At 46.9% G+C, this 288358-nt stretch overlaps 1 protein-coding gene and 2 pseudogenes across 1 annotated transcript; 1 reads left to right on the forward strand and 2 right to left on the reverse strand.

Annotated features, from left to right (window-relative positions):
- The first annotated feature begins 48878 nt into the window (after positions 1 to 48878).
- Positions 48879 to 51898, forward strand: LOC133774282 (large ribosomal subunit protein uL30-like; annotated as a pseudogene).
- A 22671-nt stretch (positions 51899 to 74569) lies between these two features.
- On the reverse strand, positions 74570 to 206423 carry LOC133774283 (lung adenoma susceptibility protein 2-like; annotated as a pseudogene).
- Positions 206424 to 286560: 80137 nt separating this feature from the next.
- LOC133774129 (Y-box-binding protein 1-like) lies at positions 286561 to 287719 on the reverse strand. Its single transcript, XM_062211739.1, has one exon. It carries the CDS (start codon positions 287702 to 287704, stop codon positions 286742 to 286744), a length of 963 nt encoding a protein of 320 aa, XP_062067723.1. The 5' UTR covers positions 287705 to 287719; the 3' UTR covers positions 286561 to 286741.
- Between the last annotated feature and the right edge of the window lie 639 nt (positions 287720 to 288358).

Here is a 288358-nt window from a genome sequence, read left to right on the forward strand (position 1 = left end):
AAGCAGTTGAGGAAACCTTCAGCATCATTTGTGATTAGCAGAATGTAAATTAAACTCACAACAAAAGCACTCACTCCAGCTTTAGAAAACCCCCAAGTCCAGCTCACGCCATGTGACGATGCTGGAACTCTCAGATGCGGCTGATGGAGGAATGGGAAGCGGTGTATTCCTGGAAATGAGTTTTGTCCTTTATTATAAAGTTCAACAGAAATAGTTTTCAGCAATCAAACATCTGAGGATTTACGTAAGAAAAACGAAGGCGTGGGTTTCTGCAAGCACTTGTATGTGACCGTTATTCACAACAACTTCACTAAAACCTGCAAGCAACCAAGTGTTCATCAATTGGCGAATGGATAAACAGGCTGGGGCACCTCTAGCTGATAGAAGGGTAGCCAGCAATACAAGTGAATGAACTGATACGTGCAACTAATGAATGAATCTTACACACATTACGCTGAGTTCAAGAAGCCAGCCGCAAGAGGTTCCACACTGCAAGTCCACCTAAAAGGCATTTTGGCAAAACGTCGAGAGACAGGAAGCAGATGGCTGCTACCCAAGGAGAGAGAACAGACCATGAGTAGCAAGAGAGAACCTTTGGGCTGTTAGAAATACTCTACACCTTCACTGTGGTGATGGCTACACACCCTGTGTTCATTCATCAAACTCAGAACTTAACATCCCCAAAGAGTGAATATTACTATATGTAAAACAGACTCAATGGACCTGAAAGAGTAAATACTAATTTTTACTTCTATAAGTTAAATATTGTTAAGCCACATTTAAAACAAATTTGCGAAAAGTTAAATTGAAACCAGTAGATTTTAAAAATAACTGCTGATTTTTATCAGATATTTTATTCACTTTTCATTTCAGTTGACAAACTAACCTTACTGTATTGCACACTTGTCACTTTCCTGCCGTTTGCGACTTACCACTAAGTTTGACAACACACAGGCTGGTCTGGGCAGGACACGTTTAATGAGACTCGTCTGCCATCACAGGCTTGGGAGTTGAGTGGTTGTCAAATGACTGTGTCCATTTCTGAATGGCCTAGCAACAGTCTCAGGTTTTGTACTTGTCACAAGTGGCAAGAAAGAGACCCACGACCCACACCTGTGCAGGCTGGTCCAGGTCTCTCTTCCCTCGCTCTCTAGGTCTCTGCAAAGAGAGACTTCCTCGAGCTGCCTCTTCCTGCCAAAGGAACAGCCGCCAATCCCAACTGCAGTCAACAACATGTCCTGCTCTACCCCCCCCCTTTTAAAAAAAATATTTATTTATTTGAAAGAGAGTTACAAAGGCAGATATAGCCAGAGAGAGAAAAAGAGAGAGGTCTTCCATCTGCTGGTTCACTCCCCACATGACTGCAATGGCCAGAGCTGAACTGATCCTAAGGGCTCCTACATGGGCGCAGGGGCCCAAGGACTTGGGCCATCTTCGACTGCTTTCCCAGGCCATAGCAGAGAGCTGGATTGGAAGAGGAGCAGCCAGGACTCGAACTGGCACCCATATGGGATGCTGGCACTGCAGACTGGGGCTTTAGCCCATTGCGCCACAGTGCCAGCTCCAGATTTCCCTTTCTTATAATGATCATAGCTGTGATGAACTTGGGAGTCCTTGTGTCGTCACCGTCTGCCTCCCTGTAGCAGATGCTGTCACTCCCAGACTTGTCACTGCACTTCAGCTTGACTTTCAAATGCCAGTGTCTGTTTTTTTTTTTGTTTTTGTTTTTGTTTTTTACAGGCAGAGTTAGTGAGAGAGAGAGAGAGAGAGAGAGAGAGAGAGAGAGAGAGAGAAGGTCTTCCTTCTGTTGGTTCACCCCCTAAATGGCAGCCACGGCCGGCATACTGAGCCAATCTGAAGCCAGGAGCCAGGTGCTTCCTCCTGGTCTCCCACGTGGGTGCAGGGCTCAAGCATGTGGGCCATCCTCCACTGCACTCCCAGGCCACAGCAGAGAGCTGGACTGGAAGAGGAGCAACCGGGACAGACCCGGCGCCCCAACCAGGACTAGAACCTGGAGTACTGGCGCCGCAGGCAGAGGATTAGCCTGGTGAGCCGAAGCGCCGGCCAGTGTCTGTGTTTTGATCCCAGAGAATTTTTTTTCCCCCCAAGGCTGAGGGCCACTTTGCCAACTCTGGGGATGAGCTGGAAGTGCCAGGGGATTAATCGCCCTCCGCCACCCCGAGGAGCACGCGTCCAGTGACTCTCAGCAGCTGGTCTGGAGGCCAGCTCTCTTGAGTTTGGTAGGGATGATTCCTGCAGGCTGTTTCTCCTCACTCACCAAGGGTCCCTGTAGGCTGGCAATAACCGGTTTGGCAAGTCTTCCTGGGTGCTCTTCCTTCGCCTCTTTCCTGCTGGTTGCACCCCTCAATAAGTTACTGGCATTGGAGTGATTGTCGTAAGGCCTGCTTCTGGGGAAACTCAAACCAAGACTCTTCTTGAAGGACCCTTACGGGGGGAGGGACAAGAAACTAGGCCTGGGCAAATATCAGGGGCTTCTTAAGAGGTTAGATGTTCCCCAGAGTCTAGCAGGTAGGACATTCTCTGGGAAGGAAAAGTCAATCCCCTTCAGAGAATCTCTAGGCGCCCAGAGCAGAACTGCCCCTCCCCTTCGGAGAGTCTCTAGGCGCGCACTTATGATGTCACTGCGACCGGCCAATCCTGTAACACCTCAGCACTCTCCCTCAGCATTCTCCGGTATGCTAATTGTCCCTCCGAACCAGCCAATCCCGTGCCACCTCTGCATTCTCCACCAGCACTCTCCACCAGCGTTCTCCCATATGCTAATGGTCCCTCTGAACCGACCAATCCTATGCATGCGCATTAGGAATATGCTAATTTGTTGCCTATATAACCTGTGTGAAACTGCCGCTCAGGGCTCCTCACCGCCTGAGGTGGGGGCCCGTTTGCACAAACATTCAATAAAAACCTCGTGCTTTTTGCATCAACCGGTCTGGAGTCTGGATCTTTGGGCATCCTCCCGAGCAAGTGGGCATCTCTGCAACTGAGAGGTCCAACATTCTCTACAAGCAGGTAAGCTTCTTAAGAGCAGGCCCTCGTCTGCTTTGTCGCTACAGCCCAACGCCGAGACAGGCACAAGGGACATCCTTAATGCACTGTGAGTGAGCGAGCGAAACAGCCCTCAAGGACTTCTCTAGTTCAGGCTGACGGCGTGCTCGACAACAATGATGCAGCAACCATCATTCTTTGGGGATAATCCCATACGTGGCCTTGACAGTAACCCCATACGTGGCCTTGACAGTAACCCCATACATGGCCTTGACAGCTTCCAAGTAAGCAAGGAACTCTGCACCTGAGAATTCAGCTGTGCTGCCGCGTTTTAATGATTTCTGATTGTGCTGTCACAGAAAGACTTCAGGAAGTGCTTTCTCCAGGGGGAGCCACAGCCTTCTGAGTGCTGTGCGACATCCAGCAGGCAGTGGGCAGTGGCTGAGGCCTGGGAGTCACACAGCCTGGAGTCCAAGTCCCAGCTCTAGCACATAGTGGTATCGAACTGATCACTTACCTTCAATTAGAAGTACTTATTGGGGCTGGTGCTGTGGCGTAGCGGGTAAAGCTGCTGCCTGTAGTGTTGGCATCCCATATGGGTGCCAGTTCGAGTCATGGCTGCTCTACTTCCAATCCAGCTCTCTACTGTGGCCTCGGAAAGCAGTAGAAGATGGCCCAAGTCCTTGGGCCCCTAAATCCATGTGGGAGACCCGAACGAAGCTCCTGGCTCCTGGCTTCGGATTGGCTCAGTTCCGGCTGTTGCGACTATCTTGGGAGTGAACCAGCAGATGGAAGACCTCTCTCTTTTTCTCTCTCTCTCTCTGTCTCTGCCTCTCTGTAACTATGCCTTTCAAGTAAATAAATACATCTTTTGTTAAAAAAGAAGCACTTATTTCATAGGGTTGTTGTAAGAATTCAAACACAAGGATAAATATAGTTTTATATATTATCTATAAAGTGTTACTGTGCAAAATTGAGACTTTGCATTGGTTTCAAAGAAATCTATTGAAGTTGTTTATCTATTTTACTGGGAAAAAAAGTCTTTAAAAATTGACTCTGAATTTAGAAGAACCTGGATACGCATTTATTTCTTTTTTGAGTCAATGAAAACTAGATCTTTGAAGTCAGTTGGTAGTTTATTCAGTCATAGGATTCATGAGAACGTTAATCTCTTCCCACAAACAGTTGTATTTTGAATGAACACACATAGTTTTCTACTGCAAACTTTCCAAAACTTGTAAATTCTTCACATGAATAAAAAGTAACAGCGTCAGAGCGTCAGAGCTTGGACAAAAACTTTCTGTTTTTTGGACAGGGTGGATAGTGAGAGAGAGAGAGAGAGAGACAGAGAGAAAGGTCTTCCTTTTTGCTGGCGCACTGCGCTGATCCGAAGCCAGGAGCCAGGTACTTCTCCTGGTCTCCCATGGGGTGCAGGGCCCAAGCACTTGGGCCATCCTCCACTGCACTCCCGGGCCACAGCAGAGAGCTGGCCTGGAAGAGGGGCAACTGGGACAGAATCCCGCGCCCCAATGCCACAAGGAGGAGGATTAGCCTATAGAGCCGCGGCGCAGGCCAAAAACTTTCAATAATTTATCTCCTTTCCCCCTTCACAGATCAAACATTATAATGACAAGTGAGAGTAAAATTTTACAGAAACTGGCGCATGATATTTTTCTGTTAAATTATAAAATATATTTAGAGGTGAAGAGCTAAGCAGTGCTTTGTATTCTGAGAGTGTTTTAGCTAACAGGTTCTTTATTTACAGCTTCTCGGTGAGGAGTGGGGCTTAGCCTGATGGCTAGGATGCCTGCCCCCACAGCAGAGTGCCTGGGTTCAATTCCCAGTGCAGGCTCCAGGCTCCAGCTTCCCCCTAATGATCCTGGGAGGCAGCAGAGCAGATGACCCAGATCATTAGGCTCCTACTACCCATGCAGACACCGAGGGGTTGAAATGACAGATGGGAGCTCTTTGTAATTTCCACTAGAATTTGAATATTGACTGAAATAATTTCAGCTGTCTCCATAATTATTTCCACAGGCTTACGCATAGCACCTAGTCCCCAGCACTCCTTCAATGTGTGAGGGCTACCATTATTATCGTAACTGGAAGAACCAACATCCCAGCCCTTGACCCCCAGCTCCATTGCCTGCACATAAGGAGGAGCATCAACATTGCCTGAGACTGAACTTGGATCACTCTAAGGGGTCATTTCAAAGCTTCCAAAACTGCACTCACACGCTGGTCAGGAGCCACATGGGGCTGTGAAGCACTTGAAATGTGGCTGGTCCAAACTGAGCCATGCCGGAGGTCTGAAATAGATGCTAGTTTGTGATGACTTAGAATGAAAAAGGGGTATAAAATATCCTCTGATAATTTTTATATTAATTATATATTGTGCCCATAGTAATATATCACATTAATTTCACCTGTTACTCATTTTTTTTAAGATTTATTTATTTGAAAGGCAGAGTTGGGGGTGGGGGAGAGACAGAGAGAGATTTTCCATGTGCTGGCTCACTCCCCGAATGGCTGCAACAGCCCATCTGAGCCAGACCAAAGTCAGGAGCCAGGAGCCTCCATTGGTGCAGGAGCCTAAGCACGCAGGCTATCAGCTGCTGCTTTCACAGGTGCATTAGGTGGGGCCTGGATGGGGAGTGGAGCAGCTGGGACTTGAACTGACAGGACGTGGAAACAGACTGGTGAGGTGTGAGACAAGAGGGTGGAGTGGGGACTGTGGAGAGACAAGAGAGCAAAATCCTCAGGGGGCAGTTGCCACCCCTCTCCAGCCTGTTGTCGCCTCTCAGGAGTGCAGCAGAGGTGTTGACAGACCTTCAGGGTTTTTAGAAGAAGGTCAGTGCACAAGAGAGTCATGTGAATCCCTTTATTGTACATTATTGCAGCAAAGAAAAAAATATTTAACAACACGACAGGCCAAGCAAATAATTGTGGACCCTATGCTGAATGACCCAATAAGCAGACAGATGCTGACTGCATTGAGAGAAGAGAGGGGATGGTGCTGTGGTACAACAGGTTAAGCTGCTGCCTACAGTGCTGGCATCCCATGGGGTGTTTGTTCTAGACCGGCTGCTCCATTTCCTATCCAGAGCCCTGCTTCTGCACCTGGGAAAGCAGCAAAAGATGGCCCATGTACTTGGGCCCCTGCACCCACGTGGGAGACCCGGATGAAGCTCCTGGCTCTTGGCTTTGGCCTGGCCCAGCCCCAGCTGTTGTGGCCATTTGGGGAGTGAACCAGAGGATAGAAGATCCCCCTCTTTGACTTTGCCTTTCAAAAAATTAATCTTTTAAAAAATGTTTTAAAAAAAGAAGAAAAAGGTCCGAATGAGGGGGACTTCTGTATCAGACCGCTATCGTGTCGGGATCCTGTTTGCACTTAGCACCTCAGTACGTATGGGTCTGACGCTGCTGGCCAGCACTTGCAGGCTTTGGTCCATGAGCCTTGCACTCATGCAGAAGGTGCCCAGTGCTTCCTCCACCATCCTGCCCCCAGGAGGAGAGGTCCTCATGTAACTGGGGAAGGGATTTGGTGGCCGCATCTCTCAGCTGCCTGCCTCGGGTGTGGGCCTGTTCTAGGATGTTTCACATCCACCCCCCAGTTTTCTCTGTGTGTTGAGAGCAGCTGCCCATAGCAGGGGCTGGCTGGAGCATCCCTACTGCCTGCCTTCCCTAACCCCTCTTGCTCTGCGTTCCTCTATGGGTGTTCTCTGTCCTCCAGTTGAACTACTTGTACTTAGATGGGTGTAAGCCATCCCATGGTCTGCTTCTTGGGGAGCTCAAGCCAATGTAACTTTTTCACACTTATTTTTAATATAGATGTTTGCTTTGAATTATATTTGTAGGGTTCCAGTATAATCTGGTCCAGTAATAAAAGTCTCTAACACATTACTTTATCACTTTGGGCTTAGAACTGACATCTCCGAGGACAACTGTTTATGCAAGAGATAAGTACTCATGTATGTTGGATTTAATGACTATCTGCTAAATAATCAGAAGAATGTTATTTTCAGCACATGCTGCTAGAGTGAGCTTGAAGGGAATTCTGTGGGATTTTTCCCTCTGTAGCCAGTGCGGGAGTTCATCCATCTCAAACAGTTCTGCCAAATACTGTGTCATTCTAAGTTCTTGGGGTATTATTCTATTATGGAGAAAGAAAGAACTAGATTTTTGTGATATCAGCATTTAGGCAATATCAGCACTTCTGGGTGGAATCAGTTTTCAGAAAAATGACAGGATATTTCCTCTTGGGGGATGAGGTAGGCAGGAAGGGAGACTTAGTAAAACATCTTGCCCCCCAGGGCTAGCATTGTGGCACAGTGGGTTAGGCTGCCACCTACAACAGCAGCAGCATATGTGAGTGCTGGTTGGAGTCCGGGCTGCTCCACTTCTGATCCAGATCCCTGAAAATGCACCTGAGAAAGCCGCATAAGATGGCTCCAATATGTGGGCCCCTAAAACACATGTGGGAGACCCTAATGGGGTGCCAGGCTCCTGGCTTTGGCCTGTCCCAGCCCTGATGGTTGTGGCCATTTGGGGAGTGAGCCAGCAGGTGGAACATCTCTCCCTGACCTCTCTGTCTCTCTCTTATTTGTAACTCCGCCTTTCAAATAATTAAATCTTTAAAAACAAATCTTGACCCTGTAGACAGATGGGATAGTGAATTTCATGTGTCAAGTTGACCCAGCCAGAGGATGCCCAGATATCTGGCTAAGCATTATTTCTGGCTTTGTCTGTGAGGTTGCTTCTAGAAGGCATTTAGCACTTGAGTTGAGTAGGTGAGGCAAGCAGATGACCCTTCTCTCGTGTCCGGGAACATCATTTAGCCTCTTGAGATCTACATATAACAAAAAGGCTGAAGGTTAAGCTTTCTCCTTGTGCATAACTGCTTGAGCAGGGACATGCATGATCTTCTGCTCTTGGACTTGAACTTACGCCATTGGCTCTCTTTGTTCTCAGGCCTGACGGAGCAAAGATAAAAAGCCTTCGATCCATATTGACCCCTCACCAATATACAGCAAGCAGGCCCCCATTTCCCTGCCCTGCTACTGCAGCCCTGCCCTGCCTGGACTACTGGTCACATCATCATCTCAAGAGTCCAGCCATCAGCCCGAGCTCTTCTCCCAGCTCAGCAGCTCAGCCCGAGTCCAGACTCAGCCCCAGCCCAAACCCCTTCCAGCTCACACTGTATCTCGCAGGACCTTTAGAAGCTCTCCCTCTATCTTGGTAGCCCAGCTTTAGCTCAGAACCCTAAGGTCCTTCCCACCGCTTTGTACTACATAAACCACCAGTCTGGAAGGGAAGGGGTTCTCTCTGTGTTATGCGTTCCCCTGGGAGTGAGCCCCTGCCAGGTTTTGTTCTTCTGAATAAACCTGGTCTGGCTGTCTTCATACTCCATCTCTTCTCTCCTGACAAGGCCTATGATATCAGACTGGGCTATTGACTATTGACTTTCTTAGGTCTCCAGCTTGCAGACAGCAAACTTCTCAGCCTCCATATTTGTAAGTCAATTCCTTACAATATCCATCCATCCATCCATCCATCCATACATACATACATACATACATCTACCTATAAAATATGTATATAATTGTCTAAAAGCCTACAGTAAGTCAAATGCGCCATACATCTATGCAGTGCTGGGTGATGGTGGCGATATTCAGAACAAAAGAAAGTGTCAAGAGGACTCTGGCTTGTTCCACATGCACCTACCCCTGGTCATTTTGAGGAAGGAGAATCACCCAATCAAGGTGAACCCTGAAGTTGTTGATGTAGAGGAAGCACTGAAGGGCCCAGAAAAGCTGGAAGGTCATTGCTCTCACTACCACGACTTTCATCCCTGCCATCGTTGTTATGTACCCAGGAGTCACTCACTTGCCCCTCAGATGTCACCTCTCTTTTGTATTGATATGCAGGCTGGCTTAGTCTGTGTCCCTGTGGAACTGGATTTGCTTCTTGGTGACAAATGTTCTTTCTCACTTCTCCCAGACCCTCCTCTGTCCCCACCCAAACCCTCCCATCTCATGCCACTTCTTGCATCGATGGTTTCTGACCTGCACCTTGATTGATTGTTTCCCAGAGGCCCATATATATATTTGGGCATAAGTGGTGGCTGCTCAAGAATGTTGTGCACCATGGAATTGAGCTGTGGACAATGGGACAAAGGAGTCCTTGCTGTCATCCTCAGAGTCAAGGGATGTCTAAACCACTTCTTTTTTTTTTAAGATTTATTTATTTATTTGAAAGAGTTACAGAGAGAGAGAGAGGGGAGGGAGGGAGCGAGGGAGGGAGGGAGAGAGAGAGAGAGAGAGAGAGAGAGAGAGAGAGATGTCTTCCATCTGCTGGTTCACTCCCCAGCTGGCCGCAATGGCCGGAGCTGCGCAGATCCGAAGCCAGGAGCTTCTTCCTGGTCTCCCACGTGGGTGCAGGGCCCCAGTGATTTGGGCCATCTTCCACTGCTATTCCAGAGCTGGATTGGAAGAGGAGCAGCCGGGACTAGAACTGGCGTCCATATGGGATGCTGGCGCTTCAGGCCAGGGAGTTAACCCACTGTGCCACAGCACTGGCCCCCTAAACCACTTCTAACACTGCTCCTTTAACATGGGTAAGTTCTGTTCATCAGCAATTTGGATCTCCTCTAGGCTAGCCATATACTTAGGAGTTCCACTGTTCCACTGAGAGCCATGTTCTGAGCAAGATCTTGGAAGGACACTACTGAATATTGGTGCCATCTGTCACTTCAGATTTCCAACTTTTTCTTTATCCTATACCCACTTCTTAGTTCATGAAGCAACAATAGGGACTCTTACTATACACTTGTGTTTGTTATCCATAAGATAATGTTCATTTTGCTTTGGCCTTACAACTGTTATATTTCAACATTCATTCACCGAGTTACTCACACAAACAAGTATTTAGTGCTTACATTGTGTTATTGACTTATTTATTTATTTAATTTGAAAGGCAGAAAGAGGGAGAGAGACAGGGAGAGATCTCCTGTCATTTGGTTCACTCCCCAAATGCCTGCAGTGGTCAGGTCTGGGCCAGGCTGAGGCCAGAATTCTTGGAACTCAATGCAGGTCTCCTAGCAGGGATACGACTACTTGAGCCATCACCTGCTGCCTCCCAGGGTGCACGTTAGCAGGGAGCTGGAATCTGGATTGGGACTGGGACTTGAATCCAGGCACTCCAGCATGGGATGGGGTTCCCAAGTGGTGGCTTAACCGTTGTGCCAACATCTGGCCCTTTGTTAGAGACCAGCTCCAGATTTCTCTCCTTTGTCCTGACTTCTCTGACCGTGCCTCCATGTACTGCCCACATGTGGTGTTTAATCAGGAACCACGTTTGGATGCCTCTCCTACTGATAGTTGGCATTGTTTTTAATCTCGTTTGTCTTATATCCACAGCCAAAATCTAAGTTCCAGAATGGGATGGATGCAGGTCTTCTACAGTGTCTCCTACAGTGCCGAAACAGTGTCAGAGCTCAGAGTTAGTAGCCAGTCATAGGTATTGGTTTGCTGATTGCAAAATGTTAAATGCCCAAATGGAAAACCAGACCTTTAGCAAGCTGAAGAGTTAATGAGGGGAGCCGCCGTCCCAATGTGAGTGCTCCTCTCCTCTCCTCTCCCCCCCCTCCCCAGTCTGCGTGATTCCGATCCTAGCTTGTGCAGACCCTCCTCTTCCTGACTTAGGAAAGGTTTTCCTTTCTTCTTTATTTCTGGACAACTACACAGTTTCATCTTCGTACATATAACCGTGGAGGCCGAGTGAGTCTGCATCAGGCATTTCTACCACGTTCAACTTAACCTGGAGCCAGGACTCCATTTATTCCATCGCTTGATAGATATTTAGTGACCACTAACTACCTGCCAGGCCTGGGGCTGGTGATATGTGGTGACCAAAGTAGGCCCAGGAAGTTTCTGGGTTGGAGGTGATTTAGGGGTTACCTCCTCAGGTTTTCTGGCATCTCAGAGTCCTTGGATGTTATTCTTAGCCTGGAGGAAAATCTCTTCCCCACCTCTAGTAACGGAAGCTCTCCCCATAACTAGAGAGGCAAATGTACTCCATTGAGATGTACAGTAAATTCACCATCCACCCAGACATTTCAATGTGTTGTTGGATTTTTTATTTAATTCGAATCATTTCTATAATTCGCATCAATTAATTTGATTAAATTATCTCTACCCCATTGACAAATGCTACTGTTGCTGCTATCTAATAGGCAAGTTTTCTGGCTGACCTTGCCCACATGAAACAGTTAAGCTGGTATCTCTCTCTGTTGTTGCACTTGCAGGCACTCAGGGTCACAATGGCTGGCAGGCATTACTGTTATCGCGGCTAGCCAAGGCTCAGAGCACTTGTGGCCTTTATTTAAAAATTCTGAACAGATATTACATTTTTTTCCTTCCTCTGAAGTGCTTTTATTACTAGGTTTCCATCTGAGCCGGAAGCCCCAGGGGTTCGTGCTCAATTGCGTCTGGATTGCGGCCACTTCTTCGGCAGTCTGGTAGATTCGGGAATATTCAGAAAACAAAGCATAATAAAAATCCTCCCCACAATGCATTTGAACGTCTGCATGGAGAGTGAACTTGCTGTACGTCTCAAACGTGTTTTTGAAAAGTTCTACTGGGACCACGTATCCTTTCCTTCTGTTTCTTAAACTCAGGAATGATTGGCCAAGTTGAACTGAAGTTCTGCGGTTGGAATTGAGTTAGCCCTTCATGGATGCTGGCTCCAGTAATCTTGCTCCTCCCCTCTGTCCTTCCTGGCAGACTCTGGAGTGTTTAGGGGAATATTTTTCTTTGCATTAATTTTTCTGAGAGGAAGTCTTTGGGAGGAATCTAATTGAACTTGGATCTCAACGTTTCTTGTAGAGTTAGAAAAGCAAATGTGAGGTTACCAAGAAGGTTAATGGAAGAGAAGCCCGTGGCTGCTTGCTGAAAATAGTTGCTGTTTAGGCAAAAGTCTCACTTTGTAGAGTGGCTCAGCTTTATGGCCACAGACTGTAGCCCCACCAGCCACAAAGGGGACAGGACAAGCGCGAGTCTGTGGGACCGGTGCCGTGGCATAGCGGGTAAAGCTGCCGCCTGCAGTGCCAGCATCCCATTTGGGTGCCAGTTTGAGCCCTGGCCGCTCCACTTCCAATCCAGCTCTCTGCTCTAGCCTGGGAAAGCAGTGGAAGATGGCCCAAGGCCTTGGACCCCTGCACCCACATGGAAGACCTGGAAGAAGCTCCTGGCTCCTGGCTTCAGATCGGCATAGCTCTGGCCATTGCAGCCAATTAGGGAGTGAACCAGCGGATGGGAGACCTCTCTCTCTTTTTGTCTCTCCTTCTCTCTCTGTGTAACTCTGCCTTTCAAATAAATAAATATATATTTTTTAAAGTAAATGTGCTGCTGTATGACTGCCAATCTCTGTGAACTGCAAGAACAACTTACAACATGGGAGTCTTTTGGCCTATGAGACTCCCAAATTGATCCTCACAGGCTAAAGCAACACTTCTGAAATTTTAACGGGTACACATCCGATCTGGGGATCAGCTTAAGGCACACATTCTGATTTAGTGGATCTGGGCAGAAGCCAGAGAGTCTGGGTTTCTAGCAAGTTTCCAAATGATGCTGACGGTTGGTTCACACTTTGTATAGTAAAGAGCTAGAATATTTTCCAAATGCTAAGCTATATACATAGAGGTTTACTACTGAACAGAACAACTCAGAAATATACATTCATCCTCTAAAGGCCCTCAGGAAATGAATCTACAACACAAGTTAGCAGGGGAAGATGGTTAATGATGGGCAAGTATTATCACTTTGAATGTCTGCAGCTGCTTTCAAGGTAAAAATGGAGTTGGCATATGCCGGCTGTTATTAGAGCCATATGTATCAGGCCTACTCTCAGAGCTCTGCCTCATTGTAGCTCCTTGTGCTTGGGCAACTTACCAAAGCTCTCTAAATATTTCTTCTAATTCGCACACTGGAGATAATAACAGAGTTGCTGTGAGGATGCAATTGGAAGTGATCTTGACCTGGACACTCCAGTATGGAATGCAGGCATCTTGAGCAGCAACTTCATTGCTATGCCCAATGCTTGGCCCTCAGCCTCATTTAGAGATCTGGTTTACCTGCACGCCACTATGCAGAAGGTTCCTGGAGCCTAAAAGAGTTCAATAGTTGTTAATTATTGCTGCTGCTTTAAACTACTTTTTCTGAAATCTTCCAAGGCTTGTGGTTCAAACATAATTTCTCCCTGGGTATTCTATGTCAGCTTCCTTCTCCATAAGTTCTGTAATGAGCTTCTTTCTGAAGAACAAGGTGAGTTTGGGACTCTCAAATTGAGCGCAGCGTGAGTGTGGCCACAGTCTGCCATCATCGGTGACTGAACGGTGCTTTGCCCTCTTACCCTCTGAGGAAAGCACTAAGCATCATTTCAGAAATTTTGCAGTTCATTGCTCCATCAGCTTTGCTCCCTTCTGCAGAAAGCATCAGAGTCCAAGCCATACAATCCCAAGAGAGCCCCAGGATATTAAAGTCTCTCCAAAGTCGGTACTATGACACGCACACCAGAATCAGCACGGGAGCAGCAGACTACACATCCTTACCGCTTCATGGGTGTGTGCCTCGCCATAGGTTTTTATTCACCTGTTGAAACAATGTAGCTGATGGATAAATAGAAGCCAGTGTCTGCAGGAACCAGTAGGGAGGTCATTTCTCTGTGTGCCTGCACTGGCAATACGGTTTTACTGTGCACACCATCGGGGCACTGAGAATCAGTCTTGCCATCCATGTGAAGCCCCTTAACTGTTTTCCCTTCTTCATCTTCTAAATTCCGTGGCTCCTTCCTCCTGGCCTCTCCTGAAAAGAAAGCGGGTTCTTGCCTTCTTCAGAACTCTAGGCCTCATGAATGCAACTCGTTCTCCCAAAAATCTCTCCCCGACGGGCAGGTTTGTACTACTGTTGACAGCACGGACTCTGGGTTCAAATCCCAGTCTCACCTCAAGGCACCACTTCAGGTATGCTCTATTCTTCTCTTCCATAAAATCAGAATCCTATATATATATATATATATATATATATATATATATTTTTTTTTTTTTTTGGACAGGCAGAGTGGATAGTGAGAGAGAGACAGAGAGAAAGGTCTTCCTTTTTGCCATTGGTTCACCCTCCAATGGCCGCTGCGGCCGGCGCATCGTGCTGATCCGAAGCCAGGAGCCAGGTGCTTCTCCTGGTCTCCCATGCGGGTGCAGGGCCCAAGCACTTGGGCCATCATCCTCCACTGCCTTCTCGGGCCATAGCAGAGAGCTGGCCTGGAAGAGGGGCAACCGGGATAGAATCCGGCGCCCCGACCGGGACTAGAACCCGGTGTGCCGGCGCCACAAGGTGGAGGATTAGCCTGTTAAGCCACAGCGCCGGCCCAGAATCCTATATTTTTAATTTTTATTTTATTGAGAGAGAGCGAGAGTGTGAGCGAGAGAGGGAATGAATCTTCCATCGACTGCTTCACTCCCCAAATGCCTGTAATAGCCAGGGCTACCAGGCTGAAGCCAGGAGCCAGGAACTTCGTTTAGGTCTAGGTCTGGGTCTTCCATGTGGCTGGCAGGGCCCCGAGAACCTGAGCCATCCCTCGTTGTCTCTCGGGGTGCATATTTGCAAGCTGAAAGCAGAAACCCAGCTGGAGCTGAAAGCCAGGCACTCTGCTGTGAGAGGCAGATGGCCCAAGCGGCATCTTAACCCCCTGCATCAGATGCCCACTGCCAGAACAGGAATGCTCTTTGAGCGGCTGAAATGAACAGAAATACGTTAAGCTCTCAGAGCAATGCCTTACGTGGTAGTTTTAAGTACATTTACTGTGGTGACTCCCATCAGTTATTCCATCTCTTTGCAAATTCATTCTTTTCCCTCCTCCAGAAATGCTCCCCTAGCCTACACATATGTTAACATCTTTCAGTTCTTAAAACAAATCCAAACAAAACAAAGCTGTGCTGGTTTTTTTGAAACAGATCTACTCTTTCTTTCCGGATACATTTTTGGAAAAACAAAAACAAAAAACGTCTACATTCACTTTTCCTCCCTGACAACCCATTCTCTCCCAGCTGCTAAGAGCAGGCACTGACACACAGATAGGCTGATGGACCACTGTAGAATCCAGTTCCCGAAGGGCCGCAAGTTAGGTTTTTCATGATCATGGGAGCTGGTGGGGTACTAATGCTATGTACACCATACAGTCATGCACTATTTTCTGTGACTCTCAAGGCACCCACCACCTAAGAATCCAGTGTTATTTTGAGGGTAGAAATAGGGCCTTGGCATTTTAGCCTAGTCTGTGTGGTATAGCGAAGAGAACAGTGAACTTGGCATTGCAAGACCTTGGCTCAAGTTCTCATTCTGCTTTGTACATGGTAGGTACTCAGTCACTACTTGTTTAAAATAGATCCTTGACTTCTTGTTTGTATCTCAATATGCAAGTTATTCGGGTCGGGTCCAATGGTGAGGAAGTCTAGATTGAGGTTGGGTGGCTGGGCCTGTAACCAGGTATCTGAGCAGGAGTTCACAGATCCAGGGCATGGGAAAGAATTTTTCTCTCTAAAGGAAGGTTAAGGTATGGGGATTAAGTGGTGATGGATCTGGTTGGTGGACGTAGATCTGACATTTTATCTTTAAAAAAATTTATTTATTTTAAAGGTACAGCAACAGAGAGAGGGAGAGGTAGATTGGTGGATAGACAGAGATCTTCCACCCACTGGTTTACTCCCTGAAGGACTGCAGCAACCAGGTCTGGACCAAGCTAAAAGGAGCCACGAACTTCTTCTGGGTCTCCCATGTGGACGGCAGGGACCCAAGCACTTGGGCCATCTTCTGCTGCCTTCCCAGGCACATTAGTAGGGAACTGGATCAGAAGTGGAGCAGCCGGGATTTGAACCAGTGCTCTGATATGTGATGCTGGTGTTGTGAGCAGTGGCTCAACCCACGTGCCACAATGCTGGCCCCAGATTTGATCTTTCAGATAGAAAGACAGGACACAGATGAAATCTACTTGAAGCCTGTCTTGGTACCACTTCTCTTTTTAGCTCTTCTGCCAGTCAGCTAGACTCACTCACTCTCTCTCTCACCTCTGAATTCTTCTTGTCATATATTTTGAAAACAATTCTTCAAATTCAGAGAATCATAAATTATAGTAGAGAAAAAACTATTTTAACCATTTTCATTTTAGAACTCAGGGTGTTGGCAATTAAGCCAGTAATCTTAAGTGAAATAACCTCTGTGTAGGAAGAAAAATCAGAAAAATTGTATGCCTGGCTGAGGTGACACTCTCACAGTATAAATGCTGGGTCAATAATATCCAAGGATTGGGGTTTCCTCTGCACACCTCCCAAAAGGATGTTTTCCCACGTGGTTGCTGCCAGATAATGTTCTGAAGTGCTCCGTGATACCCAGCCATCCTTTAACTCATAAATTCACCATCTTTTTCTTTTCTTTCTTTTTTTTTTTTTTGAAGATGGACTTTTTTTTAAAAAGATTTACCTTTTTTATTTGAAAGGCAGAGTTACAGAGAGGCAGAGAGCTAGAGTGAGAGTGAGAGCGAGAGCGAGAGAGAGGTCTTCCACCTGCTGGTTCACTCCCCAAATGGCCGCAAATGGCCGCAAATGGCCAGAGCTGAGCCAATCTGAAGCCAAGAGCCAGGAAATTCTTCCTGGTCTCCCACTTGGGTGCAGGGGCCTAAGGACTTGGGCCATCTTCTACTGCTTTCCTAGGCTATATCTGAGAACTGGATCAGATGTGGAGCAGCTGGGACTAGAACCAGTGGCCACATAGGATGCCAGCACTGCAGGCGGCGGCTTTACCCATTATGCCACAGCACTGGCCCCTTATCATCTTTTGTAAACTCTATATTCTTCCCCTTGGAAATGGAGCAAACAGACATATAGGAAGCTTACAGAACAGAAAATTAAAATTTTGATCAATTCATGATATATATCACTTGGTTGACATTTAAGCTAAACAGCGGGTTTGGTTGACTTTGTCTCCCTAAAATGACTCCCGTAAAGTTTCATATCAAGTCTCAGCCCATACGATTCCTGTTGAAATGGTGACTGAAGCTTCCTTAGGCCTAAGATGTTGTCCTTGTCTGTGAGAGAGCTGATGTGTGAGTTACACAAGCAGCAATATATCTGCCTTCAGGCATGTAAGGCTTGATGGAACTGTTCACCTATCTTCTGGCTTTAAGCTTCCAGGAGGTTGTATTCTGACACTTCCCCCTCTTTCCCTCAGGGAAAGACATTGGATTGAAATTAATATTGAGAGATGGGGGGAAAATGAGATCTCAATGTGCAGCATGAAATTTTTGACATGGCTAGACCTAGGGAGACCAAAAAAAAAAAAAAATCTGAGTTAACCTCTGGAGCTCTGGATCTTCATAGGTTTAAGCTTTCCTTTATTGAGTTAAACAAGTTAAAAAAAATAAAGTGAAATTGTATGGGCATATGAAACTAATTATTTTATTATAATACTCTCTTATAATTCATGATACAAAGAACATACTGGAAAAGGTTTTTGTTATTTGGTCAAAAAATGAGATATGAGATCAGTGATTTTTATTATGTGGCTACTAATAATATTGATGGACATAGGGGTCATGATGGTTACCTATGAATCCCTTTTGGGCAATCATAGACTCTACAGCAGAGCTGGTCCCCAAAGCACCTCGCTGGTCCCCAAGTTACCTTGCTGACCACTGTCTGACTACAGAGACACAGACAAGCCCAGCAGGGAATCAGAACTGCCTAGCTGAGCTCAACCCAAATTGTCAACCCACAGAAATTGGAGCTTGTAAAAGATTTTGTTTGTTTATTTAAGATCTTATGCTTATTGTTAAATCAACAACAGGAGTCACTGTGTACTTGCTCCCTGTGTAGGACCTTTGTCCTTAATGTATTGTACTATGAGAATTAACAGTAAAACGAGTCTTCAAACAGTACTTTATACCTTGTGTATCTGTGTGGGTACAAACTGTTGAAATATTTACTCAGTATAGAGTTGATCTTTTGTATATAAAGATAATTAAAAATGAATCTTAATGAAGCATGGGATGGGAGAGGGAGTAGGAGGTGGGATGGTTTGGGGGTGGGAGGGTGGGTATAGGGGGAAGAACACCTATAATTCAAAAGTTATACTTATGAAATTTATATTTATTAAATAAAAGCTTTCTATTAAAAAATCTTATGCTTGTTATCTGGTAAGTTAAGTGAGGTACTGTCTTTTATATAATGTTAGTAATCTGCCGGTGCCGTGGCTTAACAGGCTAATCCCCCACCTTGCGGCGCCGGCACACCAGGTTCTAGTCCCGGTTGGGGTGCTGGATTCTATCCCGGTTGCCCCTCTTCCAGGCCAGCTCTCTGCTATGGCCCAGGAAGGCAGTGGAGGATGGCCCAAGTGCTTGGGCCCTGCACCCACATGGGAGACCAGGAGAAGCACCTGGCTCCTGGCTTCGGATCAGCACGATGCGCCGGCCACAGCGGCCATTGGAGGGTGAACCAACGGCAAAAAGGAAGACCTTTCTCTCTGTCTCTCTCTCACTATCCACTCCTCCTGTCAAAAAAAAAAAAAAGTAAAAAATAAAAAAAATTTAAAAATGTTAGTAATCTAAAAAGAATGCTTTTTAAAACTGCAGTTTTCTATGCATGGCTAGGTATAAACAAACTCTTAGTATACATTTTTGTCTCTGATAGTTCTGTGTTCATCTCTCTTTTTTTAATTAAGATTTTATTTATTTATTTGACAGGCAGAGCTATAGACAGAGTGAGGGAGAGACAGAGCAAAAGGTCTTCCATCTGCTGGTTCATTTCCTAAATGGCCGCAATGGACAGACCTGGGCTGATCTGAAACCAGGAGCCAGGGGCTTCTCCAGGCCTACCACGTGGGTGCAGGGACCCAAACACTTGGGCCATCTTTCACTGCTTTCTATAAGGCCACTAGCAGAGAGCTGGATTGGAAGAGGAGCAGCCGGGACTTGAACCGGCACCCATATGGGATGCCAGCGCTGCAGGTGGAGGCTTAGCCTACTACGCCATGGCACTGGCCCCTCATCCCTCATCTTTTGGCATCCTGTCTTCCTTTTCGTTCCCTCATGTCCTGGTGCCAGAGCGTCCCATGGTGACCTCTGCAGACCATGTTCGAGCCAAGTTCTCTGCTTAGACACTTTTTGGGCTCCTTGCTATTCACCCTTCAAGGCCAGTGCCTGTGAATGAGGTGACAGTGGTGAGATATTCTCAGACCCAGCTCTGTGGGTAATAACACAAGAATCCTCTCTAATAAGCACAAACGGATTTTCAGGTCATCTCAGAGGTTCAGAGTCAAAAGGAGTGTAGAAGATGATAGTCTAAAGTCCTGATCTTACAAAGGAGAAAATCAAGCACAAAATTGATTCATTCCAGTGCCTGCTCCACTGCCCCATGTTGTCCCCTGGCTCTGAGAATGAAAATAACATTGGTTTACTGGGGGTGTTACTCCCAGCTTTGAGAGTTGGGCGATAGGAGGAGGAGTCATTTACTGCAGCTTTCAGTACATCAGTCTGTCTGCCATAAGGTGTGTGTCGGTCTCATAGACTTGACTGCTCATTTTGGCCCCTAAATCTAAATACTCTCTGAAGGAGCCAGCCTATTCCTTGCCTCTCTGATTTCCATGACCTCCTCCTACCATCTTGGCCTCAACTGTTCACTCAAAACTCCCATGAGGAGCTAGCGCTGTGGTGCAGTGGGTAAAGCCACCGCCGGCAGTGCCAGCTTCCCATATGGATGTCAGTTTGAGTGTTGGCTGCTCCACTTCTGATCCAGCTCTCTGCTAATGGCCTGGGAAAGCAGCAGAAGATGGCCCAAGTCCTTGGGCCCCTGCAGCCACATAGGGGATCTGGGAGAAGCTCCTGGCTCCTGGCTCCTGATTGGCACAGCTCTGGCCCTTGTGGCCATTTGGGGAGTGAACCAGAGGATGGAAGACTCTCATTCTCTCTCTCTCTGCCTCTGACTCTCTCTAGCTCTGCCTTTCAAATAAATAAATAAATCTTAAAAAAAAAAAAAAACACCTCCCATGAACATGTTCATAATGAACAAATAACATGTATTACAGGTTCACTATGGGACGGATGAGTATTTTCTCATTTAATTGTCATAGTAACTGCACGAATAGGAGGTAAAAAGCTCCATTTGCAGCTGCCTTGGCCTGTTTCATGCTGCTGTAACGCAACACCTGAGACAGGGCCACCTATGAGGGACAAACATTTATTTCTCACAGTTCTGTGGGCTGGGAAATGCAAGATCAAGGTGCAAATCTGGTGTCTGGTGACGGCTTTTCTGTTGTGTCCTCACATGGCAGAAGGCAGAAGGGCAAAAGAGGGAAAAGACTAGAAAGAGTGAGCCCGCTCTCTCAAGCAACATTAACCCATTGATATGGGCAGATCCCTCATGGCCTAAACATCTCCCCTAAAGCCCCATTTCCCAACACTGTAGCACTGGGAACTAAGTGTCCATGCATGAATGGGGGACACATTGAAAGTGTAGCAGCAGCTCAGGAACTCAAGTCTTAAGCTAAGTCACTCGCCTGAAGTCCAAGGGCTAGATTTTGAACAGAGGTAGCCTAGCTCCAGATCTAAGCTTTCAATCATGTTATTGATAAATTAACAAAAGTCATTTGAGTATCCACTTTATGCAAGACACTCAGCGAGACTCTGTGAAGATGTCTGGACATACATACAACCCATGGTTGATAACACAACAGATTCTGATGAGGACGGGAGAGCAATAAGTCAGTCTTGGGCTATTGGACTTCAGGGTGGGGATGTTAACTTTTTTTTCTTCTTGTTCCAGGACCCCCATGGCTATTTTGTAGGGCCTATGGACTGCATATGGGGACACATGCATCAAATAAAAGCCTAGGACTGCAAATAAAACAAATTACCTAGCAATATGGTGAAAAATTTTAAATGTGGGGCCGCCACCATGGCACAATGGGTTAAAGCCCTGGCCTGAAGCACCAGCATCCCATATAGCACTGGTTCAAGTCCTGGTTGCTCCATTTCCAAATCTGCTCCCTGCTAATGGCCTGCAAAAGCAGTGGGGGATGCCCCAAGTTTTAGGGCCCCTGCACCCATGTGAAGACCTGGAAGAAGCTTCTGGTTCCTGGCTTTGGATCAGGTCAGCTCTGGCCATTGGGGCCATTTGGGGAGTGACCCAGTGCATGGAAGACCTCTCTCTCTGTGTCTACCTCTCTCTGTAACTCTTTCAACTAAAATAAATCTTTAAAAAAATTTTTAAATGCAATACAATACTATATAAGCTTGTTTATTCACTACACAGCAAGACCTAGTGGTAGATTTGATAATTACAGTGATTTTTGAAGTAGAGCTGAGCACAGACAATATTTTGAGATTCTCAGCAAAAAATATATCATATGAAAGTGTCTGATTTCTGCCAGTGACAAAATCACATCACAGCCAGTGCCATTGTGACTTCTGATATTAGGAAATGCTAAATTTATTTTCATTGACAGATTTTCCCATTTAAGTTTTATGGACTCTCTCAATTCTGTCTATAAACCCCTAGGGAGGGTGCTATGGACCTCAAGTTAAGAATCTCAAGTAGGGCTGGCATTGTGGTGCAGCAGATTAAGCCACCACCTGCAACACCAGCATCCTATCTGGACGCTGGTTCACGTGCATGTGCTGGCTACTCCACTTCTGATCCAGTCCCCTGCTGGTGCACCTGGGAGAGCAATAGAAGATGACCCATTACTTGGGCCCCTGTACTCACACAGGAGACCTGGATAAAACTCCTGGCTCCTGGCTTTGGCCTGGCCCAGCCCTGCCCAGCCTTGGCTGTTGTGGCCATTTAGAAGTCAACCAGCAAAAGGTAGATCTCTCTCTCTCTCTCTCTCTCTCTCTCTCTCTGTAACCTTCTCTCTTTGTAACTTTGCCTTTCAAATGAATAAATTTGTCTTTTTTAAAAAAGAATCTCAAGTGGCTTAAAGGAAGGAAAAATCACTTGTGGTCTGGAGACTATGAGGAGAAGATATTACTATTATTTTTTATATTTTTTCTTTTTATTTATTTTGGTAAAAATGACAAAATTCATATAACTATTGTTTAATGACATTTCAGGAGTGTTGCGTATATTCACATTGTGCAACAAGTCTTCAGAACTTGTTCATCCTGCAAACAGAAACTCGACACCCATTAAACAACTCCCTTCCTCTCTCTCCCTTCCTGGTGGTCATAGTCTATCTTCTCTTACAGGGATCTGACCACTTTAGATACTTTGCCCAAGTGGAATCCCGCAACACCTGTCTTTTCACATCTGGTGTATTTCCCTAGGCATCATGTTCTCCATGTGGTAGCCTGGGACAGGGGGAGCAGATATTAAGTGACTTGACAGGCAGATAGCACAACTGCTTGCGACACGGTGCACATTCTCCCGTGTTTCAACTGATCGTTCAGTTTTTCAGTTCCAGGAGTAATGCCTTATTCAACACTCATGGGGCTTGGAAAGTCCTTCAATTCGATAGGCATGGAGGAAGTCTCTTTTTGAAGTGATCAGGTCCAAAGGCATCATAAAGATCACCGTTCTGAGAGCCAACGACAGGGAGGAGATGAGCTGTGGGCACTGAGGCTTCTCAGCTGGAGTAGAGCGAGTGGATTTAGGTCCGAGCCACTGCTCAGATCTACAGCTCATCCAACCGACTGTCTCATTCTCAGAAGGTGCATTTTACACATTTCATCATGTTATGTTTTTCCATATACTAATTTATCTCATTCCTCCTTAGTAAAGATTGACCAAAAAGACATCAATCTTGCAAGGCTCTCAGATCTGTTGAGACAAAATCCCCATGAAGAGATTATTTTCAAAAAATTGTGCAAGCCATTTTTCCAAAATTTCTTCACAAAAAAGCAATTGCAAAACCAGACGTTTGAACGTAAGGAAGTGAATTTATATAGATTTCAATAACTGAACAGCCACTTTGAGTTCCAAGAGTGAGGTTTCAGTTATGACTGTTCGTTCTAGGCTGGAGAGAACAACTTTCGTACCTGCAATGGGGAACCGAAATACTTTACATTACAAGAGGAAATACTTAAACAGAAAACTCACTCTTGGACTAAAACGAGGCTGTTTATAATTATTGACAGCTCTTCTAATTTACTTTCTGGTGTTCAGAGCAGTGGGTTTGCAACTGCTTTTGCGAGGAGAGGCATTGGCATTGCTTGACTGCAAAGCAGCATGTAGTACAGGGTGTAGCTTACGTTTGCATTTCCCTCTTGCCTGCTGGTGGTGAGTGCCTTGCCATCTGCTTGCTGGCTATTTCGATATCGTCTCTTGTGAAATGCTTATTCCAGATTCTTGCTCAATTAGAAAATTGTGTTGTCTTTTTCTTTTTTGATTTAAAGCATTTTTATTTTTAAAAGACGTATTTATTTGAAAGGCAGAGGATTGGGGGGCAGTTGGGGGGCAGAGAGAGGGAGGAAGGGAGGAAGAGAGAGACACATCTGGAATCTGCTGCTTCGCTTCCATACCCTCGACAGCCAAGACTGGATCAGGTGGAAGGCGGAAGCCAGAACTCCATCCAAGTCTGCCACATGGGTGGGAGGAACCAAGTACTTGGGTCATTCATTTGCTGCCTCCAAGGTGCATTAGCAGGAAGCTGAATTGAAAGTGCAGAATAGCTAGGGGTTGGCGCTGTGGTGTAGCAGGTAAAGCTGCCGCCTGCAGTGCCGGCATCCCATATGGGCACCGGTTCTAGTCCCAGCTGTTCCACTTCCAATCCAGCTCTCTGCTATGGCCTGGGAAAGCAGTGGAAGATGGCCCAAGTCCTTGGGCCCCTGCACCCATGTGGGAGACCCGGAAGAAGCTCCTGGCTTCTGGCTTCGGATTGGCGCAGCTCCAGCTATTGAGGCCATTTGGGGAGTGAACCAGCAGATGGAAGACCTCACTCTCTATCTCTGCCTCTCTTTCTCTCTCTGTGTAACTCTTTTAAATAAAAAAAAAGTGCAGAATAGCTGGGACTCGAACATGGCACTCTGATATGGGATGTGGGCTTCCCAAGAGATGGCTTAACCCAGTATGATACAATACCCACCCAACAATTTTGTTTTTTGCTCAGAGGAAAGATTTATTGACTTTATGATAAGAGAAGCCCCCAAATGTTTAAAAAGAATAAGTTCTAAACATAAATCCTTAGCTAAATGTATGCGTGATATGCTCAGGTGTTTGCATGACACATTTTGTTCCAGTCTGACATAAGCTTTTTCCATCCTCTTAATAGTGTAATTTGTTGAGAATTCAAACATTTTACCAAATACAATTTATCAATATTTCCTTGTGTCCTGTTTAAGAAACGGACATGCTATGAGTTTCTGAAAATATTTCTGATGTTTTCTTAGTCTAGGAGCTCTGTTATTTGACTTTTCACTGTAAATAGATGATCTTCCTTGATGTACGGTGTCAGGGAAGGGCTAAGACTCTTCTTCGTCCACATCCTTTTGAGCCACTGCTATATGTGGGAAGAAAGATCATCCCTTCCCCACTGAACAGCTGCAGTGTCTGTTACACAGCGAGTGATTGGCCACAGGTCTGTTTCTAAACTCCGTTCTGTTCCATGGTTTGTGGGCTCCTACTCATACCAGCAGCCACCTAGGGTCCACATTAGCAGGAAGCTGGAGTCAGGAGCAGAGCCAGTGTTGAACTAAGGCACACTGGCCATGGGGTCTGGGTGCCTCAACCTGGTGGCCAAACAGCAAGGCTCTAACTGTAATCTTGGTCTCCTTGGTCCTCTTGACACCTCATTAGCTCCTCAGCTTCCCAGGGCTGTTGTCTGCTAGCTTGTCTTTCCTTCTTTCCCTCCTACCCCCTTTCTTCTTTCCTTTCTTTCTCTCTTTCCTTCCTCTCCCCCTCTACTCATTTAGTTGTTTTTCTTCATGGTGTCTGTTTAACTCAACTCTGTCGCCACACCCACTGCATAAAACATGATGTCTCCCCCTTCCACTTGTCAGTCTCCTCTGAGGAAGTTTCATTGCACAGGGCAAAAACCCCCCACCCCCACCCCCGGAACAGGTTGTGCAAGCCTTAGCTTTCCTCGGCCAGTGGGTGAGTCACAGCCCAGACTTGCTCAGAACTTTGCTTCTATTTGTAAAATAAGCTGCTATTTGGAGAGAGAGGGAGAAAGAGAGGGAAATATAAAGTTGTTTTTTCATTGCCTCAACTTGTTTGGAACCTAGACAGAAAGAGGGGTGCAATTCCTTGGGCTATTAGGACTGTCTTAACGTAGAAAGCAAAGCCTGAGAGATCGAAGGAAGCTCTCCAATGTGCAAGCCAGGAGGTGAGGGTGATGAGAAGAAACGAGTGAGTGAAGGAGAGGTGTGAGCTGTGTGTTGTGATGCTCTGTGCTGGTTCCAACTTCCCATGAGCTGAAGCCAGGAGCCCAAATCTCAATCCAGGTCTCCCATGTGGGTGGCAGGGGCTGAAGTCCTTGAGACATGACCTGCTGCCTCCTAGAGTGTGCATTGGCAGGAAGCTGGAGTCAGGAGCAGAGCCAGGCCTGGAATTCAGGCCCTCCAGATGGGATGTAGGCATCCCCCCAAGTACCGTCTTAACTACTGTGCCAAACACCTACCCCAAACTTCCTGTGGGGTTTTGTGTGTGTGTGTGTGCGTGTGATTTGAAGAACTTCACAAAACTTATTTCTCTTTGTCTCCTCATCCTCTTTCTTCTAGAGAGGTAAAAGTAAGAAGCCTACCATTCAAACACCGTCCCGCATCCCAGCAATACAGACAGGCCACCTCAGGACATCAGCTTTTAGGGAGCTCTAACGCGAGAATGCACGATGAGTCCAATCTCTCTCCTTACAGGTGCATCACCATGTTCCCTTGGCTGGAGATCAGCACTGGGGACTTCTGAGAGGCTTGGGGTCCTATTTACGCACCCAGAGCCTCCAGAGAGCTGTGTGTGTGTTGGCAGGGGGTGCGTTCCCTACCAGCCAGCTGTCCACACACACCAATGTGCTTCATCTAGAACCATGCTGGGGCAGAGCGAGAGCTGTGTGAGTGTGCTGGAGGGAGTTTTGGGGAGCAAGACACAAGGGAGGTGCCTTCCCCCCACTGGAGGGTTGGTGTGTATTTTGCAGCTTGCAGAGATCTTTCGGGAACATGTTGTGGAACGCAATGCTGCAAGCCATGTGGCCCTGGGTGTTTTCTTGTGTGCAGACATTGAAGGCCTGGGTGTTCTCATGTGGGTGTCTTACTGTGTAAAAGCATTAGTCTGACCCCCCTACCGCCTGTGTTCTGGGCAGTGGCCAGGCCTGCCTGCAGAAGGGTGTGGGCAGAGAAAATGGGGTGAGAGACCAGCACTGAAATCTAGCCCTGTGGTAATGTGGCAAGACAAGTGGGGGTGGCTGGAAGGCACACGCGGAGGCTGGAGCCTGGCCGAGTGTCCCCTTCGGTGAACCCAAGTTCTGCTGAAGTCCAAGGTGGGGGAGGATGAAGAGCGTGCAGATGCCAGAGCCTAGAGACAAATAATGACATCTGCTGCCCACCAAGAGAGCAGAACGCAGCTAGGGCGAGGTGTGCAAACCCCGCCATCGGGGACGGATGTCAGCGGGAGAAGAGGCGTCATCAAGCAATGGTTTGGAACAGATTCTCTGACTCCTTTACCCTCTTAAAGATAATTGAGGACTTTTGTCTATAGGAATATAGCCATTTTACCATACTCCACATAAAAAGAGAACTTAAAAAATCTCACTGATCGTCTTATACCTTGTTGGTGGGAATGCAAATTCGTGCAACCACTGTGGAAAACATCACCCCATTTTCTCACTCACTGTGGAAATCCTTATGGAGATTTCTGGAAAAACTAGAATTAGACTTGCCATATGATCCAGCAATCCCACTACCTGGTATATCCCCAAAAGATACGAGCTCATTGTATCAGAGACTCCTGTGCCACCATGTTTACAGTAGTACTGCTCACAGTAGCCAAAATAAGGAATCAACCAAGGTATCCATCATCAGATGAATGGATAAATGTGATATATATCTCACGCTTTACACAAAATAGAATATATCACACATAAAATGGAATATTACTCAGCTATGAAAAAGCATGAAGTTCTATCGTTTGTAGAAAATGGTGAGAGCTGTAGGACATAATGCTGAGTGGATTAGGACAGTCGCAGGAAGACAAATACCACCTGTGCTCGCTGGTACGTCGGAGCTAACATTAAAAAGAGAGAGAGAAAGAAGTGCTTGTATCAGCTCTGCTGCATATGCAGTGTTTTGTCAAACTTTGCTTTAAATATTTGTCAAACAAATGTATAAGAGTTATATACTACTATTGTTTTAGTGATTTTTGTGATGATTTTAGTTTACTTTATATGAGTGCAGCGGAGTGTCTTCATTTGATTACTGTGGAAAGCCTGTGCCTGGGTTCCTGCTGGGCTATCGGCTTTTCTATTTTTACCTGTTGAACTCTTTGTTGCATGGAGCCAATACCTTAGACTCTAATGTAAACTAAACACACGTTATCACAAAAAATCAAGAAATCAAGGGAAATACTTATTACTTAAAACTACCTAAATGTGCCATTTCCAGTTTGCTTGCTCCCCCCTAAGCAAGGGAAGGAGGGCTGCTGTGACGGGACTCTGTGATCCGCACACAAGCCAGGGCCCCCTGGAGAGTGACGTTGGCCAGCCAGGAAGCGGGGTGCAGGGTAGAGGACCACTGGTGTCTGCCACACTTAGGTTTGCTGAAATTCACTCTCCTTTATCTGCACATGGGTTAATAGCAAAGTCTGTTCCATATGGCTGTTATAAAGACTCAATGCCACCTTCCAGGGCAGCACCCCTTGCATGCGATGCTAGCTATTATTGTGACAGCTGTTATTAGGCTCTGGATAGTACCAGAGGCAGCTGATTACAGAAAATTCCTCCAAAACGTGTTTCTGGAATCTCTGAGTATCTTATGCAGACCTATCTACCAATGGAGGGCAAGTCTCATCCAAGGTGATGCCGTTAAATGGGCAGAGTAGCCTGTCTTCTCTCTCTCTCTCTCTCTCTCTTTTTTTTTTTTTTTGACAGGCAGAGTTAGACAGTGAGAGGGAGAGACAGAGAGAAAGGTCTTCCTTCTGTTGGTTCACCCCTCAAATGGCCGTTATGGCCGGCGCACTGTGCTGATCCGATGGCAGGAGCCAGGTGCTTCTCCTGGTCTCCCATGCGGGTGCAGGGCCCAAGCACTTGGGCCATCCTCCACTGCCTTTCCGGGCCACAGCAGAGAGCTGGACTGGAAGAGGAGCAACCGGGATAGAATCCGGCGCCCCAACCGGGACTAGAACCCGGGGTGCCGGCGCCGCAGGCAGAGGATTAGCCTATTGAGCCACGGTGCCGGCCTTGTCTTCTCTGTTGATCACACTTCATAGACCTCAGCTCTGGGACGAGTGGAAACTAGACTGCTCTTGGCCTGGACGAATCTGAGGAAGGGCTTCGAGTGGTTTTTCCTTGTTTCCCCACAAAAATAGTTCTTCTGAGCAGACTTCAAGAATGCTCAATGCCTAAAATCAGATTACTATTGCGTTGGCTTTGTACTATGCATTACGACCAGTGCTCTACATATGTTTTTCCTAATCCTACCCCCCAAAAAAGTATTCGTGTATTCTTTCCATCCATTCATCCACATGTTTGGCTGCCAGTAACCTCATCTTGCAGACAGTGAAGCTAAGGCTTAAGAGGGTTGAATAACCTGTTCCAAGTGACATAGCTGGGAAGGTGCCACGCTGTGATTTGTGCTGAGGTCTGTTTGACTTCCCTGTATGAAAAATCCTTTACAGCTTTCTTTTCTAAAAGCTTCTGCGTGTTCAGTTTCACCAGGTTTTGCCTATTAAATATGGGGGTTGCTGAGAGGACCTGCTGGGTGTTAGCTCACATTAAGTTTGAGGGGTGAAACAGGGAACCTTAGATGGTCCACCATGCTCACTGCATCTCTGGCACTTCAAGTTAGTTCTGCTTGGCTCCAGCAGGTGGCAGGCTTGTACCAGTCAGGGCTTGCCTCCTACTTACCAAAAGACTGCTGTGGTGAGAATGATTTTCGTGGCAAATTGTAGAAATCAGACTCACCACTTTTGGGTCTCGCTCTGTGGGATGGGCAGCTGGTCTTTTTCAGCCACGTTCATGCAAGAAGTGAGAGATGAAATAAATTGCATTTGAGTTGGCCTTTTGCTTTTGAAATGTGCTTGTGTATATTCCACACATATTCACTCCAGCAACAAATGGTGAGGCACTTAGGAGCAGGACTGGCACTGATAGCTATCGCTTCTATTGTTTTATTCACAAATCACCATGAGCTTTCTAAAGTGGTGGCTATGAGTCACTCTGCACCTGACACCTAGCACGGTGCTCGGCGTACGAGCGGTCTTCAAAAAGTTCATGGCAAATGTGTATTCTGAATCGGGATGCATGGGTTTCAAAAATATTCTGCACCTCAATAAACTTATCTTTGAATTCCATCTGCACAACTTTTGGAAGTGTTCTTAGCCGGGGCTGCTCGGGTGATGTTTGTAGAGTAATGCATTCTTAAACAGCTACAAGTGAGATGATCTGGATTTGAGCTTGGACTTGATCAGTGCCCGTGTGGGAGGCTCCTTAGTGAGTCATTGGCTCTCTGAGCCTTGCTTTCCTCACCTGTAGTGCAATAGGATGATGATGATGGTGATAATGGTGGTGGGAATTCCCGAGTTTACCTGTGAAAATGAAAGGAACACCAAAGGACTTGATACTGTACTTGTCAGTTATTTTTAGGTGATGGGGCCAAGGTTGCAAAATGCGTCAACGTTTGATACTTCTTGCTGTGGATTCTACAGAGAGTGCCTGGGGCTGAACAGAAGCAGCTCCTGCAGAGGACGTCTGGGCTCCGCCTGGCACGCCCTCCCCTCTGTTTGGGACCCACCTTTGCAACTTCCCGTGGGGAAGCAGTGTAGCTGTCCACTTGTTGTCTGTCCTGCCTCCAGCTTTACCTTCTTTGATCCAGTTCCTGAGGGAGTTTTCCGAAGAGGATCTCCCATAAGCTCACTTCAATCCGCTTTTCTCCCCGGACCGCACTGCCTATCCACTCCTGTCCACACACAGCGGGTCTGCCGCGGGCAGCGAGTTTTCCCTGCGAACTCCTCGCATGCCGTGTGCCCTCTCACTTCCCATCTTCCCCTTTTCCTTGGTTGCCTTGCCCTGGAATCTCATCCACTCTCTGGGATTGGTCTTCCAAGGAGGCCCCCACCAGCCCACACTGGGAAGATGGTCACTGGGTGTTCAATTAAACCTGAAAAGTTATTTAAACTGTATGTACCTCAATTTTTTAAGCCCTAAAATGGGAATAATAGTAATAATACTACTATAGATGTCTTGAAGCTGTTTGAGGCTTTTAAAAAACATTTCTTCACTTCTTATTTTATTTGAAAGAGTTACAGGGAAAGAGAGAGATAATGAGAGAGAGATTTTCCATCCACTGGTTCACTCCCCAGGTGGCTGTAAAGATCAGGGCTGGGGGGCTGGCGCCATGGCTCACTTGGTTAATCCGCCGCCTGCAGTGCCGGCATCCCATATGGGCACCAGGTTCTAGTCCTGGTTGCTCCTCTTCGAGTCCAGCTCTCTGCTGTGGCCCCGGAAAGGCAGTGGAGGATGGCCCATGTGCTTGGGCCCCTGCACCCACATGGGAGACCAGGAGGAGGCACCTTGCTCCTGGTTTCGGATTGGCATAGTTCCAGCCATAGCGGCCATTTGGGGGTGAACCAACGGAAGGAAGACCTTTCTCTCTGTCTTTCTCTCTCACTGTCAAACTCTATCTGTCAAAAAAAAAAAAAAAAAAAATCAGGGCTGGGCCAGGTCAAAGCCAGGAGCCGGGAGCTTCATCCAGGGTTCCCACATGGGTAGCAGGGTGCAAGCAGTTGGGCCATCCTCTGCTGCTTTCCCAGGCCATTAGCAGGGAGCTGGAGGGAAAGTGGAGCAGCCAGAAGCAGACAAGGGCCTTACCTGCTATGCCACAATGCCTGGCCCCTGTTTGGAGGATTTAGCAAGGTAATGAATGACTTCAACCAGACCACTGGCCAGATGCTCCGGCTACTACATGATTTTTTAGATTCCTTAGCTAAAGTGATCATGGACATCTCACTGGTCCTAGACTACCTACTGGGAGGATGAAGTGGAATATGTACAGTGATTAATAGAATCTGCTGCACTTACACTAACGACAGTGGGAACAGGGGAAAGAGATAAAAAAGATTTATGATCAAGCCAAGTGGTTCCATGACTGGTAAGGAAAGTCCCTCAGCTTCCACCATCTGGGAAGCAGTAAAAAGTTCCCTCCCTGTTTCACTCACCCCTGTTAGAGTGGCTCTCATACAGAAATCAGCAAACAATAAATGCTGGCAAGGATGTGGGGAGAAGGGTGCCTTAATCCACTTTTGGTGGGAATGTAAACTGGTAAAGCCACTATGGAAGACAGTATGGCGATGTCTCAGAAATCTGAATACAGACCTACCATATGACCCAGCCATTCTGTTAGGTAGGAAGTCAGAAATGAGCTTGTGTGTGTGTGACAAAGGCCTAAGGCATTGACATCCAGGTCCAGCATCTGCATCTCAAAGTCATCCTGATTACCTTCCGGGTGTAGCCCAGTATCTGCACTTCAAATGCCCCGCCCCTTCTACTCAATAACCATCCTTCTTCTAAGGCTCCTTTAAGGCAGGGTGACGCCAGCCAGGCTTCCCCCTGTCTGATAACTTCAGGGGGAAAACTCAGATAGGAATTTTTTGTATTTACATCCATAAAGTCCTTTGTTCCAGGAGGAGAATAAGTGGGGAAGCAAGACCCATCCCCTTAAAAACCCCCGGCCTCAACCGGACTGTGCACTCAGCCCTCTGCCTCTCTTCTGAGCTGCCTGCCCGGCCTGCCCAGGTGTATTCTCTCCACTCAACCATGTAACCTCACTCTCCCCGAGTCTGAGCGACTGGGCACTCTCTCAGGTTCTGTCTGAAGAGGTGCCTATTTGTTCTTACAGATGTCCCTACCCTAATAAACCTTGTTATTTTGCTTTCCACTTATTCTCTGTCTCACGTCTGAATTCCTTCTTGAGCGAAGACAAGAACCCTAGCTTTCTCAGGTAACAATTCCACTCCTGGGAATTTACCAAAAGGAAATGAAATCAATATTTACTCCCATGTGATCTCTACCCCCATGCTCAGTACAGCTCAATTCACAGTAGCTAAGATATGGAATCAACCCAGATGTCCATCAACTGAAGACTGGATGAAGATATTATGGTATATATACACTATGAAATACAACACAGTGGTTAAAAAAAAGAGAAAGAAATCCTGTCACTTGCAACAAAATAGATGCAACTGGAAACCATTATACTTAGTGAAACAGTATAAAAGAAGTCACAAAAAGACAAGTACCATATGGTCTCTCTAATCTGTGGTAACTAATATAGTACTTAAAATACAATCCACAGGAGCGAAATTGACACTTTGAGAGGCTATGATTTTGAACAGCCCTTGGCTTGACTGTCGAGGAACAATGTTTTGCTTGGTTGGTTTTGTTCTTTTTTTTTTTTTTTTTTTCATACTAATCAGTGAACTCTCTACTTAGTGTAAGGTTAACCTATGAGTATAAAATTTAACTGAAAATTTGTCTCTGTAAAAAATAAGAATGGGAAAGGAAGAGGGAGGAGGAAGAAAGGCGGGAGTATGGGTGGGAGGGAGTTCCCAAATCCGTATATATTAAATACATGATGTTGTATTCCTTAAACAAATTTAAAAAATATTAAAATCAAAGTGCCCTCTCTTCTCTGACATGGTTTTTGCACTTGTTCCTTTTTGGTCCTGTGATCCTAATTGGCAAATCTGTAATCTTCCAGAATTTGACAGTTTCATGCAAAAATTATGGTCATACAGGGATTCCAGTCATTGCCAATGACTGGCATCAAACCTCTAGCCCCTCAAACAAAATCTCTAGATCCATTAGTGAGATATGTTCATGCCTGGCTAGGAAGCATTGATGCCCTGCAGTAGTATGAAGAAGTTACATAGCTGGACCTTCCTTCCCGACCTCCTATAAAGATTAAGGGCAAAGATCTCGGGGGGCAGGGAGAATAAGCAGGGAGCAGCTAGAAAAGAGGAGCTGAAGATGGCCAGCACCTGTGCTGCAATCCCACAAGCCCAAAACCCACACCCATCGCACTCCTGACACCATGCCACTCCTAAGACTGCCAAAGGCGGCACAGGCCAGCCACTGACCCTGCCTCCCTTGAATACTCAATAAATCCAGACCTCAGACACCACCCACCCCTATCCCTCCAGACCGTATAAGATGATGGCCCCAAGCCCTGTTAAATGCAGCCTCTTTTGAGGATGCTCACACTTATTCTTTGAATACGTAGTTTTGCTTTAAATAAATCTTGCTTTCCTGGTCAAACAAAACAAAGGAAGATAACACATTTAGAGCATTTGAAGCAGTGCCTAGAACAAAGTAAGCATTCAATGCACAGTAGCTGTTAACTTCATTGTCATTGAAGCTTCTTTATTGTTTGTTTTGGATTCTGCCTCATTTTCCTAGATGGTCAACTTCTGTATCCAGGGACCCTATTTTATGTTTCTTTGTATCTCTTGAATTATCTTGAACATTCCCTGAATGTGACAAGTACACCTGAACTTTTTATTGCTTAATTAACCTCACCTAGTATTAAGAAATAAAACGGATCCTCAAGATAGCTTTCAGCAAAGCCACAGAGACCCTGCTGGGGGATGTCATTGCCCCGCACTAAGACCGCACCCCCCACCCCAGACTTTGCTAATGACTGGACAGCGGCTCACTTAACATCAACAGAGTGGTCTGTACGAGTCTAACATGCATTTTATTGCGACAAGGAGTTTGTTTTCTGTACAGTCTTGGCATATCTGTAGGACTGTGAACAAATGAGAAGGAGAAAAATGTGATGAGTGACAAAATAATATCAGTAAAGAGTGGAGCACCGTGAAGTTTTCAACCAAGATTCAAGGATGAGCCTGAGTCAGTGGCTCCCCTCTGAAAGTGCTCCTCCCGCCCCAGCACTGGAGCCTAGGTGATGTCAACCAAGAAAAATGGCCCGGGGCTCTGGTTCAGCCACTTTTCTCCCTCGGTTTTCATGATTCTCAAAAAGGAGCTTGTTGTCACTCTGCCAGGGCTGGATACAGTGGCACAGCTCTTCTCAGCCCCAGATAAAGATGATTGTACCGGTGGCCCCCAGGGAACTTAGCTTCTGTTCTCAAGCCTTTTGTGTGTGTGCTGGGAAACCCTAGGGTTCAATGTCACTTCTCTAGAGAGCTAAGGATCTTTCACCACAACAAAGTAGCCTAATCTCCTGCTCTGTCTGGGCTTACCCTGGGGTCCCTCTGCTGGCCATGAGAAACAAGAGCAGAAAGTGGCTTTTCAGACTAAGAAACCCTGCAGTTTTCATTTGGAAGTGGCACATGGGGAAGAGAGGCTAGCAAGACTATTCCTGTGAGGCAAGGGATGTCACATTTGGGCAAACAGAGCGGTAGGGACACAAGTCTCTCTCCACAAAGAGGATTAACGTCTGGATTCAGATCTCAATCCAAAAGCACAATGAATGTAATATAGGGCACTGACAAACGTTGAGGGATAGCCCTTGAGGGATATCTGTGATGCGCCACTGCGGTTTTGTTTGCAGAGCAAGGTCAGACATCAGGGAGTGGAGAAGTCGGTTGGAGCCAGCGCACTGGGTGCCGTGTTCCCCATTCCAAATATGGCCTTTCCCCTGTAATACGTGTGTCCAACCGCCAGGGACCCCCGGTGAGAGACACCATAGAAATACCCCCAAATCAGATGGAACTGGACACTCCAGTGCACCCAACTGATGGAGCACCCCAATTATAAACTGGGCTTTGAGGCCCCAGGTTTCATTAACTGCCCTGCCTCCCTACATAGGTTTAGGGCCTGGGCTTGCTCTACAGCAGGGGGGGGGGAGAAGGGGGGGAACAAGAGAGCATGCCCTTCAGCTCATGATGCAGAATAGACAGAGGACCCCTTACAAACAAAGAAGCACGAGCCAGAAACAGAGAAATGAAAACCAAGAACCCAGGTGACAGCCTCACAACTGCTCTTGGCTTGTTTTCTGATCAAGCGAAGACTGAAATGGAATCCATGCACTATGGGATGACAGCGGAGACACCTGCAGTCCCCCGAGGAGAAATGATGAGTGAACAAAAGGATTTAAAGGAGGTGGGCAGGAACTAGATGGCAGCGGTTGGTCTACACAGCAAAAGCAATGAATGGGTCCTGCACGTGAAGGGAAGGGCCCTCGGCTGCAACACTGCGCAGCAGCCAGTGGGGGTCAGAGGTGCTCCATGTCCTAGAGAGAGTCCAGCTGCTCCCAGGGCTTAGCACCTTCAGCCCCAAACCTACAAGTCCTGGGAACAGGAAACAGGCTGCACTGCCTCGGAGCTGGCCCTTGTCTCCAGGAAGAGCGGAACCAGGCAAACAGTGGCTGGCCCATCTCACATGCTGTACCGCAAAGGTCAGTTTGACTTCTGAACAGCGTGCTTATTTTCTCTCACTCGCTCTCTTCCCATCTCTCTTGTTCCCAGCAAGAGCCCCTTGGTGGTCCTAGAGACTGGCTAGCATCTCTTTGTGTCAAGCATGTGAATGCCCCAAATCAAAGATCCCAGCCTATTTCCTGAATCCTTCTGTCCTCGGTGAACGGAGCTTTCTTTTGAGATCTGGCAATTTGAAGACGGTGATGAAGTGGACGGATGGGTCTCGTTGGTTTTTAAGTTGGAGCAGACATTCGGGCTGGTGTTAGCTCACACAAGCTCCCAAGAGTCAATTCTACCACCTTGTTAAACAACATGGTGTTGGTAGCTCTTCACTGGCCACAGTGGGAGTATTTACACCACAGAAATAGGCAAATGCTGGGAATCAAAGCCTTTTCCTCTATAAAGTTGCTCATTAAATACCTGTGAGCACACCAATGATTCCAGGGAAGTTTTAAGAGTGAATCGCCAAACATCATCCATGTGCAGGCCAGAATACATCCAGCAAAGACAGAAAGAAACAGCGTTTGATTATCTAAAGGTTCGTCCACTATGAACCATTCCAGAATCTACAGCCAACAATTCCATAAAGTCTGCTCTCCTATTAAGGGAAAGCAAAAGTTAAAAATTTTCTACACATTTTTTAATTTAAAATTTTTTAGAAAATTATTTTATTTGAGAGATGAAGAGAGAGAGAGAGAAACACATTCATATCTTCACATCTGCTGGGTCATTCCTCAAATGCCTGGAGTGGCCTGCCTGGCTGAAGCTGGGAGCTGAGAATTGAGTGGGTGTCCAGCTTGTGTGACAGGGACCCAGGCACATGAGCTATCACCACTGCCTTCTAAGCTTTGCATAGCAGGAAACCAGAATTGGGAGCAGAGCTGGAATAGGAACCCATGTACTCGATATAGGGTGTGACTGTCCCAACTGGTGGCTTAATCATTAGGCCAAATGCTTGTCCCTCCTATATAATTTTTAACTTTTTATTTTTTAAAGATTTATTTTTATTTATTTTGAAAGGCAGAGTTACAGGGAGAGTAGATTCAGAGAGGTCTTCCATCTGCTCATTCACTCCCTTGATAGCTGAAAGCCAGGAGATTCTTCCAGGTCTCCCATGTAGGTGCAGGGCCCAAGCACTTGGGCCATCCTCTGCTGCTTTCTCAGGTGCATTAGCAGGGAGCTGGATCAGAAGTGGAGCATCTGGGCCTCAAACTGGCACCCATATGGGATACTAGAGCTTCAGGCTGAGGCTTTAACCCTCTGGCCCCAATTTAAACTCTTGAATTGCAATGCAAAGTGGCTCATATAGTCATGCACTTTATTATTCCTAACTTTTGGCTGTAGAAAAAATGTGAGTCTCTTTAGAAAGTCTATGCCACTGGTTTTATTATTCCTACAAAGTAAAAATCCAGAAGAAAACGGAAACAGCGGCCCTCTGTCTTTGGTGTTGCACCAGGAACCATTGAATAATGCGTGTCTGCTCCTGTCAGGTACCTGTCCAGCTCTGGGTTTAAACTGCTACCATTAGCTTTCCTTAGAGAAAATATCTTCATAGCCACAGAGTAACTCCCACCCTAACCAATCCCTCAAACTTTCTAGAAGACACATTCAGAGTCTGTGGTGCCATAATGCAGTATTTTCTGCAAAGGTGTTCAAATTATTACATTACAACCTGCATTTTTTTAATAATTGTGGTTAAATCTTCTAAAATATGTTATTGACTGGGTGAGATTCTGGCAAAGCAAGGTCGCAGGGGGTGACAGGTCACTGAGCTTGGGAGACAGACTAAAATATAGGAGGACTGAGAGAACAGTCAGCGTCTTGATGTGATGGGAGCCAGGTTTCTCCCTGTGATAGGAGAGGGGAACGAATACACACAAATAGAAAGCTGGAACAAACCCTGCTGGATTCATTAGACTTACAAGTTTTGGTTTAAACTTAGTGTTCAGTATGTATTGCTAGGCATGGGAATAAAATATTGATGGACACTTCTGTGTGTGTAAGCACAAACACAGTAACCTACAGTTCCTAGAGCTGTCCCAGAGAGAGAGCTTGGGAGTGCTGAAACCCCAGCCACGATGGATCTACCTACATCCCAGATTTTGGTGTCTAAACATCATTCTCCACTAAGGAACTGATATTCTTTGGAGAAACGGCTGACTCCACAAATGGAGCAGGAAAGATGTCAGTCAAGTTTAAAACATCAGGTTTAAAGCAAGTAATCAAAGAATGATGGAGATATGTCAAAGAACACAGTTCAAAGGGTGCCACCTGAACCAATGTGTGATGATTTAAGCATCAGAGCAGCCACATTATCAGCTATATTAAGTAAATGAACACATACACAGCAAAAGAATACACTTCTTTTTAAAAAAAGATTTATTTATTTATTTGAAAGAGTTACAGAGAGATGAGGAGGAAGAGGAGGAAGAAGAAAGGAGAGAGAGAGAGAGAGAGAGAGAGAGAGAGAAATATCTTCTATCCACTAGCTTATTCCCCAAATGGCCACAATAGGGTTTGATTAGGCCAAAGCCAGCTTCCAGGAACTACATCAAGGTCTCTCACATAGGTGGCAGGGGCCCAAGTACTTGGGCCATCTTCTGCTGCTTTTCCCAGGCACATTAGCAATGAGCTGGATCACAAGTAGAACAGCCAGAACTTGAAACTGCACTCATAGGGGATGCCAGTGCCATAGGTGGCAGCTTAATCCACCGTGCTACAACACTGGACCTTGAATACATATATGTGTTCTTACATTAGAACATATAAGAGAACAGATATATGAGAATGCCAGCTAATACATGTTGAAGGAATTATGGACTTGGGAAAGCACAATTTGAGACTCATAATAATTATTTTGGGGAAAATTTATCAATAGATTCTAAAATTAATGGATGAAAGTTGGATGAAGAATGGAATCTGTATATAGTCACAGAGTATTTCCCACAAAATGTAGTAGCTGCAAGTGCAAAGGGTAATTAGAGGTCCCTGGGAGAATGAGGTTCCCTGCTAGAGTGATTGGAAGGTAGTGGGTGGCAGTAACAGTTGTACAACATGAAGGAAATGATAACCATTGCATGTACACTATATGTGGTAAATTTTATTTAAATGAATTTATATATTTTTTAAATAAAAATTCATTTCATTATAACTGCTCTGTGGTATGTCTTAAAATCTGGTATTGTGATGCCTCTGGCTTTGTTTTTGTTGTTTAAGGCAGCTTTAGCTATTTGGGGTCTCTTCTATTTCCATAGGAATTTTAGAGTCATTTTTTTCTAGACCTGAGAAGAATATTGTTGGTATTTTGATTGGGATCACATTAAATCTGTAAATTGCTTTTGGTAGTGTGGACATTTCGATATTAATTCTTCTAATCCATGAACATGGAAGATTTTTCCATTTTTTGGTGTCTTCTTCTATTTCTTTCTTTAGGGCTTGGCAATTTTCATTGTAAAGCTCTTTCACCTCCTTGGTTAAATTTATTCCAAGGTATTTAAATTTTTGTAGCTATTTTGAGTTATTTGAGAAGTAGAGTTATAGATAGTGAGAGGGAGACAGAAAGAAAGGTCTTCCATCTGCTGGTTCACTCCCCAAATGGCTGCAATGGTCAGAGCTGAGCTGATCTGAAGACAGGAGCCAGGAGCTTCTTCCAGGTCTTCTATGTGGATCTAGAAGCCCAGCACTTGGGCCGTATTCCACTGCTTTCACAAGCCATCAGTAGAGAGCTGGATCAGAAAAGGAGCAGCCGTAACTAGAACCAGTGCCCATATGGGATGCTGGCACTGCGGACAGAGGATTACCTTACTATGACACAGTGCTGGCCCCAGCTATTGATTTTTTGGTTAATTTAAGTCCTGCCACTTTGCCAAACTCTCTTATGAGTTCTGTTAGTGGAGTCTGTTGGTTCCCCAATATATAGAATCATGTCACCTGCAAACAGAAACAACTTGACTTCCTCCTTTCCAATATGTATTCATTTGAGCTCTTTTTCTTGCCTAATAGCTCTGGCTAAAATGCCAAGAACTATATTGAATAGCAATAGTGAAAGTGCATATCCATGTCTGGTTCTGGATCTTAGTGGGAATGCTTGCAACTTTTTCCCCTTCAATATGATGTTGGCTGTGGGTTTGTCATAGATTGCCTTGATTGTGTTGAGAAATGTTCCTGCTATACCCAGTTTGCTTAATGTTTTAATCATGAAAGGATTTTTTAAAATCAAATGCTTTCTCCACATCTATTGAGATAATCATATGACATATGACTTTTATTCTTCAATTTGTTAATGTGATATATCACATTTATTGATTTGTGTGTGTGTAAGCATCCCTGTGTAGCAGGGGTAAATCTTGCTTGGTCTGGGTAAATGATCTTTCTGATGGATTTGTTGGATTTGATAAGCCAGTATTTTGTTGTGAATTTTTGCATTTATGTTCATCAGAGATATTGGTCTATAGTTCCCTTTCTTTGTTGTATCTTTTTTGGATTTTGGAATTAAGGTGACACTGGCCTCACAGAAGACCTTTCAATTGTTTTGAATAGCTTGAGAAGACTTGAAATTAGTTCTTCTTTAAGAGTCTGGTAGAATTCAGCAGTGAGGCCACCTGGTCCTAGGCTTTTATTTGTTGGGAGGGTCTTTATTAATCAAAACATCTCTGTACTGGCACAAAAATAGACATATAGACCAGTGGAACAGAATAGAAACCCAAGAAATCAATCCACACATCTACAACTAACTAATCTTTGACAAAGGAGCTAAAACCAATCCCTGGACAAAGGACAGTCTCTTCAACAAATGATGCTGGATAAATTGGATCTCTGCATGCAAAAGTATGAAACAAGACCCCTACCTAGCTATACAAAAATCAACTCAAAATGGATTGAGGATCTAAATCTACAACCTGATGCCATCTACTGGAGGAGAACCCTGTGGAAACTCTGCAAGACATTGGCATAGTCAAAGACTTCTTTGAAAGGACCCCAGAAGCACAGGCAATAAAAGCAAAAATAGCAAATAGGATTACATCAAGCTAACAAGCTTCTGTTCTGCAAAGGAAACACTCAAAAAGTGAAGAGGCAACTGACAGAATGGGAGAAAATATTTACAAACTATAGAACTGATAAAGGATTAACTGTCCAGAATCCATAAAGAGCTAAAGAAACTCAACAACAAAACAAATAATCCAGTTAAGAAATGGGCAAAGGACTTGAATAGGCATTTTTCAAAAGATGAAATTCAATGGCCAATATACACACGAAAAAATGCTCAAAATCACTAGATGTCAGGGAAATGAGAATCAAAACCAAAAAGAGGTTTAATCTCATCCATGTTAGAATGGCTTTCATACAGAAATCAAAAAGTAATAAATGTTGGAGAGGCTGTGGGGAAAAGGTCCCCTAATCTACTATTGGTGGGAATGCAAACTAGTACAGCCATTGTGGAAGAAGTATGGAGATTCCTCAGAAATCTGAAAGTAACTACAATATGATCCAGCCATCCCACTTCTGGGAATTTACACAAAGGAACTGAAATTAGCATATGAAAGAGTTATATATACCCCCATGTTTACTGCAGCTCAATTCACAAAGCTAAGGTATGAGATCACCCCAGATGCCCATCAACCAAGAAAGAAAATGTGATATATATACACTATAGAATACTACTCAGCAGTAAAAAAGTATAAAATCCTTTGTTTTGCAACAAAATGGATGCAATTAGAAATCATTCTGCTTAGTGAAATAACCCAGTCCCCAAAAGACAAATACCATATGTTTTCCCTAGTCTGTGGTATCTAATAGAGCACAAAATAATGTAATATATATGAGCAAAATAGACATTTTGAGAATTGATTATTGTTTACAGCCCTTATCTCTAATGTTGAGGAACAGTGGTTTTCTCTTCTTAGTATTCATTGAACTCTTTAGTTAGTGGAGGGTTAACCTTATGATTAAAAAATAAATTGAAAGTATGTCATGGTAAAATGAAAAGAATAAGAAAGGAAAGAGGAGGGAGGGTAGAATTGGAAGTATCACTATGCTCTTAAATCTGTATATATGAAATACATGAAATTTGTTCAGCTTATATAAATAAAAAATTCATTTAACAAAGGAAGCCATTACCAACTCTAGGGCTGGGAGAGCAAAAGTCAAGAGGTGGAGTTAGCAAAAGCCAGAGGAGGACCATGGGCTGAGCTCAGCCTGCTGGGGGTGGGTGGCACTTGGCTGTTGCTGGTACCTCTGATGGGGTATAAAGAAACTGGCTTTGGGACTGGCGGAAGCTGGAGGCAACTTCCCCTGCTGGGCAGTGCTGCAGCCGGGGACACCCTCACAGGAAGTTCCCTCCCTCCAATCACACTCTAACGCTCCTGCTGGTGGTGTCTAATGGGAAACCCAGGCGTGACCCCATTGGGCTGAGCATGTCAAAGCAGAGCGGGCGCTGAGAGTCCACAGTGGAATAACCAACACACAGGGAAACTGGGTAATAAACAGCTCCTACTAAGAGGGCGGGGATCTTCGATAACTTTGCTCTCCGAGAGTGATTGATTATACATGCAATTAAATGTTACTTAATTTTGGAAGAATTTATGTAAACAATTTTATAAGTGAGGAGAAAGAACTTACCTCCTTCATACAAACTGATTCTGCATTGGAGAAATATCTCCACTTCTTGCACTGCTCACTCAACACTAAGGTATAATGGAGGGAATTTTGCCTCCTAGTGTTACATTTGCATTCCTACCCCAGTTCTTTTGCTGGTGCGACTACTTCCTACCCAGAGGTCCTATTTTCTCTTCCTTGTCTGGCTGACTTCTGCTCTCCTTCCATCATGAAGACTTTTCTGCCCACATTAATTCATAGTGACTACTTCTCTCCTGAATCTGAATGTCCACAGGTTAAGGTTCCTGGGCCATCCTTGGACGCTCACCGCCTTATCGGTTAAGTTTTCATTCATGTGCATTTCATTGCCAGCAATTAGACCTGTGTGTTTCCTGATATGCTTTGGCCAGCTGAGTCTCTATGGAGGTTAGCAACCAGCTCTAAACTGCATAACTGTGTAATCACGTTAAGGGAAATGATGATCAGATGACAAGAATGGCCCTGCTTCTATCCTTGTTATTTCTATGGGTCACCCATTTTAACATGAGCCACAGCTGATGGCCTTGGTCAATACCTGGTGTCCAGGACAGTTAAAGACGGTGAGGCCAGGGAGCCGGCACTGTGGCAAAGAAGGTTAAGCCATGGTCTGCTGTGCCAGTGTCCCACATGGGCATTGGTTCGAGACCCAGCTGCTCTACTTCCAATCCAGTTCCCTGCTAACATGCTTGGAAAGCAGCAGAAGATGGCCCAAATCCTTGGGCCTCTGCACCCACATAGGAGACCCAGAAGAAGCTCCTGGCTCCTGGCTTTGGCCTGGCCCAGCCCTGGCCATTGCAACCATTTGGGGAGTGAACCAGAAGATGGGAGCTCTCTCTCTCTGTGTAACACCGTCTTTCAAATAAATAAATAAATCTTTAAAAAAAAAATGATAGTGAGGCCAATGTTATCTTAGCTACAGAGATAAAGGAGTCCCTGATGAGAGAAATAGGGCCCTGGACTGTACACACCTGAAAAGTGAAGAAGCTGTAAGTGGGGTGCCCGTCCCTGCCCTATCAGCTGGCATCCAGGGGCTCACAGAAACCCAGAGTGCTGGTTCTGCTCGCTGCTCTTATAAGCTCACTTCGTGGCCCAGTGCTTGCTCCGGTGAAACCTCAGGAGCACACACAGTCCTTTTCCAGGCAGCGTCTCCTATTCCTTTGACATCTCAGTTTCCATGAACAGCAGCACATTAATCAGTGACAGTTCGGAGCCTTTTGCGTGGCCCACCTGGGACCACCCTCCTTATCAGCATTCATTGTCATCTCCAACTGCACGTCTTTGGATCTGTGTGATGATTTTCTCTCTGGGACCCTCAAAAGGTCACCGACCCATGTTTTCAACAGAACAGGCAGGCCCTGTGTGGGTGACATGGCCTTGCTGTAAGACGCTTAGGAGTGATGGAAACCAAGGCAAACGGAAATACCTACAACCTATTGCAAACTCACGTCTCATAGAAGAACACTGTGTGGGCCCAACAGAGACAGCTGCAGGCCTAGTGTCCCCTCAGATGGCCAGTTTGAAGCCTTAAGAAGCCAGATCCGAGGGCCAGAGGTGTGTTCCTTTTCTGACTTGCACCAACAGTCGTCATTGATGTCACTTTCCAAGGCTCTGAAGGGAGACTGGGGGCTTGCTGTGGATTCTGAGGTCGGGTAGGTTCGAGAACAGGCACTGGCATTCACGGGTTTCGGCGTAGAAGAGCAGCTAGCAGGTTCCCTGTCATTTACCTTGTTTTACCTGCCAGCATTTCTTACTATCTTGTGAAAACAGCATTTCACAGGCACTTCTAGGGACACAGTCTTCTCAGCACTGCCAAAGAGGTAACAGAATTTATCAACAGAGATTATTGTTGGTAAAAACTTGTATACGATCGCCATCCAAATCTGCTTTTGCAGGACCAAGTGGTGTGACTGGGATCAAGGACCCAAGCCTCAGCCATGTTAGGTTCTGGTTACCCCTGTCTTTTTCAAGAGACCAGTTCAGTCGTACATCCAGTTGTTCTCTGCCTCACTTCCTGCAGTCTTGTCCAGGTTTCAAAGCCGACAGGCTGAACCTGAGAAACCAGCATGGAGATGCTCATTTCTGCCTACTGCCCCCCACCCCCACCCCTAGCCCACCTAAGATATAAAAAGGCCCAGCTTGTTGGGGTCTGCGTGCATGCTGGCAGTTGGTCGTCCTCTCTGAGTTGTTTTTCTTTGAATAAATTCAGTCTGGCTGGGAGTTCATCTTCTATCTCCTCTCTGTTCTTCACTCCTTTCCTTACGCTCGGCTACCCCCCCCCCCCACCATGTGCGGAGGCACCAATCTGCCCCCTTTTTCCTACAGTGCTGACATCTGCTATCCTGCTAAGATCCTACGTTTCATCTAGAACTGTCTGGTTACTTCGCCATATAACCTCACCAGATCCTGATCCCGGGTCTCCTTCCAATCTCCTTAGTAATTTAAGAAATTATCAACATGTTCTGTGAGCCATGGTAGAGCCTACAGGCAACCCACGTGCTTCCCTCAGCCTGAAGCCCCCTCCGCAGTGGGCTTTGTCATTTGTATAGAACTTCTTGATTCTGTACCCCAAGTTTGGAAAATTATCAGTTTTATAGGTCTTCAAAAGACTTTCTCCTTATGAAAGAGTTTAAAACCCATTCACTATTTATTTAACAAGTTGCTACAGGGAGCTCAATGAGAGCCAGGAATCTCCTAGGTCCTATGGACACAGCAAGGTGCAAGAGAGATACAAATTAGCGTCTTGGGGACAAGTGCATTGTGGTGATGGGGAGGACGTTGATAGAGAAGCAGGGAAAGCAAAATGTAGAGAAGGCGCCTCTAGGTATGGGACAGGACATGTACCAATGGGACAGGACGTGTACCAATGGGACAGAGCAGTTCTCTCCGTGTTAGCCAGGTAGGCGTCTGCTTCCAGTGTCTTAATCCAACACGAACCTAGATGTTGCTGAGACAGTGTGTTGTGGAAGTGACAAAAAAATCTGCAACGAGTGGATTTTAAGTAAAACATCCCACCCTCCCTAATGGACGGGGGCCTCATTGAATGGACTTCAGGCCTTTGCAGCAAAGACCGGGGTTTCCCGGGGAAGAAAGGACACAGCCCTGAGACTGCAGCATGAACTCCTGTCCGTTCCAGCCGGCTGGCCTGCACTGCCACCCACACCATCACGTGAGCCAATCTCTGAAGAACCCAGACCGATCCAGGAACAATTTTGGATGCCGAAGTCTTCGCTTGCGAATGTCAAGTTCGCTCACAGGTCACATTCTCAGAGAGGCCCGTTCTGATCGCTCTGTCAAAAGTAAGAATTAATTATCTCCCATTCGGCAGCCCTCATCTTCTGACCTCGCTCTATTTATTTCCCATTGCAGTGCGGCTTTCCACGCGCTGTGTTACCATTTATTGTGTTTATTTTCTGTCTCCTCCCTCGAGTGCATAAACTTCGGGATGGCAGGTGTCGCTGGATGGGTTCCCTGGGAACGAAGCTCTGAGCTGGAAAGTTGTGCGAGGAAGGCTTGCTGGGGACATTCTCAGGAAGGCCAGTCACAGGGAGTGGGGGGTCGGACTGCAATGTTCGGGCAGTGGGCGGGGGGGGGGGGGAGAAGGGGGAGCTCAGGTGGTCCCAGGGGAGTTCTGAGGCTGGGGCAGTGCTTGAGTGAAGAGCTGTTGACACAAAGGATGCTGGGTCTTTATCGTGTCGCACCAACAGTCATCGCAGGCAGGCTTCCCCAGAAAGGGGCATTTCTTTTGGTAAGTCAGCTTCCTTTGGCCAACAGCAGTTCCCGGCAGGGTCATTGGCCAGCAGCCCTCCCGGCAGCTGGGGAATGGAAACGGCAGCTTGGGCCTGAATGGGGATCTGGGACCCCCTGGATTTGGCTCTTGCTGCATCCCCAGTTCCCAGAACAGGGCCAGGATCACTGGGTGGTGGGTAGATGAATAACTGAATGAATGAATGATTTGCAGAAAGGTAGGCGTGCACAAACAGGATGCAGCCCCTCTTCTCAGTTGAAAAGATGGTCAAACTAGGAAGCGGGCTGGCGGGATTGCCAACACCGACGAGGCAGGCCAGCATGGTGAAAAGCTGACCGTGATCCGCGGCGGGAACTGAAGCTCAGGGCTGCCGGAGGGGCGTGGCAAGGCTGGGAGTGGCGCCGCATAGGTGTATGTCCCAGGGAGTTTCCAAGTCTCTCACGGGGCTCCTGTGTGCCCCTGTAGGACCAGGCTGTGCTGTGGCAGGCCCGAGTGGGACTGGGGTTAAAGAGCTCACGCTCCTAACAGCAGGAGCACCTGGCTCCTCTGATGGGGAACTCCGAGCAAGCCTTTTCTCCTAGCGGTCGGCTCAGTGCGGGCCAGGGGATTCTGAAAGACGGCCTGGCTGTCAATCAGCAAGTCCCGTGAAGGCGCACTCTAGGGGCTCAGTGGAAGAGGCTGCTCACAACAGCACGGCTTCGCGGTCGGCAGGAATGCCGTGGCGAGTGGCCCCGGAGATCCAGGGGTTAGGCGCCGGGGCTGGGAATGGAAAGGAGCCCAAGGAGCAGGAGCTGGGAAGGCCCCAGTCCCGTGCAGGAGCTGTGCAAACACATTTCTAGATAGCAGCCATGTGGAGCGGGGCCTTGCACTTAATGACTGCCCGCTGACCTTGGTTCTGGGTCTAGTTCCACCACTCACTGGCTGGGTGACCTTGAGGACATCTGTGCCTCTCAGGGCCTGGCTCATCTCCCCTGCAACATGCTGGATTGCAACCCAAATGGGATGTTTGGGAATGAATGACCTGTGAGACCCTGACTTCAGAAGGCATTTGGAGAGATGACTAACAGTGTGAAAAGGAGAGAAATGCAGACAGCATGTTGGGCAGAAAGAACGCTCCGGCCTGCTGGGCTGATGCGAGCCCCTGGGATGGGCCGGGCTAGCGAAGGGAAGTGCAGGATTTCTGCAGAGCTGGCCCCACGCCCCGGGGGAGGAGCAGCAGGAAACTGCTTTGTCCACTCCTCCAGGCCAGAGGCCTCTTCCAGATCTTCCCAGGAGCCGGAGGCCAGGCTGAAGAAGAAGAGGACAATCCTAGCTGATGCCTGCTGCCACATTGTGGGGCTGGCCCTCTCCTGACACCTAGTCCGGGTGGGAGGGCCATGCGCTTCAGCTGTTGGCCTGCTCACTTCCCCGGGGGGTGCTGGACGAGGCGCACAGAGCCACAGACTTCCGCTCCCAAGGGATGAGAGCCCACATGCTAGCCTTCCCAACCCTTGATGGGAGGCTTATGTCAAACCAGCACACAGGGGCTCCCCCCAGCCACTTCCTCCTTTGTTCCTTTACCTCTTCCCTTGTGTGTGAGTCCACCTGGACTGTTGGGACACAGTCAAAGCAAGGCCACAGACACACGTGTGGTGCCCACACAGCCAGTCCGGGACAGACAATGCCCACGCCGTGTGCTCACGTCTCCCTCCACGCAGCACGGGCAGTTCGCCCCTTGGCCAGTGTCACTGTGGACAAATACTATTCATTCAGCAAGGAGGCTGTGCGTTTTTAATCCCTGACTCATCAGGAAGAGGAATTTGGCAGAAAGGGGGGGGGGGGGGAAGGGTGAAGAATGAATGGGAATGAAACCGAGAGAGGCAGGAATGTGGTGAGGAGGGTCGGGGTCTGCCCTTCGGAGCGCAGGGGAAGAGGGCAGGGAGGTGCCTGGGAGGAGGTGGCGTGAGGACCCCAGCTCGCCCTTGGGCAGCTGCGGAGGGGAAGGAGACTCTGGGCTTGTGCCCCTTCCTGAACCCTGGGTTCTGAGGTCCAGGCTGTGGACCCCTGCAGAGCGGGGACTGCAGGGGACATCCGCGTTGGCCCCTGTCACCGTGAGTTCAGGGGCTACCGTGGGAGGGGGCACACCCAGTTCTGGTTAAATCCAGGTCCCTCTGTTCAGAGCAGTGGGATCCAGACGCACCTGGCAGCAAAGCCCGAGCGTCGGTCTCCCCACTTCCAGTTCTCCTTGGCCCTCGCGGTCTCCACACTCTGTGTTCAGCAGCCCAGCCCTGGGAACACGCTTCGTAGAGGCTCCTTCTGCTTGGCCCAAGGCCCAGGACCCATGACAAGGGCTGCCCCGGGCCTCCCCCTGCAGTGTCAGCTGAGTCTGGATGAGGAGCGGAGGGATGGTGGCTCGCGTGGGAACACCCCCTTTGCTCTTCCTGCCTACGTGTTTCTCTCACCTGCTTCCTTCCTTCTTCCCTTGCAGCCCTGTCTTCCACATGATGGTACTGTCTCTTCCTCCCCCCTTGAAAAGTCTAGAGGGAGGAAAAGTGGCATTCATTAAGCCCTGACTGCAAGAGGCATTTGATCGCTACAGTATTCTTCAGAGATGCCTTTGCTCCCATTGCATGGATAAGCAAACTGAGGCTCAGGAATTGAGTGCCCAAGGGGAGGTCTTCGCTCACAATCACTCTCTACCGCAGGCCTGTCTGATCCTGGGGCTCACTCTCACGTCCACTTCTGCCCCTCACTGGCTCCACAGCGCTCTTCACATCCGCCTCTGGAACAGCTGATGTGTCAGCCTGAGGTGTGAGCACAGCGTTCTAGAAATTCTCATTGAAGATGCAGAAACAAATGGGGCAAGATGATTTGTAGGGGACTGGAGCCAGGGAGGGTGCCGGAGAGAAGAAGGTTCCTGCTGTACCAGAAACCCTTAAGAAAAAGCGGAGGAATGTCGCAGAGCTAAAGATCAAGTGCCTGAGGAAGAAGTTTGCCCGAAAGATGCTTGGAAAGGCGAGGAGGAAGGTAATGTGTGAAACAGCCAAGCGCTCTCGCAGGGAACACAGGCGGACGCACAGCACTGACACACGGATGGCGAGGCTGGCACGAGGAGCTGGCGACTTCCATGAGCCTGCAGAACCCAAGTTGGCATGCGTCCGCAGGATCAGAGGTATCAGTGGTGTGAACCCCAGAGCCTGAAAAGTGTCGCAGCTTCCTCGCCTTCGCCGGATCTTCAGTGGCGCCCTTGGTAAGCTCAGCAAGGCTTCGGTTAGCATGCTGAGGACTGCGGAACCATATATCGCCCGCGGGCACCCAAATCTGAAGTCAGTAAATGAACTAATTTACAAGTGTGGCTGTGGCAAGTCAATAAGAAGCGAACTGGTTTGACTGATAGCCCTCTGACTGCCCGTTCTCTTGGTAAATCCAGTATCATCTGCATGGAGGATTGGATTCACAAAGTCTATACTGCCGGGAAACGCCTCAAGGAAACAGTCAACTTCCTGTGGCCCTTCAAGTTATCTTCTCCCCGAGGAGGGATGCAGACAAAGATCACCCATTTTGTAGACGGTGGAGATGCAGGCAACAGGGAAGACCGATCGGCAGACCTATTAGAAGGACGAACTAAGGTGTCTCCGGTGGTATTTTTGTAATCTGGTCAGATAATAAATGGTGACTACAGTTAAAGTGAAATAAAAAAAAGATAATTTGTAGGATGGAAATGAGGCACAAGCTCTGATAATCAGACTTGACTTGAAAGATACCATGTCTGTGTGGGGGGGGGAGGGAGGGAGGGAGGGGGGAGGGAGAAAGAGAGAAAGAGAGAAAGAGAGAAAGAGAGAGAGAGAGAGATAAATATCCCACCAATTAACGAAAGCATCATTCTAAGGCCACTGGTCCCGAATGCTGAAGCAAGATGAGAAAACATTGCAGGGTTTTGCAATTCTTACTGTGCTGTTTACCTCTCTGCTGGGTTCGTGTCTTGTGTTCATGAAAAATAAACAGCACAAACGAGGAAGGGTGTGTAAAGCAGAAGTGGTTTATTTAAGATAAACAAAAGTGAAAGAGAAAAAAAATCCACATCGCTAGGAGGGATCCCTAAAGAAAGCACAAAGTGAAAGAAAAAAGCTCCCAGTAGCGCTGAGAGAAGTCCCTCAAAGAGAGAGCCGCTTTGAAGGCTGCCCGCCTAGGGTTTTCCAGGCCGTCATCAGGCCTGTAAAGGGACGTTTTCCTTCAGTTCATTGGCTGAGAGTTCCAATCGAGACTCAGCAGAAAACACGGGAAACTTTCCCCCGAGACGCATAGAATTCTCGCTACCTAGATCAGTTACAACAGCACGGAAAAAGCTTGATGGTAAGATGGGCACCTGACATCAGTGTCCCTCTCAGAAGCTGGTGGCTTGAATTTTCTTATCCCCACGTGGTGGAGAGGAGCCCCCTGGCCCCCGCCTGCCTAGCCAGGCATCTCTCTCTATGGAAAGCAGCGGAGGAGATGGTTTGAATGAGCAGAGACTCTGAAATTGGGGGAACTTGTGACCCAGGGTTAGGAAAATGTTAAATTCATCTCAGCTAAAATGTTATTATAAAGATACAGTGCACACAATTGATGACTTGTGAGGAATGCATACAACAGCAGGTGCCTTACAGACAAACACACAGAAGCAAGGTCATGTGCTGAGCGCTTGATGAACACGCTGTGACCAGAGGCCTGTCTTTCCTCTAGGGGTGGTGGATCCACGCCTATGGTGACGGGTACTGGGAACCGGCTATGTGTGTGTGTGTGCTTGCCATTTGTTGTTTGTCTCTCCCACTGGATGGAACGCCCCGTGCAGCCTGCCACCATGTCTGCTGCATCTGGGCACGTAGCAGGTTCCAATGCATGTTGTTTTGGATAAACAAGAGAACAAAAGGAAGACAAACCATGAAAGTGGGGAGTTTTGAGCAGGAGTGAGTCGTCATCAGTGGAGACAAGGCAGGGGTGCTGGTGAGGTGGGGTGGGGGAAGTGTCCTGTAGGTTGGCAGAAGGCAGGTCAACTGTGGCATGGAGACCACTTTCAACAGAGGATGGAGAAGGGCAGCCAGACCGCAGCAATGGGAGGGTGGGCAACAAGGAAGTTACAATGAATATAGGCTGCATTTAAGAAGTTATTTGTTTTAGGTACTTATTTGTTTAAAAGGCAGAGTAACAGAGAGAAATATTCCATCTAACGGATTCATTTCCAAATGGCTGCAATAGCCAGAGATGGACCAGGAATCAGGAACTCCAGTCTGGTCTCCTGCATGGGTGGCAGGGGCCCAGGTACTTGGGCCATCTTCAAGCTCCTTCCCCAGGCACTTTAACAGGAAGTTGGATCGAAAGTGGAGCAGCTGGGGCTCAGACCAGCCCTCTTCTATAGGATGCTGGCATCATAAGCAGTGGTTTCACCCCGTGACACACCATTGGCCCCATAGGCTGCATTTTCGAGAAGCTTGGGTGAGAAGGGGAGGAGCACCCTCCGGAGGTGAGTGTTTCAGGGCTAGAGAAGCTCCCTCCTCGTTTCAAGCTGGGGGAAAGCAGCCAGGAAGAAAAAAAAAAAGAGGCTTGGAGTACAGCAGAGGTCAGTGGAAAGAAAGGGAAGTGGTTCAAGGCAGAGGTCAGCTCCAGACACCAAGAGAGATCTCAGCTGTACAAACGAGGGAAGAAGACAAAAGGCTGAGTGTGGAGCTGAAAATGTTCACAGCGAAGTGGGCAGGAAGTCGCAGGTGGTCCTTCCTGATGATCTGATGCTCTTGGCGTGCTCGGAGGCCATGTGCGACGCAGGAGAAGGAGTGAGAGCGCACATGGAGGCTGAGCCGGGGCCCGGAGAAGGCGAGGCAGTGGTCATGCTGCAGGACCAAGGGCTGCAGGACAGACTGACCGTGGGAACCACCTTGCTGTGATGGTCCCCGGGGCTGGGTCGAAAGAGCTGACAAGGCAGGTTCCAGTGTGCTGTTCAGCTTGAGGTTTTGCAGGACAGGTTCCATGGAAAGCCTGTGGTGTCAGGGAGCTGTGGGATTTGGGAGAGGAGAACACTTTTGATCAACAGTGCCATTCATACTGGCTCAAGGCAACGATTAGGAAAACATGGAAGATCCAGGATTTGTGGTGTCTGGGAGGTGGGTGAGCAGACCAGGCAGGAGAGGGTGGGAAATGTAGGGGAAGCTCCAGCCAGTGACCACGCCCAGACTGTTGCCATGCGTGTGGGTGGGCCGCTGAAGACTGGTATTGTTACTGATATAAAGGAAACCCAGGGATGGCGAGGCAAAAATAATCCGGTTAGTCCTGTCTAGATTTCTCATTGATGTAGTTAGTCCTGCATGGATCTGGCCCCAATTAATTTTTTCATCAATTAGCTCTTTCATTCAATAAACTTGTCACTGTGGCTTTAGATCCACGGCAGTCGACAAGAAATCAAAATATGAGGCTGTTTTAGTGAGGTGGTTAAACTTCGTGGGTAACCCCTACCTTATACCCTATACAAAAATCAACTCACAATGGATCAAGGATCTAATCCTAAGACACGAAACCATGAAATTACCAGAGGAAAACATTGCCAAAACATTGCAAGACATTGGCATAAGAAAAGTCTTCTTGGAAAAGACCTCAGAAGCACAGTCAATAAAAGCAAAAATATACAAATGGGATTATATCAAGCTGAGAAGCTTCTGCACAGCAAAGGAAACACTCAACAGAATCAACTGACAGAATGGGAGAAAATATTTGCAAACTATACATCTCATAAGGGATTCATTTCCAGAATATATAAGGAATGCAATAAACTCAACAACGAACTATCCAGTTGAGAAATGGGCTGAGGACATGAAGAGGCATTTTTCAAAGGATGAACTACAAATGGCCAACAGACACATGAGAAGATGCTCAGGATCACTAGGCATCAGGGAAATACAAATAAAAATCACAATGAGGTTTCACCTCACCCAAGTTAGGATGGTTCACATACAGAAATTGCAAAACAATAAATGGTAGCAAGGATGTGGGGGAAAAGGTACCTAATCCACTGTTGGTGAGAATGGAAACTGGTACAACCATTATGGAAGGCAGTATGGAGATTCCTCAGAAATCTGAATACAGACCTACCATATGACCCAGCCATCCCACTTCTGGGAATTTACCCAAGGGAAATGAAATCAGCATATGTAAGAGTTATCTGTATCCCCATGTTTGTAGCAGCTCAACTCACAATAGCTAAGATATGGAATCAAGTCAAATTTCTATCAACTAATGACTGGATAAGGAAATACTACTGCACAGCATCCTACTCAGTCATAAAAAAGAATGAAATCCTGTTTTTCCCAGCAAGGTGGATGCAATTGGAGAACATCATGCTTAGTGCAATAAGCCAATCCCCAAGAGACAAATATCGTTTATTTTCTCTGATTCATGGTAACTAATAGAGTACAAAAAGATATAATATACATGAAATTGACGTTTTGAGATTTGATTATTATTTATAGCCCTTGTCTATACTTTGAAGAACAGTGGCAAAGGAAGACCTTTCTCTCTGTCTCTCTCTCTCTCACTATCCACTCTGCCTGTCAAAAAAAAAAAAAAAAAAGAACAGTGGCTTTTCTACTTACTACTTGTTGAATTCTTTACTTAGTGGAGGACTGAGCTTGTTACTATAAAGCAGATTGAAAGTATACTTTTTCAAAAATTAGAAGAATAATTAGGAAGGAAGAAGGATAGTGGGACTAAGGGAGGGAAGGAGAACAGGATGGGAAGTATTATTATGTTCTTAAAATTGTATATATGAAATACATGAAATTCATTCCTTTTATAAAAAATTTTTAAAAATTCATATGTACGATGAAAATATTAAACTCATGAAGTCAGATTGGCTTAAGACAACCTTTCCTTTTTCCTGTCTCACAAAGCCTGGTTGCATTGATTATTTGAAAGCAACTGGAGGGGCCGGCACCATGGCTCACTTGGTTGATCCTCTGCCTGCAGTGCCGGCATCCCACATGGGCTCTAGTCCCGGGTGCTCCTCTTCCAGTCCAGCTCTCTGCTATGGCCCGGGAAGGCAGTGGAGGATGGCCCAAGTGCTTGGGCCCTGCACCCGCATGGGAGACCAGGAGGAGGCACCTGGCTCCTGGCTTCGGATTGGCATAGTTCCAGCCGTAGCGCCCATTTGGGGGGTGAACCAACGGAAGGAAGACCTTTCTCTCACTCTCACTGTCTAACTCTATCTGTCAAATAAATAAATAAATAAACAAGAAAGCAACTGGAGACATGTTTTGCACACGTGGAAGTAAGTGGCATGAAGGGAGAATTTCTGATCTCAGATCACCCGTAGGGATCTTGGTTGTGTCACCAACTAATCTTGTGATGCTGGGGAGGTTCATCACTTGGAGCCTCAGTTCACTTAGCTAAATAAGATGGGGTGAGTTTTGATAGCTAAGGTTTTTCCCGGTCTGGAAGACTGTAATATTTTATGGTTCTCTGGAGAAGTGTGAAGAAGCTCTCTGAAGAAGACCAGAAACAAAGCCTGCAGGGCTCAGGGGCCCCAGAGGCCTGGCCCGGGGTACAGGGTTCAGGAGTAGCTTCTGGCTGGAGCCCTTATTGGTGGCCTCCCTAACACACGACAGGAGTGCACCTCCCTAGCTATCCTCTGGTCTTTGCGGAATCCTTCTTGCAGTCTGAAAAAACCGCCCCATCTGTCTCATGCAGAAAGCAGTCTTTTCTCACCATTTCATTCGTTCTGTGCCTCCATTTCTCTTCTTGTCTGATGGCCTCAGATTCCTAGGAAGACGAGCACAGAAGCTTTCTGCCTCCTGTCCTGTCCCCACGTTTAACTCACTGGGTTCAGGATTTTATCCGTGGCACTCTGCAGCTGTCCACCGAGGATAGCCAGTGACTCCAAATAGTTCATTCCAGTGGCTTTTTTAAATTTTTTATTTTTTTTAGGATGTATTTGAGGGGCCAGCACTGTGGTGTAACAGGTTAAGATTCTGCCTGTGATGCCAGCATCCCATGTGGGTACCAGTTGAAGTGCCAGATTCTCCTCTTCTGATCCAGCTTCCTGCTGACGGCCTGGGAAAGCAGAAGGTGGCCAAGTCCTTGAGCCCCTGCACCCACATGGAGACCCAGAAGCAGCTACCGGCTCCTGGCTTTGGATTGCCCCAGCTCCGGCCATTGTGGCCATTTGGAGAGTGAACCAGCAGATGGAAAAACCTGTGACTCTGCCTCTTTTTTTAAAAGAAGATTTATTTTATTTATTTGAGCGGCAGTGTCACAGTGAGATGGAGAGAGGGAGAGAGAGTCAGTCTTCCATTGGCTGATTCACTCTCCAAATGGCTGTAACAGCTGGGGCCAGGTCAGGGTGAAGCCACAAGCCAGGAACTTCTTCTGCGTCTCCCACATGGGTGCAGGGGCCCAAGCATTAGCAGGGAGCTGGATCCAGTGTGGAGCATCCAAGACTCAAACCGAAATCCATATGGGAAGTCAGTGCTGCAGGCATCAGCTTAGCCCACCATGCCACAGTGCTGGCCCCACCAGTGGCTTCTTTATCTCCTCTCAAGCCTTGTGGCTTCAGGGAGAATGGTGCTACACTGGGAGCCACCCCCTCCTGCGACTCCCACTTAACTTTGCCTCAGAAGCGAGGGTCTCCTACTCACCCCGTATGCCCCTCTCTGGCTCCTAGAGATTGAGTTATCTCCTACTCCAACCTTTGTCCCTTGTCTAGTCTAACTGCCGACTTGCCTGTGGGACTCTGCCAGCACAACGCAATCACTGTGTGCAAAGCAGAATGCCAAAGTCTTCCCGTTGCTCCCACTCTCTTCTGTATTTATATCCACTGAACCATCACACCCTCTGCCTCTCAAGGCTTCCTCTCTTCTTCACAAGTGACAGTGGCCAATCCCGAGACTTGGGAAGCAGGTGTGACCCTTGGACTTGAGTTGATCTGCTTTGGATGCTGACTTAATCGCTGCGTGCTGAGTTCTTTTGCAAAGTTAGTGAACTTTTCTCAGTTCCATCCCTGTATGGGATCGTCAGTATAGAACAGATGATGTGTGTGATGTTCTTAGCTGGGCTTGCACTTACTAAAAGCTCAGTGAGTGATATTTATTATCAAAGATGCTGCCCCCTTGTTTTTCAGATGGGAAAGTGAGGGCCAGGGAGACAAGGTGGTTCAGGAATAGTGGAAGAGTTGCGAGTGGAAAACATTGATTTCCAGGCCTGTGTGCTTTGCTACATCTTTAAGGCAGTTGATACATAAGCTAAGGAACTCATGATTGGAAATAGTAATCAAGCTGTCTTTGGAGAATCTCATTGTTTTGGATCCTAAGTTGCTAGGGGAAGGGACTAAATCTCTTACTTTTCTGTCAACTCTTAAGTATCTATACTCATTGAGACAAAGAAAACTTGGCTAAATGAGAGAAACACTCAATCTCCAAAAGCCATTTAAGTAACAGCTTCAACTTTTCCTTCAGTTATAATCGATCAGTGTGTTGGAGGTACTACTTTCAATGTAGAAGCAGTATGAAAAATACCCCAATGCTGGAGTCACAGATTTCTAAATAAATTTCAAGAGACTCATAATAGCACAAGGCGCTCACCCCGAGAGAAACCTTGAAGGGCATATTGAAACATACACATGGAATGGGACAAATACAAATCCCTAAGTTCTAGTATCTGTATCTGAAAGTCCCCCATGTTTGGGATTAAATTAGTCCTTGCTCCCTGGTGTTGTTTTTCATATTTACTTATCTCGTTAACTTCGTTAAACCCAACAGGAAACAATTTTAGCATCACAGCTAATTTGTTTTGACATGACTCAAGAGAGATTTTTTTTTTTTTAAATTGTGCCTGCTGCTTTCTATCAAACCATCCCCCAGTGGGAGGGGCATCTGTTATTGGAATGTCTTTTCAAAAATAACAGTGGAGCCTGAATGGCTGGGAAGCTTACAATAAAAATCTTCTTTTTGGAGCTGATATTTGTGATGGGATGCTTGGGTTTATTTTGCTTTATTTTTTAAGTGTTTCCAGGCTTTTGAGAAAGTCCTCATGTGTGCTGTGTTTCTCCAGCTGAACATCATTGATACAATCTAGCCTGGGGGCGGGGGGGGGGGGGGGGGACTCTGCACCACAGTGTGTGCTGGATGTTTCTATAAGCCGCAGGGGAGAGGGGCAAGTTGAGTCCCACGACTTGTTAAAGAAACCTCTTTACTTCTACCTGCGGTCAACTTCTGTGGCCTTTGACTTGAACAGACTCAAGCCACTTTGGTCTTTGGCAAATACTCAGTGTTCTTTTGACACCCACTAATAGTATAGTGGCTTCCAGTAGGGGAGGAAGGGTGGGGAGGACCCCATAGTACCTTATTTACAACCTCAGAACTACCAAGTGTGCTTGATTTAAAAGCAAAAGGCTTAGGTCCAGTTTTGGCTGTTGTGTTAATCACTACTTATTCATGAATGTGAAAAACAAATGCAATGATATTTCAAAGGCAGAGTGGCCAGTCTCCCTACTGCAGAGGGTCAGGTTCTTTATGAAGTTAAAAGATGCATGCTGAGTTGGGGCTAAGGCTTGTAATACCTTGCTGGGCGCACCAGATTCTCCATGCCAGGGCTCAGGGCTGGGAGATGCTCTCAGCAATAGAGCTGTCCCTGGGGCCGGGTAGCAAACCCTCCAGGGTAGATTTGGACAGACTACATGAAGCCATAAGCAAGAACCTCTGAAGGTTATTAATTGCTGATTGGGATTCCCAGTGGCGAATTAACCCTCCCTGAAGGGTAGCTTCCTAATTAGGACACTCTGAATGTTAACCAACTGCAGCTAAATTCAAGATTGGGGTTACCTTGTAAAAACAGCCCATCATACTCTGTATCTAGATGCAGCAATGGTTACTCTCCCAATCACTGGAACTAGATGTCTCAGGCACACTCGTCACTGCCAACTGCCTTGCCCGTCAACAGTTCTGACATGTTTGAGTACTCAGCCCTTCAATGTGGCTTCTCCTCTTATCTCCAGAGCCACTGGCCTAGTTTCGTCCTTATCAGGGACTGATATCTTATCAGGGACCTTCTCCTACTCCTCTGGTTCATTCCCGGCTCCAGTTTCCAAAAAACAAGCGTGACCTTGCCATCCCCCTGCACAGAATCCTCTCCCAGCCCTGCATGCAACCCGCTTGGCTAATTTCCAGCCATGTACCCACTTGGCATGCCGCACTCCCGCCTTCTTGAAATGGCCCAGATGTTCTGATTGCTATACTCGGCAGGTGCTCGTGGATGCCGCTCTTTGCACTGCCTGGCAAATGCTGCTCCTTATCGGGTCCTCCTGGCTGTTGCTCCTGCCCATTTGCTTAGGGCTTTGTGCTTTCGCAGTGTTTCTGCGCCCAGGCATTGACAGCCTTAGTAGGAAGTTTGAACTTGACCTGTGTGTGTGTGAGAGGGGCCTGAGGAAAACAGCGTCTGCAGAAGTTCCTCAGTATTTTACACCACCCACCCAGACCCTGATAACTTTGGAGGTGGTCTCAGCCCTTCCCCCAAGGAAAGCTCCCCAGGACAGTCCTCTTGCCTCGCCCTCCCCCAAATCGCTCACCGGCCTGATAACATGGAGCACTAAAACCTTCACAGCCTTCCTCCAAGGCCGGCACCTAGGGGAGATGCCTCTGCCTGGTGCCACATGGGCTCCCCAGCCTGATAGCGCTGAGTAGTGAAACTTGGGGATGAATCTTTCTAACTTACACTCAGCAAACCCTTTGTTCTGGAGGGGGGAGGGGGGGAAGAGGAAGGAGAGGAGGAGGGGAAGGAGGAGAAGGGGGAGGAGGAAGAGAAGGAGGAGGGGTAGGAGGAGAGGGAGGAGAGGGAGGAGAAAGAGAAACGGTGGGCAGGAAGAACTGGACCCCTTTCCCTTAGAAGCCCCAGTCTGAGCACAGACTGCCCGTTCAGCTCTCTGCTCTCCGCTGAGTCGCCCGCCTGGCCTGCCAGGTGTATTCTGCACATTTAACCATGTAACCTTGCTTTCCCCAGTCTGAGGGACTGGGCACTCTCATATTCAGATGCTCTTCCCCAAGAAACCTATCTACTTTGCTTAGCATCACTCTGTCTCAAGCCTAAATTCTTTCTTCACAAAGACAAGAACCTCACAAGACAATCTCCACTAAAAATAGTAGCAAAGGCATTGTGTAAATGAGCATCATTCAGATAAACACAGGATACCCAAATCTGATTTTCAGATAAATCATGAATAATTCTTATTACATGTGGTTCTGGTATAGGCAGGCAGATAGGATTAAATTAATTAGATTCATGAGCTGGAAACCAGGTCCCCTGCTCCTACATGATTTCATCTGTATCCACCCACCTGCCAATCAGATCTCATAACCACGCCCCTTTTGGGAGTAAGAGGCGTGGAGCACCCTGGGACCACCCTATTTGCCTGTGTGCCTCTTAGTGTGCACAGCCATTTGGCCATGTTTCCCCCCATTTGCCTACGCACCATTCTATTTTGCGGTCATTCCTGCCCGCACAGTTTTCTCTGAGCGGCTCCGGCCTGTGAATTCCTGCATGTGGCCCCTGATCTGTTCTCTGCCTGGTATGGAACTCCTGGTTCATCTTTCTGAATCCCTTCTCCCTTAAATAAAGCTCTCATGTTCCTGTGTATTCCTATCACTTCCCCAAATAAATTGTGAACGTTGCCTGTTTTGTATATGCCAAAGTTTAGAATGCCTCTTTAAGCTTGAGACAAGAACCCAAAATAGTGATTTTAAGATATGTCCCTCGATATCAGTTCTTCTGCAAAAATTTGGAATTTGTACTCAATAATTATGTTGTTTATCTGAATTTCAAGTTGGGCCGAACCTCCAGGTTTCTATTCACGGAAGCTGGCCAGCCTCGCTGTGCTGTAATTCAACTGTTTGCCTGTCAATCTGTATCCAAGCAAGCAGCCAGGCTGCAGGCCCAGCACCAAGTTCCTACTGAAGAAATGTTCCTTGAGTAGAAGACAGAAAATGAAGAAGAAAAAACAAAGATCAAAAGATAAACGGATGTCCTACTTGGGACAATTAAGGAATAAAAATGCCAGGCTGCTTGATAGGTACAGGTGATGATACTCCCAAGTTACCATGATTTTGGAAATCAAACTTCCAAATTTCCCAAATTCCAAACTTAGGGATACTAACATAGGGACACAACAGATGGATATTTTCTAGTGAGAAATCCAAAGGTGATGCCTCACATGTAGACTAAATGATAATGACAGTGACCTAGTTGTCACTGTGGTGAAGCTGTAACAATACACTGTAAGTGCACACCGCTAGATTATCACAAGAGCCCACAAAGCAGGTGCTCATTGCGCGGGGCTGGACAACTTCCTGGTTCTGTCCCCTGCTAGCCCTGGTTCCACATACCTTCCCACTTCTCCAAAGGGAAGGCAGAGTGGCCGCAACAATTGTGCAAAGCTCTATCTTCTAACTGAGAAACAATGCCTGGAGTTGTCAGGTTTCCGTGTGGGACTCGGGCTTGTCTCCTCTCTTCTTGGGAAGCTTTTTTTATTTCCTAAAGGGGAATTCTCAGACTTTTACTTTTGTCTCAGTCTTGCGGCTGTAAAGCTGCCTTGACCAAAAGTCTGTTTTAAGGGCTTATGACTCTGGAACATAAAGAAATGTTTGAAGAAGAAAAAGGGGATAGAAGCACGCAGGATTCTGCATGGGGCGGAACGTTTGGTACAGATTACATCCCCCCCCCCCCCACTTGGAGCACATGGTGGGAGACCATTGAAAAAGCCAACAACTTGGGTAACAGCCCTTAAATTGACATTGTCTGGGTATGAATGGGTCCAATTGGCTTTAACTGTTTTGTTCCCCACATAATTCCTAGTTTAGGCAGTTTGGTTACTATAGAGACTACAGCCGCCTTCCTTCTGCATGGTCAAGGGAGGACGTGTTGACTAACGGTTAGAGCAGAGGTCGAAGGTCCAAGGTCCTAGCTCAGCCCAAACACAGGCTTGCTGTGAACCTGTCTATAACTCCTTCTCCCTGTAGTAAATCTTCCGTACCAGATGGGAGCAGAAAACCTCTTTGCTGAAGCCATTTGGGAGAATGGCATTGCTGTCTTGTTGGTGGGTGGGAAAGGAGGGCTGGGGGTGAAGCAGAGTGATCCGAACATAAAGAGAATTTTCAGAAATATTGAACTTGGAAGACTGCTGCTGGCCTGCTCATTAGTCCACTGCCTGATGGGAAGCGACCACTCATTTCGTCACCTCTGGGGCCAGGAGTTGGGCTAGAATGGTTCAGGGTATTTAAAAAAGTGTGTGTGTGTGTGCGCGCACACTAAACCTTAAACTCCTAAAGATATAAATGCTGCGATTTACAGGTCATTATCAATGATTTATCCATATCTTTCCGAAAAGAGTTACTTTTTTAAAAATTCTTTTTAAAAAAGATTTTATTTATGTGAAAGGCAGAATGACAGAGAAAGAAAGAAAGGAAGAAAGAAAGAAAGAAAGAAAGGAAGAAAGAAAGAAAGAAAGAAAGAAAGAAAGAAAGAAAGAGGAATAGACAGAAAGATATCTCGCACCCACTGGTTCACTCCCTAAATGGCCACAATGGTGGAGCTGGGCCAGGCAGAAGCCAGGAGCCCAGAAGCCCACCCAAGTCTCCCACATGCGTGGCAGGGGCCCAATTACTTGGGACATCTTCTGCTGCTTTCCCACATGCAGTAGCAAGGAGCTGGATTGGAAGTGGAGCAGCTGGGACTACAAGCAGTGACTCAACCTGCTGTGCCACAATGCCAGCTCCTTTAGTTTTGTTTTTTTAAGGCATTTATTATAGAGATTTTTCAGTATAAGCAACTCTCATTATCCATCATGTTATGCGCATTCTGTCATTCTTGTTTCATCTCCCTGATTTTTTTCTTAAAAATTTTTAAAAATTAGTAATTATACATATTCATGGGCTATTGTGTCATAGTTCAATACATGTATACAGTGTCTATCAAGACAGGGTATTCAACATTTTCCCTTCTTTGCCATTACCTTCATGATTGGAGGCTGAGAGCTTCTTTCTTTTTTTTAAAAATTTTTTTTATTTTTTTATTTTTTGACAGGCAGAGTGGACAGTGAGAGAGAGAGACAGAGAGAAAGGTCTTCCTTTTGCCATTGGTTCACCCTCCAATGGCCGCTGCGGTAGGCACACTGTGGCCAGGGCATCGCGATGATCCGAAGCCAGGAGCCAGGTGCTTATCCTGGTCTCCCATGGGGTGCAGGGCCCAAGAACTTGGGCCATCCTCCACTGCACTCCCTGGCCACAGCAGAGAGCTGGCCTGGAAGAGGGGCAACCGGGACAGGATCGGTGCCCTGACCGGGACTAGAACCCGGTGTGCCAGCGCCGCAAGGCAGAGGGTTAGCCTAGTGAGCCGCGGCGCCAGAGGCTGAGAGCTTCTTTCTTCTTGTTCATACAATATATGCCCAGTTATTGTGAACTATAGGAATTTATTCTTTTGATCAAACTCTGATTTGCTACTGTTATCCAAACTCCCTCTATCCCCTACCTAATGCCTCCTCCTCAATTTTTTCTTTTCTAGAGTATATTAGAGCAAATCTCAGATGGCATATAATTTTAAGTACTTCAGTGCATCTAACAGAAAAAGACTCCCCCTCATAACCACAAGGTATCATTATCATGCCCAACAGAATTAACAAGTACTTTTTAAAAAATCTGTTTCATCATATTTATCTATTTTAATTGAACTTCTACATGATTGCTCAGATTTTTAAAAATAATTATTTGTTTGAAAGGCAGAACGAGAGAGAGAGAGAGAGAGAGAGACAGAAAGCAAGTTTTATCCACTGGTTTGTTCCCCAAATGCCTGCTACAGCTAGGGCTGGGCCAGGTAGGACCAGGAGCCAGGAGCTTAATCCAGTTCTCCCAGAGGGATGCAGGAAGCCAATTCCCTGCACCCTTGTTGCTGCCTCTCGGGGTCTGTACTAGCAAAAAGCTGGAGTCAGGAGCTGGGGTCCCAGTATCAAACCCAGGCTCTTTGGTGTTGGATATGAGCATCTTAACCACCAGGCTAAAGACCTGCCTCTGTGAAATATTCTAAAGTCAGATGCCATTCCCATTTCCTCTCCTTTTCTATTTTATTTGGAAACATTTCAAACACATTAAGAAAAGTTGTAAGACAAATGCAATGAACAATTACTTCAAGTTGTAGACATTTGATCGACTCTGTTGTGTGTTGGGATTGTCATCGTCATTATTCTTGTTTTGCTGAACCATTTGAGAGTTGGCAAGTTTATTGCAGACATTGTGAAACTTTAAATACCTCAATAGGTTTCCCCAAGAAAGGCATTCATCTACAAAGTCGTGTTGTAAATATCGCACTGAGGAAATTTAAAACTAAATTGAGAATATTATTTACTATTCATGCTGAATTCAAATGTCCCTGCTGTCCTGGTAATGCTCATGACAGCTTGAAAAAAGTCCAGAGCAAAAACAGCATCAAATATTGCATTTAGTTGTCATGCCTCTTTAGTTCCCTGTATTCTAGAATATTCCCCAAAGAGCTGTTTTTGTCTTTCCTGACATTGGTGTTATGTGAAGCATTGAGGCCAGTTGTTGGATAGAATACTCCTCCATTGGACTGGCATGATCATTGATATTTTTTGATCCTTAGAAGAACTAATGAAACAAATCTAAGACTATCCATACTACGTGCTACTTTGTAGCCAAGTTTCCACAGGGGGAGGCCCTGTTTTGTTCCTCCTCTTCCTGTTTCTCATTTTTGACTCACCTCAAACTGGTATTAATGTCCTGTATTTTTTATGCCCCCATGTGGAATAAGCCTAAAGTTCCTTTTCTGCATAGCTCCTGCGTGGTCTTAAGGTGGCCTTGAAGCATCTATTCTTGGTCTCACTCTTGCGACCCTCCCCTGATTCGATTCAAAGGACAGCAGAAGGTGGTCCCACTGACAGATGTGGAAGGAGATGGAGCATGGCCTAGCCTCTCCCACCTGCAAACCTGGAGCTTCCCATATTGTGGGAACAGACGGCAAATGAGCCGCCTGCAGGCTTTTGGCCAGCAGGGCTGTCGGTCCCGGCAGGAGCCCTCTGCCTCCTAAGGTCCACCTACACAGCCAGGGGAACTGCCTTGGGCTGTCCCTGGTAGCTACATTTGGTTGTGCAGATGAACCAAGGAGCAGCTGACTCTATATCTCCCTGCCAGATGCCACCCTGGAAGAGTGAGAGAGCTGGCATCGGGGCCAGCCTGCCCAGGTCTGCCCTCCCTGCGGGCGTCTGGTGTGTCCACGCATCGTGCCGGGAGCTGCTCTTTCAGATCCCTCTCTCCGCAAGCCAAGGGGACTGTGTGGGCTGGGTGAGAGGAGTCCAGATGGAGGCCCAGACTGTTTCCACTGGAAAAGAACCATAGCACAGGACAGTGGTGACCAGCTATCCATGGGGTTCTGGCCCCCAGAGCTGCACCGCACTCACCCAGCCGTGTTGGGGAAGGATCTGGAAATGAAGATGCTGGGGATATGAAACATACTCCCCAGGCGCTCAAACAGCAAATGGGTTTGAATCAGAGCACATCCCAGCTCCGCCTGCACCCTATCTCAAGTGTGATCCTATTGCGCGGCACCAACACACAACACAGCAGGCAGAACTTCACTTGTCTAAAGGAAAACTGGGCGTTGTCATGGGACCAACAGTGAAACTTGTGCTGTTTATGCCTCTCAGGATTTTAACCGGAAATGATTTTTAACAGCAAAGAACCATAGGCGCAGGACAGCAGCGAGCTGTTACCCCTGGCGACCCGCATGAGATGCGCACTGTCATAGTATTGATCATCACTGCCATGTGACAGCTATTCTATGTAATAGATAATAGCTATCCTATGTAATCTTCCCAACACAGAAGGTAGAAACTACAACGGCCACTTAAAAGAGGAGAGTTCTAAAGCTCAGAGCGGTTAAGGAGCTTGTCCACAGGTACGCAGGTGTTAGTGAGGGGCTGGGACTCGAACTCAGTTCTTTTCATGTAAGAGCTCGTGTCTTTATTTTATTCCTCACTTTTCCTTGAGGAGGCTGGCCACAGCCATGAGAAGTCACAGTGAGTTTTCTACCTTTTGTCCCTGATCTTTTCACCACCTCCAACCTCATTATAGCCAATGAAATTCGCAGCCAAAGGTCTTCTTTGGAATTCTGAGCTCACTTGGCTAAGATTGTTGGTACAGATATAAATACAGGGAGATTTAGGTCCTCATATAAAATTGACTCATGTGTGTGTGTGCATGTGACTGTGTGTGTGTGCGCACACCCAGGATAGTGCTAACACATGGTGGGTGGTCAATACATGGAATAAACCTGTGAACTGATAAGATGTGCACGCAGGTATATAACACAGACACACATGAGGCTAATAAGTCTATGTAATAAATAATAATAAGTCTAGATCGTAAAGTCTAGGAGGAGGAGAACAGTGAAATACAGAAATAACTCTGTAGCATCGATGCTTCCCCAGGGGACTCCCTTCTGGAGCCAGCTCCTCTGGTGACCAGGAGACTGTGCCCATGCTGCGTCGGAAGTGGGCGTTGAAAGGGAGGTCATGAAATCGGAGAGAAGGATGCTCCCGAGTATGTGAGGGGCTGAGGGCCAGGCCAGGGCAGCCTCAGTTCTGAGCTTGGCCCTGCGACTCCCAGCCCAGGAGAGCTCCAGGCCTTGGCCTGGACGTGGAAAGAGGAAGCCAGGAGCTAGGCCAGTGGTCTGGCCTGGTCAGAGACCATACCTTTCAAATGCTAAGGGAGAGGGATGCTTCAAGTGTGGAGCCTGGGAAGTTGATTTCGATGGACCCCATTGCCCATGAGGAAAGTGCGCACCGTGAACATCTTCATCCATCTGGGCCTGTGTCGTGCACCTGCGCTCTTATCTTTATAGCCAAAGGACATAATAGGCCCAGCTCGGCTGTGCCGTGCATGGTGGGGCAATGGTTTCCCCATGAGCATCATCTGCGTGTTATTACTGCACACCGTGAGATGATTTGCAGTCTGCAGAAAAAGAATGAGTATCTTCATTTCCCATTTGCTCTCCAAATACAGTGTCCGTGGTGCTAAAACATCAAATTACTATAGAAAAGAAACTCCGAACTCAGAAGATTTGAATGACAGATTTTTCATTTACGAGCTGTGTGACCTTGGTGAAATTACTCAGCCTCTCTGTGCCTCAATAGCTTCATTTGCAAAATGTGTAAATTATGCCTACTGGCCAGACTTGTGAAGAAGAAATGTTTTTCAAAACCTGTAGTCCTGCTCCTGGCAGACAGTGAGGGTTGGTTTCCTCTTCTCTTCCCTCCACTCATCCTTCCTTTTGTCCTTAGGCTACCACCACTTTTAAAAATGCACTATCTGCTTAAAAAATTTTTTTTCACTTTATTTGAAAGGCAGAGACAAGAGAGATCTTCCATCTGCTGGTTCACTCCTCAAATGCCTGCAATAGCCAGGCCTGGGCCAGGCCAGAGACAGCACACAGGAACTCCATCCAGGTCTCCCACATAGGTGGCAGGGGCCCAGTACTTGAGTCATCCTCTCCTGCTTCCTAGGGTGTGCGTTACCAGGAAGCTGGATCAGAAATAGAGGGGCTGGAACTCGGACCCAGGCTCGGGGACATGGGATGCAGGCATTCCCAAGAGGCAACTGAAGTGCAGAGCCAAATGCCTGCTTTGGCGCTGTCTTTTTGTTTTGCATGAAAAGATTGAGCATCTCTAGACTTTCCAAGGTTACTTAGTATGTTTATGAGAACTGTGCTCAGGACGGGGCAATTCTCAATCCGTGCAAACTCTTGCTGCAGCTCGGACAAGGGGACAGATAGCCTGGGCCAGGTGTGCAGGCCGAGGAAGACCCACAGCCTGCGCAGAGGCCCAGGAATCCCCACCAGGCAGAACAGAGGCGCCAGAAGCGAAAAGAGTTGGGTGCGCTTCCCAGGCCTCCGCTCCTCCTGGGGGTCTACAGTGATGACCTTTGCCTCAGGGATCTGAATGCTCTGCTGGGGGCAACCCAAAAGCCATTGAACCAGTGGGGACAGAAACGCATTGGCAGACGCACCGGGCAGAATTCTGTAAGTGCCTGCGCTGGGTTCCCAGCAGCCAGGGTACCAAGGAGCTCACGGAAAGGTTTTTCTATCTGGGGTGAATAGGGGCTCATGGAAGGCAAAGACAGTGCTGGAATTTTACATGTCGCCCTCGAGTGAAGTCCTGTTTCTGTGCTGCCGCTCTCTGTTTTTCCCTTAAGAAACCTGTGATCTTTGAGTGAGATGTGAGGGTTGAGAGGAGAGACCTACTGAGTTAGGGACGTCTGCTTGATGTTGATCAGGAACACCGGCCTTTGAGCCATCAAGTGATCCAGCTTTCTCTCCCTCCCTCCCTCCCTCTCCCCTACCCTCCTGCTCCCCTCCCACTCCCTCCTTCTGGCTCAAATTGTGGCCTGAGTGAAATTGAGCCCTGGCATTCTGCTGCCTCCCTTACAAGTATGAACTGGTTTCTGGGGCACTCATCAGTCATATGTACTCATACACCCCAGATATCACTTCCTGATTTTGTAACAGGTGGATTTGCCTTGCTAGTGGAAGGGGAACGTGCCTCCCCTAGCCTTAGGAGAATGAGTCACGATTCCTCTAAAGTCAGGGCAACCTCATTTCTCTTTGCCACTGATTGGTTCAAGAGAAGGCAAATGATCCAGTTCTGACCAATCAGATACAAGGAGCAGCCTGCCTGGGACTTCTGCAAGGGATTGTGCTTTCTGGTAAGAGGCACGGCTATGGCCTGAGAGGCCGCTTCCTTTTCCTTGCCTTTCTCAGCGATGCCATGTCCGACACTGCAGTAGCCACTTTGGGGCCAGGAGGCAGTAAGCACAAGATAAAAGAGAGAATCTGGGCTACAGCAGATAGAAAGTGTCTGGGCTCTTGGTGATGGGACAAAGTCTGAGTGCTAAACTCTTTTAGGTGAGATGAGTAAATGTCTCTATTGCTTAAACCACTCCTTGTTGGGTTTTCTGTTCCTTGCATCTAAAAGCATCCCTATCTCATGTCCCCCACTGTTGACAGCCTTCCTCTCTGCACTGTCATACAGATGTTGTCCTCAAATCCCAGATGCTTTCTTTGCTTCCAGCCTGCTGCCAAGGCAACCCTGCTAAGATATTGCTGGAGATCCCGGTCTCAGCTAGGCTTAAGGAGTGGCCTCCCAAGAGAGTATTTGCGTGTTAACAAAGGGTTCCTGGGACCAGAAAAATCTCCTAGAGACAAAGCTGCAGAAAAGCATGATGCTGGAGTGACAGGAAGTGGGATTCGGGCTGTACAAAGGAGTCAGGAGGCTTGATTTCTACCCCATCCAATCCCAGCACTTAAGTATCCACCTGGTCTACCAGAGCCTTGCCACTCAAAGTATGGCCCACGAGCAGTACTGATGTATCACATTTTATTTTAAAAAATGCAAAATCTTGGGGCTGGTGCTGTGGTGTAGTGGGTTAATCCGCTGCCTGCAGTGTCAACAACCCATATGAGTGCCAGTTTGATTCCTGGCTGCTCCACTTCTGATCCAGCTCCCTACTAATGTGCCTAAGAAAGCAGTGGAAGATGGCTTAAGTGCTTGGGCCCCCCGCACCCATGTGTGAGATCTGAAAGAAGCTCTTGGCTCCTGGCTTTGGTCTGATCCAGCTCTGGCCACTGAGGCCATTTGGGGAGTGAACCAGTGGATGGATGATCTCTCTGTCTCTCGCTCTTTGTAACTCTGCCTTTCAAATAAAATAAACAAATCCTGGGCAGAATCATGCATTAGAGGTCCTCAAGTAGGTCTCTTCATGCGAGGGTCAACTTCCTTCGTCAAGGACTCAGCACCTCATTGTTCACTGTGCACAGTGATCCATCCATGCCCATAAAAATAAACACTAGCTGGTGTGAGATTCAAGACTGTCACAAAGTCGATTTATATGAAGTCGATAGCTATCATACAGACAAGAGAACTCCTTCAGCCTGTCCCAGCAAATTTTCTCCCTGCACAAGGCTGCCAGAGGACCCAAGTCATAATCAGAAGTCATCTCATGGATTTATCAGGAGACGTCCCTAGCTTGGGAACAAGAGTTCCTATGAGAAGTTCATTCCCTCATTCTCCACCCCAAGGCAGACTTATATGGGAGGTGAAATGAAAATGAGAAAGATGCTTTGCGTGCACAAATCAAGATAAGGAGATTTGATGAATGTGCATTAATGCAACCAGGCCGAGATGGGCACACATATCCATCACCCATCGGGATGGTTTCCATAATGGGAAAGATAGATGGGGGGTGGGCGGGGAGGAAGAGAGGAAGAGAGGGAGAGAGAAAGGGAGGGGAGGGAGGGGGAGGGGGAGAGGGAGGAGAGGAGGAAGAGGAAGGGAGAGGGAGGGAGAGGGAGGAAGAGGAAGGGAGAATCTTTCATTTGCTGGTTCACTGTCCAAATGCCTGTAACAGCCAGAACAGGGCCAAGCCAAAGACAAGAGGCAGGAACACCATCCAGGTGCTATAATTTGTCAGATTGAGAAACTGAGGCCTCAAGAGCTGTGGCTGACTTCCCTGCATATTTGCCACTTGCATCAGTTGTGACCCATAATGACAACCCAAGTGCGAGGCCCGCCTTCAGGGCTTCGGCTGAAATACATCACTCTGCTCACACATTCAGGCTAAAAGCACTACTCTCTTCCTGGTGACCAGAAAACACTCCTGGAAGAAAGTCTACTAGTAGGGGTTCTAAGAAGGGGCCATTTGCTTCTGGTGACATCTCTCCTTGAATGCTGAAGCTCCCATCTGGAATATTCCCCACTGCACCCCCAGCAGAGACGTGACTGCTGAGCTGCCCTCGGCCTGCTCCAGGGCAGGCAGCAGCTTCCCGATCCCACCGCCCCGGTCCCAGCATGGCAGCAGCAGCTGCCTCCTGGCACCTGAAAGCTGGTGGCACAATCACAGAACGTGGAGCCCCGGGGCCACAGCTGCTCTCACGCACCTCCACAACCTGCTGGCCCACAGACACAGCGGCAGGGAGGTAGCTCCCGTCATGTCTCTGTGGTCCAGACTTCGGCCGTGTGCTTCCACACCCAGCTGGATATTAGTCTGCATTCAGAGCCCTAGAGACAAGAGTGCCTTGGAAAAGCAGACTTTTAGCTTCCCAGGCTCTGCCTCAGTAGAAGACACACAGAAAGGGGTGGAATGAATGGAAGTTCCGTCAACCATACCCAGCGGCTCAGTGGAGTGAGTCAGCTGAAGATCACTAGAAACACCAAGTGGAGAGGGCATCTGATTTCTTCAGGATGGAGCTGAACAAAGGGCTGCTGGAGACCATTTCTTAGGAGCGGAAAGTGGATTAGCTATTCCAACACACACACCCTCTGGAACTCGAGTCCGTGTGCAATACACAAGCAAACACAGGAAGACTGAAGATAACCATTCTCAAAACCTGCTGGCAGCACAAAGTGTTTGTGTCAGAGCCTGACATGCTTCCCCCCAACTCCAACTGCCAGTCACCATTCTTTTCTAAATACAATTTTATTGGAACAAAAAGTCTTGTGCATTTCTTTGTATGTGGTCTGTTGCTGCTTTACACCATAATGGCAGGGTAATTGTGACACACAGCCTGCAGAGCTGGCCCTTTGCAGAAAAAGCTTGCTGACTACTGAGAGTAAAGCCAGACTCCTTTGCGGCTGAGATCATATGACTAGCCTTGGTCCAAGGAGATACGAGTGAGTTTCCTCAATGCTACTTTTATGCCTTGGCCTTAGAATATTGGATGTGCGTTCCTCCACCTCACTCCCTACTTCCTGTGGCTTGGCAAACTTTTAATGTGAAGATAGTAAATACTTTAGATTTTGTGTGCTACAGTCTTTGTCACAGTGAATCAATTCTGCTTTTGGTGCACAAACACTACCAAGGACAAGATATAAGCAAGTGGGTACTCCTGTGTTTCAAGACTGTTGACAAATGCAGGTGACAACACAGATCCAACCTGCAGGCTGGAGTTTGCTGGCCTCTTCCCTAAGAGATGGCTGAGGAAGGCAAGAAGAAATGTGGGTTCCAGAATGACCGCATGGGAGAAAAATTGACCTTTGCTGCTGCTTACCTCAAGACTTGCTTATGGCCGGTGCCGCGGCTCACTAGGCTAATCCTCCCCCTGCGGCACCGGCACACCAGGTTCTAGTCCTGGTCGGGGCGCCGGATTCTGTCCCAATTGCCCCTCTTCCAGGCCAGCTCTCTGCTATGGCCCAGGAAGGCAGTGGAGGATGGCCCAAGTGCCTGGGCCCTGCCACCTGCATGGGAGACCAGGAGGAAGCACCTGGCTCCTGGCTTCGGATCGGCACAGCGTACCGGCCGTAGTGGCCATTTTGGGGGATGTACCAACGACAAAAGGAAGACCTGTCTCTCTCTCTCACTATCCACTCTGCCTGTCAAAAAAAAAAAAAAAAAAAAAAAAAAAGACTTGTTTATGAGCAAACAAAACAATGCCCGAGTTATTTAGGCCTGGATCAGTTTGTTACTGCAGCTCAGACTAACACGGACGAACCAGAAACAGTTGAGACAGAGTATGTAGAGCTGAACTCTAAGATTTGGGTAAAACATGGCCTGTGGGGGAGGGATAGAAATGAGGCTGGGAGTCACTCAGGGTCCGTGGTTTAGAGTACAAGGTGCCCGGGATGGCTGTGGCACTCCTACAGGGCATGGGAGAACTGGAAACCAGGCAGAAGAGCTATGTGAAGAGGGACAAGGTGGACTGTGTCAGAGGTAATCCACTAGATTTGAAAATGGTAAGTGTCCAGAATCAGCTCTTAGGTATTCTGGTCTGGCTAGAAAATGCACGAGAGCATTCCAGGCACAGAAAGCCAAGACACTGTGGCAAAAAAATATCCTACATGAAGGATCTCAATGAGCGAGACCCCAGTGGAAAGAAGAGGGAAAAAAGTGCATCAAAGAAGGAGGTACTTTTCTCTGAAGGGAGGGGAGGACTTCCACTTTGCTTATGGCCTTGTCTGAATTCTAATGGAGTTTGTGGATTCAAAAGGCTTCCATAGCCATGGCAGCTCGTGTCAAGAGCCTTGGGTGATCACTGATGCCCTACATAAAAGAGTGTTAATTGTTAAATGAACAACAGGAGTCACTGTGCCACTAACTTCCCATGCAGACCTCAATGAATTGTATTATGAGAGTTAAAGTAAAAATTGTTTTCAAAGGAACAAAAGTGAAGTTAACTTCAAGATGCAATGACTTTGAACAGCCCTTGTCTTGACTGTTGAACAGTTTTTTTTTTCCTTGCAAGTTGTTGAACTCTTAGTATAGAGTTGGTCTTCTGTGTATAAAATTCATTGCAAATAGATCTTAGTGGAGAATGGGACTGGGAAGGGGAGAGGGAGGAGGAGGAGGAGGAGTGGGAGTGTGGGTGGGAGGGTGGGTATGGTGGGAAGACTATAACCTAAAGTTGTACTAATGACATGCATGGAGTTTATATTCCTTAAACAAAAGGTTTCTTTGGGAAAAAATAAACTAAAGTAAAATTACAAAATGGTAAGTGTCAGATACCAGTGAAATTTCCAGATACTGTTCATCAAGGCATTCACAAAGTGAGTCTGTAGCTTTTAGGTCTGACTGTCTTTAACACTCAAGTTCATGGAAATACATGACAAGAAGAATAGAAGGAGAAACCTGACTTGAGGAAGAAGTGTACAGATGCCACTATGTAAGCGACGGGCAAGGGAGAGGCATCTGGGAGAGAGGGCAGCAAAGGAGAGTCAGGTTAGAAGCCAAGGGAGGGGGCCCAGCGCCGTGGCACAGTAGGTTAAGGTTAATCCTCTACCTGTGGCGCCTGTGGCGCCGGCATCCCATACAGGAACTGATTCGAGACCTGGCTGCTCCACTTCGGATCCAGCTCTCTGCTATGGCCTGGGTAAGCAGAAGATGGCCCAAGTGCTTGGGCCCCTGCACCCATGTGGGAGACCGGGAAGAAGCTCCTGGCTCCGGATTAGCATAGGTCTGCGCATTGTGGCCACAAAGGCCATTTGGGGAGTGAACCAACGAAAGGAAGACCTTTCCCTCTGTCTCTCCCTCTCACTGTCTGTAACTCTACCTCTCAAGTAAAATAAAATCTTTAAAAAAAAAAAAAAAAGAAAAAAAGAAAAAAAAGAAGCCAAGGAAACAAAGGGAACAGGCCAACACACCAGGCTGTGGGGAGGCGGAGCCTGGGCGCTGGCCTTGGAGAGGGCCTGGGCTGCATTTCAGGGATTAGGGCGCAAGGGAGTACTGGGAGAGTAGAGGAGAAACTGTCACGCCTGGGCGAGATGTGGGGCCGGCTGGGTGGGAGGGGCATGGGTGTGACGCAAGGGGAGGCAGCCAAAACTCCAACAGGCTCAGAAAGCCAAGTCCCCTGAAGGCCCATGTGACAGCGAGTCTTTCTTTCACACCAACTGGGGCAGCTGCTTTGATGAGGCCCCTCCCAATGCTAGTGCCACCGCGAGTGTGCCTTAGAGACCGCAGGGAGAAGGATCCCACAATCAGTTATCATCCGGGTATTCCGCCCTCATCATGGACTCTGACCAGGCCTCGGGGTGCTGTCCTCTGGCTCAGGGTCTCCACTCTCAGATGAAAGAGTGGCTCTAACTCTGTTTATGTTCGACAAGATTAATGTGTCCCCTCCGCGTTTCTCAGAGACAGCCTTGGGTCTGTCCGGAGTTGAGTCATTAACTGTATCTGCCCGAGCGCTCAGTGGCAGGGTGGCGGATACAGCATCATCCGATTTTGACAGGAAGCAGCTGCAGCCGTCTTGTTTCCAGTGCATACTCAGTGCGGATGGAGACGGGAGGGAAGGGGATTGGGAGGGTTCTGGGAGAGTCGGACATGGCTGTTCACCCTAACCTGCAATCTCCCAAGAACCTCCAGCCTGCCACCTTCACCACAATGGCGCCTGCCTAGTTCCTGTCGAGTCGCCCAGCTCATTCAACCAGTGAATAATGTGGGAAATGAAAGGTTGAACAAAAAGGAATACGACTTGCAAGAGGTTTACGGTCTACCAGTGCCGAGTTCAAACCTACCAAGAAGCAAGGCTGCTGGCGGTCAGAGCCGTGGAAGAGATGTTTGAACGTAGAGAGCGGGTGGAAAGGTGGGCTCTGCCCTCAGCTCAGCACTTTCTGGAGGAGGCCGAGTTGGAGCTCATCTTGAGGGCTTAGGTGTGTGTACACTCACACACACACACACACACACACGGTTTACAGGGGCTATCTCGAGGAAAACAAGAGCATTCTGGGGCAGGATCATTTGATAAGTCAACACATAAAGGCAGAGAATTTCAGGACATGAGGAATCAGAGTTGCAGGAGTTCTGGGTCCAGATGCTCACAAACTTTGCTGTGTTCAATGCACCTGCGCAACTTGTGAAGATCTCAACAGCCCAGGCCACACCCCTGCCCTGGGCGTCAGGAGCGAGGCTGGGGGGTGGGGGGCATGCTCAGCTGGGGCCACGCTGGTCCTCCATTAGCTGCACAACCAGCTGGAGGCCTGTTTCCAGGAAGGGACAGGGCGTGTCTTTCTATTTAGCCTAGTGAGATTTTCTTCCTCTTCACATTTTCGGAGACTGTTTCCTACTGGTATCCTGGTCTCTCAGGTGAGATAAGGGGGGTACGAGGTCTTTTGAAGTGACATTGTAATAGGAACCATACTTTCCTTCAAACTATAATGTAGAGAAATCCTCTTCTGAAATTTGCTTAAATCTACTTTTTGCTTTGTTTTTTTATTTTTTTATTCTGATCCAAACTTTCTTGTTCCGCCTGAAGAATCAACAACCTTGGTTTCATGGCTTCAGCAGGACAGAGATGGCTGCCTCTGATCATCATTTAAGAAGTCTTCCAGGACCAGATTAGCACCCTGTGCCCTTGACCTTTGTTGTGGGCCATCTTCAGCATGAACAAGAGGAGATTCACAAGGAGCAGGAATATGTTCCCATGATCTTTCTACTTCAGTTTATCTAACGAGCAAGAACTGTCATCGTCGTTCACAGATAATTCTTCAGGGCACTGCTCCAGAGTTCGCCTGGCCTTTAGAATAAGCAATTCAATTCTGCCACCACATCGCTTTCCATTTTTATTTGTGTGTGCGACAGGAGTAACTGAGTTATTCTTACCCATGGGAGTGGAGGGTTTTTGAAAATTTGAATTCTGGTCAGTGTTCAGCGAACCCCGTCTTCCAATGCGTTTTCTTGTTTTTCTTGCCCATTCGGTGACCATTGTCTGGTTTATAAATACAACTGGAGGGCTGTCACATATCTGCAGATGCTTCATCAATGTTCATTTTCCCAGAGCTTGCACCTGGATGTATTTGACCGAGATCAACATGATCAACACAGGCCCATAGTGCCCGAGAAGCAGAACTGTACCGTTTATGCTTGTGGTGAAACGCGTCATCAGCGTTAGAGGACTTGCGAGCACCCGGGCTGCAGCTTGCCAGGAGAGAAGAGATGGAGGGTTTCTGTGAACAAGCCTGTGTTTTGTGTTTGATTTTGCCGTGGCTTCCTCAAAATCCGTTGTTTCTCTTCATTCCCCTTAAAGACCGCATCTCCCCCATACATGCTTCAGTTTGAATCCCCAGAAGAAAACTCATCATGCAAAAGCCCAGGCTTGATACCGGCCAGGAGATGCGACGGAGCAGCCGGACACAGACACACAGCCCCACCCCAGGCTCTGCTGCCTGCCTTGCAACCTCCTCCACAGCTTGCCAGGAGAGAAGAGATGGAGGGTTTCTGTGAACAAGCCTGTGTTTTGTGTTTGATTTTGCCGTGGCTTCCTCAAAATCCGTTGTTTCTCTTCATTCCCCTTAAAGACCGCATCTCCCCCATACATGCTTCAGTTTGAATCCCCAGAAGAAAACTCATCATGCAAAAGCCCAGGCTTGATACCGGCCAGGAGATGCGACGGAGCAGCCGGACACAGACACACAGCCCCACCCCAGGCTCTGCTGCCTGCCTTGCAACCTCCTCCACTGTCACAGGACATTTTTTTTTTTTTCAAAGTGGGCTGAGGTGTAAGATTTGTGCAAGAAGAGATGACTAGGAAAGCAGACAGGATCTAAGTTATGGAAAGGTTGGATGAAAGGTTAGGGACATTGGAATGTTTTTATTAGTGTAGAGCCATTGGAGGGTCGGGAGAAGAAGAGCTTTGTCAAAGTCGTTACCAGATGTGATCCAAGAACAAACCCTGTGGATCAGTCTGTTGACCAAAAATAGAATCAAAGGGGCCGACACTGTGGCAAAGTGGGCTAAGCCTGCAGTGCTGGCATCCCTTATGGGTGCGGGTTCGAGTTTCAGCTGCTCTGCTTCCAATCCACCTCTCTGCTATGGCCTGAGAAAGCACTAGAGGATGGCCCTGCACCTGCGTGGGAGACCCAGAAGCAGCTCCTGGCTCCTGGCTTTGGATCAGCTCAGCTCCGGTTGTTGTGGCCACTTGGGGAGTGAACCAGAGAATGGAATACTTCTGTGTTTGCCTATCTGTAACTGCCTTACAAATAAATAAATATATCTTAAAAAAAATAGAATTACAACTGGCTGATAGGTTCTGTCTCCCACCAGCTAGCCTCCCCACTACCCCAACTGTCTGAATCCCTTCCTCTAGAAGACCAGAGGCAGGGGGTTCTCCACCTCTTATGTAAATGATGTTTGAGAACCTGCACTTCATCTAGCATTTTTAAGACAGCTCCTTAAACCCCAGAGATGCAGAGTTGATGAGCTAAATGCAGAAGCCCCCCCTGGCTTCTGGGCCAAGGATGATATATGCTATTTCTCCCCCACCCTTCTCTTGTGGCGTCCACCTCTGCCCTAGGAAAAGCAGCCCCAACTCTCTGAGGATGAACGGAGAGTGGACAGAGGTAGGGACTGTGTGGCTTCTGGAGGCCTGGGGCCTGGGCCCTGTCCAGAGCTGCCTTGCTATTGCAAACAGAGGGGTGGTGGTGGGAAAGACACTTGGAGTTTGTTTTTAGCTCAACAGTTGTGGACACCGAGTGATGCTGGCTTTGACAAGACCACTATAATGGCCTAAATAGCTGCCCAATGCATGCACAGATCACCTGTCTGTGGGTCACCTGCACCCTCCTGTGCTCACCCTCACCATGTGGAACATTTCCCCACACTTTATCCCATAATTTCTCCTTCTTTTGGTTTTCTGAAGGGTAATATATAGTTCCAACTGGATGACTAACGTAGATACCCTAAATGGAAGCACTCCTGCTAGCAGGCAGCTCAGGGTTGTAATTAAAACAATGGTGTTGGCAGCATGGTTGCGTGTCAGGGAATCCATCCCCTTGGAACAAAGACAGGGCTAAAATAATCCAGAGTGAAGAAAACTTTTTAAAAGAATTATGTACAGCATGTACAAGTCCATCTACATTTTATGGGAAAGTCTGAGGGCATATACCTTTAATTCACATGGTGTTCAAATTTACACAGGTGCTTCTCCATGCTCTTGCCAACCCAGCAGATCTGTGTGAGGCGGGATTTGCCCAGCTCCCCATCCCAGCAGCACCGCAGTCCTGCAAAACGCTGCAGAAATATTCGAGTGTATGTGCATCAACTGTTTTTTTTTTTTACATCAGCATCATGATTCAAAATATTGGGAACACCTTCGCTCTTCAGATGATGAGCTGAGACTCAAAATTGGGCTGCTTGAGAGGGAGGGAGGCAAGGAGAGCACTCTCTTGTTTGCTGGCTTATTCCTCCTCGAAATGATCAGGGCTGGGCCAGGGCCACAGCAGGGGGCCAGAAACTGAAGTGTGGGGGGGTGTCTTGCAGCGATTGGAGCCATCACCACTACCTTCCTGTGCCTGCACCAGCAGGAAGCTGGAGTCCAGAGTGGGGCTGAGTCTTGAACCCGGGCACTCTGACAGGGAATGGGAGCATCCTACGGGGTGTCTAAGCTCTAGGCCAGACATCCACCCTGATTTCTGGATTTTTTTACATGGCTCATGAGAGGTACTGCTGGGTTTTAAATGCCAATAGGCTGACTCCTAATTTAGCTCCTTTCCTAAAATATTGTGCTGTCTTTCCGCGGAGGCAGAGACTTGCATTTGATCTCAACGAGTGAAGAAGTGACACGTAACCGAATTTTCGCTGTCCACATTTCTAGCTATCTTCCACAGAGCACAGATGTTTGTTGAAAAGAGGAAGATTTGCCCTTCTGAGGTCTTTGGCAGAAGCTCCAAGTGGGCGCTAAGGAGAAATGGGCTTCTTTGCCTGACAGTGAGATCTCAGAGCTCCAAGGGATGGGGGGCGGGTAACAGCCTCAGGAAGCCTTGACCTCTGACACGTCCCACCTGTGCATCCTGAACCTCAAGGACAATGGTTTGAGTGTGACTCATGAAATGCACAGAGTGAATTATTTTGCAGAAAACGGTGAAGAGCTGAGTATTAAGCTTGGTTTGAGAGAGACGGATGCAGAGACGATAAAGATACTTAAACCCAGGTGCTGAGGCAGAAGAGAGCGGGAGGGTGGGAACCCTGAGAAATGGCAGAGCATGTGGGTAGGGTGGGCGTGGTCACAGGTGCGGCCCCACTAGAGTCACCCAGACACCTGGGCTGACTGGAGCACCGGCTCACATCTGGACAGCAGCACTTGGAAGATGGGCTCAGACACTGCTGGGCTCCTACAAGCTTCCCAGGAGAGCCAGCCTATGCCAGAGATGACCCAGCTTGGAACCTTCCCAAAGGGCATTGAAAGATTGGCATCTTTAAGAAAATCCACAAAGTAGTTAAAGTGCCTGGTGACTTACTGCTTAACCTGGTTAGAACCATTAGAGAAATTATCTGAGTAGGGTTAAAATTGATGAGTGAGGATGTGATGTAGACCCAGGAGCCATATTAAGCTGGTGTCCCTTGAAGCGTCATTTCTATAAGCAGGGAGAGGCTTATGGAAGGTCAGAGTCCATAATAAGCAGTAGTTATGTAATTCTAGACTTCACAGAAATGATCAAATGACAGAGAATGTGTGAATCCACATATGAAATGAGAACCAAATCTTTTTTTAAAAAAATATTTTGGCCAGCGCCGTGGCTTAACAGGCTAATCCTCCGCCTTGCAGCGCCAGCACACCGGGTTCTAGTCCCGGTCGGGGCACCGATCCTGTCCCGGTTGCCCCTCTTCCAGGCCAGCTCTCTGCTGTGGCCAGGGAGTGCAGTGGAGGATGGCCCAAGTGCTTGGGCCCTGCACCCCATGGGAGACCAGGAGAAGCACCTGGCTCCTGCCATCGGAACGCCGCGGTGCGCCGGCCGCATCACGCCTACCGCGGCGGCCATTGGAGGGTGAACCAACGGCAAAAAGGAAGACCTTTCTCTCTGTCTCCCTCTACTGTCCACTCTGCCTGTAAAAAAAAAATTAAAAAAAAATTAAAAAAAATATTTTTATTTATTTGAGAGGCAGAGTTACAGAGAAAGGTAGAGCCAGAGAGAGAGAGAGAGAGAGAGAGAGGTCTTCCATCTGTTGGTGCACTCCCCACATGACCACAATGGCCAGAGCTGAGTTTATCTGAAGCCAGAAGCCAGGAGCATCTTCTGGGTCTCTCGTGCAGGTGCAGGAGCCCAAGGACTTGGGCCATCTTCTACTGCTTTCCCAGGCCATAGCAAAGAGCTGGATTGGAAGTGGAGCAGCCGGGACTTGAACCAGTGCCCATGTGGGATGCTGACACTACAGGCCGGGGCTTTAGCCCACTGTGCCACAGCACCGGCCCCAAGGACCAATATGAAGCATGATTTTTATTCAGTTATGATGACAAGACACTGGGATCTTTACAGAAATATTCAGTTGGTTCACAGTGGGAACTTGGTGAAACTTGGCTTGGATCCCTTGACACACACCAGCCTGTTCTTGTTTCAAGCTAGTCTGCTCCGGTTTCCCGCTTTCTAGTATTCAGATTTTATGATTCTTTGGAAATGGCTCCTTATCTTCCTGTGTGCAGTTTTTGTTTGAGAAATGAGACATGGTGCCACCTGGGTGCCTGCACAGTTCTGTGACTTGTCTTTGCTGAGGCCTGTGGCTCAGTGCTGCCCCCTAGAGGTTCTTTGTTGCACTGCCCTACAGCCACAGGCTGCTCACCCATGCCAGGCCAATGGCTCCTCCGAGGCTCCCAGTGTTCCAAGTAACTCTCTGAGAGGCAAAGAAAAACCATTATTGATGTGAGTTTTCTGAGGCTTTCTTCTCCATGATGATCCCACAGGCAATCTCTCAATTACTCCTTAGGGTTCTGATCTTGTCCAACTTCTGCTAAAGGCAGGCTTTGGCTTGATATATGCCAGGTACACTTAGTCAGTGGCTGACTCCCGTTCAAGTAATAATACTAACTGTTATACAGCATGAGGGCAGAGTTGAACCCAATTAGTGTGTTCTTTGAAGGTGAACTTGACGGGTATGACATTTCAGAACTCCTGCAAGCGTGGAGTCTGGGCTCAGGCAGAGCTTGCCTGTCCCAGGCGGCACAAAATGAGAGGCCACCTTCCTCAGCTCACTCTTCCCTCAGGGCCCCCAGGTGTCTTCTGCCCCGAGTTTAGAATCCAGTGTTTTGCTAGAAAAACACCACAGGGGGACAGCAACTCTCAGCTTCCCAGTACCTTAGCCAGGTATTGAAACCAGGTGCTCCAATATAGAACTTAGGCATCTTATTTTTTCCCCCTCAAGATTCATTTGTTTATTTTGAAAGTCAGAATTACAGAGAGAATCTCATCCATTGGTTTACTCCCCAAATGGCTGCAATAGCTAGGGCTGGGCCAGGCCAAAGCCAGGAACCAGGAGTTTCATCTGGGTCTCCTATGTGGGTGGCAGGGGCCGAAACATTTGGGCCATTTTCCACTGCTTTTCCCATGCTGTCAGCAGGGAGCTGGATTGGAAGTGGATCAGCTGAGAAACAAACTGGTGGCCATATGGATGTCACCATCGCAGGTGGCAGCTTAACCCACTGTGTCACAATGCCATCCCTGGGACACAGACATTTTAACTGGCTTCTGAGCCACTAGACTAAATGTCTACCCCAGGAGAATTTTAAAATAAAATGCCACACACACAATATAGGCCATAAGAAATGTGAAAAGGCAACTGAGAACAGGATAGAGTTGGACCAAGAGAAACAGTACTGGTGGGGCTGGTGGTGTGGTGCAGCGGATTAAGCCACAGCTTGCAATGCCAGCACCCCATGTGGGTGCCAGTTTGAGCCCCAGTTGTTCCACTTCCAATCAAACTTCATGCTAACGTGCCTGGGGAAGCAGTGGAGAATGGCCGAAGCGCTTGGGCCCCTGCCACTCACATGGGAAACCTGGATTGAGTTTCCAGTTCCTGGCTTTGGCCCTGCCCAGTTCTGGCTCTTGTGGGTATTTGGGGAGTGAACCAGCAGATGGGGGCTCTCTTTGGAAAGTCTGTCTGTCGCTCACTATCTCTGTCTGCCTCTTGGAAAATAAACCAAATCTCTGGTAGTGAAAGATCTAAAAATGAAGGAATGTATTGTAAGTGTGTGATCCAAATTCTATTGATCAACAGAAAATGGCAAACAACTGGCAAATCTCTGCTGAAAGACAAATTTTTACTAGGCATTTGCTCTAAAAGGCAAAGCTAGAGTTCCTACTGCCTCAGACCCCCAGAGGGCCTCAGATTCTCCAAAACATCCTCCAATCCGCTTTTGAGCCATGTGGAAAATAAATTACACGCACACACACGTGTGTACCCCACTCTCCGGCCAGGCTTTTCCTCTCATGAACACTTCAATTTAATACAAGATGTAAATTAAAATTAGGTGATTCAAATCTTCATTTCACATTAAACCTTGACAGTTTTGAGATGATTTCACCCATCACCTCTTCTGCGAGCCACAGGTCAATGAGTCTTTCCCATTTTGAGTTCTTTCTGGAACAAAGCATGGGTAGGTAGGCATAGAATACTAACAGAAAACTAAGGCGATGGCTTGGAAAGCCACGTCCCAGTCTTTTTTAATTTTTTTATTTTTTGACAGACAGAGTGGATAGTGAGAGAGAGACAGAGAGAAAGGTCTTCCTTTTTATGCCGTTGGTTCACCCTCCAATGGCCACTGCGGCCGGCGCATTGTGCTGATCCGAAGCCAGGAGCCAGGTGCTTATCCTGGTCTCCCATGGGGTGCAGGTCCCAAGCACTTGGGCCATCCTCCACTGCCTTCCCGGGCCATAGCAGAGAGCTGGCCTGGAAGAGGGGCAACCGGGATAGAATCCGGTGCCCCAACCGGGACTAGAACCTGGTGTGCCGGTGCCGCAAGGCGGAGGATTAGCCTGTTAAGCCACGGCGCCGGCCAAGCCACGTTCCAGTCTTGGGGGAACAGCTCAGCACGTAGCTTCACTAGGCTTTCACTCATTGGCTTTGCTCACCCAGATGTTGCCTGGCCTCTCAAAAAACCGAGGAAGTAAATCCAGGTGTAATACGAAAGGTAGCAAAAGAAATAATGGTGATTTGTGTTATTGTCTTCAAGGAACTAAGGCATTAAAAGGTTCTGGAGGGGGACGGCACTGTCCTCTAGCAGGTAAAGCCATTGCCTGCAGTGCCGGCATCCCACATGGGCACTGGTTTGAGTTCTGGCTGCTCCACTTCCAATCCAGCTCTCTGCTATGGCCTGGGAAAGCAGTAGAAGATGGTCCAAGTCCTTGGGACCCTGCACACATGTGGGAGACCCAGAAGGAGCTCCTGGCTCCTGGCTTTGGATCGGCGCAGCTATGGCCATTGTGGCCAACTGGAGAGTGAACCCGTGGAAGGAAGACCTCTCTCTCTCTGTCTGCCTCTCCTTCTCTCTGTGTAACTGATTTTCAAGTAAATAAATCTTTAAAAAAAAAAGGTTCTGAAATTAATTTACCTGTTATGGTTATTTTTCAAGGGTCAAACTTTTTCAGGAAACCAAACTCCTAGAGCCAGAGAGGCAGGATGCACACAGATTATTTGCAGAGCTGGCCACTGCCTGATGACATGGTGGAAGGGTTCTCCTGAAGCCCTGTCACTGTGCTGTCAGGGTTGCGTGAGCTTAGACCATTAAAGGGTTTATATGTTGGGTTTGAGACAGTGATGCTCAAACTCCTTTAAGCTGCAACTCTTTCATAAAACTGTATTCAATGATCTAATACATAAAGTCTATCAAAGAACAGGCGCTGTAACTGGAGTGGTGACCCAGGGGAGCAGCCATGCACTTCTTCTCAGGCACAACCATAAATTGCTAGGCCTTACTGAAGCACGTGTTATTTGTTTGAAGGACAGAGAGACAGACAGACAGGTCTCCCATCTGCAGGTTCCCTCCTCTAATGCCCACAACACTCAGGGCTGGGCCCAGCTGGACCCAGGAGACTAAAATTCATTTGGGGTCTCGCATATGAGTGGCAGGGACCCAGCTACTTGAGCCATTACCTGCTGCCTCCCAGGGTGCACTTTAGCAGGAAGCTGGAATCAAAGTGGTGCCGGGATGTGGTGGAATGAGAAGGCTATGCCAAATGGCTGCTGGCAAGCGAGTGTCAGTTACTCAGGAATGGAATTGGAAACCACCTGGGAAACTAACGGAGCCTGCCTAGCAACAGTCTGTGATTGATTAGGGCATAAACCGCCCCTTGACCAGATTGGCTGCCTCGGCTATATAAGCTGCTGTACCAACTGAAATAAATGAGTCTGCAGGCTGCTCGCCTCCGGCCTGCTTTCACCCGACTCCTGGTGTCTGTGTGGTGACTCTGTGTCTCTTGCCCCCACCGTGCTCCTCCTCTCAGAATGAATCCACAGCAACACTGGGACTCCAATCGGGGCACTCTGATATGGGATGGGGGCTCCCCACGCGATGTCCTCACTGTGGCACTAAACCACCACACCAGCAGCATGATTTAGAAACCACTGGATTAAGACAGAGCTTCCCAATTGACATTCACTGAAGGAGACAGAAATTCAGAGGTCTGCATCACGGCAGCCCTCAGTGGTGGGGCTCTGTGATGCTGGGGTGAGTTGTGAGTGGCCAAGCTGCACTTTTACTCAGCACATGATGTGGAAAAATTATCAGTATTTTCTATGCTGTCCAGACATGGGCAAAGGTTGAGGAGCACCTCTGATAGAGTTTATCGCCCTAACTAATCCCTAGTTATTAACACCTCTAACAAAACATTTTTCTAGTAAACGTTTCCCTGCCAATCGTCTCTGGAAAGGACGGGAAGAAATCTCTCTAGGAGAGGTGGTAGAGACATGGGTACTGCCACGACCTCTAGGAATGGAAGGCTTGAGTGGGGGGTGGCAGGAAGGGCACTGTATCTCACAGATCTGGATGAGAACATACCAGAAAGTCGCCTGTCAACCGAAGGCACAACACTGAGGCATGAGAGGGGCACGAGAGAAGCATCTGGAGACACAAGCTGAAGTGGAGCAGCCTCACCTCCCAGGCAGCAGGTTGGCCTCCGCCAAGGCCATGTACACGTACAACAATCTAGTTCATGTTTCTGAAAGGGATTTCACACAGCGCTTCTGCTCCTCTGGGTGACCCAGAGAAGCGGATCATTCACCTGGAAGCCAACAGCCCCAAGTTGCAAAAGGGTCAGTGAGTAATCTCATGTGGGGATCCATCAAGGTGAGGGGACAGGCCCCAACAATCTCCAACTAAAGAAACAGAACGGCTTCCCGCCTCCTCTTCCTGTTTCTCAACATCTTTTCCCCATCATTCTGACTCACAAGAGGCAGCCACGGGAACGGCTCCCACCTCCCAGCCCTCGGAGTTCTCACTGTGCCTTTTCTTCCCATCCCAGTCCTCTTGGGGCTGGGCGCGGTTCCAGACACATTCCCCTCCTCCCAAGAACCCCCCCGAGGGGCCACTTCCTGGCAGGCACCTTGCAGGGGCACACGTGCTGTGCCTCCGAGGATGGGTGCCCTGGACGGCCAAGGCGACTCACCAGGCCCTGCCAACTTCCCCTTTGCCATTGGCCTCCTCCCTTTCACAGGCTCACTCTGCCTGTCATCTGCTTTGTCAACCGAATCCCATTTTCATTTTTCTCAGCTTTCTCTTGGACGCAGGCCTAATAAACCCTGTCAAGAAGATGCCTGACATACGAAATTCTGTGTCTCTCCCACCACCATCCAGGGAGGCACTTACTGATTCCTCACTCCGGGCATGTTTCAGAAAAGCACGTTCACGTGTCTTAAGTAGAGCATCTTTGGCCACAGCGTCAAATGAACGATGGCACATGGAATTATTTTCAAATGCGAATTTCAATCAAAAGATGTGATGAAGCAATGGGAAGAGAATCTACAAGAGGATTTGTCATGCTGATTCTCGTCCAAGTTCACTAATCACCCAAGCTCTTGTGAACATCCTGGCACTGTCCCCGATTTCCTTGCGTTCTCTCTGTGATGGTGAGAAATCACTCCTCCCTACGTCCCAGCGTGATCTCTCAGGGTTAGCCATGTGTGGTGCTCACTGTGGCTCACACGCAACCTGCTGTATCCCCTGCCTGAGGAATTAGCCAGATGCCATTCTTTTTCCGTAGAACGACCCTGGTGCCCATCTGGGGTTTTTTGTTTAGCATTTATTGAGGCTTACGGGTGCCAAGCACTTTACATGTATTATTTTATTTAAGTCTCATAACCACCCTATGACATAGGGATCATCGTTATCCACTTGAGGCTCACAATAGGCGAGGAAACCAGAGCCGAGAAAGTTTAAGCCGTGTGCTCGCACATTGCTATTTACGAAGGAACGGGAACTGAATTCTAATCTAGGTAAAGTCTGAGCCCATGCTCCGAACCACCACACACCCACCCTCTGTTGGTTGAGCTTAATGCTGAAGGAGTTTTATATTTAAACTGCCACCCAGCTGCCTTGGACTGTGCAACTCTCCACTCTGTTCTCATGCAGATACGTACGGAAATCAGTCCCGCTCTTAGCAGTGTCCCTCCAGGTGGGGACTCTAGCTCTGGGGAGCTGTCAGGCCACAGGCGCGGCCACAGAAGCCAGTGATGGCTGGATCCCAAAGGGGCTGGAGCCATGCGTGCTTCCTGGAGGGGGTGTGGCCTGGCTCTGCTTCTGGTCCACCACGATGTTGGTGGGGTTCCCTCTCGGGGCTACAACTGTTCTCAGGAAGGAAGGAAGATGGTCTCCCAGCAGCCCCGATGAGTGGGTGCTGCTCTCAATCAAGAGGGGTGGCAGGAACACTGGCCAGACTCGCAGCGGCACCCCCCCCCCCCTTGATTCACTCAGACGTACACTCCCTCTGGTGCGCACAGATGCAGGTGCACACACACATGCGCACATGCCAGGAGCATCCTCTGCTGCTCTTTTCAGATCTGTCTACCTCCTTCTTCCTTCCAAAACAAAGGTGGCTTTGTTTCAGGAGTTTTGCCCTGCTTTGTCCCTGGCTTGTGGCTGTAGTCACCCCTCTCCCCCTTAGTTCACCTCAATGGATTTCAATGACTGAATCTCAGGGAAGAGATTTTAATCCTCTTCCCCACAAAAGATCCCTGCCCCACCCCACCCCCAGGTCCTCAGGTGGCGGGGAAGAGACTTCAGGCAACTCCCTTCCCCCAACTCCCCAATTCATCAAAGTTCCAGCAGTGCTTTCAAAAAAATAACAAATTCAAGTTCACCACATCCTGCGGCAATCGTAACCAGACTATCAGGGAAAGCCTAGCTACTTGACTGTTCCTTGGCCTCTGCCGCTTGGCTATTGGGTTACTTTTGTCCACATCCTCAACCTGATGGCTGGACCTTTCTGAGCTTGTCCATAGCTGTGAGCTCTCTGCAGAGCCCTGTAACTGCAGAGCCCTGTTCACTGATTGGGACCCTGGAACATTTTTTCTGTCTCCTTTTCCTTGTTTCTTAGCAATGTTGGGAGCAAGGGCAAGTTCATTTTCCGCAAGCCTACTTGGACACTTCAAAGGAGAGATGTCAGAGGCAGGGTCCTCAGGGGTGGTGGTGGGAAGGGGTTGTAACTACTTTTTTCTTAACCGTCCCATGGCCAGTCTGCACTAGATCTTGAATCTGTGGTTTTACAAAGTAACTGAGTCCTATTTCCAACCCTTCTATCTTCATCTGCATCCCCAAAGGACACAGGCAGTGTAGGCTAGAGACCAAGGAGGAGCCTGGGAAGCTCCAGAAGCAATAAAAGAAGCCGCCTGGCAGAGCATTTGGGAGAGATTCTCCGCTTTCCTTTTATCTGGCCCCAGTTGGCCACAGAAGGCCAGCTGGCTCCCAGCCTCCTGGCTCCACTGCTGCGTCCTGCCTGGGCATGTTGGGCATCCTGCTAGGGGAGGGTCGTGCGCTATTGCTCTCGCCCCTCAGTACTCCTCTTGTGCTGATCGTATTCTTTTTTTTTGGGGGGGGGGTACTATGTTTTGAATTCAATAAACTGCCCTAAGGAGGCAGAGATAGCAAGTTACCATTTCGTAAGTGACAGGGGAAAGGCGACCATTCCTGTTGCCAGGCACTCCACATGCAGTAGGAGTTACTAATTTAACCCTCATAAAAAACACTGCGAAGGTGATTTTATTCCAGTTCTCTGTCCAAGAAATTAAGGATGAAAAATGTGCATGTACCTAGCAAATGACAGGGCAGGAATTTGAGTCTGAAGTCTGCTCTTTCCACCCGATTCTCCCTCACAAGCCACGGCCTGTGGCCTGGCCACCGGCCTTCCATTGGATAAATTAGCTGGAGCAAAATCAGCATGATTTCTCCTTGGGTATTCTTTTTGTCCATCAAAATGATTAACGATAAACCTAAGTACTATATATTATCAATGTTATTTCAAGAATGATCCTGGTGTCTAAAACAAAACTAAGCACTTAATATCTCCGTGTAATTGGCTCCCTCATTTTTTTCCCTCTAAGTATGGTCTTATCGCACACTTGAGTGAAACCTGAATTTATAAGTCACTCTAAGCTTTGGGTTGAAACCTCCTCCAGTTTGTCTACTGTGCTGGAATGTTCTGCAGCACCCGTAGCGTTTGCCCTGTTGACATCTGTAAAGCTATTCTCCCGTAATGTTTAGAGCACAGCCCACTAAGTCAGGTTGTGAGGGCAAAGACCAACTCTGCCTCCTATTGAGGGTGACTCACCCAAAGAATTGCCATAAAGATTGAGTGACTCAACTGAAGGCATTTAGAATAGTGTGACCTCAGTGAATTTAACTACTATTATTAATACAATTTTCAACTCTCCTAGGAAAAGAGCCTTATTCCCGAGTACTTCCCAGTACTGCTACTCAGCTGCAAGTATAAGACAGCCCACATGTCGTCTGCCTCAGGCAGCTATGCCAGGTCTGCCAGGCAGTTGAATAGCCTATCTCTGGACAAAGCACAGAATTGACATAGATAATGGCTGAGCACTGTAGTGAGATTGAACTCAGAGGAGGATGAGACCCTCTTAATCCACCTGTCTTTCATGATGAATGTTATCTTACAGTGAAGAAGAACCCAAGCACTACCTTTCTTGTAACAGAAAACATTCCTAATCTCTGCACCATGATCTTAAGTATGGAAAGGAAACTGCACTTACTGGGAAGAAAAAGCTCAAGTATTAGCAGTAGGACCTCTAGATAGGGAAACTACAGTAGGAAGTTTTTGGGGGTACGTTTCCATAATTTCTAAAATCTTTAATGAATATATTTTACTTTCACAATTTAAAAGTTATTAAAAAATTAAGTTACAGGAATTAGATAAATTGACATCCAAAGATATCTCCTGCTTTTATTCCTGTCAACATTTATTTTGCTGATAAGATATTTTCCATCATTTTCTTTTGATAGGTTTTGCCAAATTTAGCAGTTACCTTAATAAACCTAATTTCAGTAGTAAAAATCATCAACGCTTGCATACTCTGATGTTGGGCTTCAATCTAGTGTGCCTTTGACTGAGACAAAAGTGGAGAAATTGGGAAAGTTCTAGGGAACATGTAGTTTAATGTGATTGAAACCTGAGAAAAAACATGATAGTACTCAACCCTACCACAGGCAATCTGAGGTCCCCTACTTGGGTTGCCCCTACTTGGGTTGTTTACTTGATCACCCTACTTTGGTAACATTTTGCTCTGACACCCAGTCCTTTCCAAAAAAGCACAGTATTCCATTGAAACCCTCAGCCGAACGACTGAAGTACTCCTCAGCTTGCAGAACTCTTCCAAATCATTGTAAGATTAACCTAAGTGTTAGACTGAATCAGAAGCTACAGAATCAATGGGAAGCCATGGCAAATTGAAAAGCAATATTCCTCTCTGGATGCACTTGGTGTTTTCTTCTATACTCAGCTTAGAATGCTGCTTTCAGAAACAAACCTGGTGATTATTGAGTGAATCAAGAGTGCTCCTTCAGAGGAGAGAGTTCAAACTCTGTTTATCCAAATCACTGTTGTAATGATCAACAGGCTGGGCGAGAGGACTTGGTGTTCGTCACCATGCCAGCCAAGGAATAATTAGAGTTAACATTCCTGTACTGAAGATGCTGTGCTAAGCACTTTACACATGTCTGAAACATTTGCTCCTGGCACCAACCTTATGAGACGGTGCTCTGTTATCTTCATGGTGCAGGGGACGAACTGAACACTCAGGGAGTTTAGGGAAGTTCTTCAATGTCACACAAACTGAGTGGGGAACTAGGATTGGAACCTTAGGCAAGCTGGCCCTAGGGTCTGTGTCCTCCACTAGAGACTGTGTTGTCTCGAATCGATCACTAGAACCAGAAGGAAGGAGCTGTGTGGACTAGTGGACAGTGCCAGGGTTCTGCCGGCCCCACGGGCAGCATCCCTGTTCTCATGAGGGCAACAGCAGCCATCAATACTGAAGTTGAATGGTTGTCCTTCAAAATCTATTCCAAATTCCAAATTCTGGAACCTGTGACTGTGACCTTATTTGAAGAAAAACCTATGTCGGCATAATTGAATTAAGCATCTTGGGCTGAAGAGAGCATACTGGATCAGACAGCTAGACTAAACCCAGGACAAGCATCCTCCCGAGAGAAGGGCAGTGCGCCGAGACGGAAGAGGAGAACATAGAGAAGAGCCACAGGCATTGTGGGCCCAGAAGCAGGAAGTGGAGCGGTGGGGGTCCCCTGCCAGGAGGTGCTTCCAGCCACCAGGAACTGGAAGAGGCAAGGAGCGGATTCCCATTTAAAGGCAGCTAGAACGACCTTGCTGGATCTCACTCTCCAGAACTGTGAGAGGATCAGTTTGTGGTTTGAAGTCACCAGGTTTGTGGTAACAACCACTTACCTTCTGGAAACGAGTGGACTTCCTGTGGATTGGTAGACTACTTTTCAGTTTTCAAACACTCTGGCACACAGGCCTTCATCTGCACTCCCTAGTGGGTTAGTTTGGGGGCCCAGGTTTACCACGACACGGCTGTGGGATTTTGTGCAAGTCACTAGCTTCCCTGGCTTCTGTTCCTTAGCTACAAAATGGGGTAAATAACGCCCACCCTGTGTCCCTCGTCCAGGTGTTAAGAGCATCCAAAAATACACGTGAGGTACTTTGTCTGCTCAAAGGTTGCCTCGACTCCGGGCTAGTTTTCCTTTTTGTCTCCGGGTCACCATGAAGTCATCTCCTGGATGGAGATACAGGCTGGTCAACACACCGAGCTGCTACTGCCATCTCCTGCACCAGGTTGGTGCTGAGGCCGAGGGTGAAGGCTGGGAGTGGAGAGACCCCATGGCATCAGGTGACTAGGACAGGGAGGGAAACCGAACAGGACCGAGTTGTGCCACACAGGCTCCGTCATCTCACCAGCAGAGGGTTGTCCCGAGGCTGACGTCCCATGAAACTTGTAGTCTAAGGACAGAACGGCGGAAAGCTCTGTTCCCCTTTAGCCCTGGTTCTCTGCATGGCCAGAAGCCAGGGAGCACCTGGGAGGTGTGATCAGTGCATTTTCCCACTGACCTTTTAGTCCTGAGCCTTGGGGTGGTGATGGTTCTGAGGGGCAGTGATTAGTACCAATCGCAGGGATGGTTCTGTGGAGCTGACACTTACCCATCAGCCAATGGACTGAGGCCAGCAGAGTAGCCACTCAACCAGGACACAGAGGGCTAAGACGTTAGCGGCTGGTCAACCCTGTATAATTAGTGTGCTCCTCCAACCATGCTCCAGTCCACAATGGGACCCCTTGAAGGAGAAAAAATGGGGGCTCCAAGGATGAATGCCACCCTAAGCCACAGAAGAGACCCAAACAACGACAAGGAAGAGGAGACGCAGTGGGAGCAAGAATAGGAGTGGGGGGCGGAGTGTGGCAGCTCGGTGTGCTTTCACGGCAGGGGGGGGGGCGGCAGTGTGCAGAATAAACCCAGGTAGATGAGAATAGCACGTACTGTTAAGCCAAAGACACTCGCTCATCCAAATGTAGTATAAAGCTATTTCCCGGTTCTTCCTGACTTATGTCACTTGCTTTCTATCCAGCTTCTTGTCTCCTGTTGCTCTACCCTAGTCTCCACAGGTACCCAGAATTCCGCTAATGGTTGGCATCAAGGAGCAAAGCCTTCCCTTAGTTTATTACAATAACCTTGCAGCTGTTCTACTCATTGCCTTATGCTCTGTCCAAACTCGATGCTTAAGCACCAGGGATTTTTAAAAAGACAAATGTGAATGTGGACCTCCCCTGTCTAAACCCTTCACTGGCTTCTGGCTTGCTCTTGTTACTGCACTTGAGATAAAATCTCAAACCCTTAGCTCGCCCTACCCATTCTGGCAATGGTTGATCTCCCCCAGGTGCAGCCAGTGCCGCCCTCCCCAGGGCTCTTGGCTCCTCTTTCCACCCCTGGTTTCTAGCTCCGAGTCTTCAAACCAGTAATTCATCCATGACCATATACAAATCTGTGTGTGACCGTGTGTGTGCACGCACCTGACTGTATTGACACGTTTATGGAACTAGACAACCAAGTTGGCTTGATCCCTTTTGACCAGAAAGCTCTCCACCTGCACCGTGCCTGCCTAACTCCCATTCTTTGTTCTGACAACCAGCGAGGTCTTCCCAGCCTCCCATCACTCTTCCGTTATGCTTGCTTTCTTGCTCTCTTACCTCTCCTAGCACTATTTTCTCCCGTGCCTCTTACCGCACAATATATGGAAGGATCTTCAAAAAGTTTGTGGCAAAGTCGAATTACAAGATAATAAGCTGATTTTGCTGCAAAAATATTTTTAAACCCATTCCTATGGGGTGTCTTCAGGTTCATGGGAAAATGTGTACTATGATCCAACTATGCACAGATGTCAAAATGTTTGTCCTGAAATAAATTTAGCTTTCAATTTCATTTTACATGGATTTTTAAAAATTACCCTCGTATGTGTATACAACATATAAGCTTACAGTTATATAAACTTGCTTTATATATGTCAATCTGCCTTTTTGCAATAAGGGACGAAGCTTCCTGTGCAGAGCTGGGGTCCCTCGCCCAGGGGCACTGCTCTCTTTGTTCCTGGCTCGTCCTCCCTTGATGCATATTTTGACCTGGCAATGCCTGGCTATTCAGTGCTAGCTTGACTGAGCCTGTCAGGTTCCCTTTAGAGATCAAGAATCTGACCAGCAAGGCTGCTGGCTTAGGTGAAACAGTCCCCTTTCATTATTTTTTCCTTATTTCGATCCATTGTTGCACTGTGGCTAGAAAGACACGCTCATGCACCTCACACACACCTGCCAGGTAACTCCTCGTCCAAACTGTGGCCCAATGGGTTCATCGCTCTGACTGCAGATGTGGGTCTCAACCCTCAGTGCCTGGAAGGGATGAAAAAGGTTTCAAGCAAGGATGGCCATGCCGTGGGGAGGAGCAGCCAGCTCCCCGTCTCAGCACCAAGCGGGCCCTGCTCACACCCTGGGAATGAGGGAGAGAACATACATTTCCAATATTCTCATCAACACACAACCAACACAATGTGCAGGGCCAGCTATGTCTGATAAAACAGAACTGTAGGGCATGGAATCAGCTCTGAGACTGTGTCCTACTAACCATGACTAACCCCAGCACATAAAATATTGGACCTTTTTATAAGCACAACATACATTTGCCATCATTTTATAACCTTACAATGCATTTTACATAATTTAACTCAAACCCTGACCTCACCAAGCTGAGCATCTCATTCTCTGAGAGTGCCACGGATCAGACTGGAAGGCCCAAAGTTTGAAGACTCAGTTTATAATTCTAAATCTAAAACATTGGCAGAGGTTCAAAACACTTGGTCAAGATAATAGGCCGATGATGTACATTTAACCTGAGCACCTTAACCAAAGCTGTGGGCCAGAGCTAATCAGAATGAAGGTAATCACTCAATCATCAAAAATAGGCAGATAATGTTATCTCCTTGAAGACTCCATTCTCCCAGGTAGTCAATACTCAATAACGGCAACAGAAAAACACATGAAATCTTCCCCAAGATGCATACAATTTGCATTATTTAGGTCAGTTACACCAGTACAGAAAAACCTTGATCGAAAGGATTAGCGCATGACATCAGCATCTTTATGCCTATTAGACAGAACACTTCAGTGTAGAACCAACCATGTTTTGTTAAAACACAGCCCCATAAATGTAATGACGAACATTTTCAGAGATGACAAAAAATACTTAAAATAGAAGCTCACAATACCTCAGCGATTGACAACATTTTACAACGTATAGCAGAGTTGCAGACTTCTAGCCTTTCAGGCCTCAGGCTCTCCAATGGAGGCAGAAATGATCAAGATCCCTGGGCTTAGTAAGTTTACCAGGCACCTGTTGGCTCCAACCGTAAAACAGAGGATCTTAAACAGGTGGGCAGAGAAACGCCATGATTTAGTAAGCCACAGAATAGAAACCTGTGGGTGAGAAGGGCCAGGAGTCTCTTGCTAGTCTAGGAAAACTCAGGAGGGAGTTGGATCCCACGGCCCTGCAAGGGCCTGGTGGTGGTTACAGATAGCAGTTGGAGGCCGGTGCCGTGGCTCAATAGGCTAATCTTCCACCTGCGATGCTGGCACACCGGGTTCTAGTCCCGGTCAGGGCGCCGGATTCTGTCCCGGTTGCTCCTCGTCCTGTCCAGCTCTCTACTGTGGCCCGGGAGTACAGTGGAGGATGGCCCAAGTGCTTGGGCCCTGCACCCCATGGGAGACCAGGAGAAGCACCTGGCTCCTGCCATCGGATCAGCGCGGTGTGCTGGCCACAGCAGCCACTGCAGGGTGAACCAACGGAAAAGGAAGACCTTTCTCTCTCTCTCTCTCTCTCCCACTGTCCACTCTGCCTGTCAAACAAACCAACAAAAAAAACAAATAGCAGTTGGAAGTGAACCATGTTACCGAAATGGTGGCCAGGGAGGTAGGAGAACTGAGGCACAGAACCCCGTCAGCAGGGAGGCCTGAGGCCAGGCTCTGGGCCTTGGCTGCCACACAGACTCCACACTTCCCCCACTTCCCGACATTGGGGACAAAGGAGAGGGGCGGTGAACAGACCCCTGGCCTGGTCAGGCAAGCCCGGGGGGGGGGGGGCGGGGGGCAAGAGGGCCCAGGCAGAGAAGGTGAAAGAGAGGAAGCTGCCTCGGCCTGTGGTAGGACGCTGCTCCTGCAGGAGTGTGCCAGAGAGACTGCGGCTGGGCCATGGTGGCTAGGTGACCGAAAAGCGGGCAAGCCTCTGTCTCCATGAAATAGCGGCCAAGAGACGTTGGCTGCCACCAGGCAAGGCAGGAGAAAGGCTGGAAGTAGCATTCCTCAGAACGAGGGTGCTCAGAACTTAGCCCTGGTCCTCTCGGTGCCTTATTGGAGCGCTGCATACATTACTGGGGGTCGGCTGCTGGAGGCTCATCTTTGCACAAGCAGGAATTCAGATGTGAGGCAGAGCGTGGTGGTGCACCTGCCAGCAATGTTTAAGGAGGAGAAATAACCAAAAGGGTACACCTGATGGATCAGGTGGGCGTCTCAGTGAAGAGCCAACAGCTGGGTGCTGCTAGGTGCAAAAAGCTCTCAGGTGATTCTAAGGGTGGAGGGTGGCTTCTTCAACCTACCCTTATCATTTCTGGAAGGAAGGAGCTGAGGCCCAGTGGACCACCTGATTTGACTCGGGTTTTGGAGCTGGCTGTTAGCAAGTTGCGATAAGAACTCGTTTCTTCCAGAGCCTGCTCCCTTGGCACACTGTAATATCCCATCACTTACCCTGCAGAACTCTGTGACGGACTACAGCAGCTTTCTTGAAGATTTTTGCTTTCTCATGAAATGACTAATCGATTAACCAGAAACCTTCCTGATCTTAGCACGTTAGGTCTGCTGGCTCTCAAACAAGCGGGGGTAGTGGGCCTCACTGCCCATGTTTCCAAAGAGTTCACATTTGACAAGAGAAGGGATCAGGACAGGGCTCAAAAATTCACATTCTGAAACTGGGCTCTTCTGGGTTCAGTCCTGCCTTGTCAGTTATTTGACCTTCGGCAAGTTCTGTTTCTTTACCTACAAAGAAGCAAGAAACAACATTCTAGGCCTCAGATAGTCATTGTGCAGGTGAATTGAGCTAATATGCGTAAAGCGCTTAACACAAATGGCTCCTAGTAAGAAATCAATTCTCTCAGCTTTCAAAATGATGCAGGAGTCTCTGGAAACAGGTAACCAAGTTAGTAACTCTGCCTTCCCTTCCTCCTCTCCCTTCCCTTTTTTTTGTTCTTTCTTCTTTTCTTTTGTTAAAAAACTTTTAAAGGATTTATTTATTTGAAAGTCAGAGTTACACAGAGAGGAGAGGCAGAGAGAAAGAGAGAGGTCTTTCATCTGCTGGTTCACTCCCCAGATGGCTGCAATGGCTGGAGCAGCACCGATCTGAAGCCAGGAGACAGGAGCTTCTTCCAGATCTCCCACGCAGGTGCAGGGGCCCAAGGACTTGAGCCATCTTCTACTGCTTTCCCAGGCCATAGCACAGAGATGTATTGGAAGAAGAGAAGCCGGGACTAGCACCAGCGCCCATATTGATGCCAGCACTGCAGGTGGTGGCTTTATCCACTACGCCACAGCACTGGCCCCAGGCTCATCATTTTTCTAAGGCATCATGGAATCCTTGGGATACCAACTAAACTTGATCCATAAGGTTGTGCTAGGAATCACAAGATGCTTACGTTGTGAAATCTAGGCCACTGATATTTATTTGATTGTTTATTATCTGCATAGGCCAACCAAAAAGTGAATTTAGAACCAACACCAATGATGGTAATTGACATTTACATTTAGTAGTTTTACCTTACTTGTACTGATCATCTTTATGTCTTTAGACAATCTTGGACCTTGAATCACATGGGAGACCTGGATGGATTGCTAGGTTCCTGGCTTGGCCTGGCCCAGTCCTGGCTATTGTAGCCATATGAGGAGTGAACCAGCTGATGGAAGTGGTCTTTTCCCCCACCCCTTCCACACACCCTCCCCCCGGTAACTCTGTCTTTCAAATCTTTTTTTTTTTTCATTTTCAATTATCTTTATATACAGAAGATTGATTTAGTATATATTAAGTAAAGATTTCATCAGTTTGCACCCACACAGAAACACAAAGTGTAAAATACTGTTTCAGTACTAGTTATAGCATTACTTCACATTGGAAAACGCATTAAGGACAGATCCCACATGAGGACTAAGTACACAGTGACTCCTGTTGTTCACTTAACAATTTGACACTCTTGTTTATGGCATCAGTAATCTCCCTAGGCTCTAGTCATGAGTTGCCAAGGCTATGGAAGCCTTTTGAGTTCGCCAACTTCAATCTTATTCAACAGGGTCATAGTCAAAGTGGAAGTTCTCTCCTCCCTTCAGAGAAAGGTACCTCCTTCTTTGATGGCCCCGTTCTTTCCACTGGGATCTCACTTGCAGAGATCTTTCATTTAGATTTTTGTTTTTTGCCAGATTGTCTTGGTTTTCCATGCCTAAAATACTCTCATGGGTTCTTCAGCCAGATCTGAATGCCTTAAGGGCTGATTCTGAGGCCAAAGTGCTGTTTAGGACATCTGCCATTCTATGAGTCTGCTGTTGGATCGTTCTCTCCCTTTTTTGTTCTATCAGTTAATATCAGCAGACACTAGTTTTGTTTGTGTGATCCCTTTGACTCTTAGACCTATCACTATGATCAATTGTGAACTGAAATTGATCACTTGGACTAGTGAGATGGCATTGGTACATGCCACCTTGATGGGATTGTATTGGAATCCCCTGGCACGTTTCTAACTCCACCATTTGGGGCAAGTCCGATTGAGCATGTCCCAAATTGTACCTCTCCTCCCTCTCTTATTCCCACTCTTATATTTAACAGAGATCACTTTTCAGTTAAATTTAAACACCTAAGAATAATTGTGTGTTAATTACAGAGTTCAACCAATAGTACTAAAACAAAAAAAATACTAAAAGAGATAAAGTATTAAATTGTAGATCAACAGTCAGGACAAGGGCTGATCAAGTCACTGTTTCTCATAGTGTCCATTTCACTTCAACAGGTTTCCCCTTTGGTGCTCAGTTAATTGTCACTGATCAGGGAGAACATATGATATTTGTCCCTTTGGGACTGGCTTAATTCACTCAGCATAATGTTTTCCAGATTCCTCCATTTTGTTGCAAATGACTGGATTTCATTGTTTTTTACTGCTGTATAGTATTCTATAGAGTACATGTCCCATAATTTCTTTATCCAGTCTACTGTTGATGGGCATTTTGGGTTGGTTCCAGATCTTAGCTATTGTGAATTGGGTTGCAATAAACATTAATGTGCAGACAGCTTTTTTGTTTGCCAATTTAATTTCCTTTGGGTAAATTCTAAGGAGTGGAAATCTGTCAGAAATGGATAGATTCCTGGACACATGCAACCTACCTAAATTGAACCAGGAAGACATAGAAAACCTACACAGACCCATAACTAAAACAGAAATTGAAACAATAATAAAGACCCTCCCAACAAAGAAAAGCCCAGGACCAGATGGATTCACTGCTGAATTCTACCAGACATTTAAAGAAGAACTAAATCCAATTCTTCTCAAACTATTCAGAATGATCAAAAAAGAGGGAATCCTCCCAAATTCTTTCTATGAAGCCAGCATCACCTTAATTCCTAAGCCGGAAAAAGATGCAGCATTGAAAGAGAATTACAGACCAATATCCCTGATGAACATAGATGCAAAAATCCTCAATAAAATTCTGGCCAATAGAATGCAACAACACATCAGAAAGATCATCCACCCAGACCAATGCAACAACACATCAGAAAGATCATCCACCCAGACCAAGTGGGACTTATCCCTGGTATGCAGGGATGGTTCAATGTTCGCAAAACAATCAACGTGATATACCACATTAACAGACTGCAGAAGAAAAACCATATAATTCTCTCAATAGACGCAGAGAAAGCATTTGATAAAATACAACACCCTTTCATGATGAAAACTCTAAGCAAACTGGATATGGAAGGAACATTCCTCAATACAATCAAAGCAATTTATGAAAAACCCACGGCCAACATCCTATTGAATGGGGAAAAGTTGGAAGCATTTCCACTGAGATCTGGTACCAGACTGGGATGCCCACTCTCACCACTGCTATTCAATATAGTTCTGGAAGTTTTAGCCAGAGCTATTAGGCAATAAAAAGAAATTAAAGGGATACAAATTGGGAAGGAAGAACTCAAACTATCCCTCTTTGCAGATGATATGATTCTTTATTTAGGAGAATCCAAAGAACTCTACGTAGAGACTATTGGAACTCATAGAAGAGTTTGGCAAAGTAGCAGGATATAAAATCAATGCACAAAAATCAACAGCCTTTGTATACACAGGCAATGCCATGGCTGAGAAAGAACTAAGATCAATCCCATTCACAATAGCTACAAAAACAATCAAATACCTTGGAATAAACTTAACCAATGATGTTAAAGATCTCTATGATGAAAATTACAAAATCTTAAAGAAATAGAAGAGGATACCAAAAAATGGAAAAATCTTCCATGCTCATGGATTGGAAGAACCAATATCATCAAAATGTCCATTCTCCCAAAAGCAATTTATAGATTCAATGTGATACCAATCAAAATACCAAAGACATTCTTCTCAGATCTGGAAAAAATGATGCTGAAATTCATATGGAGACACCGGAGACCTCGAATAGCTAAAGCAATCTTGTACAACAAAAACAAAGCCGGAGGCATCACAATACCAGATTTCAGGGCATACTACAGGGCAGTTGTTATCAAAACAGCATGGTGCTGGTATAGAAACAGATGGATAGACCAATGGAACAGAATAGAAACACCAGAAATCAATCCAAACATCTACAGCCAACTTATATTTGATCAAGGATCCAAAACCAGTCCCTGGAGTAAGAACAGTCTATTCAATAAATGGTGCTGGGAAAATTGGATTTCCACATGCAGAAGCATGAAGCAAGACCCCTACCTTTCACCTTACACAAAAATCCACTCAACATGGATTAAAGACTTAAATCTATGACCCGACACCATCAAACTATTAGAGAGCATTGGAGAAACCCTGCAAGATATAGGTACCGGCAAAGACTTCTTGGAAAAGACCACAGAAGCATAGGCAGTCAAAGCCAAAATTAACATTTGGGATTGCATTAATTGAGAAGTTTCTGTACTTCAAAAGAAACAGTCAGGAAAGTGAAGAGGCAATGGACAGAATGGAAAAAATATTTTCAAACTATGCAACAGATAAGGGTTGATAACCAGAATCTACAAAGAAATCAAGAAAGTCCACAACATCAAAACAAACGACCCACTTAAGAGATGGGCCAAGGACCTCAATAGACATTTTTCAAAAGAGGAAATCTAAATGGCCAACAGGCACATGAAAAAGTAAATCTTTAAAAAGAAGAAAATCCCTGTTAGAAATGATGGTCCATTTGTAGGACAATGAAAAAGACATGTAGAAAAATAAGAGAATTTTTTGGATGAAATCTTGAAAATGACCTCACCCCACCCCCTGAAAGGTATCACTCACTTAATAGTTTGTTAATATAACATTTTACAACCCAGGAGGAAGCTACTCCAGCATTACAAGTGCCAATCATATAGTGATAAGAGAATCTGGGGAAGGAAAACAGCTGCAGATTCATATGTGGGAGGCCAGTGGGCGAATCAATCTTGAATAAATCCAGGTGAGAAGGGAGTGACTCTCATATGGCAACAGGCCAGGGGAGGCTCAGCAAGCGAGGCAACTCCAGGGAGATCGACAATCAATGGAACCTTCCATTCTACTTAGCAGTAGAAAGGAATGAATTGTTGATATACATAGCAGGAATGGATATAAAAAATGATTATGTTGAGAGGATGAAACCAGACAAGAAAAACTATAGACTACATTCCACTTATGTGTACTTCTAGAAAGTGGAAAGATATCTACAGTGACAGAAAGCAGATTAGCAGTTGCCCACGACTACACACTCACCTCACCTTTCAGTCATGTCCTGAGGTCAGCGACCTGGTATCATCAGTGAATCTTTCTTCTCCCCACCCCATGGACTCAGTGACCAAAGTCAATCACACCCATGTTGCCACAGCAGGTGCCACAAACCAGGCTTACCATGGTGAGTGGAGAGAAGTCCATCTTCCCATGCATTCTAAAGCCTGTGAAAGTATCTTGGAACAGGCAGTTGAATTTCCTCATAGAGACTGTGATTGGGAACATATGGTGGGCTTATGATTGTCCTTTGCCTAGGAATGAGCAGGAGAAAATTACCCCACTACATAAGTTTGGGAGAGACACTGGTAGTGAAAAAGGTTGCCTTTGCTCACCTCCTGTGAGTCTTGTAATGAGTACATGTTAGCCTCATCTCCTCCACTCCTTAAATCTCTCTTCATTCAATCTTGCACTTACTTAGACTTCCTCCACCCAACTCCATCTGATACCCCTACACTTTTGAACATGCTCATCTCCCTGCCTGCAATGTCCTTTCTTTTTCTTCTCTGTCTGGCTAATTCTTATACTCATGTATCTTTTGAGACATCGCCTCTCAAATGTCACTTTCTCTGAGAACCATTCCTTGAACTTCCCTCTTTCCACTGAGGTGCCGCCTCCTGCATCATACATCGTATCAACCCATGTTGATTTCATGGGTATGCTTCACTGTTTTGTGATATCCTTGGTGCTTAGTGCAATGCTTACAACATAGTAAGCATTCAGTAAATAACTTCCAATGGTGGGTAGTAGGGCTAGCGGTAGATTAGGAGCCAACTCTCAAGATTGTGTTGTGGGAGCCTTGGGCTTCTAGGGCACCACAAGGGAGCTCTGGAAGGCGTGGAGCAGGAGAAGCAGCATTGGGCTTGCAGAGAGCAGTAGAAAGTGGGGCTACTCGCAAAGCACACGGGCAAGGCATGCTCAGAGCACCATCTTTGATTCCTATGGAGTTGTTTCTAGCAGAAGGGACTTAGAGTTTGCCTTGGGTGTTTTTGTAGTTCTCTGGAAACTTGGTGGGAGGCAGAAAGTGTTATTGCTCCATAGCCTCTGTCAAGATACTGGTTGACTTGAGCTTGAGTATGTATAAGATGGAATGGCCAGGTGCCAAAGGATAGCTTCCCCAGGTTCCCAAAAAAATAAGTGTAATTGAATAGTCTAAAAATTTACATAAATATTAGAACGAGGAAGACATTATGCTTGACACAACACTTGATTGAGAGAGGAAGGAAGTCATGGTCCTGAGGAAGTGACCAACATCTTCAATAGAAATTTGACAGAAGGAAATCCTTGAGCTTAGAATATGCAAAGGCAGGCAAAGGAAGATGGGAAAAATGCAGACACACCCCGCCCCCCAACACACACACTGTATCTGAATTTCCCCACTGCCTTTCACAAACAAGTGCTACTTTCCCGTGCATGGTTTTGCTCATAATATCCATAATAAAATGTAGCAGTCATAAAACACAGTGAAAGAGAGGTGATTATAGTTTAAAAAGTAGTTGTACGAAAGATCGCTGATGTTGGGTGGCAGGTCATTTTTCGTATGAAGAGGGACTAAGTGTAACCATATAAAACCTGATCCTGTTCCCTGCTGCTCCTGGGAAGGAAAGCCTATTTAAAATGCATTGCCTGCCCCTAACTTCCAATTTACCTCATGGTGTTTGTGTTTGGGGCCCTGGATGCTAACAATTGGCTTATTGATGGGCTTACCTGAGGGTGAATCATTCCTCTCTGGGGACTCCTAGCTTTTGGGAAACCCACGGTGCTGTGGTTTTTAGGCAAAGTTTTAGAGCCTTCTTTTTGGGCCTTGACACAAAACAGAGAATAGTGCATTTAGGATCTGAAAGACCAGAAGCAGAGCCCCTCAAGAGAGATTCTATTTCTTCCCATTGTAACGGAATAGAAAGAATCTCAGGACTGGCCTTTCGTGCTCTCTTTTGGGCCTTCCTTGCTTAGTCTGAAGCCTAGGAAGGAAGAATTAATTATTGCTTGTTTGCTTCCATACCACCACTCTTTCCCTTTTCTACCCTTCTAGCCCTCTCCAGCTGACTACTGCAATATGATGTGTATCAGATATTTTTTTCCTGCTTGTATTCAGGTCTTCAGTAGAAGTCAGAATATATTTGCCACACACATTAGTTTTATGAGAAACATTATCCTCATCACCAATTTCATCTTCAAAATGAGAACATTTTAATTCTCTCTCTCTCTCTTTCTCTCTCTCATAGTGAATAGTGACTGCGTGCCGGGCACTCTCTGCAGAATTTCATAACCACTCCATTCGGACCTCCCCGCTGCATCATGAAGTGGGTGATAACACTGTGTTCACTGTACTCACTGGAGCCTGGGATTTGGGGCTTAAATGCTGGGCTCAGCTTCTGGCAGGGGGGAAGTGGCAGAGCCAGGACAGAAATCCAGGCCTTCCCAACTCCAACCCCCCTTTCTTCACCACTGGATCACATGCAGAGACCCAGCACTGAAGATTCCTTATGATTCACTGCTTTTTACTTTGGGGACTGTGAGTGGCAAAATTTTAATCATAGTCCCAATTTTATGGCCATGCAGAAGCAATCATATGTACTACACACTCATCTTAAGGTTGTTCTAAGCAAAATATGATTAACAAGGTAAATCTCTCTCATTTAATAAGCCATTCAAAACAAGATGATCATCCATTCTTGCCCTCCCTAACTGTGATTCATGGGCAGCTGATCCTTTATAGTTTTAATTCTATATTCTCTGGTCCTTTGAGTTGTTTTCTCGCAAACTCTTTAATTGAAGAGAGAAAAATCAATGTGATCTTAAAGAGTGAATGGTCCAGCTTGGTTTTCAAATGTTGCTCTTGGTGTCTTCCTACACATTGACCTCCTCTGCTAACACCAAGTGCTCCCCTTGCCCTCTGGGGCTCAAGTGTGGACAAAACTCAAATCCTCTTCTGTCTTTGTTCCTTTATATAATTTTTAAAAAAGATTTGTTTATTTATTTGAGAGGCAGAGTTACAGATAGAAAGAGGGAGAGACAGAGAGAGAGGTCTTCCATCCATTGGTTCACTCCCCAAATGGCTGCAATGGTTGGAACTGGGCGGATCTGAAGCCAGGAGCCAGGAACTTCTGGGTCTCCCACATGGGTGCAGGGGCCCAAGCACCTGGGCCATGCTCCACATGTTCCAGCACATTAACAGGGAGCTGGATCAGAAGTGGAGCAGCCAGGACTTCAACCGTCACCCACATGGAATGCCGATGCCACAGGCGAAGGCTCAACCCACTATGCCACAGCGCCTGACCCTTTTTTTGGTTTCTTTTACTTCCGGTATCACCCAGGATGCTCTACCCAGTATTTCCCCTGGTCTCAAAACAGTGCAGTTAACTGATGAACTTTCCTAGGCCCATTGGCAAAAGTCCTCTTTTATTTTTTTATTTTATTTTTTTATTTTTGACAGGCAGAGTGGACAGTAGAGGGAGACAGAGAGAAAGGTCTTCCTTTTTGCCGTTGGTTCACCCTCCAATGGCCACCGCGGTAGGCACGCTGCGGCCGGTGCACCGCGCTGTTCCGATGGCAGGAGCCAGGTGCTTCTCCTGGTCTCCCATGGGGTGCAGGGCCCAAGGACTTGGGCCATCCTCCACTGCCTTCCCGGGCCATAGCAGAGAGCTGGCCTGGAAGAGGGGCAACCGGGACAGGATCGGTGCCCCGACTGGGACTAGAACCCGGTGTGCTGGCGCCGCTAGGCGGAGGATTAGCCTACTGAGCCACGGCGCCGGCCCCAAAAGTCCTCTTTTAAAAACTGCTGAAACAAAATCAGAGCAATCAAGGAAAACAGAAAATCTTATAACTGTCCGACTTACAAAGCCTAGGTGTTTGTTCTTGATAATACCAAAATTATTTATTAGATATTAATTTATTTTTTAAAAGTAGTTATCTAATAATTAAAAAAAATAGTTTAAGGAGTGAAGAGAGAAGAAAAGAGAGATAACACTCTCATCCACGTGATCATTCCCTAAATGTCCACAAAGGTTGGGGCTGGGCTAGACTGAAGCTGCTAGCCAGGAACCGAATCCAGATTTCCAGGGACCCAATTACTTGAGCTACTTATTACCTGTTGCCTCCCAGGGTCTAATTCATTAGCAGGAAGCTAGAGTCAGGAGCTGGAGCCAGGAATCAAACCCGGGCACTTTGATGTGGGACATGTGTGTCCCACCTGGCGTCTTAACTGCTGGGCCGAACACCTGCCTTGACACTCAGTTTCTGTTTGGTCCATGCTTTTTCTCTGGTCTGAGTCATCATCCGGTAATTTCCAAGTACTTGGAAACTGATGTAGGCCTCGCGGGACATTTTTCATACTTTACACAGTCTATGTACTGAACCCAATGCCTGAAAAACCAAAGCTTTTGATGACTCAGCAGATCTCTCAAAGACCACACCTTCCCTTCAGACCTGACAAGTGTAGTTCATAAAGGGCTTGCAGTCCAGGGGTGAATTACCTAGCATGGTCAGTATAGTACAATTTAGATGAAATGATTCTGGAACCAATCAGCAGCATGCAAGTGCTAGCTCCACTTTTGCTAGCTCTGTCTCTCAAAGCAAGTTACTCAACTCCTCCAGGCCCCAGTTTCCTCATCAGTAAAATGAGGATGATGAAAACAGTGCTAATTTTATAAGCCCTACATTGTAAGGTCATGCACTGAATCCCTTAAGATGATAAATAAAATATAGTTAGGAATCAAGAAACATTTGCCACTGTTTTGATCATCATTAATTCTTTCTTGGCCTAGATTATTAATTCTCCCCACCTTTAAGTTAACACTGAGTAGGTGAGGTGGCAGGTCACTTTTAACACGCAGTCTAGGGGAGAGGCACCTTCCTCAAAGAAGTACATAATTCATTAAGCAACCCAAGCTCAGAAGTGCAGAAATGAAAAGGATTTTATTTTGGGTTTTAGGAGTAGTGATTCAGGAAACACAGATCAGATAGCTCTGAATCAGTGCTCTGAAGAAGGCTGGTAAAGTGAGAATTTGTATGAGCTATCAAACGTTGAGGAGGAGCAGAGACCTTGTGACCCATAGAAGATAAAGAAAATAATGTGTAAACCACAAAACGGGAGCGTGAGAGCTGCTGGACAGGCACCACGAGCCTCGGCGAACAATGCAACCGTCCTGTCCTTTGAGCTTCTGACTGTTTCCGACGTCTGCAGTCCAAGGGGGAGAAGACCCAAGTCCCCACTGCAGGCAGCCCCTGGAATTGCACATCAGCCTGTTCTCCCAAGGGCTCCTGAACCCATTTCGAAAACTCTTTCAACGGTGCTTTCCTAAGCCATTCCCCATCCTTAGTTTCACAGGTCTGAATCAAGAGGTGGACCGCGTGCTGAGCAGAGAGGGGGATGGTCGTGTTACTAGAGATACTCCCTGGGGAGACGGGCGTTGGTGCTCCCTGCACACGATGGCCTACTCTCTAACCCAAGTCTCTAAGGAATAGAAATTGAGTCAGTGCTTTCTGGTTGTTGTTCTTGTCCCCATCTCCAAAGAAAAGAAGTGAAGCCCTTTGGAATGAGGGTACTTCAAAAAATTCATGGAAAAATGAAATAAAAAGATAATTTGATTTTGGTGCCAAAAAAAATGAAAATCCATGTAGTTTTCTTATAGTATGCATTTTTCCATGAACTTTTTGAAGTCTCCTTATATACGTAGAAACTGCTGCTTGGCTACTTTACAAACTTTCTGCTGTAGATCTTCTTTTAATTCTGGTATAATCAAGGAGGTAACTAACATGAAAGAGCTTAGGTCATCAGACCCTTCCTACGACCCCACCTACTCCACCCAGAAACCCCATGCCCTGCCTGCACTGTGCAGTGGAAAACCACAGTTTCCATGAAACCACTGCCCAGAACCAGCACTGGCCAAAAATAACCAACATAGCTGCCAACAGCATCCGTGTGACAACCTGTATCTAGTTGTCATATCATTCCAATAAAATTATCAGGGCTGGCTCTCATACTTCATCATGTACCTGATGCCGACACTTCCGAAACAGGGCAAGGAACTGGGCGGTACTCAAGCCCCACTCCAAACCCTGCCCTATGAGTATTCAATGAAACCGGGTCCTAGCTACCACCTCTTCTACCGCCAGAACATATTAAGGGATGGCTCTGAACCTCTCTGGGCACAGCTCACTCTGGAATATGCTCATTCTCCCTCCTTGACTGTGGATGCAAATACATTTTACTTCTTTGCTCATCTTTGCCTATGTCTTGTCCTCGAATTCTGTCTTGCATAGGAGAAAAGAACCTGGACCCAGCCATCTCACAACAATTCCCTTTAAATTTGTGATTTCCCCCCTAGCGTCTCTCCAAGTATTGCATTTTCATTTGTCCCATGGACCATATCTGGATGTGTCTGCTACCAAGAGTCTGATTTACAGTGACATTGATAAGGAGGAGATTCTACTGCTCCATGCTTCTCTCTTAATATCCCATTTAGTGCCCAGTCTAACCACAAATATACGTCACTACTAAGTTTCAAACTTTATTTTCTAACCCAGCATACATTTTTTACATTTTTTTCTGTGTGTGACTGTTAAATTATTTCATTTGAAAAAAAATCATTATTAGAAAGGCTGTTTTGCTATTTTTAAAAATTGTATTCTGCTGTGTTCCAAGGGACACATCCACTGTTGAGAAAGGAATTCTCCAATCTGAGAATGAACTGGAAGGGTCATAAAATTGCATTCCAAAGGGTTTTCCTTATTTGCTATGCATGCATGGCTCACTGATTTAGAAATTATTCAAGTTTCTAAAAGAGGAAATGCTTTTAAATAGGAATGTCTAAAATATTCTAATGTCGTAGTATTTACAATGGAGCGGATGTCAAAAATCGGAATTTCAAGCATCTGAAGGTTGTGGAGATGGAGACAGAAACACGACTGTGGAAGGGGGAGAGGGAAGTAGCACTATAATTTCTGCTCAAGACATGGCCAATCAGGTTACTCAAGGAGCACTGGGGTTTTAGGTCAACCACAAATATGGAAGATAGCCCAGTGGGGAGAAAGGCCTGTTATGGCTGGGATACCCAGGGATCTCTCTAACTCACCCGGTCTTTGCTGTCAGTCTTTATTCTGAGGGAAGGCTTGTTTTCTCCAGGAGTGACACTTCTTATTGAAAGTAGTTTGAATATGGAGGGGCCAGCACTGTGGCTCACTTGGTTAATCCTCCGCTTGCAGCGTCAGCATCCCATGTGGGCGCCCGGATTCTAGTCCCAGCTGCCCCTCTTCCAGTCCAGCTCTCTGCTGTGGCCTGGGAGGGCAGTGGAAGATGGCCCAGATACTTGGGCCCTGTGCCCGCATGGGAGACCAGGAGGAAGCACCTGGCTCCTGGCTTCGGATCGGCGCAGCACCGGCCATGGTGGCCATTTGGGGAGTGAACCAATGGAAGGCAGACCTTTCTCTCTGTCTCTCTCTCTCACTGTCTATAACTCTACCTGTAAAAATAAAAAATAAAAAAAAGAAAGTAGTTTGAATATGGAAACATTTGCCCAGCTGTGATCTCAAAACTCAAAGTGGACATAAAATGTTAGTATTATTTCTTTTTCTAGTATTTCAGCATGGGAAAGTAATGTCTTGTTACTTGTGAAGTTTCATTGCTTAAAAATCAAACGGGCTAACACATACTACGGACATAGCAAATGAGAATTTCTTACCAATCTGTGTCAATCACACTCAACTAAAAGTGGTAGCAAATGGCTATCATGTCATGGGAGCTAAAAAAAAAAAAGGCTCTCTCTCTCTCTCTCTCTCTCTCTCTCTCTCTCTCTCGTTACCATCATTTTTTTGGGAAGGGTGGCGAGGGGAGAGTAGCTATTCCCCAGGTGGTCAGTTAGGCTCCTTATCTCTTGAGATTCTGCAAACTTCGAGTGCCCTGGTGTCTTCCTGGTTCTACTGCATTTGGCTGTTGGAGAGGAGAGGAGAGGAGAGGAGAGGAGAGGAGAGGAGAGGGAGGGAAGGCCTGGCATAGCGTTTGTTACTTTCACACATTTCTTTTGGTCTGACTGCAGGGGAGACTGGGAAATATAATTTAGCTGTGTGCCCTGAAAGAAGAGTCATGTACGTTACATGAAGAGTCATAGGTGGCAAGCCTTGGTGCAGCAATTCTTAATTGGGGTGCCTGCATTCTACGTTGGAGTGCCCGGATGTAAGTCTTGGTTCTGCTCCCCTTTCAAGAGTCCTGCTAATGTATACCCTAGGAGGCAGCAGTTGCTGGTTCAAGTAGTTGAGTCTCTACTACCTATGTGGGAGACCTGGCTTGGGTTCCAGGTTCCCAAATCTCTCTCTCTCTCTCTCTCTCTCTCTCTCTCTCTCTCTCTCCCTCTCTCTCTCCTCTCTCCCTTCTCTCAAATAAAATGAATAAAAATTTTTTCAAAATTTAAAAAGAAAGGTCATGTATTAGCCGCAGGCCAGCTTCAATGTTGCCTCCAGATATGTTTTCTTTTGACCTACATTGAATGCTTTTAAAATCCAAATTAGTTAAAAACTTTGAATGTGACCCAATTTTACACAAAAAAGGAAAATCTAAAATAATTTGATTTCTCTCAAAAACATAAGATTTAGCTTATCTGGACTGGATTTCTGTTTGGCATTAAAGGGTTACAGCCAAGTAGCAGCTTCCCCTAAGCTCATGAGTGTGGATTCAGTTCACCTTCCAGGCCTGCACAGCCCCAAAGATGCTGACATTGGCTTTCTCCAGCTGCCATGATTTATTTTTTAATATTTTATATTATGTTAATAACAATTGACTATGATGGATTGATTTGGACCTACAGTTCGATTATGTTTTCTCTTTTTAAAATTTAATTCTTGGGGCTGGCACTGTGGCATAGCAGGTAAAGCCACCGCCTGTAGTGCCGGCATCCCATATGGGTGCTGGTTTGAGTCCCGGCTGTTCCACTTCTGATCCAGCTCTCTGCTATAGCCTGGGAAAACAGTAGAAAATGGCCCAAGTCCTTGGGCCCCTGCACCTGCATGGAAAGACCTGGAGGCAGCTCCTGGCTCCTGGCTTCGATCAGCCCAGTTCCAGCCATTGCAGCTATTTTGGGAAGTGATGGAATACCTCTCTCTCTCTCTCTCCCTCTCCCTCTCTCTCTCTGCCTCTCCATAATTCTGTCTTTTAAATAAATAAATCCAAAAAAAAGCTTTAATTCTTAAAAAATTTGAGAGGCAATGTGTGTGTTGTGTGTGTGTGTGTGTGTGTGTGTAGGGAGTAAGTGGGAATAAGAGAGTCATCTCCATCCACTGGTTCACTCCCTAAATGCCCACAATGGCTTCTGCCTACAGTGGAACCCAGGAACTGGGAACTCAGTGCAGGTCTCTCACATGGGTGGCAGGGCCCCAACTACTTGAGTCAACACTGCTACCTGCCAAAGTCTGTTTTAGCAGGGAGCTAGACTCAGGAGCCAAAGCCAAGGTCAAATCCAGGTTCCCCAGTATAAGACACAGACATCTGAAGTGTTAGGTCAAACACGGACCTTCGGGTTACCTTTTAGATCATAGTGAAAGCTACCAGCCAGCTCTACCTAAAGCTCTCTTTCTCCATAGCGAATAGCTAATGTCCAATTATGAATGAATTTTGAAATATTTTATTTTTAGCATGATTATTGATTCACTCAGAATTCATATTGTGAGTTGGGGTGGTAATCTATCAGAAACACTGATGAACATGAAAACTTTGTGGGACTGGTGCTGTGGCATAGCAGGTAAAGCTGCCACCTGCAGTGCCTGCATCCCATATGGACACTGGTTTGAGTCCCGGCTGCTCCACTTCTGATCCGGCTCTCTGCTGTGGCCTGAGAAAGTAGTAGAAGATGGCTCAAGTCCTTGGGCCCCTGCACCCATGTGGGAGACCCAGAAGAAGCGCCTGGCTCCCGGCTTCGGATCAGCACAGCTCCAGCCATTGTGGCCAGAGAACCAGTGGATGGAGATGATTTTCTCTCTCTCTCTCTCTCTCTCTCTCTCTGCCTCTCCTTTTCTCTCTCTCTCTCTGCCTCTCTGTGGCTCTGCCTTTCAAATAAATAAATAAATAAATAAATAAATAAATCTTTCTTAAAAAAAAACTTTGTTTTTCTTTTAGCTCCTGGAATTAATAATGCTTGATGGATTTAAGATTCTTTTAATGGAGATTCTTTTAAATTCTTTTAAAGGCTCTTTAGCCTTTCACAGAAAAATAGGCCTCAAACAGAGCGAGCCTTGGGTTTTCAGCAGAATAATTGATGGGAATATCACACACTTCATTGTTGGTGCTCATGGACTATTTGGAGGGGAAGGACAGGGTGAATTTGGCCTGGTTGTACATGGCTATCACCTTAAATAAAGGGTAGGTCCACAAAAAGCCCCCTAGAGTTCTCTCGGTTGTTGCACAATGAACTTGCCCAAATCCAGTGCTGTTGAAGGGGTAGTCGTTGAGTGAATTTTAGATGGCAGATTTAAGTGCTCTGTTCCTTTGGAGAAAGGAATCGAGTGTGAGAAGTTTGCATGCTAGTCTATAAAGAAGGAAATACATGCTCAAGCTTACAATTGAACAACCTCTTTATAAACCTCTTACCCTAGGAAAGTGAAGAAAATAGATGTAAACACAGCTAAGGGCAGCCAACACATAAGACTGTAAGTGTAGCATTATATTGAAGCTTTATTGTCTTTTGTTTGATTTGCCTAACTGAACAGAACTTGAGTATTATTTTCAAAATTGCCTGAGGGCATTTTGATGTTTTGGTAAGATTACTTGTGCTCGTAAAGACGGCTTTGCTCCCACGTTTCAGTTCACGTGTGTGGATCATGTACAAGGTACATAAGTTCTGTAGTGAGAAGGTTAAAGTACATTTGGAAAACAGGCCAACTGAGGGACTAATTATGTCTTTGATTTTTGTTATGGATTTGGAGGAGACGAATAAACTCCTAGCGTAATTTGCAATTGATTCAGAATTGGATAGCAGCAGAATTATAGTCCTGGTGAACATAGAGAAAAAAATACAGTGCTTTCTTGGGAGAGTAAATAAGTGGGAATTTGTTTTTAAGGTTTACTTATTTATTTGAAAGGCAGAGTTACAGAAAGAGAGAGAGAGAGAGGTCTTGCATCTGCTGATTCATTCCCCAGTTGGCCACAATAGCCAGAGGTGGGCTGATGGGAAGCCAGGAGCTTCTTCTGGATCTTCCATGGGGATACAGGGGCCCAAGCACTTGGGCTGTCTTCCACTGCTTTTCCAGGCACATTAGCAGGGAGCTGGATCACAAGTGGAGCAGCTGGTACTTGAACCGGTGCCCATATAGGATGCTGGCACTGCAGGCAGAGGCTCTACCAGCTATGCCACGACTCCAGCCCCATAAGTGGGAAAATTTACAAAACCACCTTGGGTGGGGGCAAGGGGATTTTCTCTGGGGAAAAATCTGTTGGCTGAGGTGGGCTGAGAGAGGCCAACTGAGACCAGATGCTTCTGACCGAGTCCCCCAGCTCTAAAGTCTTCACCCAACCCTAGGAAATAGGAGTTATTATCTCCTGATCAGGATAGGGGAAACTGAGGCTCAGAGGCGCAAAAGCTAAATAATTGGAAAGGCAGGAATTCAAATTCAAGGCCTCCAAACTGTGGAAGGCAGAGTGAAGAGAGAGAAAGAGCGAGAGCGAGAGCGAGACAGAGAGAGCGAGAGAGAGAGAGAGAGAGAGAGAGAGAGATGTCCTGAAGGGAGAGGGAGAGCGGTCTCCAGTGTGATTCACTGATTGCTTGAGTGAGAGGAAGTTTCAAAAGGCCCAAGGCGAAGTGAGTTGAAGGATGCAGCAACTCTTCTCCCCCAAGCTCCCAGAGGCTGAGTCCAGAAGTGGGGGCTTCATCAGGGACACTTTGGTACCAGAGAGACAGAGGCTGGACAGATTCCACCAGAGTGATAAAAAAAAAAAAATAAAAAGAAAATAAAGGGAAGGGAGATTTATCTGCTCGAGAGATGCTGGAATCCAAGTCCAAGTCAGGCGTGCTGGAGTGGGAGGAGAACGCCAGCTCTTTAAAGTGGGTTCTGCACTGTCTGTCGAAAGATTAGCCTGCAGTGAGGGTCCACCCAGGAGTTGCACATGACCACATGTGGACAAGAACCCTCTTTCTGATAGCAGAGAGTGCTTTTGGGAAGAGTTTCAGGGCAGCTCCTTGAAGGTCCAGTGTTTCTCACTCTCTCTGACTCACTCATTTCCCAGGAGTCCCGATATCTCTTGGAGAAAGCGCTTTCCCATCCAGCCAGGAAATGCAGCAGGTGGTATGAGGCAGGCAGCCCGCTGGGGCTGTTGCTCCCGGGGAGCAGTGCTGTTGGAAGAGCCAAATGGGCAAGGTGACTCACTCCCTGTCCTCCCTCGGCCGTTTCTGAGTCATACGCTTTCATCCTGTCCGAAGTATGGGAAACGAACATCAACAATGTTACTCTAAGATGTTTTTATCAACTCTATTTGATGAATAAGAAAAAATCCCCTCTCATCTGATCCTTCTGGAAGATGTTTATTTGATCTTTTCATGTTGTTGCCATTTCTTCAAGTTATCAGCATCCACGAGGTGGGGGAGGAGAAGGGGGCTCTAAGCCAGACAAAGCCGGGTTTCAACGGCTCAGTGGCGGCTGCTCCGAGGCAGTGGTCCAAGCTGCTCACCCGTAAACAGCAGGAGTAAATGATCCAGCTCTCTTCTGTTGAGGACGGACTCTCCTCTTGTGTAAGTTAGAAGTTCTAGTTAACTATTTCTCAGCTTTGTGTTCGTAAGAAAGAGCGCAGTGCCCATGTCTGTGTAGATGACCGGGAGACAAAACCATGGGCTTTGGTATCAGATGGATGTGCACTTGAACCCTGGATCTCTCATGTACAGCTGCGTGACCTTAGGAAGGAGCCTTGAGTTAGCATCCAGATCTATAAGATAACAACCATCCCAGTAGTAACAGTAGTGATGAGGCTAAGACATTGCAGTGAGTTTCTCTGTAAACTCTATGGACTTTACATACATTACCGCATTTGATTGTCCCAACAACCCCAGATAGGGGAACTATTATTGCCCCCATTTTACAGGCAGAGAATCTGAGGCACCAAGAGTTCAATGAACATATCCAAAGTCACACAAGCAGCATAATATCTACCTCCTCGGGTGGTAAAGCAGCTAAAGCAATTAGCTCTCAATAAATGCACAGCATATATACTGCATGCAAGGAGAGGAACATTCCTTTTTCAATTGCCCTAATTGCTAATTCCTTTTAAAAATGAATAAAATAGGGCCGGCGCCGTGGCTCACTTGGTTAATCCTCTGCCTGCGGTACCAGCATCCCATATGGGCGCTGGTTCTAGTCCCAGTTGCTCCTCTTCCAGTCCAGCTCTCTGCTGTGGCCTGGGAAAGCAGTGGAGGATGGCCCAAGTGCTTGATCCCTGCACCCACATGGGAGACCGGGAGAAGCACCTGGCTCCTGGCTTTGGATCGGTGCAGCGCCAGCCGTGGTCGCCATTTGGGAGTGAACCAATGGAAGGAAGACCTTTCTCTCTGTCTCTCTCTCTCTCTCACTGTCTATAACTCTACCTGTCAAAAAAAAAAATACTTATTAAAAATGAATAAAATAGATGCATGATTCAATTACCAACATTCTATGCTGAGCAATTCATAGTATTCCTTGTTTTCAACTAAAGTATCCAAAATTCATGAAAGAGCTGTGATTCACATTTAGAACTATGCCAGAACATCTTCCCCAGCTCCATTCAAGAAATTGCTCTATTATTGTAATCAACAAAAATAAACACATGGAAGCCAACCATTGAAGGTTTCTTTGCAGCAAACATGTTTACAAACTTAGATACATATTTCAGAGCAAAATATGCTCTCTTTTCCACACACGTGCTTCACATTCATGCACACATACACATGCACATGCAAACACAATTCTACTGAGTTCAAGAACATCTCTGGGGAGGATGATGGATAAAACTATTTTACAAGCAGTGTTGCTATTCATGTTGCTGTATTAGGTTGCTAAGGCCATAAAAAAATCCTAAGCAACAGAAAATTTTAATTGAGCAATTAACTAATTAGTTTGAGGGGTGGGGAGAGAGAGGGAGCAAAGGAGCTCCCGTTTGCTGACTCACTCCTCAGATGCCTGCCGGAAGCTGAGAAATCCAGGTGACTCACATGTGTGACAAAAACTCAGCTATCACCGCTGCCTCCCATGGCCTGCATTTGTGGGCAGCAGGAACCAGGAGCCGGAGCCAGGAACTGAACCCCAACGTGCCAACGTGGGATGTGGGCATCGTCACTAACATCTTAACTGCTAGGGCAAAGGCTCTCTCCATGCCACAGAAATCAATTTTCTCATTATTCTGTGGGCTTTGAAGGCTATGATCAAGGTGCTGGCCAGCTGGGTTTCTGGTGAGGGCTGTCTCCACGGCTTGCAGAGGTCACCTTCTCTCTGTCTGCGGGTGGCCTTCCCTTGATGTATGTATGCTGAGAGAGAGTTCTCTCTTTTCTTATAAGGCCACCAATGCTTTTGGGTTAGGGCCCTATCTTTATAACTTTGTTTAACTTTAATTACCTCCTAAAGCTTGTCTCCAAATAGAATACTGTTGGGAATCGGGGCTTCAGTGTATGACTGAGTGGGAACACAGTTCAGACCGCAAATATTGGCTAAGGCTAGATATATTTGGGCAGGGGCTCCTGTATCTAAGAGAGCTGTTTGTGAATAATTCAAATTTTCCATGGGTTGTGGACATCTCTTCCCCAGCAGTTACTACAGAACTGTGAATCAAGTGTTCACGGTGGCCCATGAGCAGATTAAATGTAATAGATAAGACCTTTTTGGCAAACCTGAGTGAAAGGAATTTAGGGTGGTGGTGTTCTTTCTAAAAATAAGTTTTGGTGACTATTGTGCTCCTAACACTGAGGCATTTGAGAGCATAAACAAGGGTCTAAAAGTGAAAGTTAGATCTGGAAAGGAAAGGGCCATTCTGCAGAAGGAACACATTCTTTCCAAATGACTTGCATGACTTCCTATGTAGCTTTCATGTTACAGGAAACAAACATTTAGGTGTTTTGAATGAGTGTAGACCAAGTTTTCACATAATCCCGGGAATGGCATTAGAGCTGAATTGGTTAATTTAACATTTGTTGAGTTTCCTTCTTGGAGACGATGATGATTTTTATTAGAAAGGCACAGAGAGAGAGAGAGATCCTCCATTCATTGGTTCATTCTTCAAATACCCATGCCAGCTGGGTGGGCCAGGCAGAAGCCAGGATCTCAGAACTAAATCCAGGTCTCCCATGTGGCTGGCAAGAACCCAAGTACTTGAACTATCATCTGCTGCTTCCCAAGGTGTGCACTTGCTTCTGAGACACTGGAATTAGAAGTACAGTGGGGACTCAAACTCAGGCCCTCTGATGTGGGATGTGAGCGTCCCAGGCTGTGTCTTAACCACTGTGCCAAATTCCACCTTCCCTTCCCTTTTATGTATAACTTAAAACCTTGCAAGATATTACTATTTTACTTTCTTCCTTTCAGACTTTATTACCTTCTCCCTTTGGTCATAGGCATCTCAAATGGTGGATATAGGTGTCTCCATATTTAGGTGGGAATAGGAAAGGGGGGAGATGGGATAAATAGGACAAAAAATTAGAATTTTCTGCTGGTTAAACCGCAGCTTGTAATGCTGGCATCTTACAGTGGAGTGAGGTTCAAGTTGCGGTTTCTCTACTTCTGATCCAGCTTTTTGATAATGTGCCTGGGAACGCAGCAGGTGATAGCCCAAGTGCTTGGGGCCCTGCCACCTACATGGGAGACCTGGATGGAGTTCCTGGCTCCTGGCTTTGGCCTGACCCAGCTCTAGCTGTTGTGACTGTCTGGGAAGTGAATCAGCAGATGGATGGTCTCTGTCTCTCCCTCGCTCTGTCAATCTGCCTTTCAAATAAGCAAATAAATAAATCTTTTAAAACATGATAATTCTCTGCACTGGTTAAGAAGTCACTTGGTGTGTCCACATCCAGTACCAGAATGCCTAGGTTCAAGCGCTGGCCTTGCCTCAGAGTCCAACATCCTGGTGAAGTGCACCTTGGAGGGAGTAGGTGATGGCTGAAGTCCCTGGAGCCTTGCCACCTGCCTGGGAGACCCAGATTAAATTCTGTTCTCCTGGCTTCAGCCTGGCCCAGCTCTGGCTATTGCAGGCATTTGGGGAGTGAACAAGCAAATGGAAGATCTTCCTTTTTCTCTCTGTCTCTGTATCTGTCTCGGTCTCTCTGGCTTTCAAATAAATAAAAGTAAATTTTAGCAAACAGATTTTTTTTTTCCAATGTAGAAGCCTGGATAACATTCAGCTTCTGGCGTACAAAATAGGAACTATTTATAAGGCTAACGTTTTGAAAAAGAATTTTCAAGAGAAAATTTAAATTTTTGCTTCAATCAACTAAATTCCAAGGCTGGGTCCCTGTTGGGTTTTCCCTCAGGTGGAGAGCCTATGCTTCCCAGGACTGGAAGACATGGATTTGCAGCTTGAAGGTGCACCCTGTCACACTCCTCATTTTTTAAAAAAGATTTGTTTATTTGAAAGAGAGAGAGAGGTCTTCCATCTGTTAGTTCACTCCGCAAACTGTCAGATTGGGTGGAGCTGGGCTGGTCTGAAGCCAGGAGCCAGGAGCTTCCTCCAGGTCTGCCACATGGGTGGTGACAGGGTCCCAAGACCTTTGGCCATCTTCCACTGCTTTTTCTTGGGCCCTTAGCAGAGAGCTGGATTGGAAGTGGAGCAGCTGGAACACGAACTGGAGCCCATAAAGCCGCGACACCGGCCCCTCTCCTGCTCTTCAGATGTGGGAGTAGGGAGGAGCACAGGAGAGCTAGATGAAAACACCTTTGTGTCCCAGCAGGTGTGGGACACGTGGAGGGACACTGACGGCAGAGCAGACTGTGGTTCCCACTCCCCTTCGAGGATTCCAGAAAGAAAACAGCTTTCCAGTTCCCACCAAGCCAGTCTGTAGCCTCGTTAGACACGAGGAAGGCGCTGATGTTTCTTGCCTTGGTGTCTCAATGGTAAGGAAAGGCCTGGAAGCCAGCTGGGGCTAGGAGCGGCTCTTGAAAGAGAGGCTGGGTTCAGATGGAAGATGCCATAGACACTCATGGGCTTCTGGTCAACCTGAGAAGAGCGACCAGCTCACCAGTTCAGTGGGGCCAGAGACCACACCCTACCCATCCCAGCAGGACTTGCCTCCTTTTAACCACGTCGAGGTCGTGTAAGTCATTAAGTTATAACCACCTCCTCCTTCCCCACTCCTTTCCACTTCCCACTAAGAGAAGGAAGAAGAGGGTGAGGAAGAGGGAAAGGAGGAAGCCTTCTGAAAGACTGAGAATTTATACCCAGGAAAAATTGAGTGCTACCCAAGGCACTGTCTGAATGATAGATAAGACTGTCTGTCTGTGGCTGGCACTGTGGTGCAGCGAGTTAAGCACTGCTTCTGATGCTGGCACCCCATACCATGCACTAATTAGGATCCTGGCTGCTCTGCCTCTGAACCAGCTCCCTGCTAATGTGCCTGGGAGGAAGATGGCCTAAGGGCTTGGCCACCTGCCATTCACGTGAGATATGGAGTTCCAGGCTCTTGGTTTTGTCCTGGAGCACTCTGGCCAGTGCAGCCATTTGGGGAGAGAAACTAGATGGAAGACCTCTCTCTCTCTCTCTCTCTCTCTGTGTGTGTGTGTGTGTGTGTAAAGTAAGTAGCTAGATCTTTTTTTTTAAAAAAAAAAAGACTGTGAAAAGTATTGAATTAATTTTCTCACTGAATATCCTCAAATGCTCTGTACAGCTCCTACCTTGTTGCTATCCATCTCCAGGATTAAAGGTTCTGACAACGTGTCACCAGGTGCTACCTCTTCAATAGCAAAGGTTTTCTGGGACTTTATAAGGTTTCTCCCTGGGAATATGTTCCAAATTTCAAATTGCTAATCAATTCCAAATACATGCACCACAGAAAAGAGACAGCAGTTGTCACTAGCTCTCTTCCTGTGGTTCGGCGAAATCCCTTCTGTGCGGTAGAAGCACCACACCACTCAGAACACTCCTGGGCTCTGCCGACCTGAGGGCTTCCAAACACTGACGGCTGTTGGCTTTGGCTTTTCCTAAGCAAAGGGTTGTGTCTGGGAATCTCCGCGCCACAGGTTTCTCTTCTTTCTCCACTGAAGTCATACACATTGAGTGCAAGCTCTTTTTTTTCTTTTCTTTTTCTTTTTTCTTTCTTTCTTTTTTTTTTTTTTGGTCAGGCAGAGTTAGACAGTAAGAGAGAGAGAGACAGAGAGAAAGGTCTTCTTTCCGTTGGTTCACCCCCCAAATGGCTGCTACGGCCGGAGCTACGCCAATCCAAAGCCAGGAGCCAGGTGCTTCCTCCTGGTCTCCCTTGCGGGTGCAGGGCCCAAGCACTTGGGCCATCCTCCACTGCCTTTCTGGGCCACAGCAGAGAGTTGGATTGGAAGAGGTGCAACCGGGACAGAATCTGGCGCCCTAACCGGGACTAGAACCCGGAGTGCCGGCGTTGCAGGTGCAGGATTAGCCTAGTGAGCCATGGTGCCGGCCTCGCAAGCTCTTTTAAAGACATGCTCTGTGCAGGAGGGCTTGCTGGCCCGCAGTGGAGGCCTGGCATCCTTCACAGCCCGGATGCTAGTCCAACCCTCTGTGACTCCTCCCAGGCCTCTCCAGCCCTGTACACTCCCCCTTCTTGGGAACCCTACAGCACTCCTTAAGGGGACTACTAGTTTTGGCATTTAATTGTATACTGTCTGGAACTGTTATTCACATGTCTGCATCTTCTCTTTCCAATGATGCTGCCAGTCTTCCACAGTGGGAGCCTACTTGGTGTTCCACATATAAGTCTCTTCGTGAACAGCAGACATTTAAACAACTGCACATTGGTTGTGTGAATGCACTCGGGCTGTCTCAAAGGAATAACCATTGGGTTCGTTTGATTCAGAAGAAAGTGCAGCTCAGAGGAATGCACATTGTTTGCCATTTCCTCGTGGTGGAAAGTCCCAGCTAGTTATCAATTAATAGTGAGTATCAACAACTATTTATCTAGTGCTTAACAGGGGATGACGGCTGAAGATAACTCCACAGACAGAGTCTATTGTGAAACAGGCTCAATTCTGCTACAGTTTACTCCCTCTTGGGTCGCAGACTACACTCCCCCAGTGCCGCAGGTGGAAAATATATTCTGTTATCGGTCGATGCATGAGTTAACAAGCCTGTGGTATTGTGTTCCAGAAGCCAGCAGGCTGATAGTAGTGTTATCTGGGGCCCTTGGCTTTGTGCGGGCCTTTAAGGATCTTTGAGGGAAAAGCGCTGATATAAACACAAAGAAACGGTTACTGGAATGATCATATTTATGTTCCCATATTCTATGAGGTTGGGGAGAGTGAGGCAAGGTTAGGGCTTGGGCAGGAGACGAGACCTGGTAGCAGTGCAGCCACAGTCCTGGGAAAACTCCAAATGCTGAACCTCGTTAGCAGAATATAGAGTGTTTTGCCCTTTTTAAGCAAGATGTGAATACAATGCAAAAATGAATTCACACAGCTTCCTTGGGGGTCAGTGTGATTTTTTATTGTTTGTACTTGATATTCATCAGATTGGATTTAGAAACCAGGAATCACTTCACTTGGCTTGGCGGGGATAACCAGAGGTGACAGTGGCATAAAAACGTGTCTGGTGTTCCAAATACCTGCATGGAAATCTTGTAGTTAGGCTCAGAGAAGTCACCGCCCCTCTTTGGCTGGACACTGAGGTGCAGACTTGACTTCGCCTTTCCGGAACGGAATGTTGCAGACCCCTCCCCATGGGGGAGGGGACATGAACCGTGAAGAAGGAAAGCACGCTGCTAAATGATATGCTGCAACAGTAGGATTTCAGAGAGGAATCCAAGAATATGAACATTTTGTTGAACGTAAATGGCCAAGGGGCTGATGTGGGTAAGAAGTTTCAGGAACAAGTTTCAAATGGGCCCAGCTGCCAAGTTTTTGGGGGGCAAAATGCCACTGATTCCCAGTGGGACAAAAACACAGCTGATTCTTCTCAGGGACATTTCAGTTTTGGAAAGGGTGTCAGTTTAGAGGCATAAATGAAATGCTCTCTCTTAGATGAAATCCTTAACCTCGAGAAAATTGACAAGGGATTGTTAAGTGGAATTTTTCTCAAGCAATTCTTGACCTGTGTGTTCTAGAAAGGACTGTGTATATGGGCAGAAACCTGGGGATAAGGAGGAGAGGAGATGAGGGGGAGGGAGCCAAGTTTCTGAGGAATGTGGCCTCGGGATTCCCAGACAAATTACTACAAAGGAGGAATCTGACAGAGGGACTTAAGAAATGAACTCAATCTCTTAGGTGTCTGGACTGAAATACATTTTAGGGCTTTGATGATAAAAAAAAAAGAGTCTACGTATTTTGAATGCTAAGATAATGAAGGTCAAAGCTACAAACGTTTGGATAAAAAGAACATTACTGTTATATATCAAGTTTTGGAAAATAAATGATGGTGTGACCTTGGGAATCACAGGGCTGAAAGTGGATGTTTGGGTGCTAAAAGAGAGAGGCAGAGAGAGAGAGAGAGAAAAAGAGATTGAGAAAGGGGGGGAGAGAGAAACTATACATGGGAAATTCACTGTAATAATGTAGCAGGCAAATGAATTCCTGTTGTATGAAAAGAAGCTAAAATTAGGAATAAAGAGTAGTCTTCCGTCAGTGAAATAGCTCCTATAAATAGGAATGTTTTTCTATTGTTTACAAATGCATAAAATTATTAGATGAAAAATGTCATCATAAATATGTAGGATTGTTTTTTTTTTAAATTTTTTTTTTGACAGGCAGAGTGGATAGTGAGAGAGAGAGAGACAGAAAGAAAGGTCTTCCTTTTTTCCATTGGTTCACCCTCCAATGGCCGCTGCGGCCGGCACATGGTGCTAATCCGAAGCCAGGAGCCAGCAGCTTCTCCTGGTCTCCCATGCGGGTGCAGGGCCCAAGCACTTGGGCCATCCTCCACTGCCTTCCCAGGCCACAGCAGAGAGCTGGCCTAGAAGAGGGGCAACCGGGACAGGATCGGTGCCCCGACCGGGACTAGAACCCGGTGTGCCGGCGCCGCAAGGTGGAGGATTAGCCTGTTAAGCCACGGCGCCGGCCAGTAGGACTCTTTTTTACTAAGTTCATTAAAGAATTCCTTGTATATGTATTGTTTAACTATGTTCATATCATTTCTGAGTAGTTGGTTAGAGCAGGTTTTATTCCCATTGTGTGGCTTGGGAAGGTAGGGCAGCAGAAGGTTAGGTGACCTCACAAGGTCAAGGTTGCTCGATAAGGACTCCTGGAGGAGTCGTTGGCCTATGGGCACTGTAGCTAGACTCATGGTCTTCTACCAGACCATGAGTTGCTCCCAAACCAACTCTATGGAAGGAACCCAAGTTACCAGTGAATGAGTACTAGGGTGACAATTGAAAGTGCTTCAAGTACAACAGGGTTCAAGGAATATAACCTACAGCTGTGTCTTTTCTAGGCCGACTTGTTCAAATGAATTTCCGTGAATCACAAGGGGTCTGCGAGAAGTGGCACAATCACTCATTGTCTGCCGGGAAGCCTCCAGGGGCAGGGCCTTGAGGGTGTTGCTTGGAGTTTTCATGGGTCATGGGTGAGCCACCGCTCAGCCCTGAGCACTCCTACCAGGCCACTACGTGGATTCCACAGAACTCGAAGACTCCTGTGGTAGTGCTGAGAGCTTGAGAGAAGAGACACCCAAGAAGATGGGTGCAGAAGAGAGGGTTAAAGAAACCCTGGAAGAGGGTTTCTTATACTTCCCACCATTTCTTCTACCAGTCCTTTGGGGCCAGGACACTCTCCAGCACCGGCTGCTCAGGAATCTGGAAGACCCGCATGACTTTAGCGAAGCTACACAACCTTCCCCGGGCACCCGCAGCCACGTCTGTGAAGTGAGGAGCCTGGACTCGCTGAGCTTCATAAAGCAGGTCTTACTTTGGCACCTAGAAAGCTCCTTGGCTCACACAGGGTGACCGTGACCCCATCCAGATTGAAATCGCCTTGAAGCACTCTCAGAACTTGAGCATTGACCACAGCAGTCAGTGAACGGCCTTTGTTGTTTGGGAGAACCCCAGAGGAGATGTTGGCATTGCCCTCAGCTGGGCAGGTGTAGAAAGAGCTACAGAGGCAAAGGAGGTGGCACTTTGGGTGAAAAGTGACTCCGAAATGAGACTGTCCTCTGCAGGCAGGTCTCAGTCCAGAATCTGGGCTCCTATGGTGGAAATGAGAACTCTGAGCAGTGTTCCATGTGTTTATTCTACTTGTATCAAAGAGGCTTTCATCTCCCCAGAGCAAATTATTAACACATTCCACCAAAGATGGGAGGGTGGAGGCCTGACCTTGGAGAAAAAAATAATCACCATCAGAATAAATTGCTGCCCGAAACATGAACTGCAGAAGAACGAACATAAAAGTCCCCACTTTTCATGATAGCATTGGCCAGACGCCAAGGTCCTTGTGCCCAGCGGAGCATGGCGGGCCGATACCTTGGATGTAGGCTGACCTAGAGTTTTCCATTCGGAGGCTTGTGGGGTGGGAGGCGGGGGCCTTTGCAGGTGCAGCCGGTTGAGGCACACAGTCAGCTGCCTTCCACCTAAGCTGCAGACCAGTTGTGTTGGCTGAGTGAGCAGCGACTTTCAGTGCCAGGCAGTCAATCTTTGCCTCTCTCAAGATTATTTGGTTGTTGGAGGAAGAAGGGCGAGAGGGGAGGAGAGAGAGAGAGAGGGAACATCCAACGAACAATTCTCTGATATAGCAAAGAGGAAAAACAGACAGAAAATAAGCAGTGCAGTGTTTCAATTCCACTAATGGATGACTCTCCAAGGCAAAAAGCTGGGGGGAATAGTTTCTGGCTAGAGATCAGGCCAATTTCTAAAGCAAGTCCACTTGATTTACAGGGATCATTTGACACCCAGGCACCTCCTTTGAGGTCTAGCTCAACTCCACCGGGTGAGGGGGCCCTGTGCAAAAGAGGATAGAGAGAATTATTTATTGCTGTTGAAACCAGGACCCAAGGTTCAGATTTTGTTTTCGTTTGCCTTTTAAAGAGGCTCAAGTCTTACGTTCAGCGATCGTGGCGACCAAGATTCATGAACAGCCATGGATGTGTCGTTTATCATTCGCGTCAGCTTTTTCCTCTTGGGCCCAGAGAAGCTGAGAATACCCACAGGACTTGAAAGACTTCTGAGAAACAGCCAGCAGATCCCTGGGTGCAAAGAGCTTGAGGATGCTGGCACACTCTGCGTTAGTCCCTGTGGTGGAGCCTTGGCCTGCGATGTGAGGAGTGACTGCCGATACTGGTGGAGATGCAGGAAAAGCCTTTGGGATGACTAAAACAGCTCTTCAAATGGGAAGGTGGTTCCCAAATCCCACCGTCTCACCTGTTCTATGTCAAGACTGCCATATACCCTCTGGCTGATAGTGATGAGGAGCATTGGCTTAGCACTTGGCTGCTTCGGAATGCCTTTCACAATGATAGCTGTGTCAATGCCACAATTGTTGGCAGTTATTGTACAGTTATTGCAGAAGCCACTGCTCAGAGTGTCTAACATGCACCTGCATTCTTCTCTACCTTACTCACTCCAAAACTCTGGTCCTCAAGGGAAGGTGATTGGCCTCCTGGATGAAGTTTAGTCCGGTCTGGAGGCTTCCCTACTTGTTTCACCCAAGAAAGTGTGATTGGCATCTAATGGGCAGAGGCCAGGGTCCCTGTTAAACATCCAAGAATGCACAGGATGGCATCCCCCATGCAGAGAATGATCCATGCCCAAATGTCCACAGCGCCACCTGCTCCACACATGCCCACTTTAAATTTCCTCTTTGACTTTAACTACCAAGTCTATGCTGACAGCTCTCAAATGCAAACTGTCTCATCTTATTACAGCTGCAGAAACCTCTACTTAGTTGTCATGTGGGGACCTTAAACACCGTAAGACCAAAATGAGTCTCCACCTCTTATATTCTGAACTTGATTGCTGATTGTTGGTCCTACCTTCTACTTAGGGTTTCTCATGCTGGAAACATGACTCCGTTCCTGGTCGCTTCCTTCCTGTTCCCTTTCTCACTCATTCCAAGCCAACTACTTAACAAGTCTGTCAAATACACCTGAGAGACATCATTTTAGCATGGGCCTTCATCATCTCTCGGGATAAACTCCAATTGCCATATTTACAAACATGCCAGGCGCAGTTCTTAGCATCTGTACATAGTACCATCCCCATTTTACTTATGAGGAAACAAAGTGCGCAGAGATTCTGTGGCTGGATAATGAAGGGATTGGTTTTGAACCCAGGCCAGTGTAAAACACTACACTCTGCTACTTCTTAACTCATCATCTTACGCTCAACTTCCACTTTCTTTTCTAAATGATTCATGTGCTCCAATAACTCTGAAGATCTCACTTCTAGAATTTTCTAGGGATTGTCACATTTCTGTGCCATTGAAAATCATGTTTCCTCCATCTGAAACTTTCTACTTTCCTTCCTCCAAGATCTAGCTCAAATAACAGCTCTTGAGGCAGGAATCATACCTCACTCATTATTTAAAAACCTCCAGCACTCTATCTGTTTCATATTAGGCACCTAATTATCTACTAAGTGAGCAAAAATGATTATCCAGATCTACTATTTGCAATGCAAAGTTATCTTGCAAATGTTTTCCATTGGAAGTAGCTCTATTGATATCCGTTCTTGCCTCATGGTAACTCATCAGAAGTGAATGCTGGCATAAAAACAAGACTGACTCCGCGACTCCAATATGGCCTGTGTAAGTCCCAAGAGGTGACACCAGCAACACATCTAGAATTTGGGTATGGTCCCAAGTTTGGGCCTCAATTTGGAAATATATCTCTTTTATGTGCTCTGATCAAACAAAAATCCATTATAACTAAGTGATATGTTTCAAATAACTCATTTCAGAGCATAGAGGAAATTCAAAAGATGTTTACTTTGGAAAGTCTACCCCAAATTCACATTATTTTGACAACTTTCCTTTCCTTCTCCCCTATCGCCTGATGCCATATGTAGTTGGAGTAAAAACACAATATGGTACAAAGCTTTAAGATCATTCTAATTTTGATTTCGAGCATGACTACCATAAAGCATACAAGAAGATAAATCTTTCCTGGCAAGCATCCTTGTTGTCATCAGCAGAAGAGAGAAATATTCATATAGTGTAGGGGAAAGTCCTTTGGAAAGTCTGTAAAATTGTTTTAAGTGAGAAACAAAATGTGCTTATGGCTTGCTCTGCTAATTCTCCTGCACACTCAGCAACTGGAAGACAAAGACCACAGCTGAAAATCGAAGAATAATGTTTGAAGCTAAAGGGAATGGAGTTGTGAGCACCAGTCAAACAGAGCGCCAAGCGGGATTCTACAACAAAGCTCTGATTAGAAGATGAGAGTCAACATTATTCCTCAGTGATGGTTCCTGTTCCTCAGAAGTAGAATAAAAATGAGAACAAAGGCCATTATTCCCTACAAATTTTTAGTACCATGAGGGTCAAATCCTGCATTGCTTGTTAATATGACATTTTTGATCTCTTTAATCATCAAATCGGTTAAGTGCTCAGAATGAACACATTTTTATATGATAGTTTCAGAAACCTGTCCCTAGAGGATCTTCACTTTGTGTTTTAAAACCCATAAAGTGAAGGTAGAATTATATTCATGAGAAATCTTTCTGATGGATCCCAAGGTGTGGATAAAGTTAGTCCCAAACACAGTGGTTATATGTGCAGAAACTGCAAACTCAACCTGCATCTATCCAAGGAAGTGAAAAGACCTGTCTCTTTTAAGACCTACACACCCAGTGTTAGCACTGCAGTGCTGGCTCTGTTAGTGCATTGCCTTCAGCTAATTTCCTCTGTGGCTTTGTGGGAAATCAGAGAATAAATCTTCTTCTCTTGGTGTCTTAATAAGCTTAGGATGCTGTTAGCAATTTATTATACCCAGGGTGGCTTAAACAACAAGCATTTATCTCTTACAACTCTGGCTGGAAGTCTGAGATTAAGGTAGCAGTGTGGTTGGGGTATGGGAAGGGCTCTCTTCCCAGTTATAGACAGCTGACTTCTTTTTATAATCCTCACATGGCAGAAAGAGAATAAAACAGTTCTCTGGGATCTCTTTTATTTTGTTTCTTTACTCATTACAGATGAGAAAGAGAGAGAGAAACAAAGGCAAAAGAGAGAGACAAGGGGAGAGAGATAGATCTCCCATCCATTGCCCACTCTGTAAATGCCTGCAACATTTGGGACTGGGACAGGCCAAGGCTTGGAACTGGAAACCCTATGCAGGTCACCCACGCAGGTGGCAGGGACCCAGCTACTTGAGCCATGACTGCTGCCTCTCAGCATCTGCCTTGGCAGAAAGCTAGAATTGGAAGCTGGAGCTGAGACTAGAACTCAGGCATGCCAATATGAGATGCAGGCATCCTTAACCACAGGGCCAGACACTCACTCCTGGAATCCCTTTTATAAAAACACTAATCCCATTCATGGGAACTTCATCCTCATTATCTATGTACCTTCTAGGGGATCCAGCTCCTAACATCAAACATTCACACAGACATTCAGTCTGCGACACTTGGCCATAACTCTCCTACCCCACAAATGGTGATATGCCAGAATTCTCTTACTAACCTCTTGTTGCTGTGGATTCATTCTGAGAGGAGGAGTGCAGTGGGGGCAAGAGGCATGGAGTCACCACACAGACCCTGGGAGTCAGGTGAAAGCAGGCCAGAGCCAAGCAGCCTGCAGACTCATTTATTTCAGTTGGTATAGCAGCTTATATAGCCAAGGCAGCCAATCCAGTCAAGGGGCAGTCTATGCCCTAACCAATCACAGCCTGTTGCCAGGCAGTTTCCAAAGCCATCCAATCACAGCCTGTTGCCAGGCAGGCTCCATTACCATGTGGTTTCTGAAGCCATCCAATCATTGCCTGTTGCCAGGCAGTCTCCTATGCCAGCAGCCATCTTGGCATGGCCTTCTCATTCCACCAACCTCTCTCATATGGCAAGTGCCCTTGGCTGGAACTCTCCCCACCCCATCTTTCTAGCAAACACTTCACCTAGTTCAATGTAACTTCAGGTCTTTATGTAAGTTCATGGCCTTTGGGTGGCCTAAAAAGTAAGTTAGTTTAAGGTTCTGGGTTACATCATTCATTCTTATTTATTTATTTATTTATTTTGACAGGCAGAGTTAGACAGTGAGAGAGAGAGAGATAGAGAGAAAGGTCTTCCTTCCGTTGGTTCACCCCACAAATGGCTGCTACGGCCAGAGCTACACCAATCCAAAGCCACGAGCCAGGTGCTTCCTCCTGGTCTCCCATGCGGGTGCAGGGCCCAAGCACCTGGGCCATCCTCCACTGCCTTCCCAGGCCACAGCAGAGAGCTGACCTAGAAGAGGGGCAACCGGGACAGAACTGGTGCCCCAACCGGGACTAGAACCCAGAGTGCTGGTGCCGCAGGCAGAGGATTAGCCTTGTGAGCTGTGGCCCCGGCCTACACCATTCATTCTTGACCTCGGCTACACTTAGAATCACCTGGAGGACCTTCTAAAGGCTACTGATAACCAGGCCCAGTCTGGGTCAACTAAATCAGAAAGCCTAGGGTAGCTGTGAACATCAGTCCGTGAGACAGATGCCCAGGCGATGCGCATGTGCAGCCAGTGTTCAGAGCTTCTGCTTCAGAGTACCACCCTGCAAAGCCCCATAGTAGCTCTGGTTCCCTGGAATAGTGCTTCACCGTCACTCTCCATCGACATTGTGGAAGAAAGTGGGGAATCCTGGTCACCAGCAAATACCCCTGTGAAACTCTGATTAAGAAAAACTTGTCTTCCAAGCGTGTGCTCCCTGCAAAGGAGCAGAGGAAGATGGGGCGGTGGCATATGGCATGCATCTGCTGGGTCCTCTTGTATTTTCGGAACCTCTGCACTTGGAAGAGTAAAAGCTGTCTCAGGTTTAAAACCCACACTGAGCCTCTGAACCTCCCCTCCCGACCTGAGGTTTCCCCACCTCCATTGCCCAGGTCAGAGACATTGGACTCACCCTTGGATCTTGTCTCTCTCAGCCCCTGCCCTGATGTATCTACTGATACCTGCTGTCAGCTCCACCTTCAGAACATACCCAGAGGTTAACCATTCTGCTCCCACTCCTTGCTCCAACCCTGGTCCAAGCTGCTGTCACATCTGGCTGCAGTACTGCGACAGTTTCACCACTAGTCACTCTGCGTTTGCCTCCTTTGGTCCGTGCTCCCCAGCAGCCACGGGGATCCTGTTAAAACACAAGCCAGAACACAGCAGTCTCCCACTTGAAACCCTCAGGAGCTCGCGTTTCACTCAGGGTAGAAGCCAAGCCCCTTCAAAAGCTTCCAAGACTCTGCAGAGGGACTGGTGTTGTGGCACAGTGGGTTGGGCCACCGCTTGGGACACTTCCATCCCACGGTGGGGTGGAGTGCCAGTTTGAGTTCCAGCTACTCTGCTTCCAATCCAGCTTCCTGCTAATGCATCCTGGGAGGCAGAAGATGATGGCTCAGGTGCTTGAGTCCCTGCTACCCAGATGGAGCTCCTGTGTCCTGGGCTTGGCCTGGCTCAGCCCTGACTGTTTCAGATGTTTGCGGAATTAATCAGAAGATGGAAAAGTCTCTGGCTGGCTGTCTCTCTCTCTTTGTTACTCTTCATTTCAAGTAGATGAAAATAATAAATAATTAACATTTTCAAAAGACCATGCATATTTTCCCTTTCTCTGTCTTATTTACCACCAGGCTCCCCTCGTGCCTCTCCTGGCCATGTGAGTCTCCTTGCTGATCCTCCGGTGTAGTCCTGCTCTGGCCTCAGGGCCTTTCCACCTGCTGTTTCCTCTGCCTGGAGCGCTTCACTCCAAATGTCCACACCTGGGCTTGTCATCACCTCTCTGGGGTATTTGCGCAACTACCTGCCCGGTCAGACCTGTCCTGACAACTCCTCCTAAAATGGCAAAGCCCCCAGCATTAGACTTATTTGTTATCTTTTACTCTTTCCCCAATTAGAATATTCAAGCAATGATGGGAAGGATTATAAATTTTTTTGATGAGAGAGAGCGAGAGCTCCCGTGCACTTGTTCATCACCCAAATACCCACAGTACCCACATTCCCAGTACCAGGAGCTGGGAACTCAGTCCCGCTTTCCCGGATGGCAGAAACTTGCCTGAGCCATCGCCTCTCCCTCCCAGGGCTGGCCTCAGCAGGATCCAGGAGTCAGGAGCCAGAGCTGGGTGCTGAATCCAGGTACTCCAATGTGGAATACGGGCATCTCAACTGCTAGGCTAGATGCCCACTCGTTTGCTTTTGGTTACTGTATCCCCAGTGCTTAGAACCAGGTCTGGCATTTGGAAGGTTCGAGGCAACGTTCGTTGACCAGATTCATGAAATGAAGACGAGCCACTTCTTTCCTGGGCAGAGGACTAAGCCCCATAGGCTCTCCTTCTGCAGCCCTTACCCTCATTCTCCTCTCAGCTCATGTCTGCTGCTTACTGCTGAAGCCTGGTACGCCTTGGAAACCGCAGGAGTGCAGACCGCGTTCCAGCCGCGGTGTCAGCTCTTGGAGTGGAAGGGCACCCTAGCTTGTGGAACACTGCGTGCCTGTACAGGACAGTCCACGTTCACTGCTCTTCTGTGTGCAGCCTATTTGTACACGGGGGATCCTCCGTTCACCTTAGAGCTCCCTGTTGGAGTCATCCTAATTGAGATTCGAGGTTCAGGATTGTGAAAGTCCATGGCAAACACGCGATTAAATCCACCTGGATTTGGTAAGCATTTGACAATTATTGCTGTTCGTTCAGGAAAGCACTGGGATCACAATGGCCCTGCGCACATCTCACAGGCACACTTCTTAAAAACGGGGTGTTTGTTGTATTGTAACATGCGTCTTGCCCGGATGGCCCACTGATCGCACCAGAGGCTGAAGAAAGCAAAGGTAGTAGGTAACTGGAATGGTTTCCCCGAAAGGGAAAGAGCAGTGGCCCAGTAGCCCCAGGGCACTACAGGCCAAGCGTGGTATTTCATGAATATCACAGAACGCAAGATGGGCAAAGAACTTTTCTACTGACTTAGGTGAACCTCTTCATGGGGCAACTGACGGCCTAAAGCAGTAGAGCAGCAGGAGAGACCCTGAAATCAGACGTCCGAGTTCCGCCCGGGGCACCCTGATGTAGAACAGGTGCTGTAGGTGGTGTGGGGTGGGAGAGCCGAAGCCTGGCACAGCAGGTATCCTCTGCTGTGGGAACTCCATGCTGCCTTTCCCGGAGGAGCCTGTCCGGCCGGGTCCTGATGCGGCTGCCCCACATATAGCTGAGGGTACGGGGACCGGGCAGTTCTGGGCTGTAGGGTTGAGGACAGTACGAGGCACTGTGGGCTGGGTGGAAACTCTCCCAAAGTCAGAAACACTTGTTTTCCGTATTCCAGACATCGGTACTACAGAGCTCAGGGTGAGTGGGTTCTTTCTTGACACTGGCTATGACAATGACTCTTTTAAAACATTTTGGACTTCATTATCACTCCTGGCACGTTTGCATTCTTAAATCCTTTTTGGTGACCTCCAGCCAAGAACATTTCTGCACCGCTGGGTTGGAGTCCAACTCAGAAGAGAGGAGAGTGGGACTTGCTACACAAGGGCTAATTTTCTGCCCTTGCAGCTCCGCTGTCGGCTCCCCCTGCTGCTGGGCCAACCTCCTTCTCAGGCACCCAGCTTTGTCCTGTGGTCCCTGCCAACACAGGACAGAGCAGTAAACTTCAGGAATGAGAGAAAGTAAAAAACTTTATTAAGAGGAGGTCTCAAGGGTCTCATCAAGCTTCTCTACAGCCCAGTGACTTCCAAAGCCCAGCACTGCCACGCTGCCTCTTCAGAGAGACAAAGCAAGCCTGTGCAAGACCAGGGCTAGCACGTATTGGTTCGGGACTCTTGGGACGCTCTTCAGTAACACAACAGGACCTGAGCAGGATTTGCTAGAGTTTGTTTCAGATTATCCTTATCTTCAAAGGCCTCAAATCAAGGCAACCCAGCTATGAAGAAGAACCCTGCAAGTGAGCTTCTTGGGAATGGATTGGCATGTACTTTTTTTGACCTACTGGGGCAGATTCCAAGGGAAAGGCAAAGAAGACTAAAAGTTAAAGACTAGGTTTTTATTGACTTGTATGAAAGGCATGGAGATAAGTCATCTCAGGTAAGACAGCTAATAGTCAATTTAGGAAAGTTCCCTAAGTCCAAAACTAAGTTTTTGTCATTCCCCAATTCATTTTAGGACAAACTAAGGAGAAAATGATTGCAGAAATAAACTTACTAAATGTAAAAGGACACATTTCATATTTAAAGGTGTTCCTGGAACGGACTTGGGTTTTTTTCTTGGTGATGTGAGTATATCGATGCATAGATTTGAAGCAACCACAAAACAGGTAACAAACTTGAAAAAGAAGAACAAAATCCGAGACCCAAACTTTCCAATTTCAAAATATAATGCAAAGCTACAGAAATCGAGACAGCAAGGCACTTAAAATCAGAGAGGAGAGTCCAGAAATAAATCTTCGCAATTATACCACACTGTGTCTATCCACCCCTCTGTCCACAGACATGTGAATTGTTTCCAGTTTTTAGCTGTTAGCTAAAAGGTTGATAACAGACATTTGCATTCAAGACTAAAGACATGTGCTCCCTTTCCTCAGGGGTAAATACCTAGGAATAGAGCGGTTTTATCATGCAGTGAATTTACCATCTTACCCATGTTTAGGTGTTCAAAAATGTTAAGTATATTCACATGATCGAGAAATATATCTCCAGAACTTTTTCATCTTGCAAATCTTACAACTCTATGCCCCTTAAACGATAACTCTCCTCTCCTCCCTTCCCCCTAGCTTCTAGTAACCACCATTCTACTTTTTGTTTCTATGAATTGGACTATTTTAGATAGCTCACGTAAGTGGAATCACATAGTACTTGCCTTTTTGTGACTAGCTTATTTTACAGAACATAATGTCCTCAAAGGTCATCCATGTTGTAGTGTGTGTCAGTATTTTCTTCCTTTCACGCCCAAATGGCATCCTATTGTATGTATGTACTGTAGCGTTTCTTCTGTCTACTGATGGACATTTAAGTTGCCTCTACTTCTTGGCTACTGTGAGCGCTGCTGTTAGGAACTTGGGTGTACAAAGCAGCTGGTAATATATGTTTAGTTTTTTAAGTTGAGCAACTATTTCATAAAGTTGTTGTACCACATTGTATTCCAGCAAACAGTGTATGGAAATTTCAGTTCTTCTACATTCTCATCAACATTTGGTGCAGCTTGTCTTATTAATTTTAGTTATTCTTGTATGTGCGCCGTGTTATTGCTTTGTGAATTCCATTTGCACTTCCGTAATGACTAATGATGCTGAGCATTTTTCCATGTGTTTATTGCTATCTTAACATCTTTTGGAAAGTTGAAGACCTTTCTGTGAAACAATGGGTGGGGTGGAAACTCTCCAAAGCCATGGATGCTTGTTGCTCGCTGTTAGTGTTCCCACTGAAGCGGTTGCAGCCAATGGACCAATGTGTGGGTGTGTTCTTTCTTGACACTGATAATGATAATGTCCTCCTTTTAAAACATCTTGGATTTCATCGTCTATTTAAAACTTATGTGCATTTTATGAAAGATATATTTTTTACCAAAAAATGTCAAATATGATTTTGACTAGAATGGCACTGAGTCTATAGGTCATTTTAGGAAGAATTGACATCTTAATAATATTGTGCCTTCTGAGTCATGAACACATATCTCTCCTCCTACTTCTACATGGAGCTTCTCTCAATAATGACTTACAGTTTTATTGCGTAATTCTTGCACATCTTTTGTCAGATTTATTCCTATGTATTGCATGTTTTTGATGCTATTTTGAGTGATATTTTAAAACATTTAAATATCCGATTATTTATTGCCTAGTAGGTCTGGTTTTTCACTTACTGATATTTCTGTCTCTTCTCTCATCACTGAGTGAGCAGCTCAAAGGTGCTTGCTTATGTTGAGAACTTTGCTGATCAAACCTAAGAAAGGCAAAGTTGACTCTTTAAAAAGCTATGGTCGTTTCAGTACCTTCACATAGACAGAATGCTTTCCTAGTATCATCAGATAAAGAGAACACTTCTCTGAGTGTTTTGTTCTGGAGTCCCGTGATGCTCAGCTGTGGCAAACAAAACCCACGGAGGCTGAGCTTCTGGTACAAATGTTACCAGGCCTCTAATCACTTGGCTTTGGCTGCTGCAGGTCACAGAGCTGGCTGGCAGGAAATGGGGCACAGACAGCAGGTGGTCCTGCCAGAGCAGCTGAAAAGAGCCCTATTCATGGTAGATTGTACATCATGAATGAGTGCTGACAGCACAGTATACCTGTCAGCCCCATGGCAGGCTGATTAGGTTCATTAAGGTTTTGTCTTTGAGCATAATTGTTAGAGCTACCAGAAACATCAGCGATGCTAAAATGAAGAATGTGATTTAAAGAGAGTAGCAGAGAGGATATGCAAAAGAGTGTTTGTGTGGGCATGGAAGGCGGAGAGGCTATGGAGCCACATCAACTCCAGGACAGCCTGATTCAGGAATACTGGGGGGAAAGCAATCAGGTTCAATTGGGTCTGTGATGTTCTGAAGAAATATTTGCCTACCGTACAGGTAATAGCTTACAGGTGATCTCAACATACCTATAGGTGAGTCTCAAGGGAAGGGTCCATCGTCCCAAAACATCTGAACCACAGGCTATTAACCATAGAACATGTTGATGTTGGATTACTAATGTGCTCTGCACAGTGACTGCCCACAGTGGGCCAAAGGCTAAGTAGAGAGCGTCACAGAGGGCATCATTAACTTTTGCAAAACCTTAGGCCCAGGACTAGAATGTTTAGGTAGAATTACAGGTGTTGACCTAACGTGATGTAGGGAGCAATGGAAAGGCATCTAGGCTTCCAGCACTCTGCTCATGCCTGAAATTTCATGAATTCCTTGGGTTCTTTTTCCACTACTGAGATGCTGATGCCTTTGGTGGGAAGGGGAGTTCCTATCAGCCATTTAAAGGCTGTCTGTAAATGAATTGGTCAGAAAGCCTTTTACCCCTGGCCCTGGGAAAGTGTGGTGTCAGGGAGAGGAAGGAACCTGAAGAGAAGGAGGAGCAGTGAGGTTGCACTTTGAGGAAGAGGAAGAGACTGAAGATACTACTTCACATCCCCCACAGGTCTTAGGGCCGGCGTCGTGGCTCACTTGGCTAATCCTCCACCTGTGGCGCTGGCATCCCATATGGGCACCAGGTTCTGGTCCTGGCTGCTCCTCTTCCAGTCCAGCTCTCTGCTGTGGCCCATGAGGGCAGTGGAGGATGGCCCAAGTCCTTGAGCCCTGCACCCGCATGGGAGACCAGGAAGAAGCACCTGGCTCCTGGCTTCGGATCGGTGCAGCGTGCCGGCCGTAGCGGCCATTTGGGGGCGGGGGGTGAACCAACAGAAGGAAGACCTTTCTCTCTGTCTCTCTCTCTTTCACTGTCTATACCTCTACCTGTCAAATAAAAAAAAAAATTCCCCACAGGTCTCCCAGTTCTGTGGAAGCCACCTGGAAATATCAAGGACCAAGAAGGTGAAATGCCAGCCTACCGAATGGGAGAAAATATTGGCCAACTCCTATATCTGATAATGGTGTAGGATTCAGAATAAATAAAGACTTTTTACAACTCAGCAGCAAAAAGACCAATAAATTAGTTTGTTTGTTTGCTTATTTATTTATTTATTTATTTTGACAGGCAGAGTTAGACAGTGAGAGAGAGAGAGAGACAGAGAGAAAGGTCTTCCTTTTCCGTTGGTTCACCCCCCAAGTGGCCGCTATGGCTGGTGTGTTGTGGCCAGCGCGCTGCGCTGATTTGAAGCCAGGAGCCAGGTGCTTCCTCCTGGTCTCCCGTGCGGGTGCAGGGCCCAAGCACTTGGGCCATCCTCCACTGCACTTCCAGGCCATCCTCCACTGCACTTCTGGGCCACAGCAGAGAGCTGGACTGGAAGAGGAGCAACCGAGACAGAATCCGGCACCCCAACTGGGACTAGAACCTGGGGTGCTGGCGCCACAGGCAGAGGATTAGCCTAGTGAGCCATGGCGCCAGCCAATAAATTAGTTTTAAAAACAACCCTGGACTTTAATAGATATTTCTTCAAATAAGATATACAAATAGCCCAAGCACATGAATAAATGCTTAACATTATCAGTCTCTAGGGAAACACAAATCAAAAGCACAACACATACCATTTCACACTCACCAGGAAGGCTGCACTAAAAGAGGGGGGAGTTACCAAGAGCTGATGAACATGAGAGATTGGATCCCTCATATATTGCTGGTGGGAATATAAAGCTGTGCAACCACTGTGGAAAAGAGTGGAAGCTCATCAAAAATTAAACAGAGTTACCACATGACCGAGCAGTTCTAATCCTGGGTATACACACAAAAGAATTGAAAACAGATGTTCAAACAAGACTTGCCCAAGACTGTTCACAGCAGCACTATTTGCAATAGCTGAAAGGTGTAAAGGCACAAATGTCCATCATCCGATGGCTGGACAGACAAAAGGTGGGAGAGCTACGGAATACTACAGCACAGGTGTTCCTTGAACATGTTATGATAAATAAAAGAATTCAAGCACAAAAGACCGCATCTTGTAAGATTCACGTTTTCTGTAATATCCAGAACAGGCAAATCCATAGAGAGAGAAAGCAGATCAGTGGTTTGCAGGGCCCAGGGAGCAGGGAGAAGGGGGAGTGAATGTGCAGGAAGAGCAGCTTTGACTTATGGATGGAAATGTCTGGAACTCCATGGTAGTGATGATTGCAAAATGCTGAAAACCTCCTAAAACTCACCAAAATGTACAATTCCCAACTGGATGGTTACGATGGTGCATCTTATGTTAATTTTACCTCAACTTAAAAATAAATCAGGGGCCTGCGCCGTGGCTCAACAAGCTAATCCTCCACCTTGCGGCTCCGGCACACCGGGTTCTAGTCCCAGTAGGGGAGCCGGATTCTGTCCCGGTTGCCCCTCTTCCAGGCCAGCTCTCTGCTGTGGCCCGGGAGTGCAATGGAGGATGGCCCAAGTACCAGGAGAAGCACCTGGCTCCTGCCTTCGGATCAGCACGGTGCGCCGGCTGCAGCGTGCCGGCCGCGGCGACCATTGGAGGGTGAACCAACGGCAAAGGAAGACCTTTCTCTCTGTCTCTCTCTCTCTCTCACTATCCACTCTGCCTGTCAAAAAAAAATTAATTAAAAAAAATAAAAAATAAATCAGTCACTTGGGTCCGGCACTGTGGCACAGTGGGTTAAAGCCCTGGCCTGAAGTGCCGGCATCCCATATGGGCACTGGTTCGAGTCCAGGCTGCTCCACTTCCAATCCAGCTCTCTGCTACGGCCTGGAAAAGCAGTAGAAGATGGCCCAAGTCCTTGGGCCCCTGCACCGGCGTGGGAGACCCAGGGGAAGCTCCTGGCTCCTGGCTCCTGGCTTCGGATCGGCGCAGCTCTGGCCATTGCAGCCAATTGGGGAGTGAACCATTGGATGGAAGACACCTCTCTCTCTCTCTCTCTCCTTTCTCTGTGTAACTCTGACTTTCAAATAAATAAAAAAAAATAAATCTTTAAAAAAATAAATCAGTCCTAAAGAAGCCCCACACATCATTGGGAAAAAGCTAACAAAATCCAACCTTTGCAGGTGCCCACACATGGAGAGAAAACTCCTGCATCAAGTGTGGTGTATAGAAAGCACATGATCAGCCCCATTTCCGCAAAGCCTAGGCAGGCAGTAGAGCTTCAAAAGTGTAGCTCTTATTTGTCCCACTGCACATAGCTGCAACATAGGAGTTAGCAGCAGAGTAAGAGAAGACTGGCAAGGGAAACAGACTTTCTTTTTTAGTTTTATTTATTTGATAGGTAGAGTTATAGACAGTGAGAGAGAGAGACAGAGAGAAAGGTCTTCCTTCTGTTGGTTCACTCCCAAAAACGGCAGCAACAGCTGGAGCTGCGCCAATCTGAAGCCAGGAGCCAGGTGCTTCTTCCTGGTCTCCCATGCGGGTGCAGGGCCCAAGCACTTGGGCCATCCTCCACTGCACTTCCAGGCCATCCTCCACTGCACTTCTGGGCCACAGCAGAGAGCTGGACTGGTAGAGGAGTAACCGTGACTAGAACCCAGCGTCCATACCGGATGCCAGCACCTCAGGCAGAGGATTAACTAAGTGAGCCATGGCGCCGGCCTGAAACAGACTTTCAATATAAGAAACAATTGCTCTGAGGCCTGAGTCAGAGGAATTTGTCTTAGTCAAGCAAAGTGCCAGGATCTGGACCTTAATATATGTCATGCACCCCCTGGGACAAACTGCTTCTTTTCTGTTACCTCCAGCTCAAGTGCTCAGACTGCAAGGTGCACACACATCTAATCACAAAGAATGAACTCACACACACAATACAGAAAGTTGTGTGATGTTTTCCTACTTAGTAGAAAGGTTCAGTGGTTGATTTCCCTCCTTACCCCTTCTCTAGACATGTCTGAGACTTTTTTTTTCCTTTATTTTGTGGATTGGGAAAAGCAAATGGAATTTAGTACCGCTGAATCAGAAAGAAAGTTCACTGTCAGTGCATTGACTAAACTTGGTAATGCAGCTAATGGTTCCATAATCATCTAATCTCTAATGATAAAACACAATTAAAGGCCCTCTATGAAAGGGTTGCTGGTGTTCTTTAACCTGAAGTACATTTGGCTGGACCCTGAGGAGTCAAGGGCCCGGGTTTAGCGGTCTGTGAATCAGGCATTCCATCATGGCCTAAGACTGTCGTCTCCCGTTCATCAGGTAAACCAGGTGCCTTTCTCAACCAGGCTGGAAGAAACAGCATAGCTGGGACTCTCAGCCATCCAGAAGGGATGGCGTATAAGTAACTTGGAAATCAACCCTCCATTCTAGAAACAAATAAAAAGAAGAAATTGTAAAACCCACCATCCTTAACACTTGTTAGATCCTTCAGAGAAGTGAGGTCACAGGGCAAACGGCTGTCCCCGACTGGAGAGACAGGTGAGTGCAGAGAATCACAACTAGGCACAATAGAAACTCGAGGGCACAAGGACACCCTCAGGAACCAGTACCAGGGTCAGAAAACTTCATCTGCAAATGACGAGTTGCTGGAGGCTCAGCATGCACAAGTCTGAGAGTGACAAACCACAGCCACCTGCTAAAGATAAAGAGCTGCCACCCTCAAGATATAAACAACTTCTTTTTTTTTTTTTTAAGATTTATTTTTATTTATTTGAAAGACAGAGTTACAGAGAGAGGTAGAGATACACAGAGAGAGGTCTTCCATCCGCTGGTTCACTCCCCAGATGGCTGCAATGGCTGGAGCTGCGCCGATCCGAAGCCAGGAGCCAGAAGTTTCTTCTGGGTCTCACATGTGGGTGCAGGGGCCCAAGGACTTGGGCCATCTTCTACTGCTTTCCCAGGCCACAGCAGAGAGCTGGATCGGAAGAGGAGCAGCCGGGACTAGAATTGGCACCCATATGGGATTCCGGCCCTTCAGGCCAGGGCGTTAACCCACTGCACCACAGCGCCAGCCCTGATATAAACAACTTCTAAAATTCATTAATGAGAAAAAAATCCTAGTTTAAACACGAGCAAAAGGCCCGAACAGAAACTTCACCAAACCCACTAGACAGGTGGCAAATAAGTATATGAGAAGATTGCTGATGTCATAGAGAATTTCGAATTAAAACTAAGGAGGTACCACTATGTACCTATTAGAATGATGAAAATTCAGAACACTGACAACACCAAATGCTGGTGAGGATGTGGAACAACAGGAATTCTCATTCATTTCTGGTGGGACTGCAAAAGGGTACAGCCACTTTAAAAGGTAGTTCACCACACTGAATATCCTCTTACCATCCAATCCAGCAACTGTGCTCCTTGGTATTTATGCAAATGAACTGAAAACTTACATCCACACAACACCCTGCACATGCATGTTTATAGCAGTTTTATACATAGCTTCCAGACCTTGGGAGTGACCAAGGAGCTCTTCAAAGGGCGAATGGGTAGACGAACGATGGTACATCCAGACAACAGAATATTATTCAGCACTGAAAAGAAATGAAGAATCAAGCTATGAAAAAACAAGGAGGAAAATTGAATGCATATTACAAAGCAAAAGAAGCCAATTGGAAAAGGCTACAAACTGTATGATTCCAAATATAGAACTTCGTGAAAAAGGCAAAACTGGAGAAGATAAAAAAAAGAGCAGTGACTGCTAGGAGTTGTAGGGTGGGAGGGACGAACAGACAGAGCACGCGGGACTTGTAGGCGTTGAAACTCCTCTGTACAACACCCTAAGGGTGGATAATGTGATTGTCAAAACCTGTAGAAGGCACAACATCAAGAGTAAACCTTCATATTAACTGCGGACTTGGAAACATAATGACGTCAGGGAAGGTTCACTGACCATAACAAACGTACAACACTGGTACAAGATTTGGATAGCAGGGATGGTTGTGTGTATGTGGGGACTGGGAGTATAACTGAAATATCTGTATCTTCCACTCAGTTTGGCTGTGAATCCAAAAGTGATCTAAAAAATTAAAGTCTGTTGTTAAAATAAAAGTATTAGAACTTAGTGGTGGACCAGTAACTATATGCTATTTTTATCTATGAAGAAAAACACAATTTTCAGGCGACAATTATTAGGTACTTGACAAATTTGAGGGAAATGAACAAATCAATGAGTGGTTCCGGCTGTGAAGAAGATGTAGAGGATGCCACCAGTTCTGCACCAAGGATAAAATTATTCTTGCTCAGATCAGCCTGATGCTTCTGATAGAGAGACTTCCTGAAAAGAAGTGAGACCAATTCATAGTCAACATTACAAACGGAACCTGATGTAAGTTTATAAAAAGTGGCATGCAAATGCCATTTTAGGAGATCATTCATGGTAGAAAAACACAATAATTAATGTTAAAGACAGGCTATGATAAGGAGCATTCTTTGAATTACTAGCCATTTCCCGTGATACTTTCCTAACAAAAGAAAAAAATCAAAAAGTTAAAATAATAAGCTTTTAAAATCACAAAGGTTGTAAAAGGCTAAAGAACCAGGAGTGGGCATGAGTGTGCAGTCCCTGCGTGGAACGCCTACATCCCATGTCGGAGTGCCTGGAAGGCAGTACTGGATATTATGCTTCCCACCCAGCTTCCTACTAGCGCACATCCTGGGAGGCAGCAGGTGATGGCCCAAGAGGTCCCTGATACTTATGTGGGAACCCAGACGGAGTTCCAGACTCCGGGTTTTTACCTGGCCCAGCCCTGGTTGCTGTGGGCATTTGAAGAGTGAACCAGCAGATGGAAAGATCTCTTTCCCTCTTTCTCATCTTTCTCTCTCTCTCTCTCTCTCTCTCTCTCTCTCTAACAGGAACTTTAGAAGAAGGTGAAATAACCAAGAAAGAAAAAGATATTAAAAATCAATGAAAAACAAGAAAATATTGGAAAGATATTGTCAACGTTGCACTAAGTAACCTAACATTCTCTAGGCAACGCAGACAGGACAGAATTATGTGTGAAACTAGAAAATGAGAAAAAAAAAATGAGAGTAAGCAAGAAGAATGAGTGGCCAGCTTTGTGAACGATCTCCGTATCACCTGGAGCATCTTCTAGGGTATTCTTTTTATTCAGGCACTGGGAACTGACTAGAAACATCGTCTTACACAATATTTTTTTAAATATCCAAGATTTTAGAGACTATTTTAAAGATAAGCCCACATTTGGAACCTAAGTGAGAAAAATCCTTGAAGAATAGATGGAGTGACTGCATGGGAATTCTGAGTGTTTATCCAGAAGAGTCAAAAAATCAAATTTGGGTGCAGAACTGTGGCATAGAAGGTTAAAACTCTGCCTGCAATGCCAACATCCCATATGAATGCCGGTTCAAGTCCCAGCTGCTCTACTTCCAATCCAGCTCCCCGCTAATATACCTGGGAAAGCAGCGGAAGCTGATCCAAGTGTCTGGGCACCTTCCACCCGCATAGGGGAACCAGAAGAAGCTCCTGGCTTCTGGCTTCAGCCTGGCATGGCCCTGGCTGTCGTGGCCATTTGGGGAATGAACCAGCAGATAGAAGATCTCTCTCTCTCTCTGTCCTTCTGACTTTCAAATAAGTAAATAAATCATTAAGGAAAAATCGACTTCAAACTCCATCTATATCACCTTTGTCTCTTATTAATATTAGGTTATCTAGCTGATGATTTGTCTCAGAGATCTCTGAAAAATAAGACATTTCTTAGAAACTGCTTCCCAACGGCTGACTAGTGTCTCACAATTAGAACGTGAAGACCTAAGATATGGAAGCAACCAGATAAAAAGGCACCACTCTTTAGCCTGAGGCCAGTGTTTTGGTATTGGTAGGGTGAGGTGTGTGTGTGTGTGGGGGGTCTCCCACCATGCTTAAGCACTCTTCTCTCACATCTTGTTGTTGCTTGTTTTCCTTCCCCTTGTTCCTGTTCCCTTTCCTCTCCCCCTGTCTCCCGCCCCTTCCCCCTCCATCTTCCCATTCTCTTCCTCCTCCCTCATCCTCCTCACTCTTCTAGTTTCCACTGGCGTGTGGCCAGATCATTCCAATCCAAAGGACAGTTGAAGATATCTTGACCTGACAAAGAAAGGGAAAAAAAGGTCTCTCAAATTTAGTATAGAATCTAGTGTCATAAATACAGTTAAAAGAATTCCAGCTCATGGCACCATGCTTTAAAACCCCCTAAGTTCTCTCTCTAGGGATTACCCTTAACCAGAGGATTCCTGGTTGTTTGGAACGTGGCAACAACATTCTGAACATTCTTGAAGGAGTTTGCTATTTGCCAGTTAGATTTACTTAGATGCCAATTTTCTTGCTGTCATTGGAATTCTTCAGCCGGCAGACTTCTGGGCATCAGCCAGACGTCTGGGTGGCAAACGGTGTGGCTCTGGGTGTTGCGGATGCTGGTTTGCATCAAAGCTGTGGTCGTTTATTTTAGCTCTGGGCCCAGTGGATGGTTCTGGTTATGCGATTACCTGAGCCCTAGTCTCTTCATCGATAAAGCAGGCCTCACATTTATTACTCTTTCTCAAGTCTTTGGTTTTTGACATTTGCAAAATTAAAATACAGCATGGTTGCTATGCAATTCCATAAATGGAAAGCACATTTGACACTTGTCAAATGAGCTCTAAACCAGGAAACTCAGCAAGCGGTCTCCTGGGGTCACATGTCCCAGCCTGTCTAGCATCTCATGTGAAGAATAAAAGACAACGGCACCCTCCAGAGGGGGCTACATCCAGCCAGTAGGCAAGGAAATTCTTTTGGTCTTTGGAAAACCTTTTCACAGACAGTGCACATAGAGCAATTCATTGTGAAGTTGGAATTAGGTTCAAAGATGTATGCAATTGCATTTCAAAATACATTTTTCTTGCTGATTTGATGGTAACATGAAAGCTCAAAGGATCCTGGGAAAATCTTTGCATTTTTCTTTAAGCTACAAATAGTCTAATTAACTGAAAAGAATGCACTTCCAGATCAAAATTTAAAAAAAAAAGTAAAAGTTAAAATGTTTAAAAAAACCATGTTTGGTGGTTTCTGAGAGATCCAGCTATTGAGGCCATAAAGACAGTGCCACCTTGCTAGTGAGTTTGTCTGTCTTGCTGTCTTCCACGGTGCAGGCAGAGGGGCTACAGTGGCGTCTTATCATCCTTTGGTGCTCATTGAATGAATGACCGTGTCCTGGAATTGCAGAAAATCTCAGGTGCACAGAGATGCTAAGGGGGACTAAAGGCTTTCTTAGGTGCAAATCTGGCCGCTATTTGAGAAGACCTGAGCAGAGGATGGCTCTCAGAAATGTGACAGGCTTTTCAGTCCACATTTATAAAGGGAGAACTAAGAATATTCACACTCCGCACTGTTGTGAAAATATATGAACTAGGAAACGTGGTCTCGAAGCTTCTTGTCTTCTACTCCTGGGAGCTGCTCAGCATTTGCAGTTCTCAGGATCACGTTCCCTGTCAGGGCTTGATTTTAGGGAAATTGTCTGGCAAATTCACCCCCCCCCCCACACACACACACACTTCAGTAACTGAAACTGGTCAATGCACTATGGACACTCATTTTTTAATGGGCAGAAAAAGCTTCATATTGTCTAATGGGTATTTTGCTTTACTTTGGAACAGGGGTCAGTGTTTTATCCTAAGGTATTACCTCTGCAATTATAGCACAAAAGACACCAGAGCGTGAGGGGTAAATCTGTAGACAGAATTCTTTGTAGCAAAATTAAAGGGTTCGCTTCACCTGTTCCACCTAATTTTATGGCCTGGCAATTGATTGTCGCTGGTACTCTTGCCTTCTTCCATAGTAAGAATAGCTAGTAAACAAAGCAATGCAAGACTCATCCAAGTAAGCGATCTCTAGCAGATCTGTGAGTTTCATTGCAGATCCCTCAAGGATCCACCCAGTGTTTGAAGAGGCAGCGTTTAGTTTTTTCTGTCTTTATTGAAATGAACATAGGCAATCTTCCTTCATGGGACAGAGCAGATTCTTGTTGATTGGCAATGTAAGTTCTATATCTTCATGACACTCCTTGCTTGGGTTGATTTCTGATTCCCATTATGTCAATACTTTTTGGGAATCAAAAAGGTCTTCATACCTTTTAGAACAGTGTGTGGTTACATTTTCCATTTTGCCCCTTTTGCATCCCTATCTAAACTGCTTGTATCTAAGCAAATTTATACCTTGTCATTCTGTGCTTAATTTATGTAAAGATATGTGTCAAGAAATTTTTGTGTTAGAAAATAGACTGGTCCTTTGTATACTGTGAGTTGGCTCCATTTATGCAAAAATTTCTCCCCGACACTTGCATGTGAACTGTTTTGTAGACCTGCAACTACCTGTGGCATACAAGCCTACACTTCTCACTTGGTTTTAAATTCACAGTTCCCGGCAGGAAAGTAACCATTACAGTAACCAATCTCAGAGGCTTGTTTGTCTTTCCTTTATAAATTCCTAACCTTTTCCTGACTTAGCAAAAAGTACGCAGGCTCAGGTTAGGTCAACAACAGAGTCAAGGTTAACTGTGGGAGAGTGACATGGGAAAGAACCCCACTAGACTAAACACTGAAACATCAATAGGCAACTTCGACGTTAATGTTCACCATCACCTCAAGTGCATGTGCACTGAGTGGCTTTGGTTACTAGGCTCTGAGACGCTCAGCATCTGCTTTTCCCTTCTGCGTCAGAATGGGGATTTCATTGCTTTTAAAATAATGTATCTTCTGCGGGGGATAATTCTCTTCCCGGCCTCTGCAACAGCTCATAAATTACATCTCCTGAGTTAGAGAATACAAAGGATAATGGAGTGATTTTCTATCCCCCTGAGAAGCCCAGGTAGGAATAGCTAGCTACTTGCAGAAGCGATTAAGTAAAGAAATGTCTCTATAGGCACAGAGCAGTGGGGAACTCATAAGAGCTTTCCTGTACATTTGGGGTTTTGTTGATTCTGGCTCCGTCGATTCCTACATCTGAGCAGAATGCAGCCCCATGCTGATGGTGTCACCAGGGTTAATTGCAGGACAGAGAGAGGGGGCAAGCTTCAAGGCTACAACATCTCTTGGCCATATATCCATGTGACAGAATTCCTTTGCTATTCCGAGGCTTGAGTTCTTGGGCTTGAATGAGGGATCCCTTCACAAGTGGACTGAAGTCTCTATGAACACACGTGGCCTCGCTCTCACACATGACTTCCGCTTAGATCTTGCTAGTTTAACTTAATCCCAGATCTCCACTGCTCCCAACTTAGGGTGAAAAATTTAGCATCAAATAACGTTGATAATGGAAATGTACATGATTTTGTTTATGGAAGAACCATTAATAGGAATGCTACTAATGTCCATTGTGAATCTTCAAGCGTGGAGGAGGCTTTTCCAAAGCCGTTTGACCTCAGAAGACTTTCCCGTGTTCAGAGTCTCTGTAAAAGTCCCTTGTTCTGCAAGGCATCCAACCACAGTCAGGTTTCACTGGAAAGCCTGCCCCAGTCATTCACACTCACTCGGGCACAAGTCAGAACCATGGTTTTGCTGACATGGTTGAATTCCATGAGCAATGTCACTTTGGACCAGATCCATGGCCAGTTGCAATGTCCCATCACTAAGAGACTGCCATCCATTTGTGAGAGGGTGTGCACATGTCCTTTTGAAATCTGGGGCTCATGCAGCATTCCCCCAAAACCATTAATGTTACTTGATTACTGAGAGTTTCATGAATTCCCAACAGAAGTAAGGATTCCTGGTAGAAGTCTGTGAGAGAACTCAGCATTGTGCCCATGATTAAATGAGTGAAATGTTAAAGATGCGACACATATCCCTGATTTCTCTGAAGAGCCTCTTAAGAATCTATCACCCAGGTATTTACTTCAGTTTTTATATCATATCCTGGGGTACTATGTGCTACTGCTATGAGGCTAAAGAAAATATTCTGCTTACTTGAGCAAGAATAGTATTTGTCATTTTTCAGACTAAAATGGAGTATTGTTATCTCTGGATTTGCCTATGGTGTGCGAGAACTTCTATTGGTAGAGCTAAGAGATTGCTTCCCATTCTGAACCCCAGGTCCTGGGAGACAGAATGTAATAGAAGGATGGAGTGACTCACTAGTCGCTACCCTGGCCAGAACAGTTCTAGCCATGTGACCAACCAGATCAGGACTGGGGTAATTTCATGGACAATGGCATGTATTATTTCAGCCAATTTTATTGACTCAGTCTTCTGAAGCTCATTTCAGCCTGCTTGGAGCTACTTACATCTGAGAAGTAGAACCAAAAGATACGTGCAGATGTCTAGTGCCAGTGCCCATATTAGAAACCGAGAGACTGAGACCTGGTAAGATGCCCTAAGTGTGGCTTAGGACAAGAGCCCTGTTTCTTAGAGAAGAAAACACACAACCTATTTTTCTACCATAACAATCAGCATCCATATCAGACAAAGCAGAACCACCATTCTGCAGATTTGCCATGAGCTAGTCTAGTTAGATACATCTACATGTTTACTACACATCACTTTGCTTTAAAAATTATAAAATAGGTAGACAAAGGGAAAATGTGGAATGATACAAGAGGTAGGGAGACAGAGATACCAACCAGCCAGCAGAAGACTTGGGATTGATGCTTTGAGTCTGTGCACAGATAAAATAGCTTCCTGCTGAAAGCAGATGGTCTCCCCAGATGAGAGCTTCCCACACCTGGAGTGCTGATGTGCCAGGCTGGAGAAGCCTGTGCTAGCGATCTACTCCCCTTGAGAATTCTTCTGGTGAGGACACTATGACTGTCATCCTTTTGGTCACAGGGAACTTCAGACGAAGTATAAAGCATACTATTCTACAGAGCAAGGAGAGAGGGATGGAGGCAGTACAGCCTTGATGAACTTAACTGCGAGAGAAATAAACATTTCAGAGGTGAACAGGAAGCAGTGCACTTGGCCCAAGTTCTAGCAGAAACCGGCTACAGGTGGACACTTTTGAGGGAAGAGGGAAACTGGCCAATGTTGTAGGACAACATGATCCAACCAGAGGCACTGGGGTCTGGAAGAGCCCCAAACGCCAGGACAGATTATTGGCCCACAATTCTTTCCTTGTTTTTCACTCTCACCATGAGATTTGCTGAGAAAAACATCAGTGGGGGATTGATTGATAAGCAGACAGAAATTGCATAATGCTGCACATTCTAGGGCCCTGACAGAGTTTAATCCAAAAGTAAATAAAAATATCTGACACTTCAGCTAATCCTCACGCAACGCAACAGCTGCCAAGGTCAAATTGTCACAGGCTTGGGATGATGGAGGGTGAGCTGAACAAAAATGGACTTGATTAGATAAAGCTCTGACCCAACCCAAGTAGAAGTTGATACAAGAAATCTGAATTATCCACTGGTCCTCCTCACCATTAGAGAGAGGACAGTCCTACATTCCTTGATAAATAAAAACAACCAAAGTGATTCTTTCATATACAATGTACAAATTTCAATTAAATGCATACTATATGTAAAAGAAAAATGTAATGGATATTTTATAGAAAAAAGTTATTAGAAAGAGATTTGCAGATGAGACAATTATTGGAATAAAGATGAGGATTTTAAAACAAATATATATAAATATTTTAAGTTTACTGAATAAAGTAACTGTGTTGAATAAAGAGATAGGCCAAGATAAAAACTCCAAACAGACACTAACTGGGATTCTAGAACAAAAATAATATATCATCTGAAATCTAAAAATTACTGCATGAACTTAACACTAAATTAGATAGTTCCTAAGAAAGAATCAGTAAACCTGAAAGCTGGACAACAGAAATTACTCAAATTAAAAAGTAGAGAGAAAAAGAAAATTAGAGAGAAACAAATCAGAGAAACAATCCAGGGAAGTATCAGGAGATCTAACACATATGTAATCGGAGTGTCAGAAGTGAAGAGACGGAAACTTTAAAATACAGAAGTAATGATTGGAAAAATTTTAAGTCATTGAAAAATATCCACCCACAAATCCAATTCTTTGAGTAATAACCCGTTAATATGATGACGCAAAGAAATCGATGTCCAGGTATATTATATAGTCAAACTGCTAGAAGCCAAAGATGAAGAGAAAATTCAGGAAGCAAAAGAAACAAAAGATATTACATACTGGTAACATCAGTATGAATGACAATAGACTCACATCACAAATACTGTGACTCAGAGTACAACGAGACAAAGGAAGACAAACAAATCTCAGCCCAGAATTTTCTATCCTTCAAAATGAGAGTGGAATTGATAACATGTCCTGCAGACCTGCATTACTGAAGAATGCTTCAGAAAGCTTCTTCTAAAAAATTTATTTTATTTACTTGAAAGGCAGAGTTACAGAGAGGGCAAGAGAGACAGAGGGTGAGAGAGAGAGAGCGAGATCTTCCATTTGCTGTGTCACTCCCCAAATAGCCTCAATGGCCAGGGCTGCGCCAGGCCGAAGCCAGAAGTCAGGTGCTTCATCTGGGTCTCCAACATGGATGCAGGGGCCAAGGGCTTGGGCCATATTTACTGCTTTCCCAGGTGCATTAGCAGAGAGCTGGATCGGAAGTGGAGTAACCTGGACAAGAACCGGTACCCATATGGGATGCTGGCACTGCAGGCAGCAGCTTTGCCCTCTACGCCACAGCCCCGGCCTCATCATTCAGTCTGAAGACTAAGAGTGAATCACAGAACAAGAGAGAGGAGTGATGGTGAACATCTACAGTCATTGGCAAAGAAGAAGCAAAAGTGAGTGGCGCCCCATTCCTGCTACTTTCCCAGATGCTCTCTGCCTGTCTATTGGTCAGCAACACCCTGGGCAGTCACCCATTTTCAAAAACACAGTCCGTGGTAGGACCACTCCTACCACTTCCCAGCTTGGCTTGGGCCCAGAGGAATCCTTTGAAACCTAGGCTTCAAGGAAAGGTGACTGGGCTCTCCGATTTCCACGTATCAAATCGCACCTGGCTGTTATCGGGACTTCTAGGGCAGAACACTGCACACAGTCGCCCTGCAAGCGTGGAAAAGCAGCCCCATGTGTTGTGTCAGGGAACAGTGCACTTGCTTTGTGGCTCAATTCGAGGCAGTGCAGCCTCTCCAATAGCCCAGACCTTCTGATTGGGCCAGCGAGAGAATCCAAGAGGCAACGATGGGCGAGCATTTCAGATGTACCAAAGAGCTGTAAGAGAACTGGCATTTAGGTAGCTCACATATCCATTGACCACCAAGGGAAGAGACATACAGTTTTCCTGGTTCACTCTGATTTCAGAGTCGGAGTAGTATTCCAAAAAGACGGTGATAGAGTGCTTCCAGTTCATGGAGACAGAAAGGTGAATGGTGGGTGCAGGGTCTAGGGGAAAGGAGGGGAATGGGAAATGTTGTTTAATGGGTATGTGGTTTAGTTGGGAAAGAAGATGACAAAGTTCTGGGGATGGCTTGCCAGTGGCGGGGGGTGATAGTTCTACAACAGTGTGAATGTGCTTGGAGAACTCCATAAGAGCTTTAGTGCTGTTCTTAGCGTCTGGCAAGCCCTAGGCACTTCCCAGCGCATCTCCCAGGCTTCTCTAAGCCCCTGGAAACACTGGGGACGCTGCTCTCTCGGAGAGAAGAAGAGAAGATCGAGAGACAAAGAGATGCAAGCATTTTGGGTAATGGTATTAAACGTTAGTGTGAGAGCAACGTTAATACCTGTGTTAGGCGTCCCGCTACCAAGTTACCTGCAGTTTATCTGACCCAGGACCAGGCACATCCTATTGGTCTGGCTTTAAGAAGAATTCTGACACGATACCTGAAGTCTTTACCAATGAACCTGATGAACCTGCTTCAAGGTTAGCAGAAATGGGTTGGTGCGGTTGAGGGTCAGCTGGTTGTAAAACAGACACTAGGGGCCTTCAAAAAGTGCATGGAACATACGAAAAGTTATGGACATACTAGGCATGAATTTTAAACTTTTTTGCATCAAAATAAATATCTTTCAATTCTGTTTTTACCCTGAACTCTTTCAAGTACCCTTGCATTAGTATCCTTATAGCTCGCTGTCAAAGACTTTTGGACCATAAGCACAACGCTTTTTAAAAAATGAAACGTGCTCCAGTCTCAGAGAGTAAATCCACAGACCCTTGTTTGTCAAACACTGGTGCAAAACACTGAGGCCACAGCAAACAGGTTTGGTGCAGTGGTCAAGATGCCTCTTGGGGCACCTGCATCTCAAATTGCAGTGCCTCTCTCTGCTCCTAATTCCAGCTTGGTGCTAACATGCACCCTGGAAGGCAGTAGACGATGGCTCAAGTATATGGGGTCTCTGCCTCCCATGTAGGAGACCTGCACTGAGTTCCTGGCTCCTGGCTTTGTCCTGGCTGTTGTAAACATCTGAGGAGTGAGCCGCAGGATTGAAGATGTTTGCCTGCCTGCCTGCCTGTCAGTCTCTCCTCTCTTTCTGCCTCTCAAATAAGCAATAAACAAAAGATAAACCTGAAGCCTTCTTCCATGAAACAGACACAAATCCCCACTGCAGGAGGGAAGTGTTGGCTTCTGATAAAAATTAAAAATGTAATTTATCATCTTAATGAAAATACCAAATTCAGTCCTTAATTGTTCTTATCATTTGTGGAGCTTCCTCCCCTTCCGAGAACATGCCCACGGCCTTGTTTTTGATAACTGTTTCTCTTTGGAAGTGTAGGGAGTCTCTGACAGCCACGGTTAAGGGGGAAAACATGAAACATTTTGGTGGTGGTGATGTTGGTTTCATCGAAATGAGACCATTCTGAAAAATGGAGGAGCATCCTAAAATGGGAAATATACTCACATATGGAGGGAGAAATCATCTTTGGGTTATTTTGTTTTCAGTAGACAGCAGGTGGCACATTCAGCCATTACAGAAAATGGTCCCTGGTGAAAATATTCTTCAGCAACAAAGACTTGGGGTATCTCCGTGTCAGCAGCCCAAACTTCTCAAGCAATTTGATGAGGGGCCCCTTGTTTGGGAAGGTTAGACACCATTGCTGGTGAGTATTTCTGTGGGCAGGTTTTTCTTCGCTGGGGCTGTACAGCTGCCAGCCATTTTTTGTTTGGTTGATACATGGGCTGCTTTCCCCTCTTGTGGTTTGAACAACGGAAGTCATCATTAAAAAAAAAAAAAAATGGAAAGGAAGCTAGTCCCTGTTGGTCATCTCAGCTACAGATCTACATTCGATGGTGCACACTTTATTTTGTTCCCTGAAGGCTAATTTGGAGATTTGAGTAATTAACCCAAGACTCATGGGAGGCAGTCTTTCGGAGGCGGGTCCCTCTGCTGTGGGGAGGCGGCTGGTGTTGAGCATTAACTTCGTAATAATGAAGCCTTTCAGACCCTCGGCTGTTGGCACAATGATGCACTTGAAGCCAGTGGCTTGGCCGGGTGGAAGCAGACTTCTGTTCTTTCCTTGGACAAAATAGTCCTCTTGATCTCTGGGTTGGAGCTATTTTTATTTGAGTTCAGTCCTTTTTTGCTGTTTAACTTGGTGGGCAAGTCTTTCACTTATATTTTGATCCACTGTTGAATCTATTGCCTGTTTTCAGAAAGACCTGCAAAAAGGTCCCCTTCCCCATATGAACGACTGGTTCCCGCCTTTCAGTATATTTAGCATTCCTCCCTTTTTAGCAAAGCTGTGACTCAGCTCCACTAAATGGGAGTTTGCTTCTCTGATCCCAGTGCACTTCCTGCTATTAACATGGTAATGTCCCTGGCACTGTGTTGGGGACAATCACACCTGCAATTAAAAGCCAAATTAGGATGTATCTTTTCTTGGCGAGTGGGATCACAGAAATCTGAGGACAGCTGCAGCTCGCCACCCCCCCATTCCCACCTCTTTGCAATGTGCCTTCGCAAGAGAAAGGAAGTAGAAATTTCTGGGGTTTATTTGAAAAGTCCATGCATTTTAACTTATTTGGCAAATACTGGGTGCTCACTCTCTAACACAACTGAGACAGTAAAGCCGATTTATCCACTTGTCGCTGTGCTCACTGTGCCTGGGATGTATGAGCTTTGGAAAGGATTATGAAAATACCAGAACTGTTCTACTTTTAATGTAGATAGCAACCGTATACCTCCATAAGAAGTCTGCAGACACAAAATTAATTAGCAGTTAATTAAATGTCTGCAGCATTAGATCAACTTCATTCATTGTAGACATGAAAACATTTCAGGACATTTGAAAAGCAATTTATAAGTAGATTCACTCACTTTTCAAAGATTCCCAATATCTCCTTTGTAAATGCAAGTGCTCATAACTGAATAATCCCATGTCATATTTTTTTCAGTTCTTTTTACACCAGAAATTAAAGCTACTGTGAGATGCATGGACTTCAAAAGGCTTCCTATGCTGAGGGCCTCTGCTGGCTTGAAAACGGCCCAGGGAGCAGACGAGGCAGGTACAGGACTGGAAGGGCAAGGCCCAGGCAGACAGACACATCCCCATGATGTTTGCACGCTTGTGAAGTACATGCAAAGAACCTGTTGCACTCCAGTTAATATTCGGCTTTTATAAAGCTCAAGGCCATTCCAGGGGGGTGGGGTCCTAACACCATCTCTGCAACCTGACGCCCCGTGAGGTCTAGGAAGACGCCCCGTGAGGTCTAGGAAGACAACGCTTTTGCCAGCTCACAGCTTTGTCTTTTCTGCTCCTTGTTATTCCTGGTGTCCTAGCCTTCTGATCACTCGCTTTTGATCAGACCACGGTTTTTAGTGCCCTGCCCCAAGGAAAACCTCACTTGGGATACGGCTTAATAAGTACAAAGTACGTGGGAGTCTGGACGTCCCACTGGCGTTTGATCTTTTTTTTTTTTTTTTTTTTTTAATTTTTGACAGGCAGAGTGGACAGTAGAGGGAGACAGAGAGAAAGGTCTTCCTTTTGCCATTGGTTCACCCTCCAATGGCCGCCGCAGTAGCGTGCTGCAGCCGGCGCACCGTGCTGATCTGATGGCAGGAGCCAGGTGCTTCTCCTGGTCTCCCATGGGGTGCAGGGCCCAAGCACTTGGGCCATCCTCCACTGCACTCCCTGGCCACAGCAGAGAGCTGGCCTGGAAGAGTGGCAACCGGGACAGGATCGGTGCCCCGACCGGTACTAGAACCCGGTGTGCCGGCGCCGCAAGGCAGAGGATTAGCCTAGTGAGCCACGGCGCCGGCCTGGGGTTTGATCTTTATCTTAATCCAGCTGCACCCTGCTTTTGGTGCATGTTGGACTTGTCCCCAACAGAAGCTCTCGGATCAGTCCTTGTCACATCTCAGGTTGCCTAGCAGATCACCCTCAGCTGGTACTTGTGAAGGTGGCTTTCTGGGGTCTCAGCATTTCTATTAGTCAGAAACAGTCTTGGGGCCAGCGCCGTGGCTCACGTGGTTAATCCTCCGCCTGCGGCACCGGCATCCCATATGGGCGCCGGTTCTAGTCCTGGTTGCTCCTCTTCCAGTCCAGCCCCCTGCTATGGCCCAGGAAGGCAGTGTAGGATGGCCAAAGTGCTTGGGCCCCTTCACCCGCATGGGAGACCAGGAAGAAGTGCCTGGCTCCTGGCTTTGGATTGGCATAACTCCAGCCATAGTGGCCATTTTGGGGGTGAACCAATGGAAAGAAGACCTTTCTCTCTGTCTCTCTCTCACAGTGCCTAACTCTATCTGTCAAACAAAAAAAAAAAAAAAAAGAAAGAAAGAAAATGAAAAAAACAGTCTTACAAGTTCCCCATTGAAACACAACCCAAATGCAACCTTGGTTTTTGTTATCTGGCTTAGTTTCCACTCTTCCCGGCTTTGTGCCATCTTATTTGATCAGCTTGTCTCTCGTGGTGTAGAGGACAGAGATGGACAAGCATAGAAACGGAAATTGCATCTTATTGCACACGTTATGCTGGTTCCATCCCAGAATCCAACAATGGAAAGATTCTCTATTTTGGCAATGGAAATACCACTGATTATTTCTTTAATGTTTTATTAAGATAATAGCATTCTGAATTTCAAAAAAAAAAAAAATGCAGCTAGGAAGAGTGCCTCTGTAGTTTCCATTTCAGCTTAGTACTCTGTGTCACATCTCGTTTTCACATGAAATGACCTAGGACCCCCTCCTTGTACTAACTCATGTTGACATTTCTTGTAGGAAACCTGTGCGTCTAGGCCGGTGAAGTCACATCTGGGTGACAGCAAGTCAGTGCACATTATAGCACCAGTCACGCTCTGCCCATGAAGATAGACAGGACCTGAACAGGTCATTTCGTCATCCCTCTACCTCCAATTAAGTCATGCCGCACGTCCTCCTTCAGTTCCTCTGAGCTCTCCTCTCTCTAGTCCTTCAACACTGCACAAGAATGAGATGTTCATACGCATTCTAATTTTTGAAGGCTTGGGATCAGTGTCCAAGTCAGTGTTCCTTGCCTGGTTTTGCCTTTTGGCCCATAACTAAATTAATTGGAACTCTAATAAGTACTTAGTGGCCTTTGGGGACACGAAAAGAAGCACGGGTCTTGCTCTGGATTAAAGGGCTCAGGAGCTGGGGACCGGCGCCACATTCTCCGGCTGTGTTAATTAGCCATGCCTGTTGCTAATAAGTCCCTGGAGAGATTTTACCAGGATCACAGAAGAGATTTGCAAAGCTCGGAGTAGGGGGAGAAAACAGAACCCAGAGTTTATGAATCTCATCGAAAAGAACTGTGCCTGGGTCACAGAATCATTCTCCTTGTAATTTAGATTTTTTTTTTCCCCAAAACCAGAACAACGGAACATAGAAATCAAACCCCTGTAATTCAAAGTGAACTATGGAAATGCGTTTCTCTTTCCCCACTTGTGTAATTCAATTCAGTGTTGTTAGCCTTCAACAAAACCCTTACTATTATTAACTGAAAGCATGAGTTTATAATCAGTTTTTAAAAATTCTATGGATCTCGTCCATGGAATTTCTTTGCTCTTCAATACTATTTACCCCCCCCCCCCGGAACTCATTACTCATTTACACGTCTAGAAAGGAAATAATGTGTCATTTAATGGCTGAAAAACACACCCCCCAATTCATGGCACCGGGATATGTTTTCTTTTTCTCTCTCTGTCTTACTTACTTAGTTACTTTTTTAAAAAGCTAGACAAGCATTTGGAAACTGAATCCTTTAAAAGGAAAAGATCAGAACTTGTTTTTCAATGAGCTGAGAACAACAGACACCATTGTAGCCCAAAGCAAGGGTCTTACAAATATTTCAGGGGAGAAAAGAAAACCATAATAGAATATTATATATGGCTTACATTAAACATAAGGATGTTCCAGGTAGATTTCAATTTCTATCTAAATGTGAATAGCTATTTCCAAATTTATTCATGATTTTTTTTTTAAAGACCCCGGTGTTCAGATACATTCGGAACATAGGCAGTAATCATTTTAACTAGAAGTGAGGGCATCTTTCCTCGGCAGTTATTGATGTGTGCCCCACGTGGCACCAAGCAGGAAATTCTTCCCGGCATTCTCAGCGTTGGGAAGAACAGGACAGGATCTGATTTCGTCCACAGACTCTGGCTGTAGCTCAACATAAAAGGGCAGCATGACTCCTGCCTGCGTAGGACACTGATGGCAAAGGACAGGCGTCCCTGACTTACAATCATTAATCTTAGCGGCGTCTCAGGCGTGCAAATGATCAACGCTCCCTCTGCTGCGCTGGTTACGCTGGGCTTCCCTGGAGACTAGGGCAGAAGCAGCACTGTTGGAGTGTCAAGATTTTTTTCTCATCAAGGATCAAAGATAATGCTGATGATAGTGATAGTTAACACGTAGGGAATATTTCTTTTGTGCTAGGCACGGTTCATGACACTTTACGTAAATGAGCACATTTATTCCGAACGACATCAGGGAAGCACATGCATACACAAAAGGAAACTGAGGCACACAGAAGTGAAGCTACCTCCTGCAGGCAAACAATGAGCTAGAGCCCAGGTAGTCTAACTTCAGAGCTCACCAGCCAATAGGAATGTACTATGACATCCACATGGAATTTTAAATTATCTAGTAGCCATTAAAAAAATGCAAACTGACCAACACTGTGGCATAGCGGGTAAAGCCACTGCCTGCAATACCAGTATCCCATATGGGTGCTGGTTCATGTCCCGGCTGTTCCACTTCTGATCCAGCTCCCTGCTAACGGCCTAGAAAGAGCAGCAGAAGATGGCCCAAGTGCTTGGGCCCCTGCAGCCATGTGGGTGACCAGGATGAGGCTCCTGGCTCCTGGCTTCAGCCTGGCCCAACTCTGGTCATTGTGGAAGTGAACCAGTGGATGCAAGATCTCCCTCTCCCTTTGTCTCTCCCTTTCTATAACTCTGCCTTTCGAAATAAATAAATAATTTTAAAAAAAAAAGCAAACTGAGGCTGACGCCGTGGCTCACTAGGCTAATCCTCCACCTGTGGTGCCGGCAACCCGGGTTCTAGTCCCAGTTGCACCTCTTCCAGTCCAGCTCTCTGCTGTGGCCTGGGAGTGCAGTGGAGGATGGCCCAGGTCCTTGGGCCCTGCACCTGCATGGGAGACCAGAAGAAGCACCTGGCTCCTGGCTTCAGATCAGCGCGATGCTCCGGCCACAGGGCGCCGGCCACAGAGGCCATTGTGGGGTGAACCAACGGGAAAGGGAAGACCTTTCTCTCTGTCTCTCTCTCTAACTGTCTAACTCTGCCTGTCAAAAAAAAAAAAAAAAAGCAAAATGAAATTAGCTTTAATCATATATTTTCTCTAGCTCAATACACCTCAAACATTATCATATGTAAATATAAGAAGATGATTATTAATGAGATTATTTTTACATGAAACCCTTTTTTTTTTTCTCCAACTGAGTCCTTTTTTAATCTCCCATGTGCATCACACAGACAGCATGTGGCACTTTGGACCAGCTGTGGTTCAAGTCCTTGAGACCACACGTGGCCAGAGTCTGTGACCTTGAGCCAACATGTATGGGTTTTAATATCAGTGGAGATGCTCCTCGCCCTGCAGTAGTGATTCTCTCTTTGGTTGCAGGCAGCTTCTAAACCCAGAGTTGAGGTGGAGAAGGGGATTTGTATGTCGTTTCTAGGAGAAGTGAAACAAGTAGGTCTTCCTGCCCGGTTGTGAATACCAGGTAGTGGCCTGGCCTGGGACAGTGCAACCTCTCTGGCTGGCAGGAGCATCTCAGGCCCCAAGTGCCACACCCACATGCTGCACCCTACATGTCCTTCTCCCCAAGGACCTGTGGCCTCCCCAAGAAGATGCTAAAGAGATGGAGCCTAATAGCAGATCTTGAATGTGGGGCTGCTGAGGTCCCAAGTTGCAGCCAGCCCTGGCAGTTTGGGTCACAGCAGAGCTGTCTTTGTCACTGTCTGGCACAGGAATGGCAGAGGGGCAGCCTTCTGTCCCCAGCAGCCCTGACCTAGAACTTGTGAGTTCTGAGGTTTCTCAGCGTCCCTGGTCTTTCTGAAGACCCCGCTCTCTGGGGCTACAGGCTCAATCTCGCCTGCATTTTGTCACCTTGTCATTCAGGACAAACTCACTCATGGGGAGACTGCAGGTGGTCATCCTCATGGCCTGTGGTCTTCCCTCTGCAGTAGGGGGGCTGCAGGACAGCTAATGCGCACATGGACCACCTGGACTTCAAGGACAGGAAGTGGCAGTGGCCAGGGCACCGGAGTGGTCTCCCTGGTGCCCTGGGTGACCCAGGGTTGACTTGGGGTGGGAGTAGGGGTGGCAAGGAGTCACAGGGGTGTGAAGAGGGCTCCCTCTGCCACAGGGCAGTCGGTTACACCCCACCCCACAGGCACCCACTGCTCCGCCCTGAAGTTGTTTCAGGAACTGCAATCCCACCCCACCTGCCAGATCCCACAGCCTTCCGTGGGCGTGGTCAGAGTGCCAGTGGGAAGACGGGGAAATGAGGAGGATGAGGGAGTGTGTGTGTGTCCACTGTCCATGAATGCTTATGGATTTGTGTCCTCTGGAGAGCGTCTTCCCATAGAAATCGCACATCAGGGTGTTCCACATTTCTTTGACCATGACTCACAGAATGAAAAACATTTAAACTGTGTTACAACAATTTTTACGAGTTGGGCAACAGCTACCAATGTTGAGTATCCAAATTCTGGGTGACCTAGCTATTCTTTTATTTTTTAAGATTTTATTTATTTATTTGAGAGATAGAGTTACAGACAGTGAGAGGGAGCGACAGAGAGAAAGGTCTTCCTTCCGTTGGTTCACTCCCCAGATGGTCGCAACAGTCAGAGGTGCCCTGATCCGAAGCCAGCAGCCAGGAGCTTCTTTCCAGTCTCCCATGCAGGTGCAGGAGCCCAAGGACTTGGGCCATCTTCTGCTGCTTTCCCAGGCCACAGCAGAGAGCCAGATCAGAAGAGGGGCAGCCGGGACTAGAATCAGTGCCCATATGGGATGTCAGTGCCCCAGGCAGAGGATAAACCTACTGTGCCATGGAGCCAGCCCGACCTAGCTATTCTTCTCTTAGGTATATACTCGGTAGGAAGATGTACATATGTTTGCCAAAGAACACATCTAGAATGTTCATAGAGACTCTGTTCACAAAGTAGAAATGACCCAATGTCATCCTCAGGACAGTGATTAAAAAGTCATGTGTATATGATATGCTATATATAATCATATACTATATACCGATATATAATGCAGTTAACAAGAACGAAGGAATTATGGCAGTTATCTTGGTGGATGTCCCAAAAACAATAATGACCAAAGCCAGACACAAAAGAATATATATTGCATCATTTCATTCACCCAAAATTCACAAACAGACAAAAGTAATGCATGGTATCAGTCGTCAGCCTTCATGCTCTCTACTGTAGCCCTCCACATGGAGCACCCATATAAATGAACTGCAAAACCAATGAAACATTTCTTCCTTTTGCTGTGTGGAGAGACTCTAGTGGCTTTTCTATTCTATTAAAGCCCAATCTTGTCCCACTAAATGAATTTTATCAACTATTATGGGTTGTGACCTGGAATTAGTGCTGGTTAGTAGCCCACCAGTTACCTAATTTCCCTAAGCCTCAGTCACTTCATTACAGGAGCAAAATAACCAGCTCCTACCTCACTAGGTAGCTATGTGCCTGAGTGAGCCGTGGCACAGCAAGTGCAACGACGGACGTGCGAGCCCACGCACATAGGCACACATGCTTGCACTAGCAGTTTTATTTCCAAATACACTCAGGTCTTTCTGAGGGTAAATAAACCTCTCAAATCCCTGTTCTCAAAACCCACCGATAACAGGAACTCATCTTCCAGAGGAGCCGTAGGAAGACTCATTGCTCCAGGGAAGCCAAGTTTTCCTCGTCAACCAGAACCTCGGGATTTCCACCTAGGAGTGGGCTTCGCTGCTCTGTGTTCCCACAGTGTGTTCAACCGCGCTGTTTCCTTGTCATCTGGGCAGGGCCCGAGATCATTTGAGCATGTACAGTGCGACTGTACTTGCACAATCCATGTTTTTCAAAAGTCATCTTAGCTTGGGAAATGTTGGCCATTGCCTGGAGCAATCCCTCCTACTTGGCCATGGGGTCTGACCAGCCCCCATCTCTTCTTCCAACAACAGGGGCTTTATGCTCTCATGCAAAAAGACCAGCTGTCAGCTTAAATTTCCCTAATCCAGCCAGATCTCAATTCCGCCAATCAACAGTCGCTATCTCGGGGAAGCCCATCTGTGAAGTGCAGCAGTGCCCTGGCTGGAATGACATGTCATAAAAATTAGTTTGGGCACTAATCTACGGAAGCTTTGTGCTGAGTCGAGGGCCTGCGAGGGCCTGCTTGGTGTCCTGCTCTCTGCCAAAGAGACGGATCAGATGAGCAGTGCCCAGTTTGAAAACACAGCAAGGGCCCCCACCTCCCGCCTGCTCCCCTACCCCAACCCCGTGCGGTGATGTCCTTTGAATGCGGGGACGCCCTTGCCCATTGCCCCTGAGCCCTCTCTTCCAGAGTACTGGCTGCTGCTCTATCACCCAGGAGCATGAAAAGGATGGATGGCTGCAAATACAGTGCAGGTTTCTGTGAGTGAGTGTGTGTGTGTGTTTTAACAGTAAAATTGCTTTACTAACTCATGTTGGCTGGATCCGTTTCGAAGGGGCAAACCGGCTCAGTTCTGAGAGTCCTCTGGTGTAGGCTGCCTCTCTCACCTCGGTAAGAACAGTTGCTTCCACACACACTGTGTGAGCTGCTGGAGAACCACAGACTTGAGCCATTCATTCGGCTGTGTTTAATGACCCAGGTGACTTTTTTCCGCAGACCTCCTTACTTCCGCTAAGTGTGTCCCATGCTCTCCCACCATCCTTGTCTCCCCCTGCAGTCTGTTTTCCTTTGAGCCAATGTCCCAGGACCACAGAGAGACTTCAGTTTGGCTGGGGAGGGGGGTGGGCAGAGCTCTGCCTGGCATGCAGGTGGATTTGTATAGTAGAAATGACCACTTCGTTCCACATGCAACGACTCGTGACCTTGTTTCTGCTCTTCCCCACGTTTGATTTTTATGTGTTCAGCACCCAGTGATTTTTTTTAAAGATTTTTATTTTATTTATTTGAAAGTCAGTTACACACAGAGAGGAGAGGCAGAGGGAGAGAGAGGTCTTCCATCTGCTGGTTCACTCCCCAGATGGCCGCAATGGCTGGAGTTGGGCCTACCTGAAGCCAGGAGCCAGAAGCTTCTTCTGGGTCTCCCATGCTGGTGCAGGGGCCCAAGGAATTTGGGCCATCTTCTACTGCCTTCCCAGGCCACAGCAGAGAGCTGGATCAGAAGTGGGGCAGCTGGGACTTGAACCGGCACCCAAATGGGATGCCAGCACAGTAGGCGGCAGCTTTACCTGCTACGCCACAGCGCCGGCCCCTCCAACGACATTGAGGGTGGGCTATGACTCCTGCATTATTCCAGGGATCATAGCATGCATTTCATTGGAGACAATTTACCATTCAGGCTGCCTGGATGTGTGTAGGAGGCTGACTTTGACCAATTAAAATGTAAACGTTCTAGAAAAGAGCTCAAAAGATCAGGAGAGAGTCTCTTTATACCCTAAATTTGGTTGACTAATGTGCTTCCTTTGAGCCATTTAAAGATATCTTCACGCTGTGAACATTTATTTATTTATTTGTTTATTTATTTGAAAGGCAGAGTTACAGAGAGAAAGAGGGAGAGGGAGAAAGAAAGAGATTTTTAAAAATTATTTATTTATTTGAGAGGCAGAGTTATAGACAGAGAAAGGGAGAGACAGAGAGAAAGGTTTTCCAACCGCTGGTTCACTCCCCGAGTAGCCACAGAGTCTGGAGCCAGGCCGATCAGAAGCCAGGAGGCAGGAGCTTCTTCTAGGTCTCCCACGTGGGTGCAAAGGCCCAAGGATTTGGGCCATCTTCTGCTGCTTTCCCAGGAGCATTAGCAGGGAGCTGGATCAAAAGTGGAGCAGCCAGGAATTGAACCGGCATCCATACGGGATTTGCAGGCAGAGGCTTAACTACTACACCACAGCGCTGGCCTCAGATCATGACTTTTGAATTGGGTTTTCAGCCAAGCAAATGGGAATTTTTGTGCTTGTCCGTTTTGTATAGTTTGCCTTCTGCTTAAAAGATGTTGTTCTAGTAGTGAGAATTTCAAATGCTCCCCATATAAAAAATTGACGATAATATGTCTGAAGTGGCAAATATGCCCACTACTCCATTGTGATCATCATACACTGAATACATGTATTGAAATGCCACGCTGTAGCCCATAAATATGCACAAGTAACTTATGTCAACTGAAAAAATTAATTAATTTAGGAAAGAAAAGGTGGAGTATTCCCTGGAAGTGTAGACCTTTTCCCGGAAGCTTGTTGAAAAACTGACATTAAAAAATCCATCACTTTCTAATTTAAAAAAATCCAGATTTTTGTTTTGTTTTTTAAAGATTTATTTATTTAAAAGTCAGAGATACACAGAAGGAGAGGCAGAGAGAGAGAGAGAGGTCTTCCATCCACTGGTTCACTCCCCGTGTGGCCGCAATGGCCAGAGCTGCACTGATCTGAAGCCAGGAGCCAGGAGCTTCTTCCAGGTCTTCCACATGAGTGCAGGGGCCCAAGGACTTGGGCCATCATCCACTGCCATCCCAGGCTACAGCAGAGAGCTGGATCGGAAGTGGAGCAGCCCGGACTCGAACCGGTACCCATATGGGATGCCAGCACAGTAGACGGCGGCTTTACCTGCTATGCCTCAGCGCCGGTCCCATATTTTTGTTTTTAAAAAACAGAAATTTAGGCCTATGCCACAGCTCAATAAGCTAATGCTCTGCCTGCGGCGCCGGCACAACAGGTTCTAGTCCTGGTCGGGGCACTGGATTCTGTCCCGGTTGCCCCTCTTCCAGGCCAGCTCTCTGCTGTGGCCCAGGAGTGCAGTGGAGGATGGCCCAAGTGCTTGGGCCCTGCACCCGCATGGGAGACCAGGAGAGGCAGCTGGCTCCTGGCTTCGGATCAGAGCGGTGCGCTGGCCGCAGCGGCCATTGGAGGGTGAACCAACAGCAAAAAGGAAGACCTTTCTCTCTGTCTCTCTCTCTCACTGTCCACTCTGCCTGTCAAAAAAAAAAAACAAAAACAAAAAAAAAACAAAACAAAAAACAGAAACTGGGAGCATTTTCTGACTTAATTATTTCTATATATATATTTTTTCTTATCTCAGTGAGTCTTTGGAGTAAAAGGACCTAAGCAATGTCTTGGCCTTATCATTGCTCAAGGGCAGTGACATTGATCAGATTGCCTGGAGCTGGAGCAGCCTAAAGAACCCAGGGGGTGTTTTTCTCAGCACTGTGCAAACACAATGTTAGACCAAAAGAAATCAATCTGTTAGTTAAAACCACATGCTGATGTCGTTTTGGGGAAATTTGTCTATTTTACTGCTTCACAGCAAATCGTGGGTCTCTCGTGCTATGCTAGAAAGAAATTATAACATCATCTAAATCAATGTTGAAAAGAACTAAAATCAACGGAGAAAGAGATTCCAAAACATGGTTTCCATTGATTTATTTACTCACTTATTTTCTTATTCATGAAAGACCATGGAGGGCTCAGAAACACAAAGCCAGGGACTGTAAAATCCAATAAAACATGACATTTCTCCCAAGGGCTTTCGACCCGTCTCTGATTGGCTCTCGTCCTTCCCGGGTAAGCGACCTCTCCCTCAACACCACACTCTCTCCCCGTCTCCTGCGACACACTCCACTTCCCCTCTGCCTTTGCTTCATTGTTTTGTGTCCATTTTTTCCAGCTTTATTCTTTTGCAAACATCCTGAGCCAAGATCCAGCATCAAGGAATTGCAGAACTTGTACTGGGCTCTCATAAAGAGCTGAGAATGTTATGGTATATAAAGAAATACAAGATGTAACCTGGACCACGTGAGCCAACACCTGGTTCAGGAGTTATCAGTCATACTTCAAACCCAGAGGATCTTAACAAAATGTAGCCTGTGCACAATACCAGCTCCTGACACTTGATGAGGGCTACAGGAAACTGTGGGATGGAAAACCACTGGAAGGTTCTTAAGAAACTGAAATTTGGGGCCAGAGCTGTGGCTTAGTGGGTAAAGCTGCAGCCTGCAGTGCCAGCATCCCATTTGGGCGCCAGTTCAAGTCCCAGCTGCTCCACTTCTGATCCAGCTCTCTGCTATGGCCTGGGAAAGCAGTAGAAGATGACCCAAATTCCTTGGGCCCTTGCACCTGAGTGGGAGACCCGGAAGAAGCTCCTGGCTCTTGGCTTGCAATCAGCTCAGCTCCGGCTGTTGTAGGCATCTGGGGAGTGAACCAGCAGATGGAAGACCTCCCTCTCTCTCTCTCTCTGCCTCTCTCTCTGTGTAACTTTGACTTTCAAGTAAATAAATAAATAAATCTTTTTTTTTAAAAAAAAAAGAAGCTGAAATTTAAATTTTGAGAAGAGTATTCAGGGACAAGACACTCCTAAGGTGTGTGAGAAGCTCCTGCACCAAGAAGGCTCACCTCTGTGGGCACGAGCTGCCTGCCTCGCAGTGAACATACCTTGGGTTTAAACCTCTTGCCAGGCATGCTTTGTGGCATGTTCTTGTGCCTGGCTTCACAGAAGCAAGGTGGACCAGTGGGTCAGTCTGAGCTTTCGGCTTTCCTTCACCCTGTCTTATTTCATGCTCTGCGAGAAGAGGCGCTTATCTGATGTCTAGTTCAAGGAGAGCAGGCGTGCTCCGCCTCACGGACAGACCATGAGACAATGAGCGGATTACAAGAATTTAAGCTCCTCTAAATGTGTCTGTGACAATCAGCCAGTTCCCAGTGAGCACTGAGAGGTAGGGATGAGAGACCTGGCATTGGTTTTGGTTCAGTGTTCAAGAAATACCAAATCCGTGAGTACTGAGTTATACTGGTTGTGATGCGGAGAACGTGCGAACAGAACATCTAAGGGGACGAGCCAAACATGCCACGGTGTGCAGTGAGGGCAAGTCCTGGGGATTGCATGGTCCCAGGAAGGGCGGAGGCCACCGGATGCCAGCAATGGGAGGGGGCCCGAGTGGCTGGGAGATGCGTCATGGAGGGACAAGTGCTGGGTGACGCGGAGAGTGCCCTGGCTCCGGCTGACGTCAGCACTGTCCTGTCAGGAGAGATCACCATGGGCTAGGACTGGCTTCAGCTGCTTGTTTTTACGTGGCTTGACTTTAAATGCTAATATCTGCATCTAGGCAGCTACTGGGAAACAAAGGAATTCTCCTGAAGCCTTTCCAATGTATGTTGTCCTTATCCTGAGTCCCTACTATGAAAATGCAAATGTCAGTTAAACCAGATTAATACAGAGAAGAGCATGGGACTCTTGCTGGAGTTCTGGGCAGTTTTGCATCTTTCTCTAAGATTCTTAAAAAAAAAAAAAAAAAAAAAAAGTAAGATCTTGAAAATGAGAAAAAAATCACTTTTTAAAAAAATTTTTATTTTTTATTTTTTTAATTTTTGACAGGCAGAGTGGATAGTGAGAGAGAGAGAGACAGAGAGAAAGGTCTTCCTTTTACCGTTGGTTCACCCTCCAATGGCCGCTGCGGCCGGCGTGCTGCGGCCTGTGCACCGCGCTGATCCGAAGCCAGGATCCAGGTGCTTCTCCTGGTTTCCCATGTGGGTACAGGGCCCAAGCACTTGGGCCATCCTCTACTGCACTCCCCGGGCCACAGCAGAGAGCTGGCCTGGAAGAGAGGCAACCGGGACAGAATCCGGCGCCCTGACCGGGACTAGAACCCGGTGTGCAGGCGCCGCAAGGCGGAGGATTAGCCTATTGAGCTGCGGCGCTGGCCAAAAAATCACTTTTTTAATATGTTTGCCTTAGAGTCATCTGACACTGTAGGGGAAGGTTATCTTATTAATTAGGGTCCAGACTCCATAAAGTTAGGTGCTGTCTTTATAGAAAAAAGATACTTTGCAAATGATTTCTGTCCAGGAATAAAGGTAGAGCCAATGGTTATGGCTTTGCCGCCATCTAGGACATTTACCAGTTTGGTGTCTAAATTCACAGTCTGATTCTAGAATCTGTCTTTCCGCTGACTATGCGCATGTCATCTCTCAGCCTCCTCTTTGGGCCAGCCTTGTCCTTCTGCTGCTTCTCTCGTTGATGAGTGACATCTTTGACACATGCTCACTGTATATTTGTATGAGAGTTAAGTTTTTAATATTAAAAAAATGAAACTTTGACAAGTCTTAGAACCCTCACTTGATAGAATAATTTACTGATAAACACTTAGGTTGTGATGTATCTCTGGTAATATTAAGGACCTGAAAATCTTGCAATCAGCATCTATAATTTTATACATTTGCACGCGCAAGGGCATTAACAGGAAATAAGCAAGAGGAACTGGCACTTGGCAAAGCGTTGAGCAAGTCTTTAATAGGGTTAGCAACAAACCCAAAGAATTTTCTAATTTGTAAGAAATGTTCTTCCACTGTTCTGCAGAACTGATCTCCCCTGCACTCATGTGATTATGAAATTCTTGCAAACCTTCAAGTCAGGAAGCATTTCAAATAGAGAGAGGAACTTTGTGAAAAATGCATCCCCAGGGAAAGATTTTTCCTTCCCCTGGCCCCCAAAAGACATATAATTCATTTCAGCTGCCTTGTTTTTCATGGTACAATTTTTTTTTATTTTTATTTTTTTTACAAAAAAGTCAATAAAAATGAGACTTTATAGAAAATATGGAGGCAAATGTTATTTTCTCTGGGGTGAGGCCTAGCTAAGTAACGTTCAGAGTTTAAGGTATCCAGGATAGTTGCCAATATTTGGTGGAAATCCTGAAACATTTGTATTCTTCTTCTTCTTAAAAGAAATCTGAAATCTGCTGATTGATTAAACTTAGTTATTTTAAGAGATCTGTGATAAAATCGAATTGAATCAGAACTAGAAAAACTGTTTCTTATTTCCTTATTCTTTCCTCGAGGAGTATGTACATCACTTATGGTGTGAAATTAATACAGACTCAAATTTGCCACACATACATGGGAAGCAAAAAAAGAAGGAGGAGGAGGAGGAATAGGAAGATGAGGAGGAGAAGAGGAAAGAGGAGGAGAGGGGATCACTGAGTTCCTACTGTATAGTAGACATCGCACATAAAGGTATAAGATAGTCTCTACTCTAAAGCAGTTTACAATTTAGTTGGAGAGACAATGACCAAATGATATGTTTTAGTAAAAGAATATAAAGATACATTTTGATGTATCACATCAAAATCACATAAGAATTTAGTTTCTATTTTAACAGATCCTAATGGTCTTTGAACAGCAGCCAAATAAACTGTAGTAGAGATTCTGTTATCTAGGATAATACACGGAATAACAATCTGTGTGTGTGTATGTGTGTGTGAGAGTGTGTGTGTGTGTGTGTGTTTTGGGATGGTATTGATTTTTTTAATAGGGGTCATTTGGAAGGCAAACAGAAAAAGTACCCAAGGAAATATGCTGAGACAGGTCATTTATCACATTTGTTCATTTTCACAATGAAGTCCCAGAAACTAATGGGTCTTGTGAAGGAGGCAGAGCACCAGCTGGGTGCTTGGCACCTAGTAGGTCTTTAACAACATTCACTAAATTGAGTTAAAGATATATCAACTATGAGCACCGCCTTCAGAGAGTTAAGCATGTAGGAGGGAAACTGCACCTAATAGTCACGTACTTATAAGAGAAGTGGGTTTCCTGAAAGAGATACCGATGAAGCTCTTAGGGGGCACAGGAGGAGAGGAGGTTCTGGCCAGCTGAGACACCACACTTCACTTGGAGGCCAAAGTGGTCTAAGAGTGAGGCGTGGAAGGGTGGATAGGATGTTGACATGAAGTGACTTTGTAGATACAAGAAGACCATGAGCAAAGATTCAGAGGTAGGACAATGTGGAACCAAAATGAGAAATTTGGTTTGGGCATTAAGAGAAGTGGTAGAAGACAAACTTGAAAGGGTATAATAGCTTCTTCTGGGTCTCCCATGCTGGTGCAGGGGCCCAAGGACTTGGGTCATCTTCTGCTGCTATCCCAGGCCATAGCAGAGAGCTGGATCAGAAGTGGAGCAGCCGGAACTTGAACCAGTGTCCATATGGGATGCCAGCACCACAGGCAGCAGCCTCACCTGCTATGTTACAGCACCAGCCTCTTTACATTCTTTTAAGATTTTTTTTTTTACATTTTGGATTTATGTAAAAGCCAGAGATACAGACATACATGCAGAGATATACCTTCCATCTGGTGATTTATTTCCCAAATGACTACAATAGCTGGAGTTAGTTACAATAGCTGTCAGCTGGAGTTAGACCAGGCCAAGGTCAGGAACCTGGAACTCCATCAAGGTCTCCTACATGAGTGGAAGGGACCCAAGTTCCTGAGCCATCATCCATTGGGTGTGAATTATCAGTCCACTGGACTGCGGACTCAGATCTGGCAGTCTGACGTGGGATGCCGGCTCCCAAGGAGTGACAACTGCTGTGCCAAGTGCCAGCCCCTTAAACCTCAAGACACAGCTTCGGTCTCTTCTCAGAGCTTTTGGCTTTTTCAGATCTCTGAAATCACTTTCTTCTCTCGTTGGTCTTGATTATCCAGAAATGTCTTCTCTGATTTAATCCGTAAGCCTCTTGGGATTTCATTGTTTTAACAGTCATTCTCTCAATTTATCTAATATTTCCACAAATCTGTAGAATTTAAGAAACTGCTGCTCAGAAATGATTACAATTATTCTAGTGGCAGCTCCATCATCCATGCCCAAAAATGGATCTGTATCTTTGCGGTGAAATTCCTCGGACATGGCCAACAATGGGAAACCCAGCCTTGCGGTAGGCTCCTTCAGCATCATTGTCCCTGGGTTTTATTGCTAACCTCATCTTTTCCCTTTTTCCAAAATAAGATGGTATTTCTCTAGACTTAATTATTGAATAAATGAAATATCCCCATGTGCTAGCCACAATCAATCGATTTTTGATCCATAGAGCTCAAGAAGTACTTCAGATACCGTGTGTTCTCACTCATGTGTGAGAGATGAAATTTAAAAATAAAAATTTAAAAAAAGCAAAAAAGAAAGAATGTTATACTACTACACCTTTAACCTGTGACCACTTTAAAGTTTGCTGTATATAGGTGAACTAGCCATCTTTCCATTTGATTATTGTTTATAGACCTTGCCTATATTCCTTCCAGTTGAGGGTCTTTTTATTTCTTACTTGTTGAACTTTATTTGGCGGAGCATTGAGCCCTTGACTTAATGCAAATTATGTACTATAATGAAATTAAGTAATGTAATGCAATTTAAAAATGTTATTTCTAAAAAAAAAAAAAACAGAAGAGAGAAGGATGTAGGGGAAAGGAGGGAAGGAAGAAGAGAATATCATTATATTCTTACAATTTTAAATATGGACAAAATTGAATCTGTTAAATCTAAAATACATACATAAATACATACATACATAGAACTTTTAAAAAGAAGCATTTCATTGTTGTTTTCGATTTGTTGTAGTTTTTAAAATGTCATAATATTTGCCAAGCATTTTTGTAGGTTGCAGAGAACCATCATGAACACGCTGTAGTTAAGTCTGCTTTTGGGATTTGGAGATGAAACAGCGCTTGCTCAGCACAGACTCCTCCAGTGTAGAGACTGTGTGTTACCAATATTTCTATAAATCTGGCCAGGGCCAGACATACCATCAGCTCAGTCGGTGATTTTTGAATAGAGACCTTTATATGGCACGGACGTTATTTATTACATATTATTTCCCCTACTGCAGGAATTGGTGGCTCTACTCATTCCTTTCCCATGTGCAGAAGCGTTCTCGTCCGACCAGGTATTCGGCTGACTCTCACCCAGAACGAGTGGAAGGAAGAATTTAGGGTGAAATGAGGGACAATGCCATGCTCTAGCTGCGCCATCACTCTTTGAAGACATCATCCGGAAGATTTCACATCATCTTACATAAAATGAGAAGCTCGATGAAGACTCGAAATGGTGGTTCCACAATGACAAGGCTGAAAGTTTCAGAAATAGCAACAGGTTTGAACAAAAGCCGTAGGATGACACCTGCAGCAAACACTCCATCAACACCGCTTCTTCAGCTCTCCCTACTCATAGGGGACTTGGGAGTCTGTTCTCACATTATGCACGCCAACTGCATAAGCTACTGATGTAAAACACAAAGCCACCTGAGGAGCAGGACCTAAGAAATGGCAGGAATGAGCCGCTGGCATTTTGGTCTATGGAAGAAACCAAGGCACCAAGACTGTAAGGTACCCATACGAAATGAAGAATATATGAATTTCAAGAATGTTTTATGTCTAAGTGCTGAGCCTATGGCAAGCCTATTTCTTTGTATTTCTGTCTTTCCCAGCAGAAATCTGCAGTATCCTGATTTTTATTGCTTTAGTTATCTATGAAAACATCCTTTGGAGGTAACCCAAGACTTAGAGTTTCAAAATGTTGAGTGAACATTGCCAGGAAAAAAACTGTTAGAAGATAATTTTAGATACCCAGAACACAGATATTTTTCTGTGAGATCTTGGAGAAGTCATATAACCTTTCTGAATCTTAGTTTTCTACCTCAGTTGAAGTGGTTTTACACTGGCCCACTTATTTCTTTGTATAGAGGCTGTAGGAGTAGAGTTAATAGAGATAGATGCTTGGAAACACCAAGAGACCCATTCCCATGTAGCCCTTGTATATAACTGTTTTATTTTTCCTCCCCAGTGCTGGGTAGACAAGGTGGTCAACAAGAAAGGACTGAAAACGTCGGTCAGGAAAAGTCTGCTCCACGTCTAAGAGAAACCCGAGGAAGTGCACACAGCAAGTCTAAGAAAAGTTATCCTCTCGTCCCCTGCCTGCTATTCCCTTGTCTTGTTTATTCTGATGGGCATCTGTGTGAGTGGCATAAAGTGTTGGCTGTGATAAAAATATTGTGAAAACTCTTGTGATCATATATCCTGTTGACGTGAGGACTACAACATGAAACGCAGATGAGATGAAAGAGTGAGTTATGTCAGTAAATGCAAACTGAGCCACTCGGGATTTTGATGGGGCCCAATGATTCCTGAAATCTTCAGTGTCTGCTTTATTTAGATAATGATTTCACACACACACACACACACACACACTTAACAGCCTCCCACTCTGTGCCAGACACTGTTCTGAGCACTAAGGCCACATAGTATTGAATGAAACATAGGTATTTCCTAAGGTCTTCAAAAATGCATATTATAAAAGAACTATGTGTAGAATTTAAAATTTTCATGCCAAAATAAACTTACCTTTCCATCCATTTTTACAGAAATTCTTTAAAGTACCCTTGTAGTCTAGTGAGTAAAGAAATGAAATCATGAAGTCAGAAAAATAGTTATGACAAATTCAAATAATGATATATGCTATAAAAAATGAAACTTAAAATAACTAAATAGAAAGCAATGGTGAGGAAGGATAGGAGCTAGAGTTGACAACTTTAGAGGCATAGTCAGACAAACCCTCATTAAGAAGTTGGCATTCAAAATAAAATCTGAGCCGGTGCCTCGGCTCACTAGGCTAATCTTCCGCCTGCGGCACCGGCACCCCAAGTTCTAGTCCCGGTCGGGGTGCTGGTTCTGTCCCGGTTGCTCCTCTTCCAGTTCAGCTCTCTGCTGTAGCCCGGGAAGGCAGAGGAGGATGCCCCAAGTACTTGGGTCTCTGCACCCACATGGGAGACCAGGAGGAAGCACCTGGAGCCTGGCTTTGGATCGGTGCAGCGCCAGCCATAGCGGCCACTTGAGGGATGAACCAATGGAAGGAAGACCTTTTTCTCTGTCTCTCTCTCTCTCACTGTCTAACTCTGCCTGTCAAAAAAATAAAAATAAAAACATAAAATCTGAACATCCAGAAGTATGGGCCATGAAAATTTGGAATAACTGAAGGAATATAATTTGGAGTAAATTAAATGAGGAAAATATGCATGAAAACGATGTTGTAAGGGTTGGTAAGAGTCAATCACATGCAATATTTTACTCCATGAACTTGAAAGTTTTTCTTGGGGAATTGAAAACTCTTGGAGAGTTTTGACCTTTGATTTATTGGCCAGTGTCTTTCATTAACTTTGGACAAATCTTAGTCATAATCTCTACAAATGTTTTTTGTGCCCCATTCTCTTGTATCTTTCTTTGAAACCAATCACATGTATATTAGACCATTTGATAGTGTTCATACATCTAGAACATTCTGTTCAGTGGAATTGTTTAAAAATTATTTTCTCTTGCAGTTAAATTTGAGTAATTCCTATGGACCTGTCTTCAAATTCCTTGATCTTTTCTTCTTTGTGTCTAATTTTAGAATTAAACATGTTGAATGGCTTCTTCATGTCTATTATTATAGCTTTCAGTGCTATCATTTTCATTCACTCCTTTAATAGATCTTCCATTCTGTGTTAAAGGTCTTCATTTGACACATAGTGATTTCCTAAAATATGTTTGTTGACTAAATAAAATTGATTTTGAGCCAGCGCCATGGCTCAATAGGCTAATCCTCTGCCTTGCGGCGCCGGCACACTGGGTTCTAGTCCCGGTCGGGGCGCCGGGTTCTGTCCTGGTTGCCCCTCTTCCAGGCCAGCTCTCTGCTGTGGCCCGGGAAGGCAGTGGAGGATGGCCCAAGTCCTTGGGCCCTGCACCCGCATGGGAGACCAGGAGACGCACCTGGCTCCTGCCTTCGGATCAGTGCAGTGCCCTGGCCGCAGCGCACCTGCCACGGTGGCCATTGGAGGGTGAACCAACGGCAAAGGAAGACCTTTCTCTCTGTCTCTCTCTCTCTCACTGTCCACTCTGCCTGTCAAAATAAATAAATAAATAAATAAAAAAGAAAGAAAAATTGATTTTGCTGCTCTGCCATTAAGAAGTATGTTTTCATTAATTAATTAACTAATTTGGGAGGCAGAGACAGAGAAAGAATGCCCATGTATTGTTTAACTTCCCAAATGCCTGCGACAGTCAGGGCTGGGCTGGGGGCCTAAACTGGGAGTCAGGAATATAATCCAAGTCTCCTACCTGGGAAGCAGGAACCTGGTTACCTGAGTCATCACAGCTGCCTCCCAAGGTCTACATTAGCAGGGAGCTGGAGTCAGGAATTGGACTCGGGGATTGTACCCAGGGGACATGGACGCTGTACCACTAGGCAGTTAGAAGAAGGATCTTTTTAAATACAGAAGTTGGAGATTTAAGTTTACTACAAATCAGCTATATTCCACTAAAACTCACTAACTCATGGTACAACCAAATGACAGCTGCTCTCATTTCGATGCTGTGCAAATCCAATCTTACTTTGAGGTCACCTAGTGTTGCAAAGCACTCTCATGGGTATTTTTAGACTTGATGAGTTTCCTCCAGGAGCTCACAGAAGGACTAGACCCACAGGCATACTAACGTTAAAGCACTTTGCTCAGCACTGCAGAATGAGAGCAACCATCATAAATCTTCCTTGGCAAATGCACTAGAGCAACCACAATAAAAAAGTCTCCCTTGGCAAATGATTTGAATAAAGTCCGAATATCTTTGGATTCTGTTTTATCCCTGGGAAAAAAAAGACAAATCTTTCCACTGTCAAGACAAAGAATATTTAAATGATTTAAATTCCCCCTCTCTGGAGAATAGCTCTGGCCCAGCTCTCCACCTGCAAAGGTGAAAGGAAGGTACAATTTTCAGCGGGAGAAGAAAGGCCGGCAAGTCTGTCCTTCCAGGCACAATCGCTCGAGGAATCCCAGAATCTCGTAGTTAAAATTCAAAAGAAGAGTAAAAATGGGATGGCAAAATTTCAAGAAGTCCATTAAAAATTTCTGGAGCAGACAAAATAACACGGCGAGGCTGTAGGGTTGCAGAACAAGAAAAACAGAAATGCACGTTTTCCAGAAAGCCCTGAGCTCTTCTGTAGGCTCAAAGAGACGGATGCCTCTGGTGAGGCGAGTGCAGCTGGCACGATGTTTTATTAGAGCACAGTGTTTTCATGAACAAATACAAGGCTGCCTACGCTCAGGATATATGTCAAGGGTGGGCAAAATTCTAGAAGAGTGTCTTACAGTGACAGCTGCCACTGCCCATTACATTTCTCACATGCACATGCCCGGATGCTCTCTCGCAGAACCAAAGGGTATCGCTTTTTAATTTCTCGGCAGAAACTCGGACTCTTCCGCAGTCATCTGTGGTTTGCAGACCTTACTGGGAAAGATGGAAATCTGAATTTTGCCCGTGGTGAGAGCTGCCGAGGGCTTAATTAGCTCAGCGCACAGGCTGGGATGTGCTGACCTTTGTGTCCCTGCTAAGCCGATGGCCTGTGTTTCTGAGAGCCTCCCTCTCTGCAGACTTTGACAGGAGCCTGGCTTTCAAAGTGTTTTTACAAACTTTATTTCTTACTGTGTTTCAGGAGGAAGCTGCTAGCAGTCTCTCCACTTTGCTGACTGGCGTGAACTGACCTGCTTGAGGTCCAGTGGGAACTAGTGTGCCAACTGGAATGACAAGTTTGGCACCTTTGGCCCGTGTCCAGGTGCAGCCTGCGGAAGACAAGGCTGCTTTGGTTCTGTTGCTCCTCCTGCTCCACCTCCTCAGAGCTAACCCACTGCGAGGACCCCCGGTGCCCATATGTGAGTCTGGGCATCTGCTTTTTGAATATATGTTTGAGAAATTCCCACACAGGTCCACCAGGAACATATACAAGAACACAGGGTTGTGTTTGGTTTTTAATGATAGTGGCGGAATTGGATGTAATATTTTTCTTTATTAGGGAAATTTCAAGTCCCTAATTTATTTATTCGCTCATTCCAGGCATATTTGTTCAATGCCTATGACTTGAACAGTCCTAGCAAAACCATCAGTTAGCCTGTAGTACTCACTGTTGGGGCTCCTCTCATCGCCTCTTTGGGCCTTACTATCATAGTGCCTGCTGCCCACCTGCAACCGCCAGCTTTCGAATCTTTGCTGGAAAGCTTCCTCTGATGACTGGAGCCCCTCCTATCCCAGGGCAAAAGAGAACTATCGAGCTGATGCCCACTCCACCAGCAGCCCTCAGTGACAACTGTGTAGCTGCCGGCCTGCTCTTCAGAGTTCTGAGTTCCCAGGCAGAGTAAGCTCTGCTTGCCCACAGAGGTAACGCTCCCTTTATCAGTTGCTTCGCCCTCAAACTACTACCGGTGAGGAAGCAAACAACTGGAGAGGAAAAAGAGGGCATTCCATGGAGTCGTTACTGTTTATGCCATCCTTAGAATTAACGGGGACATTTAAGATCCTACATTGGTTTTATTTATTTGTGTTGGGTGTAGACACAGAAGGCCGATTGAATCATCAGATTTAATTCGTGACATCCTGACATCATCACTCATGCCATAGCCTGTCCTCGTGGCATTTTCTTAAATTCATGTGTTGGAAGTTAATTTTTAAAAATTCATTTATCTTCTACTTACTTAAAAAGCAGAGAGACAGGAAAGAGGAATAGAGATAGACACAGAGAGATCTTCCATATACTGGTTTACTTCACAAGAGCTGGAGTTGGGTCAGGCAAAGTCACAAGCCAAGAATTCCATCTGGGTCTCACATATGGGTGGTAGGGACCCAAGTTCTTGAGTCATCACTAGGTCTCTCTCTCTCTCTCTCTCTCTCTCTCTCTCTCTCACATATGGGTGGTAGGGACCCAAGTTCTTGAGTCATCACCAGGTCTCTCTCTCTCTCTCTCTCTCTCTCTCTCTCTGTCTTTCTGTAACTCTGACTTCCAAATAAATAAATCTTTTTTTTTTTTTTTTTTTTTTTTTACATTTTCTAAGTAGATTTTCCTCAATGGCCTCCTACGTCTTGGGTCAAATTCTAAACCAGACCTGTGGACTCCCATACTTCCTCCTCACCCAAACAAATGGAAAGGGTGGTAGCTTCCTCCATTCTTTTGCCACGTGATATTTTCAGCACAGCCTTGTGTTCCCAATCACCACATTTTAATCAGTGAATAGATTTTTGAATGACCATATTTCCTCTCCAGCATTTGTGTTCCAAGAGCTATGAAATAAATGACGACACCTGGAGAATTTGCTTGCATTCTTCAGCGCTTCTTCAAAACTCTAAAGCTTGCGTTTTGCACATTGGAAGAACTTATTCACCAGTGTGGAAATAAATTTTATGTGGAACTAAATTAAATTTTCAATTTTTATTTTTATCATCGTTGTCTTTGTAAATCCTTAAAGTTACATTTTTGCTTTTTCTGTTGAAGGATAGAATACAGTGAATGCCATCGTACTCATCAAAATCCACTGTTAGCCAACCTTATTCCATTCACACCCGCATTTATCTCAACAAATGACTGCTTTTCAAATATCCTGTTTATCTTTAAAATAGGGTATTCTGCTGTTCTAAGGCAGACTGAGAGAATTTGCTTTGGAATCAACTGGAACTCCTTCATCCATACTCACTGAATGAATGAATGCAGATGCCCGGAGCCCAACACTGGAGCCATCACCTGCTGCCTCCCAGGGTGCCCATTAGCAGGAAGCTGGAAGAGACTTGTACTCAGACACTCCAGTATACGGGATGTGGACATCCTGAGAGATGCTGTAACCTGTACACCAGCACCTTGCCCCAGTGCTTTTTAAAAAAAGTTTATGGAGAATTAGGACACCACCCTGGAGGGTGTGCAAGGATTCAGACGGACGTCTGATTGGGCACTGTAGTGTGGAAATCAAGTAGGGGCGGGTCAGGACAGAGAGGCTCCACTCTGCTATTCATAGCTCTTTCAAATAGCTCCTCAGGGGGTCAAAGGAGAAAAGAGAAGCCCTTTGCATTCCAGGCTCCAAGTTGGAAATGCACAATCATGCAAAAAATGTAAACAAAGGGCAGCCAACTGAGAAGGGCGCTGGACAGTGGCTTCCCAGTGACTTGGAGGCTCAGGTCCACACCTCCAACTGGGAGAAGACTGCTCTGCTTTCGATGGCAAGACGCCCCCTGCCCCCAGTTGCTCTGCTCTGACCCTTCCGTCTCCTCTACAGCTCTAACTTCCTGGCATCTCCTTTGTTTCTCTCAGAAGCTCAACCCCATGACTGCTTCCAAGAGGCAGACCAGTCTACAAAGGGTTCAGGTCTCAAGGCCTTGTTTTGACCAAATCATTGGAACCAAACTGAAAATCAGAGAAGAAAAAACTCCGACATACGTGGATGAGTGCAGCGGTAACTTACCCATGCCAAAGTGGAGTTTTGCCTGAATGACCAGGACAGTGAATTTTCCATCTGCCTGGTCAGGAAGCTCTGAGCTCTTTCACTGATTCTCTAGGTAATCGTTCCTTGAGTTCCTACCAAGTCACAAGGCAGACAAGGAGGGGAAACCTGTGGATGCGGTCTGCCTGCAGCAGCAACATTCACTCCATTGAGGAAGCCACGGAAGAAGTGTAGTGAGTGTTATACATGGGGCTTCTTGGAGTGTCCATCAGAAAACCCCACAGAATGGGCACTGCACAGTTACCTCAAAGGAGAAAGAGATGGCATCACCGGTAAAATAGAGGGAAGCATTTCCTGAATAAAAACAGCAGACAGTAGCTGTCTACGGCGCTGTGACTGGGTGAGCTCAGAGAGCACCTGATGAGGCTGTGGAAGTGGGGTTTGAGCTGAAGCGGGCATGGCTGGCCCAAAGGCAAAGGGAGCGTGAAAAGGGAGTGTTCACCCCAGTCAGGAGGAATGTCTGGGTTAGCAACAAGCACAACACAGCACAGCAGGGGACAGCCAGGAGGACAGAAGAAAGCCCCCTGGGCACTCTCTGGCAAGCGGTGGGAAATTGCTTGGCATGGGTAAGGACAGTTTGTTAAAAAAATATATATATATAATTCAATTATTTGTGTAAGTTATAGGACTCTTTTCAATTGGCAGCTGGTCAGCTTTTTTGTGAACCAAAATGCCCTGATTGTTGGAGATAGAGATATTTTGGGTTTTTTTTACCCACTATGACTGACTGCCTAATGGAGTTGATCAGTAATTTCATTCCATACCCCTTTGTACCTCTTTACAGGCAAGCTGATAAATAATCCTCTTTCTCAGAATGGAGAGGGAGAGGATGGAAGCTCCCTGGAGAGAGGCTGGACCATCCCCCACCCCCAGCACAAGCCCTACAGCCAGTCCTTCCCAGCCTGGCCTCTGGTTCTAATTAGAGAAATCCTATCTTTCAGAGATCTTCCTTCTAAAGGAACATAAACAACACTGCCCAAGGCCCCCAAGGCCATTAATGCATTTTTTAAAGCTGAAAACACATAAAATCCTCACATTTTATAAATAAATGTTGAGAAAAGCATGATGAGAACCAGAACTTTGAGCAAGACACACCATTCCACCCCAATGCTAAGATGCCTTTCTAAGAGTCCTTGGACTCTGGCCTCCCCCGTGAAAAGACTGGGGAAACCTGGACATTTTCCTTGCAGTACATTTACAGGTCCACGGTGTCTGGAAGTGTGCTTAAATTTAGTTTAGTTTAGTTTAGTCTGGAGAGAACCAGGAAAGAGATGGAATTATTTCTAAAAAAGAAGAAGTAGGAGGAGGAGGAGACCAACAATGTCTCCCTACTTTCCATTCACAGAGGGTATTTTGCAGTTACATTGCATTGCAGAGATGGGACTTTACTACCTGGAGTGCTGAGTCTCTGGGAACTTGGCTTTTCTTTTTATTTTGTGCCCAGGACTTTTCAATAGCCTAGGGATTTGGGGATCCCTTGCTATGTAGATTTTGGAAGTCAATAGACCTTCTCAAATAGGTTGGAAATGACTTGGGGCATTGTAGGGAAGCAGAATAGTAGTAGGGATGAGAAACTAAAAAGGGAAACAGGAACCTACCCGTTTCCTTAAAGATTTCTCCTACATGGAGGACACCATCTATCCCTGGGGAAGAGAGGCTAGGGAACTCAAGGTAAGACTGAGAGTCCAAACAGTTTTGAAGCTGGCTCTTCCAGGAACCAGTTTGGTGGCCCTGAGAAAGTTACTTTACTTCTCTGAACCTTGTTTCCTTATTTGTGAAATTTTCTTAAGACCAAAAGGTGCTGAGTATCTTTCAGTTGTACAATTCTCTGATTCTGTGGTTGCAAGGCAGATTCTAGAGCTATGAGAGAAGGGGCAAGTCATCACCAGAGTGCTTCCAGGCCAAAATGTAAGCATTTGAGATGGACAGGCATTGTCAAGTGCTGGAAGGTGCTAAGGCCATGGAGGATTGGTGAAGTAATCCGAGGTGGTGAAGGCTCAGGAGCGCTCATTCCCATCCCTACAGAATGCCCACTAGATGTCCTTTGTATGAGAAGACGCACCTGCTCATATCCAGTGCCCAAAGTAGTAACCACCCCTCCCAACCCTGTCCAAATGAAACAGTCATAAAGGGCACCTTCTGAGGAACTGGGGCCCTTTAGAACCATGAAAGCTCGGCTCTGTTCTTCTCAGCCCTGCTTTGACAGGCACCCCCACTCCTAAAATTCCCTGATCATCTTGCACCTCCCTCTCCCCTTGCTTGACGTCAGTATAATAGTATAGTATAATAGTATAATAATAGGCTCTCTTTCCCTAATTCTCTTCCCCTGACCTCCCTGAAAACCCAGAAAACACTTAAAGGCTAGGGTCTGAAAGGGCAGCTGTCACTTTGCTGTCTGTCATTCTAAGGCCACAACCCCATTTAATTTAGAGTAGAATAGGGCACATCAGTCATCAGAGTGAGTGAAAAAGGAGTCCATACCTACCTACCAGTCCCCATTTGCTACAGAAGCATTGCAGTAGGTGACTTAAATCATAAGCCCTTGGCAAACTCTCTCACCTCACTCATTATTTCCTTATTTACCCCTTTTGAACTTTATCTGATCAAAAAAGGTCTCAGGACCAGGACTATGTGGTTTGGGGGGGAGACAAGACCATGTGTCCCCTGCACGCGAAAGCTGGTGAAGGAGTGCTAGCAAACTGGACAGACAAAGGTAGCTACACCTTGTGCAGGAAGGGTGTGGGTGGCAGAAGAAATGGTTTTCCTTCGGTCATGTCTCAGAATCACTTAGGGCACTGTGTTAGTCTATTTTCTGTTACTATAATAAAATACCCAAAGCTGGGTATTTCACAAAGAACAGAGGTTTACTTAGTCCACAGTTTGGAGACTGAAAATTCAAGACTGGGTAAGCCCATCTGTTTGGCCTCTGGTCAGGACCCCCTCAGCTGCACCACAACATGGCGGATGGTACCAGGGCTAGAGTAAGTGCAAGAGGGAGACGTCTCTGGTGACATGGGAAGCCAGAGGCTGGGGAAGGGCCAGTCCTGTTCTTTTCACACCAACCTACTCTTTCGGGAACTAATTGGAATCTACTGAGATTGCATTAATCCTCTCTGAGGGCAATACCCCTGTAACATAACCTTGATCTTGCACTAGGTCCCACCTCTTACGGAGTCCTTCACCTCTCAGCACTGTTATACTGGGGACCAAGATTTCAGTATGTGAACCCTTGGGGACAAACCATGTCCAAACCATGGCAGGCTTGTTCTTATTCTTCATATAGCCATGGCAATTGGGCTGACAGACAGGCAAAGACAAGGCAGCCTGCCGCATAGTCGGGGGGTCGATGCTGGGGTACCTTTGCAAGAGTTAACAGGAAGGCCATTGGTACTTGAAACCCTTCCCCACTGCCTCCAACACTGCTGCTCTATTAGATGAGCTCCTTCCCTCCAAGCCTGTCTTCTTTATTACCACAGTTACACTGAAGGCAGTGTTGAACAAACCTTTTGAACAAAGGCCAATTGAAAAGGAAGGGGGAAAAAAAGATGCTTAGTAGTCAATTATAAAAACAACAATAGAGCTTTTAAAAAAATCAAGAAGTGCAACAGCTACAACTCTATTAAAATATTTTATGGTTTCATCTTTGTCAAAAACGTCAAGAACCATCTAATTAGCCTGCATTACAGAACCTGATTTCAGTGTTGTACCTGTGAACACGCTGGATTGCTGAGTAAGACATTTTTGGAGTTGTTTATTTTGCCTTTCCTTAAGTGACCCCATAAGCTACTTGGCTCCTCTCCTTGTGCCTCTTGATTTTCTTCTTTGGTCATCAAATGCAAATGACCACCTGGCAACATCTTCAGTTCCAAAGAAATTCTCATGGTCACTTCTTCTGAAATACATTATCTTAATTAGTCACTTTTCTTTTTTGGCAGTCATAGCAGATATTTCAAAGGTTATTCTGAAAAAAACAGCTTTCTCCATTCACATCAACATAACCACAGGTTTGTTTTTTTTTTTTTTTTCCTGTTGTTCAAATTAAGATAATTGGTATTCCCAAGGCAGACCCACTTGACTGACTCTCTTCCCTTTGCCAAGGACCTGGCCAGCAGAGCACTGAGGTAGTTAATCATCCCAAGCCCAAGGGAAGGTCAGCTGATACCTAGCATCTCTAGGCCTGTTTTCCCTTTTGTGAAATGACAGAAGCATCATGGAGGCAGATGGCTGGGTGACCTGCAGTGTGGCAATACCAGTCTAGAAAATGGATACTCTTGAGGGCTGGCGATGTGGCATAGTGGGTGAAGTCGCAGTGTCAGCACCCCATATGGGCACCAGTTCTAGTCCCAGCTGCTCCTCTTCCAATCCAGTTCTCTGCTGTGGCCTGGGAAAGCAGTGGAAGATGGCCCAAGTCCTTGGGCCCCTGGACCTGCATCGGAGACCAGGAAGAAGCTCCTGGCTCTAGGCTTCGGATTGGTGCAACTCTGGCCGTTGTGGCCATCTGGGGAGTGAACTAGTGGATGGAAGATCCTTCCCTCTTCTGTAACTCTGCCCTTCAAATAATAAATAAATCTTTAAAAAAGAAAAAGAAAAGAAAATGGATACTCCTGCTGCCTCTTGCGGTCACTAAGAGTGAATGTGTTTTCAGCAAAAAGGAGGTGACTCTTATGATCTGGGTTTTCAAGAAGGAAGGAGTGACAGCAAGGTGCCTGCTGCCCCCAGGGAGGTTGGTAGGAGAGGAGCACCTCAGAAGAGCATAGCATTTAACAGGACACGGGACTGTTCTGAAGTGGTTCATACAACAGTGCACGGAGAGCCCTGATTATGAAAAAATGATTGCACCCCAGAAAATGGCAGCTTCCCCCTTTGTTGTTCACCAATAATTCACTGAAAGATCCATACTGTCCTTGTCTCTTCTATGCAAATAGAAAAATGGCAAAGACTTGACCCCTGAGGTCAAGTTCTGAGGACCTCAGGTTCTGAGGACCTGCGAGAGGCTCGCGTGTAGGGTGTGGAGGCAGAGAGCAGGACCAGGGAGGAGGAAGAGGCCTGTTTCTCAAGATTCCCCACATGTGACTCCGCAACCGCAGACTTAGTGAGGCCAATGAGACCGTTAGGTCCAGAGGCCAGCAGGGCACAGTTCCACTCCTGACAATGCGAGTCAGTGTGAACCAAGAATGCACAGCGCGGCCGTCTCACGGGGTCTTTCAGGTCAGCTTCGCCCACTCAGAGATTGCTGCAAACCCTTAGTAATTCCGACTTTATTATTTGGGAATTGGTAGGCGTGTAGAAAGGGGCAGCCTATTTTTCCCAACTGATCAGAGCCCAACAGATCGAAGGGAGGTGCCTCTGAGCAATCTTAATAAAAATACAGAACGACTAGCAGTTGAGGAAATCGGTCTCCAGTGCTTAGAATTCATTTCTTTTTCTTTTCTTTTTTTTTTTTTCTCTGTGATAGTATAGCTGGGAGAGGAAATTGAGGGCTGAAAGCCAGAGTCAGCCATGGTCAATTTCAAGCTTATGACTGCACACATGGCCCAACATCATGGTGCCAACCAACTTTGGCCTCAGCCTGGATGTTCTCACTGGTTTAATTCCAAGAAACTTTCTCTGCAAATTAACTCAGACTGTCATGGGAGGATGGGAAGCAGGAATGGATACAATTATCTTCTGGATGTTCCCACCAAAGCAGAGCAGGGGGGAGTTAAAGGTGCTCCGCGACAAACCTCCTACCTCATTTCCGGTCTGCCAGAAGCCTGCAAAGTAGCCATGCCTCCACTTGTCCCAGACTCCCTCAGGACATGAAGCAGGTATTGAATGTGTTTGAAAATGGTGATACTGGCCGGCGCTGCGGCTCAATGGGCTAATCCTCCGCCTTGCGGCGCCAGCACACCGGGTTCTAGTCCCGGTCGGGGTGCCGGATTCTGTCCCGGTTGCCCCTCTTCCAGGCCAGCTCTCTGCTATGGCCCTGGAGTGCAGTGGAGGATGGCCCAAGTGCTTGGGCCCTGCACCCCATGGGAGACCAGGAGAAGCACTTGGCTCCTGCCTTCGGATCAGCACGGTGCGCCGGCCGCGGCAGCCATTGGAGGGTGAACCAACAGCAAAAAGGAAGACCTTTCTCTCTCTCTCTCTCTCCCTGTCCACTCTGCCTGTAAAAAAAAGAAAGAAAGAAAGAAACAAAGAAACAAAGAAAGAAAGGAAGAAAATGGTGATACTTCCAGCACACTGTGGGGTTCTAGATGTAAGGTAAGGGGATTTGACTTTATAGCTCACCTCTCCCCACCCCCCGCAACACACACAGGCACACGCACACACACACACACATACCCCCTCAACACACACACACGTGAAAGGTAGACTGAATCCATAAATGGTTCTGGCATCCTTTAGAGGATCTAAACCCAGTCTTTCTCCCTTACCACTGCAAACACCGAGAACTGCAAATCATAACAAGCATTCTTTTAAATGCATCACAACACTTAATAGAAATCAACCCAGGGAAACCTGTAAGTACAGGGCACATAAATGGAATTGCAAACCAGGCCAGAAAGTACGGGAACTTTTGTGTTTCTTTGGCTTGGGGTAGAGGGAGGTGACAGGAAGAGCTTTGGTTGACAGCGATCTTGGAGCTTGAATGTTGGTGCTCACATGGGAACAGCACGGCAGAGGACTTAGTTATGGTCAAAGAAAGTTGAACCTGAGATCGCTCCATAACGTGGAACTCCAGAGTGCTGTATCTCAGTGAAGGATTGCACAGGGGAGAAAGTCATCCATCAGCACAGGAATGCTGGGCCATCTCTCCCCAAACCCGCGATAGGCACTGACATGTGGCTGAGAATTTGCGTTCACAAGCCTCCACTGCATGAATTTCAGGTTGATTGTTTCTATACCCATATAGTCTTCAAAACTCAGGTTGAGAAATTATGTTAAACATTGGTGCTAGTGGGGCTGGCGCTGTGAGTAGCAGGTAAAGCTGCTGTTGCAGTGCCGGCATCCCATATGGGCACCGGTTCGTGCCCCAGCTGCTCCACTTCCAATGCTGCTCCCTGTTATGGCCTGGGACAGCAGCAGAGGATGGGCCCCTGTACCCATGTGGGGGACCCAGAGGAAGCTCCTGGCTCCTGGATTTGAATCGGTGCAGCTCCGGCCATTGTGGCCAATTGGGGAGTGAACCAGTGGATGGAAGATCTCTCTCTCTCTCTTTGCTTCTCCTTCTCTCTCTGTGTAACTCTGACTTTCAAGTAAATAAATAAATCTTTAAAAAAATATAAATTAGTGTTGGGCATATAGTACACCAGGAGTCCCTAGAGAAGTAAAAGGAAAACATTTTCAACTGAGCCTGGCTAGGCCCACAAATAAAGTCTTGCTGAAGATGAATTCTCCAAAAGACAACATTAGGCACAAAACAGTGAGACTAGAACCCAAGAACTTCAAAATAATGTTGTTACTAATTTCATTACTTTTACTAATCTGATGATGATGAAGGTCATAAAGAAATCCAAACCACAGGAAAGAAAAGGCACTAAAAGTGCAAAAAGACAGAGTGAGCAGAATGGAAAAAGCTAAATTAGATCCCTATCTTATTCCACTCAGAAAATAAATTCTAGATATATTAAGATCTAAATGTGAACGAGCAAACGTTAACACTTTGAGGAGAGGGGCTGGAGCTGTGGCGCAGTGGGCTAATCCTCCCCCGGCAGCACCAGCATCCTATATGGGTGCCGGTTCTAGTCCTGGCTCCTTCTTTCCTGATCCAGCTCTCTGCTATGGCCTGGGAAAGCAGTGGAAGATGGCCCAAGTGCTTGGGACCCTGCACCTATGTGGGAGACCCGGAAGAAGCTCCTGGCTCCTGGCTGCAGCCATTTGTGGAGTGAACCAGGGGACAGAAGATCTTTCTCTCCTTCTCTCCCTCTCACTGTAAATCCACCTCTCAAATAAATAAATAAAATATTTTTTAAAAAATTAAAATTTAAAAAATTTTAAATTTAAAAAAATTTTTAAAAATTAAAAAACGTTTAGGAGAATACATAAAGAATATGGTTATAACATTGAGATAGGGGAAATTTTCTTATATAGGTAGGACATAAAAATAAACTACACAAAAATACTCATAAATTGAAATTTTATTAAAGTTAAAAATTATATCAAAAACAAAAATGGAAGAAAAACAGTTTTTGGGAAGATACATGCACTCTATATAAAGATAAATTAAAAAGGAAAAAGAAATGGATCCTGTTGAAAGGAATAGTAATAGTTCACAGAAGAGGCACTGCAAACATTTGGTAAACACATACAGATGTTCCAGCTCACTAGCAAACAGTGAACTGAAAACAACAACAGAAGTCAACCAGGATGTAGGAACTAGGAACACTTTATGCACTGTGGGAAGGACATAGGTTGGAATCACCATTGTGGAAAGAAATATGGAGGCATCTGATAAAACTGAAGCCATGCATGTCATCTCTCACCTTCCCACCAGGAGATGTACAGTGGCTTGTACGGCCATTATTACAGCCCTGCCTGTGATCACCAGAAAAAAAAGCAAAGCCTAATACTTACTCACGAACAACGAATACACACAAAACAGCAGAGTGGGCAGTTTATGGTCATGAGTACATATAAGGAAGCGATAACCATCTACATCTAGGAAAGGGGTATCCTAGAAAAGAGGCGGCAACGGAAATGCAGCCTCAGTTATCGCTGAGTAATTTTATTATTTTACATCTGAAGCTAATTAGGCAATGAGGTTGGGGCAGTGTTTGTGTAATCTCAATAATGAATACATATATACCTGTGGAAATTTTCTCTTTATGTTTGAAATACTTTATAATTAAAAATAAAATTTAGAAAAAAAATGTGCATCTGGGTAGTGATTGTACTAATAAAAGCCAAGAGCTATCCACAAGGCCTTAAACATCATTAAAGAAATAGGTTCATTGATTCAATAAGTACATATTGATTGCTAACTATATAGAAAGTGTAGTGAAATATACACATGAAACATTAATTGAGTTTGATCTTGGGTTCAACTGGGGACCATATTATGGCTGGAACTAATCAAATAGGTCCTTGGAGGTCTGGTATAATGTTACTTAAAACTGAATTCTATTCCTAATTGGACCATTGTATAAGGCCTTTCCAAGAATATTTTATCTCAATAAAAGGTAAGAAGAGCACATTATAATAGCTGATAATACCTAATATAGCTTATAGAATTTGCAGCATGGCCCAATAGCCTTGCATACATTATGTATTTGTATCCTCACCAAAATCATATAGGTAGGTTGTAACTTCCATCTTAAAGCTAAAGAAACTGAGGCACTAAGTGTTTAATTAGCTTAAATCACTGATAGAGTCAAAATATAAATTTCTTAATTCAATTCCAAAGCACACTCTGCTGAAGACCTTGGCATCCAGAGCTCCATGATCTAGACTCTGCTGTAGCATCTGCCCACAGCTTGAAGATCACTCCTTTAATCCGGATCCCCAAAATACAGATGTCCAGGGAGGTTAAGTGCCCTGTGAAAGATCACTCAGCTAATAAGGAACTGAGCCGACTCTTCTGATTTTGAATACCATCACAAGACTAGGTGGTGGCCCAACTCCCAGCCTACTCACCACTGAGGATATATGTATAGGAAAAAAGGCAACCAACCTCTTGGTAAACAGGTGGTCACGTGATAACAGTCACAGATAGGGCAGATGTGTGGTACAGCAGTGAAGGCACCTCTCGGGACACCTGTATCTCTATATCCTCCATGCAAGCACCTGGGGTTGAGTCCTGGCTCTGCTTTCAATTCTAGTTTCCAAGCAATGTGCATTCTGGGAGCCAGAGATGATGGCTTAAGTACTTGGGCCCCTTCTATACACATGGGAAACCTACACTCAGTTGTGGGCTCTTGGCTTTGGCCTGGACCAACCCTAACTGTTGCAAGAATCTGGGGAGTGAAACAATGGATGAAGGATCTTTCTCTGCTTGTCTTTTTCTCTCTCTTTCTCCGTTTCAACTAAAATGAAAATAAATAAATGAAAATTATAAAAGTTACTCAAAAAGTATTTAAAGTATTTCTTAAAAAGATTTACTTATTTGAAAGGTAGAGTGACAGAGAGGGAGAGACAGAGAGATAAAGATCTTCCATTGATTGGTTCACTCCCCAATGACCTCAACAGCCAGGTCTAGGCCAGGTCAAAGCCAGGAGCTAGGAACTCAATCCAGGTCTCTCATGTGAGTGTCAGGGGCCCAAGTACTTGAGCCATCTTCTACTGCCTTCCCATGTGAATTAGCAGGAAGCTCTAGTGGAAGTGGAGCAGCCAGAACTTGAACCAGCAGTCTTATATGGGGTGCTGGCACTGTAAGCTTAACTCCTTGCATCATAACGCTGGTCCCACTCAAAAGAATCTTAATTTATATGTGATGAGCAGAATAGATTTTTGTCTTAAAAATTAGGAAGCAGCAATTGTATTATCTACTGCAACAACCCATGGAATGCTGTTAACTTCAGAGAACATTTACCTACTGGTTTTAAAAAGGTATCAAGATCTATTTTACAGCTCGGTCGAAGATTAGCTTACAGTGGAAGGGGGAATGTTGCACTTGCTGGGATGTCCTCCTGTGTTTTCCCCATCCTCCAAGATCCTCCCACCCTTGCCTTGATGGACATGTGTCAGGAAACAGCAAGGGGTTGCTTGGGTGAGTCCTGGTGAAAGCGTGTGCAGGGATGCCCATCCAATTATCTCTCCTGGAGGTGCACCCCCCTGCTCTTTGCGGAGCATATTAATTATTTTTACGCTACCCTAACTCCTAATCACAGGCATTTCCAGTGTTGTCAAAACAGTGCCTGCCACCATCTGTTTTCTGCTGTTGGCCTGGGTGCCTGGAAGGGTTTGCGCAGAGAGGAGAGACAAGAGATTGACAGCCTGTGTTGACATTTGTGGCTGTTTGGGAACGAGAACAATCCAGGTCTGGTGTTGTAATTCCTCCTTTTATGGGCAAAAAGCAATGTCTCAGCATGAATGAGCATAATTGAACATACTTGGACGCACCCAGACACACCGTGTACCCGGGAAACTCACTGTGCTTTTGTAGTGGCTGTGTAGGGCAAAGGCAGCAAAGAATTGTTTGGTCGCCTCCTGGCAAATCTCCTACCTCCAAGGAAATAAATAAAATATCTGAGTTACAGAGGAAAAAACCCTCTTGATTTATGTATGCCTTTTTCCTTTCCTTTTCTTCTTTTCAAACTGTAATCCTAGTCCCAGTGCATCATAATATTTTTTAATGACATAGTAATAAATTCTCAGTGTTAAAAATCAGACCAATACAGATAAGGCAAAACTTCTCTTTGCTGATCTTACTCCATTTCTCACTGAGTGTCTTGTTATCTAGCCATTATGTGTTTTCCCAGACTTTTCCTAAGCATATACATTCATAAATGCATGTTTATTCATATATGTGTGTATGTATATACATATGTATTCATATATGGGAAAATATCTAATTTGTAGAACATTTTATTACAGAAATTGTATTGTTGTACACATAATATGCTACTACTAGCTTTTCTCACTTAAGAGGGTATGTTGGAAAAACTTTTCATATTAGTACTATTGGTTGCTCTCATTTTGTTTTAGAGACACAAGCAATGTCTCAGCATAAACGAGTGAAAGTGAACACAGTAGAATGCACCCAGACACACCTTATTGTCTATAGGTTGGCTATATGATAATTTATTTATTTTCCTCAAGATTGAAATATGGATTATTTCAATTTTTCCGAGTTACAAATAGTGCTATGATAAATCTCACCTTTTTGTGTTAAGGTGTAACACTTTCTTAACACAACTATCTTCTCTATCTAGCTGTCTTTGCCTTTACTATGTAACAACATATCATGGACTGGGTGGCTTAAACAGCAGCCGTTTATTTCTCATAGTTCTAGGGGCTGGGAAGTGCAAGATCAAGGTGCCAGCAGATTTGGTTCCTGGTGAGGACCCTTGATGGTCGTCTTCTCACTGTGTCTGGGTTCTCTTTGGAGAACTATTGTGAGATTTTAGAAGAGTGTATGTGACAGGTCTGTCAGATAGGAACCTCCCACCACTGCTTCTTGGTGATGTGACCACCCATGCAGAATGATGTTGAGGAATGCACAAGACTTTGTAGAATAACTGTTGTTGAAGTGATGGGCTAGCACTAGCCCCACTGAAGAAGGCAAGGCCAGCCTGGACCAGTGTAAGGAATGCCCCTCGAGCCTCCAAAAAGCTGACTGAATGGAACCCCCTGTGTCAGCTCAGCAAACGCAGTCTCCAGGACCTTATCTCAAAGCTGCTTACACTCCACTGAGATTTTGCTTAAACACTGCCATTAACCCCTGGAGTGGCCTCCATGCCAAAAACGCCATCTGGCTCATCTCACAGAGGTGCAGGCACTGTGGCTGGGCCATCCTGGAATATCTCCTCTTTGACCCTGTGCAAACCATCAATTCCACTCCTTCCTCACCATCCTGAGAGCTGCCTTAGCTCATACACGTAGCCTCTGTTTCCAGGACTCTTGTGTTGGCCTGGCAGCTAGTTCCACTCCCCTGCAAGCTGTCTATACTCTTGCTACCCAAGGGATCTCTCCACTGCCTCCCTACTGTCTCTAGGATGAAAGTATATTCTTGGGGAGCACTTACAAAACCATGCATCCCCTCTCCCACCCACTTCTCCAGCCCAACCTCCACCACATCTGGCTACCACACTGCATTCCCAGGAACTCCCAGGTAGACCAGGAACTCTACCTTCCCAGGAATGCCAATCTGTTAGCCTGTCTGGGACCGTGTGCTCTGCATTGCACCTGTGATTCCTCCTGCCTCATCTGCTGTCTACTGACTGTTCACCTGGGGAACACTTGCCGGCCTGGATGGTCTCCTCCTCCACCCCCACCCCATCCCCACATACACCTACAAAGGTAATCTCCATGTGGCTGTGTAATGGTTTGCTTTTGATTTTGCAAAACTGTTTGATAATAAGAACAACAAGCATTTGTGCTTGCTGATCTGCCAACAAAAAACAAGGGGGGAGAAGAGTGATGGCAGACTCATGGGTCCCTTTCCTTCATGGAAATAAAAGATCTCAAGGCAGCTTCAGTGTCCATCTCAGTGGTGCAAGTACCATCGCAGGTTACCTTCAGCATGAAAGAAGTTAGGAGAAAGGAAGTAACTGGGCACCCTGTGCAAACTTAGGAAGAAGAAGGAAAGAAGGAAGAAGCAAACAGCTTTGCCATGCCACTGGTGCAGGACGAGCCCAGACATTAGGCACAGAGTGAGAAAAAGCACCTCTCTCTCCTTAAGTCATCTCTGTATCTCAACTCATTTTTTCCCCAGGTAACCTGTACCTGGCCACTGGGGTAACATCACAGGGAGATGTGGGTCTACTCCCTCAAAGCTTACCAAGGGCCAGCACAGGCTAGTCTTCCAGAAATTGCATTGCTTAGGCTCACAAGCACACTCAACTTTGTTCCAGCAAAGAGCTCCTTCCTCTCTGATCTTGATTGCCTCGGGTCAGCGCAATTCACCTTCGGATCCCGCAGGCTGCACATGGGTGAAGAAACTTGACCCTGTTAACCTGGCTGCAGCTGTCCTTGTCGTCCAGAGATACCCATGCAGTGCTCTTGGGCTCTCTAGCCACTTATGTCCAACAAGCCCTCTCTGTGCTGCTTCCTCTGAAGCCCATTTGCACTTACAGGGAAGCACGTGGTGCTGTCTCATGACATGTAGCAGAGGCCTGGAGAAATGGTGCTGGCTCTGGGATGTGGGACCTGAGACATGGCATCGGGATGGAATGTGCTTCGATTATTCCAGCGCTGGCCTTGGGTCCATCACAACCCTTGTCACCATGTTCTTCCCTAGTGAGCAGCTCCTTGAGGGCAGCAACTGACTTCCATGTCTGTGTACCTCTGGCCCTTAGCAGCTACCTAGAACATAGCAGGTGCCAATAAATGGGAATGGATTGATGGATGGATGGATGGATGGATGAATTCTCTGGAGACATAATATGACAGGCATGTGGGAGTGAGAGTCCAGAACCACCCAGTATTCATGGGGGGTACACAATACTTCTCTACAGCCTTTGCATTAAAATATAAAGATTTTATTTACCCATATTCAGACGTTAATCACTGTAATAAATCTCAATTTCTATTTTTGTTTCCTGATGTCATTAACTCTCTTCAAGCTTTTTGGCCCATTTTTGCCACTTAAAAAAAAAAAAGAGGAGGAAAAAATATTAGCTTGAGATTTGACATTACAAAATAGTTTAATAACCAAGTAGATCGTTTGCAGCTCAAAACGTCCAGGATACTGGGATTCTGCCTTAGCCTTTGAATGCAAAAATATTTATCTTTAAGGAATCAGTCACCTTGATTCCCTCTGATTACCTTTGAGCTTGTTATTGTGATCAACAAGTAACTAACTGAACATGATCAGTTAAAACTTTTGTTTTGCTTATTTTCATTTTATTTGAGAGAGAGGAAGAGAGAGAGAGAGAAAGAAAGAGAGAGAGAGAGAGAGAGAGAGAGAGAGAGGCCTTCCATCCACTGGTTTCTCACCAAATGCCTGCAACAACCAGGGCTGGGCCAGGCCAAAGCTAGAATTCCAGAACTCAATCTGGGTCTCTCATATAGGTGTCGAGGACTCCAGTGCTTGGACCATCACCTGCTGCCCTCCCAGGATGTGCATTAGCAGGAAGCTGGACTGGAAGCAGATCAGCCAGGACTCAAATGAGCACTCTAATATGGGATGCGGGAGTCCCAAGCAACAACTTAACCATTGCAGCAAATGTCCATCCCAAACATGATCACTTTTAAAAAATAAATGGGATATTTCAAGTAGCTAAACTTCTTCTCATTTGGTTACAACATCTTTCATTTCCTTGGATGTGATACCAAAGGCTGGGAATCTTAGACCTTGCTAAAAGAGAGAAGGCCTTTCCCTGTCTGGCGGCCTGGAGTACTGTCAGGCCTTGTGATGATAGAAAGTAAAACCTTTCCTGTCTCCTGGGTCCCTCAGCCGCATTCTGCCCCAGCTATTCCCACACACTCCCACCCACAGGAATTGTATTCAAAGAGAATGGGTCCTTAACCTGAGTGCTCTATCTGATTTAGGGCTCTGGCTTCTCCTGCATTCAGAAAGCTGGCAAGCAAGCTATAATTACAGTCCTCCCATCATGCCCGTCCTGAGCCTTGGGACATCTGTCCGTGTCGGGGAGGCAGAGAGCTGCTTCTCACTTGCTTCCATGTTTGAGACTCACGCAGGCCGTTTCTGCCATTGCTCCTTTCCATACAGAGTCGCCGGCTCTCCATGATGGTCCTATGGGATCCGATGCCATGATCTGGCTGTCGCGGACAGTACAGCTTTTCATTCCAAGATAGTCCATTGTGCTGGCTACTTTGGATGCAGCTTGGCTTGAGCACAGAAAGTCCATACAGACGCCCACAACTTGATCTACTAGTTGTGAACGGAAACTTTTGAACACGTTCCACCAGCCACACAATGCTACCATTTATTACTTTATTCTCAGGGCAAAACGTTTGCTGTGTGCATAATACCAGGGACTTATGTAAGTCTCTTCATTTCCAGGGAGCTTTACAGGTGTCAGCAAATTCACACAACACCCTGGTAAGGTAGCAAGGCATTGTTGTGGGGAGAAACCAGATCACAGCGTCGGTTTTTCCCAAGGCCAGATGCACAGTGAGTGACAGGGACCTGTTTCCAGAGACCCATACTGCTCTGCTGGACAGTGCCAACCATCTCCCACTTACAGAGCATCTCACCCCGGACCTAACACTTGATTTGGACACCTCTCAAATGTTTCCTGGCTTTGGGTTTTGTCCAGATGGATTAAAATGGAAAGACAAGATGGAGACACCCACATGGGATAGGTGGGGAAGGTTTTGGCACCTCCCACATGCCTAGCCATGCACTAACCTGAATCATGGTGCTGGGAGGTGAGTTGAGTTGCCATAGAGCCCCATGAGAAAAAAAATAATAATAACCCTTCCTACTCTGTACCTGTAGTGTAGAGTGGCCACATGCTGGCATCCTACTGCTGTGTTACAAATTACCATAAACATAGTGGCTGAAGACAACACTTGTTTGCTACTTCTAGTTCTGTAGGTCAGGAGTTGGGGCGGGCTTGGCTGGGTTCTTCACTTAGGGTCACACAAGGCTGACATGCAGGTGTTGGCTTACTGGGCTTTCACCTGAAGATTGTGGGGAAGAGGCCCAGTCACTTCCAAGGAATCCAGTTCTTTGTGGTCGGAGGAAGGAAGTTCTGATTTCCTTGCTACCCTCCACGTGCTTGGAGAGGCCATGCCCAGCAGTTCATAGCAAAGGATGTTTGCCATGTTGCAGGTCGCATATCACTTGCTTTCTCTTCTGCTACCAACCAAAAGAACTCTTTCCTTTTTATTTTTTTGACAGGCAGAGTGGACAGTGAGAGAGAGAGAGACAGAGAGAAAGGTCTTCCTTTGCCGTTGGTTCACCCTCCAATGGCCGCTGCAGCCGGCACACCGCACTGATCCGAAGGCAGGAGCCAGGTGCTTCTGCTGGTCTCCCATGGGGTGCAGGGCCCAAGCACTTGGACCATCCTCCACTGCACTCCCGGGCCACAGTAGAGAGCTGGCCTGGAAGAGGGGCAACAGGGACAGAATCCGGTGCCCTGACCGGGACTAGAACCCAGTGTGCCAGTGCCGCAAGGTGGAGGATTAGCCTATTGAGCCGAGGCGCCGGCCCTAGAACTCTTTCCTTTTAAAGGGCTTATTTGATTCGGTTAGGTCCACTTTGATAGTTTCCGTTTGGAATAACCCAAGGTCAACTGATTAGTAACCTTAACTACACCTGTAAAACACTCTTTTATCTGTCAGCTTAGCATGAATCATAGGAGCAATTCCTCATTCTAGTCACAGGTTTTGCCTACACTAAATGGGAGGAAATTATCCCAGGGCGGTCATCCTGGGATCATTTTCGAAATCTGTCTACTGCAGCTAGTTTCTAATGCAACTTTATTTATAGACACGGAAATTTAAATTGAATAAAATGCTCACGTGTCACAAAATGTTCTTTTGATTTCTTTCTGGGGCATTGAAAAATAGGAAAACTATTTTTAACTTGTGAGGCTGTACAAAAATAGGCAGAGGGTTGAAGTTGGTCCATGGGCTGTGGTTTGTTGACCCTTGGGTTAGAGGATCAAGTAAACAAACCCAAAGGAACACCAAAGTGTACTTGCCACAGAGTCCCCATGCAGTGCCTTCAGCCCAGTGGGCATTCAATGAATGGACAATTGGATAGTTATTGGGTTCCAGAAGAGTCAGAGAACATATGCACCCCAAATGTCCTAGTGCTGAATCCATTGCCATAGGAGGATTAAACCCATGCCCATCACTCTTGCTTTTGACCATGAGACCAGGCAGGGCCTCAGGAATCCCAGGCAGCCCAGCTCTCTGATTCCAGCACCTGCAACATTGCCCTTGGGTTCCAAAGCAAATGCTCTGTAAGCACAATGGCCAGCCTGCTGTTAAGGTCAACCTCACACATGTTACCTGGTAACAAGCAAAATTCCCAGCCATGCTCCACACTGGGACTCCATTCTCCCTAATGCCAGGATGGCATGTCTCATTGGGCCAAGATGCCAGACTAGATGATTGTCACTTCATTACTTGGTGGGCGAAATGAGTGACGTGAGAAGCTTGGATGCCCTTAGAATCACACGCATCCTGATAAACACAGGATCTTGGTAAGATCTCTAATCAGATCACAAAAGGATCTACCCCTTGAGTCTTCTACTTGGAAGTGTTTTCTGAGATGGCAAGGATCACGCTGTTGGCTGAGGTCATATCAGAAGAGTGTTATTTGCTCTGGAAATCCTAGGAAAGAGAGTCTCAGTATGCAAACTCCCCTAGTTACCCAGGCCCCCAGATAAACAAAATGTCAGGGTGACCAGAGATCCTAGGAACCACCTGCTTCAACTCTCACATTCTACGTGGGAAGAAATCACATTTCAGGGACATGAACCTATCTTCTCGAACATCCCAAGCTAGTTACTGAGAGTGAAACGAGCCTATTTATCCCGAGTCCCAATAAAATGTCAATAATGCTCCTCAGCCTCTCTTCTCCACGTGTCCCAAGCCCTAGCATTCCTGTGCTGCTTAGCATTTCAGAGTCTCTGCTCACTTGCACTGCCCCCATGGTCATTGCACCGCCCTGGACTGGTGTCACTTGTATTTGTGAGCAGAGCGTTGCAGTAGGTGTGGTCCATCTAGATTTCCATGTTGCCTTCTCTCTGCTTGCTGTTTGAGACAACGTATTTGGGCTGTTGCTCTGTCTGAATCACAGCCTGTGGGCAGCCTGCGTTGCTGTACCGTGTGGCCGAGGCCACAGCAATCCTTGCGTTCAATATCAATATCCAAGGAAGTTGGGTACATGTTTCCAAAAGGCTTATTTCTATTACTACTAATGTGTGGCTGAGTTTTCCTTAAAATGAAACGTTCTGGGACAGGCATTTGGCCTAGTGGGTAAGACACTGGTTGGGAAATTCATCCACTTCCCACATTGAAATACCTGGATTAGACACCTGGCTCCAGCTCTTAACCCTAGCTTCCTGCTAATGCAGACCCTGGGAGGCCGTCAGTGGCATAGGCTCAGGTGATTGGGCCCTTGCCACCCACATGTGGGAGATCTGGATTGAGTTTCTGGCTCCTGGCTTTGGCTCTGAGCCAGTTCTAGCCATGTGTGGAGTGAACCAGAGGATGGGAGCTTTCTTTCTGTCTCTCCGCCTTATAAATAAATATAGATGGAGAGTCCTGGTTGCCCTCTGCTACCTTAGCAACACCTTAAATCCTTGGGAGAAGATGGTTTCCACTGGACACCCTGCCAGTGGGTGACACCTTTCCCTGCCCTGTGTCCCCGTTCTTACTCAACTTCCCTTCCCCTTCCTTGGAGTCACTGCACTTGAAGAACGTGGGACTGCCCAGTCCTGGAGAGGACCACTAAGCCCTGTAGAATGACATCACCACGTCACCAATACAGAATTGCTTCCCTGTGAAGAGTTCCAGGCTCAAACTCCGCCCCTGGCTTGCTCCTGTGAGTGCCTGCCCAGGGCACCCTCAGTGAGAGATTTGGAAGCAGCCTCTGTCTGTTCCCCCGGTCCCCGCATGCTTCCCTGCCTGTAATGGACAGCTCCCGCACCTGTGGCTGCCAGCTCTCAAGGTGGGGGGATCGTGTTCTGAGGCCCCTGGCCACACTTTGTGCCCTGGGCCCTCCTTCCCTTCTACTCTGTAGGGCTATGGCAGCCACATGGGGAAGCAGAGCCCACACCGTGCATGCCACGGCATCTTCCCACACATCTCTCTCTCTCTCTCTCTCTCTCTGTGTATGTGTGTGTGTGTGTGTGTGACCCCGAACCATCGGCCCTGAAGGTGCTGCTCCTCCCTTGCCAGGGGAACTCCTGAAGACTAACTGGACAGAAGAAACACTGGCATTTCCTAGAAGTGTTACCGTACCTCTTTGCTAAAACATAATTTTTAATTTCAAAGATTTTCTTTCTCTTTAATCAACATAAACATGGCATGGCCCACCACCCAGCAAGGCCTTGACATGACCCTAGTGAAATCAGGCCCGCCCCTAGCAGGTGGCCTCTGAAGATTCAATGCTGCTGCAGACACGCCCAGCAAGGGGAACTGGGCAGACTTCACTTTCATTGCTTATCTTAGGAGAGCTATGAGTTCCTTTTGGCTTCCAAATGGTGAAAGTCTATGGCAACATGCAATAACTGTTTTCAGAGTAGACAGGCTGATACACCTCCCTGGTACTTTCCTTCCCCTGGGTGGAAAACCACTGCTATTGAACGTTAGGAGAACAAAAGGGAGGTGTTGGAGGCCACACAAGAGGGCCAACCTTGTGGGACCCAAGGAGAGAGAGAAAAATCCCAGCAGGAAAATATCTTTTCAGAAGCTTTTCAGGCCGAGGATGCTCACGGAGATGGCACGTGTTACCTCCCCACTTAGAAACTCCGTGCCCTTGAGGTTTCCAGTAGCACAACTCGTCATGTCACACTGCTGGATAAATCCCAAGTCAAAGGCTTTCACTTCAACCTCCAGCAAAGCTCTGCCTTATGCATTTCTTGCTTCTCACGCAATGAGTTCAAGGTGACTCTCACAGGCACTAGCAGGATAATGTTGTCACTTGCCATTAGGCGGTCCTTGAGAAGCCACGTGGAAACTCTACAGTCAGCCCAACTGCGGGGGTCTGCACGGTCCAGCTGAGAGCGGGGGCGGGGCTCATGTTCCGGGCATGCGCGTTTTGGATGCGGGAGGAGGGATGGGGGGAGACCAGGGCTGGCAGAATTCTGCTAGAGAAACAGAGGGCAGAGGGCAAGGGTCTTCTTTGAACCTGATTATTTTTAAGCTCTGCCTCCCTCCTGAGCAGTGTCGAGGTCTGTGAGACAGGAGGGCACAATTGCAGGGTGTCAAACAGGCATGACAGGGCTTCGATGGGCTCCAGCAGAGGCAGGTGACCCCCGCAGCCGTCTGGAAACAGGGATCATTACCCTGGTTAGCAGGACCTGTCAACTCCACAGGGCTTCGTGGGCCGCTCGGGGGCACTTGGCTCTCCTGCCAGCACGGGGGCTCAGCCCCGCACAGCTGGGACCGCCCATCCCAGCGACTGCAGTAGCTAAGGTGGCGCTGCGGGGACCAGCCTGAAAGCAGGAGGGGAGAGGGGACAGAGAGAATTCAGGGTCCCCTTTCACACCAACAGGAGTCCCTGACAATGAAGGAGGGGCTTAGTCACGTTGTAATATATGTGTGCGGGACATTTGGGTTCTGTTTCCTATGTGAGTCACATTTCAATTCTCCTAGCGAGCAGACAAGGTAAAAGCTGCGTGAATCACTTCCATGACGATCCCCAACGCCTTCCCCAACCTAAAGATAGCCCATGGCTTGCGCTTGCAGTTTAGATGAAGAAAAACAAATATATCAATGAAGCATCCCAAATTCTTGGAAGAATCGGAGATAAGAAGCTCCCGCCAGCAACGTCAGCGTCCCCGACCCCATTGAGCGGTCTGCGCCTTGGCAGAGTTCCCACGCACGGGACGGAGGACTCTTTGGGAAGACGGCCCATCTGAAAGGCAAGTGTGGTTTATAAATCATCCCCAGATGTCCTGTTCCTTCCATTCCTCCGCTGCTCAGATCTTTCAGAGTGGAAATTTTAATCACAGACCATCTGAGGTTGATTTAGCCTGAGCTGGGGACAATTTGGAGAACCCAAATGACAAAGAAGAAGCAGAAGAGTGTCCCCTGGGACGGCTCTCGAGGGACTTGCCTTGCATGGGGAGGCTCAGCTCAACACCACCCCTGCTCCCCTCGGTGATTATCAAAGCCCTTCTCCCAGACTCACAGGGGCCCCTCCCTCCGCGCCTGGGGAGCCTCTGAGCACTCCTCCGTGGAGAGACCAAAACCAGGCGTGCTGTTTAGTTTCCTAGAGCCTCTCATACAAGAGCACTGCAGGAAGTTCATGGGCAAATGGGAATACAAGATACTATGGTACAGAACGGGGGAAATCCGAGCATCAGTGTCTTCAAAATATTTCTGGATAATGGGTGTTATGGAAAAACTATGCATGAATTTAAAACCCACATATTGGATTGGATTGGATTGGATTGGATTGGATTGGATTGGCAAACACACACACACAGAAAGAGAGAGAGAGAGAGAGGAAGGGAGAGAGAGAGCTCCTATTCCCTGATTTACTCCTCAGATAACTACAATGGCCAGGACTGGGCCAGAGCCAAAGCCAGGAGCTTATAAAATCCCAGGTCTCCAATGTGGGCGAACCCACAGGAACCCAATCATTTGAGTCCTCACTGCTGCCTCCCAGGCTATGCATCAGAGCTGGGAATCGAACTCAGGTACTCTGGCACAGAACAGGGGCATCTTAACCAGTATGCCAAACACCCATCCCTGATCTTTTACAGTTTGAAGAACTTCTTGAGATCTTCTCACATATTGAATGCATAAATCCCGGTGTATATTTTTGTATGTACATAAAAGGTTGGCTATCAGAGTTCCTGTGCTACCTCTCTCACCGCCACATCAGGAGCTGGGATCCAAGCTGCACCTGCCCAGCCTCTCCCTTCTTCTTTTCCTTCCTGCCTTCTCTACTTCAGTCATTCCCACCAGGCCTCCCGTCACTTCGTTCAGTTTCCCACCAACTATTTGAGGTTTGACTGTGTGACAGGCATGAGGTTGGGAGCAGATCAGGGATCAAAACACACCTCCTGCAGATGGCAGAGACGGACAATGTAGGACCCAAGGCCTCGCCCACCACAGAGCTCTGTACCACCTCACAGATTCCAGCCCCTGGGGGGCCAAACATGCAAGGAGGGAGGCGTGGAATCCTTACTACCAACTTCACTTCTGCCAGCACAAGGGAAGGACGATCTGCTTGGGGTTACAAAGTTACACACACAGAGGGTGGGGGAGCATCATTCTACTGCTTTCATGTCTTCTCACACGAGATGATTTTTTCTCAAGTTGTGGTCCTGTCTTCTTAGTTGGGTTTTCCCTTACTTTGAGCTGAAAGCAACGTTCAGATGCACGCATCAAAAGGATGACACCGAAATTCAGGAGTTGGGGGTCAGTGCTGTGGCACAGTGCGTTAAGTTGCTGCTTGCAGTGCCGACATCCATATCAGGGTGCTGGTTCAAGTCCCAGCTACTCTGCTTCTGCCCCCACTTCCTGCTCTTGTGGCTTGGAAGGCAGGGGAAGACAGCCCAAGTACTTGGGCCCTTGCAACCCATGAGGGAGACTGGGATGGAGTCCTGGCTCCTGCCTTCGACCTGGTCCAGCCCTGGCTGTTATAGTCATTTGAGAGAGTGAAATAGCAGATGGACTATCTCCTGTCTCTGTCTCTGATGCTCTACCTTTAAATAAATCAATATAAATTAAAAAATAAAGCTAAGGATCTTTGAAGAGTTGCTGTTTTTTCTGTAAATAAAATTCGGTGGTACCCAGTCTCACCCAGTCTTTTAAGTGTAGGTTGAATATATTTTATCTGAAATCCTTGGGCCCAGAAGTGTTTCAGATTTTGGATTTTTTTCTGATTTTTAAAAAATATCTGCAAATACATACTGAGATATCCTGGAAGTGGGACCCCAGTCTAGACACAAAATGTACTTATGTTTCACGTGCATCTTATATCATAGCCTGAAGGAAATTTTGCACAATATTTTTAGTGCACCTGCATTGTGACTGCAACCTGTAACATTCTGGAACAGCTTGGACTCCAGGTTTTCGGATTAGGGATGCCCAGTCTGTACTGCCGATGGGTTCCTTTGCCCTGTACTGGCGAAGTTGAGTAGTTCTGATGGGAAACACATGGCCCGCAAGCCTAATATTATGCTCTCTGGCCCTATGAGAAAAATGTGTAAACCTTTGCCATTTTTAACATAATCATTCCATTTGTTACTGGCTCTTGTTTTTCTAGTTTCTCCGAAGATTGTGATTTTAAGCAAGTTTAAAACCTGAGACTTGGCTATATTCCTGCATATAAGACCAAGAGGACCAAGAGTTATCCTAGGGAAAGAGTTTAATAAGAAATAAATAAGAGCCAGCACTGTGCAAAGAAGGTTGAGCCTCCGTCTGCGGTGCCGGCATACCATATGGATGCTTGTTCGAGTCCCGGCTGCTCCACTTCTGATCCAGCTCCCTGCTAAGCACCTGGGAAAGCAGTGGAAGATGGCTGAAGGGCTTGAGGCCCTGCACCCATGTGGGAGACCCAGAAGAAGCTCCTGGCTCCTGGTTTCCAATCAGCCCAGCCCTGGCCATTGAGGCCATTTGGGAAGTGAACCAGCAGATGGAAGATCTCTCTCCTCTCCCTCTTTATCTCTGTATGTTGCCTTTCAAATAAATAAATTTTAAAAAATAAAGAAAGAATGCAGGCACAGAAGTAATTTACAGCCGGTGCCATGGCTTAACAGGCTAATCCTCTGCCTTGCGGCGCCGGCACACCGGGTTCTAGTCCCGGTCGGGGCGCCGGATTCTATCCCGGTTGCCCCTCTTCCAGGCCAGCTCTCTACTGTGGCCCGGGAAGGCAGTGGAGGATGGCCCAAGTGCTTGGGCCCTGCACCCGCATGGGAGACCAGGAGAAGCACCTGGCTCCTGGCTTCGGATCAGCACGGTGCGCCGGCCGCGGCAGCCATTGGGAGGGTGAACCAACAGCAAAAAGGAAGACCTCTCTCTCTCTATCTCTCTCTCTCACTGTCCACTCTGCCTGTAAAAAAAAAAAGAAGTAATTTACAACCGTCTCCTAGGTCATCTGGAATCTTGGTTGCGGTGAATGCATAGGATTGCATTTTCCATAAATGAGTAAGTACAGGTAATTATCGCAACTCATTCGAAGCTGCAGTCTAAGTCAGAAGAAGAACGAGAAAAAAAGCTTTTCTTTCCCCGTTTTTTGTTTGAGTCAGCCAAACTAAACTTCCTTGTGGGCTGAACGACGTTGGTGGAACTCGCGTCACAGTTATATTATTACAGCTGAGTGAGACCCAGCGGGGCCAGGCTCAGAATTCCTGGATCCGGGAGGTGACTACTAGGTTGCACACAGCACAGGGCTCCGAGGCTGTGCAAATGGGACATGCAAATGGCACCCATTGTATATTTAATTGATGGTTTGACTCATGGCCACATTCTCACCCTTTCACTGAGAAGAAAAAGAAAAGGATTTCCTTTTGGAAAGTGTTGCAGGGTGGCTGCAAGGTGCCTTCCTTTCAACTCCCTGGGTGGCAGGGGATTCTAACCCTTAGAAGTGCCGCAGCCCATAAGCAGGTGGCAGGCGGGAGTCACTGACCAAATAACCTTTCCCTGTGTGGGAACAGCGAGATCCAGCGGCCCCAGCCACGCATCTCCCCTTGGTTCTCCAGAAGCCATCCAGGAGTCTTTCTCGCAGGAGCTTCCAGCTTAGCCTGGGCTCAAAACCCAGACAAACCAGCGAGGTGCACAGTGACCCAGCAGCCCCTGCGGGGAGCCCCGCCTGGTACTCTGGTCCGTACTGGTGTGGCGTCCTGAACCAGGTTCAGAGTACAGCATCCCTGAAGGCAGCACTCTATGCGCGTCTAGGATCTGGCACGACTCCTAACACACACACACACACACACACACCGCCTAATGCAGCAAAAACATCACCACGAAACCCTCAGGAAAACAACTAGAAAGCATCCGTTGCTACGAGCCGGACTCAGGATACTAGACAATCAGAGACAGAAAATTTCAACTTCATGAATCGTTAACGAGAATCACTAAAAGTGCTATAGGAAAGCTCCGGCATAGACCTTCCAGTCCATTCTGCGCTTACCTTCTTTCCAAAACATCTGATAGGGATCTTTCCACTTCCTTCCCAAAGAATGCTGCATGTGTACTACGTTTCCCATGTCAACCGTGCAAAACAGGGACTTCTTGTCTCCCTGTTAGCTGAGACAGATATTAACATCTGTGATTAAACACTCATTTTACTGAAGCTTTCAACTCTTATAATATTTAAAGAGACAAGGCTTACCCATGAATAATTGAAGTAAATTTTATGACTTGACGCGTTAGGAAAAGAAGAATCAGAATTGGAGCACTTCCTTTTGGAACTTGAAAGGGTTTTGCTCCATGTTATCTGCTCCCTCACTTTAATTCTGACACACAGCCTTGCGAATAAGCACAGATGGGTACTATATATTCAACAGCAAATGAGGCTTCCAACGATTAAGTGGCTTATTGAGGTTGCATTGTTTTCTTGCTGTCCACGGTTGTGGTTATTATTAGTCTGAGTCACTAAGAATTTCAGAAACACAGAAATTTAGAAAATCACTCACTGTCTTGAAACAAAAACAACCCACCATATTCCAGCATGGCAGAAAGCATGGCTTGATAGGAAAGTGTGGCTGTAACTGTCAGAGAGGTCTATGGTACCTGGTCTTCCGAATCTCATTTTCTCATGTGTAAAATGGGTACAATTATATCGGCCACGCAGGCTTGATGTGAGAGTGAGAGATGAAGTACACAAAATCCCTAGGATATGGTGGAGCCATGACAAGGAGTCACTATTCACATTTTGGAGGGAAAGGTTTAAGGCCTCAGTAGTTTGGATTTTAAACATTAAAAATATTGGTTATCTGCAATGTTCTATCAATAGCATGTGTCTCTTTACAAACATGCACTACCTAATGCAAAACTCACATACCCATCTTCCACGTAAGCAATTCCTGTCATTGGACAAACAGGTCATTCCCTATCTTCATTTCTTACAAAAACATTGTGATGACAATCTTTACGCATAAAGCGGCATCTCCATGGAACCCCTGGGTTCTGTTTCCAGGAGAATGACTGGGTCAAAGGGGTTAAGAGAGTCTAAAGACACATGATCCTTGTGGCCAAATCTCTCTCCAGAGAGATTATACCAGAAGCATCAGAAGTAGAGGGAGTGACTGTTCTCACTGGTGTCGTCATCTTTCCAGAAATCTGTGCAAATGTGACTTCAGGAAGAGCATCGCCTTGGGTTTGAGTTACCTTTGGTTGCTAGTGAGGTTGAATTTTTCCAAACATCTGTTGGGTTCAGTTGCAAATGAATGATTTTTCTTTGCCCACTTTTGAGATCCTAGGGTTTTCCCTTACAGATTTGCATAAGTTCTTAATTCGCATCAAAAGGGCCAACCTTTCTGAGGAACACCGCCATCCAACCATCTAACACAAATGGGCAGGGGCACACAGTACAGAGATGAGAGTGAGTGATCTATCAGGTTCTCAGTAATACTGGGCCCACGATTTCTTCAAAGATTCTGAAGATGTGGCACATCCAGAAAAGTGAGAAAAGAGGAGAAAATCTGGCCACTAGTTAGCATTTGTGAACTATTACATCGCTGTTTGCGCAATCTTTTATTAATCAAATACTTATTGAGCAGCTACTATGTGTATCAGGCTTTGTTCTCAATGCCAGAGGTAGTACTGTGGAGGAATGAGAGTCTCCACTTCCAATGGCTCATTTAGCAAATAGTTCTTGAATGGCAGGTGCTTTTCCAGAGGCCTTCTCATCTGTGACCCTGAGAACGCCATGTGGTCAGCATTATTATTGCTTTCTATTCAAATAAGAACATTGAGCCTCAGATGGGCTGGTTCACTCGACCAGAACTAGACAGAAAGTAATGCAGTACTAGCATCAGGATCTGCACACAAGTCCCCAGACTCCAAGCCCACTTGTTCAGCTGCACTAATAATAAATACAGGCTGTCATCGCTTTGTCTATTAATATGGTGCCATAAAAATGACCATGTCAGTGTAAACCTTACCAAGAGATTTTCACAATCACCGGAAAACAATGACAACTGTTCTATAACCTTTAGAAATCTGTGTCGCAGTATGAAAGAGGTGAGCATTTAGCCTATAAGTTAAGATACCAGCTCAGAGGAGAGGCCTGAGTTGCCTAGAGAATGCCTGGGTTCCCAGCTCCAGCTCCCGACTCCAGCTTCCTGCTGGAACAGTGGTGAGGGCTACCCTGTCACCCAGGTGGGAGACCTGGATGGAGTTCCTGGTTCCTGCCTTCAGCTTTAGCCCAGCCCCAGCTGTTGTGAACATTTGGAAAGTGAACCAGTGTGTGAGAGTTCAGTCTCTGCCTGCCAAATAAATAAATAAACAAATCATTTAAAAAATAAAATTAAAAAAAATAGCTTTCAGTTAAAAATGTATGGAGAGAGTGAAATGAAAGTAAACCCTTATCTGGCACACTGTAATTTCACAGATTAGAAATACTGAGACTTGAAGTATTTCATCTCTTTGTAAAGACTTAGCAGGAGTAGTTTGAGCAGCGGGTTCTGTGTTCTTCTATGAAATGGCCAGTCAGGTGCGACCGCAAGAGGAGGCAGGGGAGACTCAGCACCATGGTGTGTTACATGCCCAGCCCCTGAGAGAGGCCACCTCCACCCCATCCTTTATGCTTTCGATGCCATGAACTATTTCTGAGAATTGCTTTAGAAAGATTTTTTTTTTTTTTTTTTTTGCTAGTGTCACGTCCTCTTGCTCCTTTTTGTCCTCATTTATGTCGATAGGTTCACCAGCACTCAGTTTCCGTGGCTGCCTATCTGGAACCTAAAAGCTCTAGAGTGCCAACATTCCTGAGCCCCGCTACTCCTACGGCTTCTAAACTCCATTTACAGTAAGTTTGAAGTTCACCTCCTGTGTTCTCGGTTCTTTGCTCCCCTTCCGTTTTTCTTGGCCAATTCCGTCCATTGAGTATCTATTTTTTTGTAAAATGTCATGTGGATTATCACTAAAAGACAAGCAGTCCCGCAATGACAAACACTGAATCACAGCCGCGTTGGGACCAATCAGTACGAGACTTTGAAAGAGGTGATAGGATTGGGCGCGACCTGATCCCGGTGTACATATTTGCAAAATGATTTGTGTACTGAAGCCCTGAGGCAATGCTGGTGCTTCAGGCAAACCCTCACAGTTCAGAGTCCTAGACCAGGAAATGTGAACTCTGGGATTGCGGGGGTGGGGCGGGGGCGGGGGCGGGCGCTGCTTCTATTTAACTAACCTACCTAGACTGTCCATGCCGGAAATTCATGCATATGGGAATTCCCCACCCCAGACCTGCTACAAGGCGCTGAATTGTGCATAACTAACTGCAAAACCGTGGCACCTTGTAAAGTAGGAAGCCCAGATTTTATCTCACCAAGTTGTCTTTTTCCATTGTGTAAAATAGCAGGGTGTGACCACAAAGCGCTATTGTTTAATCATGCAGTTGGAAATCCATGCCACCCCCTGTGTCTGCTCTTTGAGGATAATTCCATGGAGTTCACAAAGCAGTAGTGAAGATACTTCCTGTCTTGGTGAAAAACACTTCCATGCTCTCGCTGCCCAGGGAGGAAATGGGAAGGACTGCTTATCCATCACAACAGGATACAGAGTTGTGTGCCTGGGTCCTACCCCGCGTCCCTGACTTACTGTGCAGTCACTAAGTGATATGCCATGTGTGCACACCCCAAGAGAAATCCCAACCAGCCTGAAGGAAGTTATGCAGGTTAGCCAGCCCTAAGACAGTCTGAATTACCTTTAGCTGCGTGGTCATTTTCACGGTTCTGTATGTATACACCCGTGTGCCCATATGATTGAGAGGGGCTGGGGCTGGTTTTAGGGGGCGTGGAAGTCAGCCTTGGATTCTTGCGGCTGCATATGTTATTGTGAGTGTGAGAAGAGGGCCCTTGGGAGGAAAGGGGACAGGAGAAGGGCAGGGTGGGGGAGGGGCAGGAGCATTCTGAGTGCATCCTAAGGTCATCCTGGCCAGCCAGAAGTGTGCAGCAGGGGAAGCGTTGCCCAGAACATGGCTCTGAATGCAAGCAGTGCGTTTGGATAGTGAACCTGGAAAGATCAGCAGAGCGGGGAAATGAACCGTGGAAGAGGAGGAAGCGAGGCAGGATATGCCCAGGAGCAGGTCACTGATGCGGACGATTGGGACTCGCTCACCCTGGGGAGCTCCCTGGGGTGATACTGGGTGCACCTCAGGATTGTCTCACCCAAGGGCCCAGGAAGCAGAGGTTTTTACACACCTACTCGCACCCCAGGTGAGGGCTGCTTTCTGCCTCCTAATTCCTCTCCGCACTTGTCAATCATGCATGCAGGACACAGCTGCCACGAGGCCAGAGGCAGCTGAGAGGCGGAGAGTCGCACATTCTTGCAGTCCAAAGCCATCTGGAGTGAGCCTGCATGCGGCATCCACAGTGTCCAGTCTTGGGCTCTAAATACAGTCAGGGCACCGTCCTAAGCAGTCTGTGTGTATCAACACATTCGAGCCTCACGAGAGCTTACAAGTGGGTGCATTTTACCAGTGAAGCACAGAGAGGGAAAGTAACACATCCAAGCCTATGTACTAGCAAGCTGCAGAAGAAATATCTTGGCCCATAGGCTAAGGCTCCATGTGACCTCTCCGGCATGTGGTTAACGCTCTCCGCAACGCATGCCCACATCTTCTCTGTCGCCTCTGTTTCTCTACAAACTCTCATGTTTTTTTTTTTTTCGAGGCTGTCTGGATGGCTATAGGATAGCTTCATTTCTCACCAGGATGACTCAACCGTTGATGGGAGCAAGGCGCTTTGTCGGAGTCGAGTCCCCAGTTGAGCAAGAAACCAGCCAACTCTGGCCAGGATGTTTGAGCGTCTAAGAAGGAAGCACTCTTCTCTTGTTGAAACCAAGATCGTGACAGCAGCAACCCTGTCTGGATCCAGATAGCCAGGAGAATGCTGCAGGTATAATTACAGCCTCCAGACATCAAATACAAAGAAGACACGTAGACCCAGCCCTGCCCCAACACTCACACCTTCCGCAGGAGGTGCTGAGTCAACACCTGTGGAGCTGCAGCCCACCCCTGTCACGTACGCTTCTCCTCTTGCTTTGACTAAAGGAGGACTCAGCCACTTCTAGAATTTCCTTTCCTTGTGCAGGAAGCCCACACAAGAGGCAACATGACCGAGCTGTCCTCGGCTCCTGAACGAGTCCCTGCTTGATTCGGTTCTGCCTCACCAAACCAGTCGTGAAGTGGCAGCGCCCAGAGCTGTCAGCACGCCTCCCACTCTCTGTTTGTGTTGGCTGTGTCACCGTGCCATGCGGGAGGTGTTGGCTGAAGCCGTGTACTGGCTTCGCTGAAAAACACGTTCAGATGTTCTTAAAATTCTGCTTTGAGCAGCATTATGGACAAAGAGACGGGAAAGCAGTGGCAAAAAAGAGGACCTAGCAAAACACGATCGTCATGCAATCCCATGGAATAACCTGAAGGGACTTTTGGAAATACAGTGTACTATTTAATCCCAACTTCATACACACACATGGATGTGTACACACACACACGTACGTGTAGGTACACACCTACATACGTCAATGCAGGAGATCTGATTGCCTTTAGGAAGTGTGTCTGTCCATTCCACAGAGGTTAGGCTGTGGCCCAGCCTAAGTGCTAGTTTATAGTCTCTTCTACTGGGTTCACAGGACAAAACTAAACATAGTAGACTTAGAACATTTAGTATGCATGAAAAATAATAGCACCTAAAATCTGACACCTGTTGCGAAAGCCCCGACATGAGCTTCCGGTCTGACTTTTACAGGGCCACGGACATGGCAGTGAGGTGTGTGTAAAGCCAGGTTATGTGACAAAGGGCTCACGGAGAAGCATCACCAGCTTATGCCGAGCGAGACCTTAGAAATGGCCAGTTTCCAGGAAACAAAAGTTCAAGATGGAGACCACAGGGTCCGTCAGTGGCAGGCTGGGGGCTAGATGCAGCTCTCCTGTCTTCCACTGCCCACAGCATGTTGTGGTTCCTCTGGTTTGGTGTCCTGCTTTCCTATGGCACGCTGCACACTGTCTTACAGCAAAACTCTTCAAAGCCCTGTTTCCTAGAGCCCTGCCACCCAGCCAGCAGCCTTACCCAGGCTGACCCGCAGAGCCTGGCCACCTGTCTCAGCCTTCATGCAGCTGGGGATTAGTCACAAGGGACAGTCAAGAGGGAAGTCAGGAGCAGAGCGGGGAGAGCGCCTCTTTGCAAGTGGGGAGGACAGAGAATTCCATCAAGACGAATTCTTGCATCCACCGCTCAAGAGCAACATCCAGGCGTCAAGATCGCTGCCTCCCGCGTGCTGACACACAGCCTCTTTGTCTTGTACTGAACCTGTGAGCACCGCAAAACCTGAAACCCGGCTTCTATGCTTTCCTTCTCCCAAAGCTGAATGGATTTAAGGAGGTCTTAGAAAGTCACCTGAAGGTCAGCCCGAGAGCCAAAGCAGAAGAGAGCTCCCCGCGCGTTGCTCTTTCGTTGGAGTGGCTCTGTAGGAAAGGAGCTTGTGGGAGTGCAGGTCTAATATCTTCAGTCCTTCGTGGGCGAAAATTCCCTTATTAGGGTGATCTTCCACCTGAAAAAGAAAAGCCTTCTTCCTGATTGGGCTGCTGGGGGGAGAGCAGGGATGCGGGTGGTCCTCAATGCACACTCTTGTCAGTGGCAGCGTCTCACCTAGCAGCATCTTTAAAAAAATTAGTTATTGGGCCTGCACCGTGGCTCACTAGGCTAATCCTCCGCCTTGCGGAGCTGGCACACCGGGTTCTAGTCCCGGTCGGGGCACCGATCCTGTCCCGGTTGCCCCTCTTCCAGGCCAGCTCTCTGCTGTGGCCAGGGAGTGCAATGGAGAATGGCCCAAGTGCTTGGGCCCTGCACCCCATGGGAGACCAGGAGAAGCACCTGGCTCCTGCCATCGGATCAGCACAGTGCGCAGGCCGCAGCACGCCTACCGCGGCGGCCATTGGAGGGTGAACCAACGGCAAAAGGAAGACCTTTCTCTCTGTCTCTCTCTCTCACTGTCCACTCTGCCTGTCAAAAATAAAAAATTAAAAAAAAATTAGTTATTGGAGAAGCATAGAGACAGCTACACACACACACACACACACAGAGTCTCATTTGCTGGTTCACTCCTCCAAATGCCTGCAAAAACTGGATTGGGCTGAGACTGAAGCCAGGAACCAGGAATTCAATCCCAGTCCCTCATGTGAGTGGCAGGAACACAACTACTTGAGCCATCACCACTGCCTCCCTGGGTCTGCACAGACAAGAAGTTTAAGGCAGGATCCGGAGCTAAGAATCAAACCCAGGTACTCCAAAGAGAGATGCAGACATCTTAACTGTCCACGGGCATCTTGGATGCTCTCATTCCCACCACCACCCATGCACCACTCCCAGCAGCATTTCTTGATGTAACATTTGCTCAGTGCTTCAATAGTTGGGGCCTGCATGATGGCACAGTGGGTTATGTGACACTGGCGCCCTGTTTGAGCATTGATTCAAGTTCCAGCTGTTCCACTTCTTATCCAACTCCCTGCTAATGTGCCTGGGAAATCAGGGGAAGATATCCCAAGAACTTGGGCCCCTGCCATCCACGTGGGAGACCTGGATGAAGTTTGTAGCTTCTGGCTTTGGCCTTGTATTGTCCCAACAATTGTGGCCATTTGGGGAGTATAAGAGCTCTCTCTCCCTCTCTCTTTCTTCCTCTCTCTCTCTCCCTCTTTATTTGTAATTCTAACTTGCAAATAAATAAATTATTACAATCACAAAAAGCACTTAAAAGAAGGTATAATGATTATCATTAGATGATGGTTCTTTAAAAATAAACCCCATCGAATTAGACCCTTCTAAAGACAAGAAATGGAAGAAATTAACATGAACATTAGCACTGACCTTTGTTTCACATTGATCTACTTATGTTCTCAAAGCATTTTGTAACAGAATCCAAAGTCATGGGATGTTTAAAGCACATCCCATCCAAATCATCTGATGCTCAGGTCATTGGGCTTTTGTCATTCCACCTGGGCACACCTAGAAAATGTAGCTAAAGGACTGACAAATTTGGAAGACCTACAATAGATGTTACCTCTGCGGAAGTCTGAATTTCATATAAATAATTCTAAAAATGGGGGAGATATAAGAAATAAGTAAAGTATATTGGGTGCTTACTACGTGCCACACTCTGTCCTGAGTACTTTGTGTGCAAATTATGTAAGCATCGTAAACATTCCATGTGATAGCTACTATTATTAATCTTACCTTATAGATGGAGATAGGCGTGTCTAGCACAGGCTCAAGGCCATTTAATTTGTCATTAAGTGACAAAGTCAGAAATTGACCTGAAGAAGTTGCAACTCCACTTCACATGCTCTTAACCAGTATGCTATATAGCTGCTCAAGGACTAGAATAAAAGGATAATTCTTAAAACAATTTACAACATATTTTGAGATTTGTTCATCCAGTTAGCAATGGCATGTCTGTGCCAGGAACTTCACACTGGGAGCCAAAGATACAGACTGTTGAAAAAATGACGAGGCTCTTGTCCTTGGAAGTTCACATTCTAATCTAGGAGAAAAGAAAGAACCATTACATGGAACTAAAGTTAATGCAAGCTGTAGTGCGTGCTATCAGAGAAATGAGAATCCCAAGATAGTCAGTATGAGAGGGGGACTCTGCACGCAGGTTATTTATTTTGAGAGGTGATCCCGAAGAGGAGGAGGGGGATCAGAGAAAGAAAAACAAGGAATGAGGAAAAGCCAAAACCAGGGCCCAGTCTCAAGCTGGTGACTGCTGTGGGGCGTGAGGACAGTCCTGCTGGGACCCCCAAGAGTCAGGGAGAGTGCATCTCGGAATGCCCACCCTGGGAAGGAAGAGAGGGTTGGCCCACGGGTTCCCATAAGTCATGGTTGTTCATTTCATCCCAGCCCCCGGCTATGCATGCAAAGTTTCCACTCTAGCATCAGAGACAACCCAGAGAATTCCCTGAAAGAAGCCAGGTGGGGCAGAGGACAACTGGACAAGGCTTGTTGTCACTGGCCTGGCCGAAGTAGGGCTGGCCAGAGAGGGCACAAAAAGTGCTCAGTACAGAGACCTGTGTGGATGGGTAGATGAGAGAATACTTCTGTGGGCGTGGCTTCTAGGCGGAGAGCTGAGGAAGACACATGGCAAAGGTTGAGAGAACAGTTCCGGCATAGGAAGCAGCACCCCAGAAAGCCTGCAGAGTGGCTGTGATGAGCAGGGTACAGCCCAGGGTGCTAGAGTAAGAGGGTAGTGGGTGGATCACGTAGTGCCTTGGAGGGTCTGAAAAGGATTTTGCTGTAAGTGAATATGAACTCACACAAGGGCCACAGACGTGTCAGTCCTTTAGCTACATTTTCTAGGTGTGCCCAGGTGGAATGACAAATCCCAAGCGAGCAGCCGTAAGAGTGTCAGAGCTGGAAGAACCATATGTAGATATGAAGCTAAGAGGTCATTCAACACAGGAAAGGGCGAAGAGGTTGCTAAGACCGCTGGCCACAGGTCTGTGTTGGGATCAGGAGCAAGGACTGCTCTCTAAGCCAGGCAGGTGCAGAGAGTTTGTCCGGGGGTGCTAAGCTCAGCCAGCCAGTCTGCAGAGCTGGAGTTCACAGGCAGGAATCCAGTCTCCAATACAGACATCGCTGGCATGAACAACTCAGCACCAATGCTGGGAAGGGATCAGGAGCAAGACTGGATGGATTCTGGCCGGAGGAATCCCTAGGAGTCAAGGTGCCTGTATTTTCTTTGCTTGGTGTCAGTATCGACCATTTCTTTAAATAAGAAGTCCAAATCTCCAAGACAGGAAGGAGTAAAGGCTCTAAAAGGACCCGTGTACTGAGAGCTCCGGAGTCTCCCCCCTTGAGTCTCCTTTTTCATCTTCTGGAAAGTCTTCCACTTCGATGTCTGCCGCATCTTCTGTGCCGGGTCCAGAGGAGTATTAATTATCCCATCCCGCGGGACGTCAACTAGGGCCGAGCACCTAGAAAGAGAGATGAAGGGACAGGAGACACAAAGATGGCAGCAAGACAAGGATCCTGATCAAGCTGCAATTTTTCTTCTTTCTTTCTTTCTTTCTTTCTTTCTTTCTTTCTTTCTTTCTTTCTTTCTTTCTTTCTTTCTTTCTTTTTTGACAGGCAGAGTGGATAGTGAGAGAGAGAGACAGAGAGAAAGGTCTTCCTTTTTGCCGTTGGTTCACCCTCCAATGGCCACTGTGGCCGGCGCATCTCGCTGATCCGAAGCCAGGAGCCAGGTGCTTCTCCTGGTCTCCCATAGGGTGCAGGGCCCAAGCACTTGGGCCATCCTCCACTGCCTTCCCGGGCCACAGCAGAGAGCTGGCCTGGAAGAGGGGCAACCGGGATAGAATTCGGCATCCCAACCGGGACTAGAACCCGGTGTGCTGGAGCCGCAAGGCAGAGGATTAGCCTGTTAAGCCACAGCGCCGGCTTATTTTTCAACCACACACTTATATATCATAAAGGCAGGACGTCGGGCAGGGGAGGGAGGGGGAGTTTATCTTGTAGCTGCAGTGCTTGTGCAAGTAGGGGAAAGATTACAAGGTCTTAAGGCACAAGGTCACACAAGGCTACGTTATCAGTACTGTCCGGCCTGGGCTGTTTCGCCCTGCCTCAGTAGTTTTCCACTAAGAGGCCACATGCTGTGTGGTCCCTGACAATTAATATTCTGGCCCAAGCTTCAGCAGAACCCCTTTCTCTGATACAGTTGTTGAACAGCAATTGCCTGTCTATGTTTATTTAAACATATTTGCCCCATGATTAGTGAACAACATAAAATGCTTACACCTGGAAATCATTAAACATGTAATCTCCCTTCCTCTTACCTACCTGGCTTTTTCTTAGCTTACAGGTACACCAATACATATCCTGTCTCTGTAGTACGTTTTATGGGTATGTTCTAGTAGGCTCATTACTTCACAAGTCCCAAACCCCAGTGATTTAACACAGCAAAAGTTTATTTCTCATTTCTGCCACATTCCTGGGAGGGCCACGGCAAAGCTCTATTCCATGCTGTCATTTGGGGATCCAGGCTTGTTCCTTGTTTCCTCCTAAGTCTTTGGAATTCTAGTTGCCCAGCAAAAGAGCAAAAAGAACACATGGGAAAGATACCACAGTTCTTAGATGAGGCACATTCTCTGTGATGGGACTGTTCTCATGGGCCTTCAGGTGCACAGGGATGGAGAAGCATCAAGCACCCAGAACCCAAGAGAGGGGGACTTCAAATGTCGCTGGGCACCAGAAGCTTCTACTGCTGTGGTGGAGGATAACAAAGCACTGCTATTCTTCCATGGAAAACGTGAAAACCATGTGTCGAAGGAGCGTGCTTGGTTCCCTAAAGTGTATACAGTAACGAGGCACATTACGCTGTTCCTGTGTCTCCGGAGCTCAGAAGAAACTCAACGTGTAAGAATGAAGGCCACCATTTGTAAAAATAATCCTACTACACTACGCATTTCTAATGATTAAATAGTCAAGAAATTGGCCGGCGCCGTGGCTTAACAGGCTAATCCTCTGCCTTGCGGCTCCGGCACACCAGGTTCTAGTCCTGGTTAGGGCACCAGATTCTATCCCGGTTGCCCCTCTTCCAGGCCAGCTCTCTGCTATGGCCCGGGAGTGCAGTGGAGGATGGCCCAAGTGCTTGGGCCCTGCACCCGCATGGGAGACCAGGAGAAGCACCTGGCTCCTGGCAAGATGCGCCGTCCGCAGCGGCCATTGGAGGGTGAACCAACGGCAAAAAGGAAGACCTTTCTCTCTGTCTCTCTCTCTCACTATCCACTCTGCCTGTCAAAAAAAAAAAAAAAAAAAAAAAAAAAAAAAAGAAAGAAAAAATAAATATTCAATAAATTATAAGCAAAGTATACATATTTAGGTATCTTTTTCTCTCTGTGGCTCTACAGTTAAAACTTCTGAGACACAGGTTTTCGTTTATCTGTTTCTTTTTAATTGTGGTAAAAAATACACAATGTTAAATTTGCTATTATCACCATTTTAAAGTATATAATTCAATAGCATTGAGTATTCATATTGTTGTTGTCTGACATTATTCTCCAACTTTAAAATTTACACTATAAATGGTGGCCTCCTCACATTCATAACAGTCAGAAGTCAAAGCACCCCACGTGTCCACTGACAGATGAACAGATAACAAAATGTGGTGTATACTTAAAAAGGAAGGGAATTCTGCTACAACATGCGTGAACTTTGAGGACATTCCACTAAGTGAAAGAAATAAAGAAGAAAATTGTAATATTCTCCTTTTGTGAGATAGTTAAACTGATAGAGACGGAAAATAGAATGGTGGTTGCAAGGGAATTGTTTAATGGATAGAGAGTTCATCAGTTTTGCTAGATAAAAATTTTAGAGATTGTTGCCCTACAATGCGAAAGTGCTCAACACTGCTAAATTGGATGTCTTAAAGATAAGATGGCAAATTTTGTTATATTTTGCCCTGATTAAAAACCATCTGTTTAGTGAGTACCATTCCTTGATAAGGATCAGTACAGTGAAAATGGGTGTTAAGACAAAATAGCATTACTATCATTGGACTCTAAAGAGGTGTTCATGACCTTTCTTTTTGTGAGGAATTGCAAATAGATTTATCACATTTTATTGAATGTTAACTCATTCTGAAGTTCATGGCGTGTGCAGGTGTGTACATATATGCTCTTACCAACATCCTCCTATTTGCAGACATTAAATATGACAGAAAACCAACAAGTGAGCCCAGAACAAACAATTCCACCATTTTCTTTAGCCCCCACAGGACAGGTTCTTATGTAATGAAAACACCTCCTAAATTTAATCTACTAATATGAATAATTTTCTCAATGAAAATGGGACATTGTCCAAGAAATAGGATTTTGTGTTAGATTAATTATTTTCAGAGTTAATCACTCAGTAAATTATTTGTGAACATTATTTATTTTATATTCGATTATGTGGAGGTTGCTGACATAAAACCAGTGTGGAGTCCTTTCCCTTGTCCTGGGTATAGTATGTAGAATACTATACACTAGGCTAACTGATTCAAATTGTGTTCTGAAGAGCGTGTGTTCATAGATAGTTCACAGTAACAGTTTTCCATGGTCAAATAAGTTTGGGGAACAATGTGATAAAGAATTTATTTTTTATACAAACACAAATTGATTGAGACCCAAGAACAGGGATGGTGGAATTTTCTTTTGTTGAGTTCTGTAGGAGGGTAACTCAGCATTTAGTTAAGATAGGGAAACAATTGTTCAGGCACAACTGCCATACAAAATGTGTGAGATAAGAATTAGAATTTCCTCTATCAACAATATCTAAGATTTTCACTCATCACTGGATCCATTAGTCATACTGTATAATAACTGTGTCTCTCATGGTGGTAGATTTCTAGCTCCATGACGGTGCCAAAAGTGGCCGACTCATCAAGTATAGTTCTTTCATCATTCTCAACTCTATGCCCAGGAAGCAGTAGACAGTGTCTCCCATGGGTTCGCTGGTTAGATCTCAACATCTGGGCCTTTATGGAATCTCTCACCACACTGCTGGCTCCTGATCCCATGAACAACACCGAGAGCCACGCCATGAAGGCCATCACACAAGGATAATGGGGAGCTGTTGGCCTCCCCAGGCTGCAAACCTCAGTGACACGGAGGCACAGCTTCCCAGGATCTGAGCAGAAATGCAGACCACACCTCCTATCCATACATCCTGAAATCGGAGAACCTACTTTCTCATGTAGGCACCTCCACCCCAATGGGGAGGGCCTTGAGAACAGTTGTAGGAGCTGCAGAACTTGACTTCTACCCTTGTAGGGCCCTGGTGGGGCTTGGGAATTCAATTGACACTATATAGAACAACAGCACAAAAGCATAGAAATTTAATGTAAATTCCACGTGACCTGGGAGCTCTCAAGAGGAAGTGAAGATCCAAAGAAACAGCAAAACTTGCACGCTTTTGTATTAGGTTGAACAAAGAGAGGCAATTGGAGAAAAGTAACCGATTTGTATGTGAAGGCTCAAGGGAGATAAGAAGTTTTTTTAAACAAGGTTTGTTTGTAGGAATTCTCTTGGCTGTGACTCCTCATCAAAGAATGCTGCTTTTATCCTGGTACGGGGAGGGCATCTTTCGCGTGGGAGTTTTTATCTCCTATTTTCAGGAAGAAAAGGCAAAGATGAGAAGGTCCTTCTTGCAGCTGCTGTTTTTCAAAAATGTCAGAGGGGCATATTTTGGAGCGGGGTGTTCTGCCAGCTTCACCTCTTGTCCCTCCCTTACCTCAAGCTCATCCAGAACTTTATGCTTACTCTTGGCCTCCACCAAACAAAAGCAACTCAGAGCTGACCATGGTTCAGCCCAATCAGTCCCTCAAACAGCTTTTGACGTATCTAAGTCTCAAGTTCATGAACTTCCTTTTTTTTTTTTTAAAGATTTATTTATTTGAAAGGCGGAGTTACAGGGAGGCAGAGGCAGAGAGAGAGACAGAGAGAGAGAGAAAGGTCTTCTATCTGCTGGTTCACTTCCCAGATGGCCACAACAAGCAGAGCTGGGCCAGTCCAAAGCCAGGAGCCAGCAACTTCTTCCGGGTTTCCCACATGGTGCAGGGGCCCAAGGACTTGGGCCATCTTCTACTGCTTTCCAGGCCATAGCAGAGAACAGGATCAGAAGTGGAGCAGCCGAGTCTCGAACCGGCGCCCATATGGGATGCCGGCACTGCAGGTGGTAGCTTTACCCACTACACCACAGCACCAGCCCCAAGTTCATGGACTTTTTCTTTTTGGTCTTCCCTGGACATCACGAGCTCCCTGAAGACAGATGTACTTGCATCCTGTGTGTTCATGAACTCAATCCAGGTTTGTCACATGGGTAGAGTTAAGTATAGAGCAAGCACCATGACTATTCATAGACAATGGATAAATAAAAGAACAAAGACAGTCACGCACAGTTTCCTAGTGATTCCAGGACACACATTGTTTCCCAAAGGTGATATGAGCTCTATGACTTGCTTTCTTTCTCATCTCTCCAAATCTGACACCTTCCACCTGTAACTGAGGGTTAAGATTCGTCAGCTCTGTAGGATGAAAAACCCTTATCAGATGCCACCAGAATGACTGTTTATGTTTTCTACTCATATAATAATCATCTATTTTAGTTGCTCCTCCCTGTGTGGGGTCCAAGCAGCCACAGACCCCAGAGCACCCCATAATGTCATCCTGAATGAAGCTTTTCTTTTTGGTCTCTTTGCTTGGCCTCTCCTGGTCTTGCCTTTCACTTGACAGCTTTGCTAAATATTCACGTCAAGGTCAGAGCAAGGGACTCTCTGAGAGGGAGGAATTGAATTTAGCCTCAAAGGGCCTCTCCCTAATGAAAACACTGAGCACTCAGCCAAAGACTCTGTCCTTAGATTCCAACATGGAAAAAGGAAAAAACAATCTCCCTTAAGAAAATGCCAATTTTGCTTTTGTCGGAATCCAATCCTGTTTCAGGTCCAAGGTACTGCACCCTGCAGAGGGGGAAGTGCTAGAAGCAGCAGCCGCAGACCTGAATTCTATCTAGCACTCACTCTGACGCATGTACCAGACCATATACCCAGATCTTGTTAGCTCGCTGCTGTGCCCAGCCTCACGCTGCCTCTAAACGGAGCTCAGGGAGCTTCCCCAAAGGCTCAAACCCAAGTGGTCTTTCTGACACACAGCCGCTACTGCCTACCAGACCAAGGGGGCTCCTGGGGATGGGCTGCAAATAGCAGGGTTCCTGGGGACATGTGTTTGGCGGAGCAGTTAAGATGTTGCATCCCATATTGCAGTGGCTGACGCTGAGTCCCAGCTCTGTCTCCTGACTCCAGCTGCCTGCTAATGAGCACCCTGGGACACAGTAGATGATGGCTCAAGTACTTGGGCCCGTTCCAGCCTTGTGAGAGACCTGGATTGAGCTCATAGCTCCTGGCTTTGAGTTGGCGCAGCCTCAGCTATTGGGACATTGGGGAGTAGACCAGCACGTGGGAGCACTTTCTGTCTGTCCCTGTCTCTCAAATACATTAAAAACAAACAAACAAATAAAAAACATTGGCTTCTGACACTACTAAGGAACAGGCACGAGGGTCCTGTGTTTTCTACAGAGGCCGCAATTCACTGGTTCCCTGGAAACATTTGAATGTTCACAAAATCTGTCTGCGGGAAACTGCAGCAATGTGTTCTACCGGCCACTCCACATGTTAGGAATGTATTTCCCTCCTCTTGCAATCATTTGTGATGCTGGTGTCCATAAGTTGTTGAAACAAATAAGCAAGGCCTTACGGATCCTTTGGAGGTATTAGTGTGCTTTCGGAAAAGGACAGTGAGCCTGTGACTTCGCAGGTGTCTTTTACGGGTACTTTGGGCAAACCTGGGATACACGCTGCTACAGCTGTGTTTCTGGAGCTGGTGTGGCCTTGAGAGGGCAAACACTGGAGAGGACCTGCCAGGCCAAATCCTGACTCTAGTTCAGCTACTGTGTGGCCTTGAGCAATCTCCTTCTTGTATTAGCCTCAGTTTCCTCTAGATAATGGGGTTTCTAATTGGACCGAATTCATCCTATTGCGAGTCTCCACTGAGAAAATGCGTGGACAGTGCTTAGTTCAGTCTCTAAGCAGGTCAGTTCCTTTCTGAACTTTATATAGCAACGGCAAAGTAATAATACTACTAAAGCTCATTGAGAAAATATTATACCTAGGGAACTGATGAATGATAAACCAATGGAGCTGACTTTGCTAATTTCTTTGTGGTCCTTAAATATCCAGAAACACACTTTTGTTCTAGCTCCTGTAACATCTAATTGTAGTCTTTGTTTATTTGTTTATACCTTGAACCCTCTCCAGGGCATAGAATTATGTTCTTTATTGTTGTGGTATGTAGCCTACATAATCTTTGTTGAGTAAATGAAAAGTGAAGTCATAAATTAGTGAGCAGCAAAGAAGTGAGCTCATCACAAAAAACCTCTAAGGATTTTCTTTTATGTATTAAGACAAAACAATTGTTCTTATACAAAATAGTTATAGAAAAATGGCATTTTTTTCTGATTTATTATGAACCATCCACCTTTCCTCCCCTGTATCTCAGGAATACCAAGTTCCAAATGCATGATAATTTCCTGAGTTGTTTAAGTTCAGGCTGTCATAACAAAGCACCATACACTGAGGGGGTTAAACCACAGATGTTTATTGCACTGGGAAGTGTGAGATCAGGGTGCCCACAGAACTGGTTTCTGGTGAGGACCCTCTTCCAGGTCTGGGCAAGGCCGTCTTCTTGCTGTGTCCTCAGTGATGGACAGAGAGTGAGCACTGTGCTTTCTCTTTCTCTTCTTACAAGGATACATCAGGGGCAACAGCCTCCGAACCTCAACACTGTCGCCCTGGGGGTTAGAACTTGAGCATGAACGCTGAGGGGTCCCAAATTCTCAGTCTGCAAGAGCTGTCGGAAGTATTAGACAACACAGCTGCCAAAACTATAGGAGAGTGGTTTTTTTTTTTTTTTTTTTTTAAGATTTATCCTTTTGAAAGACAGAGTAACAGAGAAGAAGAGGCAGAGAGAGAGAGAGAGAGAAAGAGAGAGATATCTTTCATCTGCTGGGTCACTCCCCAAATGGCCAAACGGCTGGAGCTGGGCTGATCCCAAGCCAGGAGCCAGGAGAGTCCTCTGGGTCTCCCATGCAGGTGCAGAGGCCCAAAGACTTGTGCCATCTTCTACTGCTTTCCCAGGCCATAGCAGAGAGCTGGATTGAAAGTGGAGCAGCCGGGACTCAAACCGGACCCCTATGGGATGCTGGCACAGCAGGCGGGGCTTTAACCGCTGTGCCATAGCGCAGGCCCCTATAGGGGAGTTTTGATAGATGATTCAGTTGGCGAAAGCTGGGCCCAGGTTTTTTGGTTTTCAGTGAAAGAATTGAAGGAAGAGATACAGGTAAAGGTCAGAAGAAAAGCAAGATTTATTTGCATGCAAGTAAAAAAAAGTCAAAATACACACTCGGGAAGGAGTGCAGGAGGCATGCTCAAGAGAAAGCTGCACACCACGAGGTTGGAGGTCATCCTTTTACATCACCTGGGGGGCTTAGGGATTGGTGTCTGGGGTGCGACTTAATTGAAGAATCACAGAGGGCAAACTTGGGGCAGCTCTTGAGGACCGTCCGTTTCCTCTCCCTATTTGGGAAATCTTGGAAGTGTCGTGGCATCCAGGTGCATGATGGGAGTAGGTGTGTCAGCCATGGTAATTTTATTATAATGACATTACAATGAGCTGAAGATCAGAGTGCAGGCACAGTCAGGAGCTGTAGTTTTTCCACTGTACCGAAAAGGGCCCAAAGGTGGGAGGGGGGAGCTGGGGCAGGGGTGTGGGTTGGGGTGGTGCAGGGGAGGCTGCTGTTTGGTGTGGGCAACCTCAGCTCCTGGCCACCTCCCTCCCTGCCTACATCAGTTCCATTTCCATCCTGCTCTGGCTCCACATCTGGAAGCCAGGCATTTTGGAATAGAAAAAGAAAGAAAAGCAACAGTGGCATAATTGAGCATTTTATGAAAACCACCCGGTCTTTGAGGAGCGCGCAGTCTAAGGGAACCCTGTTTGCGGCAGGATGAAGCAGGTGGTGCGCGGAAGCACATTCTCCCGCCCATGCCCGGGAGCCGGCACCCGGGGGCCGCTCAGTGTGTAGAACGTTCTTTAATCCACCAGAACAGCTCCAGTAGCTATTTTAAAACCTAAGAGAATCACACTCCACAGCTTATCGACTAACCGCAGGCCATTATCTCAAATGAGAACTTGTTCCAAGCGTTTTGAAATGAATTGGAGCTCCGGCTAACTGCACTGGCTACCTCATTTGTGGGGCCCCGTGCAAAAGGAACATACACGGTTCTCTAAACAACCTAGTAAGCATTTCAAGATGATGACAACAGAGCAGGAAACCAAACACAGGTTCTGAACACAGGTCCTCAAAACCAGCCCCGCCCAGCTCGTTAAAGAAGCCCCAAGAAACCTCAGCCCTCCCAGGGTCGGTCGGTCGTGGAAACACAGAATCAGACACTCTCAAAACCAGCAGCGCCAGCTCGGCCCAAAGCTACCAGGCGTCCCACAACCACCGGTCAGTGCCCACCCTCCACGCCCCACAGCCGTGTCACCCGGAGACTGAAAACTAGGGGGTGCACCAAGGGCCTGCGCTGGGGGGAATGGGCAGGTGGGACACCTCCCCCCCCCCACCGTAGGACCAAAGCGCTGAACCCTAGGATGCAAACACCACCCCCGCGGGAAACACCCTCCCCCCCAGCCCCATACAGGTAAACTACATTCTCAGGATTCCCTTCCAAACGGCAAAAAACCAAAAACCCAAGCAACCAAAACCCGCCAGGGCTGGAAGCCGGCCCAGGAGGAGGCGGAGCCGGGCGGCCCGGCGGCGGGGGCGGCCTCTGGCCCGCGGGTGGCTGGGTTTGATAAGCACCACCCTGGACCCGCGCGGCGCACAATGGCCCGCTTGTCCCACTCGCCCGCAGCGCCCGCAGCCCCGGCTGGGAATCCCGGGGGTGGCGGCCGTCCCCGGAAAACGGCGGCTGATAATGGATCTGCAGGCGACGCGCCTTCCTGCGTCGCGCCGCGGAGGACAGCGCGGTGGGGGCAGGGGCTCGCCGACCTCTCCCCCGCGCTTCCGTGGGCCAGCGCGCTCCCCGGCGCGATCCGGGCAGATCCCCGGCTCCCAAAAGTCGGCTCTAACCTCGCCCTGGGCGGGGATCCAGTTCGGGGTTGGGGGAGGCTAGGACGGGGACCGACTGACCCTGCCCTCCGTGTCTGGGCTCCGGGGCCGCCCCGCCTTGTGGCTTTCGGTCCAAAAGCGAAACGCAACACAGACTTTTGTTGTTATCTGTTCGGCGGACAGTTTTGCGAGCAAGTCTGGAGCAAAGCATCCTGCGGTTGGCGGGGTGGCCCGGCCACCAGCGAGGGGGGGTTCCCTCAAATTGTTAAAGCCTCCACCCCCACGCCCCGTCTCGCCTGGCTCTCTGCCCCTGAACCTTCCTGTGTGCTGTGTGTAACAAGGCAAGCCCCGCGCTGTGAGATGCTGTGGTCCCTGCTGGCTGCTCCAACTCCCGGATGTGGGCTTTCACTTTTTCGCTCCCAAACCGCTTGATGCTTGAGAGAACCAAGGCAGGAGAAGGGGCTCCAGGCTTCTGGTAGAGCTGGACATCATCCATCGGCTTTCCAAGTCGCACACAACTCCACAAGGGGAAAAAAGGGGAAGGGGAGTCTGGTGGGGTCTTGAGCTGTTTGGTACCCTGGGCAGCAGCAAGCACTCTCATCAGCCCACTGGCTCCTTACCGCCTGGGATCCTCCAGGCAGAATCAGGGACCAACACGTGAGACGTTCCAGCTCTCGAGCCCTTGTCCTCAGTCTACCCTGTGAACTGCGCAGTCGCCCTCCGGGTTGGAGCTGGAGAAAGGATTGCATCTAATTTGCCATCTGCAGAGTCCTGCTGTGGGGAGCAGGCCACGGTATTCCATGCCTAAGGGCACAGATCTCAAAGTTGACTCTTGTCTAAACACTGCTCTGTTTTAAGGGACAGGGTTGTCTCTTGATCTAGAGGAACAAAGCAATTGCAAGAACTACTCCTGCCATGAATGATCAGGGCGGGTTTGAAGACCTAAAATCATTAGCCCTGCAGTCCAGTCCAGTCCTGGGATTCTTCCAAACCCCTATGAGGTCTCCCACATCTCAGGGATGGGGGTGGCCCACAGAGTTCCTGGCAGAGAAAAGTGAAGGCATCAAGCAGTAGATTGCTTTAGGCCTGCAAAGAACAAGTTGAGGTTTTAAATCCAAACCTACTCATCATGGGCCGTTACTATAAACACACACCCTTTGCTCCAGTGCTTCAGGAAAAGGAGTAGCTTCTGCCCAGCTGTCAGAGAGCCAGTCATTCCCATTACAGTTCTGCACAACAAAGTGAAAGGCAGGGGCTGTGCTGTTTTCCAAGAAGGAAGACTCTGCATGTGCATGTTTGCATGTTCTTTACATGTTCTTGACCTCCATATCTTCTCCAAGACCTCTGGATAAAGTTTAAATCATTCCCTGAACAGCCATTTAGTAAACTCTCATAGGAACTGGTTGAAAAAGGCTGTTCTTTGCCTGTCCAGACTGTGACTTTTTGATCCTGGTTGTCCTCCCCATACTTAATGGGAAAACTCTATGAAGAATGAGCTCTGGTCATCCATGGTCAGTGTTCCGTGCAGAACCAGTCGTCTTGGCTCTCTGGATTGCAGACCTGGCCCTTGACTCTGTATGGCTTGCTCCATCTCCTGGAGGCACTCTGCCCCTCCCTCTGGGAGACTGCACGGTGGCCATGCAACCTCCCTGTTCCTGACTGTCCCTGCTTTTGTTCCAAGTCCTGCTCTTGCAGGTGTTCCAGTAACTTCCTTACCCTGTCCGCTGGCCTCTACAGCAGGGGCTCGTGGAAGGCCTGCTCTGTACCTGCCCCCCAAATGAGGTTCTGACACATGCTGCCCTTCCAGTTGCTTGTGGTACATTAGATAAGAGACGCCTAATCACAATGAAGATTGTGGGCAATTACTGCAATGAATAAATGCACAAGAGCACCAGGGTTCTCCTCAAAGAAAGTGAATAGGATTCCATGTCATCTCCATTACCAGTCTACAGAATGGCCTCTTGCTTTGACTGGATCACGTTCAGAGTGTCTAGACACACCTCCTCTGACTCCTCTTGCTTCTCCACTGGTTTAGTCGAATGCCTTTTGCAAAGGACAGTTAGTGCTTCCCAACATTTAGGACTGAAAGAAGCCCAGGCCCTAATCTACTGGTTCTTCTTCCCACTGGACAGGCTCTCCATGCCCACTAAGGCAGAAAGGAGAAAACTCCAACCACCAGAACCATTTTTTAACATCAAAGTTCTACTGAATATAACATGGAAACAATTTGGTGTTTCCTCAAAATGTTAAAAATAGAATTACCTTATGCTCTTGCAATTCTGCTCTTAGGTACATACCCAAAAGCATTCAAATACTTGTTTTTGAATAAGTGTACAATATTCATAGAAGCACTATTTACAATATCCAAAATGTAGAAACAACTCATATGTCTATCAATGAATGCATGGATGGGTAAGATATGGTATTACATGTACATACTTTGGAATATGGTGTAACTGCAAGCAGGAATGGTACATGCTACAACATGAATGAACCCGTAAAGCACATGGTAAGTGAGAGAAGCAAGACATCTTGTATGATCCCATTTAGATGAAATACCCGAAATCGGTAAATCTGCAGAGATGGAAAGCAGTTCATGGTTATCAGGGGCTTGGAGAAGGGAGCAATGGAGAATGAGTGCATAGTGGGTCCGGGCTCTTCTCTGTAGGTGAGGAAGATGTTTGGGAGCAAGATAAGGGTGATGGCTGCACACTATCACTGTGAATGTAGGATAGGCATGGAACTGACCCTACAAAATGGTTCATTCCATGGTATGTGAATTTCCTCTCAACTTTTAAACATTTCCCTGGACGCCATCCAACCAAACTGGTCCCCCCTTTGGAGGCTGGAAGGCTAAATGGAGAGGAGCCCAGGGATAAAAATGACAAATACTCACTTTTCTTCTAACTAGTTGACCTCAATGATGATGATGACTTACGAGGAAGATGATGCTGAAGACCATGATAGTAGAATTAAGAAGCTTAAGGGATTCCACAGGCTAGGACAATGCATGATGTCCTCAGATTTGCTTGGAGCAGGTCCATGTTCCTCAGCAACCCTAAACATAGGGCCACTTGGACCCCCACTGTTTGTGCAGGTTTGCTCAGAGCCAGGACTAGAAAGTGATAGAACCAGGATCCACACCCAAGTTTGTCCAGTAGCAGGGCCAACAAGAATTCAACTGCATCGCATAGTCTCTCTGAAAGGGAGACGTGATTGCAGCGTGGAGTCAGAGACCTTCTCTGTAGACCCACATAGGATGAGAACATCAGCTAGCAGTGTGTACTCAGGAACAAGCTTTGTCCCATGTGATTGCAATGATTAAGTTGTTCATTCCCCCTGTAGTCCTGTGAGCTGGGCAATTTTTTTCATTCCCATTTCACAGATGAAGAAACTGTGGAACAGGGAGATTACAACTGTGTCCAAGATTCCACAGCTGTCAGGCAGGGGTATCTGGATTGACACTCAGCGAGAAGGCTGCTACACGTCCCCTACAAGAACTTGCTGGGTGGGCACCTGGGTGATTGTTGCTGATTCTTCCCCTCCCTCGTGGAGTGGAACTCCGGCATGCCTCTCTTTTGTTCTTTCTGGGGGACCACGTCCTCCAACATCTGGCCCTGCTGCCTTTGGCACCAAAACGATATACATACGCTGGAGCAGAGAGTTACTGAGTTTCCTTAACAGTATTTTCATGCTGTTTCCTACACCAGGATATAAATACAACAAAACAATAGCTTGTCTTTCTTTTGCCTTTGCCATTGTTTGTGCGATGAGCACTGGTGAAAAGACACAGAGACAGTTTACAAATAGCTTTGGCTCTGAAAGCAAAGGTCTTTACTTTGCTGCTGTGGCTGCGGGAAGTCCAAAAGGGATTTATCCTTTTTCTTGGGGTCTGGGCAAGGGACACTGATTCATGATTTAATGTTATTAGCAAGTTCTCAGACGCCTTTGAGGCTCAGCTTGGGTGCTAATTTGCTGTTCTTTCTGCCCTTAGAAAACCCAGCAATACCAGGCCAAGTCTCCCAAGCTAGTGAATCTGGGGTGTTGAGGACCCACATGGGAAAAGACTTTGAGGAGTGCCTGAATGTGGCCTCAGTGATGTCTACTCTACCGCTTTCCTCTGTCCATTTCACAGATGGGAGACTTGAGTCCCAAATGAAGAGATAGTCATGTTCCTAGCTGGTGATCCATGCAGAATTTAAGCCCTGGCCACTCTTCTAATTTCATATCCAGAGTTTCTCCGTGGCATGCTGCCTTCCCCTTCATTCTGTCCTGGACATCTGGAGAGCACTGGTCAAGGAGTCAGTGAATGCCAGGCCTGGACCAAGGTTGTGTCCACAGTGTATCAGGCGGTAGAAATTGAAAGGGCCAGGGACAAAGTTTGAGGAAGGGGCCCTTGATTCAAGTATCAGGTCTCTGAACTGGTGGGTCACAAGTCCCAGCGACAGGTGGTCCAAAATGCTTTCTTGTTTCTTAAGAGAAAGTTGTCATTGTGCAAGGCTGACGGTGGAGTGCAGTGTTCCTTCACTGGCCACAGCTGGGGGTTTGGGTGCTGCACGGTGACCTCCGGGTTAGTAACTCATTTAATTCCCAGAACAACACTATGATGTGGATGAGGGTATTAGTCTCCTCTTACATTTGGGCAGACGGAGGCACCGAGAGATCTCGTGGCCGAAGCACACCGAGACCAGCACATGACTGCAAGTGTTTTGCCTCTAAAGTTAGGAGGTCGTCTATGAAGCCTCCCCAGAATGAGACTGGAGCTTTCTTACAACCCCGGACTCCTACAGTGGACTCTTCCTCCCACAGGAGGTGTTGGATTGCTCGGGGTATATCCTCCAGTTTTCTTAGACTTAGTACCTACAGGATCAGTGGGGAATTCCCAGGAAGGACAAGGCGCATCCTCTGATGTCATTTAAGTAGGGCTAGAGGAAAGTGTGTGGCCCACTGTCACTCAGCAAAGCGGCCGGAGGGGAAGACGGCAGGTTTGTCCTCACCTCCTCACCGAGTGGGTCCCCCAAGAGAGGTGCCCCGTGGAGAGGCCCCTAGCCGGGACTCCAGCGTCACACCTGAGATGAGCAGCTGCTGTTGTTTTCCAGCTATGGGGTCTTGGGTGAGGTACTCAGCCTTTCTGTGCCTCACTTTTCTCATCTGTAACGTGGGCTACTAACACCACCTGTCTCGTAGGGTATCAAGACAATGAAGTCCATCACTGCATTTAAAAGGCACATGTAAGAGTCAGCTGCTAACGTGCTTAGGGAGCCACTGGCCCCTATGTCTGCGTGACAACCAGAATTCCGGGACGGCTACCACTTTTCCTGAGCAATAATTGTCTACTAGGAACGCTTAATATGGACTATTTCTAACACGTCGAGAGCACTAGCGAAATGAGCAACATCGTCTCCATGTCGCAAGTGGGAAAGAAGATTCTAGAAGGTCACATGACTTGCACGAGGTCACACAACCAGAAGGCGGATGAGTGGCTGTCGGAATCTGCCCACCAGGCCATGCGTCTCTCCACCAGCTCTGCGGATCCTCTAGCCCTGGCTGGGTGTTTTCAAGCAGAAGCCTTTACAACTAAATGTCTTCGTATTATTTCTCGTTTTCTCTTCTTTTTATTTGCGGGAGGGTGGGTCGAGTTAGTAAACAGTAGGATTGTCATCAGAAGGCTCCCAGTTTGCTTCTCTGAGAACCAAACGCAGGAAGAGAACCATCGTTGTTTAGCAAAGCGGGGGCCACAGGGCGACCACGCTGGACTTGTCCTTGATTGCCCTAACCTCAGCCCACATCCACCGTCACTAAGGAGGCTGAGACCCGTGACTGTGCAAATGCATTTTCATGGATTCACATGGGCTTGATCGCTGCCCCTTGGCTGCACACATTCCGGGATGAAGACCATAATCATGACAAATCGCTCCCATTTCTGAGCGTGTAGGGAGTGCCAGGCACCGTGCAAAATGCTTTAGCTGTATCATCCCACTTAACCCTCACAACTGGCTTTGACAGATGAGAGAATCCAGCTGTAGACAGGCGGAGTTCCTGGGCTTCCAGGCAGGGAGTGAGGTGTGGCATCAGGACTCCAACTCCCGCCTGCCTCCTAGCCTAACTCCTAAGGATAGGGCCTGTGGCTTCTGAGCCTCTGGAGAGGGCGCGAAGGCTGCAGGGCCCATGAGCCCGAAGCCAGGGATAGGAGGGTCTCTCTCACCTGTGTCGGAAGGGCTCAGCCTCACTCTGGTCTCCCCCAGGGAGATGAAGCCATCTGTTCCCTCAAGCCCAAAGCTTGCTGGAATCCCTGAGCTTTGGTGGTGATGACAGTTTCTGCCTACATCTCCCAAACCCTTTTGAGAGTGGGAGAATTACCACGTGTACTGGCAGCAGTCTGGGTTGCAACTGAACGCTCTTCAAATGGCCAAGTCCGACCTAAATAGCTCCTTTTCATTTTAATGCTTCCTGGGGTTCGTGCTAGGCATTCGAACTTGCTCCTCTGGTCTGAGTTAGCTGGAAATATTGGTACAAGTTTTAGAAGCAAAGAGAAGGACTGGAGTGTGCTGCAATGAGCAACAATGGCATTCCATGTGGGTTCGAGTCCCGGGTGTTCCACTTCTGATCCAGCTCCTTGCTAATGTATTTGGGAAAGTAGCAAAGATGGTCAGAGACTCATGGAGTTCCAGACTCCTGGCTTCAGCCTGGCCCAGCCTTGGCCTTTGTGGAAGATCCAGCAGATGGAAGATTCATTCTCTCTCTCTCTCTCTCTCTCTCTCTCTCACACACACACACACACACACTGCCTTTCAAATAAATACATTTATATGTGGAAGCACATTCACCTCCCAATACTCCAGAGTACTGTTACAATGAGACAGCAAACTGCTCCACCCATTCATCCGTACAGCCCTATAGTCAACATTTAAGGAGCACCTAGTGTTTGTCAATACTGCGTTAGGAGGTGCTGGGGAGGGAGAGGGGGAAATAAATGATACTGTCTTGTTCTTAGGTGGTCCTTGTTCAGGCTCTGCCAAACGCTGGGAGAAGACTGACTCTTCAACTGGGCCCTCAAAGCAAACTCCACGGCGTGGTTTTTATTATTTGTTCAGCTTTTGTGGTATGAAAAACAGGAAGAGGAACCACCACAGTTCTAGAATCCTTTGAAGGCATGACTCACACACCAGGTCGACTGGCACGGTGGTAGTTTTGTCCGTGTAGCAGTTGTCTCTGTAAAGACGGGAACAGGTGGGTCTCAAGGCAGGGCTGCCCCCATCCCAGCTCCCCTCCCCCACTAAAAATCCAAGCTCCAGGAGCAGGTGTGGTTGGGGGTGGGTGGGTCCCAGCTCTGTTTTGCTTCCAACTCCTTCCCTCTCTGGCGGAGCTGCACGGGGTGGGGTGGGGGGGACAGAACCTGCCGTTGTGCACAGTTTTGCCTTTTCTGCTGTTTATTTTGCTAAGACTCTCAAACCTGTTGGCAAAGCGGTTTGCAGCTCGCTCTCTGTGGTTATAAGCTCCCTTCCTAAGAGATGAGCGGCCTGCGGGAGACAGAGTGGAAGACAAACCAACACAGCAAAGTTGCTGAGTGCACAGGACACCCAGGAGGCCCCACGGCCCCAGGCTTTAGTAGCTTCAGAAAACAAAAGAAAAAGTCCAATTTGGAGGTTTCAGAGACTCACGTGGAAAGTACTAGAAACTCCTCAGTGGCAGATGCCAAGCCTGAACCAAACTCATGCTTCTTGCAGCAGAGGGGCCACGCTGAGAGCCGGGAGCTGCGAGGGCAGCTGGGGGTCTGGAGAAGAAGGCCCCTCCGGAGCCCAGGCTCTGAGATGCAAGCCACAGTTCTCCCTTTAAGGCAGAAGGGCAAGTTCTGGAAGACAAAACAAAACACTGGCATGAAGAATGGCACCTTTGTTTTTTATTCTCTCAATGCAAATGCAATCTAACTGCAGGTCCCCTTTTCCCCAGGGCAGGAAATTTGCTGTTGGCCACAGGAAGGAAGGCTGCCTCTGGACAGAGATCCCGGAAGAGCCCTCTGGCAGGGATCTGGTCTACCTTTATGCCTTTCTCAACAGCATTGCACTCTTCTTTGGTTGAGGATCAAATCCTGATTTTGTTCCAGTGCAGACCAACAATAGACTCAGAGGAGGCAGAGCCTTCCCCAAGCCCTAGCAAAAGGACCATGATCAATCTGAGCTGTGGTAGCACAGTAAACCGACCCTTCCTTCCCACCTGTGGCATGGGACAGGCACGTGACCAGGGATTCCAGGATCTTCAGGGGGTGAGGGGACAGATCCCCTCTTAAAACAAACGCATGTAAAAGCAAAACTGCATTCCTTCCCGCCTCTACACACATGCATGTGAGGCATGGTGCCATCCTGTCCCCACGACGGAAAGTGAGAGCGCCACCAAGCAGCCTCACGGCTCCTGACGTCATTGCAACTCTTCCCACGAGTGAGGCTGACGAGCCTGTGTTCCATGGGAATGCCATTACCACATCCTCGACTCTGCAGTCCCGAACGCTAGGGACAACTGTCCGATCTGCCAGCCAGGAGGGTCCCCACTGAGAGTGTCTGAGCTCTCACGGCCCCTCGTACAAAAGTGCTTCACTGGACCTCTGCTGAAGATCGTCCCCCACCCACAGGCTGAGGCCTGGCATTCAGTGTCCCGGGACAGCAGCATATCCGGAGGCCTGTAGGTCCTACGGGAAAGCTCGTGAGTGGCAACAGAGGGCCAGGGCCTCCCTTGCAGGATGGGCTCTGGCTGGCTTCATTTTCAAGCCATCAGATCCTTGCCGGGGTTTTCGGCCGCAGTCAGTGCTGGCTCGGACTTGGAACCGGATGCCCACTTCCTGATTCCCTCGCTTGGAAGAAAGGAACTGGGTTCTAGGGCCGTGGGGGGTCGGGCTGGAAGCTGTAGAGCAACCCCCTAGAAAAGCCCTCGCTCCCTCCCCCCCCCCCCCCCAGCCACGGTTTTCTGGGCTGATCTAAGGGTCAGAGCTCTCTTATTGTGCCCAGGCACTGTCCAGACGTCGGCTCTGCCAGGTCTCTCCTCATGGCCAGGTTCATTGTTCCTCCCTGCCATGGAATGAGGGGATTGAGGGGGTCTCGAACGGTGGGTGACCAGTGAATATCTGATGCTGTGTAGCCCAGAAGGTTCTCACCCTCAGTCTGGGTGAGAAATGGCCATCACGTCCATTTCCGGTTCGTCGAGATGGTGTTCTTGGAAGTAGAGTTGGCTAATAAGCAAAGCACTCGCCACAAGAGGGTTTGTGTGTGTGTGTGTGCGCGTGTGTTGTTTTGTTTTTCAAGGCCTAACTTGTTTTCTGGAGCCTGACTTGCAATTCTAATTCCTGGGGCACAGGGGACTTCCCCCGGTGGCGGAGGGGGTGGGGGGCCGTTCACAAGCCCAGCTGAGATGTGCTACTCTAGACCTGGGGTCACCGCTTCGTCTCCTCAAAGCCAGTCTGCACCTTCTTACAGTAAGAAACCTTTTTAAAAGAAAACCACAAAAACAATCAGACTTAAAATAGTTCAGTCAGAGGTTTGGCTGAAGTCCTCAGCTAAAATGCTCGGTGTTGCACTGTTGTTGATTCCAGAACATGAACCATTCGATGAGGGTTCAGAAATGAACCTCAAAGTTCTTTTGAAGGCAGCTACCCCATCCGGTGCAGGTGTGAAACAGGGCTGGTGTTCTTGTTGTTGTTTTTGTTTTGTTTTTGTAAACAGCGCTCTCTAACCACCCCAGGAATGGCCCCAGGGAGCTGGCCTTATCTGGTCCTCCTGTGCTCCTTTCCAGTGAAAACCACTCTGAAATTGGTTACAGACCAGGGGCTGGAGGAGAGGCCACAGCCAGCCAGCACCTCGAAGTAAACAGGAGGGGCCACATGATTGATCGGGTGATGAATGTTTGCTGGAAGGCATGTGGCCGAGAGGTTACTGTCCAGTCAGAGGGGGGGGGGGGGGGGAAACACCCAACACAAACTCCCCCTTGCCTGTGTCTCAGGGAAACTTCCCTGGCTCCTGACAGCCCAGGCCCCCAGGGCAGAGGAGGCGTCCCTGGTTTCACCTGGAGGCTGGGCTGTCCAGCTACACAGGCTGGGGCAGGGAGCAGGCAGCTGTCCCCGCAAAAGGCCTGTTTCTGAGTGCTTCCCGGAGAGTCTGCTGAGGTTTCCCTGTTGGGCAGGGTCCTTGCCTTCAGCAGGCCAGGTTTAGCAGGGGTGACCTGAAAAACATTTGCTTGGGACTTTGGGGATAAATCACCCACTTGACCCAAGAACCCACTTGTCCAAGGCTTTTTATGGGGCGGGGTGGGGGAGGGGAAGAGGCAAACCCAGCAAACAAATTAAACAACCGGGGTGGGAGGGGTGGGGACTAGCCTCCTGCAGGAGACTCTCTGGGCTGATTACAGCAGTAATTGAATTACTTCTCTCACTGCTGCTTTTCTAAAATTCCAGATGCTAAACATCCACTCTCCGAGGTCAGCTATAGTTGATAAATTCCAGCATAATGCTCCAAGCTTTCCTATTGTGGGCTGAAATTCCCTTATCACTAAAATAACTTCTACCAATCCAGGAGAAAAATACCAACAGCTTAATCTAAGCCTGGAAAAGGTATAAACATACAGTTCATAGAAAAAGATATTTAAATAGCTTGTAAACACATGAAAAGATGCTTAACTTCTGTTCAGCGAATTTAACGTTGCTTTCAAATGAAGAGATGGTTTAAGAGAGACTTTTCTGTTTTCACTCCTAGTAAGACAATAGCAAAAGCTACAAGAACATGGGGCCATGGGGTCCTGTCCTATTGTGTGAACTTGAGTGTGGATCACAAAATGGGATTAATTTGTGAAGATTCATTGAGTCTATACTTAGTATCAATATACTTACATGAATGTATTTTAGCTGAACAGTTTTTAAAAGTACATTGAATTCCATTTTTTACCTAATACAGTGTCGGAGATGAACAGGAAGACATTGTTGAAAAGGACATGAACAAAGCGACATTCTTATGTATTCTTTGCAGCAATGTACATGGCCCAGTTTATACGGAGGGCACATAGGCAATATGTGTTAAATACCACAATGCACATACACAATGATTCATCTATTTTCATTTTGTTTGAAAGAGACAATGAGAGAGGGATAGGTACCTTCCATCCACAGGTTTACTCCCCAAATGTCTGACACAACTGGGGTTGGACTAAGCTGAAGTCAGGAGCCCAGAACTTGATTTTGATCTCCCACATGGGTGGCAGGGACCCGAGTACTTAAATCATCACCTGCTGCCTCCCAGGGCTTTGATTAGCAAGAGGCTGGAATCAGAAGTAGAACCAAGATTCAAACCCAGGCCCTCTTTTTTTTTTTTTTTTTTAATTTTTGACAGGCAGAGTGGATAGTGAGAGAGAGAGACAGAGAGAAAGGTCTTCCTTTTGCCGTTGGTTCACCCTCCAATGGCCACCGCGGTAGCGCGCTGCGGCCGGCGCACTGCGCTGATCCGATGGCAGGAGCCAGGTGCTTCTCCTGGTCTCCCATGGGGTGCAGGGCCCAAGCACTTGGGCCATCCTCCACTACACTCCCAGGCCACAGCAGAGAGCTGGCCTGGAAGAGGGGCAACCGGGACAGGATCGGTGCCCCGACCGGGACTAGAACCTGGTGTGCCGGCGCCGCAAGGCGGAGGATTAGCCTAGTGAGCCGCGGCGCCGGCCTTTTTTTTTTTTTAAGAAAGCTTTTATTTAATAAATATAAATGTCGAAAGTACAATTTTTGGATTATAGCGGTTTTTCTCCCCATAACCACCTTCCCACCCACAAACCATCCCATCTCCTACTCCCTCTCCAATCCCATTCTTCATTAAGATTTATTTTTAATTATCTTTATATACAGAAGATCAACTTAGTATATACTAAGTAAAGATTTCAACAGACACACAAAGTATAAAGTACTGTTTGAAGACTAGTTTTACTCTTAATTCTCATAGTACAATACATTAAGGACAGAGATCCTACAAGGGGAGTAAGTGCACAGTGACTCCTGTTGTTGATTTATTTTATTTTATTTATTTATTTATTTTATTTTTTTGACAGGCAGAGTGGACAGTGAGAGAGAGAGACAGAGAGAAAGGTCTTCCTTTGCCGTTGGTTCACCCTCCAGTGGCCGCTGCGGCCGGTGCGCTGCGGCCAGCGCACCACGCTGATCTGAAGGCAGGAGCCAGGTGCTTCTCCTGGTCTCTCATGAGGTGCAGGGCCCAAGCACTTGGGCCATCCTCCACTGCACTCCCAGGCCACAGCAGAGAGCTGGCCTGGAAGAGGGGCAACCGGGACAGAATCTGGCGCCCTGACCGGGACTAGAACCCGGTGTGCCAGCGCCGCAAGGCGGAGGATTAACCTAGTGAGCCGCGGCGCCGGCTCTGTTGTTGATTTAAAAATTGACATTCTTATTTATGATGTCAGTAATCACCCTAGGTTCTTGTCATGAGCTGCCAAGGCCACAGAAGGCTCTTGAGTTCACAAACTCTGATCTTATTTAGACAAGGCCATATCAAAGTGGAAGTTCTCTCCTCCCTTCAGAGAAAGGTACCTCCTTCTTTGATGGCCCCTTCTTTCCACTGGGATCTCACAGAGATCTTTCATTTAGGTCATTTTTTTGCCACAGTGTCTTGGCTTTCCATGCTCAGGCCCTCTTAGCCACGGCACAAAATGCCACCCCAACCGTTTGACACGTGGATTCCAATTCTAAAATTTATCCTACTCATGCTTGCACACAGAGATATGAGTAAAATGTCATTTTCTACATACTGTTTGTAAGCAAAAGATCAGAAACCATCTAGATGTCCATTTTAGGAGACAGATTAGTAAATCATCATATATCTATAAACTGGAATCTTACCCAGCTATGAAAGAGGAATTGAAACTTCTTGTTTTGCAATAGAATAATCTGCAAGCTATATCCTTGTATGGAAAGAAAGTATAGAAAAGTAAAGTATGTATTGTATTCTATCACTCAGATCATTAAAGAGGAATTATAATTATCCATGCTGACATAAAAGTTAGCTATCTTTGTAAGAATTTACAGGAAATGGTTAACAAAGATTTCAGGTTGGAGAACTGAGAAGTGGGCAGATGAGATGGGCAGGGAGACTTTTGCTATATTCCTTTTGCAACTTTTGAATTTTGAATGGAACCAGAGTACAGTGCAGTGGGAGCATATATTGTCTGCCGTACAGAACATGCTGACTTTTTCGTTCTTACTTGGGCTCCTCTCCCCTGTGTATTCTTCCTGATACACTCCAGCTGGAAGCTACCCCAGCAAGTCAACGACTCCCTCTGGGCGGACAGCAACGCAAAGGCTCCCCGCTTTGCTGCACATGCCAATGATCACAACACACATCCGGGCTTCAGAGATGTTCAGTGGGGGAAATCAGGTGCCATCTAGGATGGAGAAAGTCACTTACTGTGCTTTGCCGACTACTCGCCCGGCCCCAGACCATGAAGTGCCATCACACGGCAATTATGGAAAATTCTTCTTCCTGTTAGTATCATTTACTGAGCGGCGTGGTGTTCACCAGCTTTGGGTCTCCCATGACCACTGTATCATTCTCTACTATTCCCACTGGCTTCCTGAATAAGCTCTTGTTTCCCTATTTCTGGGCAGTCTGTTTATCCTGCCCTCCCCTGTACTATCTGCAGCACCTCGCTAATGAGCTCCATCCTGTTTTTGACAGACCATTCTCTGTTTTGACAAGGTAAAACTTGATCTGCGACACCAGCACATGTGAACCATCTCCGAATACAAGCCCGCTACAGGGATAGAGTTGAATGCCGTCCGTTTCCGATAATAAGTTGGAAGGCAACTGTAATAGCCCCACGGACTCTGAATGGAGAGTTCTGTTTAAACGTTGTGAGCCATAAATAGAAGCAAAGTGCAGACATCCTGCCTCTTGACTTCTTTTGTCACTTGAGGCTTTCGGAAGTGTGCATTTACTTGTTTGCTCCATTTCTCGCCTGTTGTCTTCTGCACATGTGCAGTGCTTGGGCAGCGCCCCCAGCATGCAGAGGGCTGGAGTGAGCCCGCTTCCCTTCCCTGTCACTGGTAGAACCCCACTGCAGGAGACCTCGGTCAACCCCTTGACACCTCAGTGCCTCGGGATGCTGGGCCCAGTGCGTCTTCTACTTGAATTCTGTGGTTAATAACTTGCCTCCCAAAGGAGACAGTCCCCAGGAGCAGCGTAGCAACGCAGCTGATTAAGAATCTGAGCTGCATGGTTAAGTTTTGTCTTGCAGACTTGCACTCTTGAAAAGACTTTCGAGGTATTTAGACTCAGGCTTGATATTCCGGGACTCACAGAAAGTACCAGCGCCCGTACCTGGACCCGGGGATTGTATGAGTCGGGGGTGTTAGGTTATGCCATGATGGCCAACATGTCCAAGAAGCTCCGTGGCTTCATGGAGCAAGGGCTTGCTTCTCTTCATGCCACAGGGGTCCCCGCTCCTCGACGCCATCTCTTCGCTCCTGGGCAGCCGCTTGTGGGAACCTGGCCAGCCTTAGGGCAATGGAAAAGCAAAGTCCTGCTTTTGTTCTTCAACCTCGAAGTGTCACACTTCTGTGTACATTCCATGGGTTCAACAGAGTAAAGCGGTCTAAACCTTGTGCGGAAGGCGAACTGCTTCTCCCAGGGCCTGTGAGCCCCTCAAGTTGTGTCCAGGCAGCAACGTGTGCGAGGATGTGTGTATTTCTAGGGACAACTTCTGTAGCTTTCAGCTCATTCCAGACAGTCTCTGAGGCCACTCCCCGCCCCCTCACAAAATTGAGAGCCGATGACTGGAGTCCAAACCCTTTATTTTACAGATGGAAGAACTTGAAAGTCAGATCTTTACACGACTTGCCAAAAACCAAAATGACCTCCCTCAAACTTGCCAAAACACCAGCTAATTGGGAGCAGAAGCAGCTCCCGAGACCGCGTCAGGGCAAGGCGGCAGTTCCAGGCAGAGCAAATGGCTCCCGCTTCGGCTGCACCAGCTCCCTGCGTCCAGGCTTAATTTGGAGAGGAAGAAAAGAGGTCGTGGGAAGGGTCTTTGTTTCCTGTAGGTTCCAAATCCCAAATGGAGGTTGGAAATGGGTAAAGGATCCTCCTTGGAAACTTTGGAAAAATAACTCGTTTGAAAATATTTCAATGCCAAGAAAAACGTGACCCCTCATCCCTGTCCCCTCACTGTTAGCCACTCCCTCCGGCCCTCTTTCCTTTTGTCAGGTAACCTGGGCTCCCATCACATTCTTCCAGCTTCCTCCTGTCTCTGAGCTTTCCGTTGGGGCCCAACAAAAGGCATCATCCTGGAAGAACTGGATTTTCCATTGATTTCCACAACTCTGTTTCCTTTCCGGAAGACCGTGTGTTTTCCTTAATTCAGCTCCCTATCCTGTCACCACCCTTTTCTTTAACCCCCTGCCCCCATCTCAGGCTGCAGGATCACTTGTCTTCTCAGCCACCCTAAGTGTTTTGTTGTCAGCCCTTAAAACAAGCAGAACTCGGGTACATCCTCCCCCCCCAAAAATAATGTATTTATTTATTTACAAATGGACTATTCTTTTTGTAAAAAATTTGTTTCTTTCTTTGAGAGGTAGAGGCAGAGATTGAGAGATAGATCTTCCATTCACTGGTTGACTCCTCAAATGCTTGTGACAGCCAGGACTGGTCCAGGCCAAAGCCGGGAGCCTGGAACTCGATTTGGGTCTTCCACACCGTGGCAGAGACCCAAGTACCTGACTTCCCAAGATGCGCATTAACAAGAAGCTGGATTGGAAGCAGAGGATCCAGAACTCAACGGGGCGCTGTGGTATGGGATGCAGGCATCCCAAGTGTCAGCGCCCCTGCACCACGTGGCCACCCCACAGATGGGAAGAATTTGGAGGAATTGTTCAGTGAAAATGGCATACAGAAAAAACATTGATTCCTCAAAGCCAGCAAGAGAAACTATGAAAACAGTATGCTTGGATTATATACCCATTAGAACCCCCCACTATCCTTTCTAATTCATAGGTGCTCTATCCGGTATCAGAATCTGAATTCTTTTGTAGAATAGACAGCCTTTGGTACCTGTTTATTTACCTCTTCCTGAGTAGACTGGACCAGTGTCTCACTGCAACACTCATGCCCCTTCCCCTGGCAGCCTGGCCAGCCCTTCTGCATGTGGAGACTGTGGGAACAGTCATCCACTGCCGTCTGACCGTCAGTGTCACAGTCACACCACTGTCGTCCATAAACCCTAGCATGCCTTCCTCCAACAGTGCAGGACAGGGGAATTCCAAACGTAGGTAATTCATGAACTCACTTAAAAACAGTCTTTGTTTTTGTTTTTTTACCCCACCCTGGGCAGTGGAAGAAATTATTTTCTTCTAATCTAAATATAGATACAAGTGAGAATTGAAACTATGGGCTGATAACAATACCACAGTTAATTCTTTTAAAGTTACTACCGGCCGGCGAGCCTCAAGGAAGTGGCCTGATCCCAAATCCAGGGGCATCATTTGACTTTAATCTTGTTCTGGAGACTTCGGTTGGCTGCTGAATCAAGTCTGTTTTATTTTGAAAGAAAATTACTCCTAGTCCATTGGAAAATCTGTTTATAAATGAGTAAAGTTAAATCATCAGTCTTTGAGAAACCCTAACATTTGAGTTACTTCTGTGGCCTATGGGGCACACAGGTAGAGACTCTATTAAGTTGGAAGATCTGGGGTGGGCATTTGATGCAGAAGTTAAGACACCGCTTGGGATGCCCATATCCCGTAGGGGAGTGCCTGGGTTTTAGTCCAGGCTACACTTCTGACTCCTGCCTCCAGCCAAGCTGACATCATGAACTTGGAACTCAGTCTGGGGCCCAGGTACACAAGTTATCACCGCTGCCCCTTAGGAAGCTGCATCTAAATCAGAGCAGCCAGGATTCCAACCAAGCACTAGATAAAGGATGCTAGGGGGGCCCCTTATCATTACAGGAGCCTTTTTCTTAATAAAGATTGATTTATTTATTTGAAAGTCATAATTATAAATGGGAGGGAGAGAGATCAATCGATCTTCCATCTCCCAAATAGCCAAAATGGCCAGGACTGGGCCAGGCTAAAGCCAGGAGCCAGGAGCTTCACCTGGGTCTCCCATGTGGGTGCAGGGGCCTAAGGACTTGGGCTGTCTTCCACTGCTTTCCCAGGCACATTTGCAGGGAGCTGGGTAGAAAGTGGAGCAGCTGATGCTTGAACCGGTGCCCATATGGGATGCTGGCACCACAGACAGCAGCTTACCCAGCTGTGCCACAATGCCAGCCCCAACATGGGACTGTTTCTAGCCAAATATTTTCCCAGGATCCCAGGACTCTCTTTGGGAAACAGGTAAGGCCCAGCACCTTTAGGAAAGAGAGATCTGTCCTTTGGTTTCATTAAACCTTAATTACCTTCCAAAGGCTCCACCTCCAAACCAGTCACTTTGGGCTTCAACACAAGAATTTGTGGGGGACACAATTCAGTTCATGATGCTCCCTAACTTGCCATGTAAGCATCTCATCATAATAATAAGCTGCCTATCAATAGCACAATGTGCAGGGAAGAGAAAGGTAATTTCATTAGTAGGTCATGAAAGAGCAGCCATGTTGCAGGAGAGGTTTCAACTAATTATAGCATTCTTTGACAAGATGATAAAAACTTTCTCTCTTGCTCTAATTTTAAGTCAGTTTCAAGGATGTTTTGGGGGTCCTTCTTCTGACAGTTTCCAGAATTTATAGGTTTCAGTATTTGTGTCATGTGCTTCAGCCTAAGGAGAGGGAGCTGAAATGGGCAAACTTCTATTTCCTTAGCTATCTGAAGGACTATTTGTGAGAAAGCAGGATTGGGTCACAATGACAAATTCCTGGCATCTGTGACATTAGTTCTTCTTATTCCATCCTTGGCAGACATTACTTATTAATCATGGCACTCACTGAGCACAGCTTCGCAACACACCCAGTATATGCTCCAACCAATATTACTTTTTAATGTTAAAAGGTACAAGAGATGAAGTCACAAAAACAACCTTGCCAATAGCTCACATTAATTGTGTGTCTACCAATCGCCAGACATGCTCTGAATTTTTTACTGAGGCACAGGAATCTAGTGAAGAAGTGAAGGAACTTGAATTTGAACTCAGGCCATCTGGCTCCAGAGCCATGAATGTTGTCACTCAGATATGTTGTTCACCCTCCTTGGGTGGGACTTATCCCTTACAACTACAGAGGCAAAACTCCATGACACTCTTTCTAATCCAGTATTTTCCCATGATCTCAGGACTCTCAAATTGGGGAAAATAACTTGCTATGTTTTTCAAAGATTGAGACGCACCTGACATGTTCAGCTTCCTATTGTTGGAGGCATCCAAAGCAGAGTCGTAGAACTCTCTGCTGGTGTTGTGCAGTCGATTCTGGAGCTGGATAAAGAAGAGGAGTGGGTTGGGTTGCATCACCTCAGCTTCTCATCTGGCTCTGAGAGTCAAGGACACCTTGACTTAAGCAGTGCCAGTGGAAGCAGAAGGGACCACGAGTGACTTCCTTTCGGATTCTTCTGTGCCATCCTGCCTACCCCCAATCCTTGTCAAGCAGAAAGAATGTCTAGGATTTGAGTAAATCACAATGCATTTTAAAAATAGACACTAAATAGAAGGCATATAAAATGCACACAGTCCCAGAATGCAAACAATGGTCATGAAAAAACTAGGCTGAATTCTATAAACCTTGGTTCTTTTATAGTCTGAGCAGGCTTATTCCTCTTCTTATCAGCACTTTTCCATGATAGGACACAACGTTATAGCAACAGTAAAAGATAGGTAAGTCTGTTTGCTGTTGATGAAGTTGAAAATGTCTTCAAATATTGACTTTCTCTTTATCTTTCCACAAGAATGGTATGCTTTGCAATGCAAGCATCCCCTTCTGGAATGTGACCTTGGCCATTCCGAAGAGCAGCAAGGAAAAATGCCATCCCTATGAGGTTACTATTGATGGATGAGAAAGAGAACTATTGGTTACTATAGAAAGGTTACTACTGATAGATGAGAAAGTGAATGAATGGTGAGTGCAAAATCAGTGAAGATCTTTCTCTCTCTGTCTCTCCCTCTCTCTGTCACTCTGCCTTTCAAATAAATGAAAGAAATATTAATTTAAAAAGAAAAAAAAACAGGAACCGGCATTGTGGTGCAACTGGTTAAACCACCACCTGCACAACCGATGCCCCATATGCGAACACTGGTTCCATTCCTGGCTGCTCTGATTCTGATCCAGGTCCCTGCTAATGTGCCTGGGAAAGCAGCTGAAGATGACCAATGTTCTTGGACCTTTGCAACCACATGGGAGTCTGGATAAAGTTCCAGGCTTCTGGCTTTGTCCTCACCCCACCCCATCTGTTGTGGCCAATTGGGGAAGTGAAATGGTGGATGCAAGTTCTCTCTCTCTCTATCCCTCTCTCCCTCCCCCCACACCCATCACTCTGCCTTTCAAATACAGAAATCTTTAAAAAACAGAAAGAAAATCATTGCAGAGGAAAACTTACATAAGTCCGATATTAAGGAATATTCTAGTGTATTATATGTGATTTCTCCCTAGAAGGCTTTTAGTGGTTCTCAAAATCTGAGAGCCAAGTATGACTGGCCTGTGTCCCTTTTCCACAGCTCCTGTGATGTCCTATTTGAAGACGATGCCTGATTTTTTCCTTGGCTTCACTCCAACCCAAACCGTAGAGACTGAGACAACAAAACCCAAAGAGTTGTTCCTTCTGATCGCATGGTGTGCTTCAGAAGATAGACCACTGGGATCCTCCAAATCCCCAACTAAACCAGCTTGTGTGACCTTGGGCAAGTCCCTCACGACCTCAACCTCTCTGCCACTTATTTTCTGATACCTGAATTTGGGAAAGTGGTCAATGGTCTCAACTCAATCACCAAGAATTGGAGACAAGGGAAATCTCAGTAACTATGATAGCAGTTTCAGATGCCTACGAGCCGTAGAACATTCTTTCACGCACTGAGGCAGTTCTGGTGGGTCCCTGGTGGGCGTGGTTCTCATCAGCGGTTGCCATTGTTTACACAGGAAGGGTCAAGAGCTGGCTTCTGGATTTAAATACAGCGGACTATTGAACTGAGACAGTACATATCTAGGCTTGGGGCACTGTGGGAAAACAGATGTATGTATTTCCACCAAGAACGAGAAAGTTTAGGCTTTCTTTTAGTATGTTTCTAAATGTGTGCTTTGGGTAAGATTTAACAAACAGGGTTAGAAGGAGCTAACCACCTGCTCCTTTGCCAACATGGAAATCTAAAGAATGAAATAGAAAAGTCATGTGGTTTTGAATGTCAGATTTGGAATTTTTAAGGAAATTGCAAGAAAGATTAGAGAAACTTATTATGAACTCATATATGATGATACAAAGAATAAGGATGACAGCTAACATTTCTGAGTACTTTCCCTTTGCATGTATTAACTCATTTATTCTTCGAAGCAACTCACTAAGGTTATTAATTATTATTATTAATTATTAATTAATTATTAATCCCCATTTTACAGATGAATATATTGAGGCTTTCTGGTGATTACTCATCTCTCTCTTGTCAAGGAGCACACCTTGCACTGAAGACCACACATCCTCTACGTGGTTGGTTAAGGAAACTGAAATGTAACTCTTATCTCTTAACTTGGAAGAACCGGTTGTTGTGCATTGGGGTGCCAGCCATGGAAGCTACGGTTACTTGCCAGAAATCCTTGCTGGAATTAGACTCTAACGCATCGCAGCATATTTGGCAGGTCAGCGTCTCCTGGGACAGTGGGCAGCCCTGAGTGCCACTCCAAGCAGGACTGCAGGACAAGGGCACGGCCCTGGGCCAAAGGTAATTTCCCTTGGAGAATCTCTGTCACTTGCTCCCTTTCTTTTCAAGGATTCAGGTTCCTCTTAAGGATAACTTTAGCTATCCCAAATCAATCCCCAAAAATGGCCAGGTAAAATAATATATGGACAACTGACCACCATGGATAGTGTGCCTCTTCCTCCCTCCCTTCCTTCCTTTCCCCCCGCCTTTCTCTCTCTCTCTCCCCTTCTCCCTTTCTCCCCTCCCTCCCTCCTTCATCCCTTCTCCATAGTCAGCTAACTGAGCAAAAGATGGCACCTCTTCTCCAATTCTCTGATCAATCTCTTCGTGTTCGCAAGTTTTGTATTAGACTAATAAAAACTGATGCTCAGAGTCTCGCCAGACTTCTTCCTTTACTGAGGCTGACCACTGCGTACCCCTGGGACAGTGGCTGTGACCCGGTGTTCACCTTGAGGTCATACAGTGCATGGGAACAGTCACATAAAAGCTAGAAGAGGGGCTTAGCAGGAGGCCAGGAAGTGGCTGCAAGAGGCTGCAAAGATCAGATCTTACAGTTCTGTTCATTCAGTTCAATAGTCTTCATTTGGGCTGATTACTAACCGTGTCTACAGATAAGCGAATGGATTGATAATGGAAGCTAGGATTAATTTCTGTAGGTGGGGACTATTTCCCACCAACTTTTGTAGATGGGTAAACTTTGATGTAGTGTATTGAGTGAATTGCATCTAGTTTTTTTTGTCTTGTTCATCTGTTTTGTTGCTTGGTTCTAAATATAGCATACAAATAATGTTTTAAACATTCTATGTAGATATACATATAGAATGCTTTATAAATGGTATATAGTTCATATAATGTTTTAAATATATAATGCTTAAATCATTTATCATAGGAGGATGCTATTATTTGCTCAGTTCACAGCCTTTTCTACTCCCCTGCTCCTTTCCTTGCCTTTAAGATACAGATGCTGATAGATTTCACACACACCAAACAAACAAAGTGTTTCTAAATGCCCTGGTGCCGGGAGGGTGCAAGAAAGCCAGTGAAACACAGGGGGAAAAAAATCTACTAAGGGGCTCCTAGGAAGGGTTTCCTTTTCCAGATAAAATGTACAGACTTAAAAGAAAGAGAATTGTTGAATTCACTCCTCTATTCTACACGAATGTGGTCATAGTGCCTGGCATGGCTGCAGCCATGTTGTAGCCATGAGGAGACCTGCATGCGGATCAGAAGCCAAGGTGCTGTGAGGTGAATGCTAGAAGAGTCAAGTGCAGCCCTGAGACCTCGTCCCTCTGGATCTCCTGGGTTGCAAACAAAAAATGTCCTGATGGTGTAAGGAGTCTTCCTGTTAGGGCAAAAGGCCTTCCTAGTGCTATGGTCTATGTGATTCATTTTAACTTTGTTCAAATAAGCCTAAACCCGATGAACCTCCCATAGTTGGTGGAAGTATTTAACAAAGAAATCTTTAGGTGGCCTTTTTTTAAATATACACACACACACACTTGTTTACTTATCTGAAAGGCACAGCGACATAGAGGGAGACAGACAGAGAATGAGAGAGAGAGAGACAGAGAGTGCCCATCTACTGGTTCGCTCTTCAAACGCCTGCCATAGGTGAGGCGGGGCCAGGCAGAAGCCTAGAGCGAAGAACTCAGTCCAGGCATCCCGCGTGAGTGGCAGGCACCCAACCTCTTGAGCCATCACCACTTCCTCCCAGGGTCTGCAATAGCAGGAAGCTGGAATTGGGAGCAGAGCTGGGTACTGACACCAACCGCTCCAATGTGGGATACAGGCGTCTTAGCCACAGGGACTAACACCTGCCGCAGTAGGGCTGTTTAAAGTCCTCTGTAATATCTCCCCAAACTGCAGCCCTGTTTCCCATTATTCCACATGAGTTTTCTGCTCAAACAAAACTCTCCTACCCTTTGTTCCCCAAATAGTCTACATCCATTTCTGCCTCCCTATTTGTGTGCATATTCTTTGGCGGGCAGGTCTTGGGTTTCATAAGGCTTGGGGACAATGTCAGAAGTTCTTAATTAGTCACTTAACAAATATTTATTATGTGTTTGCTTTAACATTGTATCTCTTGGGATGCTTTGGTGCAAGCATCAGAAATAGGCTCTAGCTAATTTAGGAAGAAGAGGAATTTATTGAAAGGACATTGGGTAACACAAAGAATTTCCAGGGCGTCGGGAGAAGAAGGCTTGAAGACTGTCCAGCTGGGAGCCAATGCCGTAAATTCCACTGTAGGATTCATCCAGGGAAGACGCCACAACGGCCACACTGCTCTCAGACACCACAGCGTGCACCCCCTACACCTGTCCCTCTTGTCCTGGGATGCTGGAACCTCTGACCCTGCTGCCTCTGGGAACTGGGTGTCGGCACCAGATACGTCCACCATTGCTCACCAGAATGGACTCTGGGTGTTTCCTTCTTCATTTCATTAGCAGGTTCATTCTGGCTGGGGAACGAGTGTTGGGCCTAATGGTTAGGACACACATGTCCCACATCGAAGTACCTGGGATTGATTCCTGGCTCTGGCTCCTGGCTCCAGTTTCCCACCAGTGCAGACCCTGGGAGGCAGCAATGATGGCTCTAGGGGTTGGGTTCCATGCAGGAGATCTTGACAACATTCCCAGTTCCAGCCACAGCCATCATAGGCATATCTCCCCCTCCCCCTCTGCCTCTCAAATGAATAAAAAAATGATTAAAAAGCTATAATAAATGGTAATCTGATTGATGGAACCTTGCCTGCATGTCCATATCTAACTTTGAAGGAGACTGGGAAATCCAGGGTTTAGTATTTTCAGCTTCTATAGGAAGAGCTGGGCTCAATCTCAAAAGCTAGGGGACCCTTTCCCTCTCCAAAGAGAGAAAGGAATTCAGATGAAGAGTGGTCAGAAAGAATGGTGATTGCCCACCGTGGTTATGCGATGGGTCATTGGGAAACACAAGACAGGGCCAGACATGTTGCCATCTTACAATGATACATACATACAGCCTACTTAAGTTGACAAGAAAAGTAGACGAGATGATTCAAAAATAAGATAAGGGTCCCCTCTCTGTCTCTCCCTCTCTCTGCCACTATGGCTTTGAAATACAGAAATAAATCTTTTTAAAAGTCTTCAAAAATAAGATAGGGGAGTGAGCATTTGGCCTAGGGATTCAGACACCAGTTCTGATGCCTACGCCCCACACCAAAGTGCCTGGGTGTGATACTGTGTTCTAGCCCTTAGTTCTAGCCTCCTGCTAACCCTGGGTGGCAGTGGTGAAATTCAAGTAGTTGGGTCCCTGCCACCCCTGTCGGAGACCTGGATTGAGTTCCTGGCTCCTGGCTTGTGAGCATAAAGATCATGATTCAGCAATGGGTGCTCTCTTTGTTTCTGTTGCTCTCACTCTCAATCTCCCCCTGGCTCTCTCCTCTCTTACATATAAATAAGTTTAAAAAATTTGAATATGATAATACCTAAGAGTATAATACTTCCAACTGCTTAATTAAAAGGTACTAAATAGCGTTCGCAAAAGTATATGTGTACTTTGTAACTCCAAGCCACTGCTGCTCCAACAGATTTTTTTTGCCCCAGGGTAAAATGTATGTACACAAGCCCTGTTTCCACCTGAAATATTTCCAGGCTTGCTTTCAGCTCCAGTTCCCAGGCATATCTGCATACAGACAAGCATGTTGCATGCCCGTCTGGACGCACGGTACTCAGCTCTGAGCCATCTATGATTCGGCACATAGGCAAGCAGAAGTGCCAGTTCTCTCTCCCTTCCCAAGGAAGGCAGATAGATGTTAAGGCTGGAGAATCAGAAGCAATAGCAGGAGCTTTTGAACAGGTATAGGTTCTTGATTTGGAATCAGAAAGGCAATGCATACGCCCAGAGTCCTGGGAAATCCATCAGCACTCTTCTGCATTGTGTGGTTTCTGACTTCCCTGGGAAAACACAGTGCTAGGCTGCACCAGAGTAAAACCCTATGCAGAGCAGAGAGTCGAGAGCTTTTCCTGTGCTGTGTCAAGGTCATTGCTGCCAGGTCATGTGGAGCTGTGCTTCTGCTGTCAGCCAATGGCCACTGGGGACTAACAATACAAGCTGTGTGGGCAGGGCTGGGAAAAAATGGGTCACTTGGCTGCTTCTGGGACATCCCAGGCCAGCAGCCAGGGCCTCCACCCATAACAGCCACTCAGCCCCAAGGCTCTGCTCCTCCAGCACACTGCTCCTGGATGCCTGCAGCTCTCTACCGCACACTGTCCACCTTTGTGGAATCAACTTGGCCTCCAGAGAGAAGCTGAAAGTGGAAATAAAAACATAGAGAAGGAACTAGACAACAGCTTCACTCCTTCAGAAGGGAAGGGGTTGGGCAATGTGGCTGAAAGGAAACTGACCCAATACAGCTTTCGCCACTTAGTGGTCAATCAGTCTTCCCCCTGTATCATCATTAGAGGTGCCTGCACCTTGCGCAGCCAGCGATGGGACGTCAATAGCCTTCTGCTCTAGCTCTTGGTTTTGTTTGCATTCATGAAGCTTCTTAAGGAGCAGCTCTGTGTTCAGCTTGTGGAGCGCAGTCAGTGCATGGGCAGAGGAGGGCCTCTCATCCAGCCTGGGCAGTGGGGACTCCTTGTTTCCCATAACACACACACACACACACACACCCCTGAGAAGCACATAAAACGTGATAATAAAGCAATGACCAATGCTCCGACAAGTGCAACAGAATGTTGTGCCAAGAGTAGAGACTCCAGACCTTGATTTCCAGGTTTGGAAACCCCAGCTGTGCAGCTGGCTTGCTGGATGACCTTAGACTTACTCCTTGCCCACTCAGTGCCCTGGTTTCCACATCCACAAAATAGGATAAGAATAATGCCAACCATACAGGGTTGTTGTGGGGAATAAGCAAATTAATACACATAAAGCACTTAGAGTAGGACCCAGTACAAAACCAGGATTCTAAAACAGTAGCTTATATCCTCTCTTGTGATGTTGTCATATACATGTGAATGAGTGCAGTTGTAGGCTAGGCTTCAGTAAGAAGAGGGAAATGGATTGTATCCATGTTTTGTGTCCTCACCTTGACCTTGACCCATTACTGTGATTCTGAGACTGACATTCAGACAGGTTATGTTAACGCATGCAAAACCTAGAAAGTAGGGAGCTGAGATGCAAACCCAAAAGGCCTTGGCTTCCCTCCTCTGGGCAGCTCCACACTCGCTCAAAATTCTTTGGGAATTTCCTTCAGAGCTCGGTGAGGGTGTTAGTGTTTCCTCAGCACTGGCACATTTTCTGTTGAAAAACTGCTTATCAGAAATTTTCTGAAGTCACTTGCTGTCAAGGTGAATAACCTAGCTAGGTAACACTGGGGCTAAAAATAAGGTGATTCACGCTCTTAGGTGGCTGGAAATCATTCGAAAATGAAAAATTTTGAAATGTTTGCGAAAAATTCAGGATCCTGGAAAAACTGCATTTCCCAGGAGTCACTGGGAAATGGTCCTTCTGTGCTTCTGTGTTTTTTTTTGTTTTTTGTTTTTTGTTTTTTTTTTTTAAACAGCATGACTGTTAGTCTTGAATGTGAAAGAACACAGAGTGGGACTGAGGCTGGTGGTAGGATCCCAGGGTGGGTGTTCCAGTTCTTCGTCTGTCTGTCTACAGGGATGTCCTCCTCCACAGTCCTTGGAATATTCTGGTTTCTCCAGACTCTACAAAGCCAGGACAATTTTGGAAGTCAGCATGACAGGGGGAATCAGACACCATCCATGTGTCATTTCATTTATTCCTCAGAACAGCCTGTTCCGCTGGAGGAAACTGAGGCCCACGCAGAGTGAGTCCAGGCCTATTCCAGGTCCCACAGCCGGGCAGAGGCAGAGATGACCAAGACTGTGGCCACTGTGCCAAGCACCGCTGGGTGAAGTTCTTCCAGGCTGAGCCCTTGCAAGGGAGCCTAGATTCCAAGAGAGAGCAGAATAGGCAGGGATGTGATTAACTCATTTTTGCAGCTGTTCAGGGCACGGTCAGGCTTTCTGACCTTGTTCCTGGCCCTAGCAACACCTAAGGCACCAGGAAATCATTGCCCTTCTGGAAATGGTTGACTTTGTAGCTTGTGCTCCAATTACATAAACCCGTTGGCTGTCACATCCAGCCTCTATGACTTCTATTCCAGGGGTAGATGCTTTGAGAAGCAAGTGGCTGTGCTGGCGCCCCCAGTGTGGTTGTACACATCAACTATGAGCACAGCCAAACCGGCAGGTTAAGTAGGGGACATTCACCTTCTCAAGTTCCATGTTTACCATCTATCTTAGCTACCTTAGAGGAACTCATCTGCAGAGAAATGGACAAACAGGGATATAGGAGACAAAGATAGAGACAAGGTAGCTGAGCTTATGCCTTAATGGGGAAAAACATCACAAGTGTTCCAAGGAAAAAGTACTTGTAGACAAGAAGAGGTGAGGTGACCAAAGTCACATTAGACATTATATTTGCTCTCTGTTCACTTACTTGCCTCCTAGATTCTGGACTTGTTCCAGTCTATGGGATCTCTTCACATTCTATCTGTTATAATTTAGAGAGATTTGAAGACCTATTAATATGTGACTCCAAGAAAATCCAAGGTAGGAAGAAAACAAAACTCCTCCACCACTCTGGAAACTTGGCACTCCAAGGAGACATTGTCTTACAATGAAGAACAAGCCAGAGATTACCCAGATTAGGTTTCATTCTTTGCTTCTCAAATCCTGATGCCTAAGCCATGAGGTCTAATTTTGCATGATCCCATTTCTGTATATTTCGGGGCTTAGGGTGGGTTTCTTTTGAACAGAAGAGTCAAGAGATGGGTTATAGGTGGGAGAGGGCTATTATTTTATGACACTGCCAAAAATAAATTCATGCCGGTGATGGCACGTGCAATATTAACTTGCTCCTGTGTGCAACACGATCACCCATATGGGAAGCGAATGATAAAGATGATGGACTTTAGAGTGTGGCCTCTCAGCAGTCTTGCTTTTGAGCTTGGAAAACTATGCAGTGCACCCAGGTCCTTCACAGCCTGGCTTGCCTTCCACTTGGATTATTTGGAGGATTGGGGGTGGTAGGGGGTGGGGGAGCACTTTCCTCCCATCATGCAATAGCAAAGACCTTAGCTTCTGATAGGAAAGTCACAAGATGGAGAAACATCATCATCTGCCCTCAAAGGACAACTCAAACTTTGTTGGCTGGTGGCCTGGTTTATATTCCAAATCCCAGCCTGTGGTGGATCACATCCGACAAAGTGTAAACCTCTTAGAATGGAGCCTGAGACAGAAATTTAACAGCTGGCAATTCCATTCACCCCGGCGGTAGCCATGACTATCACTCTGCTCCTTGCTCAGCTCCAGGTAAAGGCGGGAGGCCAACCTGCAGGCCAGTGTCTCCTCTCTTCCTTCCATTCAGTTCTGAGGGTGATCTGAGGGCAGGGGATGTGGCTTGGTATTGTAGAGTCGGCAGTTCCAGTGGAAGGAGCAGGGCCCCTTGTCCTCCTAGGTAGCCAAGGTGGGTGATGGGTGGTGGGAGACAGAGGGTGAGTTGGGAAGGGGTGAGTAAGGTCCAGGTGCTGCGATAGTAGGGGAAGAGAGGCCCAGCTGGCTGGGAAGAGAATGGATAAGGGCAGCTATTTGTTTTCTCTGCTCCTGAGGGGAAAACACTGCAGAAGCAGCTTAGACGTCACTCCCAGGTTGACCTTCAGTCAGGGCGATCATTCCAGATGACCTGGTGGGCCTGATCTAATCAGCTGAAAGGTCGTAAGAGCACAGCGGAGGCTTCTCTGGCAAATAAGGAATTGTGAGTGTGGACTGCCGCTCCGACCCAGGCCCGGGAGTTCCAGCTCGCCTTTCCTGCCAGCCTGCCCTGTGGATTTCGAACTTGCCCAGCCAGCTCCCGTCATCATATGAGCCAATTCTGCGCAATAAATCTCTTAATAGATATCTCCTAGGGCCTCTGCTCCGCTGGTTGAAACTTGACTGACACAGATCTGCTGCCCAGATTCCCCTTCGGGCCCGAGGGATTTGTGGCTTCAGCTACTGGAAGTGCTGATGTGGCAGAAACCCTCACTGCCAGCCTTCTTGGTGGAGTGCTTTGGCGGAACAGGTCGCACTCCCTTCCCAAGGCAGCTCGTGGCCCCGGGGTTGGTTGGTCTGGGGCTGTAAAGGCCTGCTCCAGCTTGGATGGCCCTGAAGGACAGCCCCAGCTTCGGCCATCCTCAAGACCTCGGCTGGGGCCTTCACTGGGGCTGCTGCGTAGCTCACCTTGTCCCTCCACCCCACCCTTCTTCACCCCCGCCATCATAGGTGTTGATGCCTGACAAAGCTCCTACTGTGAATCCCTGCTTCCGTCCCAGGGAGCCCCATCTGCACGAGGAGCCTTGCTCCATTGAGTTTCTCTCTATTTCCTGTCCCTTCAACTGCCCTCTAATCATCTCTTCCACTAAGCACATATAAATACTCCAGCCTCTCCAGATTTAAATATGATCAGAACGCATAGTAAAGATTCCTAAATTCTATTCAGTCCCAAGTTATTGTTCTGTGGTTTTTCCCCTCCACGTCCAAACTTCTTTAAATACTAATTTGGCACTGTCTCAGCTTAACCTTCCATTCACTGCTTGGTACAACACAACCTGCCCTCAGTCGCCAGTCTACTCCCTGCAACTGCTCTTGCTAAGGTCACCAGCAGGTGCCCACGCACACTCTGCAGCCCTTCCCCTGCTTGCCTTGGCAATGGGTGGCGGTTTTTCCTCCCTTGTAAACCACTGCCCTGTTCCAATAGCCTTCATCACTCCCTCTGCCATGGATTTCCGTGTTGAGAACAGTGTGCTGCCATTGAGGCTGAGCAACCTGAGCTCCACACTTGAGAAGGTTTGGCTCTGTCCTTTCTCTGGTGATACTTCTAGCCACAACTCAGGGAGTCCATAGTGCCAAAGGACGTTTTCACCATGGGCCACCATCCCCTGATTCCTTGTCCAAAAGTCTCTAAGAGCGAGTGTGGGACTCTCCACATAGCCACCGCCCCAAGTGTATGCTGCATCACTGGAGAGAACATCTTTCGGCTTGACAAGGACCAAGAGGTGGCTGTTTACAGTGGGAGGGGACATAGTGCTGGGTTGTCCATAGACACATGTGTATAGAATCTCTTGTGATTCTAGAATGAGCTTAGGTGTCAGGCTAAGGGAGAACAGGAGTGTGCTGTGACTCATTTCACTCTTTCCCTCCAGTGCCACAAATGTTGCAGGAAGAGAATTCTGGTTATAAAAGCATGATTTACTTGCCAAGTACCAAGCTAAATGATGGGAATCCAATATGATCCAGACACAATTGCTGCCCTCACAGCTCAGAAACATAGCAAGAGGAGCCTTCACAAAGTGAGATGGAGTTCAATTCATAAAGCCATGTTGGAGGAGCTGCGTGTGGAGGTGTAATATGGTGACAGGCAACCCTGGAAACCTCCCCATATGGGACAAACATTTGACCTGATATTGGAAGCTTGAAGATCAGTTCACCAAACTTGAGGAAGCCACTGTAGGCAAGGAAAACAGCAAGTATTCAAGGAATCCTGGGTAGCAGGGTACGCTGGAAGCTTGGGGACAAGGAAAAGCAGAAAGGCCTTGTGTGGTTTGCCAATGAGCCTCTACTCTACCCCAAAGACAGTGGGGAACCTTGAAGAATTTTAAGCTGAGGAACCGCTTGGTGTTATCCACACATTCAAAAGATTTCTTCTTTCTCCCATTGTTTTGATGGACTTCCTGTTCTCCCCCACCTCCACCCTTCCCCGAGAGCCCACCCTGCTCCATAGGGTCCTTCTAAAATCCAAATTGGATGCTGTCACTCCTCTGCTTCTCTTTCTTGCCCACAGGTTAGAGTCCAGACTCCTTGGTGTGGCTTCCAGGACCATTCTGTACTGCTCCAGTCTGCTGCTTCTACCACAGTCACCACCGACTTCCTGCCCCTCCCAAAGACCCCATGCTCTCTGACTGCTCTGACCAAGGCCCTGCTCTACATCCTCAGCTCTTTATCTCTCAAGCAGAATGGCAAAGGGAAAGGAGCGCAGACATTGGATGCACACAGGACATTGTTCTGGCTCTCCCACTCCCTGGCACTAGCACTTTAACCAAGTTCTTTGAACTCTCTGAGTCTTGGCTGCCCCACCTCTCTCTGGAGGCTACTGTGAAGATTACACGCACTGATCTGGGTAAGCACGGGCATGAGCACGGCCAGCCCCTCCTGGACGGAACCTATGAAGCCACACGCCCACTGTGCTGCAGTCCTTCCCCACAGCTAACCCCATTTTATATACCTCGGGTCTGCCTTCACTCCTGGCTCTAAGCCCAGCCTGTCTTGGTGACATGTCCCCTCCAAGTGAGAACCTTCTCCCCTCATCCCCAGCCACTGTCTGACGTCCAAGGGGTCCCTGGAAATCACAGTGCTGCCATTTGCCTACTCACCACTGTCCCCCTCCCCAATTGTGTCAGCCCCTCCTGGGACATTGGTCAATGCTAATGGAACTGACCCTAGTAAATCCTTTGGATAAAATTTGGTGGGGTTGCTATTTACTTAAGGAACTGTCTGAGCTCCTAATTCCAAGTTCCACCTATTTCTTTTATTTTTTATTTTATTTTATTTGACAGATAGAGTTAGGCAGTGAGAGAGAGAGAAAGGTCTTCCTTCTGTTGGTTCATCCCCCAAATGGCTGCTACGGCCGGCGCGCTGCGCCTATCTGAAGCCAGGAGCTAGATGCTTCCTCCTGGTCTCCCATGCGGGTGCAGGGCCCAAGGACTTGGGCCATCCTCCACTGCCCTCTCGGGCCACAGCAGAGAACTGGCCTGGAAGAGGAGCAACTAGGACAGAATCCGGAGCCCTGAGCAGGACTAGAACCCGGTGTGCCAGTGCCGCAGGCGGAGGATTGGCCAAGTGAGCCACGGGGCCGGCCTAAATCACTACATTTCTGAGACTGGAAGGGCACAGAGTTGATTGAATGTGAGGTCATCAAACCCTTCCCCTGCCCCCCAAAGCCAAATAACACTGGGCATCAGGGAGGTGCCAAGAATGAGACCAAGAAAGAGATGCCCTTCTTTCCATGTCCGCCGGCTCCACGAGTGGGAAGCCTGGGATCCGGGAGCTGTAGACATTCTCTTTCCATCTTAGCTTAGCCAGCCCTCTCTGGTGCTGTGAATCAGTCAGGGAAGCATCCAGGGCCCAGAGAAAGGAGAGCAGTGTTCTGCGCCCAGAATGCCCAGGGCAACGCGCGGCCGCCGGCTGCTCTGCCAGGGCGCTCTGCAGGGCCACGGTAGCCGAGCTCTGCGTGGGTGGGAGGTGAGGCAGCTGTGTTTATGGTGCTTGTATTTCTTCTTTGACAACTGTTTGGGGTTTTGGAAACACTTGGCGTTGGGTTATCACACCCCGCCCACCCTGTCTTGGTAACCACCACGTGCTCTCCCTATGAGAGGTCATGCCAGCTATGACATGAGGCCAGGCCACGCTCAGCAGCCCTGGTTGGCTCCCACCCTTGAACCTGAAGGGCTCTCATCGTCTCATCAGACTCACAGCTTCCTGTGGGCCTCAGAATCCTGCATTCGTGAGGGGGTTAAAACTTCTTTCTGCTTCTAGAAAGTAAACAGAATGTTAAAATACTTGGTCGCGCTTGTGGGTGTGCGTTAGAGTGTGTGAACACGATTCTTCTGGCATTTGCTGTTGTATGGCCATTGGCAGGAAATTCCCCCTCCATCTTTCTATTTCACCATCAGGTGTGGCCTTGAGCCAGCCCACAACACAAAGCTCCTAGGAGAAGGGAGAAAGACAAAAAAGGAACCAGATCCATGCTGGCCTGAAAGTAGCACGCAGGTGATGGGGATTGTGTGCTGTAGACCCTGGACAGAGTCAGGCGGTTGCACAGTTCCTGGGAGGATGATGGCCATTGCAGGTAGAACAGGCAAGGACAAAATCTCGCCTGCCTACCTTTTATTTAAAAAAAAAAAAAAGTGTTTGTTGCGGGAGGAGGGATGAAGGAGAAGACGAGAACATTTATATCAAATTATAGGTCCTTGAGAGACCAATCAAAAAATCCCAAATCTTTGAACCTTTTCCCTTTATTCAGATGATCCTTGAATTTTCTAGGACCTTAAAGCATGTCTAGGATAATCCCCAAATACTTGTATGCAGGAAAATGGCCTTGACTAGAATGGCCGATTTTAATTCATCTTTCTGATTTCTCTGTAACTTTGAAGACATATCTTCTTTTAAGAAAATTTGATATACAGGTGTTTGAAATGACATCGTTCATAAAACAAGGCATTCAGTCTGGAATCTGGGATCTTCCCTACGGAAGAAACGTGCAGTCAATGATCGTTCGTATGTTACATGCAATATTGCAGCCCTAGCTCTGTAGTAGCACAGAGAGGATCCCAGGAAGCGGCGCTAAGAAAGCGGACGAGAGGAAGGGGCTTGCCCTGGGAAGCAGCCCCGAGGGGCAGAGGGGACTGTGCAGCTTTCTGAGTTCTGCCCTCCCAGGGCCAGGCCAGGTCACTGGTTTGGTTCCTGCCAAAAGTTTTCGACCCAGTGAATTGCAAAGTGAACTTTTCCATTGCAGCCTGTGGGAATGCAGCTCTGATTTTATAACTGAAGCCAGCAGAACAAAGGGATTTGCCCGCTGAAAACTTTGCCTTTCAGATGCCAGTACTGCAAAACACCTCTCTCTGCTGGCTCACCAGTGGAGCTCCTAAGTTTTGATTTTTTTTTTTTTTAATATTTGATTCTTGGTCATATTTCCTGCCCCACCCTCTTAACTAGGAAAGAAGGTCAGGGTCCTCCACGTCTGGAGCACAAAGCCTGGGCCAAAGATGGCTGCTTTGATTGATCCATGGATAATGACGGCATTGTTAGAAAATGGAGAAGCAAACAAACTAACAAGCGACAAATAAACAGGGATCGTGCAGGTCAAGTTCATTTCTGGATGCTTGGCCCAGACCATAGACCACAACTTAGTGTTTAAAACCCTGGGCCGTGAAGACAGATAGGCTGGGTTCCAGTCCCAACTACATGGACAGGTGACTGAAATCCCCAACCTGTTTCCTCATCTGTGACATGGGGGATGCCAATCACACTAAGATCGATTTGCAATGAGGATTAAATCTTAAAAATGCATGGAGAGTGCCCGGCACATGGGAAGTGATAAAATCATATTTTACAGACGTAGAGCGATGCTGAACAGAAGAGTTCTGTCCACGGAATGAATGCGCTGCTTGTGAGGCAGACTCGAGGACTCGCACTGGCTCTGTCACTTGTTTCCTTCTCTACAGTTTCACAGCAGAGCAGTCGCTGTGACTGACGTGGCTTCAATAAAGCTGGCATGGGCCGGCCTCTAGACACGACAGAGCAGGGAGCTCATCCTACTACACTCAAGTTCGAGGAAGTCCTGTGATGCAGCCTCGCTTTGACCAGGGCAAAGCAAGGTGACCAAGATATGGTTCCAGCTACCACCTGTCACCTCCACCAAAAAAAGCAGTCTTTTCCTAAATAATCAACCAACTAAAATAGAAACTCAAGAGAATATTGCTCTTGGAACATACAGGTCTTTATTACTGAAATTTCAGAACTGTCCAAGACCTGAAAATACAATTATTTATAGCCTTATAAATGGGTATGCCAGATGAGTAGAAGAGACTCCTGGTTTCATTCTGTCTGTCTGTCTGTCTCTCTCTCTGCCTCTCACTGTGGTACAGTGTGGTTTAGAGTTGTTGCTTAATTTCCAAATAACCAGGTATATTAATGGAACCTGTTTGGTCTCATACACACATGTGCACACACACACAGATTTTGTGTACACAAATAGAAGCTGGTGTTCACTAGGAGGACACAAGCAGTTGTCACAGTTGGAGTATTCATTTCTGTGGATCAGTTAGAATTGTACAATCTTGGGCAGTATTTCTTGCTCCTCTGGGTCTTGGATTTCTAAAATATAGATAAATAAGCCTACTTATGCCCATAGATTGTTTTCTGTACTCCATGGTGTTTCAGAAATGTGACTGTGATGAATGATCACCTTAGCAATCCCTTCTTAGTTACTGCAGCGCCACCCACTCGGCTCGTCCAGCTGAGTGGCTTCTCACTCTCGCCTCCCGTGCTGGAGCCCTGGGTTGGCACTGGTTTGCAGACCCTGCGGTGAGAGTCTCTAGAGAGCTTCCTCCAACTGGTTAGAGATTCTGCTACAAACTACAAGTTAACATCTGGTTCTTTAGAATTATAAAATAGCCAGACAACAGAAAGTCAGCCTAGCATTGAGGGAGTCCTTGGTAGTCTCTTGCTAATTTCCAAGTTTCAGATAAATTTTCTGATTTTTCATTCAACCTATAGAAAAGTATCAGAAGCTGGGTGAAGAGTTCCACCCTTCACCTCTGCAGGATCTGAACTCTCCCCTCATTTACCTGATTGGACTTAACTTTTAAATAAAATGGTCTAATCAATAATAACACCTATTGGGGCTGGTATTGTGGCATAGCTGGTAAAGCTGCCACTTGCAAGGCCGGCAACCGACGTAGGTGACTGCTTGTGTCCCAGCTGTTCCAGTTCCCATCCAGCTCCCTACTAATGGCCTGGGAAAGCAGCGGAAGATAGCTCAGGTGCTTGGGATCCTGTCACCCAGGTCAGGGACCAACCTGCATGCAGCTCCTGGCTCTTGGCTTTGGCCTAGCTCAGCCCTGGCCATGGCAGCCATTTGGGGAGTGAACCAGCAGGTGGAAGATCTCTCCTCTCTCTCTCTCTGTCTCTCCCTCTTTCTCTATAACTCAGACTTTCAAATAAATAAATAAATCTTTTTAAAAAATAATCCAAGTAGCTGTCACTTACACCGCATGTTTCAGGTAATTCCCTCTCCGTATCATCACACCAGCCCTGGAAGTCAAGGCCAGTTATCCCTGCTTCACAGTGGAAGAAATAAAGAGTCCCAAGCAGATTTGGTTAGCTGTAGAGCCAGGGTTCAACACACTAATGTTATTACAAAAACAGTGAATATTTAGCAAACTATTGTGAGGCTGTAATACTAGACAAGAACAGGTTGGGTATGGGACAAATGGCATTTGAGACATTTTTTCCCCCAGTGCTTAGAATTCCCAGCATTAAAATTGGGCCTCTGAATGAAGGCCTTGTTTTCAGAACCCAGGCCAAAATAATAGTAGTAGTAGCAGTAGCAGTAGTATAGTAGTAGTATGGGGCCGGCATTGTGGCACGCAGGTTAAGCTGCTGCCTGCGATGCTGGCATCCCATATGAGTGCCTGTTCGAGTTCCAGATACTCTGCTTTGTTTCCAACTTCCTGCCAGGATGGCCCAAGTGCTTGGATTCCTGCAGCCTATGTGGGAGACCTGGATGGAATTCCAGATACCTGGCTTCAACCTCATCCAGCTCTTGCTGACTGGGGCCATTTGGGGAGTGAACAATGGATGGAAGATCTCTCTCTCTCTCTCTTTCTCTCTGCCATTCTTTCAAATGAGTAAAATCAATCTTTATAAAAATCAAATAATACTCGATAGAAAATGAGTGGCAAAGCACATAGATAGCAATGCCTTAGCGGACAGAAGCTGAGCCCTTCAGCTGGAAGGGGCACTAGCGGGTCAGATTCTAGTGACAGAACCTGGAGCAGCACGAGCCAGGACCGGGCAGGACAAGGCAGGTCAGGGCAGGTCTGCTCATCATCCCCACCTCCAGCAGCTGCCTGTCTACACCCGCTGCTCCCACCAAAGCTATCTCGCAGGACCTGGGATGAATAATCAAGGAGGATGGTAGCTTCCTCCCGGAGGAGTGCTTCCTGTGCTGCCCAGCTGTGTCCCCCAGGACCATACCCCCAGGGTTTAGCAAATGGTTTTTCCTGCTTAGGAAAGGTAAAAAGGAGAATTGGAAGATGGAAAACACTGAGTGGGGCAGACTGCAGCGGGAGAGGCAAGAGTTCTGGCAGACAGGGAGCCAGCTGGCTGACGGGAGCGCTCAGTGCTGGGAGTGCTGCTCCCTGGGATGCTTGCTGAAAAGGCATCCTCACTGAGTTACGGCCTCCGGGATGGCACCCAGGAATTCTCAGTTTTCCCCAATCTTTCCTGGTGATTCAGTCTGAGCATCTTTTGTCTTAGGTGATATCTAGGTTCACCCTAAAATCACCTGGGAAGCTTCTGGAAACACCGTGTCCTGGCCTGGGAATCTGTACTAAAGCAAAGCTAGTGGAGAAAGCCATTGTTCCAGAATTCAGCACTTCTCAAATTCAGGTATGAATTCAGATTGTCTAGGAGTCCTGTTCAAATGCAGATTTTTGATCAGCAGGTCTGGGGCTGTGCCTGAGAACCTGCATTTCTTACAGTCTCCCTGGTGACACAGAAGAAGAGGGAGGGAATGGGAGGGAAAGGGAGGGGAGGGGAGATAAGGGAAGAGGAGGGAAGAGGAGAGAAGGGAAGAGGAGGGAAGAGGAGAGAAGGGGAGGGGAGGGAAGAGGAGAGAAGGGGAGGGGAGGGGAGGGAAGGGGAGGGGAGGGGAGAGGAGGGAAGGGAAGAGAAGAGAAGGGAGGGAAGAAGAGGGGAGGGAAGGGAAGGAAAGGGGAGGGAAGGCAAGGAAAGGGAAGGTAAGAGGAGGCAATGGGAGGGGAGGGAAGAGGAGGGAAGGAAAGGGAAGGGAAGGGAAGAGTAGGGAATGGGAGGGTAGGGAAGAGGAGGGAAGGGTAGGGAAGAGGAGGGAAGGGGAGGTAAGAGAAGTGAAGGGGAGGGAAAGGAGGGAAGGGGAGGTAAGAGAAGTGAAGGGGAGGGAAAGGAGGGAAGGGGAGGTAAGAGAAGTGAAGGGGAGGGAAAGGAGGGAAGGGTGGGGAGGGAAGGAGAGGGATGGGAAGGGGAGGGGAGGGAAGTGGAGGGGAGGAGAGGGTAAGGGGGAGGGGAGGGGAGGGAGGCAAAGGAAGGGAATGAAAGGAAGGGATGGGAAGGGGGAAGGGAAGGGAAGGGAAGGGACAGGAGGGAGGGAAGAGAAGTTTAGGGGGATGGAAGAGAAGGGAAGGAGAAGAGAAGGAAGGGAAGGGAAAGGAAGTGGAGGGGGATGGGAGGGGAAAGGAGGGAAGGGAAGGGAATGGGAGGGAAGGGAAGTGAAGGGCAGGGAAGTGAAGGGGAGGGGAGGAGAGGGAGGGAAGAAAAAGGAAGAGGAGGGAATGGGAGGGGAGGGTAGGTAAGGGAAGGGAGGGAAGAGAAAGGGAGGAAATGGAGGGAAGGGGAGGGGAGGGAAGCAGAGAGACTGGAAGGGAAGGGGAGGAGGAGAGGGAAGGGAAGGGAAAGAAAGGGAAGAGGAGGGAAGGAGAAGGGAGGGAAGGGGAATGCAGGGAAGGGAGGGGAGGGAAGACAAGGGAAGTGAAGGGAAGAGGAGGGAATGGGAGGGGAGGGGAGGGAAGGGAAGGGAAGGGAATGGGAGGGAAGGGAAGGGAAGTGAAGGGGGAGGGGAGGAGAAGGGAGAAGGGAAGGAAAGGGAAGGGAAAGAAAGGGAAGAGGAGGGGAGGGGAGGAGAGGTGAGGAAAGGGGAGGGGAGGGGAGAGGAGGCAAAGGAAGGGGAGGGGAGAGAAGGAGAGGGGAGGGAAGGGAAGAGAAGGGGAGTGAAGGGAAGGGAAAGAGAGGGGAGGGAAGAGGAGGGTGGAAGGGAAGGGAATGAAGGGAATGGAAGCAAAGGGGGAAGGGAGAGGAAAGGAGGGGAGGAAGGGAAGGGAAGGGAAGGGGGATGGAAGAGGGGGGAAGGAGAAGGGAGGGAAGGAAAGAGGAGGGAAGGGGAGGGATGGGATGGGAAGGAAGGGAAGAGAAGGGGAAGTAAAGGAGGGAAGGGGAGGGGAGGGAAGGAGAGGGACGGGGAGGGAAGGGAAGAGAAGGGAAGTGAAGGAAAGGAAGGGAAGGGGAGGGAAGGGAGGGAATGGGTGGGAAGGGAAGGGAAGAGGAGGGAAAGGGAAGGAAGGGAATGGGAGGGGAGGGGAGGGAAGGGAAGAGGAGGGAAGGGGAAGGAAGGGAATGGGAGGGGAGGGAAGGGAAGGGAAGAGGAGGGAAGGGGAAGGAAGGGGATGGGAGGGGAGGGGAGGGAAGGGAAGGGAAGTGAAGGGGGAGGGGAGGAGAGGAAGGGAATGGGAGGGAAGAGAAGGGGAAGGGAGGGTGGGAATGAGAGGGAAGGGAAGGGAAGAAAAGGGGAGGGAAAGGAGGGAAGGGAAGGGATGGGAAGGGGAGTGGAGGGCACGGGAGGTGTGGGAGGGTAGGGTAGGGAAGGGAAGGGAAAGGGAGGGGAAGGGGAGGGGTGGGAGTGAAGGGAAGGGAAGGGGGAGAATAGGGGAAGGCAGGGGATGGAGGGAAGGGAAGGGAAGGGAAGGGAAGGGAAGGGAAGGGAAGGGAAGGGAAGGGAAGGGGGAGGATAGGGGAAGGCAGGGGAGGGAGGGAAGGGAAGGGAAGGGGGAGAGGACGAGAGGGGAAGGAAGGGGTGGAAGGGAAGGGGAGGGAAGGGGAGGGAAGGGAAGGGAAGGTGGAAGGGAGGGGAGGAGAAGTAGGGAAGGGAGGGGTAGGGGAGAGGAGAGGAGAGGAGAGGAGAGAAGAGGAGATCCTCCATCTGATGGTTGTTCCTGAAATGGCTGTAATAGGCAAGGCTGGGCCGGGTTGAAACCAGGAGCCTGGAACCCCACCCAGGTTTCCTATGCAGGTGGCAGGACTCCGAGTACTTGGGCGTCTTCCGCCTCCTTCCGAGGCGCACTAGCAGGGATCTGCACAGGAAGCAGAGCAGCTGGGACTTGAACAGTGCTCGATATGGGACACTGGTGGCACAAGCGAATGTTCACCACTGCTCCACATCACCAGCCTCAAATCATGGGTTCCTAACTATGACTTCCGCTGGAATCACCTGTGAGGATTATAATGTTGTCCTTTGGTATCCACGGCTGATAGGCTCCAGGACTCCATGCAGGTCCCAAACTCCACCAATACTCAAGTTCCTTATAAAAGATGGCATTGTATTTGAATGTAACCGACACGTATCCTTCCACTTACTTCAAATCATTGCTAGATTTTGTATAATGACTTGCACAATGTAAATGCTATGTAAATAGTTGCTGAACTGTATTGTTTAGAAAATAATACAGAAACAAGTCTGTACACATTCAGTACAGATACAAGTATTTTTGAAAAAAATATTTTCGGTCCATAGTTAGTTGATTCTGTGGATACAGAGCTCATGGACATGGAAGACCAACTGCATTCAGTTCCTGTGGTTGCTACAACGAATGCCCACAAACTCCCTTGTTAAACACCACACAAGTGTATTCTCTTATTGTTCTGGAGGTCAAGGTCTCAAAATCAATTACTCTGGGCCCAAGTCAGGGCCACATTCCTTCTGCAGGCTTTGGGGAAAGGTCCATTTGTTTACCCTCTGTCTTGCAGCCTGGGTTCTCTGGCTCATGGTCCCTTCCTCTGTCTCCAATGTCCATTTCCCTCCTCCCCTGGCCTTCTCTCCTCTGATTCCCTCTTACAAAGGACCTATGACCACATCAGGGCCACTGGATAATTCAGGATACTCTGATCTCGCCATCCCTCCGCCCTTAATTTAATTGCATCTGCAGGCTCCTTTCTGTATGAACTAATATCACCATCTCCAGGGATGTAGGACATGGTTCAGCCTGCTGCAGAGGTTTTGCAAAGAATTCTAACACTTGGGCTCCACAGTAAAGTGCCTGCTGAGGGTCTAGGCCAGGCCAGGCACAGGCGCTGTTCACAGCTCTGGGGTGATGACATCAATGGACAGGAGGCTTGAGAAACCCTGGTCCCCAGAGCACACGGTGCTGGGCTTTTTGTCACCTTTCCCATGTATTTCTCTCTGGATTTCCACTCGCAGAGCCTGGCACCAAACCTAGGTCTCAGAAGAGAGGCAAGGAAGGCAACCTTGGATCATTCTTCCCTCTCTGGAGCCATCACAACTAGGGACACAGTTCCTGCCCCTGGTCCCAGGGAGCTCCAAGGCCCAAGGCAGCAGGCAAAGGGTGGACTCAGCATTTCTCCCCAAGCCGGCCCAGCAGGCTTGTGAGTTTCTTTTTTTTATTTGGCATTTATAGTATCCCCAGCCACTTCTCAGCCCTTATAATTATAAGCCATATCTCTCTCAGCCTTCTTCAGCTCGTGTTTAAAGGCTAAGAGCGCTCTTGAAGCAGCCAACTATTAAACCTTCATGGCCTTTCACAAAATTGTGGTTGACAGGAGGCATTACGAAACCCTGCCTTGTATAATTAAAGTTACACTGCAATTGTCAATGGCCATGAGTCAAGCGCACCATGCGGAGTGACAGTCAGGCTCATGAGGTCTCTTCCCTAGCTGGCTCCCCAGGCCTGGGGCTTTCCTAATCCACTTCGGAGGCTTAGACCTTGCCCTCAGCTATGAGCCAGGAAGTCCAGCCACTTGACCGGAAATGGGGCTGCTCCTGCCAGTGGCTTCTGCCCCACTCGCTACACCCAACAGGAACGCTGACTCCCACTCGGCCTTCCTGGCAGACTTCAGGCACGGCTTGGAGCAGCAGCTGCGGGATGATTTTGCTTTGTGACTTCAGTGACAGTGATACAAACCAACCTTGATTGCCCCAGATGGGTGCGGTTGTTGAGTGGGACCCCCAAGCACATCCACCTCCCTGTTCCCTTTTACCACCAAACTTCTTCCAGAAAGGGCCCAGAGGGGTGCATTAAGCCCCTGAACCCTGCAGACTGACTCCAGCCCCCATCTCTCCCTTGCAGATCCCCAAGCCCATCCTTGGGGCTGAACTCAGCATCTCCCCAGCCTCACTCTCTGGAAGCTGTTTCTAGTTCCACACTGTGGACCCTTGCTCTTACTACGAAGTCCAAATTTCACAGCTGACGTTCGTATCATCTGGGCCCTGCCTGCCCTTCCCATTTGCTCTCTTGTCCCCGTCATCCCAGCCTCTGTGCCCGTTACTCCAGCCACCTGCGTGCACCTCCAACGGGCCGTGTTCTTTCCTGTCTCAGCATCTTTGCCCTGTACTTCCTTGTGCTGGGATGCTCATCCACTCCTCTACCTCAACCAGCTCATCTCAGCCAAAATGACACCTGCTGAAAGAGATAGGCCCTGGTCATGTCCCTGAAAGGACACGTCACCCCATCTCAGTGTCTTCCATCAGGGCATCCAGCTTACTTCCTAATGCCTCAGTTTCTCTGCTTATTTACTTCATCTGGCTTCAGGGAGAGTAAGCCCAGGAAAGCAAGGACCGTATTTGCTTGGCTCATCAAGGAGTCACCAGCAACAGGAGCTGTATAGACAGACTTTGATCAGCTAAGTCGCCCTGTCTATCCTTGGCTGTGAGGACCAGGCTGTGCTCTTCCCCTGAGCCTCTTCCTCCATCTGTTGCCTCCTCCATTTCCCAATCTCTTCTCATTTTGTTAGCTCCTGACCTCCTGTCTCACCAAAGGTCTCCTGTGCCACTCTGAGAAGCCATACCTCTGCCTCTCTTCCTCCCATGTGCCTGATGCCCGGCCCTCAATGCCCACTTCTATTCCACTTGCTTGCTGGACAGTTCTATTTAGATGGCCAGATAGCACCGCCCCCCACATATTCACAGCTAAGAGTCCTTACCGAGGACTGCAAGCAACAGCTGTCTCAAAGTATCCTGTGTCGAACTCCTTGGCCCCCATGTAGGATGGAGCAAGTCTGCATGACACAGATGCTGGGATAACGCTATGGCTTCTTCTCTACAGAACTTGGACCTCTGAACTAAACTAAACAAGTCCATGGGATCTTCCTTCAAGACATTACTACTGCTCCATCTTGGGCCGTGTTCATGGAGAGAAACTAGTCTGTTCCAAAGGAAGCTAGCTGTTTCCTGGGAGGCTGATGTAGTGGCTGGATGAGCCCAGGCTCCATCAGGACGGACCCAGTGGGGATGTCATGGGCATGGGTGCCTGCAGCACTGCATGGAGCATTTGCCTAAGAAAGCTTGGAGATTTTTACCAGTGACGAATGGCTCTCTCACATCTGAATTTAGGTGGTATTTTCCATCATTCGCCTTCACAACACACAAGTAACACGTGTGGTCCCCAGTGGCTAGCACACACCTGATCCCTAGGCAGCACTCAATACTTCCTTTAAAGAAGGGTGGGCCTTGGGCCTGGCATTTAAGACACCTGGGTCCCATATCAGAGTACCTGGGTTTGATATGATTCCAGCTCCAGCTCCTGACTCCAGCTTCCTGCTTCTGTAGATACAGGATGACAACAGAGATGGCTCAAGTAATTGGATTCCTGCCATCTGCATAGGGGACCTGGATTTTGGTCCTGGCTCCTGGTTTTAGCCTGGCCAGTCCGAGGCATTTAGGGGAGTGAACCAGCAGATGGATGCTCCCCTCCACAACTCTGTTTTAGTGAATGAACTTCTCTGTTCTCTCTCTGCCCTGGGGAAGCCTATGTTCTCTAACACTGGGAAGAAAACTCTTCTCTACCCTTCTAGTGACATCTCACAGGACAGCACAAAGTATTACTGTTGACATGGAAGCTTTGTACAAAGACCTGACACTAAGAGTCTCCTGTTCCACAAGGAAAAGCTCACCCTGACCTAGAGCTCTGCACGAGGGCAGAGAAAAAAGAAAAGCATTAGAATCAGAGACCTTCATTGCCTCTCAGCTCTGTGACTCTATACCAACACTATCCACTATGGTAGACACTAGCCACGTGCGGCTCTTTTAATATAAATCAAGGAAAATTGGGTACCATCAACTATTCAGTTCCTCAGTAGCACCAGCCACATTTTCAGTGCTCAAGAGCTGCATGAGGCTAATGGCTTCCATATTGGGCAGTACAAATTTATAATATTTCCAATATGAGCACTGCGAGAAGTTCTACTGGACAAGTGCCGTCCGGGACAGATCACTTGACCTCTTTGGAACCTCCCTGACTCATTGGCGAAGGGTGAGTCAGTGGGTTTGCATGGCACCTGAGGTTCTTTCATCCTCCGAAAATTTTTGGATGTCTAGAATCTATGCCCCTTCCCTTTGAAGCTCTGAAGCATGATTGATTTATGAGGGCTTAGAATAACAAATTGCCTGAGAATAAAGACAACAGAAGTAGCCACTCACTGCGTTCAGGCACACATTGAAGCAAGGGGAGAAGTTTGCTTTGGCATAGTGCCTGGTAGGCTCTGGCTGTGTGAAAGTCACACCTTGCCTTTCACTCTGCACCATACTCCCCTCTCAAACACTTCCCCAGTCTCAAAAATATATTTAGCTCTTTGAGCCTGTTGTCTACTGGGGGACAATGGAGAATCTGATCAACTGAATACCACTGTGTTTTGGTATTGATGCCTAAAGGGTCCAGAGTCAGGGCTCAGCCCACTGTAGGGCAAGAGTGTGAGCCAGGATATAGCAGAAGATCAGTTAGTCCTTGACCTTGCATGGCTGGTAATCATGGGCATGTCACCTGATGGTGACTACCTGACTTTCTTCAAAAGTGACATTGATGGGTCCGGCGCCGTGGTGCACTAGGTTAATCCTCTGCCTGCGGCACTGGCATCCCATATGGGTGCTGGGTTCTAGTCCCAGCTGCTCCTCTTCCATTCCAGCTCTCTGCTGTGGCCTGGGAAAGCAGTGGAGGATGGCCCAAGGGCTTGGGCTCCTGTACCCACATGGGAGACCGGGAGGAAGCACCTGGCTCCTGGCTTCGGATTGGCATAGCTCCGGTAGCTCCAGCCGTGGCAGCCATTTGGGGAGTAAACCGATGGAAGGAAGACCTTTCTCTTTGTCTCTCACTGTCTATAACTCTACCTGTGAAATAAATAAATAAAATGTTTAAAAAACAAAGTGACGTTGTCTCAGTCTATGAACCACCAGGATTCCCCCACTCTAAGATTCCAGATTGTACCATCAGCTTGTGTACAGTAGGCCTATGGGGAAGTTGCATTTTGGAAGTAGAAGAAGTTTGCCTTGGCCACAGAGGAATGATCGAGACCATCCCCAGAGAGATGGGGAGAGGCCCCTACAGAAGGCGGGAATTCACCTTCCTGACACCCTGGGTGAGGTAGAACAGAGCCAGCTGCCCTTGTTTCTGGCTGAGCTCCCTGCCTGGGGTGAGTCACGCAGGAGGAAAGGTGTGTCGGGGCGCCGGCCTGCCTTGTCTGGCTGATGGAATTCCTTATATGGAACTTGTTTTTCTGACAGGTGATGTGTTCCTGGACATGCAGCTTACCGTAAGTCAGTTCTTCAGGTGACATTCAGAAAATGTTTGTTTTGTTTTGTTTCCTACAGCGGCTCAAGGTCAATAGCCCTTTCACTGAGAATTTTCCTTTTGGACACGTCCAGTTGCCAAAGGAGTTGCTCAGATTCGGAGTCTGAACACAGGACCTAGAATCCCCTTCCCTCTCTCACAATCACTCCTGTGTTCTCCAAGAGGGCGCCACGAGGGTGGGGGCACAGGCCACTGAAGCCCTCCTGTAGCCAGCGGCTTTGGGGTCTACCTAGACCAGGGTGGTGTGGTGACATGGAGCCTGGCACACAGCCTCCCGCTCTCACCCCCTCTTCTCATGGCTGTGCATGCTGGTTGGTGGAGGACAACAATGAGCTAGTCACATCCCAGGAGGGAGACTGGGGTCAGCATGGCTCTGTATAGTGAGGATAGCTCACTCCACTCACAGGCTAGACACGGGGCCTTCTGCCTGCACCCTGCTTCCCACCCCCTCACCTGAAGGATAGCAGCCTCTCTCAAGTCAAGTGCAAGATGCCCTTGGCCCTGGCAACAGGCACTGTGAGCCCTGCTCGGTAGATGCTGGTGTTTCCAATGCCACTATGTGCACCGTTCTGTTGTCGCTAGGGCCCACAGTCACCCTGCAAAGTCGGTATTATTCCCTGCACTTTACAGATGAGAAGAGTGAGGGAAGGGCAAAGGCTTACCCAAGGCCCCTCAAACAGAGCAGGACTAGAAGCAGTTCTGGAAGGCTTCAGAGCCTGTGCTCTGGTTTCCAAAAGACCAGACCCTACTGAGAATGAATGAGTTCAGGTCTGGCCATTGAGAAGTTTGAATAAGAGCTGGGAAAGGGGGTGGGGGGTGGGGGTTGCATCAGTTTCCCATGATTGCTGTACCACGCTTAGCAGCTAAAACAACACAACGTTACCCTCGCAGAGTTTTGAAAGCCAGAAGTCCAAAATCAGTGTCACCGGGCTGAAGGCAAAGCTTCAGCATGGATGCTTCCTTCTGGAGGCTCTGGGGGAGGGACCATTTTCTTGCCTTTCCTGGCTTCTAAGGACCAAAGTCCTAACAGCTTCAAAGGTTCTGGAGACTGCAAGTGCACACATCTTTGGAAGGCATTTATTCAGCTCGCCACAGGGGATTGCCCGTTCACCTTGAGACGTAGGGGTGGCTGTTGCAGGTGCACTTGGGTTTTTCCCTTTTTCTTCCCCTGAGTGCAGAGCAGATCTGTTGATATTCCAGGGGAATATGAGGTGTGAAGAGAAGATCTCAATGTAGGGGCCCTGAACACATACACCAGGCTCCTCCTCACCTCTGAGCACCCTGCTCTCCTGTGGGAGTGGTGGCAAGAGAGGGAGAGGTTGTGAGGGAAGCTCCCATTCCCTCCAATCTGCCTCCCTCCCTCTCTTGCTAAGAAAATGAACACCTGGCATTGTCTTTGTGGTGCTGAGGGTTAAGCTGCTGCCTGTGACACCAGCATCCCCTATGAGCATTGGTTCGAGTCTTGGTTGCTCCACTTCTGATCCAGCTCCCTGCTAATGGGCAGCAAAAGATGGCCCCAAGTACTTGAGCCCCTGCCACATACATAGGAGACCCAGATGGAGTTCCAGGCTCCTGCCTTCAGCCTGACCAGCTCTGGCCATTAAGGCCATTTGAACCAGAGGAAGGAAGATTCATCTCTTTCTCTCTCTCTCTCTCTCTGTGTGTAACTCTGCCTTTCAAATAAGTAAATCTTTTTATAAAAGAAAAAGTCAAAGGCCACCATTTGCTTTACTACTTTGCATCTCACTGCTTTGAAAATGTCTGGTTTCCTCCCATGGAAGTCCAGCAGCAGGCCTACAAGATGAGCCTCCTGTCCAGATTCCCCAGCTCAACCCACACCACTCTCATCTTCGTCCACTGGGCTCCAGCCACACCAGCATGGTTGGCCAAAGGGAATGCTTCTAACTTAAACATAACCAGCCTTTGTTTTATTCTACTACGGCCTGTTGATAAGATATGTGTACAGTGACTTCATTAGCCCGCAGTAGGTTAGAGTCTTGGATTCCACAATGCATAAGCTTTCTTTGCAACAGAAAGGTTATCTAAACAACCCAGCCTCTGAATGGAATTTTTGAAAAAACATGAAACTCAACTAATACGGTTAAGCCACTCAAGTTTGAGCTGGAGTCGATTAGAATGGCTTCTTCCTTCAAGGACTAATATATTTTGCCAAATTGCTTTTACGCCATTACCCAAAAACACGATGTGGTAAAGTGTGTGGTTAACGTTATCCTCCATCTACAGATGGGAAGACAGTCTCAGGAAGGAAAGTCAACTTTGCAGCACCAGTCCCAAGGCTAGCACCCGGTTTTCCTGGGCTGCTCCTCCTTCTATGCATTATCTCCCAGAAGCCTTGAAGATGAACCGATAAGGTGCCTTGTGAAAGGATAAGGGCAAACACAGAGACCCGTAAAATGATAAGCAGCCCAAACTGGCTTCTGATAACTTGATGCTAACTGGACTAGAAGGATAGAGATATTGATACAGATAAGTATACAAGGGTACGTCAAGATGTTCATGGAAAAATGGAATTAAAAGGTCAGTTCATCCTTGAATGAAGTTTATTCCTGAATTTTTAGCAGTGCCCTTATATATAACATTATGGAGCTCAGCCTGGCTGAACCAGGGGGTGAGAACTACCTCTAGGGGACCTTAGCCTACTTGTCCCTCTGTTTTCTGCTTATGTGTTCCCTGTACTTTTGTCTCCTCTACCCTTTATCCCTTTCCCTGTAACTTACCTGCCTTTCCCTCCAACTCCTCCCTCTGGCCCAAAGTTCAAGAGAAAGCAGCTGAGGCCACTGGGCAATAGGAAGGGGTGGAGATTACCGGAGCCCACCTCTCTCTGTGCCCTACCCTTCCCTCCCAGCTCTTTTACAGGTGATTGATTAACTGTGCCCAGGTAGTTCTTGGAATGCCAGGAGCTGGGGGCGGGAACAGCGGTGCTGGTTCCAGAGGCTTCACTGAGCAGGGCTTCCTTAAACATTTGCTGGGATACTGGAATGTAAAGTTGCTTTAAAGTTATTTAGTTAGTTAGTTATTTGAGAGGCAAAAATACAGAGACCGACATTCAGACAGAAAGAGCTGCCATCTACCAGTTTAATCCCCAAGTGCCTGCAGTGGCTGTGCCTGGGCCAAGCTGAAGCCAGGATCTGGGAATTCAATCTAAGTTTCCCATTTGAGTGGTAGGGACCCAAGCGCTTGAGCCATCATCTACTGCTTCCCAGGATACATATTAGCAAGAAGATGGAATAAAGGCATGGAGCTGGCACTCTGATATGTCATGTGGGCATCTCAAATGACATCTTAATCACTGTACCAAATGCCTGTCCCCAGAACATTTTAAACCCAGGCCTGCAGCCAAATGTTGTGTATGTATGGATGCTTTTTGCTTCTGTGCTTGCTGCTCCCCAGTGACCAAAGCATAGCAAGCTTGGGCTCTACTCTCTGGTCAATTTCCTCTAACCCTCACACAATCTTGGGCAAGTCACGTACTTGCTGGCCTTTAGTTTTCTCATCTGTACAACTGAAATAGTAAGAAAGCCCACATTTTAGGCACTGTGAAAAAGATTAATTAAGATGATGTGTAGGCTGGCACCGTGGCTCAATAGGCTAATCCTCCGCCTGTGGCGCAGGCACACCGGGTTCCAGTCCCGGTTGGGGCACCGGATTCTGTCCCAGTTGCTCTTCTTCCAGTCCAGCTCTCTGCTATGGCCCGGGAGGGCAGTGGAGGATGGCCCAGGTGCTTGGGCCCTGCACCCGCATGGGAGACCAGGAGGAAGCACCTGGCTCCTGCCTTCGGATTGGTGCAGCATGCTGGCCACAGTGGCCATTTGTGGGGTGAACCAACGGAAGAAAGACCTTTCTCTCCGTCTCTCTCACTGTCTAACTCTGCCTGTCAAAAAATTATGGAAAATAATGTGTCATATAGTTTCTACCATGAATTGTAATTTTAAGAAGCCTATGAGAAAATCTCTTCTTAGCATTGGCATGTCCCTTGGCTAGTCTTCACAGAATGATAGTTACTGTTGATTATCCATGTTCATGACCTACTTTGTGTTATGTATGTTAATTATATTTGAAGCCATGAGTTGTAGGAAGTCTTCATTTTTGTTTTATTTTATTTAGTGACTTGGGGGACCATAAGAAGGAATGGGGAATTACTAAGCAAAAACTGATAAACATAGAAGAGGGAATTAAACATTTGTCAACAACTGAATAGTTTGGTGATATTGAAAACATACTGGTAGTCAGTAGCAGAAAGTTGCATGTGGTAGAGAGCTGATCAGATGAGATATTATCTATGTTATAATCTGAGACTGTCAGTCTCCTGTGTTCTCTTGGTCACCCCAAGATGAAATTACAGTGAAACCCTTACATTCAGTCCTCCTAGGCCACTTACAATGAGAAAAGGATAAGAAGCACTTGGCCAAGGAAGCTGGTGGAGTCCATCTGTATCCGATGGGTTATTCTCCTTGAACGTCCTCTGACGCAAAGGAGGAAATTCATGGTGACTTTTAAATCTCACCAAGGTTCCAATGAAAACAGGAATATTGCCTGTGGAAACACTTCCTGACTCAGAAAAATAGTTAGAACCTCCCAGACCATTGTGATCCTGGTCATGTTCCAACAGTCCCTTGGTGGAACCACTTTCCCAATATGTAGAGACAGCATAATGGAGTCAGAAACTTGGGCTTGAATCTTGGCCATGCCACTCACCAGTAGTGCTCTTCAGGTAAGCCACACAGCTGCTTTGAGCTTCAGTTTCCTCCTCCACAGGGTTGAAGAGGAATGTCTTTCTAAATATGAATAACAGTACATTTTTCTTAGGTGCCCCATGAAAGTTGACATTTTGACATTCGATTATTGTTTACAGCCCTTGTCTACAGCCTTGAGGGACAGTGGTTTTTCTACTTACTACATGTTGAATTCTTTATTTAGTGGAGGGTTAAACTTGCGATTATAAAGTAAATTGAAAGTATGTCATTGTAAATATTTAAAAAAATAAGAAAGGGAGGAGAGAGGTTGGATATGAGGAAGGGTGGGACAATCATTATGCTCTAGTGTAGAGCTAATCTTGTAAGTATAAAGTAAACTGAACGTAGATCTTTGTAAAATTAAGAGTGAGAATAGTAGAGGGAGGAGGAAGAAGGGTGGGAGCATGAGTGGGAGAGGGTAGGGTGGGAAGTATCACTACGTTCCTGAATCCGCATATATGAAATATGTGAAATTTGTATACCTTAAATAAAAATTAAAAACTCTACATATGAAATTCATGAACTTTGTTTTGTTTATATAAATTCTAAAAAGTAAAAAAAAAATTACATAAGATAACATACAGAAAAGGTCTCACACAGTATTCCATAATGTCAATAATAGTCATAATAGTTATATTTTTATTGTAATTTGTCCTTTAATAGTTTATATGGGTAATCTCACATGGCGTCAGTTCTTCCTGACATCCTGCCTCTGGCCTGGTGTCTGTTTAGTGGTTTGTGGAATGCCTACTCTATGGCCAAGGGTCGCTCAGTAATCAAAGTCAATAGCTTGTAAGAAATATCCTTATTCCTTAGGGGCTTATATTTTCATATTAAAAAGGCATACGGATTGCATTAGCAGAATGGGTAACATATTAATAACCCATAACTGCTGTGGCAATGTTTAATGTCATTATTACTGTGTTTATTATCATTATTACTACTATGATCAGCTACAGAGTATCTGATAGGAGGATTGAATGTTTCATAATCATTCTTAGAGTTTAGAATAAGCACAATGTGAAGCTCCGGGTCAGGAAATGTCTTGCATGGTTTGAATGATAATGAAAAAATATTGGTCATCATTAGAAGCAAATTATATCTCACTCCTGGTAGGTAGCTGACCAGATGAGATGGTTTATCTTCCACGTGTTTGTAGCTCTATTCTGAGAATGTTGGTCCCTTTTGTGCTCTGGGTGCCCAGGCAGGGGTGGGGCCTGATCCGGTCCTTGGAGGGAGTGAGTAGAATTCAGCAGATGGAGGGAAGAAGGGCTCACTAAGGCATGTGAAGCCGAGGCTGCCCACAGCGGGATCAGGGTGGAGTGAGGGTCTTGTGCGTCAGGAACCACAAGCCTGTGTTGGCGCATTGGAGGTGAGAAGTTTTTATCCAGAGAGAGGAGGCTGCTGTAGAAAGCTCTGAGCATTACTTTTGAGTGAGAGTGGACAGTTAAGGAAGTCATTTTAGGTTGCTTAAGAAATCGGGCAGCAAGTGGAGATTGGCACTGAAGGGAGAATCCCCAGCAACGGTGTGTAGGCCGGGTGGTCTGGTGGGGAGACTGGAGGCAGGGAGGCCAATGCAGAGGCTACGGAGAAGCTTCAGACAAAGGCGAGGGGCTTTGCCAGGGAAGTTTCTCAAACCACAAGATGCGTGTGAATCCCCTGGGGTCTTTCTCAGATGCAGCTCCTGATTGAGTGTCTGTGTGGAGGATCTCCTGAGTGATGATGCTACTGTTGGGGACTACGCTATGCTTCACAAGGACCTAGACAGAAGGAGTTACTACAGAAATGGAGCAGAAGAGGTGTGTGCAGCAAAGGAAGGTTGGGTAGAAGTGAGTGTTTGAGGAGGTACTGGTGCACACTGCAACATGGGTGACCCCCCCCCCCAATATCACACCCAGTGAAAGAAGCCAGACACAACAGGGCACATGCTGTGCGATTCCACCTAAATGAAATGTCCAGAAAAGGCAAATGTATAGGAGACAGAATGGAGAGAGCTTACTTAGGAGAGAAAGTGGGAAGAGAAGCAATCACACATAGGTATTTCAAAGGATAATAAAAGGTTTCTAAGGCGCCGGTGCTGTGGTGTAGCAGGTAAAGCCACCACCTGCAGTGCCAGCATCCCATAGGGGCACTGGTTCAAGACCTTACTGATCCACTTCCAGCTGAGCTCTCTGCTATGGCCTGGGAAAGATAGCCCAAGTCCTTGGACCCCTGCACTCATGTGGGAGACCCGGAAGAAGCTCCTGGCTCCTGACTTCAGATTGGCCCAGTTTCTGGGATACCTGGAAGAAGCTCCTGGCTCTTGACTTTGAATTGGCCCAGTTCTAGCCATTGTGGCCATTTGGGAAGTGAACCAGTGGATGGAAGACCTCTCTCTTTCTTTCTCTCTCTCTCTCTCCCTCTCTGCCTCTACCTCTCTGGAACTCTGCTTTTCAGATAAATAAATAAATCTTTAAAAAATAAAGGGAGGCTCTCAAATTAGAATGAGGGAATTGTACAAGTTTGTAAATACTAAAAACAGTTGAACTGGACACTTAACAAATGAATTGTGTATTATCTAAATAAAGCTGTTAATTTAGAAAATCAAATAAAAGTTCATAGTTGAAACATAAAAGATAATCGAGTGGAAATAATACAAGAAAAAACTCAGCGGTTAGGCCTTTGCCACAGACAGGCTGGCCCTTGTTTCCCTTTGCTTTCTGCTGAAAGCAGCCAGCTTAGAGGGGCTGCATTCTGAGCTGAGAGCTAACCTACCTGTAGTAGCTACAGAATGGCCATTGGGGAATTCAGATCACACCTTGGCTGTAACTGCCTTTGTGGCAGGGCAGGCCAGCTAATAACCTGGAAGTGCACCAGGGAAAAAGAGAATACATAATGTAATAATATAAACTGATGGTTTATCTATTAACTTTTTTTTATGGATTAACACATACAGAGCAGATTTCATTAATTTCACAGATACAATTCTAAGAATAATCCATTCATTTTTAAATAATTTGTCTCCATCCAGACCCCAGTAATATCTCCCAGATTGAAAAACCATATATCATCAGGTTTCCAAGCACATAATTGTATTCAGTTGTTGTGTTGTTGTTATCACAATCTTGACACAGCACCAGCCCCAGCAAGTCCTGGGGTGCTGTGGTCCCAGGAGCAGCAGGATCAACATCATCAGAACTTGTTAGATATAAAACTCTAGTTTTCACCCTGGACCTACTGAATAAAAAATTAGGTGGTGCCCAGCAGTCCGCTTTAACAAACCTTCCAGGTCATTGTTTGCATGCTAACAATTGGGAGTTGGTCTAGGTCATGATATACACACACACACACACACACTCCTGCCCCACTTGGAAAACTATATCAATTCCAAGACAAGAGCTACTGTTTTGGGAGGGCAGAAGTTAGGAGGGCAAATATGGGGCGTGAATGCCACCACCATTTCCATCTTCTCTATCCATATGATCAATCACTGTGCTCTTTCATGAGCCAGAGAGGCAGAGGCCTCAGGCCAGTCTGGGAGATTTTCTCAACAGGCATCTTGCACTAACATGGGGTTGCGTAGGGGAAAGCTGAGATAGATTGGAAATTGTGACGTGGCAGAATTTGGCGAAAAGTGAGAGCCTGAAAGAGTGCCACTGATTCCTCAGGGTCTTGGGTGGCACAGAGAAGATTCAGAATGTTCTGTTGTCCAAGCTGGGGACCGTGTACCCAAAGGTTAGTGGACCAAATAAGGCCTGCAGTCCAAACAAAGAAATCACAAAGTGCTGGTACCTCAAATCCAGAATTGATGGCAAAATGCTAGATGTTAACATGGAATGTGGAAGTCCAGATGGGATTCGTCATGTTAGCCTACCCCAGCTTGCTTAGTGACCAGGTAGGACCAGACCTATCTCAGTAGATTCAGAAGATCCAGAAGACAGCTCCAACCAAGGACCCCTCTTATTCAAGAGGAATGAGCTCCCCCATCCCGTCCCTGGAGAAAGGAAGGTAGAAGACAGTTTCCTTGAGAACAGAGACACAGTCACTATATTGAAATCTTTAGTTCAGGATGGACACAAAAGAGAGACTTTTTAAAGTGGAAGAGATTGAGTCACCTAAGAGGCCATGAGCTTGGTAGCAATTCGGAGCCATACCCAGAGAAGATAGCCAAAACTTTTGCCAGCAAACATTTGATTTACAAGGCTGCCTACTGAAACTATCGACTTCCTATTTTTTTTTGTCCTTAGGAGAGGTCTAGCTAGAACAAGTGTGAGAGGGGTGTGGGAGGAAGAAGCAAAGGTTGGCCCTGGCCTTGGAGCGTTGACCAGCTCCAGGTTTCAACACGAGGTGCCCTTGTCCCATTTCAGAATGCTTCCCCTTCAGCCTAAAGTGTTTCAACAGTGAGTGCTTTCCCTTCAACCCAAAAGGTTTCGACAGTGAGTGCCATTTGATCTAGTCACATACTCACAGCTGGTAACCCGAGAAGGTGAACATGTGCTTCCAACATTCACTTTTCATAGAATCGTTAGGTCAAAGGTCATCTGGCCAACCCCTCTCATTTTACAGACAGGGACACCAAGGTCAAAGAGGCTAACCTTGCAAACTGTAGAGCAAGCAATGGCAGCGCCTCCACACTTTCTACCACACCGAGCTGTTCATAACCTAGACAGGAAGCATTCCACCTGCCCTAGCCATCCTTGTGTCTCAGAATCCAAAGATTCAAATCTTTCGTTCTTGAAGGCTGCCGTTGACGTTTGCTTCCCTTCCTCTTTCTGCATTTGTTTCGGGAGACGTTGCGAGTCTCCTAATGAGACTATTCTGAGAGGAGCAGAGACAAAGCCTGCATGATCTATGGCTGCCAAAGTTAGCTCCTCCGCAGCTGGACCAGCGCATCAGAGGCTGTGGGGCAGCCGAGCTGTCTCTGGGGCTGTATTAAGAGCATGAGTGCCTGGAATTCTGCAACCCCGAAGGGCCTTCTGGGAGGCAGCTGCCTTCCTAGGGTCTCTGAAGGGCCAGCCTGGTTTGACAGAAGGAGGACTTCGCACATGTCATGGGCATGGCTTTAAAGAGTGCCAGGATCTCAAGTTGGGATTGGGCCTTGACAAAGCGGGTTCATGACAAAGTGCTGCCTATCTTATTTCTCCTGTTGTCTAAAGAATTTTCTCTTTAATTCATTGTGAGAAGAAGGATGGAAATCACAGCAATGACCTGGCTCATTTAATCCAAAAGTACAGGTTTACTTTAGTGTCTTGCAATGACTATTCATGAACTGATCTAAATGCAAGTGCAATCTGTTCCTGTGAAGTGAATCTCATGGGTCCCAGGCCCAGGGTCCGGTGTCTGGCCCCAGGTAGAGGTTTGGAAGCCCACCTGCGAGTCTCATCCGAAGTGACAGGAAACTTCCCTGTCAGCCAAAGCTAATAAATTGCACTTTCTGTGTTGATGTTGTTGTGAGCTGCTACGGTTTATGTTTTTTAAAATGTTCTCCCCATCGGTGCTGTGTGGGCGAGTTGTCCCGACTCTCGGCTCACTCCCAGTTCTCGGGAGCCGGCGTGAGAGGCTGACGTCAGCTGCAGGAGGCAGGGAGGCATCAGCACGCATTTGTTCAGGAGGACAGATTTCCTCGAAAGACGTCCCTTCGTCTGCCCACTTGAGTTGTCCTTCCTTGCACACTGGAAACCACACAGTCTGCAGAGTACTGGGGAGCAGCTGTCAGCTCACAGCCATTGACAGATGGGCTTCCTGGCATATTTGTGCCTGGGTAAGCTGAATCCTTGGAAGAGAGAGTGCCACGGCAGAGAGAAGAGGTAAGGCGAACCAGCCTGGGATATCAGGGCCACACCCCCAACGGGGAAGGGTTGTACACCACCATCTGCACTGGTGGCAAACCAGCAGGTGCCATTGATAGAAAGAGCAATGTTTGTTTCTAAAGCTACCCAATTTTTCATGGAGGACATTGTTATTGCATGCCTCAAGGTTTTTCACAGCCTCTATTTGATTTTTCACAGGGGAACATACACCAGTGGAATGTTAGGGCAGGAGAAGATCTTAGCTCTCATCTAGTTGCGTCCTCCCATGTTAAGGATCAGGAAAACTAGGTCCGAAAAGATTAAGTGGTTTTCCAAACTCTCCACCTGGAGGAACCATGGTTAGAACTAACCGAACTTTGCAACAAAATTATTTGAAAAAGAACAGAGCAACAATAAAAACCTCACATCATTTTAATTATTAGAAAAGCAATACATGTTGACAGAGACAGAGATGGAGAAAGGCAGTATTGGACCACCCAATGGAGCAGTTCGCACAATGGTTAAAAAGTGCATGTTTTAGGGGACCGGCACTGTAGCATAGCTGGCAAAGCTGCCACCTGTGATGCCAGCATTCTCTATGGGCACCGGTTTAAGTCCTGGCTGCTCCACTTTCAATCCAGCTCTCTGCTGTGGCCTGGGAAAAGCAGCAGAAGATGGACCACGTGCTTGCGCTTCTGCAGCCATGTGGGAGACCCAGAAGAAACTCCTGACTCGGGGCTTCAGCCTGGCTCAGCCTGGGGCCACTTGCGGAGTGAACCAGGAGATGGAAGACCTCTCTCTCTGTAACTCTGACTTTCAAATAAATAGACAGTTTAAAAAATTAATACGAGGGCTGGCGCAGTGGCTCACTAGGCTAATCCTCCGCCTGCGGCGACGGCACTCCGGGTTCTAGTCCCGGTTGGGGCACCAGATTCTGTCCTGGTTGCCCCTCTTCCAGTCCAGCTCTCTGCTGTGGCCTGAGAGTGCAGTGGAGGATGGCCCAAGTGCTTGGGCCTTGCACCCACATGGGAGACCAGGAGAAGCACCTGGCTCCTGGCTTCGGATCGGCACAGCGTGCCAGCCACAACGCGCCAGCCGTAGCAGCCATTTGGGGGGTGAACCAATGGAAAAAGGAAGACCTTTCTCTCTGTCTCTCTCTCTCTCACTGTCTAACTCTGCCTGTCAAAAAAATAAATAAATAAATAAATAATGAATACAAAGCCCAGGCTTTGGGGTAAACAGACCTGATTTCAAGGCTCAGGTCTGCTTGGTAACCAGGTGCCTTGTGTAATTCACTGGACTTTTCTCCCTATCTTTCCTGTAGACATTCGGATAATAATGGAATAGCCTAATGTCCCACCCTCTTCCTTACTTGGTACAGGACTCTGATGACGGAGAAGAGCGAGGGGACAAAGCCCCTGAGCAGTGGCCTGCAGGCAGCCAGGGGCAATTCTGACATGTCTTCTCTGATTTTTAATTTGTAGCCCTGATGCCGGGGAGACGTGACTATGTTTTCCCTCTGGCTCAGACCTACTCTCCCTGCTCTGATTCTTTTCAATCGTCAGTCTTCTTCCAGATGCTTCAGGGAGGTGAAAACCAGTCTCGGGTGGTCCCTGTCTCGGTGTAGCTACCGAAAGCCAGGCCTAAAGCATGAGCCTGGGAAGCAATTGTGTGTGTTCTTGGGGAGTGGGAAAGGTTTGTACCAAGAGACACTGGGGAAGAGACTGGATGTTGCCACATGTGGGTGGCATGCAGCAGCCCTCTTAGAGCCAGAGCGGAGCTTACTTGAGGCCCGTCTGCCATGTTGATGACAGCAGAGCGGCAGTGTAGACATATCAGATCCCAGGAGCCTGCGTAGTGGTGCAGCGGGTTAACCCCCTGCTTGCTACTCCAGCATCCCCTGTAGGAGTGCTGGTTCGAGTCTTGGCTGCTGTTCTGAAGCTGCTTCCTGCTAACGTGCCTAAAGAGGCAGTAGAAGATGGTGCAAGTACCTGGGCCCCTGTCATTAATATGGGAGACCAGGAGGGAGTTCTAGGCTCCTGGTTTCAGCCTGGCCCAACCCAGGCCATTGCAATCATCTGGGGAATGAACCAGCAGATGGAAGATCTCTCTCTGTGTCACTATCTTCCAAATAAATAAAATAAATTAAAAACCTCCGCCTTGCGGCGCCGGCACACCGGGTTCTAGTCCCGGTCGGGGCACCGATCCTGTCCCGGTTGCCCCTCTTCCAGGCCAGCTCTCTGCTGTGGCCAGGGAGTGCAGTGGAGGATGGCCCAAGTGTTTGGGCCCTGCACCCCATGGGAGACCAGGATAAGCACCTGGCTCCTGCCATCGGAACAGCGCGGTGCGCCGGCCGCAGCGCGCTACCGCGGCGGCCATTAGAGGGTGAACCAACGGCAAAGGAAGACCTTTCTCTCTGTCTCTCTCTCTCTCACTGTCCACTCTGCCTGTCAAAAAAAAAAATAAATAAATAAATAAAAATTAAAAAAAAAATAAATTAAAAAAAAAAAAAGAAATGTCAGATCCTGATACCGCTACATTTATCCCATTGGAGCCACTGTACTATGGAATTTCTGACAATGTACAGTAATAAAGTTCTTTGCTATTTACGTTCATCTTACATCCCTTAGAGCAGAATGCATCCAAACTGATTCAGTAGTACTTATCACATAAGATTATTGTGAATAGCAAATAATAATGCAGGAAAGGAAATAATTTGCAATAAAGTACAGCAAAAATTAATTGTCAACATTGTTGCAGTTATTATACGAGGAGTCTTCAAAAAATTCATGGAAATGTGTATTATGAAAAAATATTTGTGGATTTCAAAAATTTTCACACCAAAATAGACTTATTCTTTAGTTCCATTTTCCCAAAAGTTTTTGAAGAAACTTTACATGAGAAAATATAGGTACATAAATAGCTCCCACCCCCCCCATCCTATTTTCCAGTGACAAAACTTGTCAATTATACCTTATGTATCCTTACTTCAGTGCTTAAAAACAAAAGTAAATTGCTACAATATTGCCTTTTAATTCCAAGATATTTCCTAACAGAAATGTTGATGCCCATAGTAACTTGCCAAGCCAGTTGGAAATTACCTCTAATCCCCAAGTGTGCTTCACTTAATAATCTCCCAAAGATTTGGAAATATTGCCTTCCAGTTGGAAACATCTGCTTTTTCAAAATCTTCCTTTTAAATGCAAGGGGAAAATAGTGTGTTTAGAAAAGTCAAAGGATATACATAAGCGACTGAGACTGCCCGAGTGTACATCCAGGGCCAGGTCCTGAGAGCCAGGCTTCTCTAACCTAAAGAGGGATATTTGTTGGAAGTGAATTTTACTGTAGACACTCCCTATGGGACTATGGCAACGACTTGACTTGTTCCCAAGGCATGTCACCCTAAGTCAAATGACCATTGGGATACAGCAGAAGCTCTGGTCCCTGAGGCCTATACACACTATCCCCAGTGGTCACCAACTGGGCTCTAGAAATTCAAGCAAAGTTCATGTGACCCAAGAGGAAATCACCAAGCAAGGATGGAGGGAGAAGAGGCCAAACTTCAGCTAAAGTTTCCCCAGGAGTGACGGGCTGTCAAGGAGCATTTCTGAGTGATGAATGAGATTTTAGAAAGGACCCGGGAAGGTCTTTACAGATCCTTCTTCCCCTGGACTCTGTAATAGCAACCGTGCCACTGGGCTTGCACACAGAAAGGAGTGAAAGAAGTGATTAATAATTTCCCCAAAGTGCCAACCTGCCCAGGAACTTCTTCTTACTAGGGTGTGATTTGGGAAGCACTTCCTGGCGTGTTTATTGAGGGGAAAGAATGGTTATTTATATAGCAACGTGGGATGGTCTGACTTTCAAGGGAACCTAATGGGTCTCATCCAAGCTGCACTTTAGAATCACTCAAGAAACTGTTTAAAATGCTGACACCAGGGCTCTACCCCCAATCAAATCAGAAGCTCTGGGCCTGGGCGCTAGGCCCATGTAAGGAAGGGGGCATTGGTGCAGGAGTATGAATTTACGAGTTCTTTTTTTTTTTATTTTTTTAAATTTTTTGACAGGCAGAGTGGACAGTGAGAGAGAGAGATAGGGAGAAAGGTCTTCCTTTGCCATTGGTTCACCCTCCAATGGCCGCTGCGGCCAGCGCGCTGCGGCCAGCGCAAAGCGCTGATCCGAAGGCAGGAGCCAGGTGTTTCTCCTGATCTCCCAGTACTTTAAGCTTCCTGAGTGAAGGGGTAAGAATTGACTGGCTCGGGCCCAGCGTCAAATCATGGCTCCCCAGTTTCTAAACTGTGTAACGATAGACATACTGTTTTTCTGTGTGATCTCAGTGTCCTTTTCTGTAGACAGCAGACCACAATAGTGTAACCGATTAAATAACATGATGCATGTAAAGGAAGTAGATCATGCCAGGCGTGTCCCCTGTACACGGGACCATTCACTCAGCACCCTGGTAGAGTGAGCTTTGCACTGGCACAGAGAATCAAGTGGGTGCAAGAGAGGCTTGGGGAATTTCACTGGAAAGAGAAGGTGTCACTTTCCATCGTCTCATCCATCAGTTGAGCTCGGGAATTCCTGGAAGAAAGCAAGTGTCCTGTAATAGCCACTTAAAATGAGATCATTAGAAAGGATTCCACATGGAGAGAGAGAAAAAAGTCCTTCTCCATCTCTTCTCCCATTGGCAATCACACAGGAAGATGATGAAACAGAAGCCACGCCCTGCTGTGACATTGGCCAACCTGTCACAAATGACCACAGGCAGTAAAACACCAGGATGTGAACCCCTGACATGGAAAATACAGAAAGACGAGAAGGACCCATGTTCGCCAGGCAGCAGCTGCCCATCGGCCAGTCTTGCCTTGAGATTGTAACATGGTGTGTCAGTCTCCATTAGGATACTGTAGGCTTCCTGGGAGCCAAGAAGTGACTCTTAACAAGAGCTATCATGGACCGTGTGCTCTCCAGGTACCAATCCTGTACTATTCCATAGTCACAGCCTTTAAAGGGGCATTGCTGTTCCCCACTGACAAGAGGAGATACCTAAGGTTTAGGAAGACGAATCGACTGCTCGAGTTCATATAAATCTTAAGAATGACCAAATATGAACCCAGACTTGTGTCTGCTGTAAAAGATTTAAATCTTAGGCCTAAATAGCCCCTGGTATATAGTATGTTGTAATGCTTGATGAATGGAGGAAACTTTTTTTTCCCAGAGGAAAACAAAGTAACTGACAGTTGACATTTATCTTCTCTTCTACTTCACACAGATTTCTACTTCTCACTGATTTCTTCTGAACCTCAGCTGGGAGTAAATCCACCGGGGAGCAGCAGGCGTCTTCCCACTGTGTCTATGGATTTAAAATGCAGCCACCTGAAAAGGCCGGATTGAGTAATTCATAAATTTGTCTAAAGCGCAACGGTAAAATTAACTCATGTGGGACTTGGCTAAAACTCTGCCGTGCATTTGGCCTTCTTTCAACATTTTTATCCATGTGGCATCAAGTTAGAAGGAGCAGCCGTGTCAGCATAGAAGGGGAAAGAAGTCACCAATGGCAACGAGACACAGCCGCAAAAGGGCAGAGCCACTGCGCCTTACTTACCGGCCGGTCATCTTCAGCACACCTAGCGACCCCCCGCCCCAGACCCTCCAGCTTTTTCGTTCTCTCTTTCTTCTGCCTCTGCAATTCCTCTTTGAGGTTAAGTCAGTTGTACAATAATGAAGGAGGAGGAAGAGTAAGCAGGCTACAATCCAACAGTAGAGATGAACCTTGGAGTCATTGAATTAGAGAAAATTTACTCTGGAAAACTCATTGGAAATCATACAGGCAAGCCTCCTGGCTTCACAGACAAGTGAACTGAGACTGCAAGTCAAGAATTGGGGTCCTCATGATCACGCGGTCTGCTAGTGTTGTAGCTACACACGAGCCCCTTTCTGGATCCCAATCCTCTGCTCTCCTGACCTCTCTGGATTGCCTCTTTACAGAATTTACAAAGGCCAAACGGTACCCTCCGTTCTTGCTACATCCCTAGCTTCCTGCCCACATATTTAAGCCCTCAAAGATAGCTTTTTCCATCTAAAAAACCAAGGTGTACAGAATCTCTGATACAAATGTATTTGCTGTGGGTGATGCTGGGGTAAGGGACTCAGGACCTAGTCCCCTATTCCCTGATCAGCCGGTTGGTGGGAGGTTTTGTCCCCCAGCGGAGCTCTGATCACATGTAGCTGCTGAGACTTGTCTCGATGCTGAACTTGAGTTCCTTCTCCCTCCCCATCGGCCTCCCCCCAGCTTCCTGCAGCCCCAGCCTCTCACAGACCCCACGTATTGGAGCCCAGAGGATTGCCCTCAGATCCACCTCTGCACTTCTCCTTCCCTACCACTCCTTCCCTATTACTTTGAGGTTTTGTTGGTTGGAAGTTGTAACTACCCTAAGAAAGAAAACAAGAAAAATCACTTTTGAAAAAAAAAAAAAAAGAGAGAAACAATGAACAAGGGAAGAGCCTAGAGATTGGCATTCAGCATTGGGAGAGTCAGAGGGTTTCCCAGGGGTGGGGTGGTGAGGCCTGTGTGGATGGCAAAGCCAAGTGCAGGCTTGCCAGAGAAGCTACACAAATCGGTCCAATCTCAGTCTCCTGGGGCCATGATTTCTCTTGCAAGGGAAGTTGGGTGAAGGGCCATTCGTCTGGCAAGGGCAGCTTCAAGCAGAGGTAGCTCTGGCTCTGTAACCTAGGCTTTGTTAGCTAATCTAAGGATGCAGTAAACCCAGCAACCACAGTCAAGAAAGCCACGTTTGTAGAAATCAGAGCCCTCCTGTTTCTATAGAATCAAATCTAGAGGGAGAATAATGGTTTCCAAATTCTGGCCTTCTCAGTTAATCAGGAAAAGGCATTTATGCTGCCAGACACGTACACCATTAGTCTTCTTTACAGCTTTGATAGCAGAGGGAAAAAAAACACAAAAGAGGATAAAATGGCCCTTATGAAATATGAAGTGAACAACTTCATAGACTTGAAAAAAACAAGAGCTGCACAGATTATGGAGAAAAAAGGAAATATTTCTTTCCTTAAGCACCAAATACTTACATCTTTTCACGATGAAACTCTGTCCAATTTAATTCTGTTTCAGGATAACCTAGAATAGCCTACTTTGGTTAACCCATGCCAACCTTGAATGAGTCTTTAACAAATTCCCTTCCATTTGCGAACATGTTTATCAAACTAATTCATGGCCAGTGTTCCCCTCTCTTAAGCAGTGCTGAGTAATAGATCCTCATCTTCCTTATCGGGATCTTCTTCTTAGGAACGTGGTGCCGTGCTGATGAACCATTAGCGTTCTGGTGAGGCCTGAAGGCACCTCCCAACCAAGCTCAGGGCCACAGGGTTGGCTGGTGTGAGCTGCTGCCTGTGGTTGTGACTGTCTGTTTTGGTTTTGGAGGGGCAACTTGGAACATCCAAGATAAAACCATTCTCAGTACCTGCCTGATCTTGAAAGATCTGGGCCAGTCCTGTGTTCTCCTGTTTTTCCAGCAAGATGGGCTTTCATGAATGATCTTGTCATTTTGTTTATCTTCTGGCGCCACAGCTGTCAAACTTTGCAGCATGAATCCACTCATGTTGCAATATTCAAAACACACCCAGTGAAGTTGGCATTGGCCCTGAAGCAATGCATCACTTGTCAATTTTATGCCTTGGCATCCAAATCTAGCACACTCACCTGAATCAAATCCTTCTGGGTTCTGTTTAGAATCACTCAGTGAAAAGTCAGCTTGTGCAGCAATCACACATGCCCTCCTGTGGTCCTGCCTTATTTTTTTTAATATATTTATTTATTTGAAAGGCAGAGTTACAGAGAAAGAGAAAAGAGAGATCTTCCATTCTCTTGTTCACCCCTGCAACAGCCAGGACTGGACCAGGCTAAAGTCAGGAGCCTGGAACTCCATGTAAATCTTCCACATGGGTCACAAGGGCCCAAGCACTTAGGCATCTTCTGTCGCTTTCTCAAGTTCATCAGCAGGGAGCTAGATAGGAAATGGAGCAGCCAGCACCCAAACTGGCACTATCTTGGGATGCTAGCAGCAGCTTAACCTGCTGTGCCATACCACCAGCCCCCATGGTCTTGCTCTTAGCTCACTCAGTCCATTTCTGCTAGAATGGGAAGGTAAGGACTTTCTCTGAAATTGCTTTCTCTTACCACTGCCTTTGGTAGGTAAGAGAGAGCCACATCTAGAATTGGGGGGGAGGTGGTTCTTCTAGGTAACAGAATTTCAAGAGAAGGCAGATTGTTTTGGATCTGAGATCAAACTCTGTATACAGTAAATTGTAAGCTTTTGAAGACGCTTTTATGTATGTCATTTGTGATAGGCAGTTTTGCTGCATGTTGGATTTAAGCCATGATATATGATCTTCCTTGTGTTTCTGGCCCCAGATTGCATCAATGTCAGGCACTTTCTACGGGTGAGGCCTGTTGCTGAGAGTTTTGGATCATATTCAGCCTTTCGAAGTGCTCTCTCGCTAATGTTTTGTCCTTCAAAGGGACCAACAGTGTGGGTGGGGAAGCGTGAGGCTTGGGGGGAGGGAGGGAGTGCAGGGATGATCTTGAAGATATCCTTCTCAGAGAAAGAGCTCCGAACTCGGTGCCTTCCCTCCTCTTTCAAGTACCCGATGTTCTTATTGTCCTATTCTCAGTCTGGTAATTTTGCCCTGTTGCCCCTCAGCAAGAGGCAGTTTTAGAGATAAAACAGCCTTTGCTTTAGTTGCCCGAAGTTATTCTCTTTTAAACTCCCAAAGAGTGTCTCAGTGACGCTGTCTGTGCACGCACTGCCCAAACCCATCAGAGTTATGGAGTTTGTCCTTTCTCCAAGTGTTCTAGAGCATGCTCTTTTCTCTGATTGACATTCTGGGTATCAAAGACTGATTTTCTTTTCTTTTCTTTTCTTTTTTTTTATTATTTAAGACCTTTATTAGCAGGTGCTTGCAGTTTGTTGACTTTTTTGAAAAAATCAAGTTGTAAACTTTTATTACAAATTAAAAATGAAGTTCTTAAAAATCTCAACTTGACCAGATATGAAACAATTTAAAAACCTTTAAAGGTGTATTGAGAAAAACCAGGCTTTTTTAAAAAACACGTTTGTCGTTACCAAAAAGAGACATCTTTAGGTAAAAATAATAAAAACCCCATGCTGCATAGATAATGCAGATAGTTCTAGTAATCTGGTCAACGGGCAAAAAGCAAGCACTTAAGGTCTTCAGCTCCAATCTTTTGTTCATTTCTTATTGCTGGAATTTCATATTCATTTCTTCTTGTTGGATGACTAAACCGGATGATGGTAGAGATGTTAAGCCGGCATTTACTCAGCCCCGCCCTGCTCAGCCTCGGGAGCGGACGAATTCTCAGCTGGTGGATCGGCTGCTTTTGTCTCTTTGCCATCTTGTGGTTTAGGGTTATCTGGGCGTCTGCGTCGGTAATTGAAGTTGCGGCGGTACCGACGCTGAGGTGGCTGCTGACCCTGGGTCTCATCTCCTTGGTTTTCCTTATCTTCTTCATTGCCGTCCTCTCTAGGCTGTCTTTGGCGAGGAGGACCTCTGCGGAATCGTGGTCTATAACCCCGATACATATTCTGTCTCACTGGTCTACCTTGTTCTCCTGCACCCTGGTTGTCAGCACCTTCCATCACTTCTCCCTGCACAGGAGGGTTGGAATACTGTGGTCGACGCCCATAGGGTCTCCGCATGTAGTAAGGTGGGAACCTTCGCCTGCGGCAGGGCCGGCGTTGTTGGGCCTGGCCTTCGGGAGCGCTCTCCGACCCCTCATTCTTTTCCCCACTCTCACTGTTCTGGTAATTGCGTGGAGGACCCCTACGACGTGGGTAGCGTCTATAGTGGTTACGGTCTGCTGCATATTTACTGCCTTGCACTGGAACTCCACCAGGACCTGTAACATTTGCTGCCTCCGCACCCTTTTCTCCTTCAACAACATCAAACTCCACAGTCGCTCCATCTCCTACACTGCGAAGGTACTTCCTGGGGTTATTCTTCTTTATGGCAGTCTGGTGTACAAATACGTCTTCCTTGGTGTCATTCCTGTTGATGAAACCATATCCGTTCCTTACATTGAACCATTTTACTGTTCCCAAAACCTTCGTTGCGATGACCTTCTTGTCCCCGCCGGCGGGCGCCGCCGATGTGAGGCCGCCCGGGCCACCGCTCCCTGCGCCGCTGCCCGTGGTGCCGGGCTTGGTTTCGGCGGCGCTGAGGGCGGGGGCGGCGGCGGGGGCGGCGGGCGGCTGCTGGGTCTCGGTCTCGCTGCTCATGGTTGCGGTGATGGTGACTGGGGCCGGCTGCAGCAGCTGCGGCTCCTCCCGGGGTGTGATGGTAACTAGGCCGGCGGCGGCGGTGGGGCTGCTCAGGGCTCTCTGGGGTCCGCTCTCCGCTCCCGCTACCGATCGAACTCTCAAAGACTGATTTTCATTCAACAACCCCTATGATACCCCTGACACTGAGTTGAGAGCGTTCCCAGCGCTCTCTTCACATTGCTTATAAATAAACGCTGTGAGTTTCGCAGTCCTGTTCAGATCACCACATGATGACTTGGAGAGTCATTTATGTTTTTGCATGGCTATCCTCCAGCTCTGACTAAATTAGGAAGACAATCCCATCTTCTTGACTCAAGAAGAGGTAGTCTGGGGCCGGCGCTGTGCTGTAGTGGGTAAAACCGCTGCCTGCAGTGCCGGCATTCAGTATGGGTGCTGGTTCCGGTCCCGACTGCTCCATTTCCCATCCAGCTCTCTGCTATGGCCTGGGAAAGCAGCAGAAGATGGCCCGAGTCCTTGGGCCCCTGCACCTATGTGGTAAGACCGGGAGGAAGCTCCTGGCTCCTGGTTTCGGATCGGCACAGCTCTGGTCGTTGTGGTCATCTGGGGAGTGAACCAGCGGATGGAAGACCTTTCTCTCTCTCTCTCTGCCTC

This window comes from Lepus europaeus, chromosome 15 (assembly GCF_033115175.1).
Source record: "Lepus europaeus isolate LE1 chromosome 15, mLepTim1.pri, whole genome shotgun sequence".
Classification (NCBI taxonomy): Eukaryota; Metazoa; Chordata; class Mammalia; order Lagomorpha; family Leporidae; genus Lepus; species Lepus europaeus.

Coding starts and splice junctions, on each gene's coding strand:
- LOC133774129 (XM_062211739.1), bottom strand. CDS start 287,704: ATGAGCAGCGAGACCGAGACCCAGCAGCCGCCCGCCGCCCCCGCCGCC.